The 288,358-nt window shown below is 37.7% G+C and overlaps 3 protein-coding genes, 1 non-coding gene and 1 pseudogene across 5 annotated transcripts; 1 reads left to right on the forward strand and 4 right to left on the reverse strand.

Annotated features, from left to right (window-relative positions):
• The first annotated feature begins 48,630 nt into the window (after positions 1–48,630).
• On the forward strand, positions 48,631–204,856 carry Gtf2f2 (general transcription factor IIF subunit 2). 2 transcript variants are annotated; one of them, XM_076872402.1, is made up of 8 exons: positions 48,631–48,876; positions 71,444–71,517; positions 81,466–81,484; positions 82,602–82,746; positions 141,080–141,161; positions 176,501–176,600; positions 187,340–187,483; positions 200,652–204,856. In XM_076872402.1, exons 1-8 carry the CDS (start codon positions 48,811–48,813, stop codon positions 200,769–200,771), a joined length of 750 nt encoding a protein of 249 aa, XP_076728517.1. In that variant the 5' UTR covers positions 48,631–48,810; the 3' UTR covers positions 200,772–204,856. The 2 variants fall into 2 exon arrangements, with proteins under 2 accessions (XP_076728517.1, XP_076728518.1); XM_076872403.1 differs by having other exon boundaries at positions 200,664–204,856.
• Kctd4 (potassium channel tetramerization domain containing 4) lies at positions 127,426–128,205 on the reverse strand. Its single transcript, XM_076872690.1, has one exon. The coding sequence runs from the start codon at positions 128,203–128,205 to the stop codon at positions 127,426–127,428; it is 780 nt and encodes a 259-aa protein (XP_076728805.1).
• A 48,532-nt stretch (positions 204,857–253,388) lies between the features above and the next one.
• Tpt1 (tumor protein, translationally-controlled 1) lies at positions 253,389–256,795 on the reverse strand. The gene is made up of 6 exons (XM_076872401.2): positions 256,606–256,795; positions 256,255–256,328; positions 255,711–255,901; positions 255,211–255,316; positions 254,486–254,602; positions 253,389–253,597 (listed from the first exon to the last, which is right to left on the reverse strand). Exons 1-6 carry the CDS (start codon positions 256,631–256,633, stop codon positions 253,595–253,597), a joined length of 519 nt encoding a protein of 172 aa, XP_076728516.1. The 5' UTR covers positions 256,634–256,795; the 3' UTR covers positions 253,389–253,594.
• LOC143411919 (small nucleolar RNA SNORA31) lies at positions 253,665–253,794 on the reverse strand. The gene has a single exon (XR_013092922.1). It is a non-coding gene; the product is annotated as a small nucleolar RNA SNORA31 (small nucleolar RNA).
• A 13,409-nt stretch (positions 256,796–270,204) lies between the features above and the next one.
• LOC143411425 (glyceraldehyde-3-phosphate dehydrogenase pseudogene) lies at positions 270,205–271,328 on the reverse strand (annotated as a pseudogene).
• Positions 271,329–288,358: the final 17,030 nt, after the last annotated feature.

Consider the following 288,358-nt stretch of genomic DNA (forward strand, 5'->3'; position numbering starts at 1 on the left):
TGAGAATTGAACCCAGGGCCTCACACATGCCGGGCAAATGCTCTACCACTGAGCCCCAGCCCCAGCCCTACTTACTTCCTATTATTTTTTTCCTTCTAACCTAGAATTCTCTTTCCTTACTTCTCTACTATATTCCTTCGCTGCTCTATTTCCTATAATTAAGAGTGGAAATGTTTATGTGAGGTCAAATATTAAAGCTAAACTATATGTTATTTGTATTAATCTATGAAAACACAATAAATATTATAAAATTTAAAAACCCACATTGTTTTAAAAGGCTCAACAGGAAGAAATTAAGAATGTGACTATAGGTGTGTAACATGATTCCAAATTAAGAATGTGACTATGTCATAAGTCATAAGACCTATTTTTGCTCTCTTTTTGCATTTAACCAAGATATATGTTCACAAACTCCCAAGCACTGAATATATATAGCAACTGAATATTATCAATAGCAAATTACACAGTCCTCTGCCAATGTTTCCTAGGTAATTCATCATAGGAGATACTGCTTTCCTGGGGCATTCTCTGTCCCCAAATTCCATTCTGAGGACCATTTATTCACTTGATAAAGAGTCACTGACATGTGCTAGGTTCTGTATGAGATGGCAGGTATAGAATGAATAAGATCTAGAAGTTCTCTGCATAGGGCTTTCCTTCTAGCCAAAGGAAAAGAGATGAAACAGTTAATTACACATAGGTTTGGATAATTTTTGATTGTTTACTTTTGTGCTGGGGAATTAAATCCAGGGCTCCAAGGATATTAAACACACATTCTGCCCCTGAGCTATACCCCATCCCTCATTATATATTTTTAGTTGTGGGGAAATATGCATGATGTACATCTTACCACCTTCAGCAGTTTTTAGTGTATAGTTCAGTGGTATTCAGGAGTTCCCAAGGCTCAGCCACCATCACCATCCATCTGTCCATCTCCAGACCCTGTTCAACCTTTAAACTGAAACTCTTACTCATTAAGCAACAATCTTCCATTTTTCTCTCCATTTACCCCTGGCTATCACCATTTTACTTCCTGTCTCTGTGAATTTGACTACTCTGGTTACCTTGTATAAATGGGATCATCCACTATTTGTCTTTTTGTTTCTGGCTTATTTTTCTTAACGTCCTTACTGTCCACCCATGTTGCAGCATGTATCACAATTTTCTTCCTTTTTCAGGCTAAATAGTAACTCATTTTGAGTATATGCCCCGTTTTGTTTATCCGTTCATATGTCAATGTACACTTGGGTTGCTTCTACCTTTGGGATAATATTTTTAAACGATTCTTTTCATTTAAAGAAGTGTAAGTTTCCACACTAGACCCAGAGCCAAGGACTGGCAAATTATTTCTCCCACATAACTTCAACTACACATTCCCAGACAAAGTAAATATATGTTTGAACTACTATTTAAAAATATTAACCAGTGTTTTTTCTTTTGAGCAAGTTCCTTTCCATTCTTTGTATTTTTTCCATTTAAATATTGAGGTCGTGTCCATTTCTTCAGAGTTAGCTTGGCAGCACAAAAGGCCTTTCCTGTGGCTATTGTCCAAACCCCAGGTGCTCAAGGAAATAGAATCAAGCAGGACTTCAGATATCTTAACAAACAGCTTGATGGGCATATAACACTGAAGACAAGGTGGGTTCCCCCAACACCTTCTTTTCTTCTCTTCCTCCCTCCAACTCTTGTTGTTTTCTTTTGTTTTGTTTTTGGTACCAGGGATTGAACTCAGTGTTGCTTAACCACTGAACAACACCACCACCAGCCCTTTTTATTTTTTATTTTGAGACAGAGTCTTGCTAAGTTGCTTAGGGCCTTGCTAAGTTGCTGAAACTGGCCTCAGATTTGTGATCTTCCTCAGATTTATGATCTTCCTCAGATTTGTGATCTTCCTGCTCAGCCTCTAAAGTCAATGGGATTACAGGTATGCACTATGGCATCTGGACTCTCCCTCCAACTCTTGAGGCTTCATCCTACAGAATTATTTTATCCTTTGGGACCACAAATTGATGTTTCTTACCACCATGGTTGAATGGATGAATGCGAAGTAACTTAAAAGACGTGGTCAAGCAGTCACATTTCCAGTGTCATTAGCCCCTCATAATCCCCTGCCATCTTCCAAAAAATATTCTCACCATGGCATTGTTATCAGCCACATGCCCTTGCAGGAACTATTATTTTCCAATTATTAATATTGTTAAAATGCCCAAAGACCCTTGAAGATGTCATCATTTTCTAGGAGTTTTACATTGAGAATTCTCTAGATGTTTTAAGATGCCGTCTTGATTTTTGCAGCATTGTCTGCTAAACATATGAACATCTTTCATACAACAGACCTATCAGCTCACATATTCCCCCTCACAGTATTTATATTCAGCCTGACACTCCATCTTTCAGCATATAAAGCCATCATGTTGAGAAGCAAATACAGAAAAAATATTTTCCCACATTGTTAATTACTCCATTTTCAAGCAGAACAAACAGTTTTCCTCTTTTTATTTGGAACAGCTACTATGCTGCCAGCTGTGATTCCCGAGGACTTGAAGAGCATTTATCACCAGAATAAACTTTGTTCTTTTTTTTTAAGGAAAATAAGACTAAATTAAAGGCACACATATTTTCCACTAGCTAGACTAGGCACAAAATTTAGTTATTAATTTCTTAGTATCCACTAGTGACTTTTTAAAGTTACTATAATTTTAGTAAATATTGAAAATATAAGCAAATTTAACTCTTCAGCCTAAATCTATTTTCTGAGTTTCAAACTCATATATTTAATATCACTATTGACATTTCTTTTTAAATATCTCATGTCATGAGCATCTCAAAGTACACATATGAAACTTAATTTTCTTTTCTTTTTATTTTTCCCTCCAGGATCCCCCCCCCCTTCCTAATACTTTTTTATTTCAGTTCTGGGAATTGAACTCAGGGCCATTAGGCCAGCACTGAAATTTTTTAATAGCTTCTTTTTTAAAAAAAAAAAAAAAAATTGTGGTTGCAGATGGACATCACGCCTTTATTTTATTTGTTTACTTTTTTATGTGGAACAGCTACTAAGGAGAGAACCCAGTGCCTCACACTTGCTAGGCAAGCACTCTGCCACTGAGCTCCAGCTGTGGCCCTGAATGCTTGATTTTTCTTTTCAAATCTGGTTTCCCACCTATCTTTCAATATTGATAAATAGTATTGATACTCACCCAGTTTCTCTGTTCCTGGACTCTAGAAGTTACTTATAAACATCATCCTCCTGTCTATAGTGCATTCTCCCAATTCTTCATCTGAGTAGCCTCCATCTATCTCTGGCTTAAATGTCACTCAATCAAAGGTTCTTTCCTGACCCTCTCCCAATCTAAATTATATCCCTTCAACTTCCCTGTACTTCTCCCTTATAGCACTTATTGCATTTACCCTTCCTAAATGGTTAGTTATCCCCACGTCTGTTGCCATAATGCATAAAAAACAAACAATTCCTAATCTCACTAAATAGCCTGTCAATGTTCAGACTTCCTTAATTGACCCATAAAATTTTTAAACTTTTTTTCAAAAATTATTATAATTGGTTGAAATAGCATTTAAGTCTCTTTTAATGGATAGATTCTCCCTCCTTATATCTCCATGCAATTTATTTTTGGAAAAACCGGGACCATTTGTCCACAGAGTTTGCCATACTGTGAATTTCAATGATTGCATCCCTGTTGTATTACTTTATGATATTTCTTAAGAGGATACTTTTATAAAAATGTAGTTTTTACCCTGTTAAAATATACAACTTAATTCTCATATTATGATTGTTTATATGTTATTTTTGGGCTCTGTGGAAGCAAATAACAACTCAAGCTCACTGCCTTAGACAGTGAGCCATAAACCCTTTTATAGGATGCTGTAAACCCTCCACCATCCCTGAAATAGCCTGGAGGGCTTAAATAACAAACATTTATTTCTTACCATTTTGGAGACTGAGAAGCCAAAAATCAAGGAGCTGGCAAATCCAGTATCTGATGAGGATACTAGATTTTCTGGTTTCAGATGTCCTTCTTCTCATTGTGTCCTCACGTAGTAGGGAGCAGAGAGAGAAGGAAAGTTCTCTTCCTGTCCCTTCCTACAAGGGCATTAATCCCATGAGAGCTTCACCCTAACAACCTGATAACTTCTCAAAGACTCCATCTCCTCATACCATCACAGCTGCAAGTGCCATCAATGTATGAATTTAGGGGAACCCAAACCCTCAGTCCATAGCTTTAGCCTAAGCAAAAAGATGGTACATTTGAAGATGGCAAGCCAGCAAAGGCTGCTGGCTCCCCTTTCCAGCCCAGCTCTGCCCTGAGAAAACTGGTTTATGATAATGCTGAAACAGTTCTAAAAGTTTTCTATGATTGAAAGAGCTTACATTCTAATAGGGAGGTACAGGTAATAAGTTAAAAATATATGTTTGGTGGTAATAAATGTTACAGAGAAAAAGCATATGAACCTGGAGTATCCCAAAGATTCCTTCCCTCCCTCCATAGAAGAAAGTGGAATTGGTTGATCTGATGATGCTGGGGGACGGGCAGGAAGAGGGTACTTTTCTTTCTTGGAGTGACTGAAATCTAGAACTAGTGTTAGATGATAATATCAGTGTGTTGGGGAGGAGAAACTGGGTTGTCTGCAGACAGGATGTACTACCCTATTCATCTAACTGGGGAGAAGATAAAGAGCTTAATCCATTTGAGAAAGTGATGGGCAAAAATAAATATCAGTAGTCTTAATTCAATCTGCCTACTTGGAAGCTGGAAAGGAGAGATAAATTTTAAAAAAGTATAGAAAATATCAAATAATATAGAAAAAAGCAAGGAGAAATATATGTAAGTGTTGAATTCATCAATTGAAAGACACTCTGAGTTTCTTTTTTAATTAGTAAGATTCAGCAACGTATAAATTGTAAGATGAGACAGATTTGAAATGAAAAGGATATAGGTAGGTAAAATAGAGAGAGGTGAGGAAAGATAAAGGCTTAGGAACTAAAAGATAACCAAGACAACAATTTTAACATTGGAAAAAATAGGATTCAAAGTTAAAATACCAGAAAGCTGAGGGGTGGTGCTGCATACCTGTAAACCCTGTGACTCAGAAGGCCAAGGCAGGAGCATTGCAAGTTCAAGGGCAGCCTCAGCAAATTATGGATTCTCATCTCAAAAAATAAAAAGTGGGGACTGGGGTTATGGCTCAGCAGTAGAGTGCTCACCCCTAGTACATGCAAGGCCCTGGGTTTGATCCTCAGCACCACATAAAAACAAACAAATAAAGTTATTGTGTATAACTCCAAAAAAATAAATATTAAAATAAAATAAAAAGGACTGGGGATGTGGCTCAATGGTAAAGTGCCCCTGAGTTCAGTCTACAATAAGACACACACACACACACACACACACACGCACGCACGCACGCACGCACACACACACACATACATACAAGTGGAAAAAAAAAACATAAAGAGGATGTTAAATATCGAAACAGGAAACATTAGATCAAGAAGATACAGGACTGAGAAGATGGCAGAGTAGAGGATGTGGCTTTCCTGGCTGCTTGGTGGTGTGAGACGGAGTAGCAGATAACACAGTTTCTCAGTGAAGTGAGTCAAAGAGGGATTTTACTGGGATTTAATACTGGACACTCGGAGAAGCTTGGGGACTCAAAAGTGTGGATGCATTAAAATAAAGAACAATGTCCATGGGTGGGGGCAGCCGCCAGAGCCCATCCACCTCAGACAAAAAGGGAGAGTAGAGGAAGTCGTGTTTCAGGCAGCACCGAGGCATGTCTTCTCCACAGAAAATCCTAATTAAGCTTCTCCAGAGACCCTCACCATTATTGTTCTTAGACTATCAGCAAGATTTCTGCAAAAAGTCTTCAGGTGGGAAGTGTGTTTACAGAAGCAGTCTGGGACTAACTCAAGGCCTCTCTCTAGTCAGGCCTGGAGCCTAAACAGAAGCGTTTGCATTACAAAGGACAGTAGCTGGATCCTAGGGAAAGTCCTTTACAGTCCAAAGATGGGAGTAAATGGTACATACACCTTAGGGTCCTTGGAAAGCAGCTGGCTGGGGGCAGGGCGGCCTCTCCCTTTCTCTGGCACTGATTTTCACAGAGAGTGTCTTTGATTTGTTTTCCAGGCCTGGGTTGATTGCCCAGAATAGTAGGAAAAAAACCCTACTTTTATGTGGACTTTTGCAGATAGTGAGCCTCTGAGCTCTCTCTCCCCCTACACACTAGAAATAAAGTTCTGAACACTTCTGACCTCGAGGTTCACAGGAATGAATTGATTTAGGCAAAAGCCTCCCTCTGGACCTGGCTGCAGCAAATAAACCTGCTTCCTGCTAATTCCTTGGTGTTCATCCTTGGCCATCCTACAACAAAATCTGAGATCAAAAACATTGCCTAAGGGCTAGGGTTGTGGCTCAGAGGAAGAGCGCTTGCCTAGCAAGCATGAGGAATTGGGTTCGATCCTCAGCACCACATAAAAATAAAATAAAGGTAGTGTGTCCACCTACAACTAAAATAAATGAATAAATGTTAAAAAAAAAAAAAAAAAAAACCCTGCCTAAACTTGTCTGAACTAAGAGGCAAACCCTGCAGGTCCTTGACAAGCAGCCCCAGGTGTTAAATAAGTCATGCTATTATAGGGACAAACGAGGCAAGGCACCAAAGATAGCAGGAAACAGTTTTATTTGGCTGCAGCCAGGTTCAGAGGATACAGCCTTTGCTGTAATCAATAAATCCCCCTGAACCCCAAGTTCAGGGAGTTTCAGAGTTTTATACCCAGCATGTAAGGGGAGGGGCTCAGAAGTTCACAGTCTGCAGAAGTTCACATGAAAGCACCTTTTTCTTTAACTGTTCTGGGCAAGTTAACTCTTCAAGGACAACACCTGAGAAGGGGAGAGCTTCTTGTCTTCTTTGTATCCTCCCCTGCCAGCTGTTACCATGGAGCCCATTTGTAACTTATCTTAAAAATGTAGACATCTCTGTGAAGCCCAGCTCAGGCCAGAGGCCTTGTTTGCACATTTCTACAAAGTACTATACTGGATACGTTTGTGAAAAACTAGTAAGGGGGTGTCCAGCACCTGGAGTGCTGGTATCTTCCTGGCCAGTGGCCAAGTAAACAGGGTGACATGAAAATGGGAAGTTTATCTACAATGGACTCTTTTGCTGACAGTCCTAAAATCGGCCATGGTGAAGAGGGCTTTTCTGTGGAGAAAGCGGGTGCCACTTCAATGCTGTATCCCGACTGGCCATGGAAAGCTGAGGAAGGAGCCATCTTGGGATGAGCACTCGCAGTGACATCAGTGGGACTCAGGAGATCAGGAAAACAAAAAGAAAGAACCACACATAGCCACAGTATCCCGGCAGGCATTTATGGAGGGACCTAAGTGATATCTGGTCTAATGTGTGAGAAAGGGGCGTGGGGTGGACTGAATCTAGCGGGACTCGACTAGCAAGGGCAAAGGGGAGCTTTGTGTCTGATGTCTCATGTGACCAGCTGTTTTCGTCAGTTTTTTTTCTATGCTGCAACTAAAAGACCCAACAAGAACCCTGTAGAGAAGGAAAGGTTTATGGGGTTCATGATTTCAGAGCTCTCAATCCAAAAACAGCAGGCTCCATTTTTCAGGGCTCGAGGTAATGCAGGACATCATGGCAGAAGAGTGTGGCAGAGGGAAACAACTCACATATCAGGCAGCAGAGAGATAAGTATATATCCCAAAGCCATGCCCCCGGTTCCCACCTCCTCCAGCCACACCCTACCACTTCAGTTATACTTAGTTCATCCCTGTCAGGAGAGCAATTCACTGGTTGGGTTAAGACTCTCACAACCCAATCATTTCTCCTTTGAAACTTCTTGCATTGTCTCACATGTGAGCTTTTGGGGGACACCTCACATCCAAACCATAACACCACCTGAAGCAATCTGGGAAACAGAGCAGGTGGAGTTGAATACACTCAGCAACTAAACCCAGGAAGGCCAAGCTCCTGGGCAAAAGTGAGTATAGGATTAGCCTCTCTGCCCCACAATTGGATTTCCTGGGAGGCATGTGAGAACCAAACCCACAGAAAGGATTGGCCAAAGTTTAGCCCAAAGGACCAATTAACTTAGTCTCTCCAAAGAAGACACCTTTCAACCTAGCCCCAAAAGATCTGAGGCCCAAGTAGGCCTCACTGCCACCTACCAGACCTCCCCATTACAGAGTGGGAGTGCATAGATCTGATATGGAGAGTCAAAACACAAACCTACTGTATTAACCCATCCCACTTCATACTGGTGAGGAGGGAGAGTGAGTCTTACATCAAACAGCTTCCATCTTAGGCCACTCCAACTAGTAAATCAGACAGCAACATAACAACAGGGAGGGGTTAACATTCTCTACCCCTTGTTCTCTCTCTCTCAGTCCTTTACTCAAGCATAATTGGTACGAAAGACTATTGGACGTAGACATTGACCACCCTTTCTGGTCAAATATTTGGACTATTTCAGTGGAGAAATTCCCTTCAGTATACAAAGATATTGAATTTTTTCTTCTTCTGTCTTTATTTAAAATATATATATATATAAAACTTTTTTTCCTTATTCCTTCTGCTTGTGTGGTGGGGAATGTAATCATGTGAATTTTGGCTATCTTGAATCTTTCAGGAACATAATACATACACTCATTTGCATTGTTTCATCTCATACTCACCATTTTTAATGTGATCATCTTTTTCTAGCAATGTCTTGTGAGGGTTCAGGTTCATAGGATTATATATTTGATTTTGTGTTGTTTTTATGTGTTTATTTCTCTTTCAACCTTCTTTTCCTGCTATTGGCCAAATTCTATAGTTCTTTCTCGCATTCTCTCAATGCCATGCTTCTGCTCTTTTTCCCCTCCCTCTGTATGAACATCACTTGCTACTGCTCTTCTGCATTCTCTCTGTTAACTTTATGAAACTGTATAGTCTTTTCTAACTTCATAACACATTTACTTTCCCCTCAATTAACTGTATTTTACTATTATTCAGAACTAAATGGTTTATATAACCCCTGCCCCGACCATTAATGCTAATACAATCATTTACCACTGTGGATGATAAAGTGGACACCTGCTATTTGCTTTAAACCCAGAGTAGTTCATGGTTATTGTTTTCACTGCTGACAATTGCTGAATTCACATTCCTGTTTATAGAAAGCATTAATATGAAAGATGTCATAGTAGGATCTGGGTATTTACTTTAAAATTGTACTGTTGGTTGTTTGCAACAATTGTTACTATTGTTTATTTTGATCCCATACTGTGAAGTACTGGAAACCCTACAGGGACACTAAAAATTAACAGGTTAAAGATTCTGCTGCAGAACTAAACATTTTCTCACATTACTCCAACTCAAAAAAAAAAAAAAAAAAAAAAAAAAAAAAAGGAGGAGATAAAAAGCCTAAACCTTCAATAAGGACCCAAGGAGGAACAACAAGACAAGGAACTCAGGTCCCACCCCTAGGTATCTACTCATACATCAAAAACAGAAGTCCCAGAACAAATAACTACACCCAAAAGGACATGCACAAAAAGAGAGGTACAGGAATCTACTTCAATTGTTTGCAAAACAAGACCTCTGAAAACATGAGAAAATAGGCAAACAAATCTCCTCCCCAAATCCACAATCCCCCAATAAAGGAACCCACTGAGCGTGAAGTAGACAAAACCCCAAGAAAGATTATAAAAAACAGATTATAAAAATGTTCAATGACTTAACTAACATCTAAGGAAGGAATTAAGAGAGCAATTACCCCAGGATTTGGAGGATGGCTGATTAGAGTGAAGCGGTGTTTCTCATAGCTTGGCTCCCTGGGACTCAAACAATGGGAATACTGCTTCTCCCTGAGGTGGGTGAAAAAGGAATTTCACTAGAATTCAATATTGGACAGAGAGCCTTGGGAAAATTAGAAAGTTTGGGTACATTAAGCAAGGGAAAAGGACAGATTAGAGATTATCTGCTTGCAAGAGTGGTAGAATTAGCACACAAGGTCAGAAAAAACAAAGAAATACTATGAACAGGCTTAGCATGGAAAATCCTGAGACTGGAGGGGCAGCCTCCCTTAGCTGATCCAGAGGTTGTTGGATTCATTAAACAAGTCTACAAAAGAAGCCCCAAGTTTACCATGCAGGGAGACAAGCTAGGAGCTATCTTGGGACTACTGAGCAGCAGTGCTGACAGGAACTGGGAACTCAATGGGAATTTGGATCCAGGAGTTTGTGACTGGGTCCATATGAATTTATCTGAGCCTAGCAAAGACTTGAATGAACCTAACAAACCCAGGAAAAATCAGACACTGAGAGTATTTTGCCTGGGGAAATACAGTTGGAGAGATTGGGAAAAACCTATCTTTGAGTCCAACACTTTTGAGTTAGGTGGCTCCGAGGGGCTCACAAGGCCAGCTGCATCAGGTCCAGAATGTAAATAGATGGGTCTGACGGTACTAGGCACTTAGCTTGTCTGGCCCACCTGGCCCTGGCTTCAGCATGCCATTTTGCCACCCAGCCCACCTCTTGGAGCTTGGCATTTGTCCCTGGGAGGCCAGAAAGGGTAATATAAGAGCAACCAACCGAAGAAGGATAGGATAAGCTATCCTGTCCCATGAGGGAATCCTGTGGAGACTCCTGGGGTATAGTCTCCCAACCTAGATTGGCATTTACTGGGCTCTAGAGACACATTGATTCAATACCACCAGAAAACTCATCATGCAATAAAGCATGTGGAACCTCACTAAACCTGAGCCCTGCACCTGGCAACTTCACCTACAGGAACTCCCCCCACAGAATGCAATGGCAAATACATCCTGGGAGTGGAGCTGACAGCTTTTCCCATCCCACCCACACCACTCTGCCAAGAAGATGAGCTGAGAAGTCTTAAACCCCAGCTAGAAATTTGGTAAACAACATAATAAAAAAGAAGGACTGGACAGCCTGTGGTCCTTACTCCCATGCTCAGTTCATACCTCAAGAAACAAAAAGAAAATCAGCTGGGCACAGACAGTGAACACACATTCTCATTCGCTATTCTGTCTCTTCTAATGGAAGCGCCTCCTTAACTTTTCACCAAGATTTTTCATTTTTCTTTCTTTGTTTTCTCTTTTGAATATATACCGATTGATTCAAGGACATTTGTAGGGAACTGCCCTGGATGCAGACCTTCAAGTTCTGATGCCCTAGGGCACTGATCAATTATGGCCTTCAGTCTGGCATGATAGTGCCAGGTCGCAATAACTTGTGAGTTACACAGCTCAGATAAAAAGGCTGGCTCCAACAGTGTAGGTGTAGGTGTAGGTGTTACCCACGAGGATTGAGTAATACTCATCTCTTCCTTTGTAATCCCACCCCTTGACTCATTTGAATGGTTTCTCCCCAATAAAGGGGGTTAGAACATGTTCCTCACTCTCTTTCTTGCCTGCCTTGCCCCCCTTGAGGGAACTGCAACTGAGGAGCCGTCACTCAACCCAAAGAAAAGGTACTTTCTATGTCTGTGTCTTTATTTGTTCCCCAAATTCACTTGGAGTGACCCTGACTGGTTTAGTTGTGAAATGCAACAGACATTTATATAAACACATATTTGTTTCTGTCTTCTCATTGCTAGCCTTCTTTTTTGAAGATAGTTATTTTTCCTTGCTCAGTTATTTGAGGGATTAGGGTTTTTGATTCGTGTATTTTGTTTTTGTTTTGTATGGTCTTATCCACTATGCTATTTCCCTCCCTCTCTTTCATTTTGTTAACAATGAAATTCTACTGTTATCTCTTTCACTCTTCCTTTACATTTTTACTTTTATTTTTTCTCCTCTCTCCACATAACCAACACATCCTATATCAACACTGCATTTGCCCCATTCACCCTTTGAAATTGCAATCACTTTTCTATCCCCTTATTGCTTCTTCTTTCCTCTTGATCAACTGTATCCTTACCACCTCTTAACACTCATTGGTTTATATAATGCCAGCCCATGACACCAATCCAGTAGCAATAATTAATACCACAGGAATCATAAACAATGCCTATTGTTTGATTTTATGCCAGACATAATTTATGATTATTTGCTGTTTTTACCAGAGGAAATTGCTCATCCTATTATATTTGCATATTGTGCTAATTAACATTGTAGACATCATAATAGGAACTAAGTACCTAGTCTATTCCTATATATTATTTGCATAGTTTATTGCTGTTATCAGCCTCCCTTCTAATCTGCAAGTTACTAGAAACATGCAGGGATGCCAAAAGCTCATAAGGAAAAATCTATGATGCTTCAAATCCATCCAGATAGATGGATAAAAAATCATAGACAATACGCAATACCTCAACAAGAGATAGCATTGACACCACAGTGGAGGAAATGTCAGAGATGGAATTTAGAAAACTCATAGTTAAGCTGATGTAAAAGGTAAAAGATAATGTAAAGAGTGAAATCAGAGAGAAAATACAAGAAATGAAAGATCATTTCAAAAATAAGAGATTCTGAAAAAAGAAAACATTGGAAATCCTCAAAATGAAGGAACCAATAAACTAAATTAAAAATTCAATGGAAAGTATCACCAATAGTCTAGCCCACTTGGAAGATAGAATTTCAGGCGACAAAGACAAAACACATAATCTTGAAAATGAAGTTGACCATGGAGGAAAAGATATTAAGAGACCATGAACAGAAGTTTGAAGAAATATGGGATAATATGAAAAGGGCAAATTTAAGATTCATTAGAATAGGTGAAGGCTCTAAAATACAAACTAAAGGAATGCACAAGTTTTCTAAATGAAATAATATCAGAGAATTTTCCATGGAAAATCAAATAGAGGAAGGATACAGGACTGCAAATATATAAAATTACAACAGACACACTCCTAGGCACATTATTATGAAAATGCCTAACATATAGAAAAAGGATAGAATTTTAAAAGTGGTAAAGAAAACAAGTGATCACCTTTAGAGCTAAACCAATCCAAATCTCAGCTGAGTTTTCAACGCAGAACCTAAAAGCTGGGAGGTCTTGGAATAACATATACCTAGCTTTAAACAAAAATGGATGCTGATCAAGAATACTATATCCAAAGTTAAAATTAGAGATTCAGCACTGCAAAACATACTTAATAAAATATTTCATGAAGAAGAAATAGAGAATAAAAATGAAAACCAGCAGAAGGAGAAGCTACACTAAAAGAATGGTCAAAAAGGAGAATCTAATTCAATTTAAAAACTATAAATAAATCAAAATGACAGGAAATAAAAAGAATTTCTCAATAATAATATTAGCTTTAACTGATCAATAAAAAGATATAGGCTTGAAGATTAAATAAAAAAAATAAGTCCCAACAATATTCTGTCTCCAGGAGGCTCACTTCATAAGCAAAGACATCCTTAGGCTAAAGGTAAAAGGATGGGAAAAAAACATATCATTCACATGGATTTCTAAAACAAGCAGGGATTTCTATTCTCATACAGATAAAATGAACTTAAATGAAAGTTAATCAGAAGAGACAGAAGACCATTTAATACTGCTTAAGGGAAATATAAAACAACGAGTAAAATAAGTATATGCCCCAAATAATTGAGCATCTATATACATCAAACAAACCCTCCTTAATATCAGGAAGTAAAGAGGCCACAACAGAGTAACACTGGACGACTTTAACATGTCTCTCTCAACAATATATAGATCATCTAAAACAAAAACTAAATAAAGAAGATACAGAACTAAAAAAATACAATTAATAACCTAAACTTAACAGACATATATATCATCTCATCCATCAATGACTGAATACACACCTTCCTCTCAGCAGCACATGAAACATTTTCTAAAATAGAGCAGAATTTAGGCCACAAAGCAACTCTTAACAAATGCAAAAAAATATAGATGATGCCCTGCACTATGTAATATCATAACAGAATGAAATTAGAAATCAATTGATAAGACAAAAAGTTGAAGCTACTTTAACATCTGCAGACTAAATAATTTACTACTGAATGATGAATGGATAGCAGAAGAAATCATGGGTGAAGTAAAAAAATACTTAGAAGTAAATGAGAATAGTGATACAACATATCAAAGTCTCTGGGACACTATGAAGGTGGTTTCAAGAGGAAAGTTCATAGCATTGAGTTTATTCATTAAAAGAATATAAAGATACCAAATAAATAACCTAACATTACATCTCAGGTCCCTAGAAAAAGAACAAATCAGCACCAAAATCAATAGAAGACAGGAAATAATTAAAATCATAGCTGAACTCAATGAAATTGAGATTAAAAAAAAACTCAAAAGAATCAATGAAACAAAAAGTGTTTCTTTGAAAAAAATAAAAAAAAATGGATAAACCCTTAGCCAAACTAATTAAAAGAGAGAAAAACCTCAAATTGTTAAAATCCGTGATGAAAATGGAAATAGCACCACAGACACTATTGAAATACAGAAGATAATCAGAAACTATTTTGAAAGTTTATACTTCAGAAAGCTAGAAAACCCTGAAGATATCAACAGATTCCTAGAAACAGATGACCCTCAAATTGAACAGGAGGACATAAAAAATTTAAACAGATCAATTTCAAGTAATGAAATTGAAGAAGCCATCAAAAGACTGCCAACAAAGAAAAGTCCAGGACCAGATGTATTCTCAGCTGAGTTCTACCAAGCCTTCAAAGAACTAATACCAATCATCCTCAAATTATTCCATGAAGTAGGAAAGGAGGGAAATCTTCTAAACACATTCTATGAAGCTCGTATCAAGCTCGTATCAAGCTGATACCCAAACCAGACAAAGATACATCAAGGAAAGAAAATTTCAGACCAATAACCTTGATGAACACTGATGCAAAATTCTTCATAAAATACAAGCAAATTGCATATAAAAACACATTAAAAAGAGTGATCAATTGGGTTTCTTCCCAGGGATGCAAGATTGGTTCACAATACAGAAATCAATACATGTAATACATTACATGAATAAACTTAAGGACAAGAACCACATGATTATCTCAAGAGATGCAGAAAAAGGATTTGACAAAACACAGCTTCCATTCATGTTGAGAACACTGGAAAAACTAAGGATAGAAGGAACATAACTCAACAGTGTAAATGCTATACAACAAACCAAAGACCAATATCATTCTAAACCGAGAAAAACTCAAAGAATGTCTTCTAAAGACATTAGAAGACATTAGGAACAAGACATAGATGCCCACTTTCACTTCTATTCAACGTAGTTCTTAAAACTCTAGCAGAGCAATTAGGCAAAAGAAAGAAATTAAAAGGATATGATTTTTTAAAAAAGAAGAGCTCAAGTGATCTCTGTTTGCCAATGACATGATTCTATACTTAGAAGACTCAAAAAAAAAAAAAACCTCCACCAGTGAACTTCTCATAAATAAATTTAGCAAAGAAGCAAGATATAAAATTAAAACGCTAAAGAAAAAACCCGAGGGAGACTTTAGAAAATGGAAAGATCTTCCATGTTCTTGAATAGGCGGAAGTAATATTATCAAAATGGCTATATTACCAAAAGCACTATACAGAGTCAATGCAATTCCCATCAAAATTCCAATGATATTCTTTATAGAAATAGAAAAAGCTGTCATGAAATTCATTTGGAAAAATAAGAAGCCCAAAATAGACAAAGCAATCCTTAGCAAGAAAAAGAAAGCAGAATGTATCACAACACCAGACCTTAAATTATATTACAGAGTCACAGTAACAACAAGAGCATGGTACTGGCACCAAATCAAGCAAGACCAACGGAACAGATTATAAGACACAAAGACAAACCAACATAAATACAGTTACCTCATACTAGAGAAAGGCGCCAAAAATATTCACTGGAGAAAAGAGAGATTCTTCAACAAATGGTGCTGGGAAAACTGGAAATCTATTTGTAATAGAATGAAAATTAACCCCTACCTCTCACTTTGCACAAAACTCAACTCGAAGTGTATCAAGGACCTAGGCATTAGACCAGAGACCCTGTACCTACTGGAAGAAAATGTAGGCCCAATTCTCCATTATGTCTGCTTAGGAACTGACTTCCTCAACAAGACTTCTAACGTGCAAGAAGTAAAATCAGAAATCAATAAATGGGATCATATTGAACTAAAAAGCTTCTTCACATCAAAGGAAACTATCAAGAATGTGAAGAGAGAGCCTACAGAATGGGAGAAAATCTTTGCCACCTATACCTTGGTTGAGCATATACAGGATATACAAAGAACTCAAAAAGTTAACACCACAAAAACCAAATAATCAATAAACCCAATCAATAAACAGGCAAAGAAACTTAACAGGTACTTCTCAAAAGAAGAAATACAAATGGTCAACAAATATATGATAAAATGTTCAACATCCTTAGCAATTACAGAAATGCAGATTAAAATTATACTGATATTTCATCTCACTCCAGTCAGGATGGCAACAATTAAGAATACAAGTAACAGTAAATGTTGACAAAGATGTGAGAAAAAGATATGCTCATACATTATTGGTGGGACTACAAATTGCTACAACCACTCTGGAAAACAGTATGAAGATTCCTCAAAAAACTAGAAATTGATCCACCATTTGACCCAGTTATCCCACTACTACACCCTTCTGCCATAATATTCTGCCTCACTTCAGGTCTAGAGCTATAGAATCAGTCAACCAGGGACTAAAATCAGCATATTATAATGATGCAGCCACATCAGGGTTTATAACAGCACAATTCACAATAGCTAAGCTATCAAGCCACCTATGTGCTCTTCAACAGATGAATGGACAAAGAAATTGTGGTATATATACTCTACTCAGCCATAAAAAAGAATGACTTTATGACATTTGTTGGTAAATATGGGTCTGGAGACTATCATGCTTGGTGAAATAAGCCAATCCCCTCAAAAACCAAGGGTCAAGTGTTTTCGCTGAAATGTGGAAGCTAAACTACAATAAAGAAGGGAGGGGAGGAAGAGAAGTTCAGTAGATTAGGCAAAGAGGAATGAAGAGATGGTGGGAAGGTCTGGAATATGAAAGACTGTAGAATGAACTTAATATAATTTTCATATGTGCATCTCTGAAAATACCTAAGTGAATCCCACCATCATGTACAACCATCAGAATGGGATCCTAAATTGAATAAGAGATAGTTCATGCTCCTATAATTTTGTCAAAATGAATTCTACTGTCATGTATAACTAAAAAGAACCAATAAAAATGAAAATTAAATTTTAAAAAGGGAGCAATTTCAGGAAATGAAAGATTAATAAAGAAATTTAAAGAGTAAAAAGAAATCAAGCAGAACTCCTAGAAATTAAGACAGGATAGATCAAATTACAAACTCACTGAAGGCATCACTAATAGACTAGCTGGTATAGAAAACAGAACCTTAAACCTTGAAGACAGAGCTTCAGGCATTAAAGACAGGCTGTATGATCTTGAATACATAGAAGGTAGTAAGGGGGAAAATTATAGAACAGGATCAGAATATTCAAGAACTCTTTTTTATTATTCTAATCAGTGACACATGACAGCAGAAAGCTCTTCAATTCATTGTACACAAATGGAACACAGTTTTTCACTTCTTTGGCTGTACATGAAGTAGAGTCACACCATTTGTGCATATACCTAAGGCAATGATGCTCATTTTATTCCACCGTCTTTCCTATCCTCATAGCCTCTTCCCTACCTCTCCTTTGCCCCTCCAAAGTTCTTCCACTCATTCCATGCACCACCCTCCATTATGGATTAGCATCCACTTATCAGAGAAAACATTCGGGTTTCTAACTGGTTTCTAACCCAGTGTCAGATCAAGAATAGATCTGATCAGATCAAGAATAGGAAATTATGAGCCCTTTGCACTATGAGCATGAATACATAAATATAGATAAAATATTAACCATTCAAATCCAAAAATATATTACAAATAAAGCTCAAGCAGTATTTATCATAGGAAGGCAGATGAGAGCAACATTAAGACCATCAGTGCGTGACTGCCAAGCACATGATAAATGTTCAGGGTTAGTTATTATTATTGACTATTAATGATGGCTGGAGTATAAACCATTACAACAACTTTAGAAAATAATTTGACAGTGTTTCCTGAAGTTGAACAATTGCATAACCTCCAAATCAACAATTCCACTCTTAGTAATATGCCCTAAAAATAATTTATTTATGCACAATTGTAGGTATGTAGAAGAATGTTCCTAGCAGCTTTCTTTGAAATATAAAGGGTGGGGTGGGGGGAGAAGGAAGCAACCCAAACATCCATCCACAGGAAGATGGAAAAATAACTTGAATTAAAATCATATGGTGTAATGCTATTCGGCAGTGGGGTTGAAGGTAAGAAAATGAAGGTCAAAATGAAAGAGGAAAAATCATTAAAACCAAGAGAGGTGATTTGCATAAAGGAGCATGGTTTGCTATACACTGTAAGTGTGCAGGAAAGAAGGTGACAAGCAAGGATTTATTACAAGGACACATTGTTATTTCATAGACTACAAGGGCAGGAATGCAGAAAAGGAACTAAAATGAAGGCCCAGGAAAATTCCAAGACTTTTTCTCCATCTCTCATCTATTCCTCCACATGAGTTTGTTATCCTCTCCTCTCTCATGGACTTATTTTCTCCCTCTTCTGCAGGTTCACAGTGGTTAAATTTACAAGTTGTAAGTTCTAGCTGCATAATGAGTATAATCTGACTTTTTCTAGGTCCCAATTAAAAACTTCTAGAAAAGAGAATTGTATAGGATATCAAGCAGTAACCTCCAAACTGTGGCTCATAAGACACAAATACAGGTACTGAGGGCCACGCCTGTGACCTAGGGATCTGAGTCACAATTCCCCAAAGGGGGAATCCTTGTGACTTAACAGTTACCTTTTGCAAATGCCCTATCTAAGTATCAGCCCTATCTAAGTATAACAGCAATTCATATACAGGGCAAGGACAAGGGGACTTGATCCTTCCTCCCCAAATCTGGGTTTCTTTTTTTCTTTTCTTTTCTTTCTTTTTTTTTTTTTGTGTGTGTGTATGTGTGTGTGTGTGTGTGTGTGTGTGTGTGTGTATGTGTGTGCTGGGGATTGAACCCAGGGTCTTGTGCATGCAGAGCATACACTCTACCAAATGAGCTATATCCCAAGCCTCTAAATCTGTTTTTTTAAAAACATTTATTTTTTTTAGTTGTAGTTGGACACAATACCTTTATTCCATTCATTTATTTCTTATGTGATGCTGAGGATCGAACCCAGGGCCCTGCACATACTAGGTGAGTGCTCTACCTCTGAGCCACAATCCCAGCCTAAATCTGGGTTTTTAACTATAGTAATTCTGTCTATACCCACAACCAGCTCATCATGTAAAGAGACTCTTCAAAGAGTTGTTATCCAGTTAGAGTGGCAAGGCAGTCTAGATAGAGGAAGCAACAAGGTTAGAAAAAGGAATAATAATAATAATGTGCATCGTAAGGAGTGTCTGGACCCTTAGTGTGGTCACCATACAATTCCATGTTGGGATCCTAAATGGAGGGAAGGAAGCAGATATGCTGGGATTGCTTGTGCATGACTATGATTCCAGAAACCGTGGAGGCTGAGGCAAGAGGCTTGCAAGTGTGAGGCTAACCTGGCAACTTAACAAGATCTTTTCTCAAATTTTAAATTATTTTTTAAAAGAAGGGGAGCTGGAGACATAGCTCAATGGAAGAATGCTTGCCAAGCATGTGTGAGACCCTGGGTTCAATTCCTAGTACTACTACTACCCCAAAAAAATAAATAAATAAATAAATAAATAAAGGCAGCATATTTGACAGGCTCAGACTAAGAAAAATTTTATATGCCAGACATCTGAATTTTTATTTTGAAAATAGTAAGGTTTGAAATGGAAAGTTCTGGAGCCCAGGAGTGTCATGAAATCATGTATAGTTTAGCAAAATAAACCCAACCTCAATGTAGTAGACAAAGGAGAGTGCTACGGTTTGGATATGGGGTATACCTCAAATGCTCCTGTTAAGTAGAAATGTTCAGAGGTGAATTAGCCCATAGGATGACTTACTAATTTGAAAGGACTAAACTGGGTGGTAACTGTAGGCAGGCAGGATGTGACCAGAGGAAGTAGGACCCTGGGGTCATGCCTTTGGGGTTTATATTTTGTCCCTGGCAAATTAAGCACCTCTCTCCCCTGCTCCCTCTGTCTCCCTCACCCTCCCTGCCTCCTGGATGACCTGAGCAGAGCAGCTTTTCTCTGCTCCACCCTTCTGCCATGATGTTCTGCCTCACTCTAGGTCTAGAGCTAGAGAATCAGTCAACCAGGGACTGAGATCTCTGAAGCTGTGAGCCAAAATAAACTTTTCCTTCTGTTTTGTTCTGTTCTGGGTGATTTGGTTATGAAAGCCTAACTAATACAATGAGGTTAGTCACTAACATTAAGTACTAAAACCCATAATCATTGGTGATAGAAATTGTTTCTTGAATTTATTCTAGTCTTCAAATTAATTTGGATTTATTGGCAAAACTTTTCTGGATAAACCAGAGAAGTTGTTAAGCAACCATTGTCCTTGGCCAGTAAATACACAGCTTATTCACAGAATCCTCCTCCTCACCACCTGCAGAACAGAAGGAAAACGCTGCACCTTCACCCTCAGCATACTTCAAGGGCATTATAAATAGAGTCTACAAAGAAGGTTCTTAGGAAAGTTAGCACGTTGCAAACCCCAGGCACTTTGTTCATGGACTATGAATAGGAGATGCTCTGAAAGTAAGTGATATGACCAAGCCCTAATTTGAGCAAGATGCTCTAAATGTGCTGCACTTCTATGTGAATACCATTATTTCATACTGATTCATTATTTCAGGTTTTCTCTGTGTGCTCCTCTCTTCACACTTATATAATTTACCAACATCTGGTTTCAATAAGATCACACAACCCATCAACTTTTTTTCCCATGGACTTTTGATTAGCCAATAATACCCTCACAGGATAGTACTCCCTATGCATATGTGAACTCTTCTTACAGCCCATTTTTTATACAAACTAATATAATAAATTCATGTGCAGATCGTTGCTAGAGTAGAATTTCATTTAATTACAAAGTTCGAAGTAGCTGAAGCATATTCGAGGTTCATAAAAGGGAAAATAACCAGAGCAAGAATAACACATCGGTGATAGGTGTCAGAGTAAGGCAATTAAAATCCTTTGTGCACAGCTTCATCCTTCTGCATGCAGAAAGCCAGAAAATGTCTCTTCATTTCTTTTTTCCCCTGGTATTTCCTCTTGTCATAGGCAGAAGGGCAGTTTATGGCCCCTTCAATCGTGAAGAAAGTCAAGAAATAAAGAATATAACCTAAAAATAGAAATAATAACAACCTTTCTACTTTCCTTGCTGATTGCTATGAAGATCTGACGAGAAGCATTTGAAATTTCCCTTGTAAACTACACAGGGGAAAATGGCTTCTGTCACAGCCTTATCTAAAACCTTCCTATGTCTCCCCAAGGACCTTGGAATTTAAGTCCACAGTGTGTGCATGCCTCAAAGATTCTTCCTGACCTCCACCCACCCCCACAGACATCCCCAATCTCAGCTCCTTCCCACTGGGCTTCCCCCATTCAGTGTCCTGGACATGGCTTTCATTCATGCCCACCTGACCCTCTGTTTGCATCCTTACTTTCCTGTTCCTCCCTGCTACCCTCATCTGGGTGAGTGCTCATCCACAATGCCCCCTGCCCATCTTTTTCCTCCCCCCAGGGCAGCATTTCTCAGCAGCAGCACAAGGGTTGACAGTATAGATTTTTTTTCCTTTGGTTCGATTTTTATGGTGGAAAGTTGTCCTGTGCATTGTATCATGTTTAGGAGCATAAATAGTGTTTAATCCACTAAAAGCCAATAACAAGCCCCTCCAACAACAACAAAAAAAAAGTCTCTAAACATTTCCACCTTACCCTCTGAGGAAGCAAAATTGAACCAGCTGAGAACCTCAGCTCTAAGGTATCGCTTGTGCTGGGGTAGGTATAAGAGCAATTGTCCAGTGCTCACAAAATATATACATAAATAAAAACACAGCTTGTTTTATTTGCTAATAGTGGGCTGAACTTGCTTTTATGCCAAGCCACCATCACACTGGTGAGAGGTAACACTCAATCTGGCTAAATAAAGTTATCCTGTTCTTTTCTGTTTTAAAACCTTTCATTGTATGAAATGGGAAGAGTTGCCCTCTGAAATTTGGTTTTACATTTACTCACAAATCCCAGTTGCTCTCAGACATCATTCACTTTTGAGTAAATGTGTAAGTTTGCCTGTGAGCACACAGATCTTTAAAGGATATTTTGTTTTGTATCTCGGAGAAGTAAGACAGAATGAGCTGGATACTAAGTTGCAGATATAAAGGCTGAGCAGTGGGAAAGGAGGGGCAGATAGGGGACACTATTGCTGACAGTTCTTTATCTAGAACAATTTGCCGGTTCCTAAGCAGAGGCATTTTTGATTCAGCACTTTTCAAACGACACTTGGAATTTTCTCAGTCTTTACCCAAGGAAAAAAGGAAAAATACTCCCTACTCCAAGATCACCCCTAAACTTTTCAAGTTATTTGAAATGTCTCTCCCTCCTCCAGCTTTGGGGTGGAAGAGAGTGGAGAAAGACAAACTCTCTTGACCTTCTTCCCTCTCTGCTTCTCCTTTCAGAACAAAATCGGCTTTGTTTTTCTTTCCCTGCTCTCCTGGAAGGAATTTTCCCCAAGTTCATAGCCTCCTCCTTCCCCAAATGTCATTCTTTATTCCCCTTTCCTGCAGTCATCATAGCAGAAAAGCTGCAGGGATTCTACTTCTCGACACATTCCTTAGACAATATCCAGTCATCAATATTTCTTTGTTTGTGTCCTAGCAGGGCAGGATTGTACTAGCCTCGTGGATTCTTGTATCCCCAGCACTTGCCATAATGCTGTATCACAAATTACCAGGAAAGTAGCAGCTTGCAATAACAAACATTTGTTATTTTGCAGCGTTCTGGAGTCAGGAATGTGAACATGGCACAACTGGGTCCTCTGCTCAGGTCTCACACAGCTTTAATCAATGCATCAACCACCACGCCTGAGGGTCAAAAGTCCTTTTATAGTTATTGGCAGAATTCATTTCTCGTGACTATTATAGAACTATGGTGGCTTGTTTTCTCCAGCAGGAGGATCTTTAAGATACTTTCAGGGCTTTTATTTGATTTAGACCCACCCAGGATAATTTCCTTTTTGATTGACTCAAAAATCAAATGATTGCAAAGTCACTTAACCTTTGCCGTCATCACAGGAGCAGCATTCATAGTATTTACAGGTCCTGCCAAGATTTAAAGGGAGGAAATTACATAAAGGCATGAGTCATTGGTGGGGGGGAGGTTGTCCTGGATTCTGCCTACCATGGTACCCACCAAAATTTGTTGAATGAATAAATGAAAGAAGGAATGAAGGAATGCATTCCATCAGTCTTCACAATAACCCTGGGGTATAGGTTGTATCACTTAAATTTATAGGGAAGGACAGTCAGTCTCAGAGACAGAAAATGATTTATTTTTGCTCACAGAGGTAGAAATTGCAGGGTAAGGCTCCAGATGGAGGTCTGTGTCTTCAACAAAACATTTATCTAGCAAAACATTCCCTCTTGAACCTCAGTTCTATTGTGCTGTCTATAACACAAGTAGGTGCAGCCTTCCTGCTTCCTCTCCCCAAGCTTCAATCAGCCTTGAGATGGATGTGGAGCCCCATGGATCTGTTCATTTTTCATCACCAACATATAAAACTGTTGTGAACTTGTCCACCCCACACAACCCAGAGGTCAGTCGTGGATACCCCAAGGATTCTGGGCACTGAGGGTGAGCAAGGATCAGTTTGCTCCTGCCCAGAGGTATTGCCTTACAGTCTACCCCAAGAGCAATTGGCCCCTCCATGATGGAGAAAGAGAAACTGGTGGGCCACTTCTTTATTTTCCTCCCTCCTTGCCTTTGGAGTGCCTAGTAGGCTGGCCCTGTGCTCTGATGGAAATGGGGAGGAGGGCAGACAATAATCTCTAGACACAGAATGGCAAGAAGCCAGGTAATCCCTGGGAGAAGGTATGGGTCCAGTTTGGGCAGAATGAGAGTGGTTTCCACACGTAAAAAAAGTGAAATAATTTGTGGGACAAGAGCAACTGACTAGGCTTCTCCTTCCATCTGCTCTCCAATCACCCCTTTCCTATGTTCCTTTGATTGGGCAGCAGATATTCTATGTATTCTATGGATCTGGCACACAGTGGCTCCTTCTTGTGCTTACCTGCCCCTTGATTATGATATTTTTTTTTATGTGTTGTGTGTGGTGCTGAGGATTGAACCCAGGGCCTTCTGCTTGCAGGGCAAGCACTCTACTAACTGGACTATATCCCCAGCCCTGTTTATGCTCTTTAATAAGCAATACAATTTTCATCTGCCTTTGTGTTGATAAACTTGTAGCTTTATCACAAGGAAACTCCAAATGACATACTAAAGAGCCCCCATTATAGAATTATGCATATTGTCAATCATATTCCCCCCTACCATTTCACAGCATGTGAGGTGTAAACCCAAGGCAGATGATATTTGATCATGTATTTTCATAATCCAATTTAGACTTTAATTGCAATGAAGCAAATAAAAGAAAGATATGAATACATTATTCTGTGGCTGGCATCTTTGTCATTCACTTCATGTTGACTATTCCCATTGAAATTCAAACACCAGCAGCGCTCCTTCGGTCTACTGACAGCATCCCAAACAAGGGATCAGCAACCTTATGAATATCCAGCTCATTCTGTCTCACTTCCTTCTCCCGAGACACAAAGCAAAATAAACTGTTAGGATATTTATGTGCTGAGAGGAAAACTTATCATTTGCTTGAAACTGAACAACTTTTGAGAGCCGCTGCTATTCATGAGGAAATATGAAATGAAATTTCAGAAAGGAAATCTGGCATTTTCTACAAATAAATGTTCTAACTGGTACATACATAAAGTCAGGCAAAACAGTCAAGAGTCCTCCAGAGCTTAGTTAGATTATCCATAAGAAGCTTTAATTGATGAAATATGAACATTTTGAATGAGTGTGCCTGTTCTCATTCTCTGGGCTTACTCCTGATAACCACTCTACCCTATTGATCTCCCTGTCAGCATACAACTTGATTGATTAAAACTGAAAAGGGAAACTCTGTGGAGGCATGGGGACATTTAGATCTGTTACCGCCCTTTCATTTGTGGAAAGGAAAACCATCAATCACACCTGGAGGTCAGAGGGGACAGTGTACGATAGAATTTGGAAGATAACACACACCTGAGCATCCAAGGCCTTTCCTTGAGAATTTTTGGTTCTGTCTCAGGAGCCTTTGAAGTGAATTGAGTGGCAACAGCCCAAAAGATGTTTCTGCATCTTTTGGAGTTGGAAGGTAGGATGCGGGTCTCTGAAGGGAAGGCTCCAGAAGCCAGTGACACTGCACCGGGAAGGAGAAGACAGAGAGGTAAACCCCAGATACAGGGCAAAGAGGGACTTTAGAGATCTTGAAATGAGATCATTCTGGGTTTACAGGTGAACCCAAAATCCAATGACAAGAGTCCTTCTAAGAGTCAGAAAAAGAGAAGACAGTCACAAAGGAGATGGCCAAGCTAAGACGGAGACAAAGATTAGAGGGATGCAGCCACAAGCCAAGGAAACAGCAACCACTGGAAGCTGGAAGAGGCAGGGGTCAGAACTTCCCCTAGAACCAGCAAAGGGAGATGGGTCCTGCTGACTGACACCTGGATTTCTGAATTCCAGCTTCCAGAATACATGGTCAGCAAATAAATTTCTGTTGCTACATGCTACCCACTGTGTAGCCATTTGCCCTAGAAAACAAATACACCCTCCCACACTCCAGCCTTCGTGGCCATCTACCTTTCACACTTAGCTCAGGTGTGACATCCTCCGTGAAGCCTCCCTGAGCTGTGGTGGAGGGGGGCAGGCCCTCCCATTCTCAGCTTGCCCTGAGTTTTTCATGGTGGCTATTACAATTGCCATGCGCTTTCTCCCATTGTTCTTCTTTCATTTTCTGGTGATCCCAGGTACACTTGACCACTATGGCACTATGACTAAACATCCTCAAGTTACCCTCAGACTCCTTTCCAAGGGTGTGACTGAAAGCTTGGGATTTGACCTCACATTCACACTTGCTCACATGGGTTCCAGTGTGATGGGGAGAACAGATTTAGATCTGTTACCCAAAAGATGCCTGGAACAAGCCTTCGGATGTACTTTCCTAGCTAACAGGGGCAACCTCAACTTACCTTCCTTGGCTCCTGCCATCAGAAATTTGGCTCTCCTGGCTTCTTCTCACTGTGTTGAAACAACTCACAGAAGCTGTACAGCTGCCTTCCTGGGAGGAAGGCCAGAACTAATCATCTCACAAAATCTCTAATAAGAGGTTAAATACATGTGTGAGACATAATTGAGACACAAAGAATGAAATTCTGTGAACTCTAAGAAATGGTGCATTTTCTTCCAGAATCCCTGCTTGCTCTGTGTCTGGGTTTTACCTCTCTGTCCTCCCCCTCCCAGGTTCAGTGTTATTGGCTTCTGGAGCCTTCCTTTCAGTGATCCCATCTGACCTTGCAACTCTAAGTTCTTCTTGCCTGCCAGTCCATTCTGTCTTGGGGCTTATTCTGATATGCAAGACCAGCAAAGCAAGAAGCCCACCCTCCCTGGAGAGCTATTTGCTTAACGCAATAGTTTGGATGTGAATGTTTCCCCAAGGACCATATTCATGTCCCCAGTCTACGGCACTGTTGGCAGGTGGTGAAACCATTAGGAGGTGGGGACTAGGGGGAAGAAGTTAGGCCATTGGGGGCATGCCCTTAAATGGGATTTGGGGACTCCTGCCCCTTTCTCTTCTTCTCTTTGTTTCCTATCTGCTGTGAGGTAAACAGTTTCCTCCCCAACATGCTCGCCCCCCATGATCTCTCTCATCATAGGCCCAAAAGAAATGGAACATAGACTGGAACATCCAAAATTATGAGCCAAAATAAACATTTTCTGTTTTAAAGTTGATTATCTCAGGTATTTTTTTTTAATAGCAACATAAAGTTGACTAATATGCCTAGCTATTCCCAGGTAATAATTATCCCTCACACCAAGCAGCTTACCCAAGCCTTTTAATCACACACTTACAATGCTTTCCTTGATAAATCAAGGGAAAAAACTTTTCTCAATCTCCTGATACATATAACTTTTATAATAAGAAAAAAAATTAAATTAGAAAACATGTGAAGCTGTGCTGTATAGCATACTCAGACAGAAATAGTGTTGTTAAGACAGCCTGACTGTTGATAGAATTATGCACTAGAAAAATCTTTTAGGAAGTTGATTTGCCAGGATCTATCAGTATTTAAATATGTTTCCTCTGAGACCTGGAAATCGTCCTAGTAAGACAATCCCTAGAAAAAATTTCTGATTTCTCTGAAAAATTGTTTATGATACACTGGTGTGTGTTTATCTGCCTCCTGTGTCAGTTATACATTCATTCACACTGTGTGTGTGTGTGTTATAAATACATGTCCATTACTTCCCCAGTGTGGCTCTGATTATGAACTACCATCATTTGAAGTGGAAGGGTAAAATTTAATTCAACACCACAATCTTTTTTTAATATTTATTTTTTAGTTATAGTTGGACACAATGCCTTTATTTTATTCATTCACTTTTTTTTTATGTGGTGCTGAGGATCGAACCCAGGGTCTCCCACATGGGGGACAAGCACTCTTAATGCTGAGCCACAACCCCAGCCCATCAATCTTAATGCAACCCAATTATCTCAATAGTTGCTCTTTTTCTTTGGACAACTCATGCAAATGTTCAGTCCTTGCTTTCTCCAAAAGGCAGGTCAGGTCTATGAGGAATGTGGTTTGGGGTATTTCTGGTGTGAAGAAGAGCAGCTGGCATCCTGCTGGGCCTCGTGAGTGGGCTGGCAAGTGTCTGCTGAGGTGTGAGGTGTCCAGTCCTAATCTCTGAGCCCTTGGCTCTCATCAAATCCCACTTTCTCTTAATTTGTATTCCACATTGCAGCTGGAGTGATCTTTTAAAAAGTGTGAATCTAATCATGTTACTCCTTTTTACAGCTAACCTTAAAACCTTCTCATTGTCCTCAGGAGAAAGTCACCACCCCCCTCCAACTTTCCCTTCTGCCACATCTTGTATAACTATTGCTCAACCCCAATGCACATGGTCCTTCCAGTTCCTTGAATGTGTAAGTCTTCTATATCTGTCACATACCTGTGTATTCTGCCTTTACTAATTCCTTTTATTCCTCCAGATCCACTCCCTAGGGTTTCCTTCCTTTATCTCTTTGACAGCTCCAATTTTCCTGATTATTGGCCGCAATACATCTCTCTTCAAAGCTCTTGTCACCTGTGTAATTTTATAGTATTTGTGAAATATATGGTCCCTGAAATATATCAGATTCTCCATCAATATTAGTTTCTCTTTCTCCTTTCTTATTTATAATTAGGCCTATGTACCAGGTTGGTGCTCCCTGAGGGAGTGTCTGTCATCCTGCCAGCTAGATTAATAACTTGAAATTCAAGTTGATAAAGCAGCTGGAGAATTTGGGTTAGAATGAGTCAGCTCCCCAAAGCCAGTCACATATGACATTGCAATGTTGTGTTAGCTTCCTGGGGCTGCTGTAACAAATTGCCATAGACTTGATGGCTTAAAACAGCAAGCTTATTCTTTTATGGTTCTGGAGGCCAGAAATCTGAAATAAAGATGTCAGCAGGATGTGCTGGGGCTGTAGCTCGGTGTTAGAGCACTTGCCTAGCACATGTGAGTTCCTGGGTTCAATCCTCAGCACCACATAAAGATAAAAAATAAATAGAATAGAAGTATTGTGAAAAAATTCTTAATAATAATAATAATAAAAGATGTCAGCAGAACTGTATTCCCTCCCAAGTCCTTCAGGGAGGATACTTCCTTGCCTCTTCCTAACCTCTGGTGCTTGCTGGCCATCTTTGTTTTTCCTTAGTTTGAAGACATATCATTCCAAAGTCTGCCTCCATCATCACATGGCACTCTCCCAGTGGGACTGTGTCTAAATTTCCCTTTTCTTATTAAAACACCAGTCATTGGATTGGAGATTATTTTATCCACGATGAGCTTACTTTAACTTGACTAATTACATCTGTAAAAATTTTGTTTCCAAAGGAAAGACCATGGAATGAATCTGACATACCTTTCCTACATACATACATAAATATACCACAGTGACTCTTACCATCATGTACATCCAAAAGACTGGGGTCCTAATTAGAAGAATATATATTCTGTGCTTGTATAATTAATTATATCAAAATAGATTCTACTGTCATGTATAACCAAAAAGAACCAATAATAAAAGATCTGTTTCCAACAAAGATCACAGCCTGATGTCTCAAGTGAATAGAACATGAATTTTGGAGGGACACCAGTAGACCCAGTACAAATGTGCCTGAGTCATCATTTAATATGCCTTATTTGTAGGCTTATTAAAATGCTTAAAGCAAAAGGAGACACAAAGTATTCCTTTCTGTATAGCTAGCATATGTGAGATACAGTAGGAAGTGATAAAATCATGGAATAAACTCCAAAACAAACTAAACTCTCCTTTAGTGGTACTAACCGTAGTATTTCAATGACGTTCTGTTGTCTTAGTTCAGACTGCTAAAACAAAGTACCATAGACTGGGTAATTTATAAACAATGCTTCATCAGTAAGGATGCTGGGAAGTCCAAGATCAAGGTGTCAGCAGATTCAGTGTCTGGTGAGGGCTCAGAGCCCTCTGCCTCAAAAATGGTGCCTTCTTTATTCATCCTCACCTAGCAGAAGTGGTGAACAAGCTCTCCTGGGCCTCTTTGATAAGAGGCACAAATCCCATTCTTAAGAGCACCCTTATGACCTTATCATTTCCCAAAGGCCCTACCTCCCAACATCAACATAATGCAGACTATGTTTTCACATATGCAGGAGAACACAAACACTCAGACCAAAGCAAATGTTTATGTAATATTTTTTAGTGTTTATTCCCCTATGACTTGGTATAAATTTGCTCCCACTTAATCCACATCTGTAAACATGATGCTATTCCATTGCTTCCAATTAGTATATCTCACTTAATGAAGCTCTCCCCATTTCCCTAAAACATGAAGCCCAATTTACAAGAGTCCCTCATCTATCTCTGGGGGATTTTTATTCCTCTTCTAGATTAGACACATCTGGATGTGTAACCTGTGGAGTAAATTAAATCTAACTGAAACCCATACATATAAATGGAAGGGGGAAAGGGAGGGTGGAGAGAGGAGAGAAAACCAGGCTATACAAAAATATATCCCTAACAGGTATAGATACTGGCTGAATGTTTAGTGGCTGAGCATTAAAATCAATATTTCCACTAAGGCAAGATCAAAGCTAAATATGACCAGCAAAGAACAAATTTCTAGAACATAAGACTAAGTCGAGGCTGTTATCAAATTTTTCAATTTTTATAAAATTTGGTGGCCTATTGAAAAGTTATTATAGTATAGAATAGCCCTAGCTCCTAGATTGCTCCTGTGACTACCATACCACACATTTATGTTACTAAATTGTCGCTTTTTATTGAAGTTTGAAGAGTAGCAAGACTTTTTTTTCCTAACTCTGCCAATAGAGACTTTGGCTAATGGGGATATTACCACCACAGTATTAAGCTTTCCTTCTTGATTCATAAGGGACTACGGTAAAAACTTACTTTTAGCACATGTTCTTGAATATCAGTAGATTATGATAATGCAATTTCACTAAAACCATCTCACAAATTGACAGTCTGGGCACTGCTTGAAAATGCTTTCTGCGAATTTTCAGAAGCAGACTTAAGACTGTAATGATGATTTGTATTCTTCCATTTCTAATATTTTGGCAGGCACTTGTGGCTTCACAAGATCACTTGAGAAAATTTTATCCTTAAGCCTTGGAAGCATACAATGGAAAGCATAATTCACATGACTGGTAAGAACAAACTGTGTTTCAGATATTCCTATTTTCTCTACCACTTCTTTTCTTCATACTTTTATTCTTTATTACGCATGGATCATAAGTGATTGTCATAATGGAGGTTATTTTTGCTTGTGAAATTTTAAGGAGCAAAGTTGCTATGACAGTATAAAATTAAAATTTGGTCTCATAAAATGTGATAAAATCTTTACAAGGACTTTTAAAAATAAAAAAAAAAATAGGGTTGGGAATGAGTGGTGGAATGAATGTTTAGTAGAGGCCCTGGGTTTGATCTCTAGCACCACACACGAAATAAAATTAAATGAATAAACAAAATTATGATTTAAATTTAATTGAATACAAAAAAATCATATAAATTCTAAAACAGACAGACAGACACACACACACACACACACACACACACACACAAACACACAAACACACACACACACACCCTGGCCATTATGCCTCAGTCTATCATAGTGAGAAGATAGACAACTTGACGTTCAGACATCCACCGACTGGGGAGAAGATTTGAGGTGTGGTCCTGCTTTGAGGATGAATACCTCCTTGAATTTTGAGCTTTGGGTTCTTTAATTACCTCACCCTAGGCTGGACTCATGCATCTCCATAGCATCCCTGGGACAATACAGAGTGGTCTTCCTGGCACTTGTTATGGCAGGACAATGTGATTTGGGGAGAAAGGCTGGATAGGTTTAGCATAGACTCAGGAGTCCGTGAGGAGTGAGAGGGAAGAGAAATCAAGCCAGAACTCCTCAGGAGGAACTCTTTCCTCCTGGAGTTTTTCCTCCAGCAGCCTTCCAACCTTCTTCAAGGCAGACTCACTCGTCTCTGAAGCCACATGTTCAGTTGCCATTATGAGACTTTCAACAACCTCTCTTTTGTGGTGAGTCCCCTGTTTTCTAATCTCATGTCTTCCCCTTCTTGGTGTTCTGCTAGACTGTTTTGGAGAATATCCTCCAATACCTCCCTGAGAAAGGACTCTTGGGAGGTTGTATTTTGAGAACTTCTATGGCTGAATGTTTCTTTATTTCTTCATCGAATCATTGATAATTAGGCTGGGAATAGAACTCTTGTTTGGAAGTTATGTCTTTACAGAATGTTGATCAGTGACTCATTCATTACCTTCTGCTTCCAACGCAGCTATTGAGAAACCGACAACATTTTTATTTCTTATCCTTTATTTGTGGTCTGATACCTACCACCTGCCCTGCCCAAGAATCCCTTAGAATTCACTCTTGGTACATACCTTTACATATTGATTGTGCTGGTTAGTCCAAGAACATTGATTCAAATATTTAAAGTTTTCTCTTAAATTCCTTTTTGTCCTGTTTGTTGAGGTTTCTTTCATGTTGATGACCTGAACTGAAGAGTGCTTAGTGATCCCTCTATGTCCATTCTCACTAAAGAGCGAGTCACTAAAAGTCTTGATAGCTTTCTGTGCTTCTGACGACAATGGAATAACTGTGATCATGTTTACTCTTCTACTAAAACAAACAAACCAAAAAAATATGGATAACAATGATTTTCAGACTTTAAGCATCAGGTAGCACTATCTCAGAGAACACTGTCTCAGAGGACAGACAAGATAAACACTACTGATAAACATACTGCTTTTAACAAGTTTGCAAAATATTAGATCAATATTTTAAAAATCAGTTGTTTTTACATGGATTAGCTATCATCAGAAATGAAGCTTTTATCACAATACAAAATTATTGTCAAAGCATTTGCAAGAACAGTGTACTGAAAAAAATAAAGACATAAATAGTGAGATACATGTTCATTGATTGTAAGACTCAATATTATCAAGAAGATAATTCTTTCAAACTTGACCTATAGAGTCAATGTAATCCTAGTAAAAATCCCAGAAGTTGTTTTTTTTTTTTTTTTTTTTTTTTGCAGAAATCAGCAAGCTGTTTCTAAAATTCACATGGAAATGCAAAGAAACTAACTAGTCAAAGAAATTTCATTAAAAAAAAAAACAAAGTTGGAGGACTTGCTACTTGATTTAAAGACTTCAAATTATAGTTATCAAGACAGTGAGTAAAGGTAAACATACAGATCAACGAGACACAACATAAATATTGGTCATACGTGACACAAATAGTCAACTATTTTTGACAATTCAAGAGGGGAGCCAGGCATGGTGGTGCACACCTGTAATCTCAGCTGATTGGGAGGTTGAAGCAGGAGGATTGTGAGTTCAAAGCCAGACTCATGAACTTAGCAAGATCCTAAAGCAACTCAATGAGACCCTGTCTCTAAATAAAATATTTTAAAAAACAGCTGGGGATGTGGTTCAGTGGTTAAGCACCACTGGGTTCAGGCCCTGGTACCAATAATAATAATAATAAAAAAGACAATTCAAAGGGAGAATAGACAATCTTTTTGATTAACAATTCTAAAATATTAGAATTGGCATATGCAAAAACAAAACAAAAATGAAAAACAACTCTCATTTAACACCATAAGTAAAAATTACTTAAAAAATTATAAAGCTTCTACGAGAAAACACAAGAGGAAATTTTAATGACCCTGTGTAGCAAAAATTGTTTTATACAATAAAACATGAATTATTAGATAAAGTTTTGATAAATGGAAGTTCATTAAAATTACTTTTGTTCTTCGAAAGACAAGACAATGAAAAAGCAAGCAACAAATAGATAATATTCACAAGGCACATTATTGATGGGGAATTTAGAATATATCAGGAAATTTTACAACTCAGTAACACAAGATAATTCAATAAAAATGAGTAAAATATTTGAACAAACATTTCACAAAAGAAGATATATAGATGGCAATAAATTCAAGAAAAGATAATCAATATCATTAATCATTAGGAAAATTCAAATTAAAACCACAATGAAATATCATTACAATCATATTCAAGTATAAAGAATGGTTTAAAAGCTGAGCACAGTGGTGCATACCTGTAATCCGAGTGACTCAGAAGGGAAGACTGAGGCAGAAGGATTACAAGTTCGAAGCCAGCCTCAGCAACTTAGCTAGCCCCTGTCTCAAGATTAAAAAATAAAAAATAAAAAGGACTAGATGTGAGACAGTGGCCAAGCGCCCTGAGTTCAATCCCAGGTATCACACACACACAAGGAATGGCTGAAGTATAAATTCTGACCATACCAATATTGCAAAATTATGAAGCAATTGAAACTTCCATACATTCATTGTTGGTAAGAATATTTTGTTTAAAAATGAAGCAACTATTTTGGAAAACAGTTTGATACTTTCTTTAAGTTACCTGTGCACTGGACCTATTCTGTGGCTCAGTCATTCTAATCCTAAGTGTTTATCCAAGAGAAACAAGGTTCACATCAAGACTTGTACACATATGTTAACAGCACTTTGTCTCTGATATCCCTATCATACATTACTTACACCTCAACAAAAATATAAAATAAAGCCGATTGAATCTGTGTGTGTAAGTTGATTCAAAGGCTTACTGTGTTGAACTGTCTCTGCATTTCTCTTCCTGGAAAGGATTATACACAATTATACTTATACTTTGTCTAATCTAAATTTACTAATATTTAAACAATTAATGTTCCTTTAAATATTCACAAGCTATTAACATAACTAATAAATCAAATGATTTTACAAATGAGTTTTACAAATGAGTTTTCTCCAAGCAAACACTAATTGCAAACCTAGTCAATTAAATTCCTTAAAGTCTAATGACTTAGGTTCCTTTAAATGCAGAAATTACTTTAAAAACAAGAAAAACATTTAGATGTCTTAATGATTATAAAACTGATCAGAATACTCATAATAAACAGATAAAACTTATTAATACTATGTATTTAAATATATTTTGATTGTATCTATAGTTACCTATGTTTGTTTATTCTCCTTATTTTTCTTATTGTTTTATTTCTTTCTAGGGGCAAAGATTTAATATGCAATTCCAAGAAGTGTTTATTTTCAGGCAGGCCAACATTGTAGATTCAGGTTGATAGCTGACATTTCAGGACTGAGGACTCTTGGCAGGGTGATTTTCAGCCCATTATCCAATGGGTTAGTTCTCTTGTTAGAGCTCATTACATCAGAAATTTCACAATAATTGGCCCTGACCAAACAGCATGGGTTTGATTTCTTGGACCCTAGTGTTTTTCACAGAGTGCTTTTCCTGAGTCTTCTCTATAACACAATCTAAATCACCTATTTTGCAACTTCTTTTTAAAAAAATATTTTAGTTGTAGGTGAACAACAATACCTTTATTTGGTTTATTTTTTATATATTTATGTGGTGGGAGGATCAAACCCAGTGCCTCATGTATGCAAGGCAAGTGCTCTATGCTGAGCTAGAACCCCAGCCCCTATTTTGCAACTTCTTATTGCATGATAAGCCTGACTTGGCTTGCTCAAGTCTTAAGTCTTTGGTAAAGCTGTTTTACTAAAACAACAACTTTTTCATGACAAGCAGTATCAGGACATCTGTTCTCTGGGGGTAGTCCCTCTTTCCAAGAAGGGAACCTATAGACTCCTGTCTGGATAGCTGCTAACATGCTAGGAGCTAGGCAGTCTACTTGGGTGCTACTGTTCCAATGCAACCCCCACACCTTCCAGTTTGGGTCTTCATCCCTACCTTCTACAGAGTCCTGTGTCCCTGATTCAGAGTGTCTCCTCTTTTGATTTCTCTAGAAAATAGTTTGTCTCCATACAGTGAGAAAAGGTACAAGGTTGACTCTCAGGATATGTGTGGGAGATAATTTGCAGAGGTATCCAACTGGTTTGCAGATAGATTTTTAACAAATTACAGGGGTTTCACCATGTTCATCCTTCCTGCTTTCCATAAAACCTGATGACTATGCTGGTCAGCTTTATGTTACTGAAACAAAACACTTGAGATAATAAACTTATAAAAACAAAAGGGTTTCAGTTCATAGTTTCTTGGCCCTATTCTTTTGGTACATCATGGTAGAAGTGCATGCCAGTAGAAGCCTATTCACCTCATGGCAGCCTAGAAACAAAGAGAGACAGGAAGTGCTTGGGGTTCCAATATTCCCTTCAAGGCATGGCCCCAGTGACCTAAATTCCTTTCACTAGGCCCCCACCTCCTAAAGGTTTCATTCTTTTAAAAGCACCACAGGCTGGTTGCCAGGCCTTTAACACAGGGGCCTTTGGAGGACACTCAAGGTCTAGACTCTAGCAATGCCTTTCAGGCAGACCATTTGCCTTTTGTAGGTCTCTGTGGCCAGTTCTGTCAGCTATCCACTACGTCAAGTGTTCCTCTTCCTTGCTCACAAGATATCCATTATCTCTAAGACAGCCAGATGCCCAGCTTCAGGTGAGACACACACTTTCTCAAGCTCCATTGTAGCCACAAGAGACCACTATAACTACAAGTCTGAGCTTCCCCTTTGCTCATTCTTTCTTCAATGCAGATATATGATAAATGGAGCTGTAAGAACCAACCTGTGGCCATGAGGCAAACTAAAGTCAGCAAGATGGGGAGTGCTGAGCAGAAAGACAGAGCCTGGCATAGGTGAATAGTTGAGCTAAGGCCAGTAACCATGTTCCACTAGGCCTCTTGAGGCCAAAGAAAATAAACCCTTACATACTGAAGCTTTGGCTTGTCATGTATTCAGTTACTCACGGCTGAATGCATCCCTAACTAATGCAAAAGTCACCTTCCTTAGGCATTCAAACTGTGCCTTCCACTGCTGACTCAGTTTTCCTCTTCTATTTTATTTTTTAAATGTATTCACTTATTTTTGAGATAGAGTCTTGCTACATTGCCCAGCTGGCCTTGAACTTCCAGGCTCACACATTCCTCCTGCTCAACCTCTCAGTGCTGCAACTACAGACATGAACCATGACACTCAGTCTATAGACTTCTATTTTCTAGTTTCTAAAACAGTGCTGAACTCTTTCTTTGTTTTCCCCTTCACTGTTCTCTTTGTCCTTTTTCATACATGTAGAATCCTTGCAGCCAGAACTTGGGGGATGAAGATATAAATATATGGTTATTCAGCCATGTTTAACTGGAAGTTCTTCAATAACCTCTCAATTCCTAGTCCCCCACCCATCACCATTTAAGTGTAATAAATCTTGCCTTAAAACTCATCTGCTTAAATCCATGTGGTTTTGTTATATGAAGGTAACAGTGAGTTGCTCTCAAGACTTGGAAAAGTTAAATGCCACGTGAGATGGATGGGAGAAGAATGAGCTCATTGTCCCACCACTCACCATTTTCCTGGGGAAACTCCCTCGGGCACAAGTCACCATGCTGAATAGCTGCAGGTTATTGATCTGTAGGTCTTCTGGGTGAAAAGGTAATTAAGAAGTACTGTGTGAAGGGATTTCTGCAAAAAGAGAAGGGAATGGAGCCAAAGAGTGGTAGAAAATACAAGCAAAATGTGAAGTCAATAATGAGCTTGTGATTTATGCTGACAAAAGAGCTGGACAGAGTGAGGTTTTGTTGTTGCTAGGGAGAACTAAGAAATAGTGATGGTGACTGTGCTGAGCACTGTGATGTGCTACCCACAGAGAGCCTTCAGATGATCAGCATTTTCTGAGCTAGACAAATGTCAAGCTCCTTCCGAAGGCAGCACATATCCAATAATTGATTGATGGAGGGTATCTTAGAACGAACTGCAATAATAAAATACCATAAACTGGGTAATTTAAACAACAGGCACTTATTATTTTCCCACAGTTTTGGAAGCTGAAATCCCAGACCAGGGTGCCATCATGGTCAGGTTCTTGGTGAGGGCTCTCTTCCTGGCTTGCAGACAGTCGCCTTCTCATTGAGGACTCACATGGTGAAAAGAGAGAGAGAGAGAGAGCAAGGTCCCTTCTTCTTTATATAAGGACACTAATTCTATCCTGGGTGTCCTACCCACATGACCTCATCTAAACTTAATTACTCTTCAAAGGCCCCATCTCCAAATCCCATTGCATTGGAGATTAGAACTTTAAGAACTGAATTTTAGGGGACACCATTATCCAGTCTGTAAGAGAAGAGAGAAAAAGATTTGGCCCATTCAAAACAATCCTGAAGGACTCTTCTAATTTCAGAGCTGGCTGAGAATTTTGCATCCACTCACAGCTCCATTTCTCCCTGTATCCATCTTGCTTCCTCCTGCTTCCTTCCAGGAGTGCTGATCCTGAGGATTCCTTAATTGACATGCTTGTGGCAATATTTATTAAAGTCTTTACAGTTGAGAAATCATACTGAAAACAGTACCTAACACCTGCTTAGCAGTTTTTGTTTTGTTTTTTTGTACAATGAATTATACCCAGGGGCACTTAATCCTGGAGCCACATCTCCAGCCCTTTTTATTTTTTATTTTGAGACAGAGTCTCACCAAGGGCCTTGCTAAGCTTAGGGCCTTGCTAAGCTGCTGAGGTTGGCTTTAAAATTCTGATCCTCATGCCTCAGCATCCAGAGCTACTGGAATTACAGGCGTGGGCCACCACGCCCAGCCTGCTTTGCATTTTACAAGTAACTTTTGACAACATGTTCCCATTCTTTGCTTTAATTCTCATACAAAAATTTGTTTTTCTGCTTCGGATAAAAAATCCTGAAGGTCAGAGAGGGTACCACCCAGGGCTGTGCAGCTTATTAGAAACAAGACCGGGATTATCTTGGTCTCCCAACTCTGACCTTGAGAGGGTGGGCAATTCTGAAAAAGCAAAACAAGGAAACAAATAACAAAACAGGCCTTTGCCACAGGCCAGGTTAGAGAATCTGGTACCAGAGACTGACTGCTTGTGCTTCTCTTTTCTGTAACAAACCTGTCAGTCATGAAAGCACACTCATTAAGATGCCAACATGTTACCCTCCAAGGCCAGCGGCACTCAAAACATTAAAGAAACGAGTGGAATCTTAAAACGTTGGCTGCCCTAATGAGTTTTCAGTTTTTCTCTCTGGGAAAGTAACAAGCAAAGCTGCTGTAATTCTTTCCAAGCAATAGGGCACCTAGGACACAGAGATGCCAATAGTCTCCTTAGCAACCATCCAAAATCGAGTTGCTGGAAGATGAAATCCTGATCTCTATTCATGCAGCAGATCACATGGGGTCAGGTACTGTTTATCTCTTTAGCAGAAACCACCAGGCACTGGGATTTTAATTGCATCCTTAAGATCAGCAAAAATAAAAAAAGAAGATGAAGTAAACAGGAGAAATGGGTGCAGCTCCTAATGAGCATGCATTGAACATAAAACATTCAGCTAGCTTCTTTGAGGCATGTACTTTTGTACAGTGTGCCTCAGAAGCCATTGCAGATGGGCGTACACACACACACACACACACACACACACACACACACCTTTAAGGCTTCAGACGCTGCCTGCTCTTCATTATAATTTGAAACTCACCAACCAAGATCATTATGTAAATGTTTGGTTCAGGAGGATTTTTTTAGCCACATAACCATTTGACTATTATGTGTTTGCTTCACCCAGAATTGCTTTTTAACAATCTTCTAAAAGACCACAATACTGAGCAATCCTGGAAGCATAAGGGCTATAAATCAATGTTATCCTTTTTCATTAAAACAGCCTTGCCGAGGGAGCAGGTGGTGACTGGTCATATCACCAACTGCTGAGTCCTTGACAGATGGGGGTTTAAATGCTATTTTTCTGTTGCATTTCTGAACACTATTTCATTTATTAATTTAACAAATATTTATTGATATGCTTTTGCTATTCATGTGTCAAGCACTCATTAAGACTTGAAAGTACTGATACTTAGTGGTATAAATTAATTGACAAAATTTCTCTACCAATAATTCGGACCATATTGTTTAATCACATTTACATACATTGAAAGAACCAGAGACATGACTGGGCAGAAGAAGACCTGTTTCTCATATGAATAAAAGTTAATACTATTTTCAAGGGTCAATAAAGGAGCCATTTTGTAAAAAGGACAAAGTTTCTTGTCTTACAAATCAATTTTTCCTTTAGCCTTTGAAAAGAGTTGCTTTAGAAATCTACCCTCTGAAGGAAAGGAAATGACATTTTAAAATAATAGCTTTAACTTTTCTTTTTTCTTTTTTTTTTTTCCTGGCTGCTAACTGAAGGAGCTAGACCAAAGACAGTCTGCTTGGGAGACCTGGCGCTTCTGAATAGGAAAGGAGGTTAGCCCTACCGGTGTCTGTTCCTCCATTTCTTGCTTTATCTTCCTTCTTTCTTTTGTTTCCCTTCCCATTTTCTTTTTTCCTGTCCAAGGCCCTATTAATGGAACTTAAAAGATAAAAACGTTTCTAGTTCCATGGCTCGTGGCAAATAGCAGCAAGTTTTAGCTTCACAATTATGGATGGACTTGTGCCATTTTTTCTAGCTTTCCCTGAGGGCTATTGTTAGAGATATAATTTGGAAGATACCCAGCCGGTGCTTGACATGCTGTCAGAATCTCACTGTTTCTAAAATACTGAGAAATTTCCCAGTGATTTGTGGAGCAATTTTGAAAGTCAAGTCAGAGAATCTCTGAATCCTTACGGAGGGGGATCTGTAGCAAGCTGACGGGGGTGGCAGTGGGTGTTTAATGTATGTGTATATTCTTTTACTCCAATTTTAAGTAAGTAGGTTTCTGATCTTGAGGAAATGTTTCCCCTACTCTCTCTGATATCTGTCTTCATCTGCAAAGTCACAAGATTCTATAACTACTATTGTAAAACAAAACAAAAAAAAGACCAGAGAAAAATAATTCAATCTGTCGTGAAGTCAGATTAAGAAAAATAAAACTTTAAAGCTGGAAGAGAATAGAAAATTTGTTTTATTTTGTTCGTTGGTCCATTGCCAGTGCAATGAATATTCAATAAATATTTATGAAATGAGAATATATGAATTAACCATGTTACTCTTTCCTACTTTACAGATGGGAAATCTGAAGTTAGAAGGATGAATGATCTACCTACAGTTTCACAGGAAATTGGGGGAGCTAGAATTCTAAACCAGGCTTCTTGAATTTCCATGTACACAGGAATCACCTGGGGATGTTAAAATGCAGATTCCAATATAGTGAGTCTGGGATAGGGCTCTAAATTCTGTGTTTTTAACAAAGCACAAAGTTGACTCTGTATTATTAGTCCAGAGACCACACTTTGAACAGCAAGTTTCCAAAACAGACATTTCAAATTTCTTCTTCTTCAGATACCTTCATTTTATTTATTTTTGTTTATGTGGTTCTGGGGATTGAACCCAGGGCCTTGTGGGTGCTAGGAAAGCGCTCTGCCACTGATCCACAACCCCAGCCTTCAAATTTCTTATAAGTATTTCCATGTTAAAACGTACATAATTGGGTTTTCCTATGTAGCAGCTGTTTTGTTTTATTCATTAAAGTCGTGATTTAAAAATTGGATTGTTATGATTGGCCCTGTTGCGTTGCAAATGAGGATTTGGGGACTGTATACCAAATGAACAGACTTTAGTTGCCAAGAGGCATTTAAAAAAGAGAGTTCTTAATCTGCTTCCATTTATGAAATTGTCATTTCTTTCACTCCCAACAGAACTTTGGTTGATTTAGGCCTCTCTGGGCAGATACTCCTAGAGGGAGTACATTTACTTTCATAGATATGTTTGCCTCTTGAGTTCTAAGAAGAGATTTCTAAAGAGTGCAGAAAGGTGTTTCTGCTAACACCAATACTCCCACACGTTGACAGAGAGAGACTTTATTAGTTACGTGAACTTTATGAAAAGCTGCATCTCTAGAAGGGTCCCAAGTGGTTAACTGGACCTAAGATTCAGAATGGAACCCCAGAGCCACTGGACTATGAGGTCACAAGAGTACTCTGTGTAAAGCTACCCTACTAAGACACTTCAGGTCTGGAGTGATCTATCCAAAGCAACAGATTGAATTAAAAATTACCTCTTTATGAGAGGGAGGGAATTGGATGGAAAGTTATTCTTGTTGCCATCTAGCCATGGGATTCATGTGACATCACCTGCACCACGTTCTGTGTTTGAAGTGAGTCACAAGGTCTGACAACCATCAAGAGGAGAGAAACTAGGCTTCACATTTTGAAGGAAGAAGTGATCAGGGAATTGGGACAAGTCACCTGATAGGCACACCAACGGCAGTGGCAGTTGTCCAGGAAGATGGGTCTTAACTCAAGTCTAATAGTTGCTTGTTGTATCATTCTGCCAGCAAGTACAGAATTATAGTCTCCATTTTTCTTGCTTGGTAGAATTAAAATAACATATAGAGAGCTCGTCTGTATTCAAGTAGTTCTATGGCAGGTGCAACATATTCACCCTAGTCCTCTTCTTCACATAAGAGGATATTGGTTAAATCTGTTTGATACAGAGAGGAAGTTTTATTCTAGAATTTGTCTCTTTTCCACCTGCCAAACCCAGTACCACAACCAATGCAGAAAATCAAGATTTTAGGTGCACTTTGGAAAAACCACTGGTGACCTACATTTTAGGTTGAGAAAATGAGAGGAAGTCTCATAAAGTTTAAAAAAGATAATGAATAAGCTGAGTCTAAAGAGTCACAGTAATTATTTCATTTAGAAGATGTTGAGAGGAGAAAAATCTATTGAAAACAAATCTGCAATTGAGTTAAATAGAAAAAAAACTCTCAATTATAACTTTTGTAAGACTAATGGTCAATTCCAATTCTTCATCTGGTTTCTTAGTAGCTAGTGGATTTATGATTTACAAAGAAGATGCTTGACCCCAGGGAAAGCAATTAGCATTCTTTTCACAACATAGCATTCATTGCTGAAGGTCTTGGAAAGCTGCAAGGAATTGTAAAAGAATCAATATAACAAAAATCAATTTAAAATGTGATTTATATAACACTCTCTGGATTTGGGAAATAGGCAAATTATTATTATCTTATTAATGAGGGGCACATAGGAACAAAGGAATGTAAAATGATAAGTAACTACTAATGGCTTTCTTTCCTACTATAGTTGTGTCTGAGCCTTGAAGCCATAAAAATAAATAGCAATGGAGCAGAAACATTACTAATTACTGTCTCCTCTCAGGAGTCATTCTATCTGATCAGTTCTGTTCTCGCAACTATAATGTGAATTTACTGGTCCTGAGACATTATAGGAATATGTCAACATGGGACAGCTGGTTATACAGCAGACTTGTGACCATCCCAGATTATTTCCACTTAGTGGCCAGCCCGTGAGGTATCTATGTCCATGGAGTTGAATGTGTATCCAAGCAAACCATCTAGCTGGTACTTGAATTCTTCTAGTTTAGCATTCAAGTAGTTGAATAAAAAAGATGGTGCCTTTTTGTCTGGATGCTTCTGTAGGCAAGGCAACAGAAATCCATTTTGTAAGAATAAAAACAATTAGACTATCAACCACATGGGAATTTGGGAGCTTCAATTTAATGGGCCATGGACGTTTTTCTTGATGAATGATCAAGCGATTTTTGGGAAAATCAAAACAAAGAAGACTATAGGTTTGGAATGAAGGGATAAAGAAGATGTGAACATGGGCATCAGAGCATTACAAAATAATTGAGAGCTGATATCCCTGGGGTATTCTTTCAGGGATCAGGATGCATTTTTTTAATATTTATTTTTTAGTTGTAATTGGACACAATATCTTTATTAATTTATTTTTATGTGGTGCTAAGGATTGAACCCAGGGCCTCGCACATACTAGGGGAGCACTCTACCACTGAGCCACAATCCCAGCCTTCTCAGGATGCATTTTTGAATCCAAGTACACATTGACCAACTACCCAGCCTTCACATGATGAAAGTCTCTCATGCATGCCTTCACTTAAGTTTTTATGCTATATCTCATGGGAACAATAACGAAAAAATTTCTCCAGAGAAGTAATAACAACTTTACAACCTCTAATGAATTACTAGGTCTGGTCAATGCTTATTAATGATTGCCTGTATCACAGAAAGAATGAAGGAGGTTATGTGCCTCATGCTGGAAGTGCACAAGGCCACACATGAGTAAATTGTTTTTCCCCCCACTGAAATCAGACCTGAGTTTGATCATGCCTGGAAATCTAACTCACATGTTTAGAAAATACAAGGAAGGAAGAAAGTAACATCAAACATGAGACCCTAGGGAGTCAATCAGAAAAACCCAGAATGTAAAAAGCTGTACAGGACGAATAATCTAGTTTCTTCAACAATGGGGAAGAGCAAAGGATAGAGAGGAGGAGGTAAGGAACAGGAGGGGGAAGGAGAGAAGGTAGTGGAGAAGGGAATAGAACCAAGAGACATAAAAATCAATCAAATTGTATGGCCCTTGTTTGTATGTCAATCTAAACAGACTATAATTGTGTTTGTATATATACAAATGCATATATATTTATAATATATATTGATATATACACTATATATACAGATATGTATGTGTGTGCGTATATATATGTGTGTGTATACGTGTGTGTGTATATATATATGTGTGTGTCATATATAACAAATTAAAATTAAAAAAAAATATATATATTTTTAAGCTTTGACCAAGGTGATGAACAGTCTTTTTTGCTTTTCCCCTTCTTTTCTACTGGCTGGAAAATGCAGACATTGTGGCCTACTGTGTAGACAGGACAACACACCAGAGATGATGAAATAGAAGATGAAAAGTCCCCACACCCTCCACAAAGTTGTACAGCAGAGCTGCCATGTCAGCTGAGTTGTTTACACAGAGCAAAGTGAAAATTTTGCCAACAGAACTAAGGCAAAAGCTCTGCTTTTATAAATTGAACTTTCCTGGCTACCACCCACTGATATTTATCTAATATTTTCGCCTAACTCTGGATGAGAAAACTTTCCTGATCCTGATGTTTGTGTATTTAGGTAGAAAGTCTTATCCATCAAAACGGTAGCTTTTTGCCCTTAGGAGAATGGTGGACATAATTCCTCATTGATATTCCGCCCGCGTGGCTTTTCTGGCTTTGAAATCTGAACAGTAGTGAGGATCCATCTGTTTAATATGGTATTTTAGGACTTACTGTTATTTGTGAATTTTATATGGGCATTTTGATTAGTGCTATTTTCTAACTATAATTTTATTTAATATATAAAGTATAATTTAAATGTTTTTGATAAACTATACACAAAAACAAATTGGATTTCATTACAGCAATGATAAATTAAATTTTCTCATGCTTTATTTAACACTTATGCCTACAGTAATCCCTAATGGGCAATTAAATTGACTTACTGAGAGTGAAGGTTTCTTGCAGGACACAGCAGCCATATGTTTGATCAGACACAAGGCATTTACAGAAGTAATTCAACAGAATCATGTCATCCATCAGGCAAATATATGCAGAGTCCTGTCTGGTCTCCCAGAAAGAGCCATGTTGTTGTATATGTATGTTTTGTTTTATTGCACTGAGTTATCACTTGGTAGTTGGTACTATTTTGCTACAGCTAAGAATCACAAAGTTTTATCAATTCTACCTCCTAAATCTACCTCTGATATGCTCTGGATTCATCTGCTTCTCTTGATCTTTAATCCCATTTCCCTAATCCAAACCATTGTCACCTCCCACTTGGATTAGTGCAATAAATACCTCACTTGGCTTCTTGGCTTCCATTCCAGTTCCCTCCAATACATTTTCTCCAAACCAACTAGAAGGATCTTTTAAAAATGTAAATCTGAGATGGGCACAGTGGTGCATGCCTGTAGGCCCAGAAACTCCAGAGGATCACAAGTTCAATACAAGCCTGGGCAATTTAGTCTCAAAATAAAAAATGAAAGAGCTGAGAATGTAGCTCAGTGTAGAGTGTCATTGGGTTCAATTTCCAGTACTACACAAAAAGTTAATGTGATTATTTAATACACAAATTTAAAACTCTCCTTCCAGTCTACACGTGCTGTGAATATGTCATTCAAATTCCCACAACTCACTTGTAACATATCATCTAGTAGTGTTGCTGCTTCTACTCCAATGGCTACCTCATAGAATTGTAGAGTTCTGAATTTATAAGACATGGGGAAATTCTAGCTGTAAGTCAAATTTCTAGTAAGCTTTATTCTCATGCTTCAGAATTTTGATGCTGGCCCCATCAGAATAAACTCTATTGATGCAGGATTAGAATAATGATTGTCAGATTTTGATGTGCCTAAGAAATAATTGGGAACCTTGCTAAGATAATAATTTTCAGACCCATTTCTGGAAATTCTGATTTTGTTTACCTGGATAATGGCTCAGGTCTACATTTTTAGGACATCCCTCAGAGAATGCTAATGCAGGCAGGAGGTACTAGACACAGAGAATACTCATTTAAAAATGGAGCATGTTTGGTAGTGGTTGGCATCTGTTTCTGTTGCTGTTAGTCTAGAAGACCCACAAAACAGGGTCTAGTATGCAGAGAGGGCTGCCTTAAGGTTTGAAGTCTTAAAGATGGAGTTGCAGCTTGGTCTAAGCACTATTACACTTATTGGAAAAGTTGTAGCCAGCAGTGAATTTTGGGCCCTGCCTCCTAGAATTGCATTTGTGCTTTAAAAGACTTGATAAGAACCTGAGTAGTCAACCATGTGGGAGAGTAAGGAATTTGAAAGTACCTTTCTTAGATACTGACTTTTGGATAGCATACTCCGCTGTGAAGAAAACTAGGACATGATCTCGGTTCTTGGAAGTTGATACTTTAATAATTATTGTATTGGGCTATATTGAGGAATAATAATACCTACCCTAGTGAATTGTTACAAGGAATAAATGAGATGATATGCATAGAACACCTAGTCAAGTGTCTGGCATAAAATAGGTTTTAGCTAGGTGAAAGATCTGGCTGTAATGTCTATCATTTTCTGGATCTCCAGAATAAATTTGCCAATCTGGCTCACAGAGGTCATGTCTTCCTTTTCTCTCACAGCTTTGTAAACATCCCTTCTCAAACCAGAAGGAGAAGAAGAAAGGACAGATAGATAGGGAAAGATTGTTCTTTGTCCAACAGTATACAAGGATGAGGTGCTGAATAAATTGTTATTTATTTCCTTTTTTTCTGTATAATCATTTTCAAATCTTTACTTTTTTCTTTCTTCAATAGCTTCTTCTTTAGTGGGTTTTTCTCTCTCAATCTCTCATCCCCACATACTCACATTTTAAGGCCTTGCATGATCCATAGATAAAGGTCAAGTTCACAATCTTTTACTTTAAAGTTCAATCCTAGGGTATTCTAGGCTACTTTACTTCCCTTCTCTCATGGCCTTATATTTTAATTTATTTTTTTTACTTGATAAAAATTTAAAGCAGTTGCCTTCATCTGCTTGCTCTTTATAAATTTTAGGGCCTTTCCAAGCTGTTACACAAGAATGCAATCTTCCTTTTCAGGTCCCTTTTATTTTTCTTATTATTTTTGCCATCCAATCTCAAAGATCTGACAGCTTTTCTTGGCCCTATGCAGCACAGAAATAGAATTTTTAAAATTTTGTGCATGGCTCTCATGTGTGATTGAATAAATTACTTGCCATTTTTACAATACTTTACTGTTTGTTTCTTTCCAGTGAATGTTCATTTAACCAAAGTCTACTGAAATCTGACAATAGTCAAACACTGTGCTAGCCCTTCCACATATGAAATTAATAAAGCACTATTTTTTAAATTTTAATTTGTTATATATGACAGCAGAATTCATTACAACTCATATTACACATATAGAGCCAAATTTTTCATATCTCTGGTTGTACACAAAGCACTATTTCTTATTTATCACTTATGTCTCAATAAAGCTGGGTGGTGGTGGTGGAAAGCAGTATTTCTGCCTAGGAGGAGTTCATAGTCTAGAAGACAAAGGTAGACATGCGTATGTTTACAGTGCAGTATGCTATTGAACTTCTTTTGGGAGAGTTGATAAAAGGTCTCATAGGAAGTAACATTTGCATTAGTAATATTTTCATTAGTCAAAAGTAGAAGTCTATCAACCAAAGAAGGATGAGAGTGAGGGAAAGGATGAGACAGTTCATTGGAGGGAAAAGGAGACCTCTGCAGAGCACTCTGCCCAGATCTGAAGTGACTGAGAAAGATCCTGATGAGTTCTGAGAGGTGGATGGATTTGGTGCGGTTGTATGTGCACCACAGTGATTACAAGGGGACCAAACAGAGAGGGCTCAGTTGAAACAGAAGTTTGACTTTATTTTAGAAGGAAGAGGAGAAAGAAGAAAAGGCTTAAGCATGGAAGTTAACGAATCAGTTTCGTCTCTTTCATGTTGTATTGTTACAGATCCAATTATATAGTATCCAGATTTTGGAGTTTGAAAGAGATGTGCTCTTCTTGCTTAATCAGAAGAGCTTGGGCGCAGCCTCTGAGTTGAGACACCACTTTCTTTTCAGGTTTATAAGTGGCATGTTTTCAATATACTCAGGGTTACTCCGTCCGACCCAGTATGGATTTGTGCTTCAAGAGCTTTGACAGGAGTGCCAATCTATTACCACCTCCCTGTCATTCAGACGTTCGCTCTCTTTGGCTCGAATTTTTGTCTCTTTGAACCCCATTTTTCCGTTTTGACATTATTTGTCTTAATTTATGTAGAACTTGTCTTTAAATGCATTGCAGCCGTTTTGGCTTTTTCTACACTACTTTTAAATCACCCAAAAGCACACCGCCAGCAGCCACGCCCACCTAAGAAATTGCGGGAGCATGAAGTTTGTTCACAGCAGCGCGCCGTACTGACGTAGCAGTGCGCAGGCGCGGTTTCCGGTTCCTAGCGGCTTGTTTCTTTCTCCGGGTTCCCGGTATCCTAGTAAGAGAGGGACCCCGGCTTCTTTCCTTCTACTTTCTACCGCTTTTCGCCCTTTGCTTCCACACTCGCCCCGCAGCTCCAGCTTCCCAGGCCGCTGCTTCAGCCCGCTCACTTCCACCCGCGACAGACCTATGGCCGAGCGCGGGGAACTCGACTTAACCGGCGCCAAGCAGAACACCGGCGTGTGGCTGGTCAAGGTAATAATGTTGGCTAGTCTCCTACCTGCGCTCCTCCTGGGAGAAGTAGTTTAAGAAACTTGAGACTGTCCGGGTCCGTGCGCCTCTTAAAGTTCTTGTACAGCCATCTCCTCAGAGCGTCTCATGTTTTGGGAGGCGGGAGTTATTGTTACGCGGGTTTACAGATGAGGACCTTAGTCTGGGAACTCCAAGTGTCATTCAATTACTAGTCTGAATTTGTTTGGAATAGATTTGTTTCTCCCACGACCTGGCTTTCCCAGGGCCCAGTCCCCTGATTTGAGCCAAGCATTTTACCCCCAGAACAAATTCGTTACACTTTCTCTTGGTGAAACAGATTGTAGTTGAGTTTGTGTGTTAATGGAGTGTCTTTCTTTTTTCTGTGCAGTTTTCTCGGCCAGAACGTAAAACTGGTTCTGATCTGTAGGTTGATGGTCCTTATGGAGTGATCAAGAGCTGGGAAAGCTCTGAACTCACGAGGGAGAGGAGAGTACTTTGGAATATACTTTTTGTTTTTAATTTTTTTTTTTTAGTTGTAGATTGACTCAATGACTTTGTTTTTTTAATATTTATTTTTTTTAGTTGTAGTTGGGCACAATACCTTCATTTTATTTATTTTTATGTGGTGCTGAGGATTGAGCGAGCGCTCTACCGCTGAGCCACAACCTCAGCCCGCCTTTATTTGTTTTTATGTGGTGCTAAGATTGAACCCACACTTGCAAGGCAAGTGCTCTACCACTGAGCTACAACTCCAGCCCTTTGAACTATACTTTTAAAGCACAACTAGGTCTCAGGAAACTGACAGTCAGTAAATATTTTATGTGAAGACAGCAGTCATCATTAGCTTTTGGACGCTTTTTGTGCTTTACTTTTGGGGCGTTTTTTTTTTTTTTTAGGATAGTTTAATAAAACTTATGTGTATTTAAATGTGATTGTGAAAATCTTTGAACCTCAGATAAAATGTAAGGACTTTCTTTTCTTTCTTTTTTTTTTGAGATAAATTCTCACTGTATTGCTCAGACAGGCCTTGAACTCATGATCCTCCCATCTAAGCGTTCCAAGTAGCTGGGATTACAGGCATGTATTACCTTGATTGTCCTGCAACTTTTGGTTTTTTAATGCTTTGTTTAACTTTTTTCACATGGATCCATTAACTCAAAGTGGTCCTTCCTGTTATCTCTCTAACAGCTCTCATGATTTGCTAGCAGTCAAACCTGTGTTATAAGCAGTTGTCACACTGTGTGAAGTGGTTCTTTGTTAATGTGTTCACTGTTGTCCTCAGCCACCATACACATTCAAATACATAGAGAAAAACCACATTTTTTAAGAACAGGATCTTTGCCTTTCACACCCAGAATGGTGTTTGGCATATGGTAATTACTCAACTAATATGGAACCCTTGCCTCAGTCTGTTTGACTTATCTCACAGCTCTATAAGTGTGACTTAAAATGATGGAGTAAACGGGTATTTCTGTCTCCAACTGCCTATTAAGTGGAGGAGAGTCATTAGGGATGTCTCCCTTGCCCACTGAAAGAAAGAGCTTGAGAAAATGTTGTAACTTGCAACATTTGTGTTGGGAGCACAGTAAATACCCAATAAGTGTTTGCCTTACAGAATTTGTATGAATGGATAGACTGTATCATATGGAGAGGGGCAGAAAAGCCAGACTGAAAATGAATGTTAATGATATGTCCTGGAAAACAAAGGAGACCCTAGAACAAAAGGATAGTATAAATAAAGGTTGAGGTCATACATAAGCCTGTTTTGGAGAGTTTTGAGTAGGGTAGGGATGCAAAAATTTATTTGAGAAAAGAAGTAAGTTTTGCATTGTGCAATACAATTTAAAGGCAAGGGTAACTAGAGTCAGAATTAGAAAAAATTCACAGCATCATGGGTATATGCTAATGAAGCCTGAAGAGTTTTGAAAAGTCTGAAACTTTTTCAGTAAAGTTGTTAGAATTTGGTGACAACTTTTACTAGAAAGACTTTAAACATAGAAGAACTCAGTTAAAGCCAGTGATTTGTTCTCATTTTAAAAAGGTAGTTGTGATATTTTTTGTTTCCAACCTCATTGCTTTTGTAAGCTATGTTTCTTTTTCTAATCCTTTGTATCAAAGAAAAAAATAGACTTGCAAATATATATTTCCAGAGTGTGAAGTCAATGTGTTGGATATTTTCTCTTTCTGGCCAGTTCTTGTTCTCCAACAATCTTATTTCTGAGAGAAAATAAGAATTGCTGATAAATACGTTCTATTTTAGGACTGGAAATGTAGCTCAGTGGTAGAATACTTACCTAGCACAGTGTGAGACTATGGTTCAATTCCCAGCACCAGGAAAACAAAAACCCCAAAACAAAAACAAAGTAAAACAAAACAAAAAAATGAAAAATAATTTTTTTTTTTGTTCCCAAGTCCATCCATGTTCTCTCTTTATTTGACAAGTTTTAATTCTGTATTAGTTAAAGGAATCCCTAAAACAGTGGGGTTTGACTTAGATACCTGTCAGGTTGAGATTATTTCATTTTCCCTAAGATTAGTATTCAGTGTGATTTCTGTGCCTGTATCTTAATCATACATAGATTTTTTTAAAATTAGAGGAGTAAAGTATATGAAACCATACATCAAATCATAATTTCATTTTCAACTTTGTGTGATATTAAACTGTAACATATTGCTTACAAAGTGTATCCGCATTCTCATCTGATCAGATTTGTGAATGTAAGTACATGCTGATTTCAAGCATTTTTTTCTTTTTTTTTTTAAATTTTATTATCTTTTAATGCGGAGTAATATTCCATTGTGTATATATACCACAGTTTCTTTTTTAAAATTATGATTTGTTATATATGACAGTGGAATGCATTATAATTCATATTATACATATACAGCACAATTTTTCATATCTTTGGTTGTATACAAGGTATATTCATAACCATTCATGTCTTCGTACATGTACTTTGGATAATGATGTCCATCTCATTCCACCATAATTTCTTACCCCATGCCCTTCCCTTCCCCTCCACCCCTTTGCCTTATCTAGAGTTTGTCTCTTCCTCCCAGTTCCCCCTTCTTATCCCATTATGAGTCAGTCTGATGCTGGTTGTTTTAATGAATCATCATAATAGCCATTATTTATCAGGTGGTTAGTATGTGCCCAGTACTGTTAAAACACCTTATGAACTAGATTTCTAAAGTCATGTTTGTTGAGATATAATTTATATATGGTACAATTTGCCATATTTAGTTTTATAGTTATATGAATTTTGACAACATAAATATAAAAAATGGCTACATAAATATGGATGTATACTACTACAGTCAAGATACAGAACATGTTACCTTGTTCTCCTTTACTACTTCTTTTTTTAAACAAATAGAGAAATTAATTTTAATATATTTTTATTTAACTCAATGGATTACCAACATAATTTGCAAAGAAAATAATTGTAAGATATTTCAAGTTCATTTTGTTTGTCCTAGTAATTCTTTGGATTCTAATGTCTAATTGTTATTAAGTAATTGTTAGTAAGATATTTTATGTTCATTTTGTTTGCCCTAGTAATTCTTTGGATTCTAATATCTATTTAATGCATAGCATAATCTCAATTCAGACTAGACACATTTCAAATACTCAGTAGCCTCATGTAAGGCAATGGCTGCCTTATTGGCTTCTTCATCTTTCACCTTTTAGTGAGACATGCTGTAGGCTGCATGATAAATTCCCTCATTATGTGATTTCTTGTTGAGTTCTGTCAGAAAGGGACACCAAAGAGATGAACTTAGAATATACGAGAGTAGAGTGAGGTTCCTTTATTCCTCACTGTAAGACTTTTATTTATTAGACTGTGAATTGGTTTCTTCCTGCTTTTGGTGGGAATTACTTAAGTTAGTTCACCTTCTCCAACAAGGTTTGCATAATGGCTCTCTCTTCTTTCACCTACCTCTCTAAGTCTACAGAAGGAAAGGTGCTTTACAAAATTTGTTGGATTCCTTCAACTTGCCCTTACCTTTATAAATACCTTATTAAACAATTTTTACCCTGATTGATCTTTTTCATCCTTGAATCTTGAATAATAGTTTTTTAATTATAAGAAAGTAAAATATACCTCATCTTATATCACAGACAATGTATACACATGCCAGATTAATAATATAATAAAATATAACATAAAATGCTAAACTTTTTAAAGAAAATATTTGTGTAACTTTGTGAAGAGAAATGGAAAACTAAAATTACAAAATAAACAAAAACCTGAAAAATTAGATGATATTGTAGTTAAAATTTTTATGTGTAAAAATTTATCAAAAAGGGTTGAAAGAGACATGAATTATATTACTGGTCATTTTGCTTATTTTTGGTATTTAGCTTGACTTGGTTTCTCCTTTGGTTGGCTTTTCCTTTATTGTAGTTCTTCTCTTTGCAGATTATCATTCATGTTTTTTATTTCTTCCTCATGGAATATTTTGCCAAGAATGTTCTGTAGTGTAGACTTTCTTGCTGTAAATTCTTTGAGCTTTTGTTTATCATGGAGGTTTTTTATTTCATCGTCAAATTTGAAGCTTAATTTTGGTGGATATAAGGTTCTTGGTTGACATCCATTATCTTTTAGAGTTTTGGTATATGTTGTTCCAGGATCTCCTGGCTTTTAGAGTCTGGGTTGAAAAATCTGCTGAGATCTGAATTGGTCTTCCCTTAAGGTAATCTGATTGTTCTCTCTTGAGGTCTTTAAAATTCTATCCTTATTCTGTATGCTAGGCATTTTCATTAGAATGTGTCTTGGTGTAGATCTGTTGTAATTTTGTACATTTGGTATCCTATACGCCTCTTGTATTTTGAGATTGATTTTCCAGTGCATTCTTCGTGCTTGGGAAATTTTTCTGATATTATTTCATTGAAGAGATTGTGCATTCCTTTGGTTTGAGTCTCTGAACCTTCCTCTATCCCCCAAAATCTTAAATTTGGTCTTTTGATGGTGTCCCATAATTCTTGATGTTCTGTTCGTGGTTTCTTACCATCTTTACTGTGAGGTCAACTTTATTTTCAAGATTGTATATTATTTTGTCTTCATTGTCTGGGGTTCTGACTTCCAAGTGGTCTAGTCTTCTGGTGATGCTATCTGTTGAGTTTTTTAATTGGCTTATTGTTTCTTTTATTTCAAGGATTTCTGTTTTTTTTTTTTTTTCAGTATCTCTATCTCTTGAAGTAATCTCTTGCAATCTGTATTTGCTCTCTTAACTCTTTGTTGGTGTGATCAATTTTTGCCTGTATTTGCTCACTTAGGTCGTTCTTTAATTCCAAAATCATTTTAGTTGTGTATATTCTGAAGTCCTTCTCTGACATTTCATCTACTGTGCTATCTATGGATTTTATTATTATGGTAGCTTGGTTTGTTTGGGGCACTTTCCTCCCTTGTTTTTTCATGTCTCTGTGTCTTTCTCTCTTGCAGTGTAGATCCGAGGTATTACAGCTTCTGCCATATTGTCTTATATCATCCCTATAGGTTACCAATACCTCACTTTTAAGGGAGAGATCAATATTATAGCACTCATTGTATTCATCATGCAGCCATATATCAGTTAGCTTCTGTTTTTACATTTACAGTTTTGTCATTTGTCATTCAGAAATGAGTTCGGTTATCTTCTACTATATAGTCAATAAGTTACAGTTTCTAATGGTAGAAGGAGGGAATGGGGTCTTGGCTGAGATGTTTATGAAGTAGGATGTGAGAATATGGAGGTATTAGATTATATGACAAGTGAGAGGGTAATCATAAGAAATTGGCTGTTAGTAGGAGAAACAAGAGAGACCCCCTGTTACCTCAGCAACAGGATAATTGTTAGCACACCTAGTAGAGAAACCTCTGGTGCAGCCAGGCCCATAGGGACCTTGGTGACGTCTTACCAGGTCCTTATTGTTGTCTCTTGATAGAAGTGGCAGTATCCCAGTTTTGTGGCAGTGGCGGGCAGACCTTCGGATCTCAGGGCTATGGTGTGGCAGGGTGGACAGGCCTCTCCCAAGCACTTTTTTCTTTACATTAATATTTACCATTATAAATAACATCTTGAGTTCTGATCTTTGCTATAACATATTAAGTTTCTTCTTGGGCTTTCTCAAAGTTTATGGGTTATCTTGTACATATTTAATTAATTTCATCACTAGATGGGAATAATTAATTAACTAATTAATTAATTCTACACCACTAGACAGGTATAGAACAGGATAAATACAGTAATAGCTATATCAGAGTTTTGAAGCAGGAAATATTAATGTTTGGCCAGAAGAGGTAAGACTTTGTGGGGAAGGTGATGTTTAACAAGAGCCTGTGTAGTTGACTATGTGAAAATTGTTTGATCAGGAAAAAGCAAATGTAATAGTAGCTTAGAAAGCTGAGAAAGCTGGTTTTAGTGTTAGAAGCTAATCACAGTGAGAGATGTCTACAAGAGTCATCTCTGCCTGATCCCCCCCCACATTTTTTTATTGGTGCTTTATAGTTGTACACATTGATGGAATTTGTTGTTACATATTTATACATGCACACAATATAATTTAACTAGTATCACTCCTCAGCACTTCCCTCCTGCTTCCGCTCCACTAATTTGAGGATAGAGAGGTTTCTTTCTTCCACTGATCTCTTGATTTTTAGGAGATCTACATCCACCTTTGTTTTCCTTTTTCCTCTCTAGCTTCTGCATATGAGAGAAACATAGGACCCTTAACCTTCTGAGTGTGACTTATTTTGCTTACCATGATGTTCTCTAGTTCCATCCATTTTACTGAAAATGCCATAATTTCATTTTTATTTATGGCTGAATACCCATAAATAAATAAATAGCCATTTTCTTTATCCATTCATCTGTTGATGGACACCTACCTAGGCTGGTTCTATAGTTTGGCTATTGTGAATTGTGATGCATGTATCACAATAGTATGATGAGTTTAATTCTTCAGGGTAAATACCAAGAAGTGGTTCAATTGGGTCATATGGTTGTTTCATGCCTAGTCTTTTGAGGAGCCTCATACTGATTTCCATGGTGGTTGTACTAATTTACAGTCCCACCAACAGTGTAAGAATGTTCCTTTTTCTCCACATCTTCTCCAGTATTTGTTATTATTTGTATTCTTGATGATTGCCATTCTGACTGGTGTGAGATGAAATCTCAGTGTAGTTTTGATTTGCATTTCCCTAATTGCTAATGATGTTGAACATTTTTTCATGTATTTGTTTGCTACTGTATTTTTTTTTTTGAGAAGTATCTGTTTAGTTAATTTGCCCATTTATTCATTGGGTAATTTGATTTTTTAAATAAGGTCTTTTGAGCTCTTTATACATGCTTAGATATTAACTCTGTCAGAAGAGTAGTTAACAAAGATCCTTTCCCATTCTGTAGGTTCTCTTTTCACAATCCTAATTGTTTTCTTTGCTGTGCAAAAGCTTTTTAATTTGATGCTGTCCTATTTATTATCTCTTGGTATTATATCCTGAGCTTTAGAGGTCCTGTTGAGAAAGTCATTGCCTGTATCTAAAAGCTGGAGTGTTGACCCTCCCTTTTCTTCTAGGAGTTGCATAGTTTCTGGTCTGATTCTGAGATCTTTGATACATTTTGAGTTGATTTTTGTGCAGGGTGAGAGATGAGGTTCTGTTTTCATTCTTTTACTCATGGATAACCAGTTGTCTCAGTACCATTTGTTAAAAAGGTTGTCTTGTTTTCCAGGGTATGTTTTTGGTACTTTTATCAAGGATCAGATGACTGTAGATGTACAGGTTTGTTTCTGGGTCTTCTGTGCCATTGGTCTCTGTCTGTTTTTATGTCAGTACCATGCAGTTATAGTTATGCAGTTATGGTTTTATAGTAATTTGAAGTCAGGTATTGTGACGCCTCCAGCATTGCTTTTTTATTTTTATTTTTTCCTAGCATTGATTTTTTTTCTTTTTGATTTAAAATTGCTTTGGGTATTCTGAGTCTTTTATTCTTCCAAATGAGCTTTAGGAATTTTTCCCCCCGCTAATTCTGTGAAGAATATCATTGGTGTTTTGATGGGAATTGCATTAAATCTGTATTGGTAGTATGGCCATTTTAACATTATTAATTCTGTTTATCCATGAATATGGGAAATCTTTTTATTTCTGAGGTCTTAATTTTTTTCTTCAGTGTTATATAGTTTTCATTGTAGAGGTCTTTCACCTCCTTGGTTAGATTTATTCCTAGGTATTTGTTTGTTTGTCTGTTTGTTTGAGGCTGTTGTAAATGGAATTTATTCCTGATTTCTTTCTCAGTGGATTCATTGTTGGTATATAGGAGAGCTATTGATTTTTGTATGTTAATTTTGTAACCCGCTACTTTGCCAAATTTATTAGCTCTAGAAGTCTTTTGATGGAATTTTTTGGATCTTCTAAGCACAGGATCATATCATCTGCAAACAGTGATCATTTGACTTCTTCCTTTTCTATTTTTTATACCTTTTATTTCCTTCCCTTGCCTAATTTCTCTGACTAGAATTTCTAGCACTATATTAAACAGGAGTGGTGAGAATAGATATCTTTGTCTTGGCACAGATATTTTAAAGGAAATGTTTTAAGTTTTCCCCCATTTACAAAGAGGTTTGCTGTGGGGTTTTCATATATAGCCTTTGTGATGTTGAGGTAGGCTTCTTCTGTCACTGTTTCTTCATTTTTTTTTTTTTTTTTAATGAATGGTAGCTGAATTTTGTTGAAGACCTGCATCTATTGAGATTACTGAATTATATTTATTTATTTTCGTATATTGAACCATCCTTGCATTGTTATAGGGAGACTGCTCAGAAAGCTCTCAAAGACTTGAATTGGAACAAATTAGAGAGCTTTATTACCTGGTCAAGGACTGTTTCCCTTAGAGACTGAAGCTCTATGGGAGAACAGCAATTTTGTGGCCTTACTCTGTGGGAGAACAGCAAATTTCTTGGGAATTTAAGGATGAAAACCACATCTCAGGGACTTTTCCTTAGCATCATGCAAGCAAGTCAGTCATAGAAGCTAAAACACCAGTTAGCAGAGCAACTCAAGACAACTGCATCTTGGGTTTAAGCAGGTGTTAAGACAACCATATCCTGGGTTTGAGTAGGTGGTTAGTGGGGGCGAGAATCTACTAAAATCTTGGGTCACCAAGACTACCATATCCTGGGTTGAGTACATTTTGTGGGGTACAAAGTACAGAAAACAATATATTTTTTTGAATTTAGCAGAAAATGACTTTCATTTTGTTTTCTTAGAAATGGGTCCTGCAGCTGTCTCTTCACAGGGCAATAACAGAAAAACTAAAGTGGGGTCTAGAATAGCTGAGATGGAGTCCCTACCGTCACACCTGTTTGTTCATATAGCCATAGTGACTCCATTCTTGCTACTCCAGCAAAGAGAGAACTGTTACAAGTGATCAGGTAGTTTTACCATAGCAATTGCTTTACACAACCAGTATTAGTAACTTATTGATTGTATTGATCAGTTCACACCAAAACAGCATCTCTGGAATCTTAGTATGTTGTTGAACATGATTTGCTAATATTTTATTAAATGTTTTTGCATCTAAGTTCATCAGGTATATTGATCTGAAGTTTTTTTCCCTGAAGTGTACTTATCTGGTTTTGGTATGAGTGTGATATGGCTTTATAGAATGAATTTGGAAGTATTCTGTTCCTTTCTATTTCTATTGGCATTAGTTCTTCTTAAAAGTTTTGGTAGAATTCAGCTGAGAATCCATCTGGCCCTGGGCTTTTCTTTTTTGGAAAGTTTTTTATTACTGCTTGTATCTCATTACAAGTTATTGGTCTTTGTAGGTTTTCAAGTCCTCTTGATTCTGTTTGGCATATTGTATTTGTCTAGAAATGTGTCCATTTCTTCTAGGTGTTCCAATTTATTGAAGTGTGTGTTTTCAAAATAGTCCCTAATGATCTGCTGGATTTCTGAGATGTCTATGGTGATTTCTCCTTTTTCATCTCTAATTGTATTAATTTGGTTTTTCTCCCTTTTTCTTTTGGATAGTTTAGCTAAGGTCTTATCAATCTTGTTTATCTTTTCAAAAGTCATGTCTTTGTTTCATCAATTCTTTGAATTGTTTTTTTATTCTCAAGTTCATTGATTTCAGCTCTGATTTTAACTATTTCCTTCCTTCTTCTGGTTTTGGAATTGGTTTATTCTTTTCAAGGACCTTAAAATTCATAATTAGCTTGTTTATTTGGGATTTTTCAAAAAATTTTATGTGGGCACTCATAGCTGAACTTTCTTCTTAGAATTGTCTTCATAGGGACGAGGGTAGAGTGGTAGAAAGCTTGCCTAGTTTGAGTGAGGCGCTGGGTTCGATCTTCAGCACCACATAAAAATAAAATTAAGTTATAAAAAAAAAAAAAAGAATTGTCTTCATAGCATCCCAGAGGTTCTGGTATATTGTATCACTATTCTCATTTGTGTCATGAATGTGCCCTGCAACTATGAAAAGAAACAGCATTAATTTCTGGCATGTCATTCAGTCTGTAGGGCTGGTAGAAAAAAGCTTATGCCCAGGAGAAGGCAGATTAGAACATAAAGCTGAAAACCAAGGGCTTATTTTTTTTGGCATGGTAGAGATGGCCCTTTGGTGGAGTTGTCATTCGGTATCTTCATCTTTCAACACTTGGTGGAGGTTTCTTGGGATGACTGGATGTTCATGTCGTCCGGCTCATTGGCAAGTGGCTGGTAATCCCTGAAGAGGAGCTGATTGAAATTTTTGTTAGAGATTTTGTTAATTTGTCCTTGAAGGAATTTTAAAATGCAAGGAAGGAAGGCACAGAATAAAAAGACCAACTAGAGGTCCCAGTATGAGAGAATCCAGCAGTTGACAGGGTTTGTAAAGAGGTCCCAATAGGATTGTTGTGCCAATTGCTGATTTCTAAAGAGGGTGTGGGTGTACTGTATTGCTGTGGGTTCCTAGATCCTATCAGGAGGCCCATTCTTATGTATCTACTTCTCTGGAATGGGATGAAGGGTGGTGCGTGACTGTGAAAAACAGAGCTTGAGAAGGTTATCTGGTTATCTCACAGGTAAATCTGGGCAATTGTGTGGGTCCTGCAAGGTTGGGAGCTGTAGTGGGATTATCTTCTGGAGGGCTTGTTGCTGGTTTTTAACCTAAACATATGAATCCAGGGAGTTAGTTTCTTTCCTTCCTGTTGGAGTTTTGCAGCATTGGGTGTACACAGGACTACCTGTAATGGCCCTTCCCATTTGGGGGTTAGGGGGGATCTTTCCTCTGGGGAAGAAAAGTAGACCCATTCTCCTGGTTTGAGCGGAAAGGAGGCAGCTGAGTTCTCTGGATCCAGAAGCAACAAATCTTATTGCTTCCATAGCGTATAAGGAAGAGAAGGGGAAGAGCATATTGGTCGGAGAGGGACCAAGGCTCTGGTGAGATTCCTGGGGGGAGAAGGGGACGACCATACATTATCTCAAAGGGGGAAGCAAGCGATGGCTTTTTTTTGGTAAAGCCCTCATGCGTAGTAGGGCAAGAGGGAGGAGTTTAACCCAATCTAAATGAGTCTCTAAAGATAGTTTCTTTATGGTGTCTTTCATTGTGCGGTTGGCTTGCTCAACCTTATCTGAGGCTTGGGAGCGATAGGGACAATGAAGGTGCCATGGGATGGACAATGTCTTTGCCTCATTCTGGGTTACTTGAGAGACAAACTCAGATTGGATTGAAGCGGGCATCCCAAACTGGGGGATTACTTCAGTTAGGAGGATGTTAGCAACTGTGGTAGCCTGCTTATTTGAGGTGGGGAAGGCCTCTGCCCAACCCAAGAATATGTCTATTAAAACTAGTATGTATTTGAAATTTTTTACTCTGGGCATGTTGGTAAAGTTGATTTGCCAATCTGCCCCGGGAAAAAGGCCCCTAGCCTGATGAGAAGGGAAGGTTTCAGGTTTTAAAGATGTATTGGAATTTACTCTTTTGCATATCTGGCATGAGGCTGTGATTTGCTGTATCACTTCTTTATCCTGGGGAGTCAGAGTAAAGAAAGAGTGGAGAAAGGCTTTGAGAGTCTGAGGACTGGTGTGGAAAATGGAGTGGAGGTAAGTAAAGAGGGCATGTTTAGGTGGGTCTCCGTTATTGGGTAATAATGGAGAGCCCATGGCAATGAGAGATCCAATGGGGTCTGAAAGGGCGGCTGACCTGGCTGCCTGATCTGCTTTTGAATTCCCCTGTGTGACTGGGGAGGAGTCATTTTGGTGTGATCTGCAATGGACAACTCCAAGTTTTTTAGGAAGCTGGGAGGCTTGTAATAGCTGGGTTGATGTATGTGGAATTGGTTATAGAGGTGCCCTTTGAGTTCAGGAGACCTCTCTCCTTCCAAAATGCCTCATGAGATAAAAGAATGTGGAAAACATATTTGGAATCAGTATAAAGTATAAGATTTTTCCCTGCTGCCAATTCGCAGGCTTGCATTGCAGTTACCAGCTCAGCCTGTTGGTTGGTGGTATTTGCAGGCAGGGGATTGGCTTCTATTACTTGTGATAGGGACACTATGGCATATCCAGCTTTTATGATCCCCTCACGCATAAAGGAGCTGCCATCAGTGAACTAGGTATAATCAGGTTGGTCTAGAGGTCCCTCAGTGATATTAATGGGGCATGGGAGGAAGTTTTCTAGAATTTCCCTGCATTTATGTATTGGGGACTGTGTTTGACCTTGAGCCTGAATGGGTAACAGAGTTGCTAGGTCGAGAGGAGAGCAGGTTTGGAAGGACACGGAGGAGTCTTAGAGGAAAGAGACCAAGAGAGAATTAGACAGGGAGGGAAGGTTTGCAGTCCTTTGTATGTTAGCAAGTCGTTGAGGTGATGAGGGGAGGTGACAGTGATTTGGGCTCCAAAGGTAAGCTTTTGTGATTCCTTTAATAAAACATAGGAGGCCGCTAGGGCGCGGAGACAAGGAGCCCATCCCCGGGCAGTTGGATCTAACTGTTTTGAAAGGTATGCCACCAGAGCAAAGGTGAGCTCATACATTTGTCCCAGCACCCCCAAGCCTTGCCCTTTGTTTTCATGAACATAGGGAGTAAAAGGCCTATTAACATCTGGCAGGTGTAGAGCCGATGCTTGTAAGAGGGCCTTCTGGAGGTTTCTGAAATATGGTGCTGCTGAAAGTAACAAGGTCTCATGCTTGTTCCCCTTTGCTATATCATATAATGGTTTGGCAAGTGATGAGTAATTTGGTACCCATGCCCTAAAATAGCCTGCCAGACCCAGGAACGAGAGAATCTCCTCTTTAGTTTTTGGTACTGGAAGGCTTTCAATAAGGCCTTTTCTATCGGTTGTGATAGCTTTCTTTCCTGGGGATATGTGGAACCCTAAGTAAACAACCTCAGAGAGAGAGAGAGAGAGCTGCACCTTTTGCGGAGAAACCCTATATTCTCGGTGAGCAAGAAAATTCAGAAGGGTAGCTGTGTCCGACTTTGAGGTTTCTAATGAGGGATTACAGAGGAGGAGCTCATCAACATATTGTAGGAGGGTTGAGTCGGGGCATAGAGGGAAAAAATCCTCAAGATCTCCAGCGAGGACATGTCCAAAAATATGTGGGCTGTCTTGAAACCCCTGGGGGCAGGACAGTCCAGGTTAACTGTCGGGAATGTCTAGTTTCTGGATTAGTCCAGGTGAAGGCAAATATGTCTTGGGAAGAGTCAGATAGTGGAATCGAAAAGAAGGCATCTTTAAGATCAATAACTGAAAAACAGGTGGAGTTTGCAGGAATGGAGGAAAGGATAGTATAAGGGTTTGGAACCAGGGGATGTATGGGACTGGTTGAAGAATTTATTAACCTTAAGTCCTGCACCAAACAGTATGTTCCATTAGGCTTTTTTACTGCTAAAATTGGGGTATTGAATGGATATATTATTTCTTAGTAAGCTCTGAATGATTGGCTTTAGGCCCTTAAGACTGGCAGTTGGCAGTGGATATTGAGCCTGGTTTGGGAAGTGATTAGGGTCTTTAAGATGCACTTCCACGGGAGAGCAGTTTGCAGAGGATGGGGTTTCAGTATCCCATACAATTTGATGTACCATTTTACAGGGGAGGGGGAAATGTGTGTTCTGGTGGTTGCTGGGGTCTCCACACCAGACACAAGGGGGTAAAGTCTCTTCTTCGTCTGGGAGTAAAGCCATGACAAAGATATAAGTAGGGGAGGACAATAAGGGTAAGGTTATGGGGGCCTTCAAGATAATATATCTCTTTCCCCACAAGGGGACCGGACACTGAGGCATAACCAAAAAATGGTGTGAAAAGGAGAACTCAGATAAGGAGCATGTGAGGGGAGGAGTTCTGCACGGGATGATGGTTTGACCTCCTACCCCGGCAATAGGAGATTCAGAGGGATAGGTAGTTCCCCAAAACTCTCTCAGAACTGAGAATGTGGCCCCGGTGTCTACCAAAAAGTTTATGGGACGCCCATCCACTCGGATAACCACCCTGGGTTCCTGCTTGGTGATTGAATAGGTCGGGACAGAAGACCCAGGGCCCTGTCAATCCTTGGCTGCTAGGCCCAGGAAATCACTGACGGGGTGACTGACCTCAGCTCCCCTTTGGGAATTGGGGCAGTCCGATCCCCAGTGGCCAGGATGTCTGCATCTGGGGCATGGTCTGGGCGGTGTCCTGGGGTTAGGGCAAGCTCTAGCCCAATGTCCTTCATCACCACACTTAAAGCAGGGCCCAGGGGGTTATCGTTGGGGGGTTGTTGTCTCCCCCTTTCCATAGGTTGGAAGGAGCCCTGTAACACCTGGGCCAACATCTGGCATTTTTGGCGTTTTGCTCTTTCATCTCTGTTGTGATAGACCTTGAAGGCCATGGCCAACACCTCAGTCTGAGGAGTCAAGGGTCCCCTCTCTAATTTTTTTAGCTTTGCCCGGATGTCGGGGTAGCTTTTTGAGAAAAAAATAGGTCATAAGAAGTTGCCTCCCATCTGGGGATTCAGGGTCCAAATTAGTGTACTGAAGGAGAGCCTTTGTTAGTCAGTCTAGGAAGGCTGAGGCGTTTTCATTTTTCTCCTGGACAACTTCCTAGAGTTTATCAAAGTTAATAGCCTTTTGTGCTGCCGCCTTTAGGCCAGCTATCAGACAGGTAATAAGGTGATCCCTATGTCCCAGGTCTTGGAGGTCATTGTAATCCCAATGGGGGTCTTGGTCTGGAACCGCCTGGGGCCCCTAAGGGATGGTGGGCATTAGTCTGATGAACTTGGTCTGCATAGGCCCTAGCCTGCTCCCAGACCCTTCTCCTTTCCTCAGGGAGGAAAGTATTGCAGATAGTCTGCAAATAGAATCATATAGAGATCATGAAAGGTGAGGCTATAGGCTTGAGTTAAGTATTGCAACTCTTTAATATAAGAGTTTGCAGTGTAAGATCCCAATTTTTTTTCTACTTGGGAAAGGTCAAGCATAGAAAAAGGAACATAATCCCTCAAAATCCTGTCCGGCCCAGCGACCTCCCGAAGGGAGTTTGAGTCAGGTGATGAGATGTGGTGACTTGTGGGTTAGGTGCTGTATTAGTGCGTGAACGGGTGGCTGAACGGGTGGCGGGTGGACCAAACTGAGGTGGAGGGACTGGGATGGAAGGAACGGAAGTGGGAGGAGTTTTTGTGGAAGTATCAGGAGGAAGAGGAGGAGGAGTGTCCGAAGAAGAAGCTGCAAATGTAGAAGATGGGAAGTGGGAGGTGAAAGTGGGGAAAGCGAGGCTGAGGGTAGGGGAGAGCAGTATGGAGGCGGTTCATTAGCTGGTTCGAAAGTGGAGGTGGAGAGCAGAGAAGAGGAAGGAGGAGGAGAAGGTGTGGAGGCAGAGAGTGGAGAAGAGGAGGAAGGAGGTTTGAGAGCAAGGAGTAGCTGTTGAGGCTTTCTTTGGGTGCAGAGATTTGGATGAGATCGAAGCAAGGAAAAAGCCTCCACATAAGGAATCCCGTTCCACTTCTTTGATTGCTCACAGTAATTAAAAGATCCCCGAGTAAATTGGGATCCAGAGACCCACTCGGGTGCCAAACATTTTGGTTGTCTAAGGGGTATGTAGGCCAGTCCTGGGTACAGAATTTTATGAGCCTTTTCGGTTTAATATCAGGGGCCAGGCTCAGGGTTTTCAAATTATCTAAGAGGCACCGCAAGGGAGAATTGGCCTGGAGGGACAAGGAAGTTCCCATGCTGGAAGGGCAAGATGGAAGTCAGAGAAAGAGAGAGAGGAACAGAGAGAAAACCCGGGTCAGAAAAAAGCTTCCTGGAAGCTCAGGGCGAGCGGAAGATCAAGTGGGCGTCCCCAAAATGACCGACCACCTTGAGGAAATACAGAGGGCATTACCCGGTCGTCACCAGTGAAGTGCGATCTGTGAGACCCAAATGGGGCCGGGGCCACAGGCAACCTGACGTCAGGAAAGTTTTTCGACTCGGACTCTGGTGAGATGGGCTGTAGCAATTACACTAACCCAACCACGGGAGATAAGAGTGAAGAGATAAGAGTCCCAGGCGGTCGATTCCCAGGGGTGTCCTAGCAGAGCGCCTGGGGTCCACCACAACCCTGATGGGTCTGGGTGGGGTGCATTCCTCCCCTAAAACACACCTGGAGGGATTGCTGGACACTCAACGGCCAATTCCCTCGTTCTGGTGAATTAGGGTTCAAGCGCTCATGGAGTGGGGGAACTCACCAATCTGCAGGCTGGTGGTGGGTGTCAGGCAGGCGATCAGAGGAGTGGACTGCAACAGGAATGGTTGGCCTCGGAGTTTGGGAACGGGGTTCCACCTTGAGCGATGAGGATCCCCATCCCGGGTTTCGGCACCAATGTAAAGGACGATGGAAAAGAAAAGCTCCGTAAAACTCAACAAGCCAAAACAACCGTTTATCTGTCCGAGATTTTATTAGCAGGACCCTAATGATCAGTCACAGAAGAGAAGGGAGTCGAGAGAGAGAGAGAGAGAGAGAGAGAGAGAGAGAGAGAGAGAGAGAGGGAGGGAGGGAGAGGGGGGGGGAGAGGGGAGGGGGGAGAGAGGGGAGGGAGTAAGAGAGAGTAAGAGAACTAACACGAACAGGGTGTTGATATTTATGGGCTTAACACAGGATGAGGAGGAGCAAGGTGAGTGGGCTGTTACTTCTTCATTGGCTGAGAGTTCATGCCACTTCAGGGATTGGAGGTGCGCCATTCACAGGGATTGGAGGTGATGGTTCGCGCACCTTCAGTGTGTCATGGACCCGAGCTCCCGGAAGAGAAGCACTCCGGGCGCCATCTTTACCAACAGATTCTGAGATGGAGATTAGCATGCCAGGTTTTATTAGGGAGTGCTCTTGGAGTTCACACTTCTGAAAAGAAAGGATTTAAACAGCATTGGGCAGAGGCTGTAGTACAGCCTCAGTGAGGGCCAAGGCGGATTACACAGGGTGCCTCTAGAGCTGCCCTGAGTCATCATGAACTGTACCCCTTGCTCACTGATTTTTGCATGTGGTGATTTGCTCTGAGAGGATGGCATGACCTTGGGCAAGGGGCTTTTTTCAGTGAATGACTGTGTGTGTGTGTGTGTGTGTGTGTGTGTGTGAGAGAGAGAGAGAGAGAGAGAGAGAGAGAGAGAGAGAGAGAGAGAGAGAGTAACAGAGCTACATCCCAGGGCAGGCTATTTTAAAAATGCTAACAGTAAAGAGCTATCTGCTGGCCACATTCCCAGCAGTTGGGGGGATAGGCCTTCAGTGCTAAAGGGATGTGCTAAATATGGATGTCAAGGTGCAGTGTCCAGTACAGTGCCCCTAAATTGGTTTTACTCTGAGAGAAATAAGACTTTGATGAGTAGTAGTTGGGGGAACTAGCTATTTGATGAAACAGACTTGCCACAGCAGCTTAGGAGAGTAAGGGCCATATATATCACCTTATAGAAGTAGGTATAGATAGCCAACATGAAGAATTTTCTCAAGGAGTTTTGATATAAGAGGGGCAGAGAAATGGGACAGTGGGTGAAAAGGATTGTAAAGTCTTCCCTTAGTAGGTGTGTGATTTTGAGCAATTAATTAATCTTTCTGTTCCTCAGTTTCCTAGCTTATAAAATGGAAAAATAATAGGATTATGTATTAAATAGTTAATATATTTGAAAGCATTTAGAAGAGTGCTTGTCATTTAATATATTAGTTATCAACTGCTGTGTAACTTATCACCATACATTTCATAGTTTTAAACACATTAATTATTTCACAGTTTGTGTGGATCAGGAGTCCTGACATGCTCTTAGTTTGGTCTTCTGCTTTGCAGTCTCTGACAGATACAAAGTGTTAGCCATTGCCATATTCTCACATGAAGTCTTGACTAGAGAAGGATATTTCCAAGTTCATGTGGCTGTTGGCCACATGAACAAGAACCTCTGGGTTGTTGGGCCTAGAGTCATAATTCTTAGCTTGCATTTGGCTAGAGCCTGCTCCCAGTTGTTTTTTTTTTCCCCCCTGCCATGTGGACCTCTCCAACAGGGCCGCTTGCATAATCAAGGCATGCAAAGTGAGAAAACAGTGAGAGAAGCAAGACAAAGCACAATTGTAATGTAACCCAATCAGAGAAATGACATCCCATCCTTTGCCATGTGTTTCAGGTCTATAAGGAAAATGGATTACACAAGTGTATGATATCAGCACAGGGGAGTCATTGTGAGCCAACTTAGAGTCTTTCTGCCACATTTAGTATGTACTGTTAGCTGTTATTATTATTCTCATGGAAATGAAAAGGTAGAATTGAAGGAAAGATGTCCTTGATTAGACAAGGGAAAGAGAGATGGAATGTGCACAAGTAGAGGGATTGACCATAGTTCATCTGTTGTTTTAAAATGGGGAAAGCAGCATAAAAATACCTGTGGCTAAATGGTAGACTCAGCTTTTTTCTTTTGTCTTTCCTTTGTGGAAAAGGAAGTTAGATTATCAGCATGGAGGGAGGGGAAAGAAAGAGGTGTTGTAGATTTGAGAAGTGAACTTTGGAATCATCTGGAGTTTGGGAGTGAATTGACTAGGGAGATGAGTTTAATTTGCGAGACGTCACCCAGGGCTTAATGTCATGTATTTAAAGTGAGACCAGTTAGCAGGATTATGTTTCTTCAGCTGCTCAGATGCAAATGTGGAAAGATGATAAGGCTTTAATAAGGATTAAGGTTCTGCCAGGGCATTTGGTGGAGGGAGCATGGAAGGAAATGATTATAATTATGACTGGCCATGAAATCTAGGCCAGGGGGAAGTGAGGCTTAAGCAGATGGGGAACAGTGAGAAGATGTTATGAATTGAAAAGATGGAAGAATTATTGGACACAAAGTACTGAGGAAAGAGCTGAGAAGTTAGGAGATCATGATCAGATTGGTTGCTTGAAATACAGGATAAGGAAGGGATACTTGAAATGCAGATTATGGAAGGTCTTAGGTATCTGGAAATAGGGTTTATCTGAACCATTGCCTAGGAATATGATAAAGAAAAGACACCATCTTATCCGTGATGTCTTTACTGGGGAATATGGCTTGTGATTAGTAGAGTGGACTGCTTCTAGAAAAGGCAGTTTTCCTTTTGCATTGGAGTAATTAGTGTGAAGGTTTGCTGGAGTTAAAAATCAAAGACAAAGTAAGAAGCAAGAACTTACTTGTGAGGTAGTATGTCAAGATTTGAGGCCATAGGGTAATAATTTATATAGTCCAAGAATTTAAAGATTTTATTTGACTTTGAACAGTACTTGTATAGATCTTGTATTTAGTTGTGAACATTTGCTTCCTCATCTTTTTTGTTTCTCATTTATTTTTTATTAAAATTTTAAGCAAATACATAAAAAACAAAGATTATGGATATTATACAGTACCATACGTTTCAGTACATGTGTACATTGTGTAATCAGTTAAACATATCTATCTTCTCATTTATTACTTCTTGATGGGGAAAACATTCAAAATCCTTTCTTCTTTTTTGAAATAATACTGTACACAATTGATATCTGTAGTCACTCCACTCTTCAAATAGCATACTAGAACTAACTTCTGACCTGTAACTGAGAATGAGTACCTTTCCTCATCCAAAGTTGAACTTTCCTCATCCATCTCCCCTGCACTTCACAGCCTCTGGTAACCTCTATTCTCTCAATTTTTATCAGATCAACTTTTACAATATTTCACATATAAATAACATCATGCAGTACTTTTCTGTCTTTGCCTAGTTTACTTAACAAAATGATTTCCAGTTCTATCCAGGTTGTCACATTCATTTTTATGCCTGAGTATATTCCATTGTGTGTATGTACCACATTTTCTTTCACTATTCATTAATTGCTGGGCTCTTAGGTTAATTTCATTTTTTGGCTATTTTGAATACTGCTGCAGTAAATATGGGAGTAAAGATGTTTCTGTGACATACTGCTTTCATATCTTTTGGATATATACCCAGGAGTGGGATTGATGGATCATATATTTGGTAGTTTTGTTTTTAATGTTTTGAGAAATTTCTGTGTTGTTTTCTGTAATGAATGTATTAACTTACATTCCTGTCAACAGTGTGCAAGGGTTCCTTTTTCACAACATCTTCAAACTCTTGTCTTTTTGTTTATAATCATTCTTACTAAAGTAAGGTGATATCTCATTGTTTTGATTTGCATTTCCCTAATGGTTAGTGATATTGAGCATTTTTTTTTCATATACTGGTTGTCCATTTGTAAATCTTGTTTTGAGAAATATCTACTTAGAAAATATCTACTTAGAAATATCTACTTACTACCAAATTTACAATTAGATTTCTTTGCTATTAAGGATTTTTTTTTTTTAAGTTTCTCATCTTTTCTTGTTAGATGTGTGGTTTGCAGTTCCTCCCCCACCCCCATTCTACAGACTATTTCTTCACTCTGTTGATTGTTTTTCTTTGCTGTATAGAAGCTTTTTAGTTTGACATGTTTCTGTTTGCCTGTATTTCCATTTGTTTCCTGTGCTGTTAGGGTCTTTTTAAAAAAAAATCCTTACCTATTCCAGTGTCTTATCGTGTTTCCCTGTGTTTTATTCTAGTAGTCACATTGTTTTTGGACTTTACATATCAATTCATTCTTCCACACCTGCATACAGTTTTTCCAGCACCACCTATAGTTTACTAATCAGATCTACTGACCTTGACATAGTAATAGCACCTGGATTTTCCTTATGGTGACTAGTACTCCCTATTTTCAATCTTTGTGATTCTAATGGTGTTTACTGCTCCTATCTAAAGATGTCATCAACTCTGGCTAGCCTGTGAAAATATACCCAAGGAAGTAATTGCCACTTGGGAAGGAGACTTTTGCTGTTTTGGAGTTGCTTCAGCCATCTTGAGAATTGAGTCAACGTGGGTGGAGGGGAAAAGAGTTGAAAGACAGTGAAAGAGTGAGTCCTCATGATAATATTTGATCCCTTAATCAAGCCCTTTAAGCTGGTTGTCTTGGGCCAATAAGTACTCTTTAAGTAGGTTTTCTTTTCACCCATGATCAAAGGGTACCTAATGGATAGATACAGTTACCATAAGGCTTTTGCCAAATCCTTTAAGCTTGTTTGAGTAGTGTGCAGCGAAGCTGACATGTTAAGATAATAGAATCTTCAAAGTCCTTTTTCCTCTAGTTTTTTTTACATACTTTTCTTATTGTTGGTACCCCTAGGGAAGGCAGTGTGGGGCAGTAAGAGAATATCAGATCAAACTAGAAACAAGCCTTATGTCTGATACTAGCTAACTATATTGTTTCAGCCTTCTTAGATTCGGTTTTTGTCTGTAGAATGAGGAGAATGATGGTGATTTTATAGTTAATTGGAAGGATTAAATGTGATAGTGAATATGAAATGTCTGGCATGATCCTTGATGCTGTTTGACTCCCTTCTTCCTTCCTCTTTTCCCAACCTCTGGTATATTGTTTGATACACAGCAGTAATTCAATACATTCTAGTGTAAAGAATGCATAGATAATTGAACAAATACAATCAGGCTCTTCTTTTTACCCTTCTGTTTTTAAATTTTTACTATATTCAAGGTATGCAATTTATTTAATAGTCAAGCGTTTTTTTCTTTTCCTTTTTAAAATTTTTTTTAAATGAAATATTGCCACATAGATCACCCCTCCCCCCCAGTTTTGGCATCTGCCTCTGGCTCAATTGTGCATTCATGCTCATGTTATCATTCCAAGATTATTGTGAGAAATAATGACACATAACATTCATTGACTACTTGCGTCGCATAAGGCATTGTACTTTAAACTTTACATATACTTTAAACTTTACATATAGTATCTTTTTTACTCTTCATAATAGGATAACCTTAAAGGTATGTAATGATTCCAGAGTCCATACTACTTCTTAAAAGATTCAAGGTTAGGTATATAATAGACATTCAGCATTTTATTTCATTTTTCTTTATTAAAATTAAGTTCCTTCTAATTGCATGAGTACAGTTATAGACACAGTATAATGTATTGGGTGAAGAATGCAGATCCTGGAGCTATTCTGCCTAGATCCGAATCCTGGCTCTATCATTTACTAATTATTTAACTCTAGATAAGTTTATAATCCTGGGGTACCCCATTCTCATCACCTGTAAAATGTTTCACTTCATTTTAGGTTCCTAAATATTTGTCACAGCAATGGGCTAAAGCCCCTGGAAGAGGTGAAGTTGGGAAACTGCGGATTGCCAAGTAAGTTATTTACATATTACTAACATTTTAAAAAGTTTTTTTAAAAAAAATTTTACAGATGTTTTGTCTATGATTATAGTTCTTGGTCAGATAGAGAATTTACTTGGAAGATGAAAAGAATGAGCACACCAAAGCTTGTCAAAAGAGATGGTTATGTGCCTTGTGAAAAGAAGTTCTTGTCTGTGTACGTGCACTCTTCAGTGACTGGTGGTGTGAATATAGGGTGCGATTTATTGGTAAAATGTGAGGTCAATGAAACAGTGGAGTATGTAGTTCCCCTACTCCTCTATCCTCTGTATGTTTTGTGTGGAGGTGTGCCTGGGTTGGGTATAACTGGACGCACCAAAGAAAGCTTTTCAGTAAAAGGATTTTGCCACTGTTCTACCATTCCTGTTTTTAGGCACTTTGAAAGTAAGTAGGGAACTTCTAGTAAACAGTGTAACAGAGAAGCCTCAAAAGCTGAGCTGATGTAATCCTAAGGTCTCATATTCCTTTCTTTCTATCCATTCATTTTAATCAAAACTCTAGTCAGCTTTCCATGCCTACTACTCGATTGAAATAGCTCTTACCTATTAACAATATCCTCTCCTTTATCAATTAGCTTTTGCTTTGTAACAGTCAACCCCAAACCTGGTGGTTTAGAATTAAAACCATCTTATTTGTCTTTAATTCTGTGGATTGGTTTTAGTTGGACTGACCTGGCTGGCTTTCTTGGTTAAAATGACATCCTTAGTGTCTTGTGATGTGATAACAGCTGGGGCAATGACCATTCGTTTCATCTCCAGCATATTTATTCTCATAATGGAAAAAGAGTTCCAAGTAGCCAAAAAGAGGGAAGCCCCAGTGTACAAGCACTTTGCAAACCTGATCTTGTGTATGTTTGCTGGAGTTCTATTAGCAAAGCAACTCACAAATCTAAGCCCAAACTCAAGGGTGGCGTAATAGAGTCCCAAGTCAAAGAATTTGTTGTAAAGAATTTGGGTTCCTTTTTTTTTTAAACAGAGTGCTGTATCCAAATTCCTAAATCCTAGAGTCAAATAGTAGTCTTCTTAATTGACCTTCTACAGAACTTGTTATGACTGATCATGTCTTTCCTGGAATTTTTTTTTTTTTTAACTTCGCATCTGAAATGACACTCTTGATTAGTTAGTATCAGTGAAGCTTTGTCCAGGTTACTGAATCTTTTCTGAGTTTTTATTTCTTATCCTTAAAGTTGCCTGTTTTGTAGGACTTTTATATAAATCCAGTGAGATAATATGGATGTAGTTATTTGTATTTAACTTTATAAAATGAATGTATTCTTGGAAGGTTGTAGATAAATTACATTTTCCGTAGATTGTCATACTTTTATTTATTTATCTTTCTGTGGTGCTGGGGATTGAACCCAGGGCCTGGTTCATGCTAGGTATGTGCTTTACCCTAGCTAGCCTCAGTCTTACCTTTACTGTAAAAGGAAACACTGTATACTTTTAATTGAAATCTGTTGTGATTTATGTTTTTGTTTTTTTTTTCTGGAAGTGGAATTCTTTGTAATGCAGATAATTATCTACTTTTCTGTTAAAAGACTTTGGAATTTTTTACATTAGATTTTACTGGTAGCGGAATGGGAGCTACCGCCAAAATCTCAGAAATGTATGTCACCAAAGAAAGGCAGGCTAAAGGAGAAGGGCCTTAGCCACTTAACTCCAGGGTATTATGTCCTGACTTCACTAGAGCTCAAGACCTGGCTTCTCATCCCAAGTATTTGTGGATAGTTGATTGGTTTGGGGCCTTATCTCTCTAGCCTTAGCTTTTTGTCTTGTAAAATATGAATAACAATGTCTTCTCCACCCTTGGGAGAGTGTTTGTAAGACAAGTGAAATAGCTTAAGTGCTTTGAGTTGGTTAAACTCAGATGTTCTCTTTTTCCTACCATTACATTTCTATAAATCTCTGTATAAAGAAAAGTAAAGCTATTTAAGCCCCAAATATTACTTTTATCACTAAAGTAAGATCTTAAAGATGACATGCTAAATAAGCAATAATGAATATGTTCTGCATTTTTTCTTGACAATCCTGGCTTAGTAGAAAATTTCAAGCTCTTTTTCTCCTTAGTTTAAGATAGATGGTTTAAATGATTGCATTTAACATATAATGCCTGGAATACTACTTATTTATATGTTTCTTTAATACAATTACCAATGGGTCTCTTGTTCTTTTTCCATAGTGTACTGGTTTTCTGGTTTTGTAAATTGTATGGTTACCCAAAATATTAACAGATTGTGTGTGTGTTTGTTTGTTTTCTTCCATCCATTACCTGGCCAGTTTGCCAGTTTTATGTGGTAGTATAGTTGATTCCTGTAGAAGTTCAACCAAAGACCCATAGAAATATTGTGTGTGTGTTTTATGGCATAAGTAGTACATATTTTAATTTTTTTTAAAAAATTACCTTTGTACAAAAGAGAAAGGAAAGCTCACCTGTTTTTCCCATTCACAGTCCTTAGAGGTGGTGACAGTTTGGTATGTAAACTTCCAGATTACATATAGATTATTTTGGATGCTTAGCATATGGACAGAGTTTTAAAACATCTTTATTTATTCCATAGCTAAGTGTTTCTCAAACCCCTTTAAGCTCCATTTTGCTAACTTTTGATCATAGTACAGAACTTGACTTTTTTTCTCTTTGTCATTGACTCATATTTAGCTCCAAGACTTTGGTTTATTCTATTTCATTTTCCCTTATGTCTTCCTTAGGATCCCTTGTCAATGCCTCTCTTTCTTGTTTTTCCCATTTTAGTTTCTGAATTCTTTTGAAAATAAAATCCTCAGTTAAAGTGGTTTGAAATCTCCCCAATTTATATCACTTTAATCAATACAGTTGAATCTAAAAGTATACTTACCAGATTTTCTTAAAAGGGAATTGTTTTATTTAGGAGTTTTTATACAAGAGTAGGGGACAGAAAAGGAGCAGATTGTGAACGTGTGCATTATCTGTGTGTTTTATATATAGACAAAAGATCTAGCCGCCTAATACAGCAGTAAATAATACAATAAATAATATAGCAGTAAATAATACTATTTACTATAAATTTATATATTTATATATACATTTTATATATTTATATATAGTAATAGTACCTCAAGATTGCTGTGGAAATGCTTGAAAACAGCTTGTTCCCTACTAGGTCTCCTGGCTGTATTCTCCAGGCTGTCTTGTTTACATTCATAATTTAGTTTTTGTTATTCTTGGTGAATTACAAGATTTGCTATTAAACAATGTAGGATGAGTGAAGGAATGGCTTAGTAGTACGTGTGACTAGGTTATCAGAATTTTAGTTATTTCAAGCATAATATGAGTCATAAAATTTATGTGGCTGTAAGCAAAAGAATCCATTAATAGATGTTTGTTGTTTAGAATGAAGTGGGATGATAGTCCCACTGTCTTCTCTGCTGGTTAGCTCACAGTGTAAAATTATGTTTAGTTCTTTATGCTGCTCTTGAAGAGAGTCATGGCCAAATCAGTTCATTCAGTGAACTGAAACTAGGAATGATGAGAACTATTTTAGTCAGTGCCTAATGAGGAATGTGGAACGTTTGAAGATTCTAGGACTGTTAAGAGAAGATTTAGGACAAACCAAGGAAACTGTCTTCACATGTTTTTAAGACTAAAAGATGTGTAATCAACTATTGATTCTTGAGAAGAAAACTTACCAGTTTATGGGGTTACCTGTGGCTTAAAAAAAGTAATTTGGTGCTGGCGAGGATGCGGGGAAAAAGGTACACTCATACATTGCTGGTGGGACTGCAAATTGGTGCAGCCAATTTGGAAAGCAGTATGGAGATTCCTTGGAAAGCTGGGAATGGAACCACTATTTGACCCAGCTATTCCCCTTCTCGGACTATACCCAAAAGACCTAAAAAGAGCATACTTCAAGGACATAGCCACATCAATGTTTATAGCAGCACAATTCACAATAGCTAGACTGTGGAACCAACCTAGATGCCCTTCAATAGATGAATGGATAAAAAAAAATGTGGCATTTATACACAATGGAATATTACTCGGCACTAAAAAATAACAAGATCATGGCATTTGCAGGGAAATGGATGGCATTAGAGCAGATTATGCTAAGTGAAGTTAGCCAATCCCTAAAAAACAAATGCCAAATGTCTTCTCTGATATAAGGGGGGCGGGTGACTCAAAATGGGATAGGGAGGAAGAGCATGAGAAGATTATCACTAAATAGGGAAGAGAGGTGGGAGAGAAAAGGAGGGAGAAGGGGAATTGCACTGAAGAGTAAGGAGACCCTCATCGTTATATAGAATACATGTATGATGTTGTGAGGGAAAAAAAAAAGAAGTGTGTCACATTAGATTGGGTAGAGAGATGTGATGGGAGGGCAGGGGAGGGGAAGTGGGGATAGGAAGGGCAGCAAAATAAAATAGACATTATTATTGCTGTATGTATATAGGTGACTGTATGACCAATGTGATTCTGCAACCTGTACAATCAGAAAAATGAGAAATTATACCCCATTTGATAAAAAAAGTAATTTGAGATAAAAAATAAAAACAACTGAGGTGTTTGGAAAGGCACTGTGGCATACTGGTTAGGAATATGGACCAGGGAGTCAGGCCTGAGGTTTAGTTCTGATTTGTCACTGATTAGCTGTGTGTTGTGGAAAAGTTGATTACCTTCTCTCTTTCCTCATCTGTTAAAAGGAGCAAGTATTACTATGTTGTAGATTGAAAGTATGTACAGTTCTCAGTAGTGTTCACCTACGGTCATACCACACAATCCAAATAGGAGGCATTGCCTGTGTCTGATGTGATGTAACTCTGGACACTTCCTGCCACCAACTCTCCCAAAGCTAAGCAGCAGCATGCTGTGCATTGTAGGCCAGAAGCTGGGAAGACCTATGAGGTATGGTGGGTCATTCCAGCAGAGAGAGGGCTTCAGGGGGGAGAGACTGGGAGAGGCAGAGGCAAGAGAAGAATTGGAGTGCAGCTGGGAGTGTTGCTCCTCCCAAATTTGGTTCTGACTTAACATCTGAAAAAAGGAGAGTCCAGTTGTGAATAGGATAAGAGTAACAGCCTATTTTAACAGTTGGTAACATTTAGGCCATTTGTGTAAAGCAATCTATGTGATGTTCTAAAACGTTGTACTTGGATTATTTTTATACCTTTGGGCATTTTGACATGTACCACATTTTAATTAGCTTATAGTTTTGCTTTAGCTTTAATTTTAAAGCCAGCTTTTTTCTACATCATCTCAGAAAAAATGTTTGATTTATGTTATATTTTTTTGACAATCATGAATCATACCCTACACAAATAAGACTTCTTCCAGAGAAACATCATTTGTAGTTTTATATCTAAACACATTTATTATTCCATGTCATATAGGGGCCTACCGATAATAGAAAGTCTACAAACAAAAATTCAATGAGATGTAATTTTTATTGATAAATTTAATAAATTTAAAAGTGTTATACTGTTGATAGGCATTTAAATTGGTACAAATTTTTTAAAAGGCAGTCTGAAAATACAGGTATATGTTTATAATATATAAAACACATGCAATATATAATATTGCTACTCAAAACAGAGTATTAATCCCATTGTTTTCTCTGACAGCTAAACCTCAAGCATTATGTTTAGTTCTTGGTGCTGTCATTCTAGGGACTGCAAATTGGTGCAGCCAATTTGGAAAGCAGTATGGAGATTCCTTGGAAATCATACCCAGCAGAATAGGGTGAGAATAATGAGAAGGCTAGAAAAATTAAAAATAAAATGTTCATGCCTCTAAGTAATCCCATTGATTTCTGGGAGTTTATCCCTCAGAAGCAATAAGTTGGTAATGTGGAGATTGATAAGTAGTGATGTTAATTGCAGTATTATTTGTTATAGAGAAAAATTAGCAATATCCTTATATTCCTTAGTAAGTGGTTATTTAAATAAATGACATATTTTAAACTTACTTCAAATCTTTTATTTTAAAATAGTCTCAAGCTATAGAAATGTTCGAGGAATATTATAAAGGTCTTTTTTGCTGGATCATTTGAGAATACGGTACTGACCTCATTCCCTGCCACCCTCTAGTATTTTAATGTGTATTTCCTCCAATGATGTTCTCCCACATAATCACAATTTACCTCTTCAAATCAGTAAAATAAAAAAGTACTACTACTTAATCCTTAGACTTCAATCAAGGTTTTCCAATTGTCTTAATATTGTTTTATAACGAAAAGATCCAGGGTAGAATCAGGTTGCGTTCTGTTGCTATGTGTTTGTACTTTGCTTCACTCAATCTACAACATTCTGAAGTTTTTCCTTGACTTTTCAATCTATAGGTGTCAATGCAGTTGTCGTTTACAAGGCAGTTATTTTATAAAATTTCAGCACACACACAAACGCACCCCTTTACATCTATATATCTACATATATTGAAAATCATGACCTCATACCGTTATCTGGTTCCTATCCAACACTATATGATATGTTCCAGTTTTTTTCCCTTTTCTTGTTTGTCTCTCTTTTCTAAAAGTGAAAACCCTGGTTCTAGTTATCTTTAATATATTTACTTGTTTGTTTAGGCTTCTGTTCTTATTTGTGTAGTCCCCTGCCTGTCCCACCCCATGTGGGATGCCCTTGAATACCCTTCTCGCTCTGCTTGGGCTGTAGCTCCCTGATTTGGCTCCCACCTTTGCTGCCCGCCTCACTCACTCAGGCTTCCATTCCATCTCCTACTTATTAGGCTCAGAAGAGCCACTCCTTATCCATCTTGGCTTTGGTACCTTGCCTCAGGCTGTTTCCTCAATCCAGGGACATCCTCTTTACCCAGCTTATGCTGTGACTATTGCCCAACCTTCTTTGCAGATACTTGCTTGATTTCACCTAATGATTTTTTTACCTAAATTGGAAGCAGAGGTATTAATAAGGATTAAAAACAAAACAAACAACAAAAATCCTTAAGCAAATTGAAAACTTGATGTTGTATGGTTTGTTTTCTTTTTCTTTTCTTTCATTTATTTATTTATTTATTTTGTGTGGTACTGAGGATGAAACTCCAGGGCCTCACACCTAGGCAAGTTCTGTACCACTGAGCTACATTCTCAACCTTGGTTGGTTTTCTTAACTGAGAAGGGATGATGCTTCATTATCAGTGATAGTAAAAAAAAAAAACTCATGACTCCATTGGTGTTAGATCCAAGAAGTGCTTAAAAGTGTAAGAAAAAAGAAAGACATGACTATTTATAATTTTTAAAAAAGAAAGAGGTATGAGAGTGGAATCCAAAGAAGTAGCTGTTGAGTGTTGACAGATGAACTAAGAATAGCGAAAGGGGAAATGTTATAATAGTTGATGTTTGTCAATTAGACCACAGGCCATGGTGCACAGGGTGTATTATATTTGTAATGTAGAACAACAAAAGATTGTGTGTAATTTTGTACATGTATGCATGTGAGCAAGGGGATATGTATCTTCCTTTTCAAATAAGTTTTAAGTCTTAAAGGATTAACTTTTCCTTAGAAATTTAACTCATCTAGAGCTCATCAATCTCTTTATCATTCCAGCTAGGCTATAATTACATATGTGAAAATGAAGTTATTCTCCCCTCCTGTGTTCCCTAATTGCATCTGGATGATTTTCTAGTTATCCAGATTGGAAATGTCAACATGATCTGTAATTCATCCTTTTTCCTTTGCTGCCCACTTCCAGTCATTTCCTCTTCTGTCAGTTTTGTAAGCTGTTCTAAAAGTTTAATGACCCATCATGAAGTTTCTTGCATTTTATAGCTACCTGATTCAAGCCTTCATTCCTTTTAATGTAGATTTTTGTATTTGCCTCCATATTCAGTAAACATTTTGAGAGCACATTTTGCAACTTTGCCTTTGCTTTGTACACATCATTTCTGTTTTAAAGGCAACTAAATTAAATGCCTCTAGAAGCCAAGTTCAGGAGTGACAGGGAAGAGACTGGTGGATTTAGTGCCTTTCTCAAACACATATCTAGAGGATTGTTGTCAAGTGGAATTGGGGGCCGGTTGTAAGAGAAGCTGGAATTCACATTTTTATGTGAACTCTTAGTATCTTCTCATCTCTATTCTAGATACTTTCTCAACTAAGATGAACACTGCCTTTTAATATGCAATGAAAGACTGAGAAACCTATACTAAACAAATCTGTATAAGAAACTGGACTGCTTAGTCTGGTCTAAAAGACTTGACTGCTTGAACCCAGCCTTCCATTCTGGTGCCAGAAAGAATGTGTTATTTTGTCATTTTGGATGTTTACTTGCCCTTGTGGGCTGTTCCTGTAGCCTGGAATGCTCCCATGGTGTTGATCTCACCCTGCACTCAGATTCATCTTTTCTTGGCTTTCTAGTCTGCATTTCCTTGACAGTGTGTTTTACTTCTGCCATAATGCTTTATCATTTTGACAAGATATAAATTGCCTTATTTTTAGTTGTTTATGGATTGGACCTGACTATTTTTATTATACTGGAACTTCCTGAGGACAAGGTCCTATAGTCATACTATACCAGGCTCCTACAACAATGTCTAGAGGATTGTGTAGTAGACTTGTAATGACAGAATGAATGATTAAGCGACCGAATAAAGGCAGATTGGAATTAAGCTGAGTGGAGAAACTGGTCTTCATATCTCTAGTCACCTTTAGTCTATCCTACACGTTTTCTGGTGCAAGTTTTCTGGAGTATTTTTGACCTTTATTCATTTGTTTGAACAGTGTCTGTGGATCTTCATTGCCCAAAGAATTAAGTTCATCTTTGGACTATGATATTTAAGATATTCCATGATTTAACTTCCGTTCATCTCTCACTATGCCTCTCATTTTTTCTTTTTGTGTATGTGTGTGTTGGAGATTGAACCCAGTCTCTCGTGCATGGGGGAAGCAATGTGCTATACCACTGAGTTATTCCCCCAGACCCACCATTCTTTATATTGCCTCTTTACCAGCCAAATCTGATTACTTATTTGTGATGAGACCTTTCTGTGACTTGGCTGAGCTATTCACTTCTGAAACAGTATTTTCCCATCTCCATTTATTGCAGTCTTAGTGTTTCAAGGATCCGCTCAGATCTGCCTCTTTGTTGAGCCATCCCTTAAGCCTTCAAATGGAAGAAATTGTATTCTCCCATCTGATCCTAGCACATACAGCATGGCTCTCTTAAGGGAACATTAAAATTTATGTATTTTGCTGGCAGGGGCAGAGACCTTCCCCTCAGTACTTTGCATGTAGTAAGTAAATACATATAAATACATATTTTTAAAAAAGTTATGTTATTTATATAGGATGCACATTAATTCTATATTTGTAAAAAATTTTAAATGGGTAATTCAAATATGTGTGAAATAGTGTAGAAGGATTTTTACCTGTATTAAGATGTTAGCAGTGAAATTATGGCTATTTCAAAACATTTTTTTGGTTTGTTTGTAGTAAAAAAGTGTTTATAGTAGCCATATTTTTTTTTACAGTGGAGAAAATTTCTTATGATTTTAATATATGGTTAAATTTAATAACTTTTGATCATTAAGACTTTAGTTAAGTGAAACCTTTTCACATAGACGAAGTAAATAGTAAAATTTGATGAAATACTATTTAGATCAGGTATTAAATATACATTCACATGCTGCTGAAACTGAAAATGTTCAGAAATAAAGATAAGAATCATAGGATCTTTATTAGGACAAAATGTAATTAGGACAGGTAATAATAGTGTTATGTGATGTAAGTTCATAGTATCTAAAATAATCATGTAGGATCAATGTAACTTTGTTTTTTCCTATAGGATTATAAATAGTTGGGAGAAGCCAAGGATAAACATTAGTCTTTATAAATGTAATATTTTACGTAATATTAAGTAGCATTATTTCTTTTAGCTCTTAACTCATATTTGAAAACAATATGAAATCTAAATAATTTAAAATATTTTTTTCTTTTCTTTTAGGAATCAAGGAAGGACTGAGGTAAGATTAATTATATGAAAAAAAAATTAAAGCATGGAAGTGTTTTACTCTTCATTAGTAAAGAGAGGGTGTTATTAGCTTTATGAAAAACCTCCACATTAAATCAAATGAATGCTGGTGACCAGGAACATATAAAGTTAGAAATGCTATCCTTGTGTGAATGAATGGAGTCCTCCAGTTGTTTGTTGTCAACATTTTTCTTATTTGACTTAAATATCCCTTTCTCAGTACTATTAAACTGAGTACCACTCAGTAATGTTTTAGCATTACTTCAATATGGCAAAGGCATTTGACTCAGATTTTTGAGCGCTTTAGATTTTTGACCCCTTGGGTTTAGTTCATGTACAGTACCTATGGTACAGTAGAAGATATTTAATATATATTTCATGATTCCCTTATGCTATTGGGAGACCAGTATTGTTTATAAATCTCTTTAATGCAAAATTTGATGCTCTTTTGAGAGGATCTCACATATAATAAAATAATTTGGAAAGTACACCTACTCTCTTTTAATTCTAAACCCTGTTATTGAGTTACCCTTGTAAATATTTAGTTGATTTGTTAAAATATTCAGAAATAAAGCAGTACTGTGTACTCATGCATTGGTCATTAAGATTGAAAAAGAATATAACCACTGTTGATGAGAATGTTTAAGCTTTTCAGAATAATAGCTCATATTTTTCCCCTTTCAAGTACCTTTGATTTCTTAGTATTCTTGAAATAATCATTCAGCAAATATTGTTTTCTTTTTTGTGTCAAGTCCTTTGCTAGTTCTTCAGGATATAAAGGCAATAAGATATAATCAGACCTCAGAGATCTTAGGAAAAAGTAATTTTATTCCTATTTTGAAAAAGGTTCTTCAGTTACAGACCATAGAATATTTAAAAGTTGACTTTCTTTGCAATGATAGATGAGCCCATCATTCTGACACCTGGGAATAGATTCTCTTTTATGACTAAGTATTAGAGATTTTTTTGATGAGTTAAAAAAAAATGTTTAATAAAATGGCTAGAAAAAGACATTTTTAAAAAAGTATTTGATTTATAATCAAAATTTTTGTAAAGTACTTTGAATATAAATGTCTATTGTAATACGTTCTGGTTAACGTGTCTATTAGGTATCATTTACTTTGAATGAGGATCTTGCAAATATTCATGATATTGGTGGAAAACCAGCTTCAGTCAGTGCTCCTAGAGAACATCCATTTGTCTTGCAAAGTGTTGGAGGACAGACCTTAACAGTATTTACTGAGAGTTCATCAGGTGAGTGGGAATGGAATTATCTAATGTGATTCCTGTACAAGTTATATAGATTTTCTGTTTCAACATATACTCCTGATTGCTTTTCTAAGGTCATTACCAATGCTGTTCCACCTGTCTTTCTGTCAGCTCTGTTTCTCATGTCATGTGGCTCTTTGTTCTGTATTTTCTTGTGATTAATGAAATTTTGGCCATTACTTGAAAAGGGTTTAATTTCCATTTGAGATATGAACATACAACACAAAGTAGATGGAGGAATGTGGTGCATCAAACTACCTTCTAAGATGTTGAAGAAACAACTTTTTGAGTTTGCCAAGATAGGGTCACCTTTGCTAAATTTACATTCAGCAAGTATAAGTTATACTTTAAAAATCTTGGTTAATATTAGGGAATATTTTGGTCTGAATTTTTGTACTTTTATGCTTTGTATACTAAGAAGGTCTTTTTATTGCATAAAAGATTAACTTTTAATTGTTGATGTCTTCCAAGAAGTTCTGTGTTTAGTTTTTAAATTGTGTGTGACAGTGGTGAGGTATTTTAAAGAGTTGAATCAGTTGGGAGCAATTGTTTTAGTTGTGAATTAAATAGAGGGAAATTTTTGTTGTGTGTGTTTAGTTTGATATTATTTTCGTTGTTTCTTTTTTTTTAATTCTTCAGTGAATTCATAACATTACTACTGAAGCAGCATCTCATTTCAATTTAATGGAACTAATTTTCTCCTACCCGTAATTCAAACTTATTGGTTATGTAAAAGGAAAAAAAAAATCTGTGATTTTTATCTCAGATATCACAAAGAAAGCTGTAAGAATTATAGTATGCTAAGAACATCCTTGTTTTACAGAAGGAATATCCTCAAAAGTTTTTGTGTTACCTTGAATTTTACCAGTAGCTGCATAAACTGATCTAAGTAATTAGTGTTTTTCTATTTTATTTTTCTTTGATACTGAATCTAACAAAAAGATCATGTGGTCAAAGAAAAAGAATTGGTTTCACCAAAAAAATGTTAAAATATCTTCTTTTTTTTTTTTTTTTTTTTAATTAATTTTTATTGTAGGTTGTTCAAAACATTACATAGTTCTTGATATATCATATTTCACACTTTGATTCAAGTGGGATATGAACTCCCATTTTTACCCCATATACAGATTGCAGAATCACTTCAGTTGCACAACCATTGATTTACATATTGCCATTCTGGAGTCTGTTGTATTCTGCTGCCTTTCCTATCCTCTACTATCCCCCCTCCCCCCTCCCCTCCCCTCTTCTCTCTCTACCCCCTCTACTGTGATTCATTTCTCCCCCTTATATTTTCCCTCCTTTCCCCTCACTTCCTCTTGTATGTAATTTTGTATACCCCTGAGGGTCTCCTTCCATTTCCATGCAATTTCCCTTCTCTCTCCCTTTCCCTCCCACCTCTCATCCCTGTTTAATGTTAATCTTCTTCTCATGCTCTTCTTCCCTACTCTGTTCTTAGTTACTCTCCTTATATCAAAGAAGACATTTGGCATTTGTTTTTAAGGGATTGGCTAGCTTCACTTAGCATAATCTGCTCTAATGCCATCCATTTCCCTCCAAATTCTATGATTTTGTCATTTCTTAATGCAGAGTAATACTCCATTGTGTATAAATGCCACATTTTTTTTATCCATTCGTCTATTGAAGGGCATCTAGGTTGGTTCCACAGTCTTGCTATTGTGAATTGTGCTGCTATGAACATGGATGTAGCAGTGTCCCTATAGTGTGCTCTTTTTAGGTTTTTAGGGAATAGACCGAGTAGTGGAATAGCTGGATCAAATGGTGGTTCCATTCCGAGCTTTCCAAGAAATCTCCATACTGCTTTCCAAATTGGCCGCACCAATTTGCAGTCCCACCAGCAATGTACAAGAGTACCCTTTTCCCCACATCCTCGCCAGCACTTGTTGCTGTTTGACTTCCTAATGGCTGCCAATCTTACTGGAGTGAGATGGTATCTTAGGGTGGTTTTGATTTGCATTTCTCTGACTGCTAGAGATGGTGAGCATTTTTTCATATACTTGTTGATTGATTGTATGTCCTCCTCTGAGAAATTTCTGTTCAGGTCCTTGGCCCATTTGTTGATTGGGTTATTCGTTATCTCATTGTCTAATTTTTTTAGTTCTTTGTATATTCTGGATATTAGGGCTGTGTCTGAAGTGTGAGGAGTAAAGATTTGTTCCCAGGACGTAGGCTCCCTATTTACCTCTCTTATTGTTTCTTTTGCTGAGAAAAAACTTTTTAGTTTGAGTAAGTCCCATTTGTTGATTCTAGTTATTAACTATTGTGCTATGGGTGTCCTATTGAGGAATTTGGAGCCCGACCCCACAGTATGTAGATCATAGCCAACTTTTTCTTCTATCAGACGCCATGTCTCTGATTTGATATCAAGTTCCTTGATCCACTTTGAGTTAACTTTTGTGCATGGCGAGAGAAAGGGATTCAGTTTCATTTTGTTGCATATGGATTTCCAGTTTTCCCAACACCATTTGTTGAAGATGCTATCCTTCTTCCATTTCATGCTTTTAGCCCCTTTATCAAATATAAGATAGTTGTAGTTTTGTGGATTGGTTTCTGTGTCCTCTATTCTGTACCATTGGTCCACCTGCCTGTTTTGGTACCAGTACCATGCTGTCTTTGTTACTATTGCTCTGTAGTATAGTTTGAAGTCTGGTATAGCTATACCGCCTGATTCACATTTCCTGCTTAGAATTGTTTTTGCTATTCTGGGTCTTTTATTTTTCCATATGAATTTCATGATTGCTTTCTCTATTTCTACAAGAAATGCCGTTGGGATTTTGATTGGCATTGCATTAAACCTATAGAGAACTTTTGGTAATATCGCCATTTTGATGATGTTACTTCTACCTATCCATGAACAGGGTATATTTTTCCATCTTCTAAGATCTTCTTCTATTTCTCTCTTTAGGGTTCTGTAGTTTTCATTGTATAAGTCTTTCACCTCTTTTGTTAGGTTGATTCCCAAGTATTTTATTTTCTTTGAGGATATTGTGAATGGGGTGGTTGTCCTCATTTCCATTTCAGAGGATTTGTTGCTGATATACAGGAATGCCTTTGATTTATGCGTGTTGATTTTATAGCCTGCCACTTTGCTGAATTCATTTATTAGCTCTAATAGTTTCTTTGTAGACCCTTTTGGGTCTGCTAGGTATAGAATCATGTCATCTGCAAATAGTGATAATTTGAGTTCTTCTTTTCCTATTTTTATGCCTTTAATTTCTTTCGTCTGTCTAATTGCTCTGGCCAGTGATTCGAGAACTATGTTGAACAGAAGTGGTGAGAGAGGGCATCCCTGTCTTGTTCCAGATTTTAGAGGGAATGCCTTCAGTTTTTCTCCATTCAGAATGATGCTAGCCTGAGGCTTAGCATAGATTGCTTTTACAATGTTGAGGTATGTTCCTGTTATCCCTAGTTTTTCTAGAGTTTTGAACATAAAGGGATGCTGTACTTTGTCGAATGCTTTTTCCGCATCTATCGAGATGACCATATGGTTCTTATTTTTAAGCCTGTTGATGTGGTGAATAACATTTATTGATTTCCGTATATTGAACCAACCTTGCATCCCAGGGATAAATCCTACCTGATCATGGTGCACAATTTTTTTGATATGTTTTTGTATCCGGTTCGCCAGAAGTTTATTGAGGATTTTTGCATCTAGGTTCATTAGAGATATTGGTCTGTAGTTTTCTTTCTTTGAAGTGTCTTTGTCTGGTTTAGGAATCAGGGTGATGTTGGCCTCATAGAATGAATTTGGAAGTTCTCCCTCTTTTTCTATTTCCTGAAATAGCTTGAAAAGTATTGGTGTTAATTCCTCTTTAAAGGTTTTGAAAAACTCTGCTGTATACCCATCCGGTCCTGGGCTTTTCTTAGTTGGTAGTCTTTTGATGGTATCTTCTATTTCCTCAATTGATATTGGTCTGTTTAGGTTGTCAATATCCTCCTGACTCAATCTGGGCAAATCATATGACTTAAGAAATTTATCGATGCCTTCACTATCTTCTATCTTATTGGAGTATAAGGATTCAAAATAATTTCTGATAATCTTCTGTATTTCTGAAGTGTCTGTTGTGATATTGCCTTTTTCATCCCGTATGCTGGTAATTTGAGTTCTCTCTCTTCTTCTCTTTGTTAGCGTGGCTAAGGGTCTGTCGATTTTATTTATTTTTTCAAAGAACCAACTTTTAGTTTTGTCAATTTTTTCAATTGTTTCTTTCGTTTCGATTTCATTAATTTCAGCTCTGATTTTAATTATTTCTTGTCTTCTACTTCTTTTGCTGTTGTTTTGCTCTTCTTTTTCTAGGATTTTGAGTTGAAGTATTAGATCATTTATTTGTTGGTTTTTTCTTTTTTTAAGGAATGAACTCCAAGCAATAAATTTTCCTCTTAGAACTGCTTTCAATGTGTCCCATAGATTCCGATATGTTGTGTCTGTGTTTTCATTTATCTCTAAGAATTTTTTAATTTCCTCCTTGATGTCTTCTATAACCCATTGATCATTCAGTAACCTATTGTTCATTCTCCAAGTGATGCATGATTTTTCCTTACTTCTTTTATCGTTGATTTTCAATTTCATTCCATTATGATCAGATAATATGCATGGTATTATCTCTACTCCTTTATATTGTCTAATAGTTGCCCTGTGACATAATATATGATCTATTTTTGAGAAGGATCCATGTGCTGCTGAGAAAAAAGTGTAACTGCTTGATGTTGGGTGGTATATTCTATATATGTCAATTAAGTCTAGGTCATTAATTGTGTTATTGAGCTCTATAGTTTCCTTATTCAACTTTTGTTTGGAAGATCTGTCCAGTGGTGAGAGAGGTGTGTTGAAGTCTCCCATGATTATTGTATGGTGGTCTATTAGACTCTTGAACTTGAGAAGAGTTTGTTTGATGAACATAGCTGCACCATTGTTTGGGGCATATATATTTATGATTGTTATGTCTTGTTGGTGTATGGTTCCCTTGAGAAGTATGTAGTGTCCCTCTTCATCCCTTTTGATTAACTTTGGCTTGAAATCTATTTTATTTGAAATGAGTATGGACACTCCTGCTTGTTTCCGAAGTCCATATGAGTGATATGATTTTTCCCAACCTTTCACCTTCAGTCTATGTATGTCTTTTCCTATCAAATGCGTCTCCTGAAGGCAGCATATTGTTGGGTCTTGTTTAGTGATCCATTCTGCTAGCCTGTGTCTCTTAATTGGTGAGTTTAAGCCATTAACATTTAGAGTTATTATTGAGATATGGGTTGTTCTTCCAGCCATATTTGTTTATTTATGTTACTAAACATGGTTTGTTTTCCTCTTTGATTATTCCCCCCCACCTTTACTGTACTACCTCCCGCTGTTGGTTTTCATTGATATTTTCCATTTCCTCTTCCTGTAATATTTTGCCAAGGATGTTTTGAAGAGCTGGTTTTCTAGCTGCAAATTCTTTTAACTTTTGTTTATCATGGAAGGTTTTAATTTCATCTTCCATCCTGAAGCTTAATTTCGCGGGATACACAATTCTTGGTTGGAACCCCTTTTCTTTCAGTGTTTGAAATATGTTGTTCCAGGATCTTCTAGCTTTCAGAGTCTGTGTTGAAAGATCAGCTGTTATCCTGATTGGTTTACCCCTAAATGTAATCTGCTTCCTTTCTCTTGTAGCTTTTAAAATTCTCTCCTTATTCTGTATGTTGGGCATCTTCATTATAATGTGTCTAGGTGTGGCTCTCTTATGATTTTGCACATTCGGCGTCCTGTAGGCTTCTAGGATTTGGGATTCTGTCTCATTCTTCAAGTCTGGGAAGTTTTCTCGTATTATTTCGTTGAATAGATTGCTCATTCCTTTGGTTTGGACCTCAATACCTTCCTGTATCCCCATGACCCTTAAGTTGGGTCTCTTTATGTTATCCCATATTTCTTGAATGTTCTGCTCATGGTTTCTTAACAGCTTTGCTGAGCTGTCTATGTTCTTCTCCAGTTGAAATACTTTGTCTTCATTGTCTGATGTTCTATCTTCTAAGTGTTCTACTCTGCTGGTAGTATTCTCAATTGAGTTTTTAAGTTGGTTTATTGTTTCCTGCATTTCCAGGATTTCTGTTTGTTTGTTTTTTATAACCTCTATCTCCCTGTATAATTGATCTTTTGCTTCTTGGATTTGTTTGTGTAATTTATTGTCGAAGTGGTCGAAGTGGTCTTTCATTGTCTGATTTTGCTGTCTAATGTCTTCCTTGAGACTCCAGATCATCTGAAGCATGTATATCCTGAATTCTTTATCTGACATTCCATCTGCTGCAGATATTACCTCTTCTAAAGTTGAGTTGACCTGCATTGCTTGTGGTCCTTTCTTTCCTTGTCTTTTCATACTGATCGCGTTTCTTTCTGCTTGGTGAAACTGTTGTGTTATTGATTTTTCCCCCTATATATTTATATTGCTCTTGTATAGCTGCAAAGTCTCCCTCGCAGGCTTTGGCGGTGGCTCTGCCCCTCCTCCAATTGAGGCAATGTGCCTTCCACGCCAGGAGGCCGCTGTACCTGTACTTTCGATGGGCCTGTTCTTTCGGTGGTCACAGGTCCGCCTACCTTGCAGGCGTGAGCAGCGGCTTTGCCCCTCCGCTGGCCACTAGGCCTGTTCTGTCTGTCGGTTGCAGATCTGTCTACCTAAAAGGCGCTGGTGGCGGCTCTGCCCCTCCCCCGACCGGGGCGATGTATCTGGCGGGCCACTGGGCCTGTTTTGTCGGTGGTCACGGTTCCGCCTACCTTGCACACGCGTGGAGCAGCTGTTTCATTAGTGCCTGGGCACACTCTCCTTGTTTGCCTCCCTCAGGCCCTAAGTTTGTAGAGCTTGGGGCTGAGAACCCCCAGCAAATTTGCTTACCTTCTGGTAGCCACGCCCCCGTATCTGGTGCAAGAGACCTCAGTTGTCAGCACTGGTGGGAGCTGTAGCTGGGAGACCCGCGCCGCGCGGCTCCCGCCGGCTCCTGCGTCAGCGCCGCCTCAGCTCCCGCCGGTTCCCGTGCCGCTGCCGCGGTTCCCGCCAGCTCCGGCCGGCTCCCTCGCCGCTCCTGCTAATTTAGAATCCGCTGGGAAGGAATCTCTTTGGCCGATCTTTGGTGACTTCCCCTCTCTGCTATGGCGGGCCCCTGGCTCCTTGCAGGAGTGACCGAAGGGAGAGGTGGAAATGGCTTGTCTCTGGTCTGACACAATCTCTGGTTTTATATCCCAGTTCGCTAATTCATAAAGGCTTGGTTAGATTTCCTTCCTATCCTCTCAAGGGGGGGAGCCCTTTCCCGGGTGGGCAGGGCCGTTAGCAGAGCCGGAAGGGCACGTGCCTTCTGTCGGGCCAGGCGGGGACCCTTCTGGCTGCGCTGGGCCGCCGGGGGCGCCCACAGAGCCAGGCAGATGGCGCCCGCGTGGCTAAGAGCCGGGCGGGGTGACCCTTCGCAGAGCGGGCGGGCCGCCAGGAGTGCCGGGATGGTGGGAGCTGTCTGCCGGCCGGGCAGGGACCCTTCTCCACGAGCAGGGCTGCTGGGGGCGCTTGTAAAGCCGGGCGGCTGCAGCCTCGTGGCTAAGAACCAGGCGGGCGGGGTGGCTGTTTGCAGGGCAAGAGCGGGACCGCCAGGGTAGCCGGGATGGCGGAAGCTGTCTGTCGGCCGGGCAGGGACCCTTCTCGCCGAGCAGGGTCGCCGGGGGCGCTTGTAAAGCCGGGCGGCTGCAGCCTCGTGGCTAAGAACCAGGCGGGCGGGGTGGCTGTTTGCAGAACAAGAGCGGAATGGCGGGAGCTGTCTGCCGGCAGGGCGGGGACCCTTCTCGCCGAGCAGGGCCGCCGGGGGTGCTTGTAAAGCCGGGTGGCTGCAGCCGCGTGGCTAAGAACCAAGCGGGCAGGGTGGCTGTTTGCAGAACAAGAGCGGAATGGCGGGAGCTGTCTGCCGGCCGGGCGGGGACCCTTCTCGCCGAGCAGGGCCGCCGGGGGCCGCTTGTAAAGCCGGGTGACTGCAGCCGCGTGGCTAAGAACCAGCCGGGTGGGGTGGCTGTTCGCCGAGCGAAAGCAGGGCCGCCAGGGTAGCCGGGATGGCGGGAGCTGTCTGCTGGCCGGGCGGGGACCCTTCTGCCGCGCTGCTCTGGGCCGCCTGCCACTTGCAGAAGCGGCGGGTGGCCGCGGGATTGGACTCTGAGCCCGCGCTGCCGGTCAAGTTTCACTGGTCTGGGGCAAACTGTCACGTCTAATAAACTTACTAATTCTCGGCAGGTCTCCTTTCAACGGAATTTTGCTAGAAGATCCTCAGTAGGTAGAATGTAGCTGTTTTAATTGGTGTTTCTGATCCCGTTAATGTGGAGATATTGAAAGTGCAGCTTCCTCGCCGGCCGCCATGTTGGATCCTCATTAAAATATCTTCGACACACATATTTTACCTGGAGAAGATTGAGCCATTTTGGAACTACTTATTGTATACTGTGTTGTTCAGGGCATAGTATAGTACCTCCAAGGGAGCTTAAAATTTGTCTTTTGATTGATGGGATTTAATAAGACTTGTTGAACTTGTGAGGTTCTCTTCTTTTGTGATTGTCCCTGGTGTAGTAGAGGCGTGGCACCAAAATGGTAATAAAGAGGCTGAGTCTTGATAAAAGTTTGAGGTAGGCAAACTTGAATTTCTTTTGTAGAAAAAGAAAAAGGTGTAAAAAAAAAAAAAAAAAGGTTATTTTTTTTTTTTGTCTTATTAAGTGACTAATTTTTCCAAAGCATGATATATTGTTGGTGCTTATGCAAAAGATCATGATTTAGGAAGCTAATATGTATTATCTTCAAAATTAATCTTCAGTTTTCATCTTTTAAATCCTTTAGAGTTGTAGTCCTTTTGAACATTTTGTGTTCTCATTTCTGGTTACAGTGTATTCCTAAGTGAATATGGTTTTATAAGAATTATTTTGGCAGACTATGGAAAATGATCAAGATTGCCATTCTTATTCTGGAGTTTGGACAGTATGTTCTTGCTTTGTAACTGAAGAATTTTTTGTAGAATATTTTGTAGATCAGAATTTTTTTCTACTTCATTAATTATTTCTATTTTCATGTCATTGTTTCTTGACTATGTACCTTTATGTGCTTTTATTTCCTCATTTGTGAAATGAGGATAGTAACTATTTATATTTATTTTAAACATAAGCATATTTAAAATACTTAGAACAATGCTTAGTACATAATTAATGTTCAATGAATATTAGCTATTTCTATTACTAATAATGATATTACCTTTTATTTAAAAACTTTCAAGTTATCTTTTTAAAGCATATGTAGACATTTTGACTCCATATTTGTATATATCATTTTATAAAATTCAGTGAGTAGGGATATTTATATTCAAGTTTTTCAGTTGCCTGGATGACACAGAAAAAGCTCTAGAGTTGTTAATAGTTTATCTCCTTCTCTGTGGAGTCTGACATATTTGCTATCTAGTCATTACAGCAGCAGTTCCTACGATCTCTAGAAAGTCATAAATAGACTGCAGGGGCTCTGCAGCTGCATGCACATTTAAAATACAAGATGTATGTTGTATGTATACATCCTTTTCTATAGTACAGGACTGTAGCTTTCAGTGGAGCCTCAGAAGGATCTGTGACCCAGAAAACTATTGAGCTTCAACTTTAACATTGCTTTGATTGGTTGTGAACCTGCCAAAGTATAAGTGACTAAGCCATTTTAGAGTAAGCTGTTTTACATTGAAATATAAATGAAGGAAGCAACATTTTTTAATACTTTTGCATTTTTCCTCAAGCCTAGAATTGTACCTGCTTATTATAAAACATTGCTTTTCAATTTTTTTTTAAATAGTAACCAGACCTACAAAATGTAGAATTTTGTAAGAAAACTTAAAACCTCATTTGATGTTCAATACGTTTAGAGCTTTAATTTTAATAATTTTATTCCTTCTGTTAATGTAATTTTACTTGTTTTTAAAAGGCTTCCTTGAGTCCCATTTTTCTAATGGTTTAATGCTACATATTTGAGTATCTTGGGGAGGTGGAAGTATGGGACTGTGCTATGCCTTATAATGCTTAAATGAAGCAATCTGCTTATCATTAACATTTTATGAATCAAAATTAATTTGTTTCTAGTTGAGTATTGCTATCTGAGAGAATGTTTTATTTTTATGGGCTCTTTTGAGTTAGGTATTTCATCTCTGCATTTCTCTGAGAAATACAGAAGATCTATTTCTCTATTAAATATTACATGGGGATCTCTATATTTATTGCCTATGTCTCTGTAGAAATGCCTCGTGTTTCTGCTTTATTTCTTCTCCCCACCTTTGGTATTCAGCTTGATATTTTTGTCTACTATTTTTTTAATATTTATTTTTTATTTTTAGTTGGACAGAATACCTTTATTTTATTTATTTATTTTATGTGGTACTGAGGATCCAACCCAGGGTCTTGCATGTGCTAGGCAAGCGCTCTACTGCTGAACCACAATCCCAGCCCATTATGGCTACTATATATTGGTAACTATGTACATAATTTTTATTTTTTTCTGTCTCTAGCTCCCTATTTTTATTGAAACTTAGATTTTCTTCTTTGTAACTGTCAATTTTGAACAAAGGAACCACAGAAGCAGGGAGGCAGTGGTGGTGGCAGTGAGAGCAAAAAGGACTACAGCTTCCTTAAAAAAAATAAGAAAGAAAAAGCTGTCAGTTATAGACAAAAAGTGTTCATTCGTCTGTTCAACACATTTTTGTACCAGGCTCTGTGATAGAATAGGATCAGACTTCTGTCCAGTGGGGTAACCAATATGTGGGAAAAAAAAATGGCTATGATAAGTGCTCAAATGGAGTTTATGTACAGAGAGGAAGACAAGTAATTGAGAGAACTGAGAAAGTCTTCAAAAGTAGAGATATTTGGAGTGGACCTTGATGTATGTAAGTAAGCGTGTATAAATAGGAGTAAAGAAAGCAAAGATCAAATTTATTTTTCTAATTTTCAAGCATCCTATTCTTCATTTTGCTTTTTTTTTTTTTGCCCTTCATATTCTATCATATCTATCTAAAAAAAATTAAATAGTGCAAGCTCTTTCATGGATGTTGTAGTCTTGTTTGAAGATGAAGAAGTTTTGAACTGGTGCAATGGGAGTAGAAAATTGCTTGTTGTAGAGATAACAGGCAATTTCAACAGCTTTTGGTGATGAAATGGCTTTGGGAGACTTTGAAGAATGAGATTTAGAATGGTTTCCAGTCTCTTTTTGGCATGAGCATCTTGGATAGATGGTGAGACCTTCCTGAGTTAGGAAATATTGGAAGAACTGGGCAGGGTAAAAACTAATATAGAAAGGCAGTGACTTCTTTTGCTCTCAGTGTTTTTTTTTTTTTTTTTTTTTTTTGTATGTTTTTGTCTTTGCTGCCCTTATAGCAGTTCGTAATTCAAAAAATTGATATTTCTACTTGCTTTGGGGGCATTCTTTTATGCATGGGGTACTTTCATGAGCAAAATCTCAGCCTTTGCTTGCATTGTATTAGTAGAGGAGACAGAAACAATACACATAAGTAAACTACATCACAGCCTAGAAGGTGAAATGGCCTCTGGTAAAGAACTGGCAAGTGGAATCAGGAGTACTAGATGAGGGTAAGGATCACTGTTTTTAGTAGTATGGTCAGGGTGGGGGGTTCTCATCAAGAATATGGGATTTGAACATTCTTGAAAGAGGCAAAAGAGTTAATCTGCTAAAAATTTTCAAGGCACAGAGGGCTGGTAATGACAAATGCCCTAGGGTGGGAGCAAGCCTGACAAATTCAAGGAGTGGCAAGGGGTCATTGTGGGTGGAATGAATGAACAAGGGGGAAGAGTAGGAGGCTTTTAGGAGGGAGCAAGGGGAATGGGGGTGGTAATGCAGTAAGAAATTTGAAACCATTATAAGGATTTGAGATTTTACCCTTAGTGAATGGGGAGCCTTAAGAATGTTTTAAGCAAAAGAGTGATATGATCTGATTACATTTAAAAGACAAGCAACTTGTGAAGGTTGAAACAGTGGGAGCTGCTTTATTACCGGACAGCAGAGGTATATATACCCAACTAATTACACACAGCTTAACTTAATTAACATCATCTAGATACAGCAGTCAGTCATTAAGGAATCCTCATCATCTTAATGGTTCGGTGGTGTTAGCTCACAAACCATTCCTCCTGGCAAAGTGCCAGGCGCCATCTTGACTTGGTTGTGGCCCTCAACAAAGTTGCCTCATTGGTCATTTCTAAAGCAGAAATCACACAGATCTGTAGTGGATACTACTTAATCCAAAGCAGTCCTCTGAAAATTCCACCCATGACCTCTGTCTTCTAGTCCCATTTGCTGGAATCCCCTGCCTTTACAGCAGTTTTTTGCACAATGACCTCTGTTATCCTCTTTGTTTTCCTCTGTCAGGGATTTGTCTATCTTTTATAGTCATAATCATGTTTCCCTTTATGATCTAGGCTTTGTGTCTCTTCCTTCATCTAGACACGTATGGTGGTAAGATTTGTAATTACTCATTTTCCCCTTATTAAACTTTGTGATCAGGCAGTAAGTCAGTCTCATGCTTATCTCCATTGCATCTAAATCAGGGTTGAGCACAGAGTGAATGGGTTGGAATCATTTATTTCCTTCTAAGAATAACTACTGTTCCAAGGGTGTTTTTAGAATGGTTCTTAAGTGAGATCACTTGTTAATGATGCACAATTATGGGTCTTCTATTTTGAAAGGTAGCAGTATTGTCCGTAAGACACTTAAGGTTCAGAATTGAATATAAAATTCTTTTGTTCCCCACTTTATTTTTGCTTATTATATTTTTGTTCTGGCATGGATACATTTTTTTTTTTTTAAGTTTTTCTTTGCTAATCTGATTAGTTCAGCACCGTTATCAGTGACACATGGTTAGCTGCTCTACACAATATCGTAAGACATATTCCTTAGGTAAAGTAGCAACCAAGCTACTTGGTAGCAGGCTGCCCTGTTTACTTTAAAGCTTTACTTTGATAACATATGCCAGACATATTCATCTTAAAATGCATTAATCTGTAGTTGTAGAAAAATATATAACTATCTTCTTTGAAGATGTTGAATTACTGGTCATTTGTGAACCGAACTGATATCGAAGAATTTATAATCTGTCTTATATAGTACTTGTCCTGAAAGTGTAGTAAATTAAGTATAAATAAAGGTAGTATTTTGGGTTGAATTTTTTTTTTTTGAGGGGGGTGTGGGGTTGCTAACCATAAACTCAGAGGTGCTTTACCACTGAGCTGTATCTAGCCCTTTTTACTTTTTTTTGAGACAAGGTCATGTATGTTGCCTAAGGGCCTTGCTGAGTTGCTGAGGCTATCCTTATACTTGACATCCTCCTGTTTCATCCTCAAATTACAGGCATGTACCACCACGCCCAACTTTAAGTTGAATTTTTAAGTGGTTATGGAAAACAATTTGGTGTATTTTCCCCATTTACTGGGAATAACATTATCAGGCATATGATTTTAAGAGGTTTGAATTAACTTTGTGTGTGTGTGTGTATGTGTATGCGTGTATGCTTATTAGCATTTAAGGTACAGTTACTTCTTTCTCAAATTGTTGTCACTTATTTTAAACATGAATTACACAGTGTTCCTTAAATTACCAGTGGATGCATATTACTAATTGCCATACAGTAGGACTCTGAGGGATTTTATTTGGCCTTGTCTATTATACTTGTGATTATTTTGAATCACTACAATGGAATCGGTCTCAAACTTTGGTCTCAGGATTCCTTTATGCATTGCATACTAACATGACATGTGAGAAAAGAACCTATTTTCCAGAAAAAATAGTGGGAAGAGTGGCATTTTGCAAATCTCTTCAATGTCTAACTTAAAAGACAAGCTGGATTTTTATCTGTGCTCCTGCATTCACTCTTGGAATAGGTTGTTTTGGTTGAAGTATCTGAAGAAAAGCTACTTACAAATACAGAAAAAGGAGGAGTAATTAACTCTTTATATGGTAGTTTCTTAAAGGTTAGTTGCAATATGGAATCTGAAATCCATAAGTGCATTTTAAAAATACTTTTATATTAAAATTTGCTATCGCATCTGAAATGAATCTTTTTCCTTTGTGTGATTTTGTAACTCACATCCTGATTTGGAGACTTGGTTCACTAAGTTATACAATTCTTTCAAATGTTGACACATTTCTTTATACAGTATCAAAAATCTACATTCTATTAACAGCATCACTGATTTTCACCATAAAAGTCTTAAGTATTGGGAAGTTGTCAAGCTTATGGTGAAGGATACAGGTTTTTCGGACTTCTAATTGCCACTTGAAAAGTTAAATTTTATTAGTGGCTATAAATCTTGTTAAATAGTTTGTTTTTTTTTTAAAGGATGGGTGTTTTTTATTTATATTTGAGAAAATATCTTTCAGATACTTGAGTCTAAATAACCGTAGTTTGCCAGTTGTTCTTTCAAATTATCAGTGATCTTCTATGAAAAAAATTGCATGGATGGTGGAAGGAGACCCTCTTGTTATACAAAATACATGTATGAAGATGTTAGAGAAAAAAAAAAAAGAATAGCGTTATCCTAGATTAGGTAGAGAGAAGTGATGGGAGGGAAGGGGAGGGGTTGGGGAGACAGGAAGTATAGTAGAATGAAACAGGCTTTATTATTACTGTGTGTATATATGTGAATGCATGACCAATGTGATTCTGCAACCTGTATACTCAGAAAAATGAGAAATTATATCCCATCTGATTCAAATGTATGATATGTCAAGATCATTGTACTGTCATGTGTAACTAATTAAAACAAACAAACAAAAAAAGCTAACAGCTCCCACCTCAGTTGTCCAAGTGCTTTTCTTTGACATGGCCCTCTTTTATCTTGGTATCCAACAGAAGTGCTTTATGTGTACTTCCCATTTACTGTCACAGAATGTTAAAGGATGTATATTCTAGAGTTGAAATTTAATCAATTTTTATTGTTCACCAAGGTCATTCTAAAGTGAAAGAGACATTTTCTTTTTTTAACTGTAAGTATGAAGTGGTGAAGAATACTTTGGTGTTGTTTTTATCACTTCATAGATTTGTGGCCACCATTGTGCCACCAGCTTTTTTTTTTTTTTTTTTTTTTTCACCATCAAAGCAAATATAAACACAGTGAAAAAGGCAATTAAATTTTTATTTTAATGAAAATAGTTTTGAACTTGTGGATATCCAAATGATCTTGAGAACCCCCAAGGATCTGTAGACTACACTCTGAGAAATGCTAATTTAGTGTACTTTAATGAGCAAAGATTGCAAGTTATATTAATAGATACCTCCTCCCTCCAGTGCTTCTTAGGGCAGCATCATTCATAGCACTGAATTGCATGCCTATTTCAGTGTGTGAGCTTGATATTAAGAGTATAGTACATATTTTTAAAACTGATTTGAATTTCAGTGAACAATTCCTTTAAGCATCTATTTATTATACTTCTATAGGTGCACAACTTGCCTTCACATTATATTATTTAATTCTCCCCTTCTCATGAGGGTGGCACTTTGGAGACCTCCATTATTCGATGAGAAGACAGAAATTCTCAAGAGACTAGCCCTTCCGTTGGCTCACATTTAAATATTTTGTTAAAACAGTCTTGAATTATAAGTAGATAACAGAAATGCTGCTATGATTACCAGTGTTGATGCCTGCTTCTAAGCTATGGTGATTCCAGGTTGTCTCCCTCACACTTCACTGAGCAGCCATCTCCTAGTCCCAGCCACCTTACCAATCCTGCTGGCTTTCTCTCTCTTCCAGTGTGTTAAAAGCAAAGGCCTCCATAGGAGGAGGGAAGCATTGATTTTGCTTACTCCTTTGTGTAGAAATCATGACACTGAACATTTAGAATCATAACTCTTTCCTGGCAATATTATGAGGAAAAAAAACTGAAGTAAAAATGTATGGCTTTATTATTGTGTATATTTCCTGAACATCACCAAAGTTTGTGGCTGACTACAGAGGTTCAGTTTTGGATTTTATTGAAAATCCATATTGAAAATCTATGAAAAAATAAACATAATAGCAGAAAATGTTCCTTTATTCAGTAGCTGGAAAGAGAGTAACAGGAATGTTTGTATTTTTCATGTTCAGTATGCATGCATAAACATGAGGTTGGTTTATGCTGTAACTTTAATAATCTGAATATGATGGGGGAGAAGGAATGAAAGAAGAAAGTGGGGTATGGGGTAGTATTAAGGAATAATATTTTATAATCACAAATTCATTAAAATGAGTGAAGTAGTTCAGTCCTTCAGAAAAGTATGAAGAATAGTATAACCTGTGCCCAACAGTTGTATTTCATAAGCATTGACATTTATCATTACTGTTTTTAAGGCTATAAAACATTTTAGATACATTTGACATTCCTTTGTTTTTACTTCCTAGTCCCACCTGCTTCCCCACTCCCACCTCCTTTTCCAGAGGTAACTATTATGCTGGAGTTCGTGTATATTATTGTAACTTATTATGACTAGTTTGCAATTGCCTAAAACAACATCTTTACTGGGAAAAGCTAATATGGCTTTTTTGGAGATGGTTTAGGCTGTGTCCTCCAAATTTCTGGCAATTACAGAAGTTCAGTACTTAGATTGAATAGAGATTTTTCATTGTAGGCTATATCTTGACAAACTTCCCTCCCCCTTCTGTTTCTTTAATACAAGAATTTAAATTTTTTTCCTGGAATTTTAATATAATTTGAGTGATTAAAGGTAATTATCAATGAGAAACTTAAATTCAGCCTCATGTTTTCTAGTGAAATGCTGAATGATCACTAGAGCAGAAGGATGAAAAAAGATGTTTGAATTCTGTTAAACTTGCCACGCTTGTATATCTTATTTTAGTAAGCTTCTTCTTCATCTGTATTGTCATAATCACACTGATGATATTTTGAATATGAATATGAATTACATAATATTTAGAATAGTCTTCCTCAGAAGGTCTGATTTACACTACTACAGGCAGTATTGGCACATTTGTTTTTTTCTTCCATTTTAGTCATTGCTATGAATTTGTTAAAATAAGTTAAAATTATCCAGTGCCTGTATTTATGAGTTCCACTTAAATTTTAGGACTTAAAAAATCTATTGAAGTTTGGGTTGTGATTACTATTAAATAAATAACATTACTTTGGATGTCTCTGCTTTCTGTATATCTTTGTTACGATTTTTATGGAGAATGTAAAAAAATCATCAAATTTTTACTTTTATTAGTATGTTTTTGCTTATTCCTGAATTCCTGGTACTCAGTTTTTATTGAGTGCATTCATTTTGTTTGGTAAAACAATCAAGAAGAAATTAGAAAGTTTTGTTACATCTAGAGAGAGAATGACAGCCAATACAAACATGTTTCTCTTTTTTCCTTTTGATTTTCTAGCTTCCAGTTTATAAAGCTGGTTCTTTGTTTTGATTCACATATATTTAAGTTCCTAGGAAAAATTGGCTTCTATACAAACCAGACTCAGCATAGTAAAATCAATTTAGAAGTGTAAATTGTTTACTTGAGGTATTGAAACTAAGTCATTGACACAATTTTACATTAAAATACTTTATTTTTATTTATTTATTAAATTATTTATTCTAATTTGCTATATTGACAAAATGCAATTCATTTCTTATTACACATATAGAGCACAATTTTTCAAGTCATTGATTGTACACAAAATATTTTCACATCATTTGTGAAAACATACATGTACTTAGGGTAATGATGTCTGACTCATTCTACCGTTATTCCTACCCTTTCTCCCTTCCCTTCCCTTCCCTCCACTTTGCATTTTTCAGATAACATGATTGTTATTTTTTTTTAAAACATGAATCAAGGTTTCTGTTGCACCCACACATGGTCTTCCTTAGTTCTTCACAATTTAAAACAAAATACCATGTGACTGATTTTTCTTCTCTGCAACATAGCTTTAGATTACAAATACAAAAGATAGTTTATGTGATCACCTTTAATTTTTTTATCTCTTAGGGAGGTAGTCTGTTGATAGGGTGATAACACAAATATAGTAATTCCCTTGACAAAAAAGATTTTAAAAATTTACTTATTTTTAAAAGTGATACATAACTTGTTATTTTTAAATAATACAGCTAGAGCACAAAAGGCTTTCAGGTAAAAAAAAAAAAAAAAAAGTAGCGGTCCCTTCTCCCCCAACCTCTCTAGTCCCATTTTTTAAATATCTGGTGCTAGCCAATAGGTAATGTGACAAAATCAGGTGATGTGACTTGTATCACTGCAGAATAGCAATGAATAGGAATGGTTATCAAAATGAATTCAAACTTCTGACTTGAACTGTTTTCTTGATTACAGTGGCTGTGATACTTAGTACATTGTACCATTCTATCTTCTCATAGAAATTTGATTTGGAAAAAGATGAAGAATTTTCTTTTTACTCTGGTATATAAATATACAATATTTCCATTTTTATTAAGCAATGAATTTATTTATCATTAAGTGATAGCTTTTTATTTACTTATTTATTTTTAGTTATAGATGAACAGAATGCCTTTGTTTATTTTTATGTAGTGCTAAGGAGCAAACCCAGTGCTTCACACATGCTAGGCAAGTGCTCTGCCACTGAGCTACAGCCCCAGCCCAGATGATAGCCGTTATTAAGTGAAAAGAGGTAACTTACTCAGCACTTATTTGGCTCATTCATTTTATACAACAAGCCTGCGTAGTAGACAGTATTGTTATTTGTTTTATTGATGAAAGCAGTTAAGTCTTAAATAGCCTTGGCCAATATCATGCAGAATGTAAGCCTCTATGTCTTTGATTTTCATATTAGTGGTTTTTAGAGTAATGGGTATGAAATCAGTTTTGTGGGTATTAGGTAACATTCAAAACAAGAGAATTAAAATGGAAAATACTCAACTTTTTATTTTGGAACATGTCAAATATACTCTGATGTAGACTAATGTAACAGCCTCATGTAGAACTGCCTAGCTTTATGGTATGTTTTTTTAATGTGCTGTTAGTGATTATGGAGCAAATTAGTTTTGTAAAGATATCTATAATTTCACCTTATATGTTTTTACCTCTTCCCCACCATCGCTTTGATAAATGTTATCTCCTAAGGTTCTAGAGAGGCTATGTAACATTTTTACTTGATACAGAGTTTCTTCCCTTATTATAAACCTCAGTTCCTTGATAAGTTTCCTGTTTGGTTTTCTCTGTAGGAACAGAAATGATCTGTTTTATCATTATCTGCAAATTATGAATGTCGTTCCTAACATGACATTTTCTAGATGGCAATGTCCAGAGACATTTTTGGTTGTCACAACTGGTACATACTAGTATCTAGTGATAAGGTATACTGATAAACATCCCATAGTGCAGACAAAGTTCTAGAACAAAGAATCATCCAGCCTCTTAAAAATGTCTGTAGTGCTCAGGTAAAAAAACCCTGATTTAGTTTAAGTGAAGCTATTATTTTTAGTGGATAAGCTCTTTGGTGTATTAAAGTTATTAAAAGGGTGGTTTTTTTTTGAAGGAGCCAACAGGAATGACCAGTATCTCTTCATCCTCCTAGTGGTTGTTTTTTGCCTTCTCTACCCTCCAGTCCTCTCTGCCTTCTTTTGTTTGTCCTTTTTTATTATGTTGGAAGAAACTTGTATGCTTTTAGGGGAGACTATTCTTGAGATTTTACTTTATATTGATGCTTTTTAAAAATTCTACTCCTAAGTACCCTATTTTTTTCACTAGATATTATTTGTGAGCTTACTCCTGTAAAACAATTTTGGGGTATTTACTTACCCATAATCACAGAAGCACATTTTTTTCTTATTCTGTAGCAGCTTTGTCTAAAGAAAATTCTTCAAACAATATACATGGTGTTTTAAATATGACTTTTTATGTCTTGTGAAAAAATTCTTCCATTTGAAAAGAAAATCTCTGCTTCTGTCTCACCCACCTTTAAGCTTAAGGACTCATGCATAATAAAGAGAAAAGTGTACTATAAAATTGAAATGTGGCTGATTTCTCACCTATGTAGTAGTAAAGAAGAATTACAGAGTTTTTCAGTATAAATAGAACACTTAACAGGAGAGAAAATGGAACTTTGTTTTCCACCCTCCCATTCTGCTTTTTAAATTTTCATGGTGGGACATTTTGAATGTGTAAAAAAGTAAAGGAATACGTATAATGAACTTCTATATACCTGTCATCAAACTTCAGGTAATCAAAGTCTTGTTTCAGTTATACTCTAGCCATTTCCCTTTGAACCTTACAGAATTATGTTAAAGAAAATCTCGGATAGCACATCATTCCAGCCTTAAATTTTTCAGTACATGTTTCCATAAGTATTCTTTTTTTAAAAATACATATTTATAGACCAATGTGATATCTATAAAAGTAACAATAATTCCAAAATGACACTGTACATGTAGTTAGTGGAAACTACCTAATGCTCAGATTTCATTATTTTCTGATTTTTTTTCTTCCTTTAAATACATTCTATTTTCTTGTCCCAAGTCATCTGAAGTCACCATGCTTATACAGTTTATAACACCCACTGGTGAAGATGCAGTTCATCATAGTATTACTATGATGGCATGAAGCAGTATTTATGCAAAACTATTTAAAAATTCAAGTGATAAAGAAGTGAAAGAATAGAAAATCATTTCTAGAGCAATTCTGAGGTACTGATATTACACTTGAGACAGTAATGGGCAAAGTACTGAAGCTGTGTTCACTGAACATCAAATGGATTATTTTCAGATTACATCTGTTAAAATGAACAAGTAGATACATTTGGAAAGAAAAAAGAAAATCTTGTAAATCCAGTATCACCAAACTAAGAAATAGAGGGTTTTAAAAATAAAAAGTTATAGTAAAACAGAAGCAGGTGGTATAAAAATTTATATAATGAATGGAATAAAAATATTATTTAATGGCATAGATTAGATATAAATAGGGGTTATATCAGTTTATCTCAGTAAAAGCAGTAGAGAAATGTCTCTACTACAATGTATATAACATATATGCAGACCTTAATTTAGAATATCAATTTCTTGGGAAAAGAATAGAAAAATCAACTTCATTTAAGTTTAAATTTAAAATAAATCTTTTGAAAATTAGGTCATACTGTTTGTGCAAAATTACTTAATAAACATTTTAAGTTCTGAAATGCTATTTGTGTGTGTGTGCGTGCGTGTGTGTGTGTGTGTGTGTGTGTTGCCAGGGATTGACCTCAGGGCTTTGTGCCTGTAAGCATGTACTCTGCCACTGTTCTACAGCCTTATATTCTAAAATGAAACCTTGTTTTTATATATTCCTACCAACTGTAGAAGTAGACTGTTTTGCCCTAGCCAGAGGTCAAATACTAATAATGAGCCAGAACGTCTCAAAAAACTCTGTTTAAAAAGAAACTCAGCTAAAGTCTGTTCTGTTTTTTCTTTCTTTTTTAAAGAACTATATATTTGTATCAGTGCACAGTTTCTTGCTTATTCAGACTCTATCATTAGTATTCCCAAAAGAAAAAAGGGGGGGAAACCCTACTGTTTTGTTTTTGTTCCCTCTAAAAGAGCCTTTCTTGAGACTATTTTATGTTTGGAAACATGGCCTTCTGTGCTCCAAGAGAAAGAAAAGTTGTCTGTCCAGGGTTGTTTACAGCTTTGGTTTCTTTTATATAACTATGTAGAACTTAATGACAGATAATTTATGAGATTTTTTTTTTCCCTTACTGTGTAACTTGTTGTGTAGCACGATTAGATAGTTTCTTGAGAGGAATACCTCTGCTGTTTAGCAAAGGAAAAAAAAAAAAACTGACCTAGCACAGTTGTCAACACTTTTCTTCTGTTTCTTGGTGAAGGCTGAAGTTTTTTGCAGCACAAATTAGAGACAAGACTCCCATAGGTTAGGGGCTGTGATGTAAGTGCCATGGATGCTTTTGGTGCCCACACTTTGTTGCCTCACATCTGGCATTTTCTGTGCATACTGGCCAAATTTTAAATTGCAACTTTTCTTTTTCTCCCTGACACACAGCTCTCTCAACCTTAGCTGGGTTAACTCTGAGGCATATATTCTACATTGTCTTCCAGAGTTCTGCATCTGGATTAAACAGTTTTCCTCAGTGGTGCCTAGCTCGTTCTGGTTTTCTAGACTAACCTCTTAATTGGCTTCTTCCTCCTCCTCCTCCTCCTTCTTCTTCTTCTTTTTTTTTTTAAGGAAGGCTTATTTGACAAGTTTCACTTAGCGCAATACACCTAAAAGGAAATCATAATACAATGAAGATTTAAATCAAGGCCTCGGAATTCCATACAAATACCAAGACTGAAATCCTGAAGTATTGGTATTGCATCTCAAATTTTCCCCATTAAAAAAAAAAAAGTTTAAAACTTGCGTGCCTTACAGGTTATTAAATGAAACTAAAATCAACAAACATGCTAAAATGTTTCACTCTTACTTTTAGACACAGCTCCTATATTGAGTTTTACAAAAAGCATGTCTTTCAACATGCATCCAAACAGTGTTCAATGTAATATGGTATAAGAGTAACATTAACATAATTCAACTGATTTAACCTAAATATGCTTACTGCTTAAGTACAACTTACAATATAACTAACTTGAGAAAAACTGAAAATTGTATAACAGTTATAGTTTATTCAACTTTGCTGTTAACATCCTGGATGACTGCTGTATTAAAAAATACTGAACCTTAAATCTTTCGAATACTTCTGATTCCCACATATAGAGTAAGCATAAGTCACAGGCTTGGATTGCAAAATCTGTTAAACTGAAGTTTTGTTTTTTCTTTTAAAAAAAAGTTGACCAAGAGTCAGTGATCAGGATCAATTACATTCCCCATCCACCTACTGGACATGCTAGACATCCCTCCCATTCCGTTCACACGAATAGATGCATGGCTTCCACTACTGTAGTAGCTGCTGTTCATTGCTCCCTGGCTACCTATGCAATGTTGGATTGAAAATCATGGGAGTTTTCCTGTAAAACTTGGTCATATCCACTCATGCTGCTCTGGCCTCCATAGCCTCCTCTATAACCACCACTCAGTTGCTGGCTAGCTGGGCCACCATAACTGGACTGGTTTGACAAGCCCAAGCCTCCCATCATTTGACTACCATAAGCACCACCACTTGCTCCTGCTGTAGAATTCAAGAAGAGTTCTACATATCTGTGTTGCATATTTGCTTTGTCTTTTGACATAGCTGCCACAGCATCTTCATGAGTAGAAAACTCGAGGCTTCCTCCTTCTTTCTCTCTTTCCCAGTCCTCTTATCAGTATTCTTGAGAATCACTTAATAAATAAACTGCCCAAACTTTAAAACCTGTCTCAGTGAGCTTATGAAGGAATCTAAACCAAGTCAGAAATAGTGACCTGTAACTCTACCTCTCTCGTCTTTACTCAGAAAAGTATAAACGATGACTTTACAGGGATAAACTTGCCGTGGGTGTGCACACAAATGTACCTTTTAAAGAACCATGGACTGGGCTGGGTGTGGTGGTTCACGCCTATGATCCCGGCAGCTTGGAGGTGGAGGCAGGAGTTCAAAGCCAGCCTCAGCAATTTAGAGAGGCGCTAAGCAACTCAGTGAGATCCTCTCTCTAATACAAAATAGGGCTAGGGATGTGACTCAATCAATGGTCGAGGCTCCAGAGTTCAATCCCCAGTACCCCCCCCCAATAAAAAAAAAAAAAACATGGGATAAATTTGGTATTGTAAGCCTTATCAAATTACTTAATGCCATACTTCACAGTAACTGACATTTATGCTGGTATGTTTGTGAGAGCACACACCTGTTCTTTGATCTTCTGCTGCCTTTCATTGGACATCTGTGCATCCAAATGATTTTAAGCCCTACTGTGATTCCTAGGAATGCTGTACATAAAGCAGTATAAAGCATACTTTAATAAATTGAGTTATTGAATTAATAATTCGGGAATCATGTGTTATTGGCTGAATTATGTTCCCCCCAAATTCATATATTGAAGCCCTAAGAATATGACTGTATTTGGCGAATAGAGACTTTTAAAGTGATGATTAAGTTAAAATGAATCCATCATTGTGAGTCTAAATCCAGTTCAATTGATGTCTTTGTAAGATGAGGAAATTTGGACATATGGGAAGAGACCAGGTACACAAGTACAGAGGGATGACCGTGAGAAGAGGCAGAAAGAGGATGGTTATCTGCAGGAAAAGGAAAATGGCCTCAGAAAAAAACAGAGCTGCTGGGTCCCTTGCTCTTGGACTTCCAGCCTATGTTGAACCGTGAGAAAATAAACCTCTGTTTTTTCAACTACCCCATGTATAGTATAGTATAGCGTGGCAGCCCTTGCAAACTATTTTTTTGATTCACCTGAAAGGTCTAGTTGGTCAAACATGTTTTCTTCTTGTGCTTTGCTTTGTTAATAAAATTTTTGAGATAGAAACTATATTTAGGAAGAATACATTTGTCATAAGTGTAAATTACAGCTTTGATGAATTTTCATGAAGTGTACTGATGTAACCACTACCCAGATCATAAAAGAATATTGTCAACTCTACTCTGATTTTTTTTTTATTCATAGATCTAGTATTTAATTTTCTGGACTAATCTCATTTACATATCCTTAGTAATTTTGTTTCCTTTCTAATGTATATTATTGTTTGTTTTTAACTTCAAGTATATACAGCCAGTAGTTAGAAAAATTGCAACATTAGAAATATTAAGCCTTTTTGCGGGGGAGGTACTGGTGGTTGAACCCAGGAGCATTTAACCACTGAGCCACATCCCCAATCCTTTTTATTTTGAGACAGGGTCTCACTATGTTGCTTAGAGCTTAGTTGCTGCGGCTGGCTTTAAACTTGTGATCCTCTTGCCTTGTGGGATTACAGGTGTGTGCCACGACACCCAGCTGATGTTAAGCTTTTTAAGAATTAACATGTTCAAACAAGAGTTATGGTTCCAACATTTATTTGTTTTTATTTTTTTTCTTTTCTTTTTTAAATAAGTAGGAGACTATGATTATCTTTTTGAGACACAGTCTGGTAAACTTACTATTTCATAGGCACTTACCAATATATAGTATTTCTTTCCCTCACTTAACATATTTTACTATTTTTCTTCTGACATGACTTAGAAACAAGTTAAAGCATTTGTGAAAAGTGAATGTCAGTTGAATCAGGGAGGCAGGTAATTTATTTGAATTACTTTTCATGAGTTTTATATTCTGGAAATGAAATAGTTTCCAACAAATGACATTTTTTTCAGCTAATGAGATACTCTGTACATGGAATATTTCCCCCTTGCAACTGTCTGTTTCTGAGTGAATTAGGTTATCAGGGAAAGGTTCTAGGCTTTGAAATTTTTATTTCAGAAAGCTGGAAAATATAGAGAATCTGAGCGCATTAAAGACTAGAGGCTGCTATTAGAGAAAGGATCAGAGGTGGCATCTGAGAGAACCAACTTGAGACCAGAAGGACATTTCATAGAAAAGCTGGAGAAGTCCTAATGAAGAAAGGGTAGAAATGAAAAGGCTGTGGTTAACACAGCAGGCTGAGGGGAGATTGTGATGAAAGTCTAGTGAAGCGCAGCAACAGCATAGCTGGTCACATTGGGTGAGTCACAGAGATAGTAGAGGAAGATAATGGAGGGCAGCCAGAGTGGTAACAGGAGATGATGGGACAGCCACAGACATAGGCCCAACTTAGAGGAGAGAAAACAATGTTTGCATGATCCAGGCTTGAAAAAAATTACTGTCTAAAACTGTGTTTCAGCTTTTATTCAGAACTCTCAGTTTTGGGATATTTGAGTCTATTAAGGTATGCTTTCTTGACATTATTCCTAGAAATCACAGTAGGGTTTAAAGTCATTTAGATTCACAGACACCCAAAGAGCAAAAGCTGAGAATCAAAGAACACATGTGTTTTCTCACAAAAATACTAGTGTAAATGTGTTTGGTCATTTGTGAAGTGTGGCGCTAAGTATTTTGATAAGGATTATAACAGCAAATTTGGAAATTATTTTTTGAAAAGTGCATGTGTGAAAGTTTTCCCTATAAAGTCATCATTTTCACTTTTCTTATAAAAAAGAGAGAAGAATAGTTACAGTTTACTACCTTTTCTTGGTTTGAATTTCTCCAGAAGCCAACCCTATGAGTTATGGTGGAACGACATTTGATTGAGAACTTGAGAATGACTCTGCAGAATAAGATTATGTCTGCTTGTATTTTCCACGTCATTGGATGGTAATACAAAGATGGATACTTACAGAATTAGAAGAGATGCTATTTTACAAGTAATTTTATCACATTGATACAGGAGATGACTTGCCTTTTGGAAGAGGAGAAGTTGGGGCATGTGTATGTATGTTGGTTGTTGCCCATTGACAAAAAGAGAATTCATTTTACTAGGAAAGGTAAACTGACATTGAAGAGAGTGGTTTTGCTGCATAGATAAAAGGAGAGCATACGGAGAATAAGAGGACATGCCTAAAGATATCAAGTTTACTAGTAAAAAACCGAATTCATCTGCAGTTCTATTTTATTTGGCCTTCACATGGTTTTGTTTTTAATGAATATTGATGCTTTGGGTAGGGCAATCATTCATTGTCCAGAAACCAGAATATGACCATTGTCCCACTCACTTGTTTCATTAACATATCTAAATGCCCCATTCTGGAAACCATTTGAGTTTGAGATCCCCCTTGGATTTTAGTCCAGTCTCCTATTTTGAGGAAGTAGAATTGTTTTGAGCGATTTTGAAAATAGGATAAGAGAACCATTTTCTAACTCATGTTCTTGTCCTTTCTATCATCGAAAGAAATAAGAAGCAAAGAAATGACTAAAAGCCAAATTATGCTGTGGACACAGGATAGAATGATAATGTACTTTATAGGTGTTGGTTTAGGAGTCAAGACAAAACATTAAAAAAAAAAAAAACAAGGTTAAGGAATTCGGGGATCTGTATGATTATTTCAAGCATTCTGATGTTCATTTTGAACCATTGCAGCAAATTGGAGTGAACCTTTCCTTTCAGTATGAAGTTGGGGAAAGAAAGTACTTTTTCCAGGAGGAGAATCTTTATTGAAGGTTATGAAACTAATCTCAGGAATGGAATCATGTGTTTATTTAATTAGAAAAATAAAAATCAACAGTAGAGACTAATGAGATGTTTGTATTTCCCAGCTATAAATTAGGATCAAAAGCATTGTGCTTTACTATCTAAAAGACAGGTGTATCTCTTAAAACTCATTTTATTTGTTCAGTGCTTTACAAATGAAATGTTTTGAAGAAACGAAAGTTCTTGTCTTCAGAGACCTTCAGTCTAGAAAATGGGTAGGAGGGGAAAGGGTTCAGTAGAAGCAAAAGAGAAAAAGCAGCCATAATATCCTTGGTCTCACATAAAAATGTCTCAAAAAATAAAAAGGGTTGAGGATGTAGATCAGTGACAAGTGAGAGAAGCTTCCCGGAATACCTAGCATTGGAGTTAGGCATTTACGACATGAGCAAGTAAAACCTCTTAAATGCAGAAGTAGTGTGTACAAAGGGCTGAGAGAGCATGATGAGTTTGGAACATTGCCAGGGAAAGGATGAGGCACGGCATGATGAAGTATGGGGCTAGAGGTGTATGCGTACACAGGAGTGAATCCAGCTGTGATGAGACTGCTTTCCCCCACTTTGATAAAGCAAAATGAGAGCTCATGAAATCTGTATGAATCTGGTGAAAATACATGGGGAATATTGAAGATTGGCAATATCTCTGGAGCCCAGGGGGTGGGAGCTCTGGGGCAGGCATCTCAAAGACTCAACAGTGCTGTTAGAATAAAGTTGGGAGAAAGGAGAGAAGTAATATTTCATGCCCAGGGTTTGTCAGACACAGTTGCATAATTCTAGAAGCATTCATCCTTACTTTGGGCTACCATATTCTTATAAGAGACTCAATATTATTCTGAAATTAATTGTCACAGAGCTGTAAATATTGTATGTACATTTAGAATTCATTCTTTTATTGCTTCTGATGAATGAGGAATGCTTTTGACATTTTTGGACAAAGAACTCTTCAAGAGACAATTATTAGCTTTGTTCATTCTAGCAGGCAAGTGCTTCATTCATTGATAGAGACTGTTTTCCAGTATTGTCCCTCATTCCTTTTGTTCAGGTAATGCACGTACTCTGTACTCTGCCTCCTTAGCACTTTGTCATTCTAAAATTTGATTTGCTTTTAAATACTTTGTGAAGAAGTTCACACTTTATGATCCTTGTTCCATACAGTTACCCTTCAGTGAAAGTAATTAACTTTAAGTGTTTATAATTCTTTTTAGATTCTTTCATTGTGCTAATTGTCAACCCTCATTGCAGCAAGTTTTAATTGGCTTGATTAATATATTGTTTAATTGACTATGCAGATTGTTACCTGGGGGTAGTGATATTTTTATAAAAAGTAATAAACACATTTCATCTACTTTCAATCTAATCATATCACAGATAGTTCATACAAATAGGTAAGAATTTTCGTATCAGTGTGCTTTGCTTTTTTTGGATGAATATTTGAGACAATGTCTCAAAATGAAAAATAAAAAAGGTTGAGGATGTAGATCAGTGACAAAATACCCCTGGGTTCAATCCCTAGTGCAGTAGGGAGAGGGGGAACAAATGGACAAATCATGTTGAATTTTTATTTCCCTTTCTTATCTCCTTTATTCACTGCTGTATTATTTTAAAGCAAATCTCTATCACGTAATCCATAGATACTTGAATATAGTTCCCACATCTTTCTCCTTTAGAGATTGCACTATTCCCTCCCAATTTTAGAAATAAAAATATAAAATAGTAATTAACTCCAGAATGAAAACTGCCTGTCTGCTTAACCATGGTATTGAATTTCCGAATTTTTCATAATCTCCAATTTCTTCTGTAAGTAAACCTGATGTTATTTAGTGGTCTTATAAGTGAAAGGGAGTGTTTATATTATTTTGCCTTTATTGTCACGCGATTCACATTTCACCCATTAAAGTATACAGTTCATTGGTTTGGGTATATTTGTAATGTTGTATACCTGTCACCACAATTACAGAACATTTCTGTCATCTCATTAAAAATTTTTAAAAAATCATATCTATTAGCTTCTACCCATTATTTATATACCACCCTCCCAAGCTATAGGCAACCATTTATCTACTTTCTGGTGCTATAGATTTATCTGTTCTGAAAAGTTCATATCAATGGAATCATGAAATAATTTGGTCTTTTGTGATTGGCATTTATTACTTGGTATAATGTTTCCAGGGTTCATGCATTTTGTAGCAAGAATTAGTACTTTATTCATTTTTATTGCTAACTGATATTCTGTTGTATGGATGATATACCTTAGTTTATCCATTGTAGGGGGCCACCCCTGAGCTATCTGAATAGCCTCTACATGCCTTGGAGCCAAGGAGATTTTGGTCTGGCATTGCAAGTCATTTTGTGGCTTATTATGCAAAGCAGGTGATGACTTCAGTCTTCCTTCTGCTAGAGAGGCTGCTTGTGACTCTGGATTTAGGCACATTAACCATTGGGCTTGGATAGCCCCCCTCCTAACCTTATTTGGCAAAAGAACATTCCATTGAAATCCTCTGAAGCCATTTTGTATAAATAAAGAAAACTTGGGCTCCTGTCTCTCTCTCTCCTTCCATTGTGGAGGCAGGACCCCTAAGGTCATAGAGCCTTCCTGTCCTCTTTTTTCAGAATTTTTTCTGTGTTGTGTGATTTTTCACTGTGTTTCTCAGCCAGCACATTTCATGCAAGGGAAACCCAAATTTCATAGCCCATGAGGGACGTGGGAGAAAAGTATAAGAATCGAGAATTTATTTATCAGCTGATGGACATTTGGGTTGTTTCTGTTTTTTACTATTATGAAAAATGCTGCTGTGAATTTTTGTGTCCCAGTTTTTGCAAACCTATGTTTTTATTTCTCTTGGATACATTTCTCAAGTGGAATGTTAGATTATATGTACATATGTAACTCAACGTTTAACCTTTTGAGGAATTGCCAACCTGTTTTTCATAGCAGTGGTACCATTTTTTTTACTCCTATTAGGTGGGAGAGTTCCAGTTTCTCCATGTTCTCACCAACAGTTCTTATTCTCTCTCTCTCTCTCTCTCTCTTTTTGTAGACATACTAGTAGTATGACCCATCTTATTGTAGTTTTGATTTATATCTCCCTGTCAGTAATGTTGAACATCTTTTCATGAAAACCACTGACTTATTCTCTATATCTGTAACTTTTAAATTTTATTTTGTTGACTGAACCCAGGGGCACTTAACCACTGAGACACATCCCCACCTCTTTTTATTTTTTTATTTTGGAATAGGGTCTTGCTAAGTTGCTTAGGGCCTTGAATTTGGAACTCTCCTGCCTTAGCCTCCCAAATGCTGGGTTAGAGGCTCCTCTCATAATGCCTAGCTTTAACTTTGTCATTTAAAAACTATTCTAAATAAATAAAATATATATATTTTTTTACTTGGCATAAATTCCATGAGAATCATCTAAGATTTTGTTTGGATGAATGGTTCCTTTTTTTGCTGAGTACTCCATGGTATGAATCTTCCAGGACATCACTTATTGAAGGACATCAGAGTTGTTTCTAGTCTTTAGCTATGAATGTTTTATGTATAGATTTTTGTGTGCACACAAAATTTTATTTCTCTGAGATGAGCATGTTTTTGCATCTCATGACAGTTTCAAGCAAAATTTTATAAGTAAATGCCAAGCTTATTTCAAAGTGAGTATTTTTTAAAGCAAAAGTATAGATAATTTTAAAAATTTGAAAATGTGACTACTAAAACTGCAGAAAAGATGGGACAAAACATGTTCAGCCCCTCAGACGTTGCCAGGTATCCCTAGATCACAATTCAATCCTTCCTCCATCGAGATAACCATTATTATTGGCACTTATGATAATCACTTTATTTTTATTTCATAATTTTATCATTTAAGACTTCATTCCTCTGCAATATATTTTACTCTGCCTGATTTTGAGTGTTATATAAAATGAATCATACAATGTGGATTGTTTTTGGTGTGGGTTTTTCACGGAGCTTTGTTTTTAAGACTTGATTCATATTTTGTACAGTAGTTAATTCAAACCTGCCCTTAGTTAATTCCTAAGTACATATTTAACACTTTTATTTATTTTTAATGTTAGTGTTTGTTGTTTATAATTCTTGCTTAGAAACAGTAATGCTGTGATGTTTGTGTGCTTGGGTATTGATATGTGACCTTTTAAAGGTATATTCCCAAGCATAGTTACAGGTTACAGGTATATTCCCAAGCATGGTTACATGGTTACAGTCTTTACTTCTAGTTGATAGTTTAAAAATGTTAACTGTTACAATGAACATGTAATGATTATTCATTTTGGTTTAGTTTGACCTTTCACTGATAATCCATTTGTATTTCCTGTTTTATGAAATGCTTATTTGCTCTCTTATCCATTTTTTATTGGGTCATCTTTTTCCATTTGAGATCTAGTCCTTTATTCTAGGTGTAGCCCTTAGTTGAAAATAACTTTTATTCTGTGGCTTGCCTTTTCACTCTTTTAAAAGATGTTTTTGGATAAACAGAAGTTATCTTTAATGTAGTCCAGTTTGTGAGTCTTTTGTGACTTGTGCTTTTTGTGTCTCATTCAAGAAATCGTCTATCCTGAAATATCAAAATATATTTTTCTTTATAATTTCCCAGAAACTTTTTTGTATTGTCTTTCACATTTACATCTATAGTATACCTGGAATTGTTTTTCTGTATGGTGTGAGATAGAGGTAAAATTTTGTTTTTACCCTATGCAGATGAGTATGTAGCATTTTTAAAAAGACCATCATTTCCCACTGTTGTCAGTACCACTTTTGCCATAAATCAAGTATCCACTAAAGCACACATCTATTTTGGGGGTTTAGCCTTTGTGCCTGTGGTTAATTCATGTATCCTTGTTTAGTCTAATTGGGCATGTAATTTTCTTTGTGGGCTAGTTTTTGTTACAGAATGTTGAGGGTCGATTCTCCATGTCTTCTGACAGGTTTTGTCCCATACTATTTTTTTTTTTTAAAGAATGGGCTGTGGCAAAAAGCCTTTGATTATAGAAATAAGGTCTTTCTACAGGGCAAAAGTTGGGTAGGTTTGCTAGAGTGTAAGATTGGGGGTTTCGTAAATTTGATATTCCTCAACTTGGTATTTCTGACTGTGTTCATTGTATCCACCTGGACTGCTCTGCGTTATTCCCATAGGGGCTTTGGAGGGGAAGAAGAACTAATAGAAACATGCTCATGCCATCTGCCTTTCTGAGAATAATAAAATTCTTTCCCTTGACCCAGGAGTCTTATATCTTTTGCTAGCATCTGTGAAGTTGTGGCTAACTTGTTAGCTTTAAGTAGATTTTACCCTACAGTTCTTGACATGGAGCCAATTTCTGTATTCATAACACTATGGCGATATATCTTTGATTTTCTACAGTTTTAATATGATTTGTCTATGAGTGGATTTCTCCTTGTTTTAGCTGTGTGGGATTCATTAAGCTTCTTGTTTCTTGATTGCTGTCTTTCTTCAATTGTAGAAGTGTTTCAGATACCATCCCTTCAAATGTTGCCTGTGCTCTATTATTCTTCCCTCTTTCTAAAATTTTGACTAAACAAATGTTTTGAACATATGCTCAACTGTTTCATTATATTTTCTATATCTCTGTTCTGGGTTGTTTTGTTTTCGGTCTTTTTTCTTTGCAGTGCTACACCCTAAATAGTTTACTTTTCCTATATTCCAGCTCACTAATTAGTTCCTTTACTTTTGTCTAGTCTGATACTAAACTTGTCCAAAGTGGTTTAAATTGTACTTACTCTATTTTATTTCTAGATGTTCCATTTGGTTCTTTTTAAATCTATGACAGTTTTCCTTGTAGGTATTTTTAAGTCTATCTTTTATTATTGTTTTTTAATCACAGGCCAGTTTTATTGTCTGTATCTGAGAATTCCAATCTCTGATGTCTTATGGGGTCTCTTTAGTGTTGGTGCTTTTGCTCATATTTAAAGAATCTAGTTTCTTGACTGTGTGTTGGATATTAGATTTGTAGGATGATTTATAGGAATAACATGTGACTTTTAATGAAAGTTCTTTTCTCTAAAAAAGACTTATACTTGCTCCCACTAGGCTGTTGGGATCACTACCAGTTCTGATCCACTGTTTGAGTAATTTGTTGCCATGTAACAAGCTACCTTAAAACTGGGTCTTAAAATAACAGTGGTGTAATATTTGTATGAATTGTGTATTGCATGGGTTAAGCTGTGAGTACTGTTCCACAGACATCACTTTGAGTTACTCTTGGATCTGCATTCATCTGGGGTGTCAGCTGCAGTTCATTGTTCAAGACTGCCTCACTTACTGTCTGAGACTTAGTGCCTTTGTTCTCCTAAGTATGGCCTCTCCACTGTACTCTCATCATTTAGTGATCTAGCCCAGACATCTTTACTTGGCTGCTGTTTCTCAAAAGACAACAGGATGCTAGGTCTCTTAAGGTCACTTTAGTTGTAGTCAAGTGATCACATCAAGAAGAGGAGAAATAAAATGGGTTTCATTTATGGATGAGACTAGCTGTGTGCAGATACAGGAATAGGAAGGATTGTTGACTGTCCTTTTCAAAGGTAGTCTGCCACAGTCACCTTACACAATGCTCAAGGCTTCAGATTTCTTTGATAGGAAAGCTCTGAAGATTGAAACTAGGTGTTATTAAGATGGCCATGTAATTTACAATCCATGCTGTGATAATTTGAGAGTAAAAAGGAACTCTGTTTAAGTATCCCAGGATTCTTAGGTATAGCCTGTGGTCACTCTTTTTTTCCACTTTGCTTATTATTACCTGGAGTCCTTTGGGATTTTAATTCTTTGTAAGAGGAACTTCTGTTAGATTTTCTGCCTTGTTAGGTTTTGACCTTTGTTTTCTGACCCCTTTGTCATGGGAAGCTATCTTCACAAAGGTTCTTATTTTCCTTGGGGAGATTCCCTATCTTTCTCTCAGGATTCTGATTTTCTCTATTTATGAGACTTGTAATTCCTATTATCTTGTGGTCTTTTTTGTTAAACTTTTATAGGTGTTTACAGTGGGAGATTTGCTCTAGATAACTCAGCTCACTATTATAGATAATTACAGTTAATTTACTTGAAATAACAGAGGGAAAAGAACTGAAAGAATTACTGACTGGCAAATGCTTTCTTTCCGCAAGAAATATATTCTTAAAGAGTTCCCTCTAAAGTTGGGAGGTGGGGGAGGAATGAAAGGATTGGAGTCCCTACGTCATTACTTTGTAAACTCCTTGCTTCACTTTCAAGAGTCTATTCTCTGTTTGAAATATTAGGAAATTGTGTTCCTCAAAACAATTTTCTCAATTGTATTATCACCTTGTCAAGGCTTTCAGTATTAACATTCTACAGTTATTCCCCTGCTATTTAGCCTTATTGTTGTAAATAAGTTTGTATTTTTCTAGTCTTTTGATCATACTGTTTTATTCTTGAATTATTTATTTTTGTTCTTTATTTTTTAGTTTCAATGTTAGATCGCTTTTTTTTTTCATGAGTGAATTTTACAAAATAAGCAGTTTCTTTTGAGGTCCATTATAAAATTTTAGTCTGCACTTGAGACTTATTACTACTTGTGTCTATATTAGATGTATAATATAATTTTCTAATTTTCTTGAGAGAGAGAAGTAGGTTTTAATTTCTCAAAGCAGTTCTAACTCATAATAAATGTTTATTGTTTGAGTTGACAATAAACTATAAACATTTCTATTGAAGAATTGTCTTATTTGTTGAACTATACTTTCCTTTTCTCTTTTCCTCAGACTTCCTTTTGATGTTGAAATTTAGGTACATATTTTTGTCATAATTATTAACTCTGGTCTAATTTGGTTCATATTGCTTATATCATGTAAAAAATGATGGGCTGTTTTATTTTTCTCAAGTTTTATTGGTAGCAAAATGGATTGTGCTGTTAATTATTTCCATGGGTTTATTATAACTTGCTTCTGTTACTTAAATTAATTTGTTGTACTAATTACTTTTTCCATATGTCTTAATATTTTCTTTAGAAGGGTGTAGTGATTTGAAGAAGACATGAATTTTTCTTTAAAAGAGATATATTTTTATATTGGTAAGTGCCAGTGTCTTAAGCGGTCTTTGTCATATGTTGTCATCAAAAAATAGAAGTGATTTTCAGATATGGCATGAATTTCTCTTCAGCTACATCTCCTTACCTTCTCATTCGCTGTCCTAATAAAGACAGTTCTATTCATTTCAGCTAAGGAGAGCTTGAAATTTATTTGCATATTCACAGTAATTTTAAGAAAAGTAATTTCTATAGTACTTTAAAATAATACATGCAAAGGGTCAATTAAGAGAGATCCTTTGGGGAATCTTTGAATGAATAACTAAAAATGTTAAAAATGTGTCAGTTACTCATATATAAACATTTATTCCTAATGTTCTTAAAAACAGTTTTAGCTGAGCAACTTTACCTTTGAATCCCATCAGTATTACAAAGATGTTTCACAAATATTGTTTTTCATAAGTGGAGAGAAACAGCTTTCTGCTTTTTAAAGGGAAAAGGAAGAGTTTAGGTTGAGAGAATGTGTTGTTGTAGTTGAGAGAGGGATTTCGAACCTGACTGCTGAATTAAAATATTCCATTTTTCACTATGTACTCTGAAATCTTAGATTCATTCTTTACTAAGTTTCAGTTTCTTCAGTTGTAAATTGAACATAGCAGTAACAAAAGTGTTTAGCAAAGTGCCTGGTATGAATTCATGCTCAGCAAACATTTGTGAATTTTAAAAATTCTTCTTTTTTTGTATTTGTTTTCTTGTATTCTTTATTATTGTTCTGCATGTGTGAGTTTATACTTAAGACTACAAAGACATTTTTAAACAAGTGTCCATTATAGACATATTTTAAAAATATGGGCCTAAGATAATAAATTGTTTTGGCCTGTATTATATTAAAAGAAAATATAAATCTACCATTAATGTTTAAAAAATGGTATTAGTGATTTAAATTAGATCAGCAAGATTGACCAAGAATTGCCAGTAGTTCCTGTATTTCCCCCATGTGATTTTATAAAAGATTAGATGAACTTTGTGATTAGGCATCTTCCTTGAGTCCTTAAGAGTAAGAATGCTTTTCTATTAGTTTTCATTCTGTTTTGGTTAATTAATACAACTTTCAGAGATTTAGCTGTGTTGGCCTTGGTTCACATTTTTCATTTATTAATTTGCTAATTTTCAAAATACTTTACTGTTTCTGGTATTTTTACATGTATACTTGTGTTTGGGTCTTCCCCAACTCCACCCATACTAAGGAGTGAACCCATGGGCACTTTACCATCAAGCTACATCCCCAGCTCTTTTTTTGTTGTTGTTTTGTTTTTTTAAATTTTGAAGACAGGGTCTTGTAAGTGTTAAGGCTGTCCTTGAACTTGGCCATTCTCCTGCCTCAACCTCCCAAGTAACTGGGATTATAGGTGTGTACTACTGTTCTTGGCTTGTGCTTGGATCTTTAAAGGATTTATAGATATTTGCCTACAAGGTAACTGTGCAAAATAAAGGTTTTAAATAGTAATTTTACATTTTATGTCATTATATAATAAGAAAACAATTAATATGTATTTTTAGAAGTGAATATAAATCTATTTGCCTGTGAATGAATGTGTGTTGCCATTAATTGATCATCATATTGTAGCTATGTGAGTCTGGAAAACTTACTGAGGGTCATTTGGGTCACTTTTTGCCTGTTTTTTGCAAACATAGCATGAGTTTTAGCATCAGTACTCCAACATTTTAATTTTCATCTACAAGAGCTAACTGAAGATTTTCTTTGCTTCTGTTGACATTTTGTTGGGGGAAAATGTCTAATTGTTTGAATCGTTTATCATAAGTTTGTTAATTTCGACCACTGAAGAAAGTGTTCTGCTGGTTAAAGCAGTAGCATCTCCCCCACCCCCTGGAGATAGCCCTTATGAAATCCTTTCTTCATTCATACTTTACTGTTTCTAAAAACTTGGCTATTCTCACTTCTAGCTCCCACCAATTCTATTTTTTAGAGTTCATACTTTACTTCTTCCCAAATGTCTCTGAAACAAAGCATTCAAATGCCTTGTGGTGTTGCATAAGATCTTGAAAAATTGCCTGATACTGTAGGGAAACAAGATTACACCCTTTCTCCTTCTACCTCTGTACTTTTTTTCTACCTCCAATTGGGGCAGTACCAAAAATTTACTGGATCTCAGAAATATGTAATGTTGTTCCTTTGTTAACATGCTATATAAATACATTTCTTCTTCCCATTTGCTTAAAGATATTCTACTTTTTCTTAGATGTTCTCTGTAAGAATTCTTAGTTCATATTTAGAAATCAGTTTCATAGGTATTTCCCAGTTGATAGCTATTTCTTCTCTATTTAATCCAATAATCTGCCCAGTTCATGTGGGTCTCTTCCCTGTTTAGAGTTCTTATCCCTGACCTACCAATCACTACCTCTCACTTCTTTGATTATAGCCCCACCATTTTCTGCCCCAGTCTTTTCTTGCAGTATACTCACCCTTTAGGCTGAATATCCTTTTGGGTAACTGTGGGCTGCTTCCAACCATTTTAAGCTAGGTCTTGTCCTAGTCTAAAGTGTAGAGGTACTGATATTCCTTCAGCATTATCTTGCCCTTTGTCAAACCTCCTGTCCTCTATTGAGTTTTTCACTGAGTTCTTTCAGTCCATTCTGAAGACAGTATCACTCAGTGGTTAAGGGCTTGGCACTTGAAGGTTGTTAGCTGTGTGATTGTGGACAAGTTGCCTAACTGTGTGGGTCCCTGTTTTTTCATCTGTAAAATAAGGGTTCTAGTACTATCCACCTGTTAGCAGACAACTCTAACAGGTGGATAGTACTCTGACAGACATCTCAAAATATTTGTGACTTAAACATATTTTTTCCCCCTTTAAAGGAAGCTCTACAGTAAGAAGTCCAGGTTTGCTAAGGTGATTCCATGATCATCAGCAACTCTCTCATTAGCTTGTGACTTAAGGTGATTCAGAATGATTTCTGTAACTATGACCATCATATCTACATTTCAGGCAGCAAATGGAAGCAAGAGGGGCAAAAGAAGCTCAATAACTTTGTAATGCTTAAGAGCTTATTAAAAAGTCTCACTGTGCTTAGATTCCATTGGTCATACTTTGATAAACTTGGCTGTAGCCTACTAGCAGCCATAGAGCACTGGGAAATGCAAGTTAACCTGCTTATGGTTGCCACCCTGAATTAGATTTGATTTCTAACAAAGAAGGGAAAAATGGATACTGGGAAAGTAGCTAGCAATCTCTATCCAGGACCTCATGAGATTGTTGTGTGTTGGGAGCTTTGAAAGTGATAAAGCATATAATTACTTAGTGTTGTGCCTGATACTGAGTATCACTTCAACAAATGCCAGATGTTTTTATTATCTCCTCTGTTAAAGGGTCAGGTTCCCAGTATCTTCTACTTTTTCTTCTCATTTTTGACTCATTCACATACTTTCCCAGAGGGCTGATCTTTTCTAACACACAGAAACAACCATACATGATTTCTTTGCAGGAAACGTTGTTGGAAAACGTTTAGTTTCTCTAGAAGTAGTTTTATTCTTTTATTTCACTAGTCATTCCTAACATTAAAGAATTGATATCTCTTTTTACTTTGATTTTGAAGCTTCCAACTGCTTTCCTTTTCCACTGCCTTGAACCTCCCTTAAAACAAACTACCATAAGGTACATGTTAAGTCTAAAATATAAAGTGAGTTAAAAGTAATTCTGCTTGAAATTTTTTATTACAACCTTTAGTTAAATGGAAGGTCTTGGGCTGATTCAAAATGAAGATTAGGAACAGTTTTACTTAATGCATTTAACAGTTTTACTTAAGCCTTTGGCTTCACTTAAGCATTTCAGTGTTAATTGTCTAAATCTGTATGTATTTTATATAAGCATGAGTTTGTTATTTTCTTCATATCCATCATTAATGAACTTTACAGTATACACAGTAATGCTTTGTTCTGTAATAGCAAGAGTTATAGTTGAGCCACCTTTTTCTTGCCTTCATTAAGTGCAATCTGCCTGATTCTCAGATAATCTAAATTTTTCACTGGGACACAAAGAAAAGGAAATATAACTGGGAAACAGTGACATTTTAATGTATCCTACTTCCAGTTTTCAAAGTACCTGAATCTTATATACTGAATCTTAATGTGGTGTTTTTTGGCTGCATTATAACAATTAGACATGTGTATTATGGTTTCAGTTTTGGTTGTTTTATAAATCAGTCATGTATGATTTTTCCTATTGTACAACATGGTGACTATAGTTAATAATAGTGTATACTTTTAAAGGATTCTCACTGATATATACATATATAAGTCAGTGAGATAATATATATGTTTCTTAGCATGATTAGTCATTCCACAATGCATACTTATTTCAGAACATTATGTTCTATACCATAAATATATGTAACTTTTATTTGTCAATTTAAAAATATTTTTTAAAAATCTCCTCTGAAGGAATCACCTATGACTTGTAGATTTTTTGGTGCTTTGAGCACTTACCTAGCCATTATTAATAATTATTTCCATGCACAGCTGCGTGTAGTTTTTCTTTTTTTCTTTCTATTGGAATTTCTTGTAAAATATCTATGCAGGTACAGAAAAAAATTTAGAAATCAAAATAGTTTTGTTAGGATGTCACAGTATGTTTATTTGTGTTTATTTAAAATATTTAAAAAAATAAATATAAATAAAAATTTTTCAAATAATAATGATTATCAAAAGTAAATTCCAAATTTTCTCATTCCCTTTAAAAAACATATTAAATGATGAAACATTATCAAATTTAAGTAACCATTGAGATAAAAATTAGTCTCATTCAACATTTCTTAAGTATCCTAAAAGATAAGTTAATAAACATGTCTTATGTAGGCAAAAATCAGTGAGGTGCAATTAAGAATAAATCAGTAGATTTGCTCAGTTTTGCACTTTAATAATATAGAAAAATTTGTATTCAACATTCTAGAAGACAGTATCAAAATTACTTTTATAAACTTAACCTGTCTTCAAAGAGGAATTTTTAAAATTTAACCAGTTTTTTTTTTTTAAGGCAATTATTAAAAGTTGTTTTAAGTAACTAAATACTCTGGAATTCTTGATTTGGAAAAACCATGCTTTTAGGTTAACTATTATGTTTTTTAAATAGAAAACATTTTTAAATATATGTAATAAAGGGGTATATTATAATTCTTATTCTTTAATATTTTCTTAAAAATAGTTTGAAATAAAACTAGAGTTTTAGTATTTAACACAAAATGCTTAAGATACATTTTAGGCATTGTTAGGAAATTTTAATTACCATTGATTTAAACAATTTATAAGGTAACATAGCAGTGATTTTTGTGTGATTAAAAACTCTTGAGCTATTGTGTATTTTTGTCAAGAAAAATAAGAATACAGTCACCTTTTTATAAATTATTTTAGATTTTATCTTGTATATTTCTCGCCACCCAGCATGTGTTCCTTTAACATTACTCCCTTGGTGGGTGTTGACAAAAACAAATTAATTTTAATATTAACATAAGCAAAATATGATTAGGAAGACAAGCCTAGTACAGAAGAGGTAATGTATGTCAAAGCTAGATACAAATCATTTCTAAGTTGTATGCTATTTTGGATAGTCCATATTACGTCTCTGCTTCACTACCAAGACAATTAATTATGATTCAAATGCTGTAATTTTAACTGTGACTAACACAATTGCATTTTAAGATATTTAATCATAATTTATTAGATGGACGTATCTTTAAGATTGCATGATCCCATGTATTGCTTCCATTGATTTTAAATTGCTTATAAAACAGCAGCTATATTTATTTTGTTGTAGATTTTTCTGAAGCTAAAAAATAATTCCCAAGAAACTCATATGCATTTTTAAACCAATAAAATGAAATCTGTTTGCTTATAGTAATTTAAAGAATATTTTTGTGTCTTATAGTACTTCATCACAGAATTAAGTATGCATTTGTTAAAAGTTCTTTGTTTAAGTAGAAAGCCTAATTAATGAAGTGTGCGTTTTTATGCCTGTTTTTAATGGCTGTGAATGTGCCTTTGCACTAGACAATAATCAGTGCTATTATTGAAAGTCTGTGAAGGGTGAGCACTTTACATAAAATACAGAATTTAAATTAAACCTTTCAAAAGCCTATCAAATAATTATATTATCCCTGTTTTGCTGTGCAGAGGTTGAAAATTTAAAAGTTAAGGATCTTGCTTATGATCCTGTAAACAAGTTAGTGGAAGTAGTGGAATTTGAACCCAAGTCTGGTTCCAGAATCTGTGTGAGTTTCATTTTACCATATTTTCTCTCATAAGGTATTAGTTCGGTGGATTGTACAAGTCATAACAAGTTAACCTTCTTTTCAGCAAACCTGATATGTAAAAATCTAGATTCACAAATAGACAAATTTGAAATATTCTTTAGTTTTGTGAGATAGATGATTCACTTCATGTTCTTTAGATGACATGACATGACATTAAAAATATTATTTGCTTTTCCAAAGTGCAGTTTTTCACTTAACATTTTAGGAATTCTTGCATCATGAGATTCTATATTTTGGGATTTTCTATTCAGACCTACTTCATGAATGCCTATTTTGTGCCATGTTTTAGGTGTTAGAAATATAATTGGCCTTAGAAACTAGGCAATACTTACTGCTGGCTCTGGAACTGCTATGAGTTTTAAATCTTGGTTCCATGATCTTAGGCATGTTAGTCTTTCTCTCTTCATTTATAAGAAAATATCAGTATCTTTCTTGGGTTGTTTGAGGATTAACTGAGATAATTGTGTTCATAGCATAATATCTTGTACATAGTAAAACACTTAACAGACGTTACTTTTTATTAATTACATTTCAAATGCTTAAGTTAGTTAGCCATATACATTTTGAAAATATAGTAAAAGTCATCAGGAATGTTTGTATTTTGCATATTTTAAAGTTGGTGCTAAAATCATTGCATGGGCTAATTCCAAATACAAGAGAATATATGTTTAGCTCAAGGCAACTATAGTAACCTTTTTATTGCCTTTCTTTCAAAAAAGACAGATAAAGAATCACTTTGTGATTTATTCTTTACAGTATTATAAGATTTGAGAAAAATTCTTCATTGATTGCAAACAAAATGTGATAAAAGCTTTATTCTGGATTATAGTCGGCATTTTGTATGATTTCTTGAGTTTTTTGAATAGAATATATTTCTAAATGATTTCAGAAAACACCAAAACCTAGGTGTTTTCTATTCATAGTGCAATATTACAGGCATTTGAATATGTAAGTCCAAATACATGTAATTTTTAATTTCAGAAGGTATATTTAGGACTGGAGATGCATCTCAGTGGCAGAGTGCTTTCGTGCATGCATGAGGCCCTGTGTTCGACTCCTAGTGCCACATAGACATACAAATAACACAAATAATAATAATAATAATGTACATTTATGAAAAGTTACAAGGATAACCAGTCTAGTCAAATTTTCTTCTAAATTATTACATTGTTTTATAATACTGTGATTTATCAGAAGCTTGAGGAGAAATTAAATGCATCTAGATATGATTTGTTTGCTTGTTGTATATAAAAATGAATCTGATTTCTTTAGTGATTTCTCAAAATATTAACTTTGTTATGTAAAATTTAATTTATCTTTTTGTGAATTGATGCAAAATCTTACTTGTAATAACTTCTAAGGAGATGGTTCAACCATATCTCCTGTAAAATATATCAGTCAGGGCTGTTTTTATTATCGGTAATGAAATCTTGTTAGAGCAAATCTGACTTTGACATTAAATTACTACCATTTTTTGTGTATTGAAGTAAAATGCCAAAGAAAAATAAATCCATACACTGGAGCAGTATATAAACATTTCAATTATAGTGACTGTTAGATTTTACTATTTTTCCCTTTTTTTTTTTTTCAGTTCCTTTAGGTCCTGATTAAACCATTTAAAGTAAGTATGAAAGTTTGCTATTTTAACAAAAACATTTTCTTCTCAGTATACATAAAGAAAAAACTGTGTAGTTGATGTGGAGTTTACTGTTGTTTTTAGTGTGAATTTTTCAAAAGACTTTTTGGGATAATAGGTTTAAAAAGATTTCTTTTACACAGCCAACTTTTATATTACCCTAAATATTGTAACTGAAAATCACTTATAGTTCTGTGAATAAGTATTAGCTTTATTCATTCTAACTTTTTATGAGTAGTCAAAATTTTGGTATGTGTACTAATTTAACAGTATCACCCCAGTCAACATTTTCAGAAATCTTTTGTTGAGGTTCATTAAATCTAAGATTTAGTAATCAATTTTAATATTTTATTTTTAAAGGAGCAAATTTAAGATATAATATGTTCTTAGAAACCAAAGAATGAGTGCATAGAAATGATTTAGCTGTTCTTTGTGTGGGGGAAAGGGGGATGCACTCACATTTAAAGAGTTCAGATTGTAGATTATCTAATTAAAGCAACCACATGTAAAACAGTTTTTAAAAATTAGCATGGGTAAATCAACACAACTCTCATGTCTAAGATTTAGCATCAACATAGTTATTGAAAAGAATCAATAAAGTTCTTCCATGACAATAATGTTTAGTGATGTTCATTTAATATTTTTGAGCTTGAAAATGAACACATATTTAGGTGATTGTGAAAATGGTCTTCTTTATTATTCTAATACCATGCACTCCATTGAGAATATTATTCATGCTGTATTGGAGTTCAGTGTGCAAAGAAATGAATTTGCTGATTTTTGTTACTCATAAGACCATCCAGGGTTACTATAGCCTTCTGGTCGATTACATCAGTGCATAAATAATAATGTGTGAAATCATCAAGTGTACTACTTGTTTTTAAAGTGACACATGTAACTTTTTTATCATTATAATACAAGCAAAGAAGCTAACAGTGCTTTTAATTATTTTTTATTGTCATCAAGCAGTTTTCTAGGAATTCTCAGCAAATTATCAATTAAGCTATAATTCCAGCGTGAGATACAGAAATTGTGAATAAGCTTTTGGTGCCTGCTATTAAAAATCAAATCAATAGCTTTAAAAGCTTTATACAGTCTCATTTTGTTTCACTATAGCTCTGCTCTAGGTAGATCTGCACATCTGTTTTGCTTTCAGTGGTAATTTTACCAGTTCAGTTTCTTTGTAAATTTCTGCCATAAGTAGAAAGGATTTTAAACCTTAAAGCCCCTTAAAATATTTTATTACCATTTATTGAAATGCACTACAGATAATGTACATGCTTGTTTTTTGTGCAAGTACCCAAGACATTCTGATTAAAAGACAGCTTAAGGAAAAATAAACAAATAGCAAAAAGCATTCAGTCTTTATTTATAGAATATAGAAGATTACTGTTTTCATTTTAGGTGGAAGAGTCCAATCTGCAGGAACACCCCAGAGAAGAACATCTTTAGCGATACAATTTACATACCATTAGCTCACAGTACTTGATTAGCAGCAGGGCTCTGTAGTACAGAGCTAGCTGGGCACGCTATTTGGGATGCCTTTGATGCTGTGGTTTTCCGAAGCTTGCTGGCTGCATGCTTGTTGTCTTTGTTCATAAGACAGGTAATTACTTGATAAAATGAAGTGCATCGCTGTGAACAATTGACCCTTTGGAACAATCCAGGCTGGTCAGCAGTCTAAAACCACACTTTAACGCCATCATTATAGCCTCAAACTTCAGAGTTTCCAAGGTACAGACAAAGGTGTTGTCTTCCTTTAGTACCAGTCGAGTGCCATTTTCAGACTTTATGAAGTATTTAAATTGAATGATATTTGACGATATTGAAAACTCCTCTGGAAATCCATCCAGCCTGCTTTTAGACACCAGAACAATTCGAGATTTAATTTTTGATATGAAATCAGGAGCATTACAGAAGATCCTCAGTCCTTGTGAACGATCATGGTTATCTGTTATTTCCAAGAAAGTGGTTTCTCTGGGTGTTAGCTGTTCTTTTTCCCACCTGGATTTCACTTCCTCTGCCAGTCCCTTGAGCTGAAAGAATTCTGCTTCTTGTGCGAGAAGTTGATTTTCTCGAAACCCTTCTGGCAACAGAAGTTCTCCATTTCGTAGGAAGTTTAGGACATGCCTGAAGAGGAGTCCATCCCTGTCTATGAAATAATGGCCATCAGCATCAAATGGACAAAGGATTTTCCCATTTACTATACCTTCAAGGAAAGTGTCTGGGTACTTGGTCAGTGTCTGTTTTTGAGTAATGTATAAATATCCACCAACGTTGAGAGTCATCAGTGTAGATTTGCAGTTCTTTCCTTGGTCAGTGTCTTCCAGGCTGTTGTGTTTCCCTTCATATTCTTTTTCTTTTTCTCTTCTGATTATTTTACGCTCCATTTCTGAAGATGCTATTTTAGCTTGTTCTTCTTGGCTTGAGGCTTTTAAAACAGAAACACTACCACACAAACACGCCTTTATTCAGTCCCAGCCTGGCGATGGAATGGAAATGCTGGCAGCATCGCCTGTGCTGTCAGCTCGGTTTTGCAGTAGGTGGCGTGTCGGCTATGTATGCAGGAGCTTTCTGGAGTAAGATGGAAAAGAGAATTTGCATTTAACCGTATCAGGGCAGGGAATTGTTGTGAAGGGTTTTTATCTATATTCTTTGAAGTACTAAGAATTACTCAGAATAAATTGATTTTCCTCTTACCAGTTTAACAGTTACATGTTTTTAATTCTACAAAAATGTGAATTTATCATTTTCAAAATGTTTAAATTATTTCTCAGCCAGTTAGGCTTAATATTGAATAATGCTGTCTTTTTTTTTTTTTTTTTTTGGTAAATAGCAAATGTTCCTTAATGTCATTTAAAAAGTAAATCATAAGTAGGAAACTAAGCTGAAAGGGCCTAGGTGTATAGAATTTTCTCTCCTATAAAAAGTCACATATTTCACAGTAGTGTAGTCATCATTTTTGAGACCCAAGTAAGAATATTTAAACCTCTTGTTTGTGGCATCATACTTGAATTTGTTTGGATTTGCATGTGATTCTGATTTGGGGTTCTTGGTTAAGTGGGAATAAATTTTCATAACATATTTTAACAAATTATTATTATTTTTTTACCTTAAAGGAAAAATAAAATAGGCATTGTAGTACTCGTTCACGTTTTTTTTTTTTTTTTTTGGTTATGATTTCCTGTGAAATATATATGAGCTTGTTTCACCCTAAACCTGCTTCAGTGCTGAACAAAGACTATTGTAGAAAATACAGCACTGTGTGTATGTGGTATGTGTGCATGTGTGCTGGGGAAATAGGAGAAAGATGAAGATTCAGAATATCTACTACAGAGTAATGTCACAGGCAAGTTTGTTTGTTATTTGTTGGCTTATTTCCCAAAGGGTCAAAGAACTGTGTGACTGTGATGCCCCCGCTTCCTCTATAACTTGCCTTCCAAAGCATTTTATGTTATGAAGCTTTAACTTCTAAAATTTAAAGGCACAGTGGTGAGAAATGTGAACCCTGTCCCCAGTGCACTATTATTTGACCTACCTATCTACTAAATTATTCTGAAGAATTACATTGTTTTTAGAGTTAGACTTTAAATTTAAATTAAATTGATTTATGTTTCTGTTGCACTAAAGGTATTTTAAAATTATTCAGCTGTATGTTGTTAGAAGTATTAGATTCCTTTAAAAATGTCCACCTTTTATTTTCTCTCAACAGTGTTAGATTTCCTTCAGATATAAAAGATAATATTCTTAACTGTGTGTATCATTGAGATTATCAAAAGCCCATTGAATTTGGACTTGAAAACTGAGGCATATTTTCAGAGCTGAATTTTTGCTTAGAAATGATGAAATTCAACTGTCTCATTTTACGAAAGTTAAAATTGCATTCCAGACAATTTTAGTGTTTTATCTTGGACTTTACAACTTGTTAATGGCAAAGCCAACACTTAGTCTAATGTTTCCTCTCAGTCTTAACAGCATTTTAATAAGAGTTTGCTCTTGTATTCTGACAGTCTTATGTCTGCATTGATTTTGCTGTTTCAGAATCAGATATTTTGTATACGTAAAACTTTTAAAGAAATACTTAATAGATTTGGAGGAGGGACACAGATTGGAAATGTGGCATGGATTTTTATGTTACCATTACAGATGGTCACTACATACAAGTAGCATAATATAATAGTAGAATTAATAAAAATATAACAGTTTCATTTATGAATTTTATGGGACACCAGGATCAATACAGCGTGACTGTACCATAGTGATGGAGACGGTGCTAGAATTTTCTCATATGTTAAATAAAATAATGTGTTTATATGCTATGTAATGCTGCATTGCTTCTTTATACCCTGTTTGACCTGTCTACAGACAGGTATGAGACTCTGGGGAAGTCTTGACACTCTTTCTGCTACAGGATGGGCTTCCACGGGAGCAAGGAGGTAGGAGGTGAGGCAGGACTGCTGGGCGTGGGACTGTGATCCTCTTCAGTCATCATTCCTTACACTTGTGAACTCACTTCTGGTTTCTGCTGCCAAATTTTCAGTCACTAATGCACTTCTCCAGGCTTGCCTTGATAGATGCTGATCCACCCCATCATGTGCCTGTTACCCTTGATCACTTTTCCTCACTCCTCACTTCAATCTGGTCTACTTGACTTTTGCAAACATGCTTGCCACCTATGGCTTGGCAGCAATAGTGTTAACTGAAGCCTGATCTTAGTGCCTCACTAGAAGCTGCTGTGAATCATGATACTTTTCTTTTCTGTAGTCTTTGCTCCATTAGTCTCCAGCTTATCCACATTACCTCCATCATAGAGATTTATTGATCATTGCTGCTTGTTGTTGTACATGTGCTCCTTAAGAGAGGGCCAAGTTGGCCACTTGTAAGTCTGTCGTAAGTCTGTCCACTTGGTATGGGGATAGTTATTGTAGGTAGTGTTGAGGAGGTTCACACACACGTCCCTAAATCTAGAAAATGGTGTTTCTGTACCTACACCAAGGGAAACATTCCTTATTTATGTGACTATATTTCTCTGCCTTGCTGCAGATACAAACTATAATTAATCATTTTATCAGAAAGGCTTAACCACACTTCAAAGGTTAGCATGCCTAGGTGCATTTGATAACGAGATTTAAGGATTTCATCTGCCTTTGCAGGCGGAAAGGTACAAAATTTTGAAAGATACAACCTTAGTTCTTTATAAGAGTTAGATGCTTCTAATTTAGACAACTGTAATGGTACACAAAATGGCCCTTTAGCCACTTTGACAATTTAAAGAAACCCTTGGTATGATGAGCCTCTCCTGAAGTCAGTTGGGCCAAATGCCTAACCAAATTCCAGCAAAAACTCTCCACTATGAGATAACATCTCTTACTGTCTGCATTAGGCACAGTTTATTCCAGGATAATGAAAATAATTCCCATCTTTCTTGCCAACTTCTAATGGGGAAACAAGGTTCTTGCCATCATCATTATCGATACAGGACATCATCATAATAATGTGCTTCCTCCATTTTTATTCCAGAAATATTCCTGTGCTATTGAAGGAAGTAGAACCTTATCAGGAAGATGTGTCTTTTGGTTGGACAGTTCCCTTAGACTGAACAGATCACTCCTCTGCACTCAGCCACTGCTTTTCAAGGAAAAGGCATGTCCTAGGAGCTGCCTTTGATAAGAACACCTCTACCAAATCTTTTTGGTTTTGTCACCTGCATCTTGTATGACTGTCTTTTGAAAGGATTGGTTCCTCTTACATAGAAAGAATAAAACTACCTATAGCTAGAGAAGCAGTTATCAGTTTCTACTTAAATCTGGCACTATGTTTCTATCTAGGACTTCCCCACATTTTTCCAGTTTGTTGACTTGTGCTTTGACCTTCCTATGAGTTTCTTTTTCTTTTTGAAATGTGGCTTGTTTGTTCATAGCCTCCTATTAAAGGCATTAGATGTGAGAAACAAGGTGATAATTTCTGTGAATATTTTTTTAGCCTCTTTGTGTGCTAAAAAATAAATGACACTGTATTATATATTAACAATTCAAGAATTGAGGATTTTTCAAAACTAATCTATTTCTATTTGTCAATACTTAGTTTCATTTTGTAATATAAAGTTCATCTGCATTAATATTTTCTGGGACTGGAATCACACTAAGACAAATACAATGTAAGCCACCTTATATAACTGACCACAGCATCTCAGGAACTATGCAAGAATGCTTGAACCTTCCTAGGACTCATTGGACACAACCTCTGACCAAAAGATCATGTGAATGTGTCATTCCAGTCAAGTGAGTACACATATAAGTGTTTTGCAGTGTTGAACCAAGTCTTCATAGAGGCCCAGGAAACTTGGCTACATTGGTGAATTTTTTAGCCTCATTTGAGGAAAGAAAACAGTACTGTGTATCAAAAAAGTGCAAATAAAAATGACAGACTAGCTAAGAAGTTCAGGTAAAATTCCATTCCACATTTCTTTGCTTTTAAGTGCAGAAGTAACCTTGACAACAATTTATTAAATCATATTAATCCATATTTTGAGGAAGATTAATCTTTCAGGAAAGCCTATGTTTTATAATTTTCTAAGCAGAAGGCATATTTTATGCTTTTTTAAATGAAGCTTTTATTTTGAAGTGTAGCCATATACGTTATTATTGACCTGAAAATTTTATTGTAACCAGATGAGCAAAAGCACTTCATTGAGCCATCAAATCAACTAACACTGAAATTATAACACTGTATAGAACTCATTTTTATAGTGCTATTTGCCAAAATGGAATTTTATTCTCTCTTTGGGAAAAAAATATTTTATTTACGTTAATATACCTATGACCTATAAATGAATGACATGATTTTTAAAACTCATGTAAAGGTAGAATTGTTACGAAATATGTGAACAAAGAGGGTCTCTGCTCCCAAATGCTCTGCCCCTCCACTGTTTCTTTCTTTTTTTTTTTTTAAAGAACTTCTGAGTTCCTTTAGAGAAGGAACTCTTTTTTTTTTTTAAAGAGAGAGAGAGAGAGAGAGAGAATTTTTTAATATTTATTTTTTAGTTATCGGCGGACACAACATCTTTGTTTGTATGTGGTGCTGAGGATTGAACCCGGGCCGCATGCATGCCAGGCGAGCGTGCCACCGCTTGAGCCACATCCCCAGCCCTCCACTGTTCCTTTCAGTCTTTATTGATGAGATGGTGCAGAAGAGAGAAGGGTCCTGAAGGGAGAGATAGTAGATGGTAGCTCAAGGGAACATATGTGGAGTAGAGTAATTATAGATTAGATGGAGAAGTCTCATATTAATATTTTTCACTTTTAACATTTCTGAAATTGAGGTATGTCTTAAAATCATTGGCTTGTCAAAGTTTAATGCTAGTATTTTGTCTTTCTTAGTGGTACATTAAATAATGATGAACAGTGCAATTGATGGCATTTTTGAACAGCTCTGTGAGCTATTCCTTTCATTTTTCAAGAAAATAAAATTAACACAGAAGGGTGGAGGGGGGAGATAGGAGAGGAGACGAGAGAAAGAAGAGAGAAAGACAGGAAAAAATGTGGCTGCTGCATATTAAAATTATCTAGGGAGGTCATAAAAATGCCACTCCTTACTTCTTTCCTCACAGTGCAGTTCTAGCACAATCTTTGGGAGTGGGCCCAGTTATTTTTAAAAAGCTCCCATGTAATTCTGATGATTTACCAGAGTTTCAAAACAAAACAAAACATAACACCATATTAAGGGAATTGATGGACTCAGGAAAGAGCTCTTATCTCAGAGGAGTCCTTGATGGAGAAATAATTTCTACCATGTAGTTGTGAGGATTTCTTAGTATCAAAGTATATTGAAAATCCTAACTGAACTAGTCATGATATCACTGCTGTTACTAATTAAACAAGGTAAAGAGAACAAGAGTTATTCAAGGCATAATTAAACATTTGACTCATATTCAGCTGATTTAAAAATGTGTGGTATTGAATCTTCTGGAAATATTTAACAAATATTGTGTCCTTCAGCTGTACTGTAGTCTTCCTAAGCACAGGGGTCTGTATTTTTCTTCCTTGTGGTCCTCATTACATCTATGATAGTATTTGACACTATTTGACCTAACTAAGTATAGCACTATAGTTAAGTCTGTACTTCAGATAACACAATCTTTCCAGAAGACTTTTTCTATACATTTATCAGTCACTTTTGCTATTGTTTTAAGGCTTTCTCTTATTTTAAGTGTCACTAAAGCTAGATAGCATCTTTTAATAAAGGTCTAACTAAAACAAACTGCAGATTGAATATCCCTAATTTGAAAATGTGAAATCCAAAATGGTTTGGGGGGAATATAATTTGTGGACTTTAGGGCTAGGGGACTCAACTGGTAAAGCCTATGAAAATATTCCAGAATCCAGGAAAATTAGAAATTAGAAGCAATTTTGGATAAGGAATACTCAACCAGTGTTATAGTACTATAACTTCCATGCCCCTTTTCTTTTATTATTGCAACACAGCATTACTGTGTATGCTATAGAAACAGCACTTGTTTGTATAAATCTATTTATTTTTGCCAATGCCTGTTATTTTTGAAAGCAACTTTGGGAATAGAATAGAAAAATGTCTCTTTATACAACATCATGTTCACATTTGTATTTAAGAGGTTTTATTATTAATTTTAATTACATGTTGATAGAAAAAACAGAAGATTATAGTCTGAAGTGCTTTATGAATATTAAAATATACAAATATGGTGTTTATTTTATTTTATTTTTAATATTTATTTTTTAGTTGTAGTTGGACACAATACCTTTATTTCACTTATTTATTTATTTATTTCACTTCTTTATTTTTATGTGATGCTGAGGATCAAACCCAGGGTCTCACATGTGCAAGGCGAGCTCTTTACTGCTGAGCCACAACCCAAGCCCAAATGTGGTGTTTAAAATGCTCATTTATTTACTAGTTTTTTTGTGTGTGTTGTTGTTGTTTTAATCAAAAGTCATACAGCTTTCATAAACTGATAGGACCATCCAGACTCCTTCACACATTTTGTACCTTAGTTAACAACTTTCTGCTCTGCACAACTAGTCTTATCATTCACAGACACTCTGGGTAACATTACAACTTAATCTTTTATACAGGAATCCCTGTTCATGTGAAGAAGTTGAGGGGCAGCATTATGGGTGAGGATTTTGAGTTGTTTTCCTGATACTGAGTCTAGTCCTCCAATTAAGGATTTTAGTTTTGATTTTAACTTGAGAATTCTCAGCACATTTGCCATATTTGTAATTTGAACATAATTATAAGAAAACATGTATAAATAGATAACTTTAGGATATATATATCTGATATTAGTTGTCTTTGAGGTAAATAATCACATACTAACCAACCCTGTAAGTTAGTTTACTGAAATCTAAGCATAAACTTTATTTCTAAAATTCCTGAAGGCAAATAGAAATCAGAACATCAGTTCACAAATTTGAATCTTTTCACCTGTTTAAAATATAGGAATAAGAAGTTTGCCAAACTGGTTTGTTAAGATGCCAGGTGGCATTACCCTGAGACCCACAGGCAGAAAACTATTAGGAAAATGTTTTAAATGAGAAGAAAGGAGATTACTAGGAATATTAAAAATGGTTTACCTTTTAAATGCACTTGTTCTGTGGAAATACTTCTTCTGTCCTTTTCCAAAGAGTATAGACTCAGGAATGATGTAAATAAAAGAAGAGTCCCTTTAATAAAAGTCTGAAGGATCTGTCCAAAGTCTTGGTTACTAGCCCATAGAATTGTGTTTTAGCTAGAGTTTGAAGTGCTCTTAAAGGCCTCCCGAGTGGTCTGTGGAAATGAATGCCTATAACTTCCTGATGCCTAAGGACTTCCTAACATGTCTGATCTCATTACTTACATGCCAGTGCTAATAAGCACCCTTCCTGCTTGCTTACTAGTTTAACTCAAACAAATTAAGGCTGTCCTTTAAAAAATATCATGTTAAAAGTGCTACTTGGTTATTTCTCTTCAGTTCTTGAGCATAGAATGTATCTCAAATTAATATGTAGAGTAGGAAGGTCCAGTTTGGGGAAGTTAGAATATTTTCAAGTCTTGGGCAGCTTCTTAACTTTTTTTTTTTTTTTACTTTTTTTTTGGTTATTGATAGACACAATTCCTTTATTTTATTCTTTTTTATGCGGTTCTGAGGATCGAACCCAGTGCCTCACACATGTTAGGTGAGCACTCTACCACTGAGCCACAACCTCAGCCCCAAGCTTCTTAACTTTTTATTGTTGTCCTTTCAAGAAACAGTGTTCTCTAATTTTTACCCAAGGAAATTTTACTTAAACCTAGGTCTTTTAGAAAATATTAGAACAAGCAAACTAAACATTGATAAAATAATAAAACATTCCCAATTAAAGGGGAGGCAGGGTTTTTATTTATCATTCACAGGCACTAGAAGAGATGTCAGAAATTTCAGTAACTTTATTATATAGATGGTGAGACTCAGAGATGTGAAGTAACTTCTCCAAAGTAACACTGCTATTTAATAGTGACAGAATCCTAACTAGAAACTTATTAGTTCTTTTTATAGGATATATTTGTGTACTTACCCTTTAAATTTTTCTCTCACGTTTTTCTCTGAAACTAGGTGGCAGGATATATATAAATAAAACACCATTGCCCGTTTATACTTATTAGCATTCTCTTGGCTGTAAGTAGCAGAAACCAATTAGCAAACCAATCTGGCCCAAAAAGCAGTTAGGGTGAGAGAAGAATTTTGAAAGGATCCTAGAATTTTTCCCTAATCCAAAGAAGAGTTAAATGATCAGCCATGCCTAGGGAAAGAAAGATAAAAACAGTATTTCCAAGGTCTTCGGTAGGATGAGCTTGTGTGGCCTCTCTTCAGATTGCTAGCAAGACCATGTCCTTCCAGTGGCTTGTGGTATGAGTCTCTTAGTTGAAAATTCCAAGTATGGCCATTGCTAAGGCTGTTCCCACCCCCTTCGGTGCTCTTCCTTCTCAACCCCACCACTACCACTTTCTCTAAATCCTGCCTGGTTTTTAAGGTCCAGCACAAGCTTAGCTTTCTCCATCAAAGCTCTTCTTGATCCCCAACTAGAATGTCTTTATGCGTGTATTTAATCCCAGGGCCCTCTACATGTCTTGGTTTTATAACATTTGGAATCTCAACTTGTATTCTCCTTTGTACAGTAGAATCCTGTAGGTCATATGGAAGGACTAGAAGTTGGTCAGTTAAATTAACAGGTAAGAAATCATTTAAAAATTTTGTCAAGCCAGATGCAGTGGTGCACACCTATAATCCCAGCTACTCAGAAGGCTGAGGCAGGAGGATCACAAGCCTGAGTCCAGCCTTGGCAACATAGCATTCTGTCTAAAATAAAATTTAAAAAAGACTGAGGATTTAGCTTAGTGATAGAGCATTTTTTCTGTATGTGTGAGGCCTTGGATTCATTCCCCGCTTACCCCCGGCCCCCCCCACACACATATACAAAAGATATCAGTATGTTTTTCTACCTGCTTCAAATAGTTTATCTTAAAACTTATAAATGTACATTTAGCTGCTATGCACAGGTAAGATAAGGCATTTGTCTTGAACATAGGATGCTTATTGACCACCTGCTTTCTTTCTTCTGGATATCAAACCCATAATTTGGCTAGATTTTCCATTTGAGTTTCTTTCAAAAATGGACTAAGAATTTAGACCCTGGGAAACAAGTATGTATTTTGTGTATGTGTGTGTGTATACATGTGTGTGTGTGTATTTGATGCACAAATCCTGCTAGGTTTATGTGCTTGTCTTTCAGTCTGCAGTTGTCTCACCCTTACCTAATTTAACAGTATTTTTTAACAACTTACCTTTATATCAGTTCTTACCAATGCATTCAGTCTAGTTTTCATAGAAACATCTTCCCCTTCTTAGACCCATTATTTGAGTTTATGTAATACATAATCAGATTGTGTAATTATAAAACTAGCAGCAACAAGTTCTAGCAGAGTTTGAGCAGAAGTGTGTGGGAGTACTAGAGATGAACCTGCTACCCACTAGTGTATAGTGAGTTGTGGGCATCTGTCACTGTATTTAATGGTGGGGAATTGAGAGTCTTTGCTAATCTGGAAGTTGATTAAGTGGAGATGTATCAAAAGTGTTTCTGTTGTATTAAATATACCTGTCTCGTGACCTACTTAGACCTATAGCACTCACAGTGTGCCTGGGAACTGCTAGATAGAGAGGTTCCTGTGATCCTTTCAAGGGGTCTATGAGATCAAAACTATTTTCATAATACCACTAAACCTTTTTGCTTTTTTGACTCTCATTCTCCAAAAATTTCTTATTTGCCAATGTGATATTGGTAGTTTAAACTACCAACCATTGGTAGTTAAAACTTACAAAAGTGAAAATTATTTTAGGATTTCTATACTTTAAAAAATGTAAATCTGTTCGTTTATGTATGTGGGGTTTTTTTGTAATTGACAAATAAAACTTGTATGCATTTATAGTCAACACGATGCTTTGATATATGTATATGCCATGAAATGGTAAATAAAGCTATGTTTATTTAAGATATATGCTACAGAGAATACATGTTTAAGAATGGCCATACTCAGCTATGCACTCCTTGAGGGTAAATGCCATGTTTTGCTTATCTTTGTTTCTTCTGATGTGCTTTGAATGATCTTTTACATAATAGGCACTTGGGAAATAGTTCATAAATGTGTGAGAATAAACTGGATTATTTTTCAAATATTTTTGGTCTTTCAAATTGGTCCAACAAAGTAGTTTTAAGTAAGGTTCCTGTATTAATGAATGGGATATGTAATTAACAGCAATGGTATTCAAGTGGGAGCTTTTAAAATAAAAGTTTCCCTTGAAACTTAAGCAATGTTTTGAAGCAGAAGCATAGCATGGTTTAGTGAAAAAAAATATGAGAATCTGTTCCTGTAGGTTTTAGAAAGTATGTGTTGGCTTTTAAAAAGAGCAGGCAAATCACACTTAGGGGCTATATCATAAGTAAATGGGCCTTTTAAGTTTATTTAAGGGGAGAAGGGGCAAGGAAAGCAAACAGATGTGGGGTTATTTAAGAACAGCCAGTTGGTCAGAAAATTCATGGCTGATGATTAAGGCTTTCCTCTTTACTTGAGTAGCAGTTGGAAGCTAGCTAAGATTTTAAAAGAAGACATGATGGACAGAAAATTATGGTTTGAGGTGATGAATTTTATTGCTTTACAGGAGTGACCTGTAAAGGTCTGACTAAAGAATAGTGAGGAGAGTAGTTATCAAGTTGAAATGGGCAGGTGCTTTGAACCTGCTTTCTACCTTTCAGGTATCATACAGAGAAGGTTGGCTATAGAAAATTTGAACTAAAAATTAAATTCAGCCTGTCCACCTGGAGTAGATACTGCTGAATAAGTGGGGAGCATTTACAAGTGATATTAAGAGATAGCTCTTTCAGTATTCAACATTAGTAAATACTTGGATTTGTGATTAAATTACTTTCAGCAATGGTATTTTAAAATATTAATTTACGTCCCAATATTAGATTTTTTTCTCATAAATTTTATATACTTTTACATTAAAAATTTCCCAATCTTGATGATATTTTTATGCCTGAGACTTTTTCTTAATAGAATTTTCAGCTTCAATGAAGAGACAAACTTGAATATAAGATTTGTTTTTGCTTTAAAAGAAAATTCAAATTTTAATCTTATTAAATTCACTCATGAGAGGAAATTATTTTTAGTTTTTTTAATTTAATACAAAAATTTGATGGCTTTTTAATTATTTCCTTCCGGGCATGTTTTGGTATAAGGTAGGCATGCTGCTGCTCGTCATTGCTTTCTCCAGCCATTTCATGACCTGCACTTGAGATTTATTGCATATGTTGCCTTGAGAGACCCTGGAAGTATTGAATACACACAGTGTACTAGCAATTAGTTTTTAGGAGCTGTGGTACAGAATCCTTTGGAGACAAAAGTCAAGAACAGTCCCTAGAGGAAAGATCTTCTAATAAAAATCACGCAGGTGTAAATCTGTGTGCATTCTACATTTCGTTCAGTGCCGTCTACTTCAGTGAATTGTATGTGTCTTGAAGACAGTTCTGTATCTTAATCATTGGTTTTACAATGCCTAGATGGTTCCCTTTGTGTGGTAAATATTTAGTTAATGTTGGTGGAATGAAAGAAGTCATTCATGCTAAAGTGATGAATCATAAATGCATTCCTGATTAGCCAGGGGATTTCCTGAATCTCTTCTTAAAACCCAGGTGAATTCTCTTAGAAATATGATTGAACCAAAACTATTTGTAACCATGGTCATACATTTCCAGGTTATAGTAAAGCTGGTGTCAGTGAGACATTCATATACATATTATATAATAGGTAAGGTCTATCTTGTGACTGTATCAAAATGCTGATTGCCCAATAGGCTCACTGTAGGTGCTAGCTCTTGTTTCCTTTTCCTGTTACCCCATGTGATTTTTTTAAAATATATTTTTTTTAGTTGTAGATAGTCACAATACCTTTATTTATTTTATTTTTATTTTTTTATATGATGCTGAGAATTGAACCCAGTGCCTCATACATGTGAGGCAAGCACTCTGCCACTGAGCTACAATCCCAGCTTTGCCCCTATGTCAGGATCACTATAAGCATTACTAGTGGTATAGGTAATTGCCTTTCTCTTTGGGTAAGTATTCCTAACGGATTCACTTTTGACCACACTCAAATTTATAATTCTGCTGAGAAAAAGAAGTCAGAGCAACAGGCAGGCTAAACTGGTACACAATATAACCTAGACAGTGACCCGCCCACTTTTACAGTATTTTGCAGACCGGCTTTTCTAGACACAGCTCATTCTAGAATTTTATTTTATTTTCACACGCACGCGTGCGCGTGCGCGCGCACACACACACACACACACCTTTGATATAGAGGTTTAGACTAGCAGTTTTCACACAAGTTACTTCTTTGCCAAAGATAATAGCCTCCCTGCCCTTCAAAAAGTTTTTATTTGATTTTATGCCCTTTTAAGTCACTTTATTTAGAAAGAACTAAGTTTATAAAAGCTGTTATTGGCAAGGGGCTACAGCAGCTCAAGAAACAAATGTGACATGAGTCAAATTTCCTACTAGCTGAAATAAGGTTTTTCTCTATTCTAACTAGTGATACGGCTGTAAACTTTATAGTTTCCCTGATTTTTACTGTGAATTATATTTGATTTTATATTACATCATTGAAAATGATGAATGTTATCTCTGAATACATTTTTTTCCCCTTTCATTCAAGATAAACTCTCACTGGAAGGAATAGTGGTACAAAGAGCCGAATGCCGACCTGCTGCCAGTGAAAACTACATGAGATTAAAGAGGTAGTGTTTTGTAACTTGAAATGATTCAATTTAAAATGTTTAGATTGCCTTCTGACTACATGAAAACCACAATTATTGTTGCAGATGTTTGCTTCAAAGACTGATTGGTTTTAAAACCAAATAAGAGTGTTTTTGGTACTAGGGAACTTCCAGAACCTGGGTTGTTTGTTTGAGGTACTTTAAGCTACTGTGTTAATATATTATGGAGTCAGAGTTTTTAGAGTACTTTTTCTCGTTGTCCTTTTAAATTCTGATTCTCTAAAGACATGTCATAAGTCTTCTGCACTATTTTATTTTCTAAGGCTGTAATTTTCCTAGTATGTATGTATAGATATATACACACACACACATATATACACACAGAGAAATATATATATCTAGATACCATACTGTATGAAGCAAGTATAGTTGCTGAAGTATAATTTTTTTCTTCATCTATAGAGAACTTTTTTTTTTTTAAAACAAGCTTATGTACTCTTAAGAGATTTTGTTTCAGAATCCTGCCCCGCAACTTTTGTGTGTATGTAGCATTTGTAATTTATGTTTAAAGATGATGATTGCAGATTCTTAATATTTCGGGTATTATGACTTTGAAGTAGTTAACAATTTTCTAAACCCTGAAATGTATTATGTATACCTGCTTTGTAGTTTTATTTGTGGTATGTTGGTCCCATGAGATTTAGAATTATAAGTTCACTTGTTTGTTCATTCAGCATTTACTGTCTACCAGGTGCTTTCTTAGTTAGGAGCTGGAGAAACAGTAGTGCACTGAACAGCCAATAGTCTCTGCCCTGGCAGAGCCTGCACTTCAGTGGACTGAGCTGTACCATCTGTTTGGTGGTTGAGCATCCTGCTCAGTGGCAGCAGCAGCTTCTTGGATGTCAGCATTTTCATTTATGAAAGAGGATGGGTTGATGAACCTGATCATGTCTAAAATTTTACATCATCTTTTAAATTTTCCCCCTTTTCTCAATTAGTTTGAACTGTGTCTCCTGGGAATGGCACAGAGAGAGACTGATTTCTTATCTTATTATTCTTCTAATTTATATGCTTTCCCAGAGCAAATGAAAAAGGATGACAACCAAAATGAAACATTTTATAACAGAAAGTAGCTTTGGAAAACAAAATATGTTTCATTCTTTGTTTTAGTAAAGTTTATCATATGATACTTTTTGAAGACTTATCATCTTCAAACACCTACTTAAATAGGAAAAAACCCACAAAATGTGGCTACTGAGCTGCTCGCCAATATGTTTTTCTGTGATCTTCATTTCTTTTAAAGGGTTTCTAAAGATTTCTGATGATGACAGCAGGCAAATAACCTGCTGTGTTTGTAAAATGGCTGCTTTTTTTCTTACTAAAATGGAAATGAAAATAATTCAGCCTTTTAAGTGTGCTAGAAGTCCAACCATTATATATTTTAGTCCTTCCTTAAAGTGACTTAGGAAAGGAAGCAGGATGATTCAGGAAGTGATGACCATCTGAGTTTCATGAAGTAGATGATAGATGATGACATCAGTCTTGAAGGCTGAGATTTTTTTTTTTTTTAACCAAGTGAAAAAAACAGGGGTAAAGAATATTTAATGTAAAACAACATGCAGGGGCTGCGGTTGTGGCACAGTAGTAGAGTACTTGCCTTGCACATGTGAGGCACTGGGTTTGATCCTCAGCACCACATAAAAATGAATAAACAAAATGAAGGTATTAAGAAAATAAAAATAAAACAACATGCAGAACACAAAGACATGACATGAAGTTCAGGGATCTATGTGTCATTGTGTAAATCTGGAATGCAGCGTTTGTAAAAGACAACAGAAGCTTCAGCCCAGGTTTCTCTCTTGAATGCTAAACGTGTATATGAAAACCTGGATGAATGTCCAATAAGCATTTCAACTATGTCAGTAACTGAACTCCAGATCTGCCTCACCAAAACCTGATCACAAACAGTCTGTCATCTCAGATAATTCCAAGTCTGTCCTCTCATTTCCACAGTCAGAAAACTTTGGTCACATCTTGACTTCTCTCTTATCCCATTTTCAGTGTGTCAGAAAAATCTCATTGACTATACTTTCAAAATATTACACTCTGGAGTCTGGCAGTTTCTTACAACCCACAGGTGCTTCCATTATTTATCATGGATTACTACAGTCACCTTCATCAGAGTTTCTACTCCTATCTTTGTCTCTCAATAGCCTATTCTCTGCGCAGTACACAGAGGAGGATCAGTTGTTTAAAATCAGTCAGATCATGCCATTCCTCTGCTCATATCATTTGCAGTGCTTGTGTATAAAATCCAAATCTTTGTAATAATGGTCAGCAGGGGCCTGGATGATCACCCTACCACTGCCTATACTTTTTCTCTCTGTCCTCCCCTTTTTCCCTCCTTCTCCTTCGCTGTGTTCTAATCTCCTAACGTCCTTGAGCACTCTAGATGTGGTTTTAATTGGGTCCTTTGCAATGGCTGTTCTTTTCTGCCCGGAGCAGCCTTTCTCCAAATGACTGCATGGATCCTCACTTTCCAAGTTTCTTCTTAAATACACCTTTTTACTAAGACCTACTTTGGCTACCCTACCTCATTCTGTACCTGTATTTTCTTCATATCATCTCCTGTAAAACTGTATAGTTTACATGTATTTATTGCCAGCCCCTCCCTGCTGCAGTTAAAGAGAACAGGATTTTTTGGTGATTGTTTTTTGGCTTTAGTTTTTGGTACATGTTATTTAGTTCACTCACACACATATCTGGAATACTTATGGCACATAATAAATAGTAAATCCTGGATGAATGAATGAATAGCAAAAGATAAGGTTTAAAATGTTAAGGAGTTTTATGTAAGGAATTCAGAATTTGTGTACTGTCGCTATTATGGAGATACAGAAAACTTTTAAGCTGAATGGGATGTGAAAGGATTTGTGTTTTCCACAGATAATTCTGACCATAGTATAAAGACTAGAAGCAGGGAGATAAGCTTGATGCTGATGAAATAACCCAGGTACGAAATTTTTGAAGGACAAAACAACATGGTTCCAGTCAGAAGGAAGATGAGAAACTAGGTTTTGTGGATATTTAGAGGTGGAGTTAGTAGTATTTAATTCAAATTTTTATAGTTGTAGGCTAGAGTATTTCTCTAGCTGAAGGTGGCTCTTATGGCCTAGGTACATATCAGGCTATGACTATCCCAGATGGGCACCCTACCATCCTATGCATTGCATAAGAAGGTTTATACCAATGAGAGAGGAGAGATATGGAAGTTTTTGTGGTTTCATTTTTTTAAAAAATATTTTTGTAGTTATAGATGAACACAATACCTTTATTTTATTTGTTTATTTGTATATGATTCCAGGGATCGAACCTATTGCCTCACACATGCTAAGCAAGCGCTATAACACTGAGCCACAACCCCAGTCCCTCCATGTTTATTTTAATTTAAATCCTAATTGGCAATATACCTAAAAGACCTGAAGCAGAAAGTACTTAGAGTTACAAGAAAACACTAATGATTAAACTCTCAAAAGAGCAAAATAATGTTATAAGTTGTATCTCATGTATTTTATTTATAACTGCTCAACATTTTTTAATATATACTGTGATCGCTAAGGTAAAGCTCAAATTTTTAAAATTTCTTTAAAAAAAATCGCAAGATACTATTTTTTCTCTAGAGGGTTTACAGTTGTTGAACCAGACAAAAACCAGGGTTTTTAAAGGAATCTACTTATCTGATGCTAGAGTGGGTAGAGGAGTAGAAATTTCCCACTGCCATTGAATGTAAGATATAAAGGTAGATTTCCAGATGTAGGTAACATTAAAGTAGAAGTGTTTGAAAGAACAGAATTGGCAAGTTAGTACTTGAGATATCATATCCCTAGATATTTCACACCTATGCTCAAAGTTTTTCAAGGACTCTTATGACTGCCTTCTCCTTAATGATATTCAAGTGTTTTTAATAATCTGGCACTTGCCTCATTTTCTGGCTTCATTTTTCAGCTATTTCCCTTTATGTAGACATAAAAGAGTTGTATCACACTTGGAGTCGTTATCCTAGATATGCAAGGCACTTCTCCATCTCATACCTTTGTTTTCGTGCTTTATTCTCCACCCAGAACTTCTGATCTACCTCTGCTAAGATCTTTTTTCGTCTTTAAAACCAATCCATGTCGGGATGTGTGAGATCTTTGGGTAAATCCTCTAATCTCCTGTAGTAGAGTACTTACCCAGCATGCACCAGGTCCTGGGTCAACTCTCAACACCACCAAAAAACAACAGCAACAAAAAACACCTAGGTGTCACTCAGCAAAACCATCTCCTAGTTTGCATTGCCCTATCCATTAGGACCCACCATTCCTCTTTTCTACATTCTTATTTTTGGTACCGGGGATTGAACTCAGGGGTGCTTAACCACTGAACAACATCCCCAGCCCTTTTATTTTTTAATTTTAAGACAGGGTCTCACTAAGTTGCCGAGGCCTTGAACTTGTGATTCTTCTGCCTCAACCTCCCAAGCCTCTGGAATTACATACGTGTGTCACCATGCCCAGTCCTTTTTTCAACTTACTTACTCTTACGTACTTACTCTTCTTTGATGGTGTATATAAATAATGTCTTATGTTTTCTATTGTTTAGGGAGTATAAGTTGTATCTTCTGTAAGATTAAAAGTATAAGAGCAGAGACTGTGATATTTTTTTCCTTCTTTCTGTTCTCTCTCCCTCTTTCCTTCCTTTCTTTTTGTATTCTCTATGATAGTGCATTACAAATAATAAATATCCAAAAATATTTTTGGATTGAAATGATTTAAAGTAGAAAGAAATGGCAAAACTATATATGAAAAGATGGAAATCATTGGTATTCAGCTTCTGAGTTTTTTCCAAAGAACTACTCTTGAAAGCTATGATTTTTTTTCAGTTTTATACATATAAATATGTGTATGTATACAATACACACACCCCTTGCTCCCTGAAGAGGAGAAGGGGATTAAAAAATAAATGTAGGAACATTTCATAAAAAGTGGTCTGGGAGTATGTCTCAGTAGTAGAGCACTTGCCTAGCATTTGTGAGGCTTTTGGGCAAATCCCTAATCCCCAGCAAAAAACACATACAAAGTAAAATGAATAAATAAAAATGCATATACATGTACATCATACACAGAGTAAGAAATGACTAGACTTCCAATTACAGAGGATTAGAAGAGAAAGCACTTTTTTCAGAAAACTTCTCCTTGACATGGTTCAGTAGATTTCTTAGATTTAATCAGTGAGTTTTTCCTTTATTATATTTTAGCAAGTGACCTCTGAGCTAAACTCATAGTAACAAAAATGACTGTTACAAAGTGTAGTATTTATAAATACTGTATTTATAAATAATGCTCTTTAAGAATGATCAGTTTTATTTCATTGGGAATTTAATTTTAGTAATCAAATCTTATTATAGCTCTCCACTATTAAATTTTGGCTGATGAATTATCCAGTTATGAGAATTATATATTAGTCAAATGTGATTTAGTAAGATTCTATCATTCATTTAGATATAGGTAGAAATTAAACATATAACTAGTATTATAGAAAGCTCAAGAAATATGGAAACTCTTTTATTAAATGAAATTCAGACCAAGAAAAGAAATATTACACTGTATCTTTCTTTCATCAAATCCCATCACATAATAAAGAATCTAGTTAGCCACTAGAAAAATATGAAAATAAAAAGGAGAAAAGAAAAAAAAAACTTTGCTAATCTCAAAGTTCTAATAGTCCAATCCAACTTTTCTTATGGAGAAGAAAAATGTTCAGTTGGTTCCATTACTTCCTATTTGAAATTATTTCAGGTTGATCTGAATATTTTATTAGGAGATTTATTTTGAGTTGGTAATGTAGTTAATATCAAGTCATATCTGATATACTAATTAAAATTGATCTAATTTGGGTTATTTTATTAAGTTTAACTTTTATTTTGCCTCTTGAATGTCTCCTTAATCTTTGAGTAGTAAATTAATAAATTAAATTATATGATCACCATATCTATAATTCCTGTTTTACTTCTTTCTAAAATATGAAGGAACATCATCCTAATTTGCTTTCCTGTAGGAAAATCATAGCAATAGGAAAATATATAGCTTTTGTATCTCTCTTCATGTTTATATCATCAATTCATCTAAAAAACATTTGCCTGAAAAGTTTTTAAAAATTTTTTATTTTATGTATTATGTATGTATGTATGTACATATGTACTGGGGATTGAACTCAGGGGCACTCAACCACTGAGCCACATCCCCAGCCCTATTTTATTTAGAGACAGGATCTCACTGAGTTGCTTATAGCACCTCGCTTTTGCTGAGGCTGGCTTTGAACTCGTGAATCCTTCTGCCTCAACCTCTTGGGATTACAGGTGTGCACCGCCACGCCCAGCTATTTTTAATTCTCTCAATATTTGTGGGTTTTCTTCAAAAGCAAAAACAAACCTAAGAAAACTTTTTTCTTAGGAGAACCTGTAGAAAGCAGAAAATTGAAAAATCTGAGCTCTTTCCTATGTCAAGATACCAGACATGGGAAGCAAGTTATGATTCACATTCTTTCCTGGGTAAAAGTTATCATGCTGTACCTGCCTAGATTCCTAATGGCAGATATATGAGTAAAGATGTCTTAAAATACCTTGCTGCAACTGACTTTTCTTATAGTCAAATAATTGTCTTATATCTGTCCCTTTATATTTAGAAAAGAAGTAGAGATGAATTAAAAATAAGGGGATCATGGGCTGGGGTTGAGTGCTTGCCTCGTGTATGTGAGGCACTGGTCCAATCTTCAGCACCACATAAAAATAAATAAACAAAAGAAAGGTATTTGTTAATCTACAACTAAAAAAAATAAATAAGGGGATCATCTAATTTATCATTCAAAACAGGATTCTTTGAAAGTGAAAATGGACACTAACCAGAGAGAACACCACACTACAGCAACAGGGTAAACTGCAACAGTCCAAGATAAACTGGGACCTACACTCACTTCTATTATAAGTAGCCCAGGCATGCTCAAATGCTACCCTTTATAATAAGAACTGGAAGGGAAGAGTCAAATAATGAAAGGGGTGGCAGTTAGGAAATTTATATTAGAAATTCTCAATGAAAACACAATACATAATCTATGACCAGAGAAATATAGTATGGAATTTTTACTTTATGGTGATCTTATTTGAAATAGATTTTGATGAATGTCAAGGTTAATAGTTAAAGTACTTAAGTAAGTTAGTGTGTTTTCCTTTTTAAGTAGAAAACCCAATGCACACTGTCTTAAAATAAATCATCAACTCACAAAGTCAATCCAGTGTTAACTGTGGGCTTCAGCCTTGCCTTTATCTAGGAATTTACAGTGTTATCAGAACTCTAGCTCTTTTCTCATTTTCATGGGTCTTTCTCTAGCTCAACTATTCCTAGGCTGGCTTTTCTCCTAGTAACAAGATGGCTGCCCTCTTATTATTGCTGCCTCTTTGTTTATATGGGATGCTGGACGTTAAATGACTCTTTTTGCCAACCATTAAACAGAACTCTTCGCTACCTTTAGTGGGCCAACACAGATTCTGAGTCTATCCCTCAACCAATAAATGCGTCAATGAAGATGCAATTCCATGAAGTGGTTAGGGCACACCTGTGAAGTATATAGGTGGTGGGGTCAATCTCAGCCAAAGCAGGTGTCTGGTGTTCGGGAAGAAGTGGAGTGGAGGTTTAGGGAGGCAGTCACAAGTCCCATGACAAACCTGTTCTACCAAAAAGCATCTTAGGGACAGGAAGCATTATTCAGAGACAAGTCACACCCCTTATCACTTCCCTTGAAGAAGAACTATTTCATCTCTAAAATGGAACAAAATTTTATTAAAAAGCAGTTCTGAATAGTGGGACCAAGAAGCTAAGAGGTTGGGCTCTGACAGCAGATTGTCAGATTTCAAATACCAGTTTCCTACCAGTATGATCTTGGAAAGATATTTCTTAAGGGATATCGGGGAGACTGGTTCCTGGGAATCAAACCCGGGGCAGTATGCGTTAAGAGACAAGACTACTGAACAATAACCCTAGCCCTCCTTAAAGACATCTTGACGATTGATAAATCTCTATATATATGTCAGATGTGTGTGTGTGTGTGTGTGTGTGTGTGTGTATCAGAAACACCTGGGATTTCAATTTATTAATCTATTTTTGGATGCTTAGAACCTTTCTGGAAAGTATAAAGGACAATAATCCTGAAATTTTCCTAGGTTGTATTTGGAAATAGCCTCATCATCCTCTCCTACAGGGATACTGTGTCTGATCTCTCTCCTGAGGTGCCCAAGTGTACAAATTTTAAAATGTGGGTCTCTCGAGTCTTTTTTTCTTTAATTACAGATTTAGAAAAGAAAATCAGGAAACAAAGTCCTTCGGAAAAGCTAACCCAGGGAAAGAAGACAACTAAGCCTTCTCTCTAGGCTGCCCCTGATCCCACATCTTTTCCTCTTGAACTATTCCTTTTTAATTACCCATCCACAAGTGAAGGATGGTATGAAAGAAGCAGAATGTCTTTATTAAGTTATTGGTTTGTTTTTATTTTTGCAGTCTGGGGATCAAACCCACAGCCTCATGCATGCCAGACAAGTTTCTTACCACTGAGCCACATCACTAGTCTGGATATCTTTGTTAAAATGCAACAATTTATAATATAAAACATAAATAGCTTTAGTAAAATTGCAAAACCAGTAAGTTGTGCCATAGAAAGCTAGGCAAGGTGTTTTACCCAAAAATTTTAAAAAGACTGAAACAGTTCTCACAGGAAATGCCGTTTTGTGCAAGGAAACCTCTGTAGAGAGTTTTTGGGGGTGGTGATCAGCCCCTTTTTTCCATAGCACCATCTCTCCCACAGCCTTTTCACTGTAGATTGCCTCTGAGATTGCTTTCATAATGAAATAAGAATTTCCAAATGTGTGTAAAAGCTTCTGGGAAAATTATGAAAAATTAAAGTACTGACTGACACATAGCTTTATTTATATAATTTTGTTCTTAAGTCTTCTGCTGTTTTCACTTTTAGTTAGGAGAATAGGAGGAGTTTTTCTAGTTTCTGAGTTCTGTCTCTCTTTGAACATCTTGTCTTCTTTGGAATTCCCCCACCTTTTCTGTCTTCTCTGTGCTTTCCTCAGCTGGTGCTCTCCTGAGGTACCAAAAGTATGGTTTTAAAAACCTGGCCTGTAAGTCTTTTATAATCGTGTGTGTGTGTGTGTGTGTGTGTGTATTTTTTTTTTTTTTTTTTTTTTTTTTAAGGCCAGAGAACAAGTTCCTTTGGGTTCTGGGCTCTTCTTTTTCTGCTGCCGTTCCAACTTGAGTGTGTACTTTATCAAAACTTGTCACTTTCACTCTGCCCCAAGTTCATCGTGTGCTTTCCTGCCCTGCAGTTTGTGGCATTCTGCTTGCTTTCTGTGAGCCAAACTCCTATTCATTCCTTAAAATGTAGCTCAAATGTCAGATCTCCGCAGCCGTTTCTCTCCACACAGGACAATAACCATCTCCATCAATCCCCTGTTTTTAACAAACCACTGAATCACATTTTGCTTTTTGTGTTACTTTTATTACTTTTGACTGTGTCTGTACTAGATTGTGAGATTCTTGAGATCAGGGACTGTATCTTGTTCATCTGTGTTCTGATAGCTTTATGTTCAGTGAACACTAGTCAAGATCAACATTTTATTTAAGAATTTATAGTGATCCCTTGATTAGTGAATCTCCAGAATTGATACTTAAAAAAATGCATTTAGGTGTGTTTAAGATTAAAATCATTAGGTCCTGATCAGCAATATTGGCATGTGGTATTGTTTGTACAAAGCCTCACAGCTTCATGGGATAAAAATACCTCAGTACACAATTTCTCTTTGTTCACTCACAGTTGAAAATCAACAGGGCTAACCTGAGGCAAAACTGTGAAATATGAAAAGTTTGTCTTTATTATCTGCCCATTTCCTTTTATTTCTTTTCCCCCTTAGCTGTCTTTCTCTTAGGTATCTACTTTTTATCCTGATCCTTTTTTATTCTGTTAATTTTGAATACATTTTTAAAATAATGGACATAAGTCAAACTGGGCATTTGATTTTAAACCTTTAATGTGAAATAAAAGCCATTAGGTTCAAGGTATTTGAGTGAGCAGAATTGTTACCCCACCATGGAAAAAAAAAAAAAAAAAAAGGAGAAGTTATTGAAATTATGCCATGTATAGGTTGACTCCAAACACAAAATTGAGTAGTGGTTTTAGATTGTCGGGGGATTTGTCACCGGACAACCATGCTTCCTGGGCCAAATAGGTAGGTCTAGCCTAGTTGCATGTGTTAGGGATCTGTTCTGAGGGATTAAAACTGATTGTTGAAAGCAACCCACAGAAGTGGCCAAATTCCCTTAAGCAGAACCAGGACTCTTGCCAGCTAGTCCATATGATGCCATTGTACAGATTAGAATACAGTGATCCTTCCTCAAGAGTTTTTATTATCTGTTAGAAAATGCTTATAATTTATCGATTTTATTAAACAAGACATTACTGCAATCTGCTAGAAAATTGTCACAGTAATTAATGTGAGTCTTTGTTGTCTTTGATATGAATGTGCCTTCCATGTGGCACCATTGTGCACTACAAAACAGGCAAACCTGAGAAGGAGCTGCACTCTATCATGTCCTGTTTTCTTATCAATTTACTCAGAAGTTTAGGATGCTTTTTCTAGTCCTTAAAGGCACTGGAAATTTCAAGCCTTGGTCTGATTCCCTGAAGCATTTTGACTAAGCAACCAGTATCACATTTTCTCGTGTTACAGAATTAGGGTCCCATTTAGTACATTGAATCAGTGGACTACTAAATGGCCTAGTGTAGTTAAATGCTGTTAATCACGTGTATAACTTACTATTAGGAAGAACTAATGTAGACTTTGAGATGATCAGAATTTAAATATTCTTAGCAGTTTGTCACCGAAAGTTCAAGAAGACATGACCATAAACACATATTTCCTTTCTTGTTTGAAACTAATGCAGTTGTCATGGAATATATTGTAAAGAAAACTGAATTTTTTAAAAGCAATCTTTTATTTTACAAATAGGATTTTTTAAAGGAGTCTTTCAGTTTATAAGCAGACAAAGAGATGTTGATTTAGCAATCAAAGACTACTTAGAGAAAATGACTTTCAGCAAGAAGTCATCATGCATGATGGGTCACTCAACTCCTAAATGGCTTCATATCATAAGAATTTGATGTTCTTTTTAATTACTATGCTTTGCTGGGAGGGGTGCAGGTACACAAACCTTACTTCCACTCTCGCAAAAGAGAAAACTGAGTTGCAGAAAATGTGATTTATTCAAGCCCACATTTTATAAATGATAAAGCTGGAATTTGAATCCAGATCTGATAGATACCAAGTGATTTTTAATAGGATGCATCTTTCAGCTTTCACATTTTTAAAAGGTTACCTTTCTTACCTATAGGAAAAGAGAACAGACTTGTACTCTCCTCTCTTGTATTAGATGACTCTTGCTTTAAAACCTCACAACTTGAACCAAATATTGTTACTGGTACTATGGTTTTGTTATATTACAAGTTAAATTCAATAGCATTTATAAGATTTATACAATACCTATAAGTCTTCTGTTCTTTCAGTTTGGAATTTGTATCTAATTTCTGATCCTACAACTTTAAAGTGAACTCTGATGTCATAACTTTATTGAGTTTCAGAGTTGAATTGAATATCTGCAGGAGAGAGGTAGAATATTAAATGATTTAATGTATCTATGTGGTTCATTGTTTTACTTCTATAAACTTTGTGTGAAATCTGGGATTCTTTAAGTAGCTTTGTTGAACTAAGTAATTGTGGTATTTTGAAGATCTGCTTCTCTAATGTACCCCAGATATTATAATTATCATATACTGTGTACTGATTTTTTTATGACTTTGAAGTCCATAGAATCTCCATAATTCTTTTCTTATAGTGTGTTACAGATTTGAAGAAAACCCAAAAGAAGGAATTAATAATGTTTAAGCAGAAACTTTTCAAACTAAAGAATAGTGTATGTGTCAGGAATATGGAAAGGATAAAGTGGGCTAGAAAGCTTATCCAAAGCAAAACATAAGAGTGGACGGTTACCCCACCTTCCGGCTTTACAGGGACAGCATTTTATGTGTGCTTCATTCAGGAATGGATCTCTAATGACTATGTCTGGGAGGTCTGGGCTTATACCTCCATGTCTCGAAGGCTGCGCAGGACTTTGATCACAACGAGTCATTCCTCTTTAAGCTGTTGCATGTCACCATGATTTATCTAATTCTATTACTTCCTCATACTTCATAGCTTCCAAGTGTCACTTTTTCCACAGGTATTTACTGAGTATGTAATGTACACTAAGCAGTTTTGTATTATAACATTTATCTTTTTTGGAAAGTGGATCACACTAAATTAATGTAATTAGTAATTTAACATTATTTTGTGCTATAGAAGGGGTTACCGTAGGCAGTAAATACTAGATTTCAGAAAACATTGAGGAAAATAAGAAGTCAGAGAAAGGAATTAATGAATTTTGAATAGATAAAGGGTGGGAATAGGGAGTCCAGAGAGGAATGGCATAGAATAATCAGGGATAAAGCAATAGGAATGTTTTAGGAAACTTAGTAAATCATCCCAGTAAACCAGAAAAGGATAAAGAAGTAGATAGAATTGGTTGATAGGTTAGGCTGATTATAGAGTATTTAAATGACCAGCTAAACAGGCTAGAGTTGATCTAATAAAAGTCACTGATTGGATATATTTTACATTAAGTGTGGTTTCAAGTCTTGTCAGCTGTACCAGAACAGGGTGTAAGATACTGTCTTTGCTTCTGAATGCAGATCCAGAAATGACTACATGAAATACAGAGTCTAGAGCAAATTTAAAATATTGGCCCATAAGTTACTAAAAATTTCAAAATGGTGATAGTTCATTGAACCCTTCTACTTGGAAGCTCAGAGTGACTGCATAGGATACCCCTCTATGAAGCTGTCCCTAACTAGTGGCTTTCTGTCTTCCTTCTATCAGCCATTCTTCACAAATCAGTCAGTCATCAGTATAGATCTGATCGTAATATGTGCTTATTTATTATAGTTAAATAAAATTTATAAGATCCTGACTCAGACTTAAAAACTTTGATCTGATCCTAAAGCTTCTTCAACCTCTTCTTCTGCCATACTCCTCTCTCATTCACTGGGCAGCAACCAAAGTGGCCACTTTTTGTAAGTCAGATAGAGCAAGAACAGTCCCATCTAAGGGCTCTTCTTTCTGCCTAAGCACATCCCTTTCACCAGATCTTCCAGTGGCACCTCCTTTCTATTCTTAGTTCTCAGATTATGTGGAATCTCCTCAGATAGACCCTTCCTGACCTTCCATTGGTAAAATAGGAATTTTCTTCCCAAGGCCACAGCCTAGTTATTTGCTATGCCATTATTCAGGTTTATTATGTTGACACTTATTATTATATGGAACTATCTTTATTAACTAATTATTAATTATTACTTATTGACTATATCCCTATCACCTAGCATAGTGCCTGGCACATGATAATGCTCAATAAATATTTATCGAATTAATAAATATTTATTGCAGTTTTTTAGCCTCTTTGGTTTTGGAGAGTTATCCAAAGTTAACAGTGTTTTTTCCCTTTGTTAAATTCTAATACATTTTTATTTATTGAGTTTTCATAATATTGAATTAACTTTTCATTTATTCTATAGTTGATATTTGAATTTCAATGAAATTAATTTTTAAAATAATATGTCTTTTTATACAAATAGAGCACAATTTTTCATATCTCTTGTTAACTGTAATGCATTCTGCTGTCACATACATATAAATAAAAAAATAATTAAAATTAAATAACATGTCTTCGGTATATATGATAAGATACATACATGTACCACACTGCTATAGTTTAGTTTTAAATGTCCTCCAAAGGTCCACTTGTTAAAGGCTTGACTTACAGTGACACTGTAGGCAGCTGGGAGAAACTTTTTTGAAAGTGTTGGGTATCGAACCTGGAACCTTGCATATGCTAGGCAAGCACTGTACCACTGAGCTGCATTCCCGGCTTCCCCAAAAGGCAGAAATTTTAGGAGTTGGGGCCTAGTGGGAGGTCTTAAGTCACTGGGGGCATGCCCTCAAGGGGAATAGTGGGAACCCATCCCTTCCTCTTCCTCTATTTTTGTATCCCAGCCATAAGTTAAGTGATTTTGCTCTGCTACACACTACATGCCATGATATGTTGGGATACAACAGGTCCAAAAGCCTTGGGGGCCCATCCTGCACTGAAACCTTTAAAGCTATAAGCCAAAACAAACCTTTTTCTCTAAGTTGATTGTCTCAGGTATTTATTATAGTAACAGAAAGTTGGCTAACGCACGTAGTTTGAACAGAGAATTAGAGAAGTCATTACTTATTGAGATATGAGAAGATTTTCCCCTCAAAATCAGTTGAATGCCTTGATTCTAAAGATTTCACAGCTGAAGCTGCACAAATTTACGTAAACTCACTAAGTAAACCTTGAGCATTTGTTATGTTCCAGCACCCAGGAATGAAGAGATGAATAAGACATTGTTCTTGCCCTTGAGTCAGTCACTGTAGGTAGTTTGTTTTTTAATATGTATCATTCTGTATTGTTTCAAAAATGAACTACAGCTAGATTTTTTAGCTAGAGTAAGAAAAAAAAATTTTTTAGATGTTGATGGACCTTTATTTTATTCATTTATTTATATGTAGTGTGGAAAATCGAACCCAGTGTGTCACACATGTTAGGCATGTGCTCTACCACCGAGTCACAACCCCAGCCCTGATTTTTTTAGCTTTTAAGATTTGATTTCATAGTTTTATATGACTGCATCATTTTGGACTATCTCTCCCTCTCATATACATAGATGCAAATGTTTACACACATGCTCCCCTCATGAGACTAACATGAACATGAAATATTTAAAATTAATGTACAAATCTGTTGTTTACCAGTACTATCTGGTATGCAAACCACTATTGGAGAGGAGGTGGGTGTAGTGACCCACATATACCATTGTTCACAGAATTTTCAATTCTTATTATATAATTACCTTGAATACCATATGGCATTTTACTGTAGCTCATTAAACGACTAGCAGTGTATGCTTTGTTTATATTGTCATTAATGCATTTCAGTACCCCTTTTTTTGTGACACAAAACTTTGGATGTTCCTTTTTAATAAAAATGTTATCCTTTCAATGAAAATAGTTCATGGAATATAGTACCATGTGGACTCTCTTTCAAATATGTAAAATTACTATTGATAAACATGTTAAAAAATTGACCTTTTTTCCCCAAGACAATTTTGTTTTGAAAATTATCTCTGTTGGTTTGGTATATTAATAATTTTATAGAATTATAAAATTATAGAATTCTAGAACTTTATAGAAATAAATTGTTGAGTATTTCAAATAGTTATCAAATGCTTTAAAAGTTTGTCATTTTTTAACTTTTAAAAATTAAAAATTTTTTAGATTTTTAATTAATTTTAATGAATTAAAATCTTCCTAAAGAATAGTATATATTACCTATATCCATACCTCACAGAGTTTATTGAGAGCATAAATAAGTTAGCCTTCTCTTTTAACTTAGTTTTTCATATAAGCACCTATTTTTTAATTATGTGGTAGATGCCTTGAAGTATGATCAAGAATAGGGCTATTACCCCTTTTACAAGATGGGCCCCAGGGTATTGTGGTTTGTAAGTCCTTTTGCTTGTTTTATATAGTTCTTCAGTTCTCTTCTATCAGCTGTCATTTTGTCATGTTGATTGTGTTACTATCTCTTGGATCCCTCTTGTTTTTCTGATGTAGTGTTTTTAATTTCCTGCGAGCTAGGAATCCAGTTTAAAAATTTCATCAGAATGAGTAGTGTGTTTAAAAGAAGCCTGAATCGTCTCTGAGTGAAGGTCTAATAGGCTTGCCTATGAGTCAAGTGCCCAGAGCTGTCATGCTTGGCCTTGTGACATCTGTTTTGGTTGCTGAGATACCTTTTTTCCCCCTTCTTTCTTGGTTCTGCTTAGGGCAGACATCATTGTATTTAATAAATTACAAAGCAGAAAATATGTAGACTACCTCATTTTAAAACCCTTCCTTTTAGGTCACTTGGTCTTTGTTGTTAATGTAATACACTTGTACCATGTATCTGAAGTTCAAATATATAATAAAATATTGCTAATTAGATTTCCTGACATCTTTCCAAGTGCTTTTCTGTGAAACTGAATCATGCAAGTAAATGAGCTCTATTAAGCTGTTGTTTGCCAAAGCTGTTTCTTGCTCTTTATTCAAATCTCTATCATATATGAAGCATGCCGTTTCAAATTTATTTAAGTGTTGACAAAATATCAGCATGATAGTCCCAATGTACATTCATTATACCTCCAACATTGGCAGGAAATCTTCTTTGTCAGATATTTTTAGGTATTGTATCTACAATGCATAAAAAAGATTTCTGTGTTTAGAGGGGTTCCATAGGACCTCATCTTTCTCAGACTTTCATGTATGTATATAAACCATCTGGGGCCTTCATTAAAATAAATGAAGATTCTAGGACCAGGATTCCAGAGTTTTTGAATTGGTAAGTCTGAGTTAGAACTAGAAATAGACATTATTCATAGACAACCTGATGATTCTGATATGGGTGGTCATTAGAGCATATTTTGAGAAATACTAGTCTTGACATACAAGGAACTCTAAACAAGGTAGTACAGCTTTCAGTATGTAGACAAGAACAATATAATGATACGTGTAATCTGATTGCTATTTTATCTATAATTTAAACTACAATTATGTACCACGTAATGACCTCTCAGTCAACAGTGAACCTCATATACAGTGGTGTTCCCATAAAATTATATCACCTAGTGACACTATAGCCATCTTCATGAGTGTAAGTACATTCTGATGTTCACACAACTAAACCACCTAACAATGTACTTCTCAGAATGTGTCTCATTGACACATTTAAAGCTATGATATTATTTGAGGAAGAATTAGCTTTTTTGAATATTAATCTTACCATTTAAAAACACAACATCTTTTCATTTATTCAAATCTTCTTTGGTATTTTTCTATAATAATGTGGTTTCCTTCTTAGAGGGTTGAACATTTTTGATAAGGTTTGTCAGTATTTTTGTTTTCATTGCTATTGTCAATGGTTTGCCTTTATTAAATGTAGTGTATCTGGAATACAGGGAGCTATTTTGGTATATTTGTACTATTTCCAGTGTATCATTTGTTCAGTCATTTCTTTTTTTTAAGGTATATAGTTATATTGTCTGCAAATGTATACTGACATTTAAAAAGTACATGGAATTTAGAAGAGTATATAATCAAGTTTTATATAAATGTATTTTTCATAGGTATTTTATTAAAATGTAAAGCAAAATTTTTGAAATTATTGATCCAAAATGGACAATAACTTTGGTTTATTGATTTCTCCACAGAGAAACAAAATTCAGTGCTGAGGAACCCTAAATTGTAAGGTTGGGCAAGTTTTCTGAAACAAGTAGCACGTGATTTCATAGGTATATGTTTTCATGAAGATGTATAAAATTATATGCTTTAAACATCTGCAGTTTATTATGTCACTTACACTTAGATATAATTTTTCAAAAATCACATCACAAAACTTTTGCCTGAGCCAGGTTTCCCTTCCATAGTGTTCCCTTTGTTTGCTTTAACTGAAGATTTCGCTGGCAGTTTTTGCTAATAACCTTTGGAAGGAGTCTAGATCAGTAGTTAACATAGTCCCTGACAGGTAATAGACACCAGATATTTAATGGATTGTAATTGAGTAACACATTGAATTTTCCTTCTTTAGCACAATTCTTGTGTTCACTCTTTGATGATTGTGAGAATAGAGTCCCCCTTCTGGTGACAGCTGCAGTGAGAAGATGAGTATAAAGTACATGGGGAACAAGGAAGGCTTTTCTGGGGAGGTGATGGTCCAAGAAGAAGTTTGCCATGTAAATAAGGGGAGGCTGAGGGCTAGAAAAACAGCTAATAATTTCCAGGAATCACAAGTGAGGAGCCAAGTGGCACATCCTATAATCTCAGCAGATCAGAATGCTAAGACAAGAGAATTGCAAGTTTGAAGTCAGTCTGAGCAACTTAGTAAGATCCTGTCTTACTAAGTAAAAATGGCTGGGGATATATGTAGCTCCGTGGTAGAGCACTTGGCCTATAGGGATGAGGACCGGAGTTCATTCCCTAGTACTACCAAAAACTTCTGTTTTTCAATTTAATATAAAAGATAAACTAGGCACTTAAGAAATTAGAGTAAACAGGTTACTAATGGCAGCCCATGTGTGGTTAGGTGCTTGAGTATGATAATAGAATTGATTCCAATATTAATTTTTATGCATTGAGCAAATGCTGATGAGAAAAATATTCAGATAGGAAGTACTGGAAAAGCAGAGAGAAGGGTGATTGGGAATACTCTTTCATGGGGTAGTGGGAACAAGTCACTGGGGTAAATAGGATAGGATTTAAAGGACCCAGTAAGACAAATTCAGAAAGATAATAAATTGCTCGGTAAGCAAGGCTTTTACATTTAAGTGTTTATACTTTTATAAAAACAAGCATAGCATTGCCTAATATTTGCTAGAAGTCAGAAAGTTTGTTATAATGCCAGTCTTTTTTAACAGTAATAGTGATTTTGTGAAAAATCTTAACTAGAGCTAATGTTATATCTTAACTAGAATGTTGTTGAGGTATTTGTCCAATATGAGATGCTTTTTTTAATAATTATTTTTTATTTGTACACAATACATTTATTTTGTTTATTTACTTTTATGTGGTGCTGAAGATCAAACCCAGTGCCTTGCATATGCTAGGCAAGCACTCTACCGATAAGCCACAGCCCCAGACCTGCTTTAATTGTTTTTAATGATGTGCTGAACATAATTAGTTGCAGGTTCAATCATTATAACAGAATTTTACTTTGAAACTAGCATTTTTTTTATTCAGTACTCTGGATTGAACACAGGGCATTTTACCCTTGAGCTACATCCCTAGCTCTTTTTATTTTTTATTTTGAGACAGAGTCCAGCTAAGTTGCTAAAGCTGGCCTTGAACCTGTGATCCCCCCTGCCTCGTCGTCCCCATCAGTTGCTGGGATTATACATCCAGCTTCAGTTAGGATTTTATATTTGTGGCATTGTGTCATCAAAAGGTCATAATATAACTAACAACTAAAATACAAGTATATCTTTTGTTAGTTTTAAGGATTCTTCTTAAAGTTCTAGTGGCATTGTTTAATCATGAGGAAAATATAAAAAAGCATTTGGGATTGAGTTTTCTTAGTTTGCAGCTTTTGTTTTTATGAGATTTGGCATGTAAGTTTTTGGAATGTTAGATAATTGGAACTTCTTCAAGTTAAGTCCAATTCTAGCATTAATCTTTTTTGTCACTGTTTCACAGATGTTCATATCCAGCTTTTATTGTCTTCAGTTTAAAGTTTAATTTCTTAGAATTGAAAAATGTGCAGAAATCCTTTTTCTCACCCCTCTCTGCATCCTCTTGATGAAGAGAGAGAAAAAGACCATATGGCTTGAAACCTTATCTGCAGAGCAGGGAATCAGTAGGGAGTCCTTCTTTCCCTATTTGCAGTCCTAAATGACAATCTCAGTGGCTTTCATTATTTAATATCAGTATCAGTGCCACAGCAGCTGGTCCTAAAAGGAGCTGTGTCCCTTAAAAGCCCTACTATTTTCTTCTGTGATATTTTCCCCATGGTTTGATATTTGGCTTTGGTTAGCACAGAAATCTCTTTTCTCAATATTTCAAACTGCATCTTATAATTGACCCTTTCTTTTAAGAAATTCTCTTTGAATCTTGGCCCTCATTGGTGGCCAAATACTGGAATTTCACATCTCTTCCAGCATTTACAGTTTAATGGAGTCACTAATGAAGTAGCCATTTTTATATTTGCTTTGTCACCATAGCAACTGTGTCTTGGTTAGTATACACCTGGGTAACTTCCTAATTTTGTTTACACAAAATACACTGATAATCCTGATTTCTACTCTAGAGGCAAGTGGAATGTTGCAGACTGGTGTTTTTTAATTAGCTGAATAAAAGTTATTTGGTCCCACTGCTGTATCCTGTTGGCACGCATCACATAGTCATAGGGTCATAGAAATTTTAATTTGGGAAAAATGATTCATACTCACAATATATATCAAAGTAGCTGACTAGAGAAACATTGCTTCCATCACCATAAGCAGCTTATTTAATTTCTATCCTAAACATTTTTAGGAGTCCAACAAATTGATCAGTGAGTTAGAAATTAAGACCGCTTAGTAATCTTGGGTGCTTAGTGTTAAACAATTTCAAATAATTTTGGTTATAAGCCTCCAATTTTTAGTATAATAAATTGGAGAATTGGAAAGTATTTCTCATCACAATAATTATACAGTCTTCTATTGTCTAATTTCTGCTAGGTCATCCTCCTTGGACTACATTATCTCATTTATTCCCTCCTGCACACTCACTTTTAAGTTCTTTAGTCACTATTTAAACTAACACAAAAAACTATTTGTACTTTTTAAATGTGTTTCTTTCAGATTTCACATAGTATAAACACATCCTTTATAGAAAAACACATTCTTTAGTAGACATTACTTAGAGAAAGTAGTTTATGGCAATAGTATTTGCAGTCTGAAGAATCCATCCTAACTTAAATGATGTAAAGATTATCACGGAACCATCTGCTATAACTTAAACCCCAGTGTTCATTCCTTACCTCAATGGCTTTTATCAGACATTCTCCATACTTTAAGCTCTACCTTGAGTTTGAATTAAATCTGTAAAAACACACTTTTCTCATTTTGATCTGTATAAAAATACAGCAAGTTCATATCGTTACTTAGTCTTTGTTGGTTCTAAATATTGAATCAGAAGAAAAATGGGCCTATTTTGGTTTGTGTTCCCTTCAAATATAAATGTTCTAAAGTTGTTTTAATTGCCATTTGAACATGTTACCTTGCCTATTCCAAAGACACAGACATTGATTGTCCTTACCTTCTGCTGGCAACATTGAATAAACCTTTAAGGAGAACAGGGAAAATAACTTGGTGTAAAAATGCTACCATACTGGGGAAAAAAATGATACAGGAATTTGTGCTTTCTTAATGGTAAATTATCTTTATTAACTTCAAATATAAGGATGTTTACTAAAGCGGTATTTATAAAGATGTGCACAAATGACTCAAATCATATGAACAGCTGTCATGTCTTGAACATGCAATCATAGCTGTTTATAACCTATATTGTAATTTTTTATCATCTGCATATTGATGCAGAAAATTTTTCTATGCATTTGGACTTATAGTTATCCCATGACTTATCAGAGCTATATATCCTGATATCCCAAACATTATGTAGGAATCATAGGCCATAAAATAATAAAGGGCTGGGGTTGTAGCTCTGTAATAGAGTACTTGCCTAACACATGTGAGGCACAAAATTAAAAAAATAAGTCATAGAATGTGAAGTAATTTGTAAAAGAAAATTTTCAAGTAAATTCATAAATTGTCAAGACTCTTTTTCCTCACCTCTTGTTTAGTAACGTTTTTACTATATTCTAAATTCAATTGCCTTTGTATAAGACTAATATTTTAAAAAATTAGTTTTGTCACCAGACGTGGCGGCACCTATCTATAATTCCACAGCTTGGGAGGCTGAGATAGGAGAATCACAAATTCAAAGCTAGGCCACAACGTATCGAGGAGTCCTTGCTCAAAATAAAAAATAAAAGGGGCTGGGTGTGGGGCTGAGATTGTGGCTTAGGGTAGAGTGCTTACCTAGTATGTGTGAGACACTGGGTTCAATTTTCAGCACCACATAAAATAATAAAATAAAGGTATTGTGTCCACCTACAACTAAAAAATAAATATTAAAAAAAAAGGACTGGGTGTGGTTCAGTGATTTAAGTTCCCCTATGTTTAATCTACAGTACCAACGCGGTGGGGGGGGGGGGGGGTAAATTGAACTAGATAATATTTTATATATTTAGGAAAACCTGGATGAAGCATTTCTATAAGACCTTTTCTTACAGCACTGGGGATTGAACTGCAGGGGCGCTTAACCACTGAGTCACATCCTCAAACCCTTTTATGTTTAATTTTGAGACAGGGTCTCCCTAAGTTGCTTAGGGCCTCAATAAATTGCTGAGGCTGGTTTTGAATTTGTGATCTTCCTTCCTAATCCTACCAAGCCACAGGGATTACAGATGTGTGCCATCACGTTCAGCTGTAATGCCTTCTTGATTCTACTAACATGAAAAATATTTGTTATTCTATAATCTTAAAAATATTGTCTTCAGTTCTCATAGAAGGTTCTATATAAGAGAAAAATTTGCGTGGTAGCCAGGTAACTTGATATAATGTTATATAATTCCTCGTCAGATTATACCAAACCACAAGCTTATTTGTCAGTGAGTACACACTCTGAGGAGGTTAGAAAAAGGTGGTCATAGTTAACTGTCTTATTGAGAAGGCTAGCAACATGAACTGACAAAATTGTGAAAGTACAGAATTTTAGTGTAATAGTTACTCTTAGCACTTTATCAATATGCTAACATACAAGCCATCAGCATTTCTGTTATAAAACAATTAACTTTACTGTACTAGTGGTAGTTCCCAGCATTTTTTTTTTAATTTTTAAGGAATTTTATCCAAAAAGATAAAATTTGTGAGATTAAGCTCTCAAAACCAAATTAAATTGATGAACACATTTCAATCCTTGATGAAAAGAAAAAGCTTTAATAATTTATCTTACCAATAACATATTAGAGTTGATCCTTTTGAGTTTTCTTCTTGGCTCATGACAAATTTAGGAGGGGTAAAAACATCTAAAATTTATTTATTTTTGTTTCTAGTGTTTCATTTGCAGTTTTAAATGCTAATGAAATTAGCAAATTAAAATGGAAATTTCAGCTGGCTTGTACATGCTTGTATTGTCAGCAAACTAGGGAGGCTAAAGCAGGAAGATCGAAAGTTCTAGATCAGCCTTTGCAACTTAGCAAGACCCTGTCTTTTTTTTTTTATTTTTTTATTCTAATTTGTTATATAACAGCAGAATGTATTACAATTCATATTACACATATAGAGCACAATTTTTCATATCTCTGGTTATATAAAAAGTATATTCACACCATTTATGTCTTCATACATGTACTTAGGATAATGATATCCATCTCATTGCAAGACCTTGTCTTAAAATAAAAATGTAAAAAGAGCTATGGATGTAGCCAAGTGGTAAATCAGCTCTGCCTTCAATCCCCAGTACCATTTCGAGGCACGGTGTGGGGTGGGGTTTGTGAAATAAAAATTGATTATATTTGAACTATATGCTTTAATTTCTGTATTAGCCTTTGCTATAGTAATTTAAAAATTATAAAACGTACAAAAGTGAAAATTTTTTTAAGTAAAAATTGGGACTGGAAAGAATCTCATTGGTAGGCTTAAATTTGATATCACTATCTAGATTTTATTTAAATCCTTCTGGAGAAGTATCTAGTTCTCAGATATTTCTAATCAAGGTGTATGTGGTGTGATTTGAGAATATTCAAAGGCCTAGAGATTCCAAACATTACACAGTGCCTACAGTTGGCTAATTCAGCCATCCTCAACACCATATAAAAATAAATAAAGGTACTTATGTTCATCTACAACTAAAAACATATTTAAAAAAAAAAAGAATCCACTTTTCCCTCACACAAACCTTTTCCTTTAAAAAAAATTGGTTATCATGAGTAATCTGTATAATTCAGGGAACTGTTCCACTCAAGTACATGTTTTTACTTTTGTTGAACTTAGACTTGCATTCTTGTCACTATTAGTTGAAAGGCAAATAGTAGAATCAGGGATTGGTTTAAGTGCCTCAAAGGATTAAATTTTAAATTTTTTTTCTTATATTTAAAATCCAGTGAATTTTTTGAATTGTATGTATAAGTAGCCAGGTTGTGGTAGCACTATACTCCCAACAACTGAGGAGGCAGGAGGATTGCAAGTTTGAGGCCATCCTGAACAATTAGTGAGACCCTGACTCAAAATAAATAGTATTAGAGATGTAACTCAGTGGTGGAGTTCTTGCTTAATGTACACGAGGCCCTGGGTTCAATCCCTAATACCAAAAAAGGGGGATAAATAATTACTCAAAACTGTAAGCTAACAAATTTTTGTCTTTTGGTACTGTGATAAAATTACTGGTTCTAATTTGCATTTCATGAGCATTGCATGTTTTACCTGTATAGCACTTTAAAAAAATTATCTTTGAAAATATCAAAGGCAATAGTTTTTATAGCCAAATATCCCCTACCAGACAGCACAAAGAATGAACATAGGTTCCATAAGTCTTGATTCTACCATTGTGTGAACCAGATAATTATTAAAAGAAATGCTTACTCAAATAACTCCCATCCATTTCTGTTCAGTATGAGTATCAGGATCAGTGGTAACAAGTTACAGTGATAGCTAAAACATACTGAGTCTATATGGGACAGGTCATCCGGTATTTAGTTGATTTGTAAGGACTATTTCATTTATTTCTATTATTAACCTCTTTTTTCCTTGAGGGCACCAAGATGTTAGAGAAGTTGACTCACTCGACCAGTGTCACACCTAGTGATTGACTGGAACTTAAAATCAGAGTGGAGTTTCAGACTTTGTGATGGTATGGTACATTGTTTTATTCTAAGCATTATTCAAGGCCTTTCTGTATGCTATAAATTTACTTTAATCTCTGATTTTTTAAATGTAAAATTATCAGCATGAATCTTAATGCCAAAGCTGTCCTTTTTTTGCTCCCTCTAATAGTGAATTTTGTAAGTATTACTAGGTCTTTTGATAGAAGTGCTTTTACCCTCACTTCTGGGAACCATGCCAAATTATTTAGACATTTTACTTTTGTTTGTGTTTGGAGAAGAGAAGTAAAATGAAAAGTTCTTAATGAAATTCAAGTGTTTTGTCATTCATCGTCCACTGGAATTTAAGGTAATTTCATTTCTAACAGAAAAAGTAGCTAATTGGTCATGTATTGAGGAACAACAAATGGTCCCTGATGAGCTCAACTTTTTTTTTCCCTTCATATTTTTAGTTTTTGCTTATAATAAAAATAGCAACTAGAGAGTGCAATTAACAGGGGAAGCATAAGCAGTAAAGGATTTCTTCCATCAAATGCTATCCATACTCTTCCTTCCCCTTTCCCATTATCACACACTTGCATTTTACCTGCGGATCCAGACTTTACAGAATGAAAAGCAGTCTGCTTTCATTGGAGTGGTTGAGAAATCATGCCTGACTTGATCTAAAGAAAAAATATTGCAATGGGTAAATTGAAAATAATTAAAATTTGTAATTATTTGAAGAGGCAGTGTAAATCTTGGATGACCTATTTCCACATTTATAAGAACTGTAGTTAACTGTGCTGCCTTCCTCTGCCCTCCAAAGTTTGAGCACCTACAGTGCTTGCATGCAGCAGAGTGCTAGTGACTTAGAAGTAATGCTCCACTTTAAGGTAAAGCTAGCCACTAAACATACTCTCAAGTTCAAGATGATAGTTTACATAAGGAAAGAATATAAGTGAAAAGGGAGTTACATAAATAAAGATGTTTAGACTATGAGGAAAAATTCTTGTATTTTGGACTAAATGTTCAGTGAAGGTTTTTTGGTTGTCTAACAGGTGAATAGATATTCTCTCGGCTGCTGCTAGTTTTCTTCTCCTAGAGAAGTGAAAATTAGATAAAGGACTGAGAGTCTTCCAGTGTTCTGATGAAAAACAGAAGCTATACAGTAATTAAAAACAACAAAAATAAGATGCCAAAAGTCTCCATTACATTAGCCGTCATTTATTTACCTTACTCTGCACATACCTAAAACTTGTGGGTGGCTGTTGTTTCTAACAAAAGTCTAGGATTAAACAAAGTCCAGTGTGAATCATCGTTCCCTTGCTGATTGTAGGCCCCTTGCAAGGTACTTTGCTAGCTAATGTAAGAGGCATACATATTTTGGACATCATGTATTTTCTTAAAAACTATAAATATTTAAAATAGGTATAGTATATATTTACCAAACTCAAAAAGATGTCTGAATTGCTTCATTATAATATTGTGAAAAGGAATTTTGAATTTTTTATTAGTTTGCTTTGAGATGGGGTCTCACTGTGTTGCCCAAGCAGGCCTTGAACTCCTTGAACTCCTTGAACTCCTCTTAGTCTCACAAGTACCTAGGATTATAAGCCTGTGCCATCAGCCTGGCTTGGAATCTTAAACCACCCTCCTCATCTCTAATAAGCTCTATGATCATGAGCAAGTGTCAATTATGCTAGAACTTGGTTATTTGAGTTGTTTTATTTTCATACAGAAGAATTAATTCAGTATTCTTTTATTAAGAAGCAGCTAATGGTTGAATCATATGAGGTTCCTGGTTTTATGAGCCCAAAGTTATCAAGTTTCTGTGTTGCACAGAGGCAGATTTTTTCTTTTTCTTTTATTCTTAGTCTGGGTACCAGCTAGAATGCAGTCCCTTAAGTCCATCAGCCAATTCATGAATTGTCCCTCTGGATGGGCACATGTGAATGCAGGTCAAAGGATTTGCCCTTCCTTCAGGAAAACTGTAATGTTGAACTGGGTGGGTTTTTCCTACATGATTTTGCTGCTTCTGGTAATAAGTCTTTGTTGTTGTTTTGCTTAAAAAAAAAAAAACAGTATGGGATATAGATATACAGATTAGAGGGCTGCTAACTGGTGGCCTAGTATAGCTAGTGTTCGGGTTTATTTTTTGGAAGGGATTTTTTTTCTTTTGTTTTGGTGAGAGGGTTGCCCATTTTCTTAATTGAGTGAGTTGGCAATGTCTGATGGTTTCACATAAAACTCTGATTCTCTTGCACTTTGTTGAATAAAATAATTTGGGAAGAGCATACCTACATTCCTGCAGAATAGCAGTCATCTGTAGCAGATTACTTGTAGCCCTTCTGAGGTGGAGCCTGTGCTCTATTTCTAATTCACCATAGCCCCTCCTCTCACTCTTGCTTTCTGCTTTACCTGACACACTCTGTCCTGCAGTATCTAGTAGACATTCTGTAATGATAGAGGTATCTATGTTATCCACCATGGCGGCCACTAGCCACATATGGCTCTATGTACTTAACTGTAGCTAGTGTGTCTGAGAAACAGAATTTTGAATTTTATCCATTTTAATTAATTTATATGCACACATATGGGATGCAGTATTTTCCTTTATTATATATTTCCCTAGAGTGAAAAATTAATTAATTAATACTAATACCTTATGTATATCTCTTCTCTTCTATGCCAAATCTGAATGTTGGTGTGTTATCACCATGCCTTTTCTGGCACCTAGGCATATGAAAGGGATCTGTGCTTTCACAAAGCTTACAAATTATAAGTATTTGTAGGAGACACTTGTCCAAGAAATATGACATTTGCTATATGATCCTTCCAGTAGGCCTTCCAGATAAGGATATGTAATTTAATTCCTTATCAACCGAAACCCCCAAAATTGTCCATTGCCACCCAGATCCACATTCTAACAGTCTTGACATGTACTTACTATTGCAGTCCCTCTAAGAAACTGTCTTTGTTCCACTCCCCAGTTTTGGAACTTTCTAAAATATGCTAGGCTGCTTTAGAATTTTTTCATAGTAGTAAATCAGCTCAGCCTTTTTACCTGGTTAATTTATTACCTCAGCCTTGTGTCTACCTATTCCCAAGCTTTACCTTCTTCCAGAACTTCTTTTTTGTTTCCTGACAGGATGGAGTGTGTGGGTGCTTGCTCACAGGCAGTCCCAGTGCTCCACTGTTTTTCCTGATTCTATCTGCTGTTAGACGTTTTTCTTTCACCCTACAAATGTCAGCCTTTTTCTCTCTCTTGGGAGGCACTGTGTACTTCCATTCATTGCTTCATTCTCTCCCTTTCAAAAATGAAATCTAAATTTAAGAAAATACACACTCTTTTGTAAAACCTGTCATTTTTAAGAATAACATAAATATTGCAATCAAATGTAGCTACAGCATAAATGATAGATGAATGCTAAGATGATAATTACATTATGAAATAACTCCCACATTTGCCATTGCTAGTGGAAACATTTGTTATTCGGTGTTGTTTGAAGTTGTTTAATTCTGTTGCTGATAACCAGATTAGCAAGGCAGTATTTCATAAGGTTTTCTGCTTAGGCATGAAAGTAGTCTATATGTATAAAATCAGACATATTATGGCATTTGTTAATATGATATTTGACCTTTTCCTTTTTGATTTAGTTGTCCAGTTAAGGTGTTATTTATTTGCTCAACAAATATTTATTGAGTTGCTGTGATATATTTGCCAATAAGTATTAGCTAAAATTTGTAGCCTTTACTTCCTGGATCTGCCAACAGCTTAGAGCCATAATTTGGCATTTTTCCATTTTGTCAAGTTTTAACAATGTTCATCTTCTGAAATATTTGAGGGATGTATATGCTGCTCTCATTTTTTAATAATGCCAAACAATTTAAAAATTGAATTTCCAGTTTAGTATAACTCTTGATAAAGCATAATAATGAAGAATATCTTTAAATGATTTTGGTAAGGGTGATTATGGACCATGATTATATCCTAATAACTAGTGATATTGACTTGATAGGCATTTTTTGTGTGGATGGATGTGTGTGGGGGTAGGGCTGTTATAAGGGAGAATCTACTCTTGCTTTGTGTGTGTGCGTGTGTATGTATGTGAGAGAGAGAGAGAGAGTTTTTGGCAGGCTGATGACTATCAAGAAGAAATTATTTATTTTGAACTGAGTTCCATGGGATTTTAATTAGAGGCTGTATTCTTTTATATATACATGAGCCAGCAGAATGCATTACAATTCTTATTACCCATATAGAGCACATTTTTCATATCTCTGGGTGTATACAAAGTGTATTCACACCAATTCGTGTCTTCATATTTGTACTTTGGATAATAATGAGCTGTATTCTGATGTATGGTCTGAATTCTGTTATATGGGACCATATAGAATGAAAATCTTAATTTCAGTTCTATTGTTGGCTTTATCATAAGAAGAAAGTAAGATTGGGGCGATAAAGGGAAAGCTCTTAACACAGTTTCCAGAATATAGTGCTTTTTATTTTTATTTTGTTTTTTTTTTATTATTTTTTTTTAGTTGTAGTTGGACTCAATATCTTTTTTTTTCTTTTTTTATTGGTTGCTCAAAACATTACAATGATCTTGACATATCATATTTCATACATTTGATTCAAGTGGGATATGAATTCTTATTTTTACCACAGGTACAGATTGCAGGATCACATTGGTTATACATCCACGCTTATATATACTGCCATACTAGTGTCTGTTGTATTCTGCTCCCCTTCCTATTCCCCCCTCCTCTCCCCTCCCCTCCCATCATCTCTCTCTACCCACCTACTGTAATTCATTTCTCTCTTTTTTTCCCCTTTACCCTCACATCCTCTTATATGTAATTTTGTATAACAGTGAGGGTCTCCTTCCATCCTCCATGCAATTCCCCTTCTCTCTCCCATTCCCTCCCACCTCTCTTCTCTGCTTAATGGTGATCTTCTTCTCATGCTCTTCCTCCCTGCTCTGTTTTGAGTCGCCCTCCTTATATCAAAGAAGACATTCGGCATTTGTTTTTTAGGAATTGGCTGACTTCACTTAGCATAATCTGCTCTAATGCCATCCATTTCCCTGCAAGTGCCATGATTTTGTTATTTTTAGTGCTGAGTAATATTCCATTGTGTACAAATGCCACATTTTTTTAATCCATTCATCTATTGATGGGCATCTAGGTTGGTTCCACATTCTAGCTATTGTGAATTGTGCTGCTATGAACATTGATGTAGCTGTATCCTTATAGTATGCTCTTTTTAGGTCTTTGGGGAATAGTCTGAGAAGGGGAATAGCTGGGTCGAATGGTGGTTCCATTCCCAGCTTTCCAAGGAATCTTCATACTGCTTTCCAAATTGGCTGCACCAATTTGCAGTCCCACCAGCAATGTACAAGTGTACCCTTTTCCCCACATCCTCGCCAGCACTTGTTGTTTGACTTCATAATGGCTGCCATTCTTACTGGAGTGAGATGGTATCTTAGAGTGGTTTTAATTTGCATTTCTCTAATTGCTAGAGATGGTTAGCATTTTTTCATGTATTTGTTGATTGATTGTATATCCTTCACTGAGAAGTGTCTGTTCAGATCCTTGACCCATTTGTTGATTGGGTTATTTGTTTTCTTATTGTTTAATATTTTGGACTCAATATCTTTATTTATTTTTATATGGTGCTGAGGATGGAACCCAGGGCCTCACACGTGCTAGGTGAGTGCTCTACCTCTGAGCCACAACCTCAGCCTCAATATAGTGCTTTTTAAATGTCTGTTTTCATGTGCTATCAGTTTGTTGGTGTTTTAGCTCTTGGGTTACATGGCCTTGTGAACTTTCTCTTTGATGGGAAGAAATAGGAGATAATGCTCTCTATTTTTATTTAGTTCCCCACCCCCTTGATACTGGGGATTGAACTCAGAGTCGCTTTACCACTGAGCTACATCTCAGTCCTTTAAAATTTAAAAAAAAAAAAAAATTGAGACAAGATCTTTTTAAGACTGTCCTTGAATTTGTCATCCTCCTGCCTCAGCCTCCTGAGTTTCTTAGATAACAGACATGTGCCACTGTATCCAACTTTAATGACTCTTTAAATAATAATATTAAACTCAGAATTCAGGGAAGTTGATTTTGACTATTCCCTTAAATAGTAAAAAAGCTAAATAATTTTATGTGGCCCAAGTTATACAGTGATATAATTGTTAGTCATTATTTCTTTTCTTTTTTTAAATTAATTAATTAATATATTTTACAGTAGACTGCATTTTGACATAAAATTGTACACAAGTAGAGCACAACTTCTCTTGTCATTATTTCTTGTCCAGAGAAATGAGTTGCTCTTGGTGCCATTCAACATTAGGTGTTTGAATCTATGTTAATCTTAAGTGTGAGGCATACAGAGTAACTCATATCTTTATATAAAACTTGCTGATTAAGAAATATTAAAATCAGCATATTACAATGATTCAGCCACATCAGTGTTTATAGCAGCTCAATTCACAATAGCTAAACTGTGGAATCAACCTAGGTGTCCCTTAACAGATGAATGGATTAAAAAATGTGGCACGCACAAACACACATTCACACAATGGAATATTACTCAACCTTAAAGAAGAATGAAATTATGGCATTTGCCAGTAAGTTTATGGAGATGGAGAATATCATGCTAAGTGAAATAAGCCAATCCCCCATAAAACAAAAGCCGAATGTTTTCTCTGATATGTGGATGCTAATTCGCAATGTAGTGGGGTCAGGGTTGGGGGGTGACTAGGGAAGAAAAGAGTTACCTTAGATTAGGTAGAGAGGAGTGAAGGGAGAGGAGGGGGATATGGGGGTGAGAAAGATAGTAGAATGAATCAGACATTATTACCCTATGTACATATATAATTATACAACCTGTGTGATTCTACATCATGTACACCCAGAAGAATGAGAAATTATACTCCATTATATATAATGTATCAAAGTGCATTCTACTGTCACTAATTAAAACAAATAAAAAATATTTTAAAAAAGAATTTAAGATAGAAGGTGTTAGTTTTTCAGTTATCTTTTTTCAATTGTAGTAGCAGAGTAAAAGTATATTTTATATATATATATATATATATATATATATATATAAATATATATATAATATATTTATATATATATATCATATACAGATTTTCTAGTAAAGTGAATTCTATCAGTTTTATAGTAACACAGTCTGACGCCTCTTCTTGGGTTATAGTTGCTCAAGCCAGAAATCTAAGCCCAATTATTCTTACTGCTTTTTTTCCTCTTTTGTACCCCAGTTCAGTTGAACAATTTCTATTGAATCTCTCTTCAAACTATTTTCTTAATTTGCTAAACTTGACTTTTACCTCTTTAGCATCACCCTCATCCAAATGAGTATTATTTTTCCTCTGTATTAGGACAGTTGCTTTTCTAGTTTCTCGGCTCCATGTTTACTCCACACCATCCTGCAAACAGTAGTCAGAGGAGTATTTTAAAAACACAGGTCTGGTCACTTTTTTACTTTAAAATTCTCTGATTAAATTTAAGCTTCCTAAAATAAATAAAGTTAAGCTTCCTGAATATAATCTATGGTATAAGATAGATATCTGTATTTTTCTCTCAAGTGTTTAGTGTGTTTGCTGTTACAACTCAGGCAAATAATTTAGAGACTAATAATTTTGCAAACTTCACCAACTTGAGCTTCCAAGAATATAATTCTCAGTTACCTAAAATTTAAATTGTTTTTTTTAAAAAAATGAAGTTGTATTTAGAATGCCTCCATATTCAAACCTATTTAATTTTTAATACTTAAAAATATTATGCTTTGACAAAATAAGTATGATTTATGATGCCACAGCAATTATCTCATAAATGTATATTTCCAAGCACTTTGTCTCCAACTATGGAAAATGTAAAAAGATACAGTTAAATCCTAACCTTCTATGAATATGTATATTCATATTCATAATGATGCTAAGAATCAGCACCAAAAACTTTTTAGAAGATTTGTAAACCAAAGTGACCCCAGAATATTGCTTTTCTATTACTATGTCTTGAAAATGACGTCATATTCTTAAATTTTCTGCAAAAGTCATACCCATTTTAAAAAATAGTCAGGACTCTTAGCTTGCTTGCAGTTCAGCCCAGCACCTCTGTATGTGGTTTGGCTATTCTGATTTGCAAACCAAATAGTTCCAAATCATATTATTCTGATAAACCCAGGTAAACCTTCTTTTGACTTTGAAAGCCTGTTGAGGTCAGTAATGTTTAATTTAGTACATTGTTCAGTGATGAAATGGAGTTGCAAATTGTTCTGACACTTCATGAGATAATGTTAAATGAATTATTTAGTGTTAATTAAAGAACCTGCTAAATTATTTTAAACCGGTCAAGGTTAATTAAGGTATTTTAAGATTTGGTTCTTGAAAAATAGGCTGTATTTTCAGTTCCTAACCTTTTGAGCTTGTCATAAGATGCCCTCTTCTTATTAAAACAAAACCCTTGAAGTTGACTTTTTTGAAGTACAATACAAAGGTTGAATTTTTATATTAGCTCTTTATTTTAAAGCAGTGATCATTGTTTTTCTTTATTTAAAAGATTAAATATTTTGAGGTTACATATATCATGCCAGTCTGGATGGTGAAACTGACTTTTAGAATTGCTGAAAAATTTTTCTATAAAGGAAAGTATGCCACATGGACCTGAGTCAGGAAGCAGTGGCTACAAAAAAATTCTTTAGAAAGTATGTGTGGCATACAAAAGGCAAAAGTAATATAGTACTTACTATTTATGATTGCATATCCGGTAAATTTCTGAAGATATTTCCAGAGTATTTTTTAACATTTTATAAAATAATCATTTTATGTATTTAAAGCTTAAGTATGGATTAATAAATGAATGAATTTAAATATTTACATTTCCATATAGAAATAAGTATACTGAATTTGGGTTTCATGGTAAAGTATACCTAATACCTAATAATGTAAATTTCATATATAAAAAATAGTTGGTAGACATTGAGTATCTCAGTATTTTGCTGTTATATACCTAAAAATAAACAGAATAAAGAATTATCTTCATCTAGGATGATGTATCTTCATCCGTATTTAGTAAGAACATTTTAAAATAGGTACTTTTTGTACTTCGAGGTGTCTTTTTGAATTTTAAATGAAAATTAGCTTTAGTACTTATTCTGTTGAACCAAGAATTTAAAGTCTGAGTCAAATTTTATATAATATACAATTTTGAGCATGTATTATTTTTGAATAACCAACATTTTATGGCTTTCAAATTAACCATCAAAAAAAATGGTATTTTGTATTTATTAGGTAAACTTCCTTTTTTATTATAAAAGTAATAGATTCTTATTGCAGAAACTTTAGAAAACATACAGAAATCTTAAAATGCACTAATACTGATCTCTTCCTTTTCATCTTTCATGTTAATTTCACCTTTTTTTAAAAAAAAGATGCTTTCTTTTTGTTTTTATTAAGTAGGCAATTTTCTAATACGCTTTTCAATTTCTTTGCTGTGACCATTGCATCCCACTCCTTCCTTTTGGATTTATTTTCCTTCACCCGAAAGTAAACCTTTCAGTAAGGATGATCTGTAAATGTCTTAAGGGTTTTGTCCAAAAATACTTTTATTTCATTCTTGCACTTTACTTACAAATTAGCTACATATGAGCATTTTCTTAAATATACTACATATTTATATTCTGATACCCTACTGATGAGAAATCCAAAGATACAGTGAAACCTTTTTTTTTTTTTTAATTTTTTTAGTTGTAGATGGACACAATACCTTTATTTTATTTGTTTATTTTTATGTGGTGCTGGGCAACCCAGTGCCTCATGCATGCTAGGCAAGTGTTCTACCATTGAGCCACAACCCTGGCCCCACCTTTTTTTTTTTTTAAGCTGCACCTTTCTCCTCTTAAAACAGTTTTTTGGATTAGCAAATGAATTTCTCTTAACTTTTAAAGTAAGAAATAAATGTTTGAATGTGTCTTTCCACATTTAATACAAACAAAATATCCTAAGTCTGTTACTTGAAGATGTATGTTCAGGTATTATGTTTTGTAATATGCTATACATGGTGTCATGTATTTTATGGCTGTTTTCTCAAAGGCAATATTTCAAATTATATTTTAATTTGGATGCAGTCCTGTAGTAGTTTTAGACCATTCCTATCTTTTAGAAGTCTGTAATCACCGAAATGTTCTGTATCTACTAGCCAATGAGACCTATGGTGCTGATTACTAGATACTAAACCTTAGGTGCTGATTTATTACATTTTGTTAGCCTTTATTTCTAATTAGATAAATGGAAATTTTGAATTAGCAACTTGATTAATTTTAGTTTATATAGTTTATTTTTACTTGTAGGGTTGGTTGGTTAATTGGTTGGTTTTCAGAAATTTTCAGGTGATTGGTTTCTGGTTTTTAGTAGTTAAGATTTGCTTGTACAATATAGGATTAAAAGTAACTTATAGATTAATGAAGTAATATAATAGTCATATATTTTCACTGTGGTTTTTTAATTTTCTAGTAAGGGTAGTATAATAATCTGAGGTTTATACATTAATTGGTATTTATTGAATAAGAATTACAGAAATAAGTCTTCAGGTTTCATTCTGCTAAACAAATAAGTGTATATAATGCCTTCTGTTTTTCAGATTGCAAATAGAAGAATCTTCCAAACCTGTAAGGCTATCACAACAACTGGAGAAAGTTGTAACAACAAATTACAAGCCTGTTGCTAATCATCAATATAATGTAAGTTTTCTGCATGTTTCTCTTTATTCAGTGTTATATCTTTATTCTTTTCTGTATTATAGATTCTTAGGTTTTGAAAGTACTCATCAGTCATAAGCCTTACCCTCAGGTGCTTGAATACCTAATCCAGACATAGTAAGGAATATGACAATTTGCTAAGCATAGAAAACAGCTTGCTCTACATCATAAGCCACACCTTAAGAAGACAACCATTGTTCAAAGTATTCTTGATATTCTTTTTTTTTTTTTGCCCCCACCCATTTTTCTATACCTTTATATTTGTTCATAGGAGATCTTAATGTATTGACAAAAAAAATTAAAGGTCATACATACATGTGTACACTTATTATCTATCAATGTTTTTTTAAAAATTAATATCATTCAGAAATTTTAAAATGTCCTGGAACAACAGTAATTTTTCTCAATGATAATTAAGATCACTTTACTCACAGGTATTTATACTATCTCTTACTGCTGTGCAAAGGGGGGACTGCTTATATGTTTTCAACCTTTTTTATTAAAGTATATTTTATACGTACTTATATATAATATATAATATATATATAATAATACTTATATATTATGTATACTGGCATATTATGTGGTGTTTACACTTCTGAGTGCTTTATAACTAGTGACACATAATCTTCATACCTACCCCATGAAGTAACTACCACTATTATTATTAGTTGAGGTCCTGAGACTCAAGGAGGTTAGCTTACTTAAGGTCACACAGTCGTTTATCATTCCAGATGTTCAACCTAAATAGTGTGGCTTAAGAATCAAGCTCTTAACCACCATGATTATTGCCACAGGATTAACAATGCTAAAACGGCTAAGGTTTGGAGGTTTGAAGTACCTGTAATGCAAGAAGAAATGCAGTGTTTTTAAAATATATATATATTTTTAGTTGTAGATGAATGCAATGCCTTTACTTTATTTATTTATTTTTTGTGTGGTGCTAGGGATCCAACCCAGTGCCTCACTTGTGCTAGACAAGTGCTCTACCTCTGAGCCACAACCCCAGCCCAAGAAATGTAATGATTCAATGAAGCTCAAGTCAAGTAGCAGTTAACAGTTGAACTCTTGTATCCCACTTTGTTGCTTAAGATCCCTTTTGATACTGAGCATAGAAAGAATTAAAACCTCTTTTAAAACTGACCTTAAGTGTCCACACTTATTAAGTACCACAGAACAGTGTCTGCCAAAATACTACTTTATGGTATTTAAGTTTCTAGTGGTTAATTTGCATGAGACATAGCAAAAGCTTCCAGGGCTAAACAGGCATGTAACTGAGCAGAAGACTGAGGCTTACGAAGGCAAATGCTGGGGAGTGTAAGAACTGTGTACACCTATTCCTTCTGGAGACATTCAGATGTTTTAAAAAAAAAAAAAAAAATTGCTGCACTGATTAGATTAGACAAGGCAGTCCACAGTTCAGCTGCACGGCTTTTTGTTATGCTTTATGGGGGAAAAAAAAACTAAAGAAAACCGGGAAGGTAAAGGGAGACAATAGTGTCAGATAATACAAGAGAGGTATTTTTCTGTCGGATGTAGATAAGAGTCTGCTTCTTGTCCTCTTCTGCCTTTTCTACTCCTAGTTGGGTGCACAGTTATGCAATGTCTGATTGGGATATGTTTTGAGAAATGTGTTGGTAGGCATTGATCATTGTGCAGACATATAAAGGATACTACACAGACCTCAGTGGTATAGCTTGCATCCCTTGGCTGTTTCATACTGTCATATACATGGTATTTTCTTGACTGAAATGTTGCTATGCTGTACATAATTGTACACATAACTTCCTGGAGTTAATGGAAATAGAAAACTAAAATAATGTAGGTCTTATTTGTCTTTGCCTTTCTTCTTCAATGGTGTGCTTCTCCTATAACCTTTGACTCCACTCTTCTGCTCTTATGGGCCAGTCTTCTATATACAGTTTCTACTCTTTGTCACAGGGAGGATAAGATAAATAGCACTTTCCATAGGCTGTGAAGAGATGTAACCTTTCTGGAGGGAATTTTAGTAATTTGTATCAAAAGTACTATTTAAAAGTATTTGTTCTTTGACTGGCAATCTTGAATATAGGAATTTATAATAGTAAAACAAAGTAAAAAAAAATGTATGTACAGTAATGTTTCTCTATGTTGTTTAAGATAGAAAAAGATTGGAAACAAATATCCAGAATTGGAGATTGGTGAAATATCTGACGTTATTGGTTTGGGATGGTAGGAACTAGAGTGATTTTATTCTAATTTTCCTCTTTTTAAAGTCTTTTTTGAGTTATTAGAATTGTCACAGTGCGTGTGGATTGTCTGACTTGTTATCATAAGTGGTAAAATTCTATTAGGATGCAAAGGGGGAAAGCTAAGTGTTATGGCCAGGATGGCACCCTACCTCAGCTGTCTAAGGTTTGTCTTCTCTCAACAACAAATGTAAATAAGTCCAAATGCTTTGTATTCTGAACTCCTTGTCAGCATATAAAGAGTTTTTCATATTGATATTTCATTTCAAGGCACGAACCTTTGTGAAGGTTGTCATAAGTAAAGAGTCGTTATAGTAAAGAGTCACATAATAATCTTTGATTAAGATTTCATTTACATAAAATCAAAAATTGACTATAATCTATTACATTGCATTTGAATAAATGTTTAGTAATTGTTTTCTATGGGAGTGTATCTGAATGGGTAGAAGCACCTGCACAGCTTTAAAAACATTCAGTATTATAGTATAATGCCTACTGTACAAAGCATATGAAACTTTTCTTATATATCAGAAGGAAACGCTGATTTTTTAAAAGATTGAGTAATAACATAGTTAATCAGGAATGTTTTAGACATTGCATAATCAAGATTTTTAATGAAAAATTTTAAGCCCAATATGTATTTACAAAGCTTTGCAAAGTGTAAAAACATGAAGCCTATTCTTTCACTTTAATGTTTATGGTTCTTTGGATGCAATTTTCAGAATAAAAATGATTAGAGATTTCTACAAAACTTAGAGGGTGAAAATTGTATATGTACTTGCAAAAGTATATCTTTTTTCTTTAAAGTGTTGGGGTTGTAGCTCGGTGGTAGAGCACTTGCCTTGCATGTGTGAGGCACTGGGTTCGAATCTCAGCACCACATAAAAATAAATAAATAAAGATATTTGTCCATCTATGACTAAAAAAAAAATATTTTAAAAAAAAAGTGTTGGGGACCAAACCTAGGACCTTGTACATGCTAGGCAAGCTCTTGACCACCAAGGTATAACCCTAACCCTATCTTTACATTGATTAGAAAGAAACTTCCTTGCATTTACACCTAGAAAAATTTTCACCCACCTATGGCATATGAAGAAATTTGCATATACATAGAGACTATACAGATATTTGAACTCCTACTTTGTACTTGGAATTATTCTAAGCACTGAGTTAAATTTTTTTCTTTAGTTCACAGACTGTCTGTATCATAATACCCACCATACTTGCCATTCAGAAAGCATACATTAGGCCAAAAGAATTATATAATCAGCATTATCTTTTAGAACACCCCTTCCTTGAAAGCATTATCCTGCAAACCCTCCTTTTATGAGAAGATGACCCTTATGTTTCTGTGGCCTTGCCTCTTCTTTCATTAAGTTTCAGAAACTGAAACCAGTTCATGTAAGTCAGCATTTTCCAAAGTATTTTGAAACACTGATTTGTTAGAGTCTCCTTAAGGTGTGTGTGTGGGAGGGGGGGAGGGCGGGGGGGGGGGGGACAGGGGTTGAATAGAGGGATTTCATGTTAAAAGAACTTATAGATTCTGATTGTATTTCCCCCTGCAAAATTGACACCTATATTTTAATATTTAAAAATTGGGAACTCTTAGGGTTGGGATATAGCTCAGTGGCAGAGAATATGCCTAGCCTGTAGAAGACCCTAGGTTTGATCCTCAGCACTACAAAATGGGGTGGGGGTAAGGGAATAAAAGAAACCTTCAGGAATTTATTTAATCCTGCATTTTGCAAGCATTTAAACACCAATTCCCCTTTCCTCATCCTCTGAAGTAGTGAAAACAAACTTTAGAAAAAAATGGGATCTTCAAAGCAGGGTTTACAAGAGAACCCAATGGGTAAGGGGAAAACATTAGAACTTACATTTATCTTGTTTTTCATCTTATAAAGGGAAAAGTTTTAAAAATACTTACCACAGGAATTGGCTTTATACAAACCCTTATGTACTTCCTAAAATCACATTTTTATTTGTTTTCAGCTTTTTGTATTTGGTACTAAATTCTGAGATATATAGGTTATAATACCTTTTATTAATTAAACTCAGTCTCAAAAATGAGCAGATGTCTTTAAAAAACTTCCACAAAGAAACTGTAGATAATGCCAATAAAGCAAATACATGTGAATAAAAAAGTGGAAAAACTGATACTTCTCTTGCTTCAAAATGATCTCTGTCAGTCACTCTATAAAGTAGCAAGAAGGGTAAAGGAATCAGATCCTTAGAGGAATCAGATCCTCTTTAGAATGAGATTGGCAGTTTTAAAATGGAAATTATCAATACCATTTTAAATATGACTCGTCATTCCCTGTCTTTAATAATGACTCAGTGTATCTCTCTTGGAAACAGAAACAGCTCAAGATATTTGTAGCAGAAAGGGATTCGGTGTAGGGAATTGGATACAAATAGTTTATGAATACAAAGTGGAAGAATTGGAATTGGAAATGGGAGAAGAAGCCTGGTTACAGAGAGAATTGCCCTTCCTCCTGGTTTCATTCTCCCACTGACAAACACCAGCTAGCAAGGGAATCTTGGAAATGTAGTCTGAAGGACCCTGCCACCACAACCACCATGGACTAAAGCTAAAGCTTGATGTGCCTTGTGGTATAGTACCTTAAGTTATATTGTCTATTGCTGTTACAAAGCTTTCATAGTTGGCAATATTTTTAAAAACTAAGCATGAGTATTCAGGCTAGGGATGTAGCTCAATGGTAGAGCACCGCTGGATTCTCTCCTTAGTGCCACACCAAAAAAAAAAAAAAAAAGGTGGGGGGAAGGAAGGAAGAAAAAGAAGAAAGCTAATTTACAAGATTCCTTTTAACTCCCTCCATCTCTCAATCATAATTGTTGTGTGTGTTCCAGTTTTATATGTCATCATCTGGCATGTGTAAATTTCATAGTATTCTTTGATAATGGTTCTCAACATGGGCTGGATAGTAGAATCAGCCAGGCGGCTTTAAAAAAGAAAATGCCTCCAGAGTTTGATCATTTGATCCAATGTGGGAGCCAACTATCTCAAGGTGTTTAAAGTTCCCTAGGTTATTCTAGTTTACAACCACTAATCCAAAGAGATAGAAACTTTTTACAGTTCTGTCTGCCATCTCCTGTTGAGGAAGGGATGGATTCAATAATGATATGAGGGAAGAGATCAGAAAGTTTCTTTCTTCCAAACCCAGGATTTTAAAAAAGAATTAATATCTTCTTGTCTTTCTTATCACCTCTATCCCCTGCTCCTGAGTTTGACAAACAATGTGTTCTCTAGCCCTTCATCAGAAAGTGAGAGAGAACCAGAAACATTTAACTAGAAAAGTGATTAATTCAAGTAATAGAATTGTTACATAGAACCTTGAGGTTAACCCTCAGGAATTAGAAATAAAATTTGTCCTTATGCATAAAACAGATTGTTTCTTTAGTGTGGCAACCAACTGTTTTAGTCTTCAGAAGTAAGATTATTTAGTTTTTTTTTTTTTTTAATTTTGCTGATTAAGATGGATGCCTGCAAGAATATATCATAAAGGCTTTTCAGCAGTGTTTGCCTAATATAGTACATAGTATGTCTTATCCATTTGAATTTGTACATCAAGGACTGTGGATTCTAAAGAAATCATTTCCTCCAAAGAAATGATGGTAACACACTAAGCAAAAATAGAAGCATTTGTAGAGGGGAGAGGGAAAATGATCTTTCTTAAGGACTTAAAATGTGAAACCATGATAGTTGAGGCTGTCATGCTCACTTTCACAGTTAAAATAAAAACCTTCACAGAGACTGCCTTGACATAGCAATCAAAGTATTTCTGCAAACAACACTCTCAAAATTTACAGACATCTGAGTTTTAATATTTTAATTGGTAGTGGGTGGCATTTATAATTTTAGTCAGTGATTAAGGTTTCAGTAATGACAGTTGAACATCTCTTTACCACATCCATAATGGATTTTCAACATTTCGTTGAATTTTAGTATTGAATAATTTGTTTTCTGTTGCAAAAGTAAGATTATTTGTGTATGATAGATTTTTTAATTATAAAAATTTATAACTGGAGACAAAAGTTTAAAGTACTTCCTGTATTTAAGTTTATTTCTATGATATTGGCTACATAGTGATGTATGGTCATTAAGGACAGAAGAAGATCTGTAATTAAAATTCACATGACTTAAAAACTATTTGTTTTAATAACTGTCAGTAATATTTTGTATTGGCTGCTAACAAGTTAGATGTCTGACTGCTTTGAGGGTTGTTTCTTTTTTTTTTAAGAGAGAGAATTTTTTTAATATTTATTTTTTAGTTTTCGGTGGACACAACGTCTTTATTTTATTTTTATGTGGTGCTGAGGATCGAACCCAGCACCTGCGCATGCCAGGCGAGCATGTTACCCTTGAGCCACATCCCCAGCCCAAGTGTTGTTTCTTTACAGTGCCTGTGTCAGAAACAAAGTGCCCAAAGGAAAAATAGTTAAACAACAGAAGTAACATTATCTCAGAACTATATTTTCTCTGAAGTATACTAGTGCATATTAATTTATAGTTTATTTGCGTAATTACTCTTACCTGCAGTACCAAGATTAAGTTGAATACTAAGATTACCACTTCTGTACTGTTTAGATTTTAAAAAGAAAAAAAAAAAGTTAACTTCAAGGACCTTAGTTTTATCATAAGCATATTAGGTATTATTAACTTAATGAACATGGAAATAATTTAAACCCCTTTTTATAATTACACATATACTGGAACTTCTTACCTGATACAACAAAGGAGAATTTGGATTATGGACCTATCTTAGATATTATCAAAAAGATTTAACCAGTTTAGCTTTAAAGCAATATTTTTTTATAAGTTATCCCATAGTACAGGACTATGACAATAATAGATGTTTTGGGGTTTTATAGGGTTTTTTTGTAATGCTAGGATCAAACTCAGGGCCTTGTACATGCTAGACATGTCCTCTACCACTGAGTATACCTTTGCCCATTTCTTGTTTTTTTTTTTTTTAAATAAACATAAGAATAAATGTGTTGGGGCTTTCAGATTACACTTTTAAGAATTGTTGTTCAGTAGATAAGAGGCCACACTACTTCAAGGAATTGAGCCTTAATCTAACTTCTGATCTTATCCCTGGTAATGATTTTAAAGTTCCTTTCTAATTTATTCTAAATTCTTGCCTTTGAATTCTGGCCATCTTAACTCTGGGTTTGGGAATTGATAACAAACCCTTAAAAAGTTTTTCTCACCATTGCCAACGAGAATATTATATCTTGACCTCTCTGAAGTAGCCCTTCTTGCTTTACCAGCGTGTTTCTTTGAAAACATTTTTTTCTATTAATCTTCCCAGCTTCACCCATCATTTTATATAATGAAGAGCCTCCAAAGGGTAGAAATCACTTCTTTTTTCTGAATTTATCTGTATCTGTCATCTTCTTTCAACATAAACTAAAGCTGGGAAGGGAGTGGAGACAGTTGTCATGCAGGGTCTGACTGCATATGAAGGATGCAAAGGCCTAATCCCACTCACACTTGTATTCCCAAGGATATGGAGGCTGGGGCAGAAGGATTGGAAGTTCAAGGCCAGCCTGGGCAACTTAGTGACATCCTGCCTCAAAATAGCATAAAATAAAAACTCAGTGATAACACTCTTACCTAGCATGCATGAGGCCCTGGGTTCAGTGCTCAGTGATGGGGAAAGAAAATAAGCTAAACTTTGATCTTCTCCTGGGTCCCCACTTTGTCTTGTCTTCCCTGGAAACCAATAGCTTTTGACAATAAATGAAATCCCACATCCCACCCAATCCCTTGGGAAGGGAATAAGCAGTTACCATCTCTCTTCTGTATGTAAATAGGTTCTTTGATTTATTTTCTAGATCCCAAGGTAAATTTCTCTTATCCTGCACTTGACCAAGGTAAAGGAATATAATGTCTTCATCTCCCCGTCCTGGCTTTTTTCTGCTTTTCACCAGGCCCACTTTCTGGGTTGTCCGATACTGTGTAAGTGCAGTGTGACAGTGGAAGGGGATGTCAGGATTCAAACTAAGTAAAGATATGTTGTAGTCACTAGTCAGCAAAGAAAGGCTTAACATATTTACCCCATTACACATCCCATGATATCATCCCACTTTTTAACACAAAGACCCTAATATTTGGATTTGTGGGTTTTATCCGGGTCTCTCATCCTTTTTTCTCCCCAGTAATGTAATCTTCTTCTATCCTTTTTTGCATCCTAGAGAAAGCCTATATTCTTCTAAATTCTTTGTAACTGCCCATCATGTTCTCTTTTATGCTGTTCTCACCCAGGAAATCTTGAGTCTGCCTGGCAGGATTTCATTCCTCCCCAACAATGCAATCTGTGTGGTACATTTGCATTATTTTCAGCATTGTGATCTTATCCTAGGTAGTTCTGTGGTCTACTGTTACTACATTTTAAATGCTCAAGGGCCTCTATGCATTTTAATACATGAGCCCAAAGAAAGAAATACTGTTTTAAAGAGAAGACTATCTTATTTGCTCCATATCTTAGTGCACTGCCTAGTACATAGTCTGTGCTTGATCTCCCAAAGAAATGAATAGGATTTTTTTTTTTTTTTTGGTACCAGATATTGAACCCAGGGGCTCTTAACCACTGAGTCATATCCCCAGTCCTTTTTATTTTTTATTTTTAGACACTGTTTAGCCAAGTTGCTGAAGCTGGCCTTGAACTTGTTATCCTCTTGCCTTAGTCTCCTGAGTCACTGAGATTGCAGGCATGCACCACTGTGCCAAGCAAGATAAATGGATTTTGAGTTTCATCCCCAAGATGTACATATTAAAAAAAAAAATTAAATTGATTAAGTTACCCCTTTCTCCCTTGTCTGGCTCCTAAGTTTATTTCATTAAAAGGCAATATTGTCAAAGTTGCCTTTTTAGCCACTGATTTGTAAGTCTCCAATTATATGTAAGATGTATTTTCAGTTTTAACATCAATAGATCATTTGCAACTAAATTTTATCATTCTTGACAAATCTCTATTGTTAAAATATAGAGAATAAACCTCACTGCAGGAGATGGAGTTTATGCAATAATTTAGTTGTTACTTTTGAAGTATATTTTGTTATTTTTTTAAGCTAGTCCCCAGATTATAGTCATTCCAGCTGATGAACAGGAGATTGTTCTCTGACGGCTTTTACTCAGTCTAGTGAGGTTTTATTTACCTGGTGGGTTGCTACCATTTATGTATGTTTCCTATAATAAGTTTCTATGCTTTATAAAAATGAAGTGCTTCCTTAAAATTTTTTTCAACTGAACTAAAATAAGTGAATAGAAGTTGTATATTTTCAATAAAGAGATAATCTTTTAAATTTTTATGTAGTTGTAGATGGACACAGTATCTTTATTTTATTTACTTATTTTTATGTGGTACTGAGGATTGAACCCAGTGCCTCATGCGTGTGAGGCAAACTACAACCCCAGCCCCAGAGAGATAATTTTTTACAAATGAACAAACCCAGGATGATAACAGGGGAAGAGAACTTCATTCTTTTGGGGCCATTGCTTCCCAAATTTGTGTGCATGAAAATATGTCAGACTAGAGGATACACACAACATGCGTCCAAGAGTATTGTTTTTACTTAAAGAGGTATAATATGTGTGTGTGTGTGTGTGTGTGTGTGTGTGTGTGTGTGTGTGTTAAAAGAAGAGTATGTTATACAAATGAATTTAGAGGTCACACAATGTTCTAAGATAAAATGAGGATTTCAGAGAAATGGTTTCCTTGTGTCTGAGTGCCAAGTATATATTTACCTTTTCCTTTGCTAAACCTACTTCATTTCACACACACACACACAAAAAAAAAAAACAGGTTCAAGGAGGCAGCAAGATCCAGAGTGAGAACTGGCACTGCCCGTGTTCTTTTTTATTTTAACCTTTGCTTCCCAAACTTCTGACTTCCTAGAGAACCCATTGTATGATCTGCCTGCCCCCAGGGACCTCATGTTTGAAAGGTATTACCTTCCAAACTATATCTAGTACAGAAACTCTTACTATATATTAGTTAATAAAAAAACAAAGGAACTGCAAATTACAGTTTCTAATCACCACAGGCTAACCAGAAAGAAACCTTACTTGGGGAGAAATAGTCACATTACATGCAGAGCTTCAGGAATACTGAAAATGATTTACTGGTTGTCATTATTACTATCCTAAAGCCTTGAAGATATAGGGAGTCCTGGGAGCAATGAGGATCCCAGGCTCTGAACCCCAGTTCAGAGCTCTTCTGCCTACAATCTTCAAATCTTTTTATTTTGAGACAGTCTCACTAAATTGACCAGGTGCCTTGAACTTGGGATCCTCTTGCTTCAAGTTGCTAGGATTATAGGCATCTGCCACTGCACATGCCCCAAAACTTCAAATCTAATCGTTTTTAGATGTATAAAACAGAGATGCCTGTGTTTCAAGTGAGTATGTTGAATTGATGTTTTTATTTTCTTTCTTTCTTTTTTTTTTTTGCTTTTTGCATATAGATTGAATATGAAAGGAAAAAGAAAGAAGATGGGAAACGAGCTCGGGCTGATAAACAACATGTACTAGATATGTTGTTTTCAGCCTTTGAGAAACATCAGTATTATAATCTTAAGGACCTGGTGGACATAACAAAACAACCTGTGGTATGTATATGTTCATATCTATCCTTTAAATAAGTCCTGCTTTGTTAACATGTACTACTAAGTAGAAATGTGTGTTTCACATATGATTGAGTTCACATTTACTTATACTAATGAGAGTTTGTGTGTTAAGGCATGTTTTCTGATTTTTTTGTAGCATCAGCTTCATTGATTTGTTTACTTTTGGTACCAGGGATTGAACCCAGGGGCGCTTAACCACTAAGCCACATCCCCAGCCCCTTTTTTATGTTTTATTTTGATACAGAGTCTTGCTGAGTTGCTGAGGCTGGCTTTGAACTTAGTCACCTTCCTGCCTCAGCCTCTTGAGCCACTGGGATTAACAGTTGTGTGCCACTGTACTTGTCTACTTCATTGTTTTAAATTCCAAATTACATTTAATATAAATAATTCCACACAAAGAAAAGGAATTATCCTCCTTTGGATTTATTCTTGACATTAATCTGTAGATTTTGTTGTACATAAACCTTTCACTTTTTGTTAAGAAATTAAATTCTAAAAGAGTTAAATAATTTTTTTAATAGAGCAGAAAGTGTTCATGCTGCAGTATTATCAACTCATCTTAATGACTTCAGTCCCTTTGGCATCAAAGCCTTAGAAACAGCATTCCAAGCTAGATTAAAAAAAAAATTGAAAAAGAATAATTAATTAGCTAAGCTGCATTTCTTCTGGTCTTAATGAAGTTTATCTTTGTATTTTTATATATAAACGCATCTACATGAAAATGGCTTCCAGAAACTGACAGCAGACAAGACATTCTTACAGAATAAAACATACACAAAATTGACATTGGAAAATAAGCACTTATAGAGAGACATTTTGATGATACTAAGGAATGCAGTTTCTTTGCTGTAGAAGGGATGTAAGATTTATTCATTTTGCATCAAAGATATTATTATAAAGCTTCTATTTTGTTTCTATAGATAATTTTTATATGGTAGTACACAGTAAATCTGGTAATTTTTGACTTATGATCAGGGGTGGACTTCAAGGGATCCATTAGCTTCCTGTATTTGTGCAAAAATGTTTGGGTTTTTCTCAGCAGCTAATCCATAGTTTGTATCAGATTATCATAGAGGACCACTGATCTAAATTATAAAACAAACGTATTATTTAGAGACTATTTCCTCAGCAAGCAGACTTTTGAAGGCAGGGTTGTATATTTTTCCTAAATATCCATATACTCTACAGCATAAACTTAGCAGAAATTCACTAGTTAATTAATCTGAAAAAAGGAAAATCCTAGTCCCCAGGAACCATTTTATTTTCTTTAAATGGATTTTGACAGGCCTCATGTCATTTATGGTGGGGGTTGGGGACAAAGAACCAGTGTCAAGAAAGTGTAGAATGTCTTTGCCAGGCTGGAGGTGGACCAGAGCTAGACATAGGGCAGAAGGAGATAGCAGTGGAATCTAGCCCTGCTGTTTACTTCACTGGAAAGTCACTTTCATTCCTAAAATTGAAAGAGTTGGACTAGATAATCTGTATGTTCTCTTCCAGCTCTGAATCTGTGATTCTCTCCCTATTTCATCATCTAATCCTATTTTATCTCCTATTTTCTTCTCCTAAAAACACTCTGAGACCTAGCACAGTTTTCAATCATAGTACCCATTTACCAATATTCCTTTAATCACACATTTCTATTAAAAGTGTCACAGAAAAAGAAAGGGAGGAAGGAAGAGGGGAGAAAAAGAAAATCAGCTCTGATTATAACTGAACCTTATTTCCTGTTCTCTGTCCTCCCAATTTTAGGTCAAAATTCAGGGAAGTTTATTTTTAATTATTGATTAGCCATTCTAAATCAGAGATCCCCAATCATGTTGATCCAGTGGGGCCATATTTTAATTCAGAATGTGAAATTGAACAGCTGGCATGCTTTTATTTAAGGTTCAAGTCTACAGAAAAAACTAGCTACAGATCAGTGCCTATACTTTATATCCCTGTTATGTATATATGTATGGATGTATATATATTTGGTACTGGGAATTGAACCCAGGGGAACTTAACCACTGAGCCACATACCCATCCTTTTTATTTTTTATTCTGAGACAGGGTCTTACTAAGTTGCCCTACTGCATCAGCATTTGGGTAGTATTAACCTAGTATTTAGAGTTTATTTTCAGAGAGGCTTAAGTAGGGGTTTGAATAAAAGTAATAACAGTAAAAATAAAAATGACCAGAATTTGGGATCAAGATACAAAAAAATTATGCTGTTTTACAGGGTAAAATAGATAGAGAATTTGAAATACTGAGCATTTCTCCTATCAAAAATAAAAATTTATAGGTATATACTATTATGGGTCAGTAAATTGGTTGGGATTCCTTTAAGTGCAAGAAACAGAAACCCAAATTCAAAATAAAAATAGAACCAGGCTGTAAGCACACACCTGTTAGCCTAGCATCTCAGAAGGCTGAGGCAGGAAGATCACAGGTTTGAGGCCAGCCTCAATAACTTAGTATGACCCTTTCTCAAAAATAAAATAAAGGGCTGGGATTGTGGCTCAGTGGTAAAGCACTTGCCTAGCATGTGTGAGGCTCTGGGTTCAATTCTCAGCACCACATTTAAATAAATAAAAAATAAAGGTCTGTTGACAATTTAAAAAATTGTCAACAGACCTTTATTTTTTATTTATTTAAATTTATTTTACCATTGAGGATGCATCTCAGAGGTAGAGTACCCCGGGTTTAATCCCCAGTTCGACCAACCAATCAATCAATAACTTTTTTAAGAAATAGATTTTATCACCTCATATAGCTTGGAAAATTCAGGAATGCATGTAACTTTAGAGATAGCCAGATCTAGCTAATGTTTAGTCATAACTGTCCATTTCCATCTCTCCATAGCTCTCATCATCTTCTCATCTTTCTTGTTTGTTGTCTATTTTTAAGTAGATTCTTACCATATGGTAGCCAGAATGGCCTTCTAAAACACCTCACAGCTAGCAACCCTAACCCCGCTCCCCCCCCCAAAAAAAAAGATTTCTATGCTGATTAATTGAATAAAAGCCCAAAAGGAGATTCTGATTGACCTGGTATAGGTCATATGCCTGCTTCTGACACAAGGGGATGGACCCAGGAGTGCTCTTGCCAGCCAAGGCCCACTGCATCTCAAACCCTGTGCCATATTGCTTTAAGTACAAAGTTTGTGCCTAATCAATATTAATCATTTTTACTGCTGTCTCAGATTTAATGTGTTCAAAACAACTCTGATTTCTACACTCACCAAGAACTCCCCCAGACTTTCTCATTTCAGTAAGTGATACCACAGTTCCCCGCAAGTTATTCAAGCCAGACACCTGTATCCCATTTCTTTTCCACAATATATATTACCAATTGAGATGTATAGATCTCTCTCACCCAGGATTTTAAATGTAAATAGTATCTTAGAGACTTTCTAGTTTAATTTTCTAATTTATTGGCCTAGAGAGGGGAATTGGCTAATGGTTTAGACCTAGTTATCCTGACTTCAGTCAATGAATATCCTTTATCACATTGCCTTAAAAATCATAATTAATTTAAGTCAGATGTGTAGAAAATAGAACTAAAGTTTTATCTTTACTCATTACGTTTCTAATTCAAAAGTAAAAAATAATATATGATGCTCATTCCCAAATTTACTTAATATATGCTGTTTTGATTATAATGCTTTTTTCTAAAATAAACTTTCTCCTTTTCACTTAATTTTTTTTTCCTCACTTTTGAAAAAACAAAATGTGTCACTTTCTTCCTGTTCACATATTCCCTTCTACTTCTCTCTTCATTTTTCCGGTAAGTGGAAATTTTTATTTTGAATGATACTACTAAAACTAAAAAGACAACCAGTCTCCCAGCAGAGCATATTAATTAATGACAGCCCTTTTTGATATATCTATTTTAAAAACTAATTATTTGCTAACTTATGAAGTAGAATCTTAATTAAAAATGTTAGGATATGAAATGTCATACTAAAATAAATTATTAGCTGTTGAAACTTAAACACATTTATGAAATTTTAATACTTTCCTTTAGAAGACTCTAATAATTACTAGATCTACTATCAAATTAATTATAACTTAACATTTTCCCTTTTAATTTCCTATATGGTTTATTTCAGTTGTTTTCTTTTTTCTTTGCCTCATTTCTGAATGAGGGAAAATTTGAGGTGAATTTTGTAGCATACTCACTTAACTCAAGATTTTACATAAATATTAACTAATTTGCTGAAAATTTTCTGAAGGTAAGATACACCTACAGCCTCCCTTGCTTGCTATTTAATTTTCAATAATATTTTCAAATAGAAAAACAATACTATGCCATTGATATTTTTTGGTTGTTTGTACATTCAAAACTATTCTTCACACCAAACCTACTAATAATGAAACAGTTGCCATGGTTCTAAATGCAAATGTTTATTTACGTTTAAAAAGGAATTTATTGTTTGTTTCTTTATCTGTTAAGACTTGGATACCTTTCTATATGTTTGTGTATATATGTATATATTTACTATTATGCGTCTGTGAATTGGTTGGGATTTCTTCAGTTGCAAGAAACAGAAACCCAAATTCAAAATATAAATAGAATCAGGCCTGGTGGCACATACCTATAAGCCCAGAAACTTCCCAAAGAAAGTAAACTTTGTCTGAAATATTCAAACATTTGCCAAAGCTAAACAGAAAAGGTATTGCTAATAAGATGATCTACAAATATTAATGCAAACATTTTTTTTTCAAGGTTTGGATTAGGGTCGGCCAGGGCTTATGCTTGACCATTTCATTACCCATCTGTCTGTTTTTTGGAATTTCAAAGGAAGAAATTAAGCCAGTGGGACCCTGGGAGGAAGATAGGGCAGGGTCTAACAGAGAAGAGGAAATAAAACCAGAAGGAAAGAAGAAAAATGAAGGCATAGCCCATGTTCCAAAGTAATTCCTAGCATCACCTTCTCTTCCTGTTCACAGTTTTTTTTCTATCTTAAGTAGTGAAAACATCTGTTGCCTTCTTTCACAGTTTATTTCTAATGTGTAGTTTATTTTTAATGAAAGAATTTCATGTCTTGGAGCCACTTACAGCTTCATCTGTAAGTCCTCTCTTCTGTTGACATCTCAGAAGATTCACCCCAAAATCATATAAAGCTGAAATGACATTTTGAAATTATCATAGAACCAATAAATGCTTGGATCACTTTATGAAAGCATATAGTATATTTTCCTTTGGTAAATCTTTCTGTAGTCTTTGGTATAGATTTGCATATTGCAAATATGCACCCAGCTTGGTTTAACCTTTTTGGAAGATATTGTGACTAGAAGCCTAGTAGGCTTACCTAAAGCTTTAGATATGTTTTTAATCAAATTCTAGAAATTTAGATATAGCTGATTTATTTTATAAATTGTATTTATATTGCTAGGTGTATTGCTTATCACCAAAATGCCTGATAAAATGAAATGGAACATAAATCTTCCATTTGGTGGGCAGAGAAGGAGAGGAAGAGATAGGAGAAATGGGAGGAAGGGAAGGAAGGAGAGCAGAGAGACTAAAATAGTAGTTTCCTAGGCTTTGTGGCTCTGCATAGGTTTGCCTTGGTCTTGTGAGGAAACCAGGAAGTTTGGTCTGTGAATTTCTGACTTTGGGGCTATCACAATTTTATTTTGACCCACAAATGCAAAGCTCAACCTAATTCCTTGACCTTTTTGGTCAAGTACGTGCTTTGCTGTTTCCTTCCATAGGTGCTGTGATGTTTTACTCTTTTTCTCTGCTTTCAGACTTGCTGTAAATTCTCTCCCACACATGCCTGCCACATCCCTTTGAAGAATTGTTGGGCCTGAGCCAGTTTATTCAGATCATGTGCTGCATGTAATAAGAAATACCCCAATCCTATAACATAAAAGTCTGCTTAGTTCTAGAATTCTTGTTTAAAATAAAGATAGTTAGACAAAAATTAAATTGAAAAGTCAGTCATGTTTAGAATGTGTAAGAGGAGTAGAACTAGTTTCTCTTGCTCTCTGCACAAAATTGCCTTTCAGTTCAAATGATCAAATTTCTGGCCTCAAGGAACCTGGCATGTCAACCAGGCTGGGTCAAAGTGCTCCCATGATCCCCTGCACTCCTGACTTTATTACACTTGCCTGCTTGAACATCTTTGTCTACACCCTTGTCTTAAGTTATAAATTCTATAAGGCAGAGAGGACTGACTATGCACCACTTCACCTGGTACACTTTAGGTGTTGGAATAAATATCTGAGTAAATATGTGAAGAAGAAAAAAAAGAAAAATGAGATTACCAATTTATGTATTTATTTATTTTTATGTGGTGCTGAGGATCAAACCCAGTCCCTCACACGTGCTGGGAAAGCACTCTATCACTGAGGTACAACCTCAGTCCTACCAATTAAATTTCAATCCTGGTAGAATCTTTAAAATCTCCCCCTCAGTTGTCTTATTTTAATACCATAATACAACTTTTAGTAATAAATGTCATCCACATACAGGTAATACTGTTTAATCATTTGACTTTTATTTCTCAAACTATGCTTACCTCTTGACTTAAAAGTTTAACTAAAAGTTCTCATGGCTTATTCCTCTGGACCTTCTTAGTGCTCCCCACTTATCACCACCCTCTCACAAACAGTCCTCTCAACTGCATTGTCACTCTTGAGCATACTCATACTCTATTCGTTCTGAATAAGTACACTGAGTCTGTGTGATGTGCTGTAGTAGAGCACGTGGTTTGAAAGGTGAGAGAGAAGCATGTAAGAAAGGAGTAGAATATAGTATAATAAGAGCTATCATTGAAATCTGTGCAGTGGGAAGTATAAATCCAAGGGTGGGACTGTTAGGGAAAGTTCCTCTGAGAAAATGACATTTGAGCCTAATCTCAAAGGATAAGAGGATTCAGACTCCAGCGAAGGGAATGGTCAATACAGGGAAGGGGAGCTGCATGCATATCCAGAAACACGAGGTGTATGCACAGTGGAGTATCAGAAGAGGACCCAAAAAGGAAAGGCAGATTTGAATGGATGCCTGAAAAAGAATGTCTTTGAAACACTATGGAGGAATTATCTGCTCTCACTGTTCTGTATCCATGTCTTCCTCCCTTCAGGATTTTGTCTCCCTGTTTTTCCTTATCATCACTACTACTTTCTCTGCTGTTGCTTTGTGCCTCTTCTCTTGCCAAACTAATTTATTTGGTTAGAGTAAAATAATCTTCAGTTGTGGTTTGAAACATCCTAAAAAATCCAAGACTTTTTTTTTTTTTCCAGAAAGTTGGAAACTACCCCCTTTTCCCAGATCTGCATGGTTGGCCCTTGTGATCATAATCCTGTTTCATTGCTTGACAAGTCTACTGGCTATGATTATATCATTCCCTTCTTATTATCACAAGGAAGAAAGAGAGGGGACATCTTTTGTGTATGAAAGTTATCCCATATATTAGACTAAATTACCAGAATGAGAGTGCACTGAATGTGAAAGCAGCTGCATTTATACACTGAAGATTTTCTTGATATTTGTGTTTACCTCTTTTTAGGCTTTTCACTTTCTGTGACTAGATTATAAATAGGCACACGACATGAAGTCAAGAGAGCTTTTTTTTTTTTCAAGCTATCAGAATGCCCCTGGCAATTGTTCTTTTCATTTTTGACCATTGCACTGCATCCACAATTGTATGATTGTTTGTGTAACAGGATCTTAGCCAATCTCACAATAAACCATTCTTAGGAATTTTACAAAGATGTAATTCTTGGCACCTAAACTGAGAATCTATTGTGCCTCACCCATAATTTTCCATTTATGAATCCAGTTTAATTAGAAAATAGTTGATGAACAGTGTCTCCTTTTTTAAATGTAATTTGAAGTAGCAGATGGCAGACATGCACATTACCTGGGTGTCTCAATCCTTTATGCTTACTCATTCGCATGGGTCCTTCAGTGAAGCCAACTGTAGAAAGTGTGGGAGGCAGGCAAGCTGTGCGGGGGAACCCTGGGCTCATTTGGTTCATTGCTGCCACCTGCTGGGGCCTGGCTGCTGATAGGGAATGGCTGCCCAAGAGAGCTAAGCCATCAGAACCTTCCTGCTAAGCAACATGTGTGTAGTTTCATTGCTAATCATTTATCATATTTCTAGATGACAGTGTACAAACTGAAAGAACTTTATGAATTGTACAGCATTACACCAATCAGTGTAAAATGGTGTTAGGTTATGTTGGTAACACACAGTATTAAGTAGGGATGAGACTAAGAACTAAGCAACCCACCAAAGATTCAAGGGTCCTGGAGTATCCGAATTAGAAGAACCCTTAAAGGAGATATAGTGGACCTTTAATGTAATTAAATGAGGGATTTGTTAAAATGCAGATTCCTGGGCCCAAAATAGTGCTTACATAAGCTTCCCACATGATTCTGATGCAGGTAATCTCATACCATATGTGAGAAGCTGCCACTAGAGCTTCTTGGCCATTTCTCTAATTAGTGCCTCATTTCAGTTAATTTTTTAAAAATTACATTTTCCATCAATGGGATGAGTCATCTTAATACTGTAACAGGTTCTTAGAAGCATACACACAAAAATTATTGTTGGATGGGTTTTTTTAAAATCACTTTTAAATAATTAGTTTTTATTTCTCCATAAGAAGGAAATATTGCAGTTTATATTGGTCAGTTTACAGTGGAATGCTTATACCTTGGGTACTGACAAGCAAAGGTGAGGGTTTAGTATTACATTATGTGTCCATTGAATTTTCAGGGACCTAAAATACCATAATATGGACTCTTACCTTTGGAGGAGCCAGGTACACAAAGCTGCAGCCCCCATGGTTTTAGTTTGTCTCATTATCACTTCTCACCCTGTCTTGGCAAGCTTAACTAACTTACATGTAATAATTAACACAAATAGTGGGGCTGGGGTTGTGGCTCAGCGGTAGAGCACTCGTCCAGTATGTGCGCACCCTCGGTTCGATCCTCAGCACCACATAAAAATAAATAAAGGTATTGTGTCCAACTACAACTAAAAAATAAATATTTTAAAAAATTAATAATAATTAACACAAATAGTAACTTTCCTTTCAACACAGGAAAAATAAGTAGCCTGGTATGCAAGTTTGAGAACCTACCTTAAAACTGAGAATTCTAAGGACATGTCAAGGAAAGTAAACTATAAGCCAATATCCCTGATGAACTTAGATGCAGAAATGCTTAATAAAATATTAGCAAATGAGGAGCTGGGATTTGGCTCAGTGGTAAAAATGCTTGCCTGGCATGTGTGAGGCACTGGGTCCGATCCTCAGCACCACATATAGATAAATGAACAAAGGCCCATCAAAATAAAAAATTTTAAAAAATATTAGCAAATGGTGTTCAACACCATATTAAGAAGATTGTACATCACATCCATGTTGATTTTATTCCAGAGATGCAAGGATGGTAGGATGGTTTTTTAATATATGCAAATTAATAAATGTAATTGATCTCATAAATAGAATTAAGAACAAAAATCACTTTGTCATCTCTTTTTTTTTTTACTTTTTTTTTATTGGTTGTTCAGAACATTACAAAGCTTTTGACATATCATATTTCATACATTAGATTCAAGTGGGTTATGAGCTCCCATTTTTACCCCAAACACAGATTGCAGAATCACATCGGTTACACATCCACATTTTTACATAATGCCATATTAGTAACTGTTGTATTCTGCTACCTTTCCTATCCTCTACTATCCCCCCTCCCCTCCCCTCCCATCTTCTCTCTCTACCCCATCTACTGTAATTCATTTCTCTCCTTGTTTTTTTTTCCCATTCCCCTTACAACCTCTTATATGTAATTTTGTATAACAATGAGGGTCTCCTTCCATTTCCATGCAATTTCTCTCCCTTTCCCTCCCACCTCCTGTCTCTGTTTAATGTTAATCTTTTCCTCCTGCTCTTCCTCTGTCATCTCAATAGATGCAAAGAAGGCCTTCGAAAAAATTTAGCACCCATTCATGATAAAAACAATGAAGAAACTAGGGATAGAAGGAACCTTCATCAGGAAGGCTATATATGAAAAGTCCAAATCCAACCTCAGAGTGAATGGTGAAAACTGAAAGCATTTTCTTGGAAATCTGCACCAAGACAAGGATGTCAACTCTCACCACTCCTATATAATATTATGCTAGAAATTCTAGCCAGAGCAGGTAGGCAAGAAAAGGAAATAAAAGTTGTAAAATTGGAAAGGAAGAAGTCAAATTATCACTATTTGCACATATGATCCTGTACTTAGAAGACCCAAAAAATTCCCATCAAAAGACTGCTGTAGTTAATAAATTCAGCAAAGTAGCAGGTTACAAAATCAACATACAAAAATTAGTAGCTTTCCTATATACCAACAATGAATCTGCTGAGGAAGAAATCAGGAAAACAGTTCCATTCACAGTAGCCTCAAAAAATACAAAATACTTAGAATAAATCTAACCAAGGAGGTAAAAGACCTCTACAATGAAAACAGTAAAACATTTCTCATAAGATAGAAAGACCTCTCATGTTCATGAATATGCAGAATTAATATTATTAAAATGGCCATACTGCCAAAAACAATCTATAGATTCAATGCAATTCCCATCAAACTACCAGTGACAGGGGCTGGGGTTGTAACTCAGTGGTGGAGCATTTGCCTTGCACATGTGAGGCACTGGGTTCAATCCTGAACACCATATGAAAATAAATAAATAAAATAAAGATATTGTGCCCGTCTACAACTAAAAATATGCATATTTTAAAAAATACTAGTGACATTCTTCACAAAACTAGAAAAAAACAGTCCTAAAATTCATTTGAAGGAATAAAATATCCAATATAATTTTAGGTCAAAAAATCCATGCTGGGGGCTGGGGTTGTGGCTCAGGGGTAAAGTGTTCACCTAGCATGCTTGAGGCCCTGGGTTCGATCCTCAGCACCACATAAAAATAAATAAATAAAATTTTAAAAAGTATTATGTCCAACTACAACTAAAAAATAAATATTTTTTTAAAAAGCCATGCTGGAAGCATCACAATATCTGATTTCCAATTATACTACAGAGTTATAGTAATAAAAGCTGCATGGTTCTGGCATTAAAACAGACACATAGACCAGTGGTTCAGAACAGAAGACACAGGGACAAACCCACACATCTACAGTCATCTGATCCTTGACAAAGGTGCCAAAAACATACATTGGACAAAAGACTGCCTTTTCAACAAATGGTAATGGGAAAACTAGTTATCCATTTATAGAATAATGAAACCAGAATCTTAACTCTCACCTTGCACAAAATTCAACTCAAAGTGGATCAAAGACCTAAGGAATTAGATCAGAAACTATGAATTCTTAGAAGAAAACATAGGGTCAATACTCCAGCATATAGGCACAGGCAGTGATTTTCTTAGTAGGACCCTTAAAGCTCAAAAGATAATGCCAAGCATTAATATATGGGATGGCATCAAATTGAAAAGCTTCTGCACAGTGAAGAAAACAATTTGGAATGTAAAGTGAGAATCAACCTACAGAATGGGAGAAAATATTTGCTACCTACTCTTATAGATTAATATCTAGAATATATAAAAAACTCAAAAGACTAAGTAACCCAATTAATAAATGAGCAAATGAATTAAACAGATACTTCTCAAAAGAAGAAATACAAGTGGCCAAAATATATGAAAAATGTCCAACATCATTAGCAATTAGGGAAATACAAGTCAAAACTGCACCGAAATTTTGTCTCACCACTCAGAATGGCAAGAGTACAAATAATAATAAATTCTGGAGAGGAGAGTTATCATACTGTAGCACCACATGTGTATATGTTTTTTACATATATTTTGGGGGGTTGTGGATGGACACAACACTTTTATTTTTATGTGATGCTGAGGATTGAATCCAGTGCTTCATGCATGCTACGTAAGCTCTCTACTACTGAGCTGCAACCCCAGACCCATACCCATGTTTTTAGCCAGTAGCTAAACTCTGGAATCAGCATAGGTGACCATTAATGGATGGATGGATAATGTGGTATATATACACAATGGAGTTTTATTCAGCCATAAAGAAAAATAAAATATGTCATTTGCATAAATTATTAATAATATATTAGTAATAAGTGAAATAAGCCAAACTCAGGTGGTCAAGGGTCATATGTTCTCTCTTGGAGGGAAGATAGAGAGGAAAAAGGAAAAGAAGGACAGAAGGGTTATAGGGATCTCATGAAAATCAAAGGAAGATAAGTAGAGGAAAGGGACCAGAAAGTGAGAGGCAGGGAGGGAGAGGGGAGGTGCTGGGAAGTGATATTGGCCAAATTATATCGCTATATTATGTGCATATACAAATAAATAACAATAAATCCCACCATTATTACAATTATAATGCACCTATAAAAATGTGGAAAAAGGGAAGAAAACTTAAAAAAAATACTTGTTATTATAAAATACTTTCACCAAAAATCTTGTGTGGATAAGAAAAAATTTAAAAAAGAACTGAGAATTCTAAATATCTGTCACATGTTTGCTTCATTGAATATTATCTTTCTATTCCAAAAATACTTGTTATTTTATATATATAATATATTTTGGAAGCAGGAGCTTCCAAAACTACTGATTCCAATCTGACTGTAAACTGAGACCTTGAAGCCATTGACCTCCCAGGCAAATTACACTTGATGTATTAGGTCATGTTAATAAATCCTGAGCACCAATAATTTCCAGTGTATTTTTCTCTAGACATATTTATTTTTCCTTTTAAGTTTTCAAATTTTTGCTTTTAGGACATTCAGCTCCTTTGATGCAAATGACATATATTTAGTGAGGTGTTATATATCATAGGTGTAGAATCAAAAGGCAAGCTGGGCATGGTGGCACATGCAGCAGCTCTGAGGCGGGAGGATCATGAGTTCGAACCCAGCTTTAGCAACGTATCAAGGCCCTAAGCAACTCAGTGAGACTCTGTCTCTAAATAAAAATAAAAAAGGGCTGGGGATGTGGCTAAGTGGTTAAGAATCCTTGAGTTCAATCCATGGTACCAAGAAAAAAGAGAAAAGGCAGTTTATTTAATCTCTTTATAAAGAAATCTTGAGCTTTTATTAGCTTTATAATTTTTATTACTCATAAATGTGCTTTGACATTTTTGTTTTCTGTCTTTATATCTCATCTTTGAAGTTTTTTCTTTCTTTTTTTTAGGGATATCTAAAGGACATCTTGAAAGAAATTGGAATTCAGAATGTAAAAGGGATCCACAAAAATACGTGGGAGCTGAAGCCAGAGTACAGGCATTATCAAGGAGAAGAGAAGAGTGACTGAGAGGCCTTGTAGCCAGAATGCTGATGGAACAGCTGAGTTGTGATGCTAACCAACAGCCCTGTTACCAGGAAGCTTGAGCATCCTGTGTTAAAAGGAGTAAAATGATTGGTACTTTAGTTTCTTTTAGTAAATTTTTTAAATCTGTAATTCTATAAAATTTCTTAAAGTGGTTTTTGAAAAAGGACAAATTTATTTATAGACTTGTATTAAACTTGTAAATTCATGATGGGGATAGGGGTTAGGGATTAAGAGGGCTTTTCATTTTAAATGTTAACTTTTAAAATGTTAAGATTTGGAAATGTTTGCTAAATGAAGACTTTGTCCTTGCTGCCTCTCTGAGAAACTAAAGTAACTCAGGTCCAAAGTGAATGATATACAAGGAAAAAAGGTCAACTACAGAAATCATTAAAAGGAATAAATAGCCAAAGCTTCTTTTTTCTGAACTTGTTCAAAAATGAAGTTGCCTTTTAAAAAAAAGTGATCATATTTCATGTTCATTGGTACATTAATAAAAGACATTCAGTTCATAGTAGAATGACAATTTTTATCATTAGCTTATTTTATTCTAGTGATATTGATAAGCAGAATGAACAAAATCATTGTCAAGTCATGTGTCTTTTGTTTGCTTTTAAAATAAGTAAAAATTGAATACCTGTCCAAAATTTCAAGATTTATCTTTTTCAGCCAGATTATAAACTTTCCAAAGTCTGGCTTTGCCTGCAGAATTTCACTGCCCATTCAGCAGGTACATATTGACTTCACCTGGCAAGTAATACTGCCAACTAAAGGAGGGTTGTAGTGGTGCAATGGAGACCGAAAAGGTTAGTGTCAGTTCAAGTACATGATAAAATTTTTCTGACATAAAATGTTGTATATTAGGCAATCCAAAATCATACCCACAAACAAAACCACGCAAAAAAAGGAGTTTTAGCAAACTAAGCACAGTGAAAAGTTGTTTAAAACATGAATTCATTTTGTCATTTAGGATATTTGCAATCAAAAAGTGGCAAATGCCAAAATTTTAAGAAAAGATTACATCATTACAGCAAAGAGATAGCTCTCCATTGAGAGAAATAATGTTCTGTATGATTTGCTTTTAGCAGCAGAACAACAGAATTCTTAAGTGGAGTGCCACTGTGCTAAGAAAATTTTTATCTTTGCATTCCCACCATAAAATACAACTGTGATTAAGGAGGGTGGTCTCATTTCTCACCCCACTTCAGTTGTCATATCCTACCTTGTTCTGGTGCAAGAGGCAGATATGGTATGCCCATTACCTCCTCTGCTGATGACTGGAAGCCCAGTCATCAAAAGCTCTCAGATAAAGGTATCACTCTATAGAAATGAGAATTCTGGGTACCTGCCATGTGCATGGTGTATTACATAGCATGTATCTTCCCACAAAACTTGCCCTTTTTTGCTGTATGATACTGTCCTGAAACAGAGAAGACGTCTCCTCTATATTTGTTTTGCTTTAGTTAGGACAGTCTCACCAAATTGAACTTGGTAGCAGTGCCATTCGAGTTTCCCGGGCATAGCTGTGTCTTATTTGAAACTGTGCTTTGTTGTTGTTGTTGTTTTTAATATTTATTTTTTAGGTGTAGATGGACACAACACAATAATTTTTATGTGGTGCTGAGGATCGCACCCGGGTCCCGCCCATGCTAGGCGAGTGCTCTACCGCTGAGCCACAATTCCAGCTCAGGTATTTTTTATAAAACTGCTTTCTTTAGCTTCTCATAGTTGCTTTTTACCTCATCATACCTGATTGCATCTGCTTGGGTTTCTAAAACATCAGTTATTTCTTCAGTAGAATAATTGATCTAGATGGTAGACTACTGCCAATCCTCATTCATTTTTTGTTTTTTTTTTTTTTTTTTTTTTTTTCCTCATTCATTTTTTGGATTGAACCCACTGCTCTACCATTTCTTTTTCTTTCTTTCTTTCTTTCTTTCTTTCTTTCTTTCTTTCTCTTTCCTTCTTTCTTTCTTTCTTCCTTCCTCCCTCCCTCCCTCCCTCCCTTTCTTCCTTTCTTTCTTCCTCCCTTCCCTCCCTCCCTAAGTTGCTCAAGATGGCATCAAACTGGGGATCCTCCTGCCTCAGCCTCCCACATAGCTGGGATCGCAGTTATGCACCACTGCTCCCAAATCCTTTATTCTTCCATTTAAGGACTCTCTTGCTCTGACAAACATGCTTTCAACAGCTAAAACTCAAGAAGTAGGAATCCTAAACTCATAAAAATGTACTGTGAGATTCAGAGAGAAAAAGGCTGATAATAAAATGTCACATCAGAAGAGTACAGGAAGGCTATATTTCATAGATGAACCTCAACTTGTGCACTTGCTTAGGAGATGTTTTAACTGACAGAATAATATTAAGATTTGGTTGCTGGACATTAGAAAGATTTCAATTGCATGTTGCTACAGTAACTTACAAAATGGTGTAAATTTAAAAAGAGGACAGATTTTGCTCTGTTTTGTCATGAGCAAGCTCTGAAGGATTTCAGCAGTTCTTAATGGTCTGTGAACAGATTTTTCTTGAAGCTTATTTTCTTTATTGGTACGTATCAGTGAAATAATAGTAAACACTTATCAGGCCCTCCATGCCTAGTAGTGTGTTAAATGCTCCAAAATATTATATTGTTTAATCCTTCAAGATTATGCTGAGGCATAGGTAATGTCCATTTTATGGAACCATTTCCTGCCTAATATCTCTATAATGTTGGTCCCCCTTTGTAGAAATCCTACCCATGGGGCAAAATCAGAGTGTGTTTTTCCAAATTCTCTTCCCATCACCTCATTTCACCTCCAAATCAAAAAAATGGAGCTGATCCAAGAGAGTTTCGAAGAAGGATCTTAACCTTTGGTATCCCTAATTGAATTCAGACACCAAATCTCATACCCACAGGATGAAGACTACCCTTAAATTCAGGATCCTTTTGCTAAAGTTTAAATCTCTGTTCCACTTCAAGTGGAGGGTGGGATGAGAATGGACCCAGTATGACAGTCCTCTGAGTGGAGGTTGCTGGTGGAGAGTGCTCAGAGGGCTACTGGACTGAGCTGCCAGATGCTCAGGTGGCACCTGCTCACTCCACTTTGTTTCACAGGATGCTGCTGTGTTTTCCCTAGCATTCCTACAGGAGTCTGGGAAATAGTGAGATTTGAATTTGACTTTTGAATTCTGTTTTCTTTCTAACACAAGTCTAGAGCAGATTCCTGAAGCCTAATGAAAGCATTTGGATAAGGTCTGTTTAAAAAAAGGGATCGGAGGTCACTTTCTTCACACACACACACACACACACACACACACACACACACACACACACCCGCCCTTGCTTTGAGTCAGGGTCTAACTAACTGCTCAGGCTGACTGTAAACTTGCAGTCCTCCTGCTTCAGCCTCTCAAGAGGGACAGAGGTCATTTTAACCATACTCCTAGTTTTTCCTCCTCCCTTTCCTTTGAGTATGTGTCATCATCCATAATGTTTGTTATAAAAACAAATCAGGGCTTTTATCTGATTGTTAGAACCCATATAAACTAACAGGACTATTCAGATGCTTTAGGTTCCAATTTAAACTGGATTCTTATATGTCATTTAATCTTAAGTTTTAGGGCTTTTAAGAATTATTTTCTTGTGGGCTGGGGTTGTGGCTCAGTGGTAGCATGCTCACCTAGCATGCATGAGCCACTGAGTTCAATCCTCAGCACCACATAAAAATAAAGGCATTGTGTTGTGTCCATCTACATCTAAAAAATAAATATTTTTAAAAAATAAAGAATTATGTTCTTAAAGTGTACCATATCTTAAAATGTTGAAATGTGTATTTAAATTGTCATAAGAGAATGAATTTTTTATTGTGCTGTGGATGTATAAATTCAGCAAGAGTATGTTACTAAGCTAAAAATCATAATCTGGGGTGGTCATGAAACACAATGGCTGTTTACTAATTTGGCAGGTATTAGTAAATGTGAACATGTCCCATGCACACACAAATGAGTTTACAGGGCTGGTCCTCTTGACATTTAAGCCTTGCTTCTGATTACCATTCCATTGTCTCTTCTTCAACAAAGCCTATTTTAAGCTACTTTGCCAACTCATTAATTCTTACCACAACGGTTTAGCATGGGCTCTCTTATCCTTGTTTTTTAGATATGAATCCTGCAACACCGAGAGGTTGAAGAACTTGTCCAGGGTTATACTGTAGCCAGGGGCAGAGACTGATTCATATTCCCAAACTGCACTCTGGACTCAGACTCCTGGCCACCATTGGTGTGTTGGGTAGTGAGCACACACTGCAGAGAGCCCAGAGCAGTAATTCACCTTCCCAGACCCTCTCCTCACTCGTAGGGATCAGTCTCAAGAGTTCTGTTTCTTCAACAAAGAGTTGCTTCTGGATGATGCCTCAGTTGTTCCACCTTAAAGGTTCAGTTTCCAGTTCCTACTCAGTTTGTGGAGTTTCCTGCTTATAGAATGATGTTCTTTTTTTTGTTGTAGACTCCACATGAGGAGATATTTCTCAAGAATGATTACCAGTGGCCAATGTATTTTATTTACTTATATCCTAGACCATCAGTGATTCTTCAGTGCCAGGCTCATGAGAAAGTTTCTGGTGTGGTTAGTCACAGTTGGTGGTCCTTGCCTTGGCTCAGAGAGCACCAAGGAAGTCCCTCAGCTTGAGACCCCAAAGTAGCAGGGATATAGAGATGAACAAATAAGATAGGTCCTTGCCTTCAGGGATTTATGATATTGAATAAGACTTGGAAACAGATACATGGCAACATAGATTATTAAATACGTGGAAGAATGTTTTAAGAGCTAACTGGATTCAAAACCCATGACTTAGAGGAAGTTGCTTACTCTCTGTGCTTCAGTTTCATTATTGTAAAATATGGCTAATTGGGTGTTTGGAGGAACAGGAAAGCTTCTTAGAGGATTTAATGTCTGGGTTGGGTTTTGAAAGAGTCTAGAAATTCATTAAAAATCAGCAAGCAGGAAATACAGGGGAAAAAGTTTAAGGGCATCAGAATAATCTTCCTACATGAGATGGGTGAAGTGAGAGCCCACACATACTTGTAGTTTACTGGCAGATACAGGAGAATAGTAAAAAATTGTGGACAGACAAGTTGAGCCCTGACTGAATATGATGCAAGAATTTAAGGGTCAAGCCAAGTGGAGCTGAGACAGGAGGATTGTAAATTCAAAGTCAGCCTCAGCAACTTAGCAAGATATTGTCTTTAAAAAAAAAAAAAAACAACAAAAAACTGAACAAAAAAGAACTTGGGTTAGCAAATCTCACCTGTGCCCAAGTGGACTGGGTAAAGAGCTCTTTACCTAGACAGTCCTGCACTTCTTAAGCTGTGCACACAGATGCCTGCTGATGCCAGCAGCTCGGTTACGCCCTTATTTGCAGCAGGCTTTTTCACCTTGACTCATCCCTGCCTGATTCATTCCTGAATACATTTCTTCACTGTGGTTCAATTAGAGCTGAAGTCGAGATCTACCTGAGAGAATTATGTGTTAGAGGTTTGAAGTGTCAGTCACTTGCCCTCCACCAGAGCAAGCTCTGATTAATGAAGATAACTTGGGGAGCACAAGCAAAATGGGGTTGAGTAATAAACATTTTTATTGGAGGCCCAGTCACTCCTAGTTCTGCTGGAAAGCCTAGCTAGGAGCTGAGGCCAGAGTTGAGAGAGGCCCTTATCTTTTTCTAGAGATGACTAGAAAAAGTCACTGACTAGTCACCTGTAGGTAGTTGGTCTGACCTAACACTTGTAGTGAAAAGCTGGACAGCTGAACTTCCCAGCAATGGCACATCCTAGGGTGCTCATCCCTGGGACAGTGAACACAGGGGTTCAAAGACAGTACACACAGAATGGGAGGAGATGGACAGAGCTGTTTTAACACTGTTAAGGAATCATTAATTTGATGTAAATAGAAGATGGGCTTTGTACAAGGCACAAATGATAGAGTGGTAGCAGGCCACCAAATGAGTTCTTACTCAAGACCCATCTTTAAATCAACCTGCTGCCACCTAGATTTCCCTTTAGACCACAAATGACCCCACATCCACCCCTAAGACACAGCTGAGATGTTAGTGAGCATTCACTCGGCCATATGTTCAGAGAACATCTGTCCAGTGTGGACCTCCAAAGAAGACACCAGGGCATGTCTCTGCTGATGAGGCCTTCAGAAATAAATGATGATCTCTCACCAATGATGCCAAAAGGGAGACTTAAAATTTCAATATAATAGTTGTAAAACAGTATAATAGTTGTAAAAAAATTTCATAGTTGTAAAACACATTAAAAGATTTGTATCCCAACTATATAAAGATCTTTTAAAACACAGTAACAAAACATACAATCCAGTTTTTAAATGGGCAATAAATGTAAACATCTTTTGTAAAGAAGAGATGGATGGTGAGTAGTTTATAAAAAGCTGTTTGACTTTATTGGTCATTAGAGAATTGCAAATTAAAATCAAACAACATAATGCTACATGCCTGACAGAATATTTAAAACTAGAATATATATTTTAAAAATATATGTATGTGTGTGTGTGTGTGTGTGTGTGTGTATGTATATATATAAAATTTAACTGGAGGTTTAACCCAGGGATGCTTTACTACTGAGCTACATTCCCAGCCCTTTTTACTTTGAGCCAAGATCTTGCTAAGGGCCTCACTAAAGTTGCTGAGACTGGCCTCAAAACAATTACAGGCATGTGCCACTGCACCCAATCAAAATGGGTAAAACCTTAGAAACCTGATAGAATCAAGTGCTGAGGAGTATGTAGAGCAACTAGAACTCTCATACATTGTTTATGGACATGCAAAATGATGCAAATTCTTTAGAAAACAGTTTGTCATTTTCTTATAAAATTAGACAACACCAAAAAACCCAGCATTCCCATTCTCAGGAGTTTACCCAGGAGAAATGAAGGTGTTTCAGTGCATAAAAACCTATTCATACATGTTTATAACAACTTTAATCCTAATCAGAAACTGGAAACCGCCCAGATGTGCTCCATCTGTGACTAGATACAACCAATTGTGGTGAAGTCGTAGAGCAGAATTCTACTCAGCAATAAAAAATTCTACTCAGCAATAAAAGCGAGGGCTTTAGTTATACGACTTGGACCAGTCCCCAGTGCATTCTGCCAACTGAAAGAAGCTGGTTACATACTGTATGTTCCCACTTACATGACATTCTAGAGAAGGCAAACTACAGGGATAAAAATACATCAGTATTTACCTGGTGTTGGGGTATATGTAAAAAGACAGGCAAGAGAAACTTGAAGAAGATGAAAATCCTGATTGTGGTGATGATTATATGATGTAAGTTAAGACAATCTACACATTTTATTGTTTTTGTTTTTATTTTTTGGTTTTTGTTTTTGGTATTGGAGGGTTGAACCTTACTGTTTTTATTTTTTGAGATAGGTTTCATTGAGTTGCCAAAGCTGGCCTCAAACTTGGGATCCTCCTGCCTCGGCCTTCTTAATCTAATCTATGCAATTTAAAAGTGAATTTTACTTCATAGTAAATATATCAAAGCCAGTCACAGTGGCATTCATCTATAATCCCAGTTTCTTGGGAGGTTGAGGCAGGAGGATCCCAAATCTGTCTCAAAAATAAAGAAATCAAAAAGGGCTGGGGATGTAACTCTGCAGTAGACCACTTGCCTAGCATACACAAGTTTCTGAGTTTGATCCCCAGTACCACAAAAAAAATAAAGAAGGGAAAAAAACTGGAAGCAAGTGTCCATTAACATGGAAAGGCTAAATAACTATGGCCTGTGGTCTGTTATGTAATGTCTACAACATTTAAAAAGAATTAACTAGGGCTGGGGATACAGCTCAGTTGGAGGAATGCTTTCATCACATGCATAAGGCCCTGGGTTCACTCCCCAGCACCCCCACACACACACACACACAGAATAAGTTACTTCAGTGTGTACTAATATGGAAATAATTCCATATGGTTAAATATAAAAAGCAAGTTTCAAAACAATATTAATAGTGAAGACCTTTTTATAATAGTAAAAACAAAACATCTATTTCTACATGAGCATCTGTGCATACAAACACACAGAAAGAAGTCAAGAAATATACCAGGCTTACTTGTGAAGAAGAGACTGGAGTAGGAGGCAAGACAAGGGGAATTTCTCTTTATTTGTGAAATACATACCTGTGTGTGTGTATAAATAAAAAATTCCTGACCAATGAAGTACATGAACTTTAATGAAGTACATGAACTTCTTAAGGCTCCTCCAAAAACTACATCCAGCCCCATTTTCTACCCCACCAGGCTTTTAGGATTAGAACATATCTGAAATCCTGCCATCAAGGAAGGATGGTTCCTTAGAAGACTAAATGTGGGTGAGGGAGATGGACATGGTCCATCTGACATTTTGTGATGGGCTCCTGAGCTCCACATAACCCAGGAGTCTATAAATGGCTCCTGTCAAGAAAAGTTGTGAGAGAAGCCTGTAGGTTCTTTTTACAGTGTTGCTGCTCTGAACTGGCCTGCTCTGTGGCCTTGAAAACTCTCTCTAGGGTCACTGTTGGTAAATTCCATCTCACAAAGGGAAGAAAGTTCTGTTTCATACAGCAGAGGCCACAAAAAGCCATCAATGGAGTGAGGCATTATATGCCCAGAGTAAATTTGGGATATGAGTGTCCCTGAGGGAGGAGAAACTCATCTCTCCTTTAATGTTTTGCCAAACATTTGAGAAAGTAATCTTTAGTAAATACTGAGCTGCTGCAGGAGGGAAAGAAGAGATCTGTGGGGTTTAAAGCAGAGGAAACCCAAGGCAAGTTTCTGATCCTGTCACAACGGAACTGTGAAAGGCTAAAACTTGAGCTCAAGCTGATACAGCTTTTGCTAAATTGCTAGCCCACAACATCCTGTGAACAAGGAACCTTCTTCCCACGGGAGCCAGGGATCTGAGAGGAGGAGGAGGGCGGGTGCCAGTCTTGTCGTAAACTCCAGCAGAAGATTCGTCACAGGAAGGCGGGATTGCTGCACGCACATTGAAGGAAGGACTAGGCGGCAAGAGGATTTTCCTGTTCAAGTGCAGCGTTTGGAGGGAGTGAGTCATTCCTCACCAAGCTTTCTATCCTTTTTGAAAATAAAACTCTTCATCACCTTCAGATGGCAACTGGCAAGTGGAGCCTTAGCAGTGTCAGCCAGCCAGCTCTGAGATCACATTGACAACCACCCACACCCAGGTTCACACGAAAGCCCCACAAGCCTTCGCCTGTGAGCTTATTAGTCAATTGAATCAATCTCGCAGGTGGGTTTCTCCTGTTGCATATGTTGGTGTTGCAAAAGGATACCAAGCAATCAGCTGCTGAAGAACAGAGAAGAAAAACAGGATCTTTTGGTTTGCTTTTTGTGTCAGGGTCTTTCAATGTTGCCCATGCTGGCCCTGAACCCTGAGCTCGAGCAATCCCACGTCAGTCTCCTGAGTAGCTATGACTATAGGCATGTGCCACTCATTGGGTTTCTCCCCTGTTCCCTTGCTGGGAATGGAACCCAGGGCCTTGCACATGCAAAGCATGCACTCTACCAATGAGCTACATCCCCAGCCAATGGGATTATTTCAAATGAGTTCTTTAAAAAGAGAACTTCTTAGTTGGGCTCGATTGGTTGAATTTCTCCTGAAAAATTGTGTGTGTGTGTGTGTGTGTGTGTGTGTGTGTGTGTGTGTGTGTGTGTTTCAGGGCTAAAGTATCACATACACTAGAAAAGAAGCCAAGACATTAACATTTCACATTCTCAATATATGTGCTGAGAGCACTTGTGCTGGTTGTTTTAGGTATTAATTGTCACCAGTAACAGGATGAAGAAATTTCCTGGTTTAGGAGAAGTGATTGGAGAGAAGCTAGAAAACAGAAAAGGGTGTCTTGTACTGGGTAGGAGGTTTGCACAGATAATCTTTGACATCCCTCAGAGTTTTAAGATTCTAAACCATGGGCCTGGCTGGAAAAAGAGTTTGCTGTATTGTCTTCTCACAGAGCAGGGGCCATCTGTGACACACAGGCTCAGTTTTATACATCAACATTCCTCTGTGATCAAGAGGCAGGCACCAGATAGGCACATGTGTTCTAGGAAATGGTTATTCCCTGCATGGCATCACTGCCCCCTTCTGCAGGCCCACATGCTGCTGGGCCCTTTTGAATGCCCCCCGAAATTCTTGTCTCTTATCATCTAATGGTCTCTGCTGTTGGTCTGCCTCCATGCAGCTGCTCCATCCTGCACTCTGCAGATTGACTTCCTTGACTCCACGAAGCCTGTGTTTCCCCGTAACTCAATTTGTCTTGATAGGGTGCCAACTCCGTCCCCAATTTCACATAACTTCGGTTCAACTCATTCACAGCTGAGTACTGGTTCTCATTCAGGGTCCCATCTCCAGATCTTCTACAACAATGTGCTGCCCATCTGGGTTTAGGTGTTCACCCCAACAACTGATTGTTGGGGAAATAGGAGGGTACAGAGACAGAAACCGCATCTAGCAGTGGTAGGAAGGGTTCCCGTGGAAGGAGTTGTGTCTAGCTGAGCACTCCAGGTGAGTCAGGTGCTCGGGAGTGCACACCTGGAAATGGGACACTCCTATGGTCATTGTTCCATTGCATTCTGCTCTGGTAAGAGTCTGTGACTAGTTCTGCAACTAAGGAGACAGTAAGAGCACTGGGGAAAGGACTCACTTTGGATCCCAAGTAATGAAATTATGGGGAGGAGGCCCTTCCGGTTCTAGAAGTCCTGATTCCTATGGAAAGATAAAAGAACAGCAAATGCAACCAGTAGAAGAGTAGCTCATATATAAATTCCACGCTATAAAGGAGTTATCTGTTGGATGCATATAACATCCAAAAAAAGCCTAAATTTTAGTGAGAGCAATAGTAATGCGCCATTGATACATACTATTAGCAGCAATTTCAGTTATTCGACCCACATTTCTGACAAGGCTGAGGTACTGCTTGCGTTTACACATGGCTGGTGTGCACTGACATAGCGTTTTCAGGATCTCAAAAAATTGACAACTGTTTCTACCCCTGTTTCTACAGACCAGAGGCAGAGGCACTGTGTTCACACCACACCACCTGCTGGTTGAGCTGGGGCCCAGGTGCTCTCACCAGAATTCTCTGACCCACCCAGATATCAGAGTCATGGGAGTATGGATGGGATGAAGTGCACACTGCCAGGCACTGAGTAACTGGGACACATCTTTTGGGATGGGTCCCCAGCTCTCTTTTCTATAAAGCTCCACAGATATTTCTGATGATCCGTCAGGACTAAAAACAGTATAACTTTTTATTTTCAACTGGAAAACATAAAAAAGCTGTTTTGTTGGTTGTGTTTTCCTGGCCATGACCAGCTTGTAGGAAAGTACAAGGCTTTCCTGAGAAAGCACAGTGGTACCCCACCTAGTCCACATCACACCACACCCCATCCTGAGAATTCCAGAATGAACCCACACCGACAGCGTGAACCTGGATGCTTTAACGGGCTTCCCTGTTGTCATCTGGAAACCGAGGATGAGAACAGGTGCTCCTGGGCTTGTGACGGGGTCACATCCAGATTATTTTTTTTCCTTTTTTTTATTGGTTGTTCAAAACATTACAAAGCTCTTGACATATCATATTTCATACATTAGATTCAAGTAGGTTATGAATTACAGTAGATGGGGTAGAGAGAGAAGATGGGAGGGAGAGGAGGGGGGATAGTAGAGGATAGGAAAGGTAGCAGAATACAACAGTTACTAATATGGCATTATGTAAAAATGTGGATGTGTAACCGATATGATTCTGCAATCTGTATTTGGGGTAAAAATGGGAGTTCATAACCCACATCCAGATTAAACCCATCACCAGCTGAAAATACTGCTAAGTCAAAAAGACATGTAACCAAAGCCGAGCGTGGTGGCACCTGCCTATAATCCCAGTGACTCAAGAGGCTGAGACAAATGGATCACGAGTTTAAAGACAGCCCCAGCAACTTAGCAAGACCCTAAGCAACTCAGTGAGAACCTACCTCTAAATAAAATATGAAAAAGGTCTGGGGATGTGGCTCAGTGGTAAAATACTCCTGGGTTCAATCCCCAGCACACACACACACAAAAAGTCATGTAATCCACCTAATCTACTGAACTTCATAGCACAGCTTAACACCGCAGAGTGTCGACCCTCTGCCCTCATGAGTGTGTGGCTGACTGCCACCGCCCAGCACCATACTGCATATCACTAGCCCAGGGAAAGATTCCAACTCAAAATTCAATGGATGGTTTCTGCTAAGTGTGCACTGTTTTCACACCATCGTAAAGTATAACAAATCTCTAGGCCCAGCCAACATAATTCAGGACCATCCTTTACCCATTCCCAATGGTGCCTGGGGAGGTATGTGAGAAGAGTGTTAAGTGGTTTCACTCTGTGCTGCCACACAGATGTTCAGTAAATGTTTATTGTGGAGTCTACTTTCAGAGCTGCTGTCAAGGGAATCTGCAGCTCACACCTGTCATTTCTAGCCACTTCACAGGAGATGGTCAAAAAGCCATAAACAGGGGTAAAAAGCCAAGGACCATGGAAATCTGATAATTTGTGGCGATTGTCTTTCTCAAACAGACCAAATAGTAAATCCTGCTTAGGATTTACAAAGGTAAATATTGACTGGCTACTATGGTGGGTCCTTGCTAACTGGTTCACAGCCCTGTGAGTTCAGGGGCTCCAAGGCTAGGTTTCCTCTGTCCCCTCATTTAAGGCCACCAGAGCCACCAACCCAATTCTGTCAGCCCCTGCCCAACCAGCCTTGTACCCCCACCTCTTGTGTTTTCTTGATTATGTTCCTCTGTGGTTTGAATTCCAACAGGAAACATGGAGTGGAGAAAGTATATGTTGCCCCAATGTATGTGACAGTCCTTCAAAACACTGGTTCAGTCAGTTGGGATTATAGGTCCCATGGTCCCTTCTTCCATAATATCTACTTGAGTTTCCTTGCCCTTCAAGGTCTGACTTCTGCATCTGAGGAGATAGTAGGAGTATTGGGAGTGAGCGGAACACGTGCCCCTACATGATCACTCCTAGGAAGGTGAGTACTTCCAGAAATGACCATTAGATCCTCTGCACTTTGGGGTTCATGTCAGGAAAAAAAAAAAAAAAAATATATATATATATATATATATATATATATTTATTTATTTGATGCTCAGAGTTCTCCTTCCCATGTATGTGCCTTAGCATGACACTGAACTGGTGAGCCCCTCACCTCATTAGGACCACAAGGACTCTAGGCACATTTTGTTGTGGTCCAACAGTTGGTGTCTGTCCTGATCCACTCAGCTGCTATGACAAAGTGCCATAGCCTGGGTGGCTAATAAACAACAAGTTTCTTAAAATTCACAATCTAGGTGCCACCATGGTTGGTCATGATGAGGTTCTTTTAAATGTGTGAACTTCATATTTCTCTTTGTGCCCTCAGATTGGGGAAAAGGGCAAGAGAGCAATCTGGGGTCCTTTCATAAGACTCCACCCTCATAACCTTATCTTCCAAAGCCCCATCTCCTTATATCACCTTGGGGATAAGGATTGCAACATGAATTTTGGGGCAATACAAACTGTGACTTTGTGTCAGTGGGTTTCTCACACAGGAACTTATTCTGTTTTTCTTTTTTTTATGGTGAATAAACCTTATTTTGAAAACAACTATTTGATGCCTTCCATTCTCAGCTGAAATGCGTGCACATCTCTGTTATTTTTCAAAGTAGAGGCTACACCTACACAGAATCTACTTTTGGACTTGAAAGAAGGTGGTTAATGCCACAGCTCACGAAGACTGACTTGCCAATTTAACTTAAATTGGGTTGAATAGCAATTCTAGCACTGGAGCTAAAATCATCTAGACTGACCTTGAGCTTGGATGGTGAAGAATGGCATCATACAGATGAGAAGGAACAGCAGGAATAGCCAGGGGCTGTCTTTCTAAGCATCATTTTCAGATATCTGACAAAAGGATTTTTAGAAGCTTCATTGGTCAGACGTAAAGGAGCTTCATCTAGTTTTTTTGGCACCTGCCACTTTTCCCTCTCTTGGCTCTGGGATTCTTGATAATGGGTGAAGAAAGAGCTCTTTCTAGACTTGGGAGGGAGGGTGGGAAGCTGGATGCACTAAACCAAGAACAAGTGATTACCATAAGTCTTCTGACTATTTGTGTCAAGGGAAGCCTGGAGGTCTCACAAACTTACTGTTTGAATCTGCCCTCAATATCCAGAATTTGAAAGATATCAGACTGGAGACTGGGGTTGTGGCTAGGTTGTGGCTCAGTGGTAGAGTGCTTGTCTTGCATGCATGAGGCACTGGGTTCAATCCTTAGCACCACATAAATAAATAAAATAAGGTATTGTGCCCATCTACAACTGAAAAAAAAAAAGAAAGAAATCAGAATGGGCGTGGTGCACACCTGTAATCCTAGAGGCTCAGGAGACTGAGACAGGGATCGCAAGTTCAAAGCCAGCCTCAGCAATTTAATGAGGCCCTAAGCAACTTAAGAGATTCTGTCTCTAAATAAAATACAAAATAGGGCTAGGGATGTGGCTCAGTGGTCAAGTGTCCCTGAATTCAATACTTGGTAACCATCCCCGTCCCCACAAAAAAAAAAAAAAAAAAAAAAAAATCAGACTGGAAATAGTCAATTTAGTGATTACTGCAAACTTTATTCCTAATTGCACTACTTCAGTTTATTATGTATAATAAGCAATGTGAGCCATATTTATTTTCAGAAAAAAAAATTGAGATCACCTAAAACCATTCTTTTTACAGAAGAATGGAGTTATAGTGCAAGTGTAGAGGCTCTGGGCGGAAACAGCACCTCGGATTTCAGCTGTACAGGGGCAGCCTCTATTTCTCTGAGCTTTCCTGTTTTATAAAGGGTACAATTATGTGGCCTACCCTAGGAAAACATTGTAAGGGTTAAACAATAGGCTGTAAAGTAATATACAAATGTTCAAGGTAATTTATTGTTATTAGTGTGGGTCCTTTGAATTGTGACATACCGTCTTTTTTTTTTTAATTCAAAACATTACTAAGATTGCAGAATCACATCGGTTACACATCCATATTTTTACATAATGCCATATGACATACTGTCTTAAGTGAAATATAGAATGAATTTGCCCCAGGGGTCCTTATTATATTAAGGATAAATAGTGCAAAGATGTAGTTTATAGGTGTGCTAATCAGCTTTGTCACTGTGACCAAAATACCCAACAAGATCAAATTATAGGAGAAAATGTTTATTGAGGGCTCACAGTTTCAGAGGTTCAGTCCATGGTCAGCCAACTCCATCATGGTGGAAGGACTATAGTGGAGGGAAGCTGCTCATCTCAGGGAAGCCAGGAAGCAGACAGGGCAAGGGGAGGGGCTATAGGGAAGATTCACCCTTCCAAGGCAGCTTCCAGTGGCCCACCTCCTCCAGCCCCACCCCACCTGCCTACAGTTACCGTCCAGTTAGTCCATTCTAACTAGGATGGACTGATTAGATTATAGCTCTTGTATTTCACCTCCTAATATTCCTGAATGAATACAGGAGCTTTGGGGGAACAGTACGTTACTGATTTCTGTGCTTTCTGAAACAACCCATCCTAAGCCTGATTTGATGCAAGTACTGAGCTTAGAGAACCTACAGGCCTGGCAGTTAGCATGTCTGTCCCCTCCAGTCTGGATATCCCCCACGCTTTGAGAACCCTACTATGGGGAGGCATCCAGCACCTCATTAGGGGGTTCTTCTTCCTGCTCAGGGGGATATAAGCCACCTAAGAAATTAAAGTCTAGAATAATTAGTAAAGTTAAATTTTGTGCATGGTGAGAAGTATCAAAGTCTAAAACTACCTCTAGAGAGGTATTAAAGTCTACAATAATTAGTGAAGTTAAATTTTGTGCATGGTGAGAGGTAGGGGTTTGTTTTCATTTTGCTGCATATGGATTTCCAGTTCTCCCAGCACCATTAGTTGAAGAGGCTATCTTTTCTCCAATGTATGTTTTTGGTGCCTTTGTTTAGTATGAGATAATTGTATTTATGTGGGCTTCTCTCTATGTCTTCTATTCTGTACCATTGGTCTACATATCTATTCTGGTGCCAATACCATACTGTTTTTGCTACTATAGCTTTGTAGTATACGTTAAGGTCTGGTATTGTGATGCCTCCTATTTCATTCTTCTTGATAGTGATTGCTTTGGCTATTCTGGATCTCTTATTTTTTTCCAAATGAATTTCATGATTACTTTTCTATTTCTGTAAGAAATGACAATGGGATTTTAATTGGAATTGCATTGAATCTGTATAGGAATTAGATCAGAGACCCTGTGCCTAATAGAGGAAAAAGTAGGCCCAAATCTTCATGATGTCAGATTAGGCCCCAACTTCCTTAACAAGACTCCTAAAGTACAAGAAATAAAATCAAGAATTAATAAATGTGATGGACTTAAACCAACAAGCTTCTTCTCAGCAAAAGAATCAATGAGATGAAGAGAGAGCCTACATTTTGGGAGCAAATTTTTGCCACACGCACATCAGATAGAGAACTAATCTCCAGGATATATAAAGAACTAAAAAAACTTAACACCAAAACAAACAACCCAATCAATAAATGGGCTAAGGAGATGAACAGACACTTCTCAGAAGAAGATATGCATTCGATCAATAAATATATGAAAAAATGTTCAACATCAAACATACTCTAAGATTTCACCTCACTCCAGTCAGAATGGCAGTTATCAAGAATACAGACAACAGGGCTGAAGTTGTGGCACAGTGGTAGAGCACTTGCCTAGCATGTGTGAGGCTCTGGGTTAGATTCTCAGCACCACATAAAAATAAATAAAGATCCACCAACAACTAATAAAATATTTTAAAATAAAAGAATACAGACAACAATAAATGTTGATGAGGATGTGAGGGAAAAGGCACACTCATTTATTGCTGGTGGGACTGTAAATTGGTGCAACCATTCTGGAAAGCAGTATGGAAGTTCCTTAAAAAATGTGGAATGGAACCACCATTTGACTCAACTATCCCACTCCTTGGCCTATACCCAAAGGATTTAAAATCAGCATACTATAGTAATGCAGCCACATCAATATTTATAGCAGCTCAATTCACAATAGCTACACTGTGGAACCAACAATGGAATATTACTCAGCAATAAAAGAGAATAAAATTATGGCATTTGCAAGGAAATGGTTGGAGTTAGAGAATATCATGCTAAGTGAAGTAAGCCAATTCCAAAAAGTCGAAGGCTGAATGTTCTCTCTGATGAGTGATGCTGATCCATAATGGGGTAGACATGGGAAAAATGGAGGAACTTCAATGGGGCAAAGGGGAGAGACCATGGGGGTAGGAAAGATGGTGCAATAAGATAGACATCATTACTCTAGGTATATGTATGACTGCACATATGGTGCGATGCTACATTGTGTACAATCATAGAAATGTAAAGTTGTGCTGCATTTGTGTACAATGAATCAAAATGCATTCTGCTGTCACATATACCTAATTAAATAAAATTTTTAAAGTAAAATTCTCCATGAAAATTTTTAAAAAATTTAAAAAAGAAAAGAATAATTAGTGAAGAACAAAAGACAAAGTTGGAAAGAGTTTCAAAAGATGGAGTCTGTCCACACAGGAGCTGGAGCTAGACAATTAGAAAACGGCTCCAGTGGTTTATTTAAGGGATACATCAAAGGCAGGGATAAAGTTTCAGGGGTGGAGTCTTGCTTTGTGATGTCTTGCAGTCAGCAGGTTGACTGGCATCTTGGTAGGCCACACCCATCTCAGAAGGACTGTGCGGCTACAGCAGGTCACCCCATCTCCGGTGCTGTGTGGGACCTTTGGCAGAGCTTCAATAGGGCTCACAATGTGTCTGGGCGGTCAGCCACTGGAAGTTCCCAGACACCAGATTCTCCTGTTCACTAGGCTGCAATGCCAGTGTAGTCCACTTGCCTAACATGAACGAATGATAGCCCACGAGTGGCTCTCAACACCCCACCCTACTCAGTGGGGTCACTCTGCTAGCAAACATATTTGCAGGAAGGGGACTTGGGAGTATTTTTCTTAATAACATTCTAAATTTCTTTAAGAAATAGCACCAGAGCCAATGATGCCACATAACTATAAGACCCAGCTTTCCCAACTATAAGACTTGGGAAATTGAGGCAGGAGGATCATTTGAACCTGGGAGTTTGAGGCTCCATCTCAGAAGGAAAAAAAGAAAGAAAGAAAGAAAAGAAAAGGAGAAAAAATAAGTGGAACTAAAGTGACAAAGTTAGAGGGGGAGATATAAGAATTATGAAATAGGGCTCTACTAAGACACACAGGCCCTTGGGGATAAATCGGGTTCTGAGAACCGATAGGAAGCTCAGAAGAACTGAACTGGCAGGTTCTCCAGGGCCAGAAACTCAGGGAGAAAGACTTTTCTGCCACATGAGAAGGCCATAGATGTGTGTAACTCTCTATTAAGCTGTGAACAACTCCTACCAAGTTAGTATTTGGAATTAGCATTCGCTCCCTTTATTTAATACAATGCTTGACACACCAAGAGATGTTTGATAAACATTTGCTAAATGAATGCACTGAAAAATAACCAAGTTGAGAGCTAAGATGGAAATGGACCAGAAGAGCAGAACAAAGACGTTCTGAAGGAAGGAATGGCTGAGTTCATCATGCACATGTGGGAGGAGAAGAAAGATCCAAAATGAAGTCGTGATTTTATTTGTTTCCATCTGGTGGGTGGATACAGGGAAGTATTGACCATTTTCATTCAGGCAAAAGTAGCCTAATTGCACTCGGGGAACTAAAGTTAAAGATGTGGCCCTAGGGGCCGGAGGTCTGGAGTTAGCAGTGAGTGGTGGAGGTGTCGGTTCTGGGAATTGGGAAGAGGAGCCAGAGGAGAGCGGTGGAAGGTGTTAGGTTGAGGACTTCCACTAGCAGGAAACAGAAGCCGAGAACTTGATGGCTGCTGTTGTGGGTAATGATGATGTTGTCTTTAATTAGACATACAGCAGCCTGGGCCCAGAGGAAACAGAGTGGAAACCTCCTGCACTCCCCTCTGGAAGGTCTCCTGGGATTGATAGATCTCTCTCTCTCTCTCTCTCTCTCTCTCTCTCTCTCTCTCATACACACACACACACACACACACACACACACACACACACACACACGCTTCATTCCAACCTGCAAAGCTTGGCACAGGAGTGATGTTCACACCCTCTTCAGCCCCAGAGCACTGCAGATGGGTTTCTGGGAAGAACAAATCTTTTCCTCCCTCAGCTCAGCTTGAAGAATGACCCGCTGCGTTTCCTAGGAGAAAGAGTTTAGGAGTCTCAGGCAGAGTAAAATGTTTAAATGCAGTTTAGTTCTTAGCCCTTGTAGAATGCTCATTATTCTCTTTGTTGGAGGAAACTGAGGCCGTCTGCGGGGAGATGAGCCCTTCCAGCTGCCGGCCCTTCAGTATCTGAGTGAAGAATTGGTCAACACACAGAGCAGGGCTGGGCCGCACACTGGGACAGGCCAGAGCTCTGCAGACTGTGGGCAGAAGGCCAGGCAGGCGCACTGGCCCTGATCTTGCTTCAGGCCAGGCCCAGGGCCTACACAAAATCCCTCCCTCTCTCCTTTCTGCTCCCTTCCCAGCCCTGTATCTATATCTAGCTCCTCAGAGATTTCTCCTTCTGTGTCTGTCCTGAACTTCTACTTTTGTCCTGCCCCAATTGCTCCCTCCTCTTCGCAGCTTCTCCCCCCAGCATCGTGGTGGCCCCTGTGTTCAGCTGCATAAAGGAACTCCCTTCCCAGGCCCTCCCCCATGGGAGCTTACTAGGATATGGGCTTTAACTTTTTAATTGATTTCTTCGTCCTACTAATGATGTCTGGCCAATCATGCTGTCACCTGTAGTATCAGCTATGAGGCAGGCTGAGGAGGGGGGATCACTTGAGCTAGGAGGTCAGGGCCAGACTGGGCAGCAACATAGTAACATATCTTAAGGGGAAAAAAAAAAGGATGTATTTCTGTCTTAGTTCATTGTACTTCTATACAAAATACTCGAAACTGGATAGTTTACAAATAATAGGAATTTATTTCTCACCCTTGTGGAAGCCAAAAGTCCAAGATGCCAGTGGGTCAGAGCCTGGGTGCTTTCCTTAATGATGCATCCTGTTGCAGAAGGTCAAGAAGGGTCTAAACCAGTTCCCTTCAGCACTCTGCCCTCATGGCAGTCACTTCCCAGAAGGCCACACCTCCTAATACCACCACAACAGGGTTGAGGGTAGGAATGCCCATTGTAGGGAACTCCAACAGTATAGACAGGTGTAATAAAGGCAGAACAAAAGTCACCAGTATAAGTCTCTTCGGAGACCTCTGGTCTCTGAGTTTCATTCTGGGCTCTGCATCTTGCTGTACCTGTGTAACCTCAAAGCTGTTACCTCCCCTCCCTATACCTGAGCTTCCTGTCTACATCTGAGTGACAATTGCATCTAGTAGCGTTGTCTGAGGATGGGTGCCTCAAATAGACAGAACAAATGACAGGCATGGGTCTCAATGAAGTGGTAGCTGTGATTATGGTTAGATGTTCAGTGCTTGGAGCTGCTTTTATTACTATCGCCCATTGCTGTCTCTCTACAAGCACCAGGAAGTTCTCTCCCTATAGGGTGCCTTCCAGCAACCAGGTTGCTGCCCACTTGTTACAAAAGACTTCTGTGCAGCTGCTGCTCATGATGCCTCAGGATTTGTTTGAACAAGCTCCCAGTCAAAGCTAAACATGTAGGATTTGTATCCCAGAGTGCTGGTGGCTTCCCTGAGGACAGTTTGGTCCTGGGGATCCTCTACCCTGCTCATCCTCCCTAACCACTGTACTTCACTGCCAGTCCCTCAGCCACCCTTTCTGGTTCACCCACCCCCCTCCCTGGCCTTTTCCCTGGCCCCTAGGCTTTCAGTCTTCTCTCACTGCTTCCCTGGATCCCTTCCTGCTTCACTTCTCAAAGAGGCAGATGCCAAAAGTGAGAGACCAGACAGATTTCTCACTAGCAGTTTATTTTGCTAACTAGCACCTTTAATTATAAAAGTACATTTTGCAGTGTGTATTATGCATATGTTTAATACAAACAGACTCATAATATATATGCTCTTTCGCAAGTCGCCTTTTTTATTTACTATAGGGTACCCATCTTTCTGTAGCAGTTCATGTAGCTCAGCCTCATTCTTTTTAACAGCCATTGAATAGTGTATGAATAAATAAATCACATATCATGATCTATTTAAATATTCCCCTACAAACATGCATTCAGTGTTTCCAGACTTAGATTTTGTTTTATTCTGCTTTGCTCTATAAACAATGCTGCAGTGAACTTGTTTGTCCATAGGTCCCTGGGCTCTTGTGTGACTTTCAACCCTTTTAGAAGGCACTGTCCTCAAAGAAGGGGCCAGTGTCTCTATGAGCATCAGGCAGTCGCAACATGGTGTGCTCAGACCTGAGTACTATGCTGGTTCTACTTCAGGACCTAGAGTTAACAGTTTGCAGATCTGCTACAAAAAACACATGAGGAGTTGTCCTTCTATAAACCCTGCGGATTACTAGCCCTCCAGCCCTGTTTGCCCCACTTTCGTGTTTAATATTCATACAGTGAACTTTCTCTGCCTTTAAAGAAATTTTACTGGGGCTGGGGTTGTAGTTCAGTGGTATGCAGCCTGCTTCACACTTGTGAGGGACTGGGTTCGATCCTCAGCTCTACATAAAAATAAATTTAAAAATAAAGATATTGTGTCCATGTAAAACTTAAAAAAAAAAAAAAAAAAAGAAATTTTACTGATAGCTCAATAGTTCTCCTACCTATTCAAGGTAAGACTTTTACTTTTTAAATAATTTTTTTCCCTTTCTCAGAGTTTAATGTCTTCTTGTTCCTGGCTACCAGTTCAGACTTTTTCCTCTTTCAGAATTTTGCTCTAGACCCAACTTCTGCATGAAGTTATTTCAGCCCACTCAACTATGAATATTTCACTCTCTTAAAGAAAATTAAACCTAGATATAGATACAAATATTGGCATCAGAGCATCATGTGTGGGGCTCAAAGATCAAGTAGCACAGACTCTACTGTCCCTGCCTCCCCTTCCCAGACTTTTCCAAACTCTGACTTTGTTCTATGGCCTTTTGTTTTCCTGGAGTTTAAAATGATCTTTCTTTTCTTCCCCTCTACCTATGTGTTATTCCATTGAGTTTTATCAAATTCTCTGTAATGCTAATAACTCCATAGAGGCCCCTTTCCCAGTTGGAACCCTCAGTCATATTTCTCCAAATTGCATTATACATCTCTTCCTAGGAGTTATTTTTATCACTCTCTTAATTCTCCTTTTTCATTTTCTCCTTATTTTTGAGGCTTACATCCTTAAGTAACTTCCTAAGAAAGGACATTTGGGAAGTAAGTATTCTAAGTCTTTTTTTTTAAGAGAGAGAGAGAGAGAGAGAGAGAGAGAATTTTAATATTTATTTTTTAGTTTTCAGCGGACATCTTTGTTTGTATGTGGTGCTGAGGATCGAACCCCGGCCGCACGCATGCCAGGTGAGCGCGCTACCGCTTGAGCCACATCCCCAGCCCCAGTATTCTAAGTCTTAAATGTCTAAAGAGGTCTTTATTCTCCCTCATGCTTCATTGCTCAGAAACACTAAGACAATAGGAAAGACAGTAGAATGAAAAGGACATAACTTTCCTATGTTCATAAATGAATACACAACCAGTGAAACTCCACATCATGTACAACCACAAGAATGGGAAGTTATTTTCCAGGTATGATATGTCAAAATACATTCTACTGTCATGTATAACTAAAAAGAACAAATAAAAAAATTAAAGAAAAAGAAAACAAACACTCAATGAGCCATTTTGACTTAGCATCTTCTGTTGCTGGAGAAATCTGCATCTTTCCCGTGGAGGTGAACTATTGAGAAGCAGTGTGTGTAACCATTTAGGGGGCAGGCTACAGAACCTAGCTTGCCTGGCTCTGTTACTGTTTGCTGGCCTTGTGATCTTAGTTTTCCTTGTCTGTGAAATAGGAATCTGTCTCATCAGGCTATTGTAGGGATTAAATGATTTACTAGAGGAATGGTTCTTAGAGGAATTCATGGAATTGATATTAATGTTTTTCTTTCTTTGACTTTTTTTTCAAAAGAAAGAGAGGGAGAGGGAGAGGGAGAGAGAGAGAGAGAGAGAGAGAATCATATATATATATATATATTTGGTAGATGGACACAACACAATGCTTTTTATTTTTTATTTTTATGTGGTGCTGAGAATCGAACCCGGGTCCCGCCCGTGCTACACTAGCGCTCTACCCCTGAGCCACATTCCCAGCCCTTTCTTCAACTTTTCTATTTTTCCTTATCTATAATGCATTCTGATATTTCACTAAATGTAAAATATCTAATATTTCCTAATATGAGTCTTTTAACATTTACTGGGCTTAACACACAACACCACATTTAGTTTGAAAACCTACTTAATTTCAGGGAAATTTGTTTATATTTCTTTAGTAATTTCCTCTTCTCCATATTCACTCATCTCCTCCCACGCCCCTCTCTCTGCTGGGAATTGAACCCAGGGCCTCCACATATCAGGCAAGCACTCTGCGCTGAGCTACATCTCCAACTCTCCTTTGCCTTTTTAAAATTTTGTTCTGAGCTTTCATTGTTATCTTTCAATCCTTTCTATTAAGAAATTTTCTCATTAAAATGTTTTCATTTCCAAGAGCTCTTGTTCTTTTCTTCTGCTTACTTCATAGATGCTCTATCTTTGTGGACTTCTCTGAAAATACTAATGAGGCTGTTTTACCCTTCTGTCCCCTCCCCCAGGGGAGGTGAACTAGAGAAGAGGGGTGAGGGCCTTTTTATACAATAGCAGCAAACTACACCTGAAAACAAGGTCAAGAATTCAGCATACCACATGAGCACTAGCCCAGTCATCTTCCCGATCATAACAGTGTTCTTGAGTGATCAATGCTGCTTCTCCACCATGTTTTCCAGCATCAAAACCTCCTGGCAGAGAAACCATTCTGGTCTGAATTCCACTATCTTTTGAACTGCGACTGGCCCTGGAGTTCTGTAGGAGACAAACTCGGGCTCCCTCTGGTGGCATTCTATCGAACTACATCACTCAAACCGCCAGCACTCTTTTAAATAGGCTAGCCATATATGAGTTAATTGAATGAAGTCCCTTTTGTATACAAACAGGATACATGCAAGAGCTTCCCAAAAGTGTGATTTCCAAAAAGAAAAAATTACTAAAAAATTTTTAATCAATTGCATATGTTTTCTTCATTTCTTACATTTATTTATATCTTAGTAAAGTGCAACTAATGGGTTCTGGTTGTTGGCTGTACCAATTTTAATAAAATAATATGGTCTCATTACCCAGTTTAATATTCATGGGAAACCTTTGAGAAACGGTTTATCAGAGTTTGCTAAATTTTGCTTGAGAGCAGGAATACCAATGATTGACTTGTCTCTTCTGTTTTCATATTTGCTGGCTTCAGAAGTCCCCGGGGGCCTGATTTCAGGTAGTAACTCTGAATATATCTTCCCTCATACTTAGTGTCCCCACTGTTTGATCATTTTCCCTGCCTTTTGCTTCTCTTTGGAGCAGAAAAGAGCAGAGTACTCACAAGATCCTAAAGAGTGATTGCTGATGTATATAAGAAGGACTTGGTAATAACAAAGGCAGTTAGGCAGATGTGCTTTGCAAAGTACTTAACTCTGTACTGAAAGAATCAATTCATGATAAGCCACGATAATGGCCTTAGCCATCTTAGAATGCCTACACAACAAATAACAGATTGAACTTAAGAGTACCCAAAGCTCTATTTCCATTCCCAAGGGGATGTTTGGTATCTTCCTGCAAAGACAAATTTGGAAGCCTGACGACATCCCCTGCCGCTTAGCCATCAAGCATTTCAGTAATGAGATGCAGCAGCATCGATTTACTTTGAACCCACCTGCCTGTTATTGTGAGTCTTCACCTTAACGGTTTTTGTTAACACGCTGATTTAGGTTGCTCAGCAACGAGCCGGGTCTGGGCTCCTCCCCAGACCACACCAGCGTCGGCCTGGTTGTCCAAGAAGATGCCCCTCACGGTTGACGGTTGTTTTCTCTTGGCCTTTTTCTTTCTTTCCTTGAACCGCTGCCAATACAGACGTACTGTCACTTCGATCCATCTCGGAGCCACGCTTAGCAGCAGGCGCCTGCTCCAGGCGACATCTCCCATCTGCGAACGCGCGGGGAGAGACGGGAGGCAGGGACGCTCCGCAAACCACAAATCGTCTTTGGGAAGTTTGTTTGTATTTTCTCCGACTAAAGCGAACAGCTGTTTGGCTTATAAAATAGCTGCAATTGCAATGGCCCACACTCTGCCATCAGGAAATGCCACTTCTTGTCACTTCTTGTCATAGTTTCCGGAAAAGAGGATGGTGGAGGAGGAGGAGGAGGAGGGGGAGGAGATGGATAATGCCGATGAGTTGCTTTTTTTTTTTTTTTTATTTATTTGGACACGTTCCAGTACACTCTGCTAGGGAAAGGCAACGGAGGAGAGGCCGGAAAGGCGGGGATTTGCCACGTGCCGGGAAAGCCACCAAGCGCGCAGGGCCCCAGGACCGGCAGGGGGCCGAGAAGGGCGGGGCGCGAGCGTCCCTGTCTCCGGATGCTCTTTGGGTCGTGCAACTACAGCCCAGCACCGCGGAGGTGTCGCGGGTGCTAGTCCCGCGTGAGGAGGCGACCCTGCACCAAGGACTGGAGGAGATTCTCTGACTAAGGCTCTTCTGGGAGGCGAGGAGCATCAGATAAAAATCTGCCCTCCATCCCTAGGTCTGTAGGTGAGCCTCTCAACAATGGTTTTTGAATTTCCTCTGGAGTGATCCACGGGGGGGGGGGGGGGGGGTATCCAATCCCCAAGTCACTTCCAAAAGCTGTGTGTGTTCACTGAGTGTTTTCCAGAAGATTTAACACTACATCAAAAAAGCAGACGGACAAACACCGTTAAAGCATCACCAGAATGCGGTTCTTTCCAGAATGTCTTGAATTGTGTCTGTCCTAGTGGCAAGCAACCATGCGCCAGGCAAGAGGCCCTTGGGGCCTTTTATCATTAAAAAGTTGGGGAGTAGAACATCTGCTCTGCAGAAGTGTGGGTTTGTGGATTTGAGGCCTTTTTCCTGGTATGTCCCTTTTTCAGAGAAAGTAACTTTTGCCTAATGACATTTTTTGTTAGATTTTAAGCTCAAATTCTCTTCTGTTTGTTTGGTTTGGTTTGGTTTGGTTTGGTTTGGTTTGGTACTGGGCATTAAACCCAGCCAGAGGTGCTTCACCACTGTACCACATCCCTAGCCCTTTTTAAATTTCTTATTTTGTGACAGGGTCTCACCAAGTTGCTTAGGGCTTCTAAGTTGCTGAGGCTGGCCTGGAACTTGTGATCCTCCTGCCTTAGCCTCCTGAGTTATTCGGATTACAGGTGTGCACTGTGGCACCTGCCCTCTTCTAACTTTTTGCTTTGTTCTTTTTTTCAGCAAATATTTATGAAGTGTCCACAATGAACTAAATGTGCCTACCAATGAATCTTAGGCACTAAAATTAAAGCAAAGTCCTTTGTCTCTGTGAAGTGGCACCCCCTTTCTCCACAGAAAAGCCCTCTTCACCATGGCTGATTTTAGGACTGTCAGCAAAAGAGTCTCTGCGAAAGAGTTCAATGTAGATAAACTTCCTATTTTCATGTTGCCCTATTTACTTGGCCAAGAAGATACCAGCACTCCAGGTGCTGGATACCCCCTTACTAGTTTTTCACAAACGTATCCAGTATGGTACTTTGTAGAAATATGTGCAAACAAGGCTTCTGGCCTTGAGCTGGGCTTCACAGAGATATCTACATTTTTAAGATAAGTTACAAATAGGCTCCATGGTAACAGCTGGTAGGGGGAGAAGAAGCTCTCCCCTTCTCAGGTGTTGTCCTTGAAGAGTTAACTTGCCCAGAACAGTAAAAGAAAAGCTGCTTTATGTGAACTTCTGTAGACTGTGAACTTCTGAGCCCCTCCCCTTACATGCTGGGTATAAAACTCTGAAACTCCCTGAACTCTGGGTTCAGGGGATTGATTGATTACAACAAAAGCTGTGCCCTCTAAACCTGGCTGCAGCCAAATAAAACTATTTCCTGCTATCTTCGGTGCCTTGCCTCGTTTGTCCCTACAACATCTGCTTTCAGGAAACTTGCATTCTCATGGGTGCAAGGAGAGGGCTTACAAGAAGGAGTGTGTAACATATCAGGAGATGATATGTCTGGAAGAGTAAGGGAAGACATGCCTGTCTTTGGGAAGTTTGGTTGATTAGCAAAGGCCTTTCTGATGAGAAGAGACCTTAAGAGCAAAGAGTGGGGGGCTGGAGGTGTAGCTCAGTGGTAGAGTGCCTAGCATGTTTGATGCCCTGGGTTCCACCCTCCAAAAGAACTGAGAGTCTAAACCACAAAGAAATCCAGGGGCAGAGCAAGTGTAATGCCAGGCCTTGGGAGGAATGTTGAAGGGCCACTGTGGGTGAAGGAGCCTGTACAGCTAAAGCTGACTGGGGGAGAGGAATATGCAGGAGATGTGCTAAAGAAAAAAATATATATATCACTTAAAACAGTGAGGCAGGCTTTAGTCAGCAAGACTGTTGCTGGGCTAGGTTGAATCTCAGTGATAGAGTGATTTTCTAGAATTCTGGGTTCAATCCCCAGGACAAGGTTAAAAACAAACAAACAAACAAAAAGAGCCAGGAACAATGGTGTGTGCCTGTAATCCCAGTGGCTTAGGAGGCGGAGGCAGGAGAATCCGAGTTCAAAGCCAGCCTCAGCAAAAGTGAAGCTCTAAGTAACTCAGTGAACCCTGTCTCTAAATAAAATACAAAATAGGGCTGGGGATATGACTCAGTGGGCAAGTGTCTCTGAATTCAATCTCCAGTACCTCCCCCCACAAAAAAGAAAAAAAGAAAAAAACCCATTGTCATGAAGAGGAACTTCTGCAATGGGTGTTGCAACAGGGAAGAGAGATTGGGCTCAGCTCCAAATACAACAAGGGAAAGTGGGAATGTATAGCCAAGGAAAAGGGTAGGGGTTGGTGGATTGAAATTGACTAAGAGGAAACATCAAGGGTATGTTAGTCAGCTTCCTGTCATTATGACAGAAAATACCCAAAATAACCAACTTGTAGAGAAGAAAGCTTTATTTTGGCTCACTGCTTTGGAAGCTATAGTCCATGATGGAGGTCCATGGCTTTTGAACCTGTGGCAGGGCAGCACATTATGGTAAGAACAATGAAAGGTGCTCACCTCATGGTAGCCAGGAAGCAAGCAAAGAGAAAGGAAGAGAGGGCCCAGGGTCCCAGCAGCCCCTCAAGGGCATGCCCCCAGGGACCTTACTTCCTCCCACCAAGCCCTACCTCCTAGAGTTTGCATCACCTCCCAGTAGCACCATGGTCTGGGGACCAAGTTTTTAACAGATGGGCCTTTGGGAGACACTTACCCAAACCAGAGCAAAGAGTAAGGGGGGATTCTGGCTCAACTGACCTCCTAGGACTCTTCCTGAAGATAGGGGGCTGATCAGACAAGACTTGGAGATGAGGGAGGATAAAGAACCTGATCAGATATTGAAGACAGCTAGATAAAGAAGGAGTGTCTGGGGACGGGGATGTTCTGGCTAAACTGACAGGCTTCTTGCTAAAATTGGGCTATGCAGGCCTGGCAAGAACAGACACTGAAATCTGAGGTCTATTTGGGAAGAAAATTCCGAGGATCCAGACTACAATTTGGTGGAGAGAGTCTATCAGATGCATCAGGGAGGAGGAGGGTGCCAGACCACGTTGGGTCTGGTAGGACATGGTAACGTCGTGGGATTCTGTTCTCAGTGACATGGGAAGACGCGAGTAGAGGAGAACATGATGAGACTTAAGTTTTTAAAAGCTCACTCTGGTGTTAAGTTTTCTGAGTTCCTTATGTATCCTAGAGATGATTGCTCTATCTGATGTGCATGTGGCAAAATTTTTCTCCCATCCTCTAGGCTCTCTCTTCACATCAGTGACGGTTTCCTTGCTGATAAGAAACTTTTTAGTTTGAATCCATCCCATTTACTGATTCTTGATTTTATTTCTTGTGTCTTTGGGATTGTGTTAAGGAACTCAGGTCCTAAGCTGACATCATGAAGATTTGGGCCTACTTTTTCTTCTATTAGGAGCAGGGTCTCTGGTCTAATTCCTGGGTCCTTGATCCACTTCGAATGAGTTTTGGGCAGGGTGAGAGATAGGGGATGCCCTTCAACAGATGAATAGATAAAGAAAATGTGGTCTGTATCCACAATGGAAGGTCACCCTTAAATAAGAATGAAATTATGGCATTTGAGATAAATGGATGGAGTTGGAGAATATCATGCTAAGTGAAGTAAGCCAATCCCCCCAAACCAAAGGCCAAATGTTTTCTCTGATATGCAGATGCTTATCCATAATGTCAGGGTGCTAGGGAAGAATGGAGGAACTTTGGATTGGGCAGAGGGGAGGGAAGGGAGGGGAGGGGAAGTGGGTGTGGGAAGGATAGTGGAATGAGACGGACGTTATTGCCGTATGTACGTGTATAATCGCATGAATGGTGTGACTCTGCGTCATACACAACAAGAGAAAAGAGAAGTTATGCTCCATTTCTGGACAATGAGTTGAAAAGTATTCTGATGTCATGTATAACTAATTAGAGAGAAAGAGAGGAAAAAAAAAAAAAAGCTCATTCTGCCTGCAGAGCTGAGAATGAACTGTCAGAGCACAGACTGAATTAATTAGGAATCTCTTAGATAGTCTAGGTGAAAGGTGATAGTGGCTTAGACCTGAGTATTGACAGTGAAGGTAGTGAGAAGTGGCCATTGTCTGAATACATATGAAGATTCTTCCAGCTTTTTGTTTTTTATTTAGAGACAGGGCCTCACTGAATTGTTAAGGGCCTCACTAAGTTGCTGAGGCTGGCTTTGAACTTTGAATCCTCCTGCCTCAGCCTCCCAAGCCACTGGGATTACAGGCAAGCACCACCTTGTCCGGCTAGGTCCAGGTTTTATAGGGCTCAAAGCTGACATAATTTGGAAAGCCCTATTTGAAGAAATGAATATCAAACTGATCCACAGAATGAGAGTGACTATTGCAAGGAAATCTTAACCTGAGGTCCATGGACTCCCCTTCCCACCTTCTATGGGTAAAGTTCAGGAATGCACTTGAGTACAAAAAAATGCATGCTAATTTTCATCAGCCTCTAACAGAAATCTAGCACTGTCTTCAGTTATAAATGTAAACAGTACACAGCTGTGACAGCACTATCTGTGACTCTAATAGACATCACATATAACAACACAGTGGTGCAGAAAGCTTGGGTTATCACTAACGCCCATCATCTCTATAACATTTCAGTGGTTATAGGGCCTGCCATGAATCTTCCTATTTAGTGCACTAAGAAGCAAATTTACTAGAATATCATAAATTTGTTACTTTAATATTGTGATAACTGCCAATGTAATTGGTGCCTTTTGTAATCATATGTATTATATTTTATGCATTTTAAAATATCCTTGTGAGAAGAGGTACATAGACTTCATCAGACTGACACACACACATACACACACACACACACACACACACACACACACACACACACACAGTTAAACCCTTGATTTACTGTGAGAAAACAAATCACACAAAAAGTTCAAATTTTGAAAAAATGACAGATATCCAGAAAGACAACATAATATTTTTATGAATTGTCTACCACATCTCAATATTTTTCCCTACTTTTTAAAGTGCAAACTGCTTAGCCACCTCTTCATTCTACAGATATTTACAAAAACATATGTGCCATGCAAGAGGGGTTCCAACTTCTCTCAAAAACTCAAAAGGATCTGGCAGTGCTGGGCCCTCTTCCCAGTGTTCATACAAAATGACTTTGGAGCACAGTTTTATATGGAATTTTATTCACATGAGGAGTGGATGGCTTTTCTGTATAATAGATTCTGGCTCCATCTGTTTTATTTTGTACTTTGTCTCCTGTCCGGTTTACTTCCTATACTGGGTCTTGGAAGTTTATATCATGAAGGGAACTCTGACATGACTCCTGTACTTGGGGTGGTACCCAGGGGTGCTCTACCACTGATCTGCGCCCCCAGCCCTTTTTTATTTTTATTTTGAAACAGGATCTCATCAAGTTGCCCAGAATGACCTGGCATTTATGATCCTCCTGCCCCAATCTCTCCAGTTGCTGGGATTACAGACCTGCCACTGCTGCCCAACTTGACCTCTGACCTTTAAAGTCACTTCTGAGTGATTTGTCATAGTGGGTGGTAGGAGAATTTCAGAAAATCATTCCTGTGTCTGCATAGCTGGTCATAATTTCACCAAGCATGTGGATGACTGTAGACCCTGTGCACAGAGCCCACTCAACACCAACTAACTATACTCAGCTCACCTTCCCTCCCCTTGGATTCCAGAAATGCCTGTAGCCACTTCAGTGCCACCCAGTCACAGAGGGAGAGTGACAGAGAGGAAATCAAGGTAAACAGATATAATGTCTTTCATTTGTAAATTTCACATGAACGTTTGGTCTTGGAAGGGCCCAGGCAGGATCACTAGCTTTTCCCTTTCAGGGCTACAATCCTCTGCAGCTAGGTTAGGAGCGACCCAGGGCAGATGTTCACCATTGTGACCTTTCACATCCCAGCCTGCTTTTATTGCATGCTGTGACCCATTAACACCAGTAGCCACTGGAGTTTGTAACCCCTGTGACCTGCTTCTCTGGCCCCCAAAAAACTTTAACAGTACCTCAGTGTTCAGCCCTCACTGAGATTGGAGTAGATGGAATAGCTATAGTTAAACATGTTTGTCTTAAGTTGGAGGAAAAATCTAGAACATTTGTTAAAGTTTAACACAGCAAGGGGCTGAATATATAAAAGAGCAGTTTAACCAAAGTTCTGATGTATGCATCCAGGGTATGACTGAGGAGGATGAGGGAGTCCTTCTAAGTGGCGATTTCTCTGGATCTTGAACAGTGAATAGATTTGGGGCAGTGGGGGAGGGGCGGGCGGGATGTAGCTCCATGGAAGAGCACCTGCCTGAGGTGGAGTGGGGGCAAAATGGCCTGAGCAGTAAGAAATGGATGTAGGAGACTGGAGGCTGTGTTGGGGGATGCAGGAGGTCAGCAAGGAAGAGGCTGGAAAAATGTGTCCTATTGTCTCAGATGAGGAACACCTATAAAAACTTAAATATAGTATGTATTATGTAATTATATAATGTGTAATATTATAAAATTATAATATAATATTAACTAATATCTTAATATATATATAAGCTTCAGATTATGGTTTCCTATCTCTTTTAATGCATTTATGTCAATGTTGTTGAAATATTTGCAGAATTGAAAACTTTGGACTTAATGGGTTAAGTTATTGGAAACTTGTAAGCGCTAAAATGTTAATGATTAATAATCTGTTAATATGTAACCTGCTGGGAGTGCCAACACTTTTTAAAAGGCCTTTGGAGCCTGGAAGACTTTCGCTCAAAGGTAGTTGGCTTTATTTTTTCAATCATGGAAAATTTCAATAATATAATATACCCCATGTATTCATCTTTTGGCTTCAGTAATTAACCACTCAGAGCCAATCGGGCCTCATCCACATTGCCATTCACTTCTCCCTTTCCATATTGTTTTAAAATAAATCTCAGAAACAATGTTCTCTGAAAAATTAATACTCTAAAAAAACCCATAATATCATCAATGTCATCAATTTTTTTTGCAGTTTGTTTCAGTCAAGATCAAAATGAAATCCATACATGCCAATGGTTGATCTGCCTTTTAAGTTTTTGTCTTTTTTCTTTCAATGTATTTGTTAAAACAAAAACACACCCAAGTTGTTTGTCCTTTAGAATTCCCCAGAGTTAGGACTTTGGTGATGTCATCATGGTCTTGTGGCTTAATGCTTCCCCTGTCTCTGTAGTTGCTGTAGTTTGCTTTGTGGAAGTTGATCAGATTCAGGTTTGATCTTTGGACCATTTTGTTGATGGCATTATTTTCCCATCAGGAAGTATGTCATAAAAACCTAGTTGTCTCTTTTTGCAATGTTACTACTCATTGATAATATCTAGATAGGAATGGATGTTTAATAGTGGAATTTCAGAATACAAGAAGTTCAATATGCACAGCTACTTTGGAAGACAGAGAAACAGATGTTTTGGTACTTCTTATATGAAATCTTAATCATACAAAGAAGGCAAGTTTTAATATTTTTTTTTCATATAGCATTGGCTGCATTATTCAGTAGACATTGGCTGAGTGCCTACTATATACTCTCTGTATATACTTCAGTTCTCTACTGAAGTAGGTGGGTCCTCTGGAGATCATGGGATTGAATTGGATATAAAACCTGTGATCAGGAGTATCTAGGATCCAGCAGAAGAGACAAGAACTCTGATTCAAGATGAAAGAGATCATCACCATAAGAATGGTAGAGGTAAACATCTGATTTTCTGAGGGGGCCGGTCAATTCTAACTGGGGGGAAAAAAAGAGGTCTTTGTGGAGTCCCATGAATATTCCCATCGAGCTGATCTGGGTGTGATCTGGAAAGAAAATGACAAAAAGAAGGGCATAGAGGCAGGAGATCCCAGGACATGTCTGAGCAAACGTGAATAGTTCAGTTCGGCTCAAAGGAAGGTAAGAATCATGGGAAATAGAGTTGGAAAATTGGTTTTGGAGTGAAATATCCACCTACCATATTGCCCAACCATTCCTCTCCTAGGCTTTTACTCAAGAGAAATGAAATCCTTGTCACTCGAAGGTTTATGCACAATGTTCACAGTAAGCAGAAGCAGCTTCATCTGGGAGCACCACACTGCTGTCTAGAGGGAAGAGGTCCTGAGGTACCCAGCAACGTGGATCCTCACCTGAGTCATTAACGTGGTTGTGGATGGAACAATGTGTGTGAGGGGAAAACTGGCTGTTTTGAGGGGTTTTGTTATTTTCTGTACAGAAAGGTTGAAAAATACAAAATTTGGAATTGTTAAGACTGACTGCAGTTTTGACTTGTCAAAATAAAGACATAAAAAAAAAAAAAAAAGAATGAGAGGAAAATGCAGAACTAATCTATAGTGACCAGAGTAGTGGCTGCTTAGAACCGGGGACACAGGGAATCCTGGGGGCGAGGTGGATGAGGAAAGGGATGGAAAGGCTTTGTGGCTGTACCTTGATGGTGGAAAAACATTTCATGTGCAAAAACAATCCATTGAAACTCATTGGCTATACACTTATTGTACATAAGTTATCCATTGATAAAGCTGATTTTTTGGGTCACATTGTAGAGTTTTTTGAAAGTCAGGCCAAAGTTCTGCAAGCTTTGAAAAGAAGGGTGAAATGATTGTGTGGCCAGATTCCAAATTCTAAACTAAGTTCAGGCCAAACAGTTACACAACATGTATAGTCCAAAGTCCAGGGAAGAAAGTATTTAGTGATTTTAAGGAAATTTGACAGAATAATTTTTGTTTATTGAATCTAAAAATGAAATATAATACTCTAATAATATAAGTTGGAAACTGTATTTTATATGTTTTTATTTCCAGCCAACATTTCTAGTAATTCATGTTTATTGCATTTACAAAAAAGTTTTTATAGACCAGATTGGAAATTTAAAGAAAACCAACCCTTCACCACACCATTTAGAAAGCACCAGCTTCAGAAGAGTGCAAGGCAGCCAGGCACAGTGGTGTATACCTGTAATCCCAGGGACTAGGGAGGCTGAGGCAGAAGGATTGCAAGTTTGAGGCTAACCTCAGCAATTTTGTAAGCCCTAAGCAACTTAGCAGGACCCTGCTCAAAACAAACAAAAAGTACTAAAAAGGTCAGAATGTTGCTCTGGGTTAAAGGAGCCTTGGATTTCAACCCCAGTATCAAAAAAAAAAAAAAAGAAGAAGAAGAAGAAGAATGCAAAACAAGGTTTCACCTTTCTAGTTTATGTAGGATTATTGAGAAAGAAACAGTGTGTTAATTAAAAACTGGCTATAGCCAGGCCCGGGGGCACTTACCTGTAATCCCAAAGACTCAGGAGGCTGAGGCAGGAGGACCTCAAGTTCAATGCCGGTTTCAGCAATTTAGGAAAGCCCTAAGCAACTTAGTGAGACCCTGTCTTAAAATAAAAAATTGAAAAATGGCTAGGGATGTGGCCCAGTGATTAAGCAATCCTGAGTCCAACTCCTGGTACCAAAAATTTTTTTAAATAAAAATAAAAGGTTGGCTATAAAGAGACTTGAGGTTTGTGCAAGGAGTGGAAATGTAGAAGGAGTGTCAGTAGCTGGGGCAAGTGGCTTTCAAGTGGCAAAGTAATGACAGCCCTCCTGGGTTCAAAGTCCTGCAGTGCTCCCAGAAAGTCGTTCTATATTCAGATTAAAGTCTAGGCTGCTATTAAATAAAAAGGAACAAAACAACAGAGGGGAAAATAGAAGCTTTCTTCTTCTTTTTCTAACCTGCTATAAGCTGGAGGGAGAGCTACTTTCAGATGTTTTAAGAAGCTATGTATCCATAAGGAAAATATTATGAAGAAATCTAAGGAAGAATAGGAAAGTCTAATGTCATAGACACTGCGGAAAAATGTCACTGTGTAAGAGCTCCATATGTGGTGGGTGACAGGACTTGGGCTTTGTGCCTAACAGCGCACCACGTGGTTATATAACATACCAACACACACCCTCCTTTGGAGCCTGGCTGCCTTGCATAATGACCCACAGCCTGCAGGGACTGCACCCGAGGAGAAGACGAAAATAGGTCTATTCTTCAAGCAGAAAGGTGATTGGGGAGGAAACGGCCCTTTAAACATAGGGAGCAATTTCTCTTCTAAGACAAGTAACTTCTGACTGGAGTTTGCCCAGATCCAGACCTGTGCAGGTAGTCAAGAAAGCACTTTTGAGATTTTAACCATGTTAAGTGAAATAAATTATGTAAAAATGTGGATTTCAATCTCAGAAGCATCCATGTGGACTTTTTCACAACACACAACCACATGCTAATAAGTGTTTGCTGGTGACACAATTTGTGGGAGTCACTGCAGTTCTAAAGATCAGAACCGTTCCTTCTCCTCTGAGAGAGTCACCCATTACCAAAATAAGGCTGTGCGCCAAACCACCCCCAATCTTGTTTAAGATTTTTGTGGATCAGCAACTTAGGCTGAGCTTAGCTGGGCAGTTCGGGTCTCAGGTGATTTGGGGAAGACCTACACAATCCTCAGCTATCAGCCACCAGGTCCACTGGCCACTATCACCCACCGGGTCCACTGGCCACTCAGGGGTGGTTTTCTCAGCTGGCACCATTCATCTTCTTCTGCTTGGTCTCTCCTCCCCAGCAGGCAGCCCAGGGGTGTTCTTGTGGGGAGACAGTGTTTGGAGAGAGATTAGATGGACTCACAAGGTCTCTGGAAGCCTCTTCTTGGAACTGTCACATCAACACTTCTGTTACAGTCGCACTGTCAAAACAAGTCACAAGGTTGGTGAGAAATAGATTTCATGCCTTGGAGGAAAAAGTTACAAAGTCTCATTGCAAAGGGCAGGATCTAGAGAGGCCATTGATGCTACCAATATCACCTGTCCCAACTGAAACATTTCAACCTGGCCTTTATTGAAGTTGGATGAGCCATCTTTTTCCTAAGAAGGAATATAAACAAACTGCCTCTGATCAATATAATGAGGGAGGTGAGGTTGGTCCGATTATGTTTGGCTTCAGTTGGAACTAAATCTCAGTGGGAGGTTGGGCAGAATCCAAGACACACCAGGGTGGGGTGACAGTGAGAAAATAGAATGAGGGCCCAAGCAAGCAGAGAAGGAAACGATATGCTGCAAACATATCTGAAGTCTCCAGAGAAACCATCAAGTCACAAGATTCAAAGATTTTACCTACCTGCCACTCAACAGATGAATGGATAAAGAAAATGTTGTACATATATACACAATGGAATATTACTCAACTGTAAAGAAGAATCAATTTATGGCATTTTCTAGTAAATGGATGGAACTGGAGACTATCATGCTAAGTGAAATAAGCCAATCCCCCCCCAAAAAACAAAGGTAGAACATTCTCTCTGATATGCAGATGCTAACATACGATGCAGGGGTGCAGGATTTTATTGGATTAGACAAAAGGGAATGAAGGGAAGGAAAGAAGGATTGGAATAGGAAAGACAGTAGAATGAATTGGATATAACTTTCCTATGTTCATAAACGAATGCACCACCAATAAAACTACACATCATGTACAATCACAATAAGGGAATCCTGATTAGAATAAGTTATACTCCATGTATGTATAATATGTCAAAACACACTCTACTGTCGTATATATCTAAAAAGAACAAATAAAGGAATTTTTTTAAAGACTTCCTACTATCTTGTGCTTTGATGCAGCCCTGACCTCTGTGAAGGGATAAATGTTCCAGAAAGGTTTCTCTCTTTGCCACATTGATCGTTCCATAAAAAAACGTGTTCACAAGGAAGTCCTGTCAGTGCCTGATGGATAGCCTGGGTGGTAGTTGGGAAATTCTTCTCTTGTCCATCTGGAGCACCCTAAGACTGGATCTTCTTGGCTCCTCTCAGGAGGGAGAAGACAGTGGCCTCCGATGTCTTTAGCATTGGCAAATCACAAAGGTGATCTATATTTATCTATCTATGTGTATGTGTGTGTATGTGTGTGTGTATGTGTATGTGTGTGTGTATGTGTATGTGTGTGTATGTGTGTGTGTATGTGTATGTGTGTGTATGTGTATGTGTGTGTATGTGTATGTGTACGTGTATGTGTGTGTGTATATATATACACACATATATATATCCTTTTTTTATCCATTCATCTGTTTAAGGGCAGCTAGGTTGGTTCCATAGTTTAGCTATTGTGAATTGAGCTGCTATAAACACTGCTGTGGCTGCTTCACTGTAATATGCTGATTTTAAGTCCTTTGGGTATAAACTGAGATGTGGGATAGCTGGGTCAAATGGTGGTTCTATTCCAAGTTTTCTGAGGAATCTCCATACCGCTGTCCATAATGGTTGTACCAATTTGCAGTCCCACCAGCAATGTATGAGTGTACCTTTCTCCCCATACCTTCAAGAATATTTATTGTTGTTTGTATTCTTGGTAATTGCCATTCTGACTGAGGTGACATGAAATCTAAGTACTTTTGATTTGCATTTCTCTAATTGCTAAAGATGTTGAACATTTTTTCATATATTTGTTGATCCTTTGTATTTCTTCTTCTGTGAAGTGTCTGTTCAGTTCCTTAGCCTATTTATTGACTGGGTTTTTTTTTTTTTGTTTGTTTGTTTTTTTGTGTGTGTGTGTGTTAAGTTTTTTGAGTTCTTTATATATCCTGGAGATCAATGCTCTGAGTGCATGTGGTAAAGATTTTCTCGCGTTCTGCAGGCTCTCTTTTTGTTATTGATTTTTTTTTTTTTCTGAAAAGAAGCTTTTTAGTTTGAGTCTGTCCCATTTATTGATTTTTGATTTTACTTCTTGCACTTTAGGGGTCTTGTTCAGGAAGTCAGGTCTTAAGCCAACATGGTGAAGATTTGGGCCTACTTTTTCTTCTGTTAGGTGCAGGGTCTCTGGTCTAGTGCCTAAGTCTTTGATGCACTTTGAGATGAGTTTTGTGCAGGGTGAGAAGTAGGAGTTTAATTTCATTTTGTTACATGTGAATTTCCAATTATCCCAGAATAGGCTATGTTTTTGGTGCCTTTGTCTAGTATAAAACATACTCTTTTTAAAAATAGTTTATATATATATATATATATATATATATATATATATATATATATATAGACACACACACACACACACACACACACACACACATATACACATGTATCTGCATCTGTATATGTTTATATATTTTCTTTTTGACACCAGGGATTGAACTCAGGTGTGCTTAACCACTGAGCCACATCCCCAGACCTTTTTTTAATATCTTATTTTGAGACAGGGTCTCACTAAGTTGCTTAGGGCCTCAGTAAGTTGCTGAGCCTGGCTTTGAATTCACGATGCCTCAGCCTCCTTAGCTGCTGGGATTACAGGCGTACACCACCACACCCAGCAGTTGAATATATTTTTAATTTAAAATATTTTTATTTTTACATGTATACATGTAATAATTATTATATATTTATGGGGAGCAGTGTGATATATCAATAATGTATATATGCAATGTGCAATGATCATATCAGGATAATTGGCAGACCCATCACCTCAGACATTTATCCTGTTGGGAGCATTTAAAATCCTCTCTACTAGCTATTTTAAATATACAATTAATTGTCATCAGCTATAGTTATCCTCCTATCCAACTGCACCCCTGTACCCATTAACCATCCTTTCTTCATCCCCCTCTCCCTTAAAACATGTTCTGTGCATGTGTGTGTGGTACTGGGGATTAACCCAGGGGCCCTTTACCACTGAGCTATATCCCAACTCTTTTTAATTTTATTTTGAGACAAGGTCTCACTAGGTTTCTGAAACTGACCTCAAACTTGTAATTGTCCTGCCTCAGCCTCCTGAGTTGCTGGGATCACAGGCATGCACCATCATGCCCGGTGCCTAAAATATATTATCAAATCCTTTTCTCGTGGCTGCACCAAAGTCAGAGAACAGTGCACAGGCATCCTGTGTGTTGTGCTGATTCACAGCAGAGACCAGTATTCTTAGAATTTCTCATGGTGAAGGTACCCCCATATAGCTTCCATTTACCAAATGAGTCAACAAGGCATGTATCAGTATCTTTGCTATGTGAAGATTCTGAGGCTTGAATAGATGCTGCAAAAGGGGCGAGACTTTAATTAGAACCCAGATTTTGAAATAACACCTCTGCACTCTAGCCATTCCTCATGCCCTCTTCCAGACTTAGAAGTCTGCCAAACTGATGCAAAAGGATATCTTTCATTTGTTTTAGCAGATCTAAAATGGAATTTCAAAAAAAAGAAAAAGGAATTGAGAAGGAAAATATCTACAGCTCAAATCAGATTCTGAAACATCTGGTGTGCAAAGTGAGAAAAAGGTATCACAATGCAAGTTCCTGTTGTGAATCCAAAATCTAACAGCAGCGGTGTATGCACAGGAGACAGACCTACTTTGCAGCAGAGGTCATGAAAAAATAACTTAGGAGTTTAGCTATCAGAAAGCTCAATATGAGTCACCTGTGTGATATCATTACCCCAAAAAGCAAATGTAATTTTAGGTTGCCTTATACTATTATTGCTCTAAGATATTATGTGGAAAAGGAGGCCATCCACACTTGGAGAAATGCAGGGCATTCAAGGCTACTTGGTTAGGAGGGATGTGAATCAAGGGTCCTGAGCATGGGGTGGGATCATTAGTTGACTTATAAGACTCTTTTCTACACTGGTGTTTGTATTTGTTTTAGCAAGAGAGCAGCAACCGCAACCCAGCCATGCTGGCTGTTTTCCTTTCAGTTATGCAATGGACTCATTTCCCTCCCATGATTTCTGAAGTAGTGGCTCTTCAACCTTCAATAGGTAGAATTCCCAGAGGAGCTATAAAAATGATGGACATTCTGAACTGTGCACAGTGGTCCATGCCTAGAGTCCCAGCTACTTGGTAGATGTGTCTCTGTATGGTGTGTCTGTAGGTATGGTGTGTCTATATTAGCTTTCCATATGTTTATCAAGTACTTATAGTTCCTGCTCTGAGAACTCTCTGATTATACCCCTTGCTCATTTTTCTACAGGTTGCTGGTCTTTTTTCTCATTGATTTGTAGTGCTTGGAGATAATCCTCCTTGAATCTATCATGTTCTTGCATGGTGAAGGCCTTATTTCAGGAAAAGGACATATTTTAATACAAATAGTCTGAGAAGTTGGAGATTTAGAGGTGTAACTTCTCAGAGGGATCTCAGGGTCATAAACCCAGAATCACCTTCCCTGTCTGCTCCAGAGATTAGTTTACAATCCAGGGTAATGAGTAATGTCCCCATTCAGGGGAACAGCTATGCTAGCAGCTTTATAGAAGCTCAGGGTCTCCTAATTTGGGGGCATGTGCAGTGGCATCTGACCATCACATGACTCTTGGGGGATGGGGCATAGGAACCAATGCAAGATGTTGCTGTCTGCTATTTTAGCATGAGTAATAAACCATCTATATCTTTGACCCAGATGTCTATGTCTTTGGTTGGAATATGTTGAATAAGGAGGAGTGCTTGAGCCCAAAAGTTGGGTAAGCCTGGACAGCATAGTGAGAGGTGTCATTTAAAAAAATGAAAGTTGATCATTGTGATTCAGTAGGTATGGTGTGTCTATATTAGCTTTCCATCATCACAACAAAATACCTGAGATAATTCATTTATAAAGAAAAAAGGTTTACTTTGGCCCTGTTGCTTGGCCAAACAGCACATCGTGGTAGGAGTGCATAGTGGAGCAAAGTCCTCAACTTATCTCCAGAAATGAAGAGAAAGAGACTGGGGTCCTACAATCACCTGCAAGGGCACACCCACAATGAATTAATAATCCCCCACGAAGCCCCCATCTCCTAAAGATCCCATCACCTCCCTATAGCCCTCCCCTGGGGACTAAGCCTTAGCACCTAGGTCCTTGGGGGACACTCATTCAAGCCATAGCAGGTGTGATATGGGTCTTGGCATTTAAAAAAATGGAGTCTATTTAATGAAAAGCTAATACATTTGTGATTCAAAATCATAAAAAGTAGACTAGAAAATCTTCTTCTGAGGTGTTTCTAGTTTTCCTCCAGAAATTTTCTTTGTGTTTCTTTCTAGAGACATTCTATGCAGAGACTGGTCAATTAGTTGTTTCTTTTCTTTTCAACATACTACTCTGCTCCTTGCCTTTTTACATAAAAATGCACATTATTTCATTCACTAGATAAAGAGCACTTCATTCTTATAACTGCATCTGTGTGTGTGTGTACCTGCGTGTGTGTGTACGTATGTGTGTGTGTGTGGTCCTGGAGATTGAATTCCAGGGGTGCTCTATCACTAAGATACACCTCCATTCCTTTTATTTTTATTTTGAGACAGGATCTCACTAAGTTGCTGAGGCTGGCTTCGAACCTGTGATCTTCCTGCCTCAGCCTTTGGAGCTCTGAGTTTATAGGGGTGTGCCATCATACCCAGAATTACATTGAATATCTCAATTTACCATAATTTATCAAACTGCCTTCTGTTGATAAATACTTACCTCAATCTTTGCTATCTTAAATAATACTTAAAAGAAATTCTTTCTATGACACACCAATTCTTTGGCAGTGATATTTCCAGAAACCCAAGAACTGTGTCAATGGCTATGCCCCCTACAGGGGTTCCACCCCCTCACACTCTCCACTCCCTATGTCTGGGAGGGCTTGTTTCCCTGAAGCCTCTGCAAACAGAGGGGTAGCCAAATGCCTTATCTTTGCCCATTGGTAGGTGAGATACAGTATCAGAGGGTGATTTTAATTTGTATTTCTTGTATTATGAGTGAGGCTGAGTATTTTTCCATATGTTTATCAAGTACTTATAGTTCCTACTCTGAGAACTCTCTGATTATACCCCTTGCTCATTTTTCTACAAGTTTCTGGTCTTTTTTCTTATTGATTTGTAGTGCTTGGAGATAATCCTCCTTGGATCTATCATGTTCTTGCATGCATGGTGAAGGCCTTATTTCAGGAAAAGGACATATTTTAATACAAATAGTCTGAGAAGTTGGAGATTTAGAGATGTGACTTCTCAGAGGGATCTCAGGGTCATAAACCCAGAATCACCTTCCCTGTCTGCTCCAGAGATTAGTTTACAATCCAGGGTAATGAGTAATGTCCCCATTCAGGGGAACAGCTATGCTAGCAGCTTTATAGAAGCTCAGGGTCTCCTAATTTGGGGGCATGTGCAGTGCATGTCTCCTAATTTGGGGGCATCTGACCATCACATGGCCCTTGGGGGATGGGGCATAGGAACCAATGCAAGATGTTGCTGTCTGCTATTTTAGCATGAGTAATAAACCGTCTATATCTTTGCCCCAGATGTCTATGTCTTTGGTTGGAATATGTTGAAACCATGGTAAGCTTATTTGTTAGTTTGCAAATAGGGTCAAATCTCAACTCCTTTACAGTTTCTGACAATGTGTAGAAACTCCTCTGTAATAAGGATTGCAAAGAATTCCACCTATATTTTTAAAAGTCATAGCAGATAGTTCTGAAGTAAGGCCAGGGATGAGACAAAGATGCTGCATCCTTCGAAATTCAGCCAAATGCCACATCTCCCACTAAGCAGTTGTGTGTTGGACCTAACTTTGGAATCATGAGTAGGATTTTAAAAAAATCTATTATGCAATAGAAAATGCAAAGAGCATTAAAATTAACCAGACACTGAAAGGAAAGCTAAACATTTACAAACATTAAATGCTTTGAAAAATAGTCATTTCACAATTAAGATAGCAGAGAAGCATTTCACATTACCCTGAGATAAAGTACCCTAACCTAAACTCCACTATGGCTAAGGGCTCATGAGGAAAGCCTTCAGAGAGAAGACCCTGTGGTTCCTCAGGTCAACATATTGTCTGATTATCCACTTTATCCATATTTAATGATTGCCTTTGAGAGATCTGGAGCAAGCCAGGTGCAGTGGTGCACATTTGCAGTCCCAGAGACTTGGGAGGCTGAGGCAGGAGGATCATTTGTTCAAGGCTAGCCTCAAAAACTTAGTGAGATATTGTCTCAAAATAGCCTAAAAAGACAGGAGCAATCTAGGGAGAAATACAGTCCAAAGCATTTTGAGGACCCATGAAGTTCATTATTTGCTCCCCAGTAAATCCTTGCTGAATGCTAGCTGTGCTCTACTGGTCAAGAAGGAAGACTAAGAAAACCCCATCCCTATTTTCAGGAGTAGTGAAAAAGAGAGGGAATTCAGTGATTTCCATTGAGGAGAGAAGGGCTCATATCACTTGTTTGTGAGTGTTAAGTAGGATAGTTAAAAAGAACTTGGGTGTGGTGGTGCATGCTTATAATCCCAGAGACTCAGGAGGCTGAGGCAGGAGGATTGTAGGTTCAAGACCAGCCTCAGTAATTTAGCAAGACCCTAAGCATCTTAGCGATCGAGACCCTGTCTGTGGGGAGCAGTGACTTGGATCAGGATCTCTGACTGTCTCAAAGCAGGAGCCTGCACTTGCACTGGGAACTTCTTGTGCAAAAGTTCAGGTCAAGTTCAGCCCAGTTGCTATGGTGATGCCCTGCTTAACGAGGTTCTGTGAAAGTCAGGAGACTGCCAGTCTTGACCCTGAGTTCAGACACCAGCTGCCAGGGGTAGAGAATTATGAGCACAAAAAGATAATTATAATTGGCTATGATTCTTCAACCTTCAATCCTGCATGCTTTGAAGAAACTTCCTCACAAAAACCCTTTTGATGGTAAAACCTATATATAAGGTGAGCTAGCTCTGGATCATTGTTGCTCCATCAGAGGACAGAGTCCCTCCTGGTCCCAACTCTCTCTCTCTCTCTCTCTCTCTCTCTCTCTCTCTGTCTTCTCTAACCTCCCATCACCCACTGCCAGTTTCTAAATCAATGGTGGTGCAGGTTGTGGCACCTATATCAAAAATTAAAAAGCACCCCTGTGTTCAACCCACAGTGCCAAAAAAAAAAAAGAATGTTATAAACTTTTCCCAGTTGAAGTGGTACTAGGCATGGTAGTGAATGCCTGTAATCTCAGTGGGGACTCAGGAGGCTGAGGCAAGAGGATCCTGAGTTCAAAACCAGCCTCAGCACCTTAGTGAGGACCTAAGTAACTTATCAAGACCCTTTCTCAAGATAAAAAATTAAAAGGAGTGGGGTTATGGCTTAATGCTTAAGCACCCCTGAGTTCAATCCCTGGTACAAAATGAAACAAAACAAAATATGAAGTGGCCCACCCTTGAAGGCTGGGTAGAAAAGAATAAGAATTTTTCAGGAGAGGGGAAAGTTCAAGGGGCAAATCAGGGTCAGAACATTTGTGTTCCACCTGGCAGCTGAGAATGGGAGGGGCGCAGGTAAGGCTGAACAGGCAGCAAGTGGCCCAATTAGGAAGGACTTTGAACAGAATTTCATCATAGGTTTATATGGAAGGAAATAGTTTCTTAACAACCTCAAAAAAACTTTTCACTTAGACCTTACCAAGTCCTATACTTAGTTACAAAGTAGACATTCAATGCTCAGTGCCCAGCTGGAAATTTTTTTTTTTTTTTTTTATTCAAAACATTACAAAGATTTCAGAATCACATCGGTTACACATCCACATTTTTACATAATACCATAATAGTAACTGTTGTATTCTGCTACCTTTCCTATCCTCTACTATCCCCCCTCCCCTCCCCTCCCATCTTCTCTCTCTACCCCATCTACTGTAATTCATTTCTCTTCTTATTTTTTTCCCATTCCCCTCACAACCTCTTATATGTAATTTTGTATAACAATGAGGGTCTCCTTCCATTTCCAAGCAATTTCCCTTTTCTCTCCCTTTCCCTCCCACTTCATGACTCTGCTTAATGTTAATCTTTTCCTCCTGCTCTTCCTCTCTGCTCTGTTCTTGGTTGCTCTCATTATATCAAAGAAGACATTTGGCATTTGTTTTTTAGGGATTGGCTAGCTTCACTTAGCATAATCTGCTCTAGTGCCACCCAGCTGGAAATTTAGGTACATCCTCTTGATAATCACCCCTGTCAAGATGGTCATTCCATCAAATGGGTCATTTCTGCTCAGGAATATTAGCCATGATTTTTTTTTTTTTTTTTTTTTTTTTTTGACACAGGGCGTGATCTACCATTGAGCTATACCCAGCCCTTTTTATTTTTTGAGACAGGGTCTCACTACATTGCTGAGGTTGGGCTTGAACCTGCGATCCTTCTGCCTGAATCTCCCAAGTAGTTGGGATTTAGGCCTGTACCATTGCTCTTGACTGGAACTTTAGCTATGATTTAGAAAAAGAAATGTTTGTCTGGGATATCAGTCTCAATTATTCTCATATTTCTTTGTTGGAGAAGAGCCAAATGTAAAAATCCATATATTCAAAGCTTTTATCTGCATTTTTAATTTATTAGATTAAATCACATTCATTGGTCAATGTCTTGTTATTCAAAGAACTTCACTGTCAACAAATTATCTCTGCCTCTCCTCTTCCCTTGCTTCACCTGCCACTAATTACCAACCTTCAACAGAATATACACATACCTCTCTCATCTACCCAGGCACGCATCTGGGACTGGTTACACAATCTGTGGGGCCCAGTGCAAAATAAAAAATGCAGCATCCTCTTATTAAGAATTGCAAAATGGCTGGGCACAGTGGCACATGCCTAAATTCCCAGTGGCTCAGGAGGCTGAGGCAGAAGGATCGCAAGTTCAAAGCCAGCCTCAGCAATTTACTGAGGCCCTAAGCAACTCTGTCTCAAATAAAATATAAAAAGGACTGAGGATGTGCCACAGTAGTCAAACACCCTGGGTTTGATCTCCAGTATAAAAAAAAAAAAAAAAAAGTTAACACAGGCAGGAGATTGACTGGAGGGTAATAAAAAGTGGCTTGAGATAAAAGCAGATTGAGGGATTAGAAGAGAAGAATTATCCAGCAAAATTTTCATAGGATCTTTGATAGTGGAAGCTAATCAGTAGTTGAAAGATTTGCACAACTCACACACCCAATTTATATAGGGTTTAGTGAATGCCTAGAAAAATGAGCCTCCATGTTGCTCTTGGGATGCTAATGGGGGATTTCAGGACATGTTACCCCCAAATATGTCATCTTGGCCTTTGAAAATAACAGAAGCAGCAGGAAGACACCCCTCCTTTCCCTTTCGTCCTTCTTCCTTGAAACATATCATAAAACTCTCATTTGAGAGGTGCCCTTCATATTCCCAGAGCAAAGGAACATCGGCATCTCTGAAGACCCAGGGACACTGAGGGAATCTGAACAAACAGGCCTTGCTAAGTTTCCCCCATCTGTTTCCATTAGTTCACACCCCTGCGTCCACTCTTTACCAACCCTAAGCATAAAAAGATTAAATTATATTCTTAAAAAAAAAAAAAAACCCAAAACCCAAGCATAAACATAGGCAAGTTTACCTGTTTCTTTGGATCTTCATTTCTTCATGGAAGCTCCTGTGTCATGTAAAACTTATAATAAAAAAAAAAAAAATAGTACATGCTTTTCTCTGGTTAATGTGTCCTTTGTTAGACACATTGAGCCTAGTGATGATGGTAAGGAAAGAGCTTTCCTCCACCAGAGGAAGACTGTGCAGCTCTCACACCCCCAGTGCCCCCCTCCTTGTCTGTTGATCGGAGTGGAACAGGCTGCACGTTACTTAACCACATTTCAGAGGCTTAGTCACTTTTACTTTTAATAGATGCCAGCAGTTGGTGTTACTGTTCTACCGATCCCATGGCAGTCACCCAGCCCATGTTCCACCTGACAAAATTCACTGCTGTGAATTCCCCTCGAGTTTATACACCAGGGGAGGCTTCGGAAGAAAGGCGTGCTAGGATCACCATGGAGAAAGGTTATAATGCATCACACCAGCCTCTGAGTTGACTTAGCTTCCCCTTTTATACTCACCATCTGTTGACACATTGTTCCACCTCAGTGAGGTAGTCGAAAAAGGTATCTGTGAGACAGGAGGATTGCAAGTTCAAAGCCGGCCTCAGCAACTTAGCAAGGTCCTAAGCAATTCGGTGAGATCCTGTCTCAAAATATAATACAAAAAAGGGCTGGGGCGTGGTGCAGTGGAGCACGCCTATAATCCCAACTGCTCAGGAGGCTGAGGCAGGAAGATTGCAAGTTCAAAGCCAGCCTCAGCAATGGTGAGACATTAAGCAACTCAGTGAGACCCTGTCTCTAAACAAAATACAGAACAGGGCTGGGGATGTGACTCAGTGGTCGAGTGCCCCTGAGTTAATCTCCAGTAACCACCCCTACCCCCAAAAAAGGGGGCTGGGATGTGGCTCAGTAATTAAGCACCCCTGGATTCAATCCCTGGTACAAAAAAAAAAAAAAAGTGTCTCTTTTCTTTCTAATTTCATGCACAGTAGTACCTTTTTCTTTTTAACCAGCCAGCTTTTTCCCCAGGTTGAATATTAGTTCAAGTATTTGCTTACACGATAAATCGGTAGTTCTTAAAGGAAAACCCCCAAATCAATGTATTTAAGGAAAGGGAAATTACAAGTATTGCTCTGTTTTGAGTTGCGGTCCAGAAAATACCATCTTTCTCTGCGAATTTCCAAATCTCTACCAGCTAGAGAATGGCAGACTATGCACTGGGTAGAATAATTTCATAACCCTATGCTCTCAATGAGGCTATGTGCAAGTTGCATTTGATAATAAACTATGATTTATCTGTCACCTTTACACATGAGGACAATCACCACATACATGACTAGATTTCTAATATCCAAATGAATGTCAGAACCAAAGGCTGTCTAGTAGCGCTACAGGACTATTTTCTAAAATACTTTACTAAGATACTGGGTTGTAGCTCAGTGGTAAGAGTGTATGCTTAGCATGTGAGAAGCCCTGGGCTCCCCCCAGCCCCAGCAAAAAAAAAAAAAAAAAAAAACAAACACAGAAACTAGAAAAACTGTCCTTTAAAGGTTGAATATGAACTGTCTCTGTATGTTCTCTCCCAGTCAGGGGACTCCTCCAGTGAGTTACCCAATGTCTTAATTTTCATTTCGTCTGTAACTTGTTACTTGCACAAGAAAAAACATTGCATAGTGTTTTCTATCTGTGCTCTCTGCTTGACCTCTAAGCTCATAAAAGAGCATAATGCAGACTTCAACGAATGGACACCGAGTGTATCACAGGAGGAAGAAAGGCAGTAATTGAGGGAAACATTGACAAGTTACTTTGGAAAGAATTTTCCTCTAGGCTCCAATTTAATATTTTTCTCATTGAACTGTATCACCCCTGCTATTGCCATCTATCCTAGCTGGTGACCTATGCTGGGTTTACAAATCTGACTATTCCAATAACTTAAGAAATGGCAAAGAAAGCACACACACACACACACAGAAGTACCTTTTCAAAATCCAGGATGGCTCTCCGACCTTAGGGGTCCATGGAAAGAAAGAACTACTGGAATTCTTTATTTCTTATATAGGGGACACACACACCACGGGGAAGTTCCATGGAACATTCTATCCCAAAAAGGGCAAAGGAGTAGGATTATAAAGGAACAGGTGAGTGTAACTCAATCCCACAGGGTGATGCCTACTCTTGGAGCCATGCCTCATTATCCAAGCGGAGGTAAAGCCCAAGTTATTGCGGGGCGCAATAATTGTTCTGTATCTCTTGCTCAGGACTTAAGGGTGTGTATTTCCAGAGTGACTCCCGATACCCTGCCAGAACCACATCCACACCAGAGCTTCTCATGGCCCAGCATATAGAATTGCAATTGGCAACCTCCAGGCACAATGATATGAAATCATGTATAACAGGAGGAATTCATGGCCTACAGTCTCTCAAAAACAAACAAAACCAACCAACCAACCAAACAAAAACCCTGAATATCCTCTTAGTTAAAAACGTGCACCTGCAGTACTCCAAGATCTATTTTGGACTGCTGACTTACATATGGTTGGTTGTATATCATTGCCGCCATGGCCAAGGAATGGACTTGGAGGAATTCCGTGGATAAATATAAACTGTCAACATGATTTTTAACTTATCTGCACAGTCCAAGTATCTAGCTTATTGAGGTGGCTCTCACATCAGTTAAGCTTTATTCAATAGAAGGTATATAGGACTTCTACTTCTTTATGTTGAACAATTCAAGGACTTCTTGAAATAATGATTATTAAATGTTTCCAAAAATATCAAGTTACACCCTCAGTTCTTATGGGCAAAGTCTCCAGAAATACATGCTAATTGCCACAAAGCTGGAGCTCTTTGGAGGTGGAGGGTAGATTTGTGCCCATTAGCAGGCTGTTAACTGTATACTTCTACCATAGGATCAAGGATCATGCAGTAGTGACCTACTGTTGTAAATCACCAATCACTATGATACCAATGAATTCAAATCCACCTGAGTTTAGTTCCATTTTACTCAGAGTATAGACTACCAGACAAGGTCACTCCACTTTACATGAGAGCACACGTGTATACACTCAAAGGATATACATGTATATCCATGTATTCATTTTTTCCAAGTTATTGAGGTTCATTGCTGTTCTTCTTGCAATCTTGTGTCATCATTACTGTTCACTTTGTAGCGAATTATTGAATACACTGTAGTTCAGAATGGTAATACAATATGAATCTAGCAATTCAACTAAATTTTGAGAAAAATTTCTAATGATTCAAATGAGTCATTCACATATCTTTTGCTTAAGCAGATGTAATAACAAGCACACAATTGTATTATGACATTTCATGAGCCATGTGCTGCCTGTGAATGTGTTTTTGGAGCCCATGTTAACGAGGCTTTCTTCCCCACTACTGAAATCCAACAGTTGTCACTCATTTTGCTCAATCCATTCATTAAGTTCATTCTCACCTCTCACCTCACACATCAGCACAGCTTACTGCCTCTACCTTCATTTCCAACCATCACTACTACTACTGCTGTCATCTCTTGCCTAGAAATATTGCATTAAATGCATAATTGCTCTATAATTTTTACCCTGCTCCACAGGAACCAAAGTGATCTTTGAAAATTTAAGTCTTATAACTCTTCTGTTCAAAGCAGCACTGTGGTTTTCCTGCACGCCTTGGTCTTTCCCCATATGCAATCATACTTCTTTACTTCAACTCTTTCCTTTCACCTTCTTGGGTCAGCACAGTGGCCATCTTGTTCCTAGAACACATTAAGCACATTCCAGACTGTGAATGTGTTCTTTTGTCTGGATGGTCTGCTCACCTCTCTCCACATACGAATGTGACCTTCTTTCCACATTATAAAATCCTTCTCTAGACACTATAAAAATCCTTCTCTATTCATTTATTTTCCATACACACAACAAAACCCTTGGCCATGGGCCAATAAAAACCTGCCTGTACCAAACTTAGTGTCAAACAAAATGACATGTACTTCTGATGTATTCAGGAAGCAATATATCACTTATTCATCTCAAAATGTCTTAACCTGACTCTAGAATAACCAAAGACCCCTCCCCCCCAAAAAAAGGGATAGTATAACTACCTGGATCTTCACATGGATTGGGAGGCGGGTATACTTATAAAGATTAACAAGGGACAACTAAGGAATTTTTGAGATGTTGGGGCAGGAGAACCTGTTCACCTCCCCAACAAAGCCTTTACTATTTCATTTTCACTTTCCCAGGGCCAGCTCACCTATCAGACCTCAGTTTAGATGTTACCTTAAAGCCCTTACCCCTCTGCCAGATTGTCCTGGTTTTAACAGAATTGATCACCCTAAATACTAATTACAATGTTTCAGACAGTAATGGCCTAAATAGGGCTGGTACTTTTTCCCTTTGATTTCATGTCAGAGCCAGAATGCTTAAATTAACTGGAGTCCAGTGTTTGGGTCTGCTTTCCATCACCAGGGGGCACTATTAACCTATTAGCCTTAAATTCAGGACCACATTCTTTGAAATTATATGGCAAATTCCATAGTCTGATCTTTGGACTCACATGTCCAAATGGAGTCAATGAAGTCACTGGTCTTTTTTATGTTTAACCTTTTAAAGATATAATAAACCAAGCAAAATATTCCATTTACTAAAAGAATTTTCCCTCTCAATCTTAGTTGCCAAAGTGCAAGGTCATTTTTTCCTTCTCACCTAATAGTGAAAACCTTAGCAGCATCCTTAATTGCTCCAGGTCTGTCAGATGCATATTCATATCCATTCCAAAGCACACAGCTTTTCTGGATATTTCTCCTCTGGCCACCAGATATTCCCTTTCTTTCAAAGGAGGGATTGGTGTGCTTCATAAAGGGACCTGGGTTTTAATGACTTAAAAGGTCCAACCATCATATTCAACTGCTTTTCCCATTTTACAAACTATAGTCAAACCATACATTATTAAAGTGTCCCAAAAAACTGGACACAAAATTTAATTTCATATCCCATAAGGTATTCTTTTGACCACCCCCCCAACATTTAAAGCTACAACCACCACGGGGAGCTGTACAGGTAGAAGAATGAACCCCCTTTGCCAACCCCTGTTCTAGTTACCAGGGAATTGGCAATTCATTCCAGGTAACTTGTTCTACTTATGTTAAAATAAGCTCAGACAATACATTGCTTCCAACTGAGTTAGTGTCTCTTTATTCTTTTGGTAACCTCTTCCAGGGTTAACTACTTCCGTTGTAGGTGATGCAATGTGTAAGTTCCACACTTCAAATGTTGGCACTGTTATGAGCATGGTCTTTCCCTTTATTACAAGTCAGAATTAAAACCTTGATTCTTGTGTTTTAGATTCCAGTTGCAGAAGTAGTTTTCACTGCAGGAGTTATCTGAAGACAGTCAGCTTTCTAATGGTGGCCTACAATCAGGCTCTAGCTTCTCCAGGAACACTACAGGTTGGATTTAGTTTAAACATGTATTAAACTAAGAGAATTCTCTCAAGTGAGTTTAAATGCACTTTATTTTTAGACAACCTACATGACATGTTTTCTTAAAAAACAATGCCTCCACTCCAAATAAATCACGGTCAAAATAAATGTGCTCAAGATGACATCAGTTCCATTTGTCTTAAGTCCTGGTGTTGTGTGGATGACAAGCAGCAGCCAGTTATGATGACAGATGATAGGTCCAAAATAACTGCCAAATTTGTTACTGTAAAAATAAAGTAAGATCACATTAACACCTTTTCCAATAAAGAGTACCAACTTTTCTAAACTACAGCTGTATTCCCCAATTCAATCTGGACTGCCACACAGACAGACAGAAAGCGCAGGGATTATTTTCTTTTGCATCCTAGTGCAAACCAAAAGAACAACAGCAAATTGTTCAAGGTCTATCAGTGGATGCAGAACATCCTTACCCAATTGGAGGTAGCACATTTTCCAGAAAAATCTTATTATGCATCAAGTCTTATTATGCATACATAATTTGCAGTATTATACCACCAAAAAGCTCAAATGGAGTATGAATGGTCAACCATCTCGTACGGTCCCTAATTTTAGGCCACTGTTGCCATTTATTTTGCTCATATCCTCTACTTAATTTATAGGAAGCCCTGAAGCTAGAACAATGTCTGTTTCCATACAGCCTCTTTGCAGGAAGTTCCTTGCACAGCAAACATACACTTATTTTTACTAAAAATGATCTTCTTAGCAGTCAGTTCTAGCTACTTACTAGAATATAATGTCTCAGACTTTCAATGATCAATTGCTAATTATCAGTAAACCAGAGTGCCACTCATGCATGTGTGTCAAAATAGAAGAAACGGAAATCATACCTAATGGAGAAGGTCAACATAGAGTGTTGTCTCTGAACCATCTACATTGTTTTCTGTAGATAACCAAGATTCTAGGCCTTTATACCACAAGAATCTATTACATGTGAAATACAATCCTCTCTAGATCCCCAAAGAGAAGCAAACTAAATCCCATGTTTTAAAAGTACTGTTGTAGAATCCATTCTGTCAAGAAACACTGAGAATCATACCTAAAATCTCTATTTTCACAAATTACTGATTTCAAACCACTTTCTCATACTTACACATTTCTCCATTTCTAAACCATCCTTAAAGAAAATCATATATGGGGTCACACCATCCTCACGGTAGTCCAGGAGAGCGACCATGCCATCTGGATTCATGTTTTCACCAATAAAGAACTTGGGAAACAAATACCCAGAATTAGACCACCATATATGAATGTATCATATCAAAGCAAACCTATTACACCATTAAAAAAAAAAAAAAAAAAAAAATCAAGCAATTCCAGCAAGAAAAAGCTCTGATACCTAAAAGCAGTGCTCATTATTCACAAACATCAGTTCACTTGATTAAAGCACTAATAAATCAAAATAGTGTACCAATCCTGGAACACTTTAGGCTTTCTAGGAACTTTTACTTTATCAAGCCCACATGAAATTCCAACTAACCTGCATGCTTCAGTAGTCAGGCTGACAATGATTTAAAGTATATCAAATGGAAATACAAGTTAGTTAAAAAGTTTTAAAGCCAGTCTGTGATGTGTATTGTTTTAAAATTACATTTTAGAGGTCAAGGGAAGTCACTTAAGTTTTCCAACAACAGATCCAACAAGCTCAGATGCATCCAAAAGCCAGTGTCATAGACACTGGAATTTAAAATAAAAGTTGGAATATTTAGGAAGTTAAGAAAGTCCAAGAAGGCAGAACTGAGAAATGTCATGAAACTTACCTCTGTTTTTGCAGCTAAAACAGTACACCCATTTGATTCAAATAATGAAAGTATTTACCTGGTAATTTTTAAAATTAGCAAGGATGTGCTTGATTTGTTCTGCAGCCCCTGTCATAAAAGGTTTTACTCTCTCTGGTCTCTGTTCTTCAAGTTTGCCTTTGATTCTACAACAGTATCATTAAATGATTGTTAAAAGTATAGAACTTTGAACAATATAAAAATTTTTTAAAGTAACAAGTACAAGCAACAAAGAATTCTGCAACACTAGGCCTAGCTTTCAATAAGCAAAGTAATAGCACAATTAAGATATTATTCCTTTACAGAAGGAATCTCAAGAAATGTTTAGAATTCCAAATATTTAAAAAATATCATTCTAAGAAGACCAGACTGCATGCTTAAGCATGCTCGCAGTAGTTTACTGAAAGCAACCACCCTTGTCAGTGAGCTTTTCAACAAAGTTTCAGGCCTTTCATAAGAACTTAAAATAAGCTATCTACTACTAAAGAACTTATTAAAATAAGCGATCCCAGCCTTTGGCTGGGTGTTAAGATCACTTACGATTTCATGTAATCTTTGATGTACTTCTTGTATGCTTCTTTTGTGAAGCTGGTTTCCTGCAAGTGATGGTTCATGACAATATCAACACCAGTGATTACTGTGCTTTCGGTACCTTCGCCCTCGGGTCCTTCAGCGGAGGCATTTCCACCAATGAGCGAGTCATCAATGTTACCCTCGGTCCTACTGACCATCTGTATTAGAGTAAGTAGTTTAGTTACAAAAATGGGGGAAAAAATTCCAAAATAACTCCTATGCCAGCAGTTTATGCTTTCTCAATAGGGCAAACGTTTAAGAGTCTGGGGCTCCCAAACCAGAGTCAACCTGTCCCGGAAGGCCCGGAAGGAGGATGGGCGCCGAGGCGGCGGACCTATTTCCAGGCTCAGCTCCGCCTCCACTTTTCTAGAAAAACCCGAGCCCGGAAAGAGCCGACTCCTCCGCCAGGAGGGGGCGGAGAGGATTGCACAACCTCGGGCGGGGGAGTCGCGGAAACCCGAGCCCGCCCGCCAGGCTCTGCCTCCCCCGCGCGGCCGGCCGACCGACTCACCTTGCCCTCCACCTCCAGGCAGAGCCCGTCCGCGATCTCCCGGATCTTGTAAATGTCGGAGAACATCTCATCATCTGTTCGGGGACAGGGAACCACTCATCACGGTGCGCCGGCACCGAGGCCTGGAGCCGGCTCCGCCATTTCCCGCGCCGGGCAGGCGCACGCGGCCCCCTGCCCCGCCCCAGCGCTCGAGACTCGGGCGCTTCCCCGGCACCGATCCCTCCTCGCCCCCGCCCCCGGAAAGGTGGCCGGCGTCCCTGGACCCAGGACGGCGGCGGTGTCCGCCTTCTCCGCTCCCACCCGCACCCCAGTTCCTCGTGGGCCAGTAAGGGTAGTGCAGTCAGGACTCACGGCTGATGAGGTCCCGGTAGATAATCATGATGGCGACTGGAGGGAGACGGCGGCAGCGCTAGCTTAGCAGGAGCCCGGAGCTCGGAGCGAGCGCGGTGCAGCCGGAGCGGCGCTCGGGGGGAGGGGGGAGCGGGCGGAAAAGGCCGACTCAGCCGCTCCCCAACCTCATATAGAGGGCACGTCCCTCTACGTCATCGCCCGCTGCGCCTCCGGAAGCGCCGCAAGCGGTGACGTGGCACGCAGAGCCGCGCGGGGGTGGGGCTACGGCGAGGTCCTAAGAGGGAAGGCGAGCATCCGGGAACTTGTCGCGGAGACATAATATCGCGTTGGGCTGGGTGCGTGAGGTGGGGCGGGAGGAGCGCGCGGGGGAGGGGAGTTGGAAGGGCTCCAGGGCGCTCCCCGGCCGGGGTGGGGCACAGCTGGGGAGGCGGGGCGGGTGGCCATACCCCGCGGGGCAGCCCCTGGAGGTGCTGCGCCTGGGTGGGGCCTAGATGACGTCTCAGGCTTCCGCCTCACGCCTAGCGCTGCTCACCGCTGGCACCTTCCCTTCTCTCCCCCCTCCCCGGGAGCAAAAATGTCAGCTGATGTAGGGGGATTTCTAGTGCTGAGGGCTAGGACCTTGAATCCTGAGGGAACGGCGGAGCTGTCTACGAGGTGGAGGGCAGGGCGCGCGGCCTGTCTGGCTCTTCAGATCTCCTAGAGCCTCAGAGAAATTTTCAGCGGCTTTCCAGCTGGACTTCTCCGCGCCTTTGTGGGGGCCGAGCTGAGTCTGGTGGTGGGACCCGGACGGGCTGTCCACCTCAGCCCCGGGGGGAATCGAGGCGGGCGCGGGGCCTGGGGCTGAGGGACCTGGTGAGAAAGGAAGGTGTCATAGACGTTTACACGGATTTTTTTTATCTCTTTCATTTGCCCCAGATTTGAAAAATTTTCATCTATCTGTGGCGGACAGCTAAAGACATCTTTTCTGTCTTGCACCTGGGCTTGAAGACCTGGGCTTGAATTATGTGCTTTGTTTGAAAAAAAAAAAAAAAAAAAAGGATATGTTGTCACATTTAAGATGAAGTGTAAATTTTATATCCGGTGCCACAAAGTTACCAAACAAAAATAAGGAATTTCCCACTTGCCCACGTGTTACTTGAAGGACTTTAGACCCAGTTACTAAGTACAAAAACAACAACAATACAAACCCCAAACACACCTTTTTAGGTATGGTCTTTGTATATACCTGGATGAAACTTGAGGGCTTATTCCATTACCCCTCTATTTTTGTGTTCTACCGTATTCCTGGCACTGGAATTTCCACAGAAATGGAATGATTGCGACTGTGAACAGATTAGATCCAGATTGTAGAAATTCTCATTCTGGTGAGTCAAAGAAGCAGGCGATTATTATACATTAATAATTTTTCATAAACGCAGGCATTCATCAGAATAAGAGAGCAAGCCTGTAAAAGAACAGGACGTAGGACAGTATTGGGATGATGAAGTCAAAGTGGCAGTCATCTAAGAAATGGGATCCTCACCCAGTATGGAGGAACATGTCTGTAATCCCAGCAGCTGGGGAGGCTAAGGGAGGAGGATGTTAGCAATTTAGCGACTTAGCAACTTTATGAGACCCTGTCTTAAAATAGAAAAAGAACTGGGATATAGCTCAGTGGTAAAGCACTTCTGAGATCAGTACCTTCCCCAATAAGATTATTCCAGGATTTTATTAGCTTTAACATTCACATTATTTAAAACATTCCCATTCACTTATACAGAGCCCTTAAACATTACTTTTTCCAGCTCTTTATCCAAAGAAAAACATTTTTTTTCCAAGATACATAAAAACACTGAAAAAGTGTTGAAGAGACCAAGGCACCCTAAATTGAAATCTTGACTTTACTAGTTCTGTGACCTTGGGAAAGTCAGCTTCCCTTGAGTCTTAGTATACAAGAGAGTTTTAAAAAATTGAGAAAATGCCTAGTATCCTCAACAGGTGAGCAATAAATGTTGCTAGAATTTCAATGCATAATTCTTCCCAAAATTTAACGCTTTTCAGAAATGTCCTGAAACTATTCCATTAATTCTATGGTATTTGAAAACATTTTGGGGACTTTGTTAATACATATTGTACTAAAGATGATCTATTTCATCCCAGTACTAATAATGGATTGCTGATCCCCTTGTTGATTGCAGATAGCCGATCAACTTGTAGCCTTATGATTTCCTATTTCAGGTTCATATTTGATAGTTCACAGCAATTTTGTGATTACACATTCTAAAAAAAAAGATCTCAGGAATCTGATTTGAATTTTAGTATATTTTATACATATCCTTCTGCAGGTTTAGAAAATCTGTACTGTAGTTGAAAATGCCTATTTAGAACACCAGGAATACAACTTGTTGGGCTAAAATTAAGTACTAATTGTAAGTCACTGACAAAATGGCAAACATTAGGCCTTTATCTAAACTGAATATCTTTCATTTTCATATCATTAAAAATTGTTTTTTGACAACATTATTCCTTAACGATGATTTAAGCAGTGATTTCTAACAAAATCTACATCTGTCCTAAATTTTACAACTGATAAAAACTTGGCATTTCTTGCATTTAAGGAGATTTTAAAGAGAATGTCGTCTGGCTTCTTCACACAAAGTCCTCATATGAGAAAATTACCTTAGAAGGACTCCTCATTTTATCCAGGATTGATTACAACGGTTTAAATACATAAGTGTTTATTTTCATGTAGAATAAATTCAAAGTATGATTATCTCCATGGGCATCAGGAGCCCAGACTTTTCCCTTCTTTTCCACTGTTCATATAGTTATGTGTCAGATGCTGGAATTCCAGCCATCAAATTGTTCTTGCAGGCAGCCACAAGAGAGGAAGGACATAAGAGGTTTGTTCCAGTTGTGTGTCCCTTTTGAAGAGCTCTTCTAGGAGTCCTACTGAGAGCAATTTCATGGAGGCATGCAGTCAAGGAAGGCAAAAATTGTAGTCTTCTAACTCATTATCACTGGCTCATGGCTATACTAAATAAAATCAGGATTTTTACATAAAGGAAGAACATGGGCAGCTGATAGTTCCTGCTGTGACCATAGTGCAAAGAGGTCTGGTTCTGATTCTCAGCTCATTTTTATTAAACTCCTAAGTGATTGATTTGTAAACCAGAATGCCACTAATTTATAATGAGAAATTTGTAGCTGTAGTAAGAAAGTAAGTTATCCAAAATGTGGTTCAATTAATATGGAATTAGGCAGAGGAGTTCAGGATGCAATATATAATTGTTTGCTATTTTTTTAGTTCTTGATAAAGCTTCACTTATTTATCTATCTATCTATTTATTTATATGCAATGCTGAGAATCAAACCTAGTGCCTCACACATGCTAGGCAAGTACTCCACCACTGAGCCACAACCCCAGCCCTGCAATATATAATTGTGACAGAGGTGATTAGGAATGAACCAGCCAAACTGTTCTATTCCTAAGATGCAGTCTGAACATTCTCATTCTGAGAGTGTGAATAAATTCTTATTGTTCTCTCTCTCTCTCTCTCTCTCTCTTTTTTTTTTTTTTTTTTTTTTTGAGGCTTTATGTCAATAAGTCATTACTTTAGTCAAGTTATAAGGTAGTTTTCTTCCTAGAAATGTTCTATATCTGTTCCAACCTAGCCACTAACCCCATGTGGCTACTGGGCACTAGTTAATCTGACTATGGAAATGAATGTTTATTTTTGCTTAATTTTAATTAATTTAAATTTAGATACTCTTGTCTAATAGCTGTATTGGACAGCACAGCTCTGTAATGTAAAATCTATGAAATCAGGGACTTTGTTCTGTTAACTACTTATAACTGAGTCAGGGTCTGACTCAAAAAATGTTTTCTAATAAGTGAATGAAATTTTCTTCATCTCTCTTAATTAGATTGAGTCTAATTCCTTCTTAATTAATTGGATTTAGCTTATATCTAAAACCTAATCAGCGTGTTTTAAATTGAAGTTTGAGAAAACAATTTAGTGAGTAGTGAACAGCTTTATTGAAAAAGAAATAGAATAGTGAGCATAGCTCTCTGAATCTCTTTTGGTTCTGAGAGTTGCCTCATTCGTGAATCATTCTTTGCTAAAATCAACTGTTAAATTTAAAAAAAGAGAGAAAGAAATAGAAAAGAAAGTGAATCACATGAAAAGGTGAATCACAGTAAAGGTGAGTATTATGTCAATTTTGTTTAAATTTATGTATGTATGTACTAAATCCCAAATATATTTCTTCTTGTGAATCTAGGTCAGAAATTTTGACTTAGTCAGATTCTCTCTTTGAATATATTGTTTGGCGGCATTAACTATTCTGTTTCAGCAGATGATTTAAAAAATGCCCCAGGATTTAGTAAATACTATTTTTTATTCTCTAGCCCAGTTGGACAAGGTTCACATTTTTCCTATGTTAAAACATGACATGGTCTTGTTTTTGTCTTGATACATTGTGGTCATAGAGTGGCCTTTGAGACTTATTTTTCTGGGAGATTGGTTATATTCAACAGAGGGCCACCAAGGTCTATCTGTGAGTGCCAGAACAACATCTACTGCATTGAGACCTCACTGAGAATCTACGATTCCTTTCTTATAAGCAAAAACACCAAGTATCATAATGAATATAATTTTCTTAGTGTCTTTGATGAATATAAAATGGTCATTAGACTCTAAGATGCTCTTAAATTTGAATATTTCTTTTAACTTTGAAAAATATGAACTTTTCCTGATTATACAGATAATAATACATATTTTAGAATGTTTTAAACTACAGAAAAACCACAGATAATTACTGTTAACATTTTAGTATTCTTTCTTTTTTTTAAAAAAAAAAAATATTTATTTATTAATTTATTTTTAGTTTTCAGCAGACACAACATCTTTGTATGTGGTGCTGAGGATCGAACCTGGGCCGCACGCGTGCCAGGCGAGTGCGCTACTGCTTGAGCCACATCCCCAGCCCCGCCCCAGTTCATTTTTTTTTTATTTTTTAAAGAGAGAGTGAGAGAGGAGAGAGAGAGAGAGAATTTTTTAATATTTATTTTTTTAGTTCTCGGCGGACACAACACCTTTGTTGGTATGTGGTGCTGACAATTGAACCCGGGCCGCACGCATACCAGGCGAGCGCGCTACCACTTGAGCCACATCCCCAACCCCTATTCTTTCTTAATATGTTTATAGGGCATCACATGGATGGTAAAGCAATTTCTCCATCAGATGACTTTTAAGCATTTGTTGGTTTTGTTTCATACTTGCTCTAAGAGAAGAGATTTATGAGCAGGCTAATTCCATGATCTGGTTGAGGCTATTTTTGAAAAATAGATTAGTTAAATAAGCCTTTTTATGTTAGTTAAAAACAAAAACAAAAACAAAAACAATCTAGCCCAGTGTGGTGGTGCATGCCTGTAGTCCTACCAACCTAGGAGACTGAGGCAGGAGGATCACAAGTTCAAGGCTAGTCTCAGCAATTTAGTGAGGCCCTGAGCAACTTAATGAGATCATCCTGTCTCAAAATAAGTAAACAAATAAAAGGGCTGGGAATATAGCTCAGTGGTAATGCTTCCCTGTGTTTAATCCCCAGTACTATCCTCCCAACCAAAATCTAATAGATGATTATTAAGCTAATCAGCCAGATGTTTAACCCACATCATTAACTATATTTTTTCTAGGTATTAGGGCTTGAACCTAGGGGGCTTTACATCAGAGCCACGCCTCCAGTCCTTTTTATTTTTTATTTTGAGATAATGTTTAAGTTGGCTTTGAACTTCCCTCTTTTTCCTGTCTCTGCCTTCTGAGATGCTGGGATTTCAGGCATGTACCACTGTAGCCAGCCATTAACTATTCTCCTGAAATGCTATTTTAAATTATTATAAACATTCTAGCAGATGAATGTACTATAATTTCTTTTTATACATTTGAAAAAATATCACTGCCAGGCATGGTGCTGCATACCTGTAATCCCCATTGCTCAGAAGTTTGAGGCAGGAAGTTGCCAGTTTGAGGCCAGCTTGAGCTATTCAACAAGATGCTTTCTCAAAATAAAATAAATAAATAAATAAATAAAAAGGACTGGGGATATGACTTAGACTCTATGTGTTCAGTCTCCAGTACTAAAATAAATAAATAAATAAATAAATAAATAAATAAATATTAGAAAATATATAGACATTAAAGGAATTTTTATTTTTTTGGCACTGTTGAATCCAGGGGCCCTCTACCTCTGAGCCACATCCCAGACCTTTTATTTTTTTAATTTTGAGACAGGGTCTTACTAAGTTGCTTAGAGTCTTGTTAAGTTGCCAAAACTAGTTTTGAATTGGGGATCCTCCTGCCTCAGCCTCCTGAACTGCGGGATTACTGGTGTGCACCATTGCACCTGATTAAGAGTTGTTAAAAGTAAGCATTCACGTTTCCACCAACCACAATGAACAACTGCTAACACATTTAATATTTGCTTCAAGATTTCTTTCTTTTTTTTTAAATGGGTAATATTACAGCTAAAATTAAAATCTACTTTCTCTTTTCTTATCCACAAGTTCATTCACCTCCCCACACACCTCCATTCAAATAAGACATCACCCATATTCATTGTCCAGCCATTAAGAAAGGAATCAACAGGGATTCCTTTCCTTAAAGGGGATCACCCAGAAGTTGCATAAATCATTTCTTGTATCTTATTGCCATTCCCTATCCAGGCACAGTGGTACAAACCTATAATTCCAGCAACTCAGGAGGCTGGTAACAGGAGGATCATATCCAAGGTAAGCCTCAACAACTTAGTAAGAGCCTGTTTCAAAATGAAAGGGGAAAAAAGCAGGGGATGCTGGGGATATAGTTCGTTGGTAAAATGCCCCTGGATTCAATTCCCAGTATCCCCCCCAATTTTTTTAAATAAATAAAATTCCATTCCCTGACAAAAGAAAACAACAACAAAATTATAATCTCTGGCCTCCTCTTGGACTCTTGGAAAACCCTATTCTTTATTCCTTTTTTTTTTTTTTTTTGTAACCAGGGATTGAACAGTGGGGTGCTTAACCAATTGAGCCACATCCACAGCCCTTTTCATTTTTTATTTTAGTGTCTCACTGAGTTGCTTAGGGCCTTGCCAAATTGCCAAGACTGGCTTTAAACTTGCAATCCTCTGGCCCCAGTCTCCTGAGCTGCTAGGATTGCAGGTGTACATCACTGGGCCCGGCAGAGAACCCTATTCTTCCTTTCCTTTCTTTTTCTGTGCTAGGGATCTAACCCAGAACCTGGAGCATACTAGGCAAGTGCTCTACCACTGAGCTATTCCTTGCCCTCCCATTATTCTTTTTTTCCTTCTTTCTTTGTAGCACTTACTATTAACCAACTACTATTTCTATTATATTGTCTGTCTCCCCTCAAGGCAATGTAGGTGCTATAGAAGTAGAGATTGTATTTTTTTGCTCACAGCTCTTTCCTCAGAACCTGGAACAGTGTCTATTATAACCACTAAATAACTGTTAAGTGAATGAACTTCAGACCAAGACTAAGTAAATAAGATTGGGTTAGACCATATCCCAGCACAGTGACATTATGAGGTAGTCACACTTAAATATTCAGATTTTCTGAATTTCAAGCCTGAGAAAGTAGCTCAGGGGTCACATGCTTGCCTAGCATTCCTGAGGCTCCGAGTTCAATTCCCATTACCGCCAAAAAGATTTTCCACTTTCCTTTTTGACCTGTACATTAGGTGTTTTTCAGTGCCATAGTCAAGAGCAAAGATGGAAGAACAGCAGCTATTGCCAGAAGATGTATTTGGATGAGTTAACATAAAAAACACTGTGGGGAGCCACCCTGGAGCTATTTGAGCATCTTCACTTGGCCTTGGAGCCAAGGAGATTTTGGTTTGGCACTGCAAGCTATTTTGTGGCTCCTCCGTCTTAATGGATTGTGCAAAATGCATGTGACCTCTGTCTTCAGTCAGCTAGGTCTCCTAGCTCCAGAGTTGGGTATGACCCATTGGGAACTGGACAGCCTACAGCCTACCTTAATTGGCTAAGAACATTCCATAGAAAGCCTTTAAAGTTCTCCCATATAAATAAAGCTCTCTTTTCAGCATGGAAGCTTGACCCTTAAGGTTAAAGCTGTTCTGCCCCTGCTCTTTAAAACTATTTTCTGTGTCATGTGATTTTTCACTGTATTTTCTCAGCCAACCCACTCCACACAGGGGACCCAGCTTCTGTTGCCTGCACAGGCTGCAGGCAAGAAAAGACCTCTTTCCTTTGAGTAGGAAAATTGCCCTAAGATATATTAAGTCAAAAAAGCAAGTTGCAGAACAGTATAACCTGTACAACATTCATTTGATTAACACAGACACACAATACAAACCAACATATTACTATAGATGTATATGTTTGCAAGATCATGCATGAATCTGGAAGGACATGCATCAACAGTGGCTGACTCTGGAAGGCATCCAGGCTCAGGAAGAGCAAGTGGACAAAGGGAACTTTAGTACTAATTGTATTGTCAGGATATTTACCCCCAAGAATGTTTTCATATTTAGTTTCTAAAGCATTGTTTTCCTCATAGATATCAAACTTAATAATGAAAGTAAAGCATGTGGAAGTGTAAATATTGTGTATAGACAACTTAGAAGGAAAATGTTTTGAAGATACAAGAAGCACACACACACCTGAGAAGAGTTAAGGGAGTTCCATATTTAAGTCCTGAGGCTGACAGGCAGTGGCTTTTTTTGGACAACTTCACATGCATGTTGTGTGTGAGTGTGTGTGTGTGTGTGTGTGTGTGTGTGTGTGTGTGTGATTTTGATCTAAAAAATTGACCCATAAATTTCTTGCTACAAAGGGCAACAAGTACTTCTTAGGAAGTAGTGAAGAAGGGGTGGATAAATGCTTGTCAACTTGCTGCAGAAGGAAGATAGCTTATCTTCTACTTTCCACTTTTTCAAATAAAGAGCACACTGGAGTGGGAATTAGAGATAACATAATTTGGAGAGTTTATGAATTTCTTTTTATTACTCTATGCCTTGGTTGAAAATTTAGTGGTAGCAGCTTTTAGAGTTCTATGTAGCCAGTATCCTTCAAGTATTTGATGAATTGGTACAAACCAAAACTGTAAATAAGATAAGGTCAGGAGTAAGGATGGTGACAAACTAGGTGTCACCAAGTTCTACACAATCAATAGAGATAGGCTCTAAATTAGGTTGGAAGCTTTTAGCTATCAAAGCAAAAGAAGGATTAAGCTATAAAATTCACCATAATTTCTGAGTAAAAAATAAATATTCTAGGAAACATTCTTTGGTTTCTGAAAAGGAGATATACAAAGTTTTCCCCAGTGGCCCTCATCATATGATTATTTTCAACAAAATCTTTATAGAAGCCAGGCAAGGTGGTACATATCTCTAATTCCATTGATTTAGGAGAGGGTAAGGCAGGGAGATTGAAAGTTTGAGGCCATTCCCCACAACTTACAAGAACGTGTCTCTAAATAAATAAATAAAAAGGGCTGGGAAGGTAATTCAGTGGTAAGTGTCCCTGGGTTCAATCCTCAGTACCAACAACAAACAAAAACAACAAAGAGCCCTATAGAAAATTTAGTAGTGAGTTTCACATGGCTTATTTCTTATTTCCTTCAATGTAGGCCTAAATTTTAATTCTGTAAAAATAATTCTGCTGTTAGGCAGAACAAAGGCATCCTGCTTCACAGTTTTCTGAGGTCTGGATTGATCCAAAAATAAAATTATTTTATGATCTGGAACAGACAACATTATTCTAGTAGTTTACCACACATACTCTTTTCATTACACAGATGTCTGCTGGAGTGTCCTGTCTCCATGATATCTGAAGAAGGTTGTCATGCATCCTCATGATGTTTATATTCTCATGTCACTGGCAGTAGGTGGGAAGGAAGGGAGCATTTTATTGTCATTGTTGTCATTTTTATCATCATCATCATCATCATCATCATCATCATTTTGGTACCAGGGATTGATCCCAGGGGTGCTTAACCACTGAGCCACATCCCCAGCCCTTTTAAAATAATTTTTCTATTTAGAGACTGGGTCTTGCTAAGTTGCTTAAGGCCTCACTAAAGTGCTGAGTCTGACTTTGAACTTTCAGTCCTCCAGTCTCAGCCTCTCAAACTGCTGGATTACAGGTGTATACCACTGTACCTGGTGGAAGAAAGCATTTTATTTCACAGCAGTGCAGCTTCAGAATAACTCTGGGTGACTCTGTTCTGAAAGTGTTATCAGTCATTCACCATGACTTCTCAGAGTCTTACAACCTGTCACCAGACAAGAGATACCACCAGAAGGGCCCAAGGAGTTCCCAAAGGGGAACTCAATACAGGACAAGTGGGGTCCTTGACATACGTGATGAAAAAGAATTTCAGCCCACATCAGTAGAGGCACAGAGATTTATTTAGGAAAGCAAGAAATCCACTTTCAAGGGAAAATGCAGGCCATTGTGAGAGTAAGAGACAATTTTGGGGTTTTCAGGCTCTTTTCAAGGAAAGTTGGTGAAGAGTGGACATGGGAAGGTACATAAGGATGACATCAGTCTGGTTGTTCTCAGGATCCTTAGCTGATGTGGTTTCCATTATTGGATCCAGTAGATAATGATGAAAAGTACCCTAAATTATATTCTTAAAATATCAATCTATTGGTAGGCCTATTAACAGTGCACAAGTATCATAAGCGAGGGAATTTATGATGATTGAACCACTGATATACATCTTCAATCTTTTTTATTTTTGATTTTGAGACAGGGTCTTGTTAAATTGTCAAGGCTGGTCTCGGGTTTTCAATCCTCCTGCCTCCTGCCTCAGCCTCCCGTCCTTAGTCACTGGGATTATAGGTGTTTGCCACAGTGCCCAGCAGAGTATTTTTTTTTTTTTTTTTTATCCTTTACAGGATCTCTTTTTGAGCTGGGTGTGTTGGCACATGTCCATAATCCCAGCAGTTTGGGAGGCTGTGTCAATAGGGTCATAAGTTCAGGCCAGCCTTGGCAAATTAGTGGGATCCTGTCTTGAAATAAAAAAAGAGTTGAGGATGTAGCCAAGTAGTGAAGCACTCCCTGGGTTCAATCCCCAGTACGTAAAGGAAAAAAAAAATAGGATCTCTTTGAAGTTAGAGAAATATTTGGTGCCATACCTTAGGAAATTTTGCACTTGCCTCGGGGGATAGCTCTGTGGTAGAACACAGGCTTAACATATGACATGCTAACTTAAATTGGATTTGGATAAGAATACATGAAGGATAAAAGGGGAATTCACAGGTACCCATTCCTGGGCTTTATGGTCATGGAGGAGGCCTAGGGTGACTATATCACATATGGTGGCTGTGGTCGGGGAAGACAAATGCTTTTATTCTTGGAGCCAAATCCTCCCCAGGTGGCCCTGATCCTGCTTATTAACCATGAGTCTGGAGTGGGGAGAGAGTGGAGAGTGAGTAGGGGCCTGTTGCTGGGATCCAATATTTGTGGTTTCAGGTCAGATCTGCGATGCTGCTGATCCTTTTTTGACATCTGTTCACATTTACTGTTGCTTAGATACTGTGTTAGTTTCCATTACTGGGATAAAACCTGAGATAATCACCTTATGGGGAGAAAAGGTTTATTTTGGCTCATATTTTTAGCATTTTCAGTCTGGGATCAGTTGGCCCCCTTGCTTTGGGGCCTGTGATGAGGCAGCCCTCCATGGTGGGGGAACATGTGGGAGAGCACATCTGTGCCTCTCATGGTGGGGAAACAAGAGAGAGAGGAAGAAAGGTTTGGGGCCTCACTATTCCCTTCACAGGCACCCGCCTCCCCAGGGAACAGAAGAACTCCCAGTAGGCCCTACCTCTTTCCAATAATGGCAAGCTGGGGGCTAAGCCTTTAATACATTGGCTTGCAGGGGGTGGGGGTGGGGCAGTATTTAAGATCCAAACTATAGCAGAGAGCTTCCTACAAGGTATTTGACCTAGAGAGAGATTTTGAAAGTCTTGGTATTTCCAAAGCATTTTTTGGCCAAGGAGCTCAAATGACCAATATTCTTAGGGAACAAAAAGTACTACTTCCTTTCCCAGAAGCCTTATGAGGTTTAGGAACCAAGAATGGTAGCTACAGCAAATCCCATTAGGTGAAGATTTCTTTGAGGGACTCTGGAATCTCAGAGTTAATAGGATCAAAAAATTTAAAGAGAAATTCTAATGGTTAGTTTTCATTTCCATGAGGTTATTTAATGAAAAATAGGCTAATTTATGCTTTAAAGAGATATTAGAGGCTATGGCTGAGCTCAGTGGCATACGCCTTTCATCCCAGCAGCTCTGGAGGCTGAGGCAGGAGGATCATGAGTTCAAAGCCAGCCTCAGCAAAAGCAAGGCACTAAGCAACTCAGTGAGACCCTGTTAAAAAAAAATACAAAATAGGGCTGGAGATGTGGCTCAGTGGCTGAGTGCCCCTGATTTCAATCCCTAGTACCCCCACCAAAAAAATTTTAAAAATAAAGTGATATTAGAGCCCATAGCTCAAAATTCATTAGTATGAAGGAAGAGATGGAGACTATTTTATTTACTTTTTAATCTCTGACCTCTGTTCTTCCCAGACTGTCATTAGTGAGGTTTTCTTCAATTCCCATCTTGGGCCCATTCATTGGGATTGAACTCAGCAGTCAGCAACCATGGGTATTCTTAGGTTCCATGGGGTAGACCTGTAGGTGCTCAGTCACTCCCAGACCAACGTGTTGGTGGTAGAGTCACCACAGTCCAGTCTCTTTTCCAGTCAAGAACAAGCAAGCTGATGAGTCAGGTCTAATTTAATTTCATGGATAATTAATGAGTGGAAAGGACTACAATTCCAGTTCTACATGTTGGTATGCATTCTTTAATTCTATCATAAGTATGGGATGGTTCCCTCAAGGAGAATCTGAGCAATAGAAGGGATTTTTGATTCCTTATGCCTTTTAGAAATTAAAGCATAATAACAAAGCAAATAAACAAGAGATTAAGAATAATATGCTTATAGAAAGTGCTTTCATTATAAAGGTAGAGCCCAATAATTTTTCACAAACTGAATTCATGCAACCAGCATCCAGAATCCTGAGATTACTACTGGCACCTTAGGTGACCCCCTTTTTGCTCCTAAAAGGAACTTTGAAAGGATATTTTACACATTTATCTGCTGTTAAGTGGGCTATGCCTAAATTTACCTGCATGCATGGATAGATGCTCTCTTTTAAAATTTATTTTGAGATAGACCCACACCTGCTTATTAGTTTTATGCAAATGCATTAATGTCATTGATAATATGTGCTTTTCTGTGTTAGTAGAACATTTTTTTCTTTTTTTCAGCTGGCTCCCTTCTACCTCTCCTTCATGCACACTAATCTCACGACTTTGCACATTTTTGTAATCACTCAGGACAAGGAATAGAACAGTTTGTGTCACCCCAGAAGCTGCCTCCTGTGCCCCATTCCACTAAGCATATGTCCTGTCTTTCTATATGAACCATACTCCCAGGGAAACCAAGGAAAATGCAGGAAATCATTTTTTAACAAAAGGTGACCAATTAATAACTTTTATTTATTTATTGGGATACAATGAACTTTATTGATGGTATGTGAACTAAGGCTCCCTAAGCCCCTCCCCTTCTTCAGGAGGTCTTGGATGGAAATTGGGATGACAGGAGATTCTCAGCATGTTGAGGGACTGCCCAGAAGCTGAGGGCCTCTCTCTTCTTCTTTGTTCTTGCTGGGGCAGGTGGTCAATGAGTCCTTCCACAAGGGGCTCTGACTCCTTGGAGGCCATGTAGACCATAAGGTCGGCCACCCTGTTGCTATAGCCAAATTCATTGTAATTCCAGAAAATTAGCTTGACAAAGTAGTCATCAAGGGCAATGCCAGCCCCAGCATCGAAGGTGGAAGAGTGGTATCACTGTTAAAGTCATAGGAGATAACCTAGTTCTCTGTGTAGCCCAGGATGCCCTGCAGGGGACCTTCTGATGCATGCTTCACTATCTTCTTGATGTCATCATATTTGGCAGCTTACTCCAAGTTGACAGGTCAGATCCACATTGGGGGTGGACACATGGAAAGCCATGCCAGTGAGCTTCCCATTCGGTTCAGGCATGACCTTGCCCACAGCCTTGGCAGCGCCAGTGGATGCAGGGATGATATTCTGGGCAGCCCCAGGCCATCACAGTTTCTCAGAGGAGTCATCTGAGTGACAGTGATGGCATGGACTGTGGTCATGAGTCCTTCTACAATGTCATGGATGACCTTGGCCAGAGGGAGGCTAGCAGTTGATACGGGAGGCATTGCTGATTATCTTGAGGGAATTGTCATGCTTCTTGTGGTTTATGCCCTTCACAAATATGGAAGCAGAAGGAGCAGAGGTGATGACTCTTTTGGCACTGCCCTTCAAATAAGCCCTGGCTTTCTCCATGTAGTGAAGACAACAGTGGACTCCACAACATATTCAGCACCAGCATCACCCCATTTGATACTGGTGGGATCTTGTTTCTGAAAGATGGAGACAGACTTTCCATTGATGACAAGCTTCCCATTCTTAGCCTTGACTGTGCTATTGAACTTACCATGGGTGAAATCGTACTGGAATATGTAGACCATGTAGTTAAGGTCAATGAAGAGGTCATTGATGGTGACAATATCCACTTTGCCAGCGTTGAAAGCAGCCCTGGTGACCAGGGACCCAATAGAGCCAAATCTGTTCACCCCAACCTTCACCATCATGTCACAGATGCTGCTGACACCACATAAAACAAGAAGATGAAGCTGTCTGTTGAACGGGGAGGAGCAGAGAGCCCCAATTAGTAACTTTAAAAACAAGAAATAGGAATTTAAAATTACCAATTATAAACTAAAACAAGAAATGGTAGAATTAGAGTATTACCTTTTTGTGCCTTTCAATTAATTCTATCCCTCCTTTTCTATAAAATAAACTTGATTTGATAATAGTGATTGCTTTGTTACATTTTAAATTGTCCTTATCAGCCAAATTGTATCCTTAGACATCATAGTTTGGTCTTATCTATTTAAAAAAATTGGGCTTTTCTTGATTTGCAGACATCTCTTCATTCCTTTGTTCTTTCTCCTCTGATTTATCAATTAAAGAATTCAAACCAGGTGCAGTGGCACATACCTGAAATCCCAGCATTTCAGGAGGCTGAGGCAGGAGGATTGCATATTCAAAGACAGCAATTTAGTGAGGCTGTAAGCAACTTAGTGAGACACTGTCTCAAAATTTAAAAACAATTAAAAAAATGGGGATGTGGCTCAGTAGTTAAGCACACCTGAGTTCAATCCCTGGTATCCCCCCCACACACACAAAAAAAAAGAGTCAATGAGTCAGGTCTATGGGCTGGGGATGTGGCTCAATTGGTAGCACGCTTGCCTGGCATGCGTGCGGCCTGGGTTCAATCCTTAGCAACACATATAAACAAAGATGTTGTGTTTGCCGAAAAATATAAAATAAATAAAAATAATTTAAAAAATAGTCAATGAGTCAGGTCTAATTTCATTTCATGGATAATTAATGAGTGGAAAGGACTACAATTGCATTCTTTAATTCTATCATAAGTATTGGATGGTTCCCTCAAGGAGAATCTGAGCAGTAGAAGGGACTTTTGGTTCTTTATACATTTAAAAATTAAAGCATAACACCAAACAAAGCAAATAAATAGGAGATCAAGAATAAAATGCTTATAGAAAGAATTTAGATGGTTTGACCTGTCTCTCTCACAATCTGGATCATTTGACCTGTCACACTCTGGATCTGTGAGGTTCATGCTCTTCTGTCCTGTGTATTTCCTGCAAAGATCTGTTAAATTCAGTGGCTTGATGAGACTCCGGTTCAGTTCACAGGTAGGGTGAATTGTTTCACTGGGAGCTTGGGATGTTTACTTTTGCTCTTATTTATTTATTCTAGAGCAATGGTAGGGCTGCTCTTACCACTGAGCTGCACCCCAATCCCTTTTTATTTTTTGAAAGAAGATTCTCATTAAATTGCCTGGGGCTGAAGAACATGCAATTCTCCAGCCTCAGCCTCCTGAGTGGATGGGATTACAGGCATATGCCATCTCACCTGACTTATTTTTATACTTCTAATATCAGCAAATTACATTGTACAGGATTTTACCTCAATGCTTCTCTATTGTTCATTATTGTGTGAAGTGCATTTTCCTGAATCTTCGAAAGAAGTGGGCTTTAACTCCTCTTCCATTATTTTTGTTAGGTTTCAATACATAGCAGCTTTTGATCTTGGACTTCCTGGCTCTGCTTCCTTCCCTCACTTTTACCTGGATCTGCTGTTTCTTATGTCCCAATTTCTTCGCTTCACTGAGCTAGGCCATTCCAGTCTCTTCAATCCCACTGCAGACTCCTTACTTTGTTACATTTTGGAGTGGGCAAACCTCCTCAGGTTTCATGCTTTCCAGCAAATATGTGGGCATTTTCCTGTTTTCAGGTCTTCAGTGCAATGGTTTGGATATAGTTTGTCTCTAACATAACTTATGTTGAGGCTTAGTCCCCAAAATATCAGTGTGAGGATGAGGCGAGACCTTTAAGAGGTGTTTGGGTCACAAGGAATCTGTCCTCTTGGAGGGATTAATGCTCTCATGGGAGTTAATTCTCATCTTGGGGAACTAGATTAGTTACCAGGAGAGTGGACTGTGATACAGTGTGGCCACTCCTCATGTTTTGTCTCTTGCATGTGACTGCTTGCCCTTCTACTTTCTGCCATAGTCAAAGTAGTACAAGACCCATGCCAGATGAGGCTGTTCCATTTTGGACTTCCCAGCCTCCAGAACTATGAGCCAAAATAAACCTCTCTTTTTAAATGAATTATTTAGTCTCATAAAATGGACTTAAGACTGATAGACACCACTTGTTCCACTCTGCCTTTTCCTGCTCAGATGCAAATCCCAGGTAGTCTGGGGCGTTCAGAAATTTGCCCTTATCTGCTTATATTCTTGTGTCATGGAGATATCTTATTTCCTAATTCTGTTGAAAGTCTTTATAGGTTTTTGGTTTGTTGTAGTTCCATTATTTTATTTGAAGATTCAGAGACATTTTAAAACTACTCCATCCCTGCCTACTGCCATCTTTCCAAAATCTCTTTACACACACACACACACACACACACACTCATTAAGGAGTGTTTCAAACAAACACTTATTAACTCATTGTTTTATGGGCAATGGTTCAATGAAAGGCATAAGCTTTAAAGGTTGTAGATGTAGCTCAGTGGTATAGTGCTTGCTTAGCATGCTCAAGGCCTTGGGTTCAATCCCAAGCACACCCCAAAGTCAAAGGTATAGGCTTTAATTTGTAAGAGATCTCATTTAATTTTCTCTGAGTGATACCTAGAACATATTCTATTATTAAAACACCTGACTTATAGCTCTTATCCAAGTCACTGGGGGCAATCTGAAGAGGACCTCTGCCTGGGTGTGGTATAAATATTGGGTCCTTAAGATTGTGTGAGCAGGGGGCTGGGGATGTGGCTCAAGTTGTAGCGTGCTCGCCTGGCATGCGTGCGGCCCAGGTTCGATCCTCAGCACTACATACAAACAAAGATGTTGTGCCCGCCAAAAAAAAAAAAAAAAAAAAAAAATAAATAAATAAATATTAAAAAATTCTCTCTCTCTCTCTCTCTGTCACTCTCTCTTTAAAAAATAAATATTAAAGAAAAAGATTGTGTGAGCAGGGCTTAACCTGGGACCTTTAAAAACAGTTCAAGAGAATTTGAGGTGCAGTTCAGTGGCAGAGCACTTATCTAGCATGCACAAGAACCTGGATTGTTAGATCACTAGCCCCACAAATTAAAAAAAAAAAAAAGACAAAACATAAAACTGGTACAGCCTGAATTAGTAGCTAAGGATATTTCTAAAATGATCTGCTTCTCATTGGGAATAGAGGCTAAATTAAGATTAGGAGTAGAGGAGAATCTAAGGCACCGAGGAACGTTAGCTCAATCAGAAAATGACTGATACTTGATTCCATGGAACCCATGTGACACTATTCCTTAATTAATTTCTTTCAAGTTTCTTGATTTAAAAAAGAAATCTTATACCACTTTGAGAATTTGATCCAACACAAAGACCTTCTCCCCCAGGAAAATGTACATAGTCACAACAGTTTGCATACAATATTTAGTGTTTATGGACTCTCTAATGCCCATCATAGATTCTAAATGAAGAATTCCTGCACTACCATATTTGTTCAAAGCATGTCTTCACATGAATGGTGGGCATTTTCACAATAGAGAGCAAGTAAGGTGACCATCTCTTGGGCTGTCATAAGTCTAGCTAGAACTCCAAGCCATACTACAAAGATTAGTTTGCTCCTATGGAAGACCAAGCTGACAACTGTGGGTACATAGGACCTGAAGGCAGGCTCTGTGCTATGGCGGAAGGAAAATGCCCAGCCTTATTACATAAATATTACATATTTCTGACTGATGAACAGGTGGAGGAGTCCTACTTCTCTTGCTTTTCTGGATTTAGTTTTTAAAATCAATCATGGTGATCTCTCTTGTTTAATTTTGGTACTGGGGTTGAACTCAAGGGTGCTCTACCATTGAACCACATCCCCCATCTTTTTTATTGTGAGACAGGGTCTTGCTAAATTGCCCAGGCAGGTCTTGAAGATCCTCTTGCCTCAGCCTCATCAGTAGCTGGGATTACTGGCTTTCAAGGTACTCTTTATCCTCTTTGTTGGTTCAGCATTTCCACTGATGTTAATTCTCAAGGAGGTGAAGTGCACACACACAAATTGCACGTAACTCAGGAAGAAGCAACTAGAAAGGCAGCATGGGCATCGATGACTTGGCAGTGCAGGTCTTGTGCGCAAGTCAGAAGCTGCCCAGATTTGTACTGGTCTTTGGCATAAGCCTCCTAATTTATCAAACAACTAAGTCACAGGGTAAGCACATACGAAGGAACACACTGTTTCCAATTTCTCCAGAGGATGGGCTAAAAACACTAGTTTTTGGAATAAATTTGCATAACAGTTTTGTTGAAGTTTTCTTACTTGGTGTCATCCATTGCTCAAAGGGATCAATAATTATATAATTACAACAGTAGACCATTAGATAATATGCTGTAACATATCAACAATTCTTTGAAGAGGCCAAACTTTCCTTTACAAATTCACTTGAGAGAATGGTTGAAATCCCGTGGTGTACCAACAGGTGTAGCTAGCAGTTCAGAAAATAATTGCTCCTCGGAGACAATTGGTACCACAAGTAAACACTTGATGATTCCTGTCATTTTTCTTGAGGTGTAATTACCTCAACAAAATAAAAAATTCAGACATGTCCGCTTTTCCTCTTGAGACTTGTTATTCTAGGGTGCTGTGGTATATGCCTGTAAACCCAGCAACTAGGGGGCTGAAGCAGGAGTTATGCAAATTCTAGGCCAGTCCCAGCAATTTAGCAAAAAAATCTGTCTGAAAACTAAAAAAATAATAATTACAAATGTCTGGGGATTTAGCTGAGTGGTAAAGTGCCTCTGGTTCAATCCCCAGTACCAAAAAGAAAACCCCAAAACAAAACAAAAGAGGGAGAAGAGATTTGTTGTTCTTCATTACTTTAGGTTTTTATTTACAGTACTTGGTGATGTAATCCTAGAAGGGTTTCAACCATTAGTCTGGATTAGATAGAGACTGGTGTGGGCCAAATCTAGCATGTTCCCTTTTCTTTTTCTTCTATTTAATTTAAATTTTTTTTTTAGTAAAATATGCATGGAATTTACCCTGTACTGTTTTTTTGCATGTGTGGTAATGGGAATGGAGCTCAGGGTCTTGTACACTTCTACAACCCGGCTACCTTCCTTGCCCGATGTTAACTATTTTTAAGGCCATAGCTCCATGGCATTATTTACATTTACAGTATTGTGTAACCATCACCATTATCCATTTTCAGAACACTTTCCTCACCCCAAACAGAGATTTAGCATCAGTTAAATTATACTCCTTATCACTCCCTCCTTCCTCCTGTAACCTTTGCCCTACTTTCTGGTTCTGTGAGTTTGCCTGTTCTAGAATCTCATAAAAGTAGAATCATACAGTATTCACCCTTTTGTGTCTGCCTTATTTCATGTAGTATAATCTCAGGGTTCATCCACGTTGTATCATTTGTCAGAATTTCCTTCCTTTTTAAGGGTAAATAATATTCCATTGTGTGTGTATGTCCCATTTTATTTACCCACTCATCTGCTGATGGACATTTGAGTTGTTTCCATCTTTTGGCTATGGTGAATAATGCTGCTATGAATATTGGTGAACAAGTTAGCTATTTTAAAAAATATATTTATTTTTTTAGTTGTAGTTGGACACAATATCTTTATTTATTTATTTTTAAGTGGTGTTGGGGATCGAACCCAGGGCCTCGCCTGTGCTAGGTGAGCGCCCTACCACTGAGCCATAACCCCATCCCCAAGTTAACTATTTTTTAAATAGCATTTTATTAGAACATGGCCATGCTCATTCATTTATGTACCGTATCATTTTGGGACTAAAACAGCAAAGTTGTTTAGTTGTAACTGAAAACATATGACTCTCAAATCTTGAACTATTCACTATCTGCCTTTTTTTTTTTAAAGAGAGAGAATTTTAATATTTATTTTTTTAGTTTTCGGCGGACACAACATCTTTGTATGTGGTGCTGAGGATCGAACCCTGGCCGCACGCATGCCAGGCAAACGCGCTACTGCTTGAGCCTCATCCCCAGCCCTCTGCCTTTTTTTTTTTTTTTTAAGAACCTTTACTAACCTCTGGACTAGATAATATTTTTCAAATATTTTCTCTAATTATAGTTAGAAATACCTTTCATATCATAGTACAAACAGATAGCTAAAGGAGTTTCATTAAATACTACTTATTATTCTTATCATAATTGATGCACTCTATTACATTTTCTTCTGCTCTACTTTTTCATTTCTATTTTTTATTTTTATTTTTTATAGTATTAGGGATTGAACTCGGGGTTGATCTACTACTGAGCTACTACTTGCCCATCAATTTTATTTTTATTTTTGTTTCTTTGAAATTGGGTTCTTCTCAGTTGCTGAGGATGGCCTCAAACTTGCAAACCTCCTGCTTCAGCCTCCAGAGTATTGGGATTACAGGTGAATGCCACCACACTAGCTTCTAGTCTATTTTTTAAAAAATATAGCCACAACCCTCTAATGAATTACAATCTACTGTTTGAGAAATACAACCTGCTGCTCTATATTCCTGAAGGCACTTGGGTTGTAAAAGGAGAGCTATAAGCAGGAAGTATTCACACAAATCATGGAGGTTCATATGAAAGACAAACAGGGAGGAGGACGTATAGAGGCACTTTAGAACTGGGCATGGCAGCACAGGTGTATAATCCCAGAGACTCCTCCCTCAGGCTGAGGGAGGAGGATGGAAAATTCAAGGTCAGCCTCGGCATTTTAGCAAGTCCCTATCTCAAAATAAAAAATAAAAAGGGCTGGAGATGTAGCTCAGTGGTAAAGTGCCCCTGGGGTTAATCCCCAGCACCAGAAAAAAATAGAAGGAAGGAAGGGAAGAAAGTAAGAGGGAGAGATGGAAGGAAGAAAGGACTACCTTTAGCACTAGGGCAGGCAAGTGTAATGAGGCCAGGGGAAGATTAACAGCCCAAGTGCCCAAGGGATGGATGTCCATTTGCACTCATCACTTATGCTACTGTCTTAAGTATCGTAGAGTTTAAGAAAATGATGACCGTGAAGAATCTTAAAAAGTCATCAAGTCCCTGGGCTGGGGTTGTGGCTCAGCAGTAGAGTGCTTGCCTGGCACATGCAAGGCCCTGGGTTGGATCCTCAGCACCACATAAAGATAAATAAATAAACAGATAGAAATATAAATAAATAAATAAAGGTTTTGTGTCCAACTACAAGTTAAAATAAATATTTTTAAAAAATCATCAAATCCCCTCATTTTGTAGGTGAAGAAACTGAAATTGATAAGATTACAGCCACTGGCCAGAGATAAAGTGATGATCCTGCCTCAGTTTCCAACAGTAGGGAACAGAACAAAGGAGGGTGGCCAGTGGGGTTGCCTCTAAATCAGGAAGCACCAGCATCTGACGGACACGGTAAGTGCCCGAAAGTACAAAAGTTATGATCACTACAGTGTGTTCTGAGGGGATGGGATCTTGAGCAAAAATAGTATTTTGCAGATGAGGAAACAAGCTTTGATTAGAAAAAGGGCCTTAGGGGCATCACGTGGCTGGTAAGAGAGACAGAAGAGTAGAGCAGGTAGACCCTGTCCATGCCATTTCTCTATGGGTACTCCCTGACCTCACAGGACCTCACAGGCAGATAAGATGGTGGTCCTGGTTGGTAAGAATGTGGTCCTATCGCTGCTGTATCCTGGGGTCTACTCACAGTGACATGGCAGGCAGGATCCCCTGTGAGCCCCCTCAGACCTCCCACCCCGCTCCTCCCCTCTCTCCCTACCAGTCAGGGTCACACAGACATGGTCACTGGGTGGGAGGTTAGAGACCAAGGGGGCTGTATTTATCAATGATGTGCTCTTTCCCAATGAAAACTTTTAGAGATTTCTTTGATCTTAAATTCACAATAATGTGTGTATAGGTGTCAGTTTTCCCACATGTCTCCACTTTAGCCTTTCTGGAACCTCTTAGTTGAGATCTTCCATCTCTTTAATTCTGGGAAATTAATCTCTACTCTATCTTCAGATATCATCTCCTCTCCATATACTTCCCTTCTTCTTCTTCTTCTTCTTCTTCTTCTTCTTCTTCTTCTTCTTCTTCTTCTTCTTCTTTTTTTTTTTTTGTGTGTGTGTGTGTGTGTGTGTGTGATGCTGGGGATAGAACCCGAGGCCTTGTGCATACAAGGCAAGCACTCTACCAATTGAGCTATATCCCCTGCCCCTCTTCTCTTCCTTTTATGAATCCAGTTACTTGGATGTTGAGACTCTTATTTCTATCTTCCATGATTCTCAACTTTTCTTTTTTCTTTCTTTCTTTTTTTTTTTTTTTTTTTTGGTAACAGGGATTGAACCCAGGGCTGCTTAACCACTGAGCCACACCCCAGCTCTTTTTGTATTTTATTTAGAGACAGGGTCTCGCCAAGTTGCTTAGGGCCTTGCTAAATTGCTGAGGCTGGCTTTGAACTTATGATCCTCCTGCCTCAGCCTCTCAAGTTGCTAGGATTACAGGAGTGTGCCACCACACCTTGCTCTTTTATCTTTCCAATGTCTTTGTTCCTTCTTTCCATTAGAATTTCTCAGCTCTATTATTTCCAGTTATTCTTTTCTTGGCTCTATCAATTTTCCCATGTATTTTGTTTTTTATTTCATTATTTATTTTCTATTCCAATTTTTCCATTGAGTCTTCTGTGCGGTTTCTTATTTTTGTGGCATGCCAGTGCTGGTGAGGGTTGGGATGAGAGTGGGACCTGGAGATAAGGGAGGTGGATACATCCTAGGGTGGAAAGTCCCAAGAATGAGGATCTCACCCCAGAAACAAGCTCAGAGCTCTCTCTTATTCCTTCCAGGAAGGGAACTGTGAGCTCTGGGGAGGGGAGCATCCCTTGGAAACCATCCTCCAGACTTAGGGTTTAGTGGGGAAGGTAGAGAGGCAAATCCTGGCTCTGGTCAGTCCCACCTCTTTTTCCCACATTCTCCCCCATCCACCTCTGGCTCTGCACTGATGCTCCTCTTGAACCTGCAGACCCTACATCTGACAAGCCTCAGGCGAGGCAGCAAAAGACCAGTTATCTCAAGTAGCAGCAGAGCTAGACCCTTCTCTGACTTTCTGCTTCCCTGGGCACCTTCTCTCAATCCCACACCCCAGGGACTCCACATCCTCATCTAGATCTGTCCCCTCTCTAGACACTGGTGGTGATGCTGGGGAGGAGTCAGGAGGGACAAGTAAGAAACAGAATGTCCCACCTGAAGAGATTCATTTATAGTTGGCTTTTGTAATCCTTTCTTTTAAACTAAACTTCGATTTTAACACTATCATTTCTGATACCTAGCTATGTTTTGTCTGCTAAATGCTTGATGTTCAAAGAGTGGTTCTTTGGCCAGTAACCTCAGCATCACCTGGGAGCTTGCTGGAAATGTGGTGACTGCTCCCCACTGCGACCTCCTAAGTCAAAAGCTGCATTTTAATACAGTCTCAGATGATTTGTATGCTCATTACACTTTGAGAAGTCTCTTTCTACAAGATTTGCTTTTATAATTAGGAAATGATAGGGGGCATTGTTGTTTTCTTTTGGTTTTAATGGTAGAATTTCCCCAGTGACTTACCCACCCATATTTCTGGGTTGTCAGGCAAGAAGCTAGAGACTGTTTTTCATAGAATTGCTTTTCCCTGTGCAAGTGCTGGGCTTCAGGGTGAGGACTCATTTTTCCTTTCTCCTTACCACAGAGACAAAAATCCTCTTAAAACATTTATATTTTTAAATTTAAATTTAAAGTTTTTGGCATTAGGGATTGAATCCAGGGGCACTTTACCACTAAATTACACTCCCAGATCCTTTTTATTTTCAATTCTGAGACAGGATCTTGCTAAGTTGCTGAGGCTGGCTTTGAACTTTTGATCCTCCTGCCTCAGCCTCCTGAGTCATTGGATTATAGGCGAACATCACCATTCCTAGCTAAAATCCTCTTAAAACATGATGTCAGCAATTCTTAAGGAAAAAAAAAAAACATTAAATCAGCAGATTCTTTGATGATGCTGTTTTTATTATCATGGGATTATGGAGACAAATGATTGCTAACATCAGAATGCTTTCTGGGGAGGAAAGGAAGAAAGAGGGGGAAAGGGTGAAAACAGAAGTGGTGGCAGGGAGAGAATAAAAAAAGGAAAAGTACCACAGGAAATGACAAGAAGAATTTAAGTAATAAAGCCCACCCACCCATCCTCTCTGGGAGTGGATTCTGTCTTCCTCAAGCTCCTGGCATCTGCACCTGAGCTGACTGACCTGTCCGCTCCTCTCCGTAGGAATCAAAGGGAAAGTGTTGACACTTGTCCTTCTGAAGTGGCACCCCCTTTCTCCACAGAAAAGCCCTCTTCACCATGGCTGATTTTCGGACTGTCAGCAAAAGAGTCCATTGTAGATAAACTTCCTATTTTCATGTCACCCTGTTTACTTGGCCACTGGCCGAGAAGATACCAGCACTCCAGGTGCTGGACACCCCCTTACTAGTTTTTCACAAACGTATCTAGTATAGTACTTTGAAGAAATGTGCAAACAAGGCCTCTGGCCTTGAGCTGGGCTTCACAGAGATGTCTACATTTTTTAGATAAGTTATAAATGGGTCCATGGTAACAGCTGGCAGGGGGAAGTAAGAAAGGGGAGATGAAGCTCCCCCTTTCTCAGATGTTGTCCTTGAAGAGTTAACTTGCCCAGAACAATGAAAGAAAAAGCTGCTTTTATGTGAACTTTTGCAGACTGTGAACTTCTGAGCCCCTCCCCTTACATACTGGGTATAAAACTCTGAAACTCCCTGAACTCGGGGTTCAGAGGATTGATTGATTACAGCAAAGGTTGTACCCTCTGAACCTGGCTGCAGCCAAATAAAACTGTTTCCTGCTGTCTTTGGTGCCTTGCCTTGTTTTCCCTACAACACTTCTATTTCAGGCATACCCAACTACCTTCTAGTCTACACTGAGACAAGCATGTGGGCTCCCTACACTAGCCTGGACTTTGACTCAGGAACTCCACAAGTCTGAGCCAATTCTTTTCATGTGTAAGGAAACAGGAATGAGGTGTCTCTTTTGCAGAGAACAATATGTGCACAGCCCTGGGCTGCTTCTGTCTTGTGATTTCTTCCTTCCTTTTTGACCCTCCTCAGATGTTGGCAATCTTTCTCTCCATTCTTCTCTTCCTGGATCCAATCTTCAAATGTTGGAGAGGGTTTGGTCCTTGGAACTCTTCTCTGTGGACATGCTCTTCTTGGATAGTATCCTTCATTTCTGTGAATAAAATGGCACCTATAATGCTTTTGTTATGGTTTGGATATGAGTTGTCCCCCCCACACCCAAAGCTTCTGTGTTAACGTAGTAATGTTCAGAGGTAAAAATGATTGTTAGACCCATCCTAGTTTGAATGGACTCACTGAGTGTTAACTGTAGGCAGATGGAGTAGGGCTAGAGGAGGTGGGTGCCTTGCAAGGCTTTAACTTATCTGAGGCTGCTTCCTCTTGCTCTCTGTTTTCTGGCCACCATGAGCAGGGCAGTGTCCTTCTTCCACACCCTTCTATTATGATGTTCTGCTTCATCTTGGGCCCAGAGCAATAGAATCAGCTGACCATGGAATGAACCTCTAAAACTGTGAGCCAAAATGAATTTTTCCTCCTCTAAGTTGTTCTTGTCAGATATTTTGGTCACAGTAACAAAAAGTGGACTAACAGCATTTATAGGGAGTATATTTCCATTTCTAGCCTATATTTCCATTTCTGCACTTCAGAATTAGGTAAATGAAGAGTTTGCCTTTATACACATTAAGTTTGAGATGCTTGTCATTTGTACTACAGTCTTCTTGGTTTTCACTTTGATGCACATTAAGTTTGATGGCATCTCAAACTCAATGTCTGCATTATTGAATTCTACCCACTCTCCTAAACTTCTTTTCCTTCCATCTCAGTTGACAACACCAGAACCCAGTTTCCTGAGCCCAGGTGCCATCTTTGACAGCTTTTTCTCCCATATCACCCCCGCCCCACCCACCCTCACTTCTCTCTTAAATCTGTTCACCTCTTTCCTATCTCCATCTCTATACCCTTGTCTAAGCCACTATTCTCCCTTGCCTGAACATGAACACAGGAACTTAGTGGGGACACCAGGGACACCGCAATATCCAAACCATAACATGTGTATTATAGATACTGATAAAGTTACAGAAATGAAGGCAAGGGAGGACAGGTACACAGAGAAGAGTTACAAGGACCATAGGTGAGGTGAGGGAGGATGGTGGCTTGGACAAGAGTGTAGATATGAAGATGGGAGAGAGGTAAACATATTTAAAATAGAAGAGACAGGTGGGGTAGTCTGGAAGAGGAAGCTCTCATCTTGTCCCTTCACTCTTGCCTCCTTATTTACCCATCTAGCACCGTCCTGTCAAAACACAAGAGATTGCCTAAAGCCCAGATTAAAGATTTACAAAGATATCTCACTGCACTTACATCAAAACTCAAGCTTCTTAATACTGCCTGGAAGGCAAGGTAGAGTAAAGGACACGTACTGAACCTGGGTATTGATGCAGGACTGTTTGGGTTTACATCCTAGTTTTGCTACCCACTATCTTCAGAACTTTGGGCAAAGAATTTAATCTCTCTGCATCTTGTGGAATGGTGCCTGCCACTTCCTAAATACTTGTTAATCTCCATCTCTTTAATCTCATCTCAACCCACACCCTGCCCCCTCCCCCATTCATGGTTCTCCAGCCACACTGGCTCCTTCTGAATGTCTTAAATGAGAACTTACTAAGCCACCTGGACCTCTCCAGGTTTTGCATGGCTGATTTCATGACAAATTTCTTTTCATGGCTTTAAGTTAGTTCCAGAGAGTGACTGTCCTTGACCATTCTTCCCAAAACAGGACTTTCAAAACCTAGTTCTTTTCCTTGATAGCCCTTACATAGATGTTTATCTATTTAATACCTGTATCTGTATCTATCACTAGACTATAAGCTCCTCAAAGGGAGAATTTCTTGTCTTGCAAAGTCCTACTGACAGAAGGGTGCTTGGTATTTCCTAAGAATTCAGTAAATAACTGTTGAAAAAAATGTGTGAGTAAATAAGTAAATGAAGTCTGGGCATCTCCTAGGGAAGAAACTCTCTACCCAGTGGTGACCCTTTACTGAATGAGTCACATATGTACTTGTCTTTTCTTTTCAACCAAGTGTTTAGCTAGTACTGTTCTAATTACAAGGAAAAAAATCATTCAATCAATTTATCTATCTATATGTTAGATGCTGGGGATTGAACCCATGGCCTTGGTATGCTAAGCAACTGTCCAACCCCAGCCAAAACAATTTTTTTTTTTTTTTTTTTGTACCAGGGTTGAACTCAGAGGGGTTTAACCACTGAGCAACATTTCCATCCCTTTTTATTTTTATTTTGAGACAGGGTCTAGCTAAATTGCTGAGGTTGGCTTTGAACTTGTGATCCTCCTGCCTCAGACTACTGAGCTGCTGGGATTACAGGCCTGGGCCACCGAACCTGGCTCCAAATTCTTCACTCATTTATTTGTGTGCATTTATTAATATAACTTGATCACTATGCATTTTTTTAGGCATCGTATAATTAACACTCATCTCCGCTTCCCCGTGGGGAATTACAAAGGAGTTGGGGAGCATTCCTTGACGCCCCTACACTTGCACGCTTCCAGGTGGAGGGTTTGGCTGCAGTAGAGGTTTCGCCGTATGTCCAGTAGAGGGCGGTGCCGAGACGCGGCTGCCGTGCACTCAGGCGCGGAGCCCGGACCCGCAGGGAAGAACAGAATGACGTTCTCAATGACGACAGTAGGAAGGATTAGCACATTCACTGGCCGCTTCCCAACGGCTGGATGGCTTCACTGCCCAGCAAAATGGGGTGGTTTCCAACTCCGGCTGAGTGTTTGGGACTTGGAGAGCTTTTGAAAAAGATGGATGTCTGTTCATCACCCCTAAAGATTCAGCAGGAATCCGGCAGGCTTTGGAGCCTTTGAAGATCTTCCCTGCTGATTTTGATGATCAAGGGGTTTAAGACCCTTTGGTGAGAATTCCTTGGGGCTAAGAGCCAAAAGAAAGTAGATCTGGTTGCCACTCTTAACCCTGTTGCTTTAGGACTGTGTGACCTTTCTGTTTATGTCCCCTTACCCTCCCCCCCCCCCATGCACTTAAAAAGGAAAGCAATAAAGATGCCCACCTTGTAAGGTTAGTAAGAAAGGATATCCGGTGTAAAGCTGCTCACAATAAGTGTGCAAAGCAAGTTAGACACTGTTCTGAATCAAAGGCAGAGGAGGGCTTGCAGTGTGTCACCTGGGCTTTCTGCCCACTACCCTGTGGAGGAGGACAGTGTCCAATCTAGTCATTTGGGAACTGACAACAAAATTTAGTTCAGGGGCTCCTGGCTATCTCTGCCTCTTTTCCTCTAGGAGGCAGGCAAGAACAGTTGAGAGGAAGTGGAGGAGGTTTCTAATCAGAAGGGATTTCATACAACTCCCAGTGAGCTTACTATATTTCTTAAATGGGGAAAATTCTTAAATTCAGAGCCATGGAGTGATCTCACCACTACACACCTCTGCCTTGGAAAGGTGGGGTGATGAATCTATTTGAATCTTTTTCTTGTCCTCTAGAGGAAAATAATGGTGGCTTTCTTGAAAAAGCAGGTTTCCTGCTCTCTCACTTTGGGGTCATTATCACTACCTTATCTGACCAGCAACAACAACAACAAAAGGATAATAGTAACTGTAATAATAATTGATGCTATTGTTAAAGTGCCTGGCACTCTGTAAGGACTTGGGTACATCATCTCACTCAAACCTCACCTTTACCTATCCATTCACTCATCAATATTAAGGGTTCTAAGCACTAGGGATGCTGCAAGGAGCAAAGAGGTATTCTAGTGGAGAGAAAAGGACAATCACAATTATACAAATAAATAATTTTGGATAGGGACAAGAACTTTGAGATGTGCTAGTGTCTGGGAATAAGGTTGTTGTGCCTTTCCAAGGAGGTGAGATTTGAGTGGAGACCTGCACAAAGAAAGTGCCAACTGCACCAAGATCTGGGAGGAAAGCTTCCTGGGGAGAGCAAAAGGCTAGTCATCAAAAACCCCAAGGTGGGGGTGGGGATGTGGCTCAAGCGGTAGCGCGATCGCCTGGCATGCGCCTGGCATGCTTGCGGCCCGGGTTCGATCCTCAGCACCACATACAAAAAAAGATGTTGTGTCCGCCGAAAACTAAAAACTAAATATTAAAAATTCTCTCTCTCTCTTTAAAAAAAACAAAACAAAACAAAACAAAAAACCCCAAGGAATGAATTTGGTGCATTCAGAGGAACTGGAAGTAAGCTGGTAGAGCTGGGAAATGGTGAGAGAGGGAGGCTCAGAATGCAGCTGGAAACAGCTGGAGAGGAGGAGGAGGAGCAGATTTAAGCTGATCAAGGCCTATGCTGGCCTTACACTGAAATGGAGAACATTTTCCCCTTCTCTTGGGAATAGTGTCATGGTGCTAGAAATTTTGGGAAAATAATTACCCAGGCTTAGGTGCTGGGCATTTATTTAACTCATTTCATATGTGAAGCACCAAAGGTAGGGCAGACTGAATGGTGGCTCCCATCTTGAATTCCTCCTGTTCCTGCATCCGTCTCTATTCCTATTTGTACCTGTGACTGCCTGCCTCTGCTCAGTGCCTTCCCAGCACTGCCTTTCCACTCAGCCTATCCCGGCTCCCACCCTGGTCTCACTCAGCCCCACCTCCTCTCCTCCCAGCTCCGTGCTGAGCTCTCCTGGGGACTTTGCAGCAGCTTGTCAAGTTCTCAGATTTCCATTCCTATTGAAATTAGAGCCCAGTTTCCTTTTTTTGTAGAGGTCTACTGTTAGTTTATGCCTTGTCCCCTCTCCTTTTGTTTATTAAGTAACACCATCTGAGCTCATGTTTCCCCTTGGAAAGGGAGGTGTCCTGAGCAGCAGAACTAGTGACACAAGTTAAATTAGGATTTTATTCTAATCTGGATTTTACCAATAAATGTCACCAGCTTTGGGTTTTTAAGGAAAGAAAAGCAGAACTTCCTTCCTCTGGGACTTACTGAGTGGTCCTGTCTCTCTAGACACTGACTGAAAAAGAGTCTGGTGGGATTTGCGCCATACATTATTATGTTGACATATATGTGTGCCACGCCCTGGGGATACAATCAATGCTTTGAACTTTAGGGAATCACAGTAGACTCACAATGTCAGACACAGTGTATAGAAATGTTCCCATATGTTGCCTCATTTGATCTTCATAATCAACCCATGAGGCTACAGGGCTGCGAGAGATGTGTGTGTGTGTGTGTGTGTGTGTGTGTGTGTGTGTGTGTCTGTGTGTCTGTGTGTCTGTGTGTGTGTGTATGGTGGGGGGATGGGCTTCTCACATGTTGCTGGCTTGGAAAAGGTCACACAAGCTAGTTCATGGAATAACTGGGCCCAACTCAGTTCTTTTGAATCTGTTTTTATCCCTGTGGAATCTTAATGTTTTGAACTTTAGAACAGGTGGATTCAGGATGGGGCCATCTAACAAACCGTTCCATTAACTTCTCAAATCAAATTGACATGTGAATTGTAAGGCCATTGCTGGGATTGGGACTTTGCAGGTAGAGTAGTTCTGTTTCCCTACAGACTGGTGGACTTCTTGGGAGGCCAGAGGGGAAAGAGGAGGAGTGGTCACTTAGCAGGGATCACTTCTGGTGATAGCCACATGATCTTCTGACAAACTGACCTGGTGAGGGGTAGAAAAACTATCTGAAAGTGAAACAAACAAACAAACAAAATAAATAAATAAATAAATAAATAAAAGACTCTGGAAAGGAGTCAATACTTAGAAAAAGGGTTAGTTTCTGCTTTATGGCTTCCATTCTGAAAACATGTGGCTAACACATGGGTTTGAGGAACACTAGGAGAGAAAAATAGGACTGAAAAAGCAGCTGAAGAAATAATTGTTGAAAAAAAATTGGTGGGGGAGCGGTACTAGAGATTGAACCCAGAGCTACTTAACCAATGAGCCACATCCCCATCCCATTTTATTTAGTATTTAC

Source organism: Callospermophilus lateralis, chromosome 12, assembly GCF_048772815.1.
Source record: "Callospermophilus lateralis isolate mCalLat2 chromosome 12, mCalLat2.hap1, whole genome shotgun sequence".
Classification (NCBI taxonomy): Eukaryota; Metazoa; Chordata; class Mammalia; order Rodentia; family Sciuridae; genus Callospermophilus; species Callospermophilus lateralis.

What these genes read in the sequence shown, in the direction of transcription:
- Gtf2f2 (XM_076872402.1), top strand. Translation starts at nt 48,811, where the DNA reads ATGGCCGAGCGCGGGGAACTCGACTTAACCGGCGCCAAGCAGAACACC. An exon ending in TTGCTAATCATCAATATAAT is followed by an intron (nt 176,601 to 187,339) that starts GTAAGTTTTCTG and finishes TTTTGCATATAG; the next exon opens with ATTGAATATGAAAGGAAAAA. An exon ending in ACATAACAAAACAACCTGTG is followed by an intron (nt 187,484 to 200,651) that starts GTATGTATATGT and finishes TCTTTTTTTTAG; the next exon opens with GGATATCTAAAGGACATCTT.
- Kctd4 (XM_076872690.1), bottom strand. Translation starts at nt 128,205, where the DNA reads ATGGAGCGTAAAATAATCAGAAGAGAAAAAGAAAAAGAATATGAAGGG.
- Tpt1 (XM_076872401.2), bottom strand. Translation starts at nt 256,633, where the DNA reads ATGATTATCTACCGGGACCTCATCAGCC. An exon ending in CTACCGGGACCTCATCAGCC is followed by an intron (nt 256,329 to 256,605) that starts GTGAGTCCTGAC and finishes GTCCCCGAACAG; the next exon opens with ATGATGAGATGTTCTCCGAC. An exon ending in ATCAAAGATTACATGAAATC is followed by an intron (nt 255,317 to 255,710) that starts GTAAGTGATCTT and finishes ATACTGTTGTAG; the next exon opens with AATCAAAGGCAAACTTGAAG.